This window comes from Odocoileus virginianus, chromosome 6 (assembly GCF_023699985.2).
Source record: "Odocoileus virginianus isolate 20LAN1187 ecotype Illinois chromosome 6, Ovbor_1.2, whole genome shotgun sequence".
Classification (NCBI taxonomy): domain Eukaryota; kingdom Metazoa; phylum Chordata; class Mammalia; order Artiodactyla; family Cervidae; genus Odocoileus; species Odocoileus virginianus.
Genome location: NC_069679.1, coordinates 64,204,430 through 64,490,290, shown reverse-complemented (window position 1 = coordinate 64,490,290; position 285,861 = coordinate 64,204,430). Strand labels below are relative to the sequence as shown.

The following is a 285,861-nucleotide window of genomic DNA, read 5'->3' as shown; positions in this document are numbered from 1 at the left end:
TCCATTGACGGGAGGGCAGCTGCAGAGCCCAGAGGGGGCCAGGCTGAGCTGAACCTTTCCCCCCTCGCCATGTATGGTGGTATGGGTGAAAATCACAGCAGGATGATGGGAGTGCCTTGAAAACATCCTAACCATCGGTGGGATATGCTTACCACCTACGTGGTGGCTCAGACAGTCAAGAATCTGACTGCAATGCAGTAGACTCAGGTTCAATCCCTGGGTCGAACCTGACCCAGGGAAGATCCTCTGGAAAAGGGAATGAAAACCCACTCCAGTATTCTTGCCTAGAGAATCCCATGGACAGAGGAGCCTGGCAGGATACATGGGGTTGCAAAGAGTCAGATAAGATTGAGTGACTAACAAAAACACACAACATATGCACAGGGAAATCAAAGAAGAGTGATTTCCATCCCTCAGCATTTGCTGAGTACTGGGGTTCAATAACATGCTCAAGACTGCACAGCTGGTGAGGGGAAGAGCTAGGACTGGAACCCAAGCGGGCCCAACTCCAGAGCCCACAGCATATACTTGAAAGCCAATGTAAAGCCAGTGACGAGAATCACACCTGGACATCTTAGAGGTTTCGGCAAAATAGGTTTCCTTGGCTTTTAATGCCATCTAAGTAACTGTCAGTTCAGGACTTTTTCCCTCTTTATTAATTTATACCCTTTGCCTGAAATATAGCTCTTCAAGCCAAGTAAATGAACTTACTGCTTTCCTTGACCTACTACTGAAAAACACATACCCATCCAATACTCAGCCTGAAAACAGTCAAACACACCCACTTTTGCATCACTTTTTAAAGATCTAGTGGGCTAGATGTGTTCTCCCTTTGTACTTATTCTCAGGAATAGGCCATTTTCTAGACTCCAGAAAGCATTTATTTGCCTCTCTCTGGTGCTAACACATTCAGTGGTAGTAAATTGGGTCTTGAACAGAGGTCCATTCATTCTTTGGAGCCATTGGTGTGCACCAGCAGAAATACTTAGTGGGTTGAAATAATATATTGGCATCCTGAGCACCGACCCTAAGCAGCTTAGACTCAAAACAGAGCCTTGCCTGCACAACACTTCCGAAGGATTGTGCATTTGGAAGTGTTTTTATGATCCGCTGTCTTTTCAGCCTGGTGAAGGTCAGCAGACATTTCCCCCGTTTAAAGAAAAGCTGGGATTAGTGGGGGAGGGGGAGATTGGAGGGAGGATACAGTCACGCAAGGTTATGGAGAAGCCAGATGGCAGAGAGGGAGAATTCTAGCAATACTCTCCAGGTTTCTGGAGGCCGCGACTTCTAAGGGAAGACGGGCGCTTTAATCCAGACCCAGTCCAAGGCCTTCCGACCCGGGGTGAGCCCAGGTGAGGACTAACCACTGTCCCAGTCGGCCCCTCTCCCCGGGCCCGGTAAACTCCCGCGGAGGGCGGGCGCTCGGCTAGGGCGGAGCTTTCAGAGCCAGGTTCGGGATGGGATTGGGGGACAAGTGAGTTTGGTGGAGGTGGGCTGGGTAGCTCATCCCAGCATCCCAGCCTCCCAGTCCACTCGGAAGGTCTACAGGAAAACAAACACGTTCCCCAACCACCTCATCCCTGAGTCTCGAATCCCCACCCAAAGCGGGCGGGAGGGGGTCGGGCCCCGGCTAGGGCAGCGCACCCTGGGGGCGGGGAGCGCGCACTGGCCTCGCCCTCGCACCAGCCGTGGGGTCGCCTCCCCGGCGCGCGCTCCCCGCCTCTTCCCCGGGTGGCGGCGGCGGCGCAGGGGAAGGGGCGGGCGGGGGCCGGCTCTCTCCTCCCACCGCGCTCCCGCCGCACACGCTTCCCAGCACCGAGCCAGCGGCGGCCAGGCGGCGGGGCCAGCCCCGCTCCCTTCTCGCCGCCGGCGCCGTTCTCGGCCGGGCGGGCGCGCGCCACGATGGCCCCGGCGGAGCAGGGCTGAGCCCGCCGCCCGCAGCCCCCGGCCCTCTCCGGCCCAGCCATGGCGAAGCAGTACGATGTGCTGTTCCGGCTGCTCCTGATCGGGGACTCTGGGGTGGGCAAGACCTGCCTACTCTGCCGCTTCACCGACAACGAGTTCCACTCCTCGCACATCTCCACCATCGGTAAGGGGCGCTGGCCGTGGGGCGCGCCGCCCTCCCCGCCGCCGCCGCCTCCACCTGTCCGGGCGGCGGCGAGCCTTCTCCATCCCGGGAGCAAGGGTCCGCCCCTCCGACTAGAGGCGGGGGCTCCAGGGGCGGGGGCGCGGGGATGAACCCCGGGGTGCGGGACCGCCCGCTGGGGATTTAAGCCTGGGTTCCTGGAGGTTACAGGCCGCCTACTGCTGTCGGTGTCTAGGGTTGGCGCTCGGGCCTCAGGCTGGGGCGCTTCCCCGCAGAAGCCGAGAGAATGGGGTGGCCTAGGCCTGGGTACCCCAAGGTGAGGCAGTGGAGAATCATAGCCACCGATATGACACCCCACACTCCCAGGTGCAGAGGGGGAGGGAAAGGACAGCTTGTGCTCAGGGCGAGGGGTTCAGAGTAGGGGGAGCCGAGGCACTGGGTACCCCTCAGTTCAGGGGTGACCCAGTCGAGCCAAAGCGGGGAAGAGAGGAGGAAGGGAGGGGCCAAAGGGATTGAATTGATAGGGCGCAGCTGTGAAGGTAAGCCACAAGGTGGGAAACACCTGGAGGAGGGCGTAGGTAAGCTGAGAGCCAGTGCGCGGGGGAACGAGGCATGGCTAACCAGCTCCAGAAAAACGTCACTGGAGGCGTTTTTTTTGAAGGAGGCTGAGGGGGATGAGGACCAGGAGGGTTTCTCGCCAGGCCAGGGGCTCAGAAGGCAGGCGGGGTTCAGAATACATCTCTGCTCTCCAGTGCCCCAGCCCGTGCTTAGAGGGGAGGAGGCCTTATGGCATATGCTGGACAGGGCTGTTATGGAATCACTCATTCTGGGAGAGCGTGGGTGGCCTCCCCTCTGAGCCGTCTTTCGCTCTTGGGTCCTGAGTGGCCGCCTCCTCTGAGAGGCCTGAGTTGAGGGCGTTTCACCCATATCTAGCAGGTTCTCTGATGACGCCCTGGAGTGGCCTCAGCACCGCCCAGGTCCTTCTCCCGTCAGGAAGGGCCCCACACTCCGCTTCCACTTGAGACTTCCACCCTCCCTCCCCACACCCACTCCTTGCCAAGAGAGAAGAGGAGGCAGGAAGAACAAAGCCCCATGGTTTAGAGGCAGTCTTTGTTGTCAGACTGACCTGGGAACCTCACTTTCGGGCAGGGCGGCCTTGAATATAAGTTTCTCATCTGTAGAATGGGAAGGATAACGCATTCCTGCCTCTCCAGATGTTGTAAAGATTAGATGAGATGACGTTTGTAAAAGCGCTTAGAACAGAGTCAGACACCGAACCTGGAAAAGGCTGGTCATTACTACTGTTGTCATCATCGTGCAGCTCCTCGGGTCTCATTCTCTCTTTGCTTCATTATCTTCAAGGGACTCAGGGTCGGGGACAGGTGCACTCATCTTCCTCAGGGGAGCTGTAAGCCTCGCTCCTTGGATGTCCAGGAGCTTGGGCTGGGCTGCTGTTTGAATGAGAGACATCTTAGGAATGGGAAGGGTCTGGAGGCCAAGGGAGGGCTACAGGCCTCTGGGGAAGGCGCAGGGAAGAGGAGTTGTTGGGGAAATGCCTGGGCGTGGCTGAGGAACCAGACGGGGTGTGAGGATGGGTTGCAGCAGCTGAGGGTTTCTTGAATGCTAACTTGTTTAAAGCTTACTGTTGGTTTTGTGATTTTGCGTTATCTTGGTCATGTTTTTCAGCTGTAACTAAGAACCTAGGGGAAAAGTTGGATGGTCAAGAAAAGCTTTCCCTTCTGTAATACAGAACGGTCACCAGGGAGATGGAAGGGGCAGCCAGGAGACAATCAAGGAGCCACAAGGATGGGTACTACCAAGTCCTATTCATTAGTTTATCTGTCCCCCTCCCCCTCCCCCCAAAAAAATCTATGTCCTGAAACTAGGCTCAGCACTGCAACCTGAAGATTCTCAGATGAATAAAGCCCGGCGTCACCTCTCCCAAGCTGCTCCTTGTCTAAGACACATTCTCTTACCCTCGTGGACATTGTTCTCAGCGCCTTTCCCAGGGCTGTTTCTGTGAATAGGGAAAATGGGGCAATTCTCCAGTTACTGCCAAGACGGAGTTCAGATTCTTGGACCGTGTCGATTTGTGATTCACTGTTGAGGTCACTTACTGTAAGAGCATGTGACATTCCAGAGAAGAGCCTGCAGGGGGTGATGAGGAGACCTCCCAGGTAGGCAGAGGCACTGACCGCCCCTCCTCTTTCCAGTCCAAAGGTGGGTAGGTGGCCCTGAACTGGCATTTCTTTCCCATGCAGCTCTGCTGACCTGGAAGGGGGCCGATGCAGAGGCAGGCAGTCAGTGCCATGCTGTTCCCTACCATTTCTTCACCTATTAAACCAATTCGTTAAGCATTCACCACGAAGTACAGTGCCAGGCGTGTTAGAGACAGATTGCAGTCCACCTTTGCCTGCCCACAGAAGCCTGTGATCCAGCTGGGGAAGCAACACAGGCCAAAAAAGAGCCTTGGCCACAGGGAGAGAATCTATCTGAGAGCACGTGGTGAAGCATTCTTCAAATGTAGGGGAGGGATGACAGTCCTTATCGTTACTGGGAATGAAGTTATCACCGTTGGGTACCAGCAGCTAAATAACCCTGGAAGACTTGCCTGAGGCAGCCTGTGAATGGTGAGGGGGCCCGTGCATAAGTGCTGATGCTCCCCGAAGCGCTCGATGGAGGAGGTCGCAGAAGGAGAGGAGGCAGGGTGGATGGGAAGCGGCAGGAAGGCTCAGTGGGGAGGGGAGGCTGGAGTGAGGCCTTGCAGTGTGGGCTGCTTCTCAGTTCCTCCTGCAAGGGAAGGAGCAGATGGAGTGACAGGAGCAGAGATGACAGAGGTGGGAATTCAGTGGGTGTTCACGGAGCTCTGGGCAGTCCTGCTGGAACAGAAGAGGGAAGGAGTGAAAACATTCCTCTGTTTATCTCTCTGTCTCCCAAACTATAGTTCAGGTGCCTAGAGGGTCAGACCAAACCTCATTCCTCGTTTTCATCGTCCTAGTACAGGGCTGGGCACGCTCTCCATAAATGTCACACTGGTGATGGAAGAAGGGTAGGGGGCACGGCAGGCCTGGCTGAGGAGCTGGCTGAGCCCCTTCGCAATGGTGTCAAGGGTTTCTGAGCAGGGGGATGACAGGAAGAAGGTGGCAATTAGGATGTTGGCCAGGAGACCAGTGGTAGTATCTGGGCACGTCGGGCCCTCTCAGCTCATCCTCTGGCACCCACACCTTGTTCTGGAGCCCCACACAGTCACCTGTTCTTGCTTCCCTCCAGAAATGGGGAGTAGTTCTCATCCATCGACCTGGCCCCTTCCGAGAGGCCTCGTGCGGCTGGCGCTGCCTGCCCAGCAGGGAGACAGTGTCCCGTCCCAGTGGACATCTCCATGAAGGGACCTTTGACTTCCTTTCTGCACGGCGGCCACGTGTCAGCCACGCATGCAAACTGTAGGGATGGCCCATGAGTTGACATTCTCCCTCCAATCCTTGGTCTTCCCTGAGTAGACCTGTCACCTGGTCTTGAGACTGTTTTGTCTTAAAGGCCACCTACTGGGCTTGTAGGAGGCTTTGGCCTATGATTTTCCGGTTTGACTGGCTGAATGGCTGTGGCTTCGGGCCTGGTTCCTCGGCTGGCTTTGCTGATGCCATATCATCTTTCTCAGGAAGTTCTGTTCTCTCTCTGCCTGGGGCAAGGGCTTGTGGCTAACTGAAGAGGGGAGAGTGGGCTGGGGAAGGACCAACAGGGAGAGACCTGAGCCTGCTGTCGAGTGGCCTAACAAACACGGGGGCCGATGTTTGGGCACCGCAGTCCTGGGGTCTCTGGGTCCCCAGACTGTAGGGCGCTGTGTATACATGCTGTGTGAATTCTGGGAGGGTCAGGAGGGTCTCTGTGCCCCCCAGCTCCCCCAGACCCTGAAGAAGGGGAGGGGAGAAGCTGAGTCGAACAAAAAGAGCACATGCCTGAGATTCGCCATGGCCTTACAGGCAGTTAATGTCTCTGTCGTTAATTTCCACATCTGTAAATTGGAGATAGTAACAGACTCTGCCTTAATGCTTGTTGTGAAGATTACAGGGGCTAACAGATACAAAGCACTTGGCAGAGCTCTCAGAAAAAATGGCAGCTGTCCTCATTGTGTTATTATGATTATTCCTAGTTCACAAGAACGTTGGAGATGAACGATACGTGCTCTGAGGCCCTCCTGTCCATCACTCATGCGTTTGGTCATTCAGGCACTATCTGCGGAGCACCCACCACTCCAGGCCAGGAGCCAGGCAAGGAGCTGGGGAGACACCAGAGAACAACACAGGGGAGCACATGCGTAGGCTCTGGGTTTTCTTAGTTTTGGTGCCAGTTCTGCGCTTGCCCTGGCAGAGCCAGGGGCTGAGAATGAAGAGTGAGTTTGTGAGGACATGCAGAGGTGGAGGAGTGGGGCGAGAGCTGACCCTCGGGGACAGGGCGGCTCCTTAAGGCTCCGACCTCAGCCAGCCACGTGTTGCTGGGCTCCCTGGCCCTGCTGCACACACCCCTCCCCCAAGGACGTGATCCCCAAGCGTGGCTGGAAAATCCTCGTTTTGGCTGCTCTATGCACCTGTGCCAACCTGCACAGCTCTGCAGATTCACCCACGGCTTCGAGTGCCCCGGTGCCGCCTTCCTCCCCCTCTCCTCCTGCCTGCTTCCCAGACAGCTGGGTGATGAGCTTTATAACGTCCAAATCGATATTTGGCCATTACCCTTCCACCCTGATTGCCAGCTCTTCTCAGAGTGCCTTCTGCTGTAATCTAATATTTGTGCCTGTTTCCCTGTAAAACTGCCAGTTTTCTGCACAGGCCTCTGACCTCTCCTTGGCTGTTGTGCCCTGGGCAATGTGCTTTGTCAAGCGGATCACAGAGCTTCCTGGACACTTAATTCCTCCCACTGAGGAGGAAAGAATGAATCATCGGCCCTATTTTATTACTAGGAAAACTGAGGCCCGAGAGAAGTGATGACTCACGTCTTATGTGCAGGTGACCCCAACGTGAGCCATCTCCTCTCCTCCACTTGCCCCAAACTGCACTGGACGTGCCCCTGCTCACCCCAGAAGGCCCTCCAAAGGTGCCAAGCAGAGCCTCCCTCCTGTGAGCCAAAGGGGAGACAACGTGCTTCCCTCACCTGCTCTGAGTGCTCCGGGCTGGAGGGCCAGTTGTGTCTCTGCTGTTAGATGAATCTGGGGGACTGTCAGGGGCCATTATTGGGGAGTCAGGCTGGGGACACCTCTGAAATTGAGATCTGAGTGTTGCCCTCATGTTGCTATTCTGAGAACGTATTTATGGAAAACTCGGTGACTGGAGCCCCCATTCCACAGAGAGGGCCAACAGTTGGCTATAAAATATGGGTCATTCCCTGACCCCTCTTCTCTGATTAAAATTTTCTCTCCACTCATCTTTTCTCCTAGAACGTAGTGACTTCATTCATTCACTCATTTATTCCCTCACTCACCTACGTATTCTTTTTTATTTTTTTCTTTTACTTATTCAATTTTGTTGAATAATATATTACTGAGTGGACATCCCTGGTGGTTCAGACGGTAAAGAATCTGCCTGCAATGCAGGAGACCCGGGTTCGATCCCTGGGTCGGGAAGATCTCCTGGAGGAGGGAATGGCTACCCACTCCAGTACCCTTGCCTGAAGAACTCCACGGACAGAGGAGCCTGGAGGGCTCCAGTCTATGGGGTCACAGAGTTGGATACGACTGAGCAACTAACACACACACACATGTATACTGAGGGTCTGCATTCTGCCAGGCCATGAGAACATAGAGTGAAAAAGATGCTGTGCTGGCCTCTGGGAGCTCACAGTGCTGTTGAGGAGTCAGACATCCAGACAGACAACCAGGATATTGTGCAAAAGCAATATCAGAATGCTTTGGAATCACAGAGGAGTGATATATTCCCCCTGCGTTGGTTGGTGAAAGCTTCACAGAAGTAGTGACATTTGAGTGAGGCCTCTGAACTGAGCAGGGTTTCCAAAAGGATGAGGGGTGGAGGAAAGGTGTGTGGAGAACACCTCACGACTTGGGGCTGCTGCTTTTCTGTCCGGCTGGCCTAGCGGGTAGCGGCTGGTCATGGCTTTGTCAAGTAGATCCTGGCTGGGAGCCTGCTTTGTGGGCTCTGTGTGGACAGACATGTCTAGAGGCCCTGTCCCCTCTGAGATGTTTGCTCCTGAGGCTCCAGGCCCTTGTTTCTTCCCTGCTTTGCCTTCTGCTTCTGGGCCACATTGACAGGCCCAACTGGGAAGAGGCTTGGCAGAGGGTGGAGGAGTGGGTGGTCCGAAGCCTGGCAGACCTTGGCTGCCTCAGCAGTACCCACCGACCACTCTGCAGTCAGCTGCCAGAGCAAGTCCCAGGTCATGTGAGAGTGGGGCAGGATGGGGTTGGCTGGAGTGCATGGCACATTGCCTGGAGGACCTATGAGGGTCTGTGCATGCAACAGTGGGGAGAGCAAGGGGACCAATGTTTCCTGCACACCCACTCTGCACAGGAATGGGGCCCTGTACATACATGAGCCGTTCGGGTAGAAATCTCATCATAAAGTGGGCACGAGGAATCTCCAAGCGGGCCTTGCCAGCATTTGAGGGGTTTCTCAGTGCGTCCTTCAGTTAGAGCCTCCAGATGGGTTCCTGTGTACATGAAGGTGTGTGCGCACATGTGCGTGATGAGGGTGGGTCCCCAGGAGCCCCCTTGCTGAGCTTTCCCTCTTTATAACACAGAATGGAATGATGTGGCCCCTGTATTTTTCCTCTTCTGAGGAACTGTGAGTTTGACTGAGATGTGTTCCAGCCTGAGGGATATTTGCCACCTTCCCTGCCTGGGGCCCTGATCCTTCAGACCTTCTCCCGGCTGGTGCCTTCTTGTCATTCCATCCTCAGCTCAGGTGTCACCTCCTTTCAAAGGTCTTCTCTAACCAGCCAGCCTAAAGCAGGCCGCACCTGGGTGTCCTCACCCTCTACTCCACAATTCTGCTTTTGCCTCAACACGTCTCACTCTGGAATGACTGGTTTCCCTATTTGTTATCTGTCTTCCCCACTGCAATAGAAGCCCACTGAAGACAAGGATATTTCTGTGTTATTCAAGGCTGTGTCCCCTGGCTTATTAGTTCCTGGCACATGAACTAACAATAACAGTTTGTTATGAATGAATGAATGAATGAATGCACACATTTCCTAGAGGACTTCCCTAGAGGGAAGCTGCAAGTGGTATTGGTTTTTTGGGGGCTCATAGACAATGAGAAACTCACTCTGTACTCATGTGTTTGGGATTGTGAGAAGATGGGGAGAGTTCTGTAAGTGGTGAAAAGTTTCCAGTAAGTTTTCTGCTCAGATACGTGCCACAGGAGAGGCTCAGACATAGCAGGGAGCACGAAGGCAGCTCCCGTGGTCCCTGTGTGAGTGGGGTCCTCTCTGGTGAGTGCACACTGAGAGGTCAGTGTCTTAGACTAAGGTCAGTGTTGCCTGTTGCTCAGGGTCACTGCTGGTGTCGGACGATGCCCAGCAGCTTAGCCAGGCTGCTGAAGTGGCCCTCCGGGATTCTGGAGTAGGAGCTCCCAGGGCTCAGGCGCTGGGGCACACATTCCTCCCAGCATCATGGCAGTTCATGTTTGACTGGGAAACCCTTCTGTGTGGTAACAGCCCTTGGGTTCTTGCGTCTCCAGAGAATCTCAAGATCTGATGTGAAAATAGTAGCCTTCAGAGTTGTTGCCCGTAGCATCACGTGCACTGCATCTGACTGTGTCTTAGAAAAGAGAGAGAGAATGTTGTTCTGACATCACCAGTCTGTCTTGTGGGTGGACGGGTAAACTAGGGCCTTTGATCTCAGGTTGAATCACGGCCTTGGGAGTTAGAGGATCAGGACTCTGCCTGAGGCCCTGCTTCCCATCCCTCCCGGAGTGCGATGGTTCAAATGCTGCCTGATGCCCTTTCTCAGAGAGCCTGGGGACACCTTTTCCCCAGCATGAGGGACAGTCATTCCAGATCTGGATAAGGGGAAGTCAGTGGTGTGCAGCCCCACAGACAGGGAGGCTGGAAGTCCCCAGACAGAAGGGAGAGAGGAAGGGGAATGCAGGGAGTGGCGGGTCTGGGGCAGAGAACGCTCTCCCCTGCCCTGAACCCAACTGGTGTGAGGCCCGTTGTGTGGCCTGAGCCTGTCTGGAACCTTCTCTCAAGCTTTGTCTCAGCTGTCGCTCGTCTTCTGTCTTTCCTTTTCTTCCCCTCATTTGTCCCTCAGCTGGTGGGGACATCGTGTTACACTTTGCTCTCTTGCTGAGGGAAGGGCATCACTCTGGTGCCTTGTTTGGGTGGCAACGTCAGAAAGCCACAGCCCCGCAGGGTCTGCCCTTCCCTCCAGACGGCGTTGGGGTTTCTCAGGGTGACCTCCTGCCCCATCCCCCAGGAGCACCATGCGCCCAGCACATGCTGGTTTCCTGCAGGGGTTGAGGCTGGGGGCCTTCCTGGGACTTGAGCTTTGTAACTGGAGCTACCATGGCTCCAGGGATTGGGTGTCTGCCTTGGGTTTCAGGTGTATTAAGTGATTCCTGTAGTGGCGTCGCATTGCTGAGAAGGCTCAGGTCCCCAGGCTGCTGGGCCTCTGGGCTGCGGTTGATCACGATGATAGCATTTGGCACAGAAAAACCCTGTTTCCACCTGACGCCCGTGGCACCAGGCGGGCAGGCAAGCTGGCACTTGACATTAACCCATGAGGTGCTGGCCTGCCGACAGGCACAGCTAACTTTGCCGGACTTCAGGTTGTAGCCAGGCTCTGGGGCCCATCTGGCTCCCACGGTGGGCAGCATTTTCAGTTTTTGTTGAAACGCTGTGGCTTAGTGTGACTGACTCCTCTTTTTGCACCTCTCTCCTTCCTTGTCCCAACATGAGCCCCTTCCAACTTTCTAGGGCTCTTTCTATTCCCCAGGCTGGGACCCTAATCTCATCCCCTGCATAGGACACTGATAGCTTTTTCAATTAACATTTAATAAAACTCGATGTGCCAGGCTCTGTTGTGGGTTTTATAGCTTATCTCGTAATCCTCACAGAAATCCTCTGACAATAGGGAATGTCATCCCCATTTTAAAGGTGGGGAAACTGAGGCAGAGAGAAGTTGAGTCCATCCCAAGACCACAGAGGTAATTAGTGGTAATGGCAGGATTGGAACCAAACTCTGGCCCCACAGTTGTGTTCTTAATGGCCTCGCCAGTCTGTTTCTTGAGCTGCAGACTCCTTCTGTGCTTTCCAGGGCTTTCTCTGGAGGCAGACAGGGACGAGGAGTGCCGGTCCCCGGGATGTACCCTGTCCCCTCCTTTCCCTGGTCTTCACAGGCCCTCTGCTGCTGGACTGGGCTGGCAGTCAGCTCCTACGCTTGTCTTAGGAGCAGGGGCAGTGCCAGCGCCATGCCCCCGCCTGGCCCCCCTGGTCCGAGCCCCAGTATGCAGAGCGGGGCCCTCAGTCCTCTGACGGCAGTGCTGCGGCTGTGCTCCCGGGCTCAGGTGGGGCTTGGCAGGCTCTGCAGCTGCTGCTGAAGGAGTGAGCCTGCACCCAGGGACCCGAGAGGGGCCAGAGGCCACCAGGGTGGTGAGGGCACATCACAGGTGCGCCAGGACCTGGCACTGTCGCTTCACTGAGGCGTTCTCCTTCGCTGACTGCGAGGTGTTCAGACAGCAGGACACATGCCCCTGCTCTTGAGCCACGGGCACCCATCCTTCCTTCTACTCTCTGGGGCAGGGGGATGCTGCCAATGGAATTGCTACTCTCTGCCTGGCACCGAGCTGGGGTGGAGGTGGAGATTTCGAAAACAGACACAGAATTTTGTCAAATACAGAATTTCTCCCCTGCCTCATAGGTACTGTGCATCTAGTCGGGGCTGGAAGACCAGAAGGGGGAGATGGTGAGGAGTGGGGTACATCGTCCGTTCCCGGGGCTGCAGCTGAGAAGACCGCCAGCCTAGAGGAGCCGTGGGCAAGCACAGGCTGAGGCTCTTCTGACATCCTGAGATGTGCTCTAAGGAGAGGGGCCTGTGCTATGAGCACACCCACCGGCTGAGACCCGGAGCCCGGCATGGACGGGTGGCCGCACATCTGCCTGCCTTCTGCTCCTCTCGGTGCCAGCTGGCTGGTCCCCTCTGCACCACCCGGAAGGCGCTGCGCTGGTTGGCTAAGCTAGCTCCCCTGCCCCTGTCGGCCAGGTCATGCTGTGGGTCACTGGCAAGCTCATTGATGGCCCTCTTTGGGGTCAGACATCCACACTGGTCCAGGCAGGAGCTGCTTCTCCACAAAGAACATGCTGCAGCCAGCCCTGCTTCCCTGAGTGGAGACTTCGGGCTGTGCAGTTCCGCCCAGAACGGGATACTGGGTGTGGCAGACACCACGACTGATGGATCTGAGGTCCCGGGAGGAGACAGTCAGCTGCTTGTCATGCTTTGGACCCTTGGGTGGGAGACAACCTCATCTTCTTGACTTTCTTCTCCCCAGACCCCACGGTCTCCAAGAACCCCTGCCCGCTCTGTGTGGAGGGCGCTGCTGGTTCCTTCACACCCGAGTGTCCCCTGTGCCCGGGAAGGAGTGTCGGCCCGCTTGAGGAAACTCTGAGGTGGCCCTGTCCAGGGCGGTGCCTCTGGGCTTAATGGAATCATGAACTCTCGAGGAGCAAGGGGTTCCTTGAAAATAGGTTACGGTGGGCTTGCTCCACGTGTGCCCACTGCCTCACTGCTAGATGCCTCGTAATACAGAACAGGTGTGGGGAAGGCAGGGCTGAGACAGACAGGCAGTGAGATTCCACAGCCTCGGAGGGTTGGGAAGCCGCTGGTCAAGGCACGTGGCCTGGGCAGGTCTTAAGGGGCTGGTTTGCAGCTCTGGCTCGGCCACAGGATGTGGGAATGGGAGCAAGTTGCTTGGCTTCTCTGCACCCCGTGGTGACAATCCCCGCTGTGCTTCCTCTGTAGGGCTGGCATGAGAAGCAAGGGCTCTGGGCCCTCCAGCCAGGGGCTGTGCTGTAATGCTTAGCAGTATCGTAGGCTGTGCGTGTGGTTCTGCCTGGAGATGGGCTAGAGAGTGGTTCTCAAGCATTAGTGTGCCTTAAGTGTAGTAGGTTCTGGGGGGCCCAGAAGACTGGCAAGGCTTCTAACAGGCTCCCCAGTGATACTGGTGCTGCCAGACAAGCAAAGGTAGAGGCGTAGCAAGAGACTGAACTGTGCTGTCTCTCCTGACAGGGTGTTCTGGGTTTGTCTTTCTGGCGCCTCCCCAGGAACCTTTATTTAGCAAAGGGAACTATCTTCTATCTACTAGGAGGTACACATATATTATCTAATTTATATCCTACACCAACCCTTAGGAGGTCAGTGGTAGTCTCATTCTTGTTGTTCAGTCGCTCAGTTGTGTCTGACTCTTTGCAAGCCCATGGACTGCAGCATGTCAGGCTTCCCTGTCCTTCTCTATCTCCTGGAGCTTGCTCAAACACAGGTCCATTGAGTCAGTGATGCCATCCAACCATCTCATCCTCTGTTGTCCCCTTCTCCTCCTGCCTTCAATCTTTCCAATGAGTCAGCTCTTTGCATCAGGTGGCCAAAGTATTGGAGTTTCAGCTTTAGCATCAGTCCTTCCAGTGAATATTCAGGGTTGGTTTTCTTTAAGATTGACTGGTTGGATCTCCTTGCAGTCCAAGGGACTCTCAAGAGTCTTCTCCAGCACCACAGTTCAAAAGCATCAATTCTTCAGCACGCAGCCTTCTTTATGGTCCAACTCTCACATCCATACATGACTACTGGAAAAACCATAGCTTTGACTAGATGAACCTTTGTTGGTAAAGTGATGTCTCTGCTTTCTGCAGACAAACAAACTGAGGCTCAGAGAAGTTGAAAGTTCCTCAAAGCTACACAGCAAGTGCCAGAAACAGTATTCAGACCCAGGTCTTTCTGACTCTAGTGCTGAGGATAGCTTTTCCACTAAATTAGAACCCTCAGACTTTCTTCTATCTAAAAATCACCCAGGGACTTCCCTGGTGGCCCGTGTTTAAGAATCTGCCTTCCAATGCAGGGGACATGGGTTTGATCCTTGGTCAGGGAACCAAGATCCCACATGCCACAGAACAACTAAGTTGGTGTGCCTCAACTAGAGAGAAGCCTGCATGCCACAATGAAAGATCCCACATGCTATAACTAAGACCCAACACGGCCACTAAATAAATAATTTTAAAAATAAAATCACTCATAGTCCTGTTAAATATACAAGTTTCAGGCCCTTGCTCTCAAATTCTGATTCATTAGGTCTAGGAAAGTCAAAGTATTGCATTGGCCACAAAGTTCACTCAGATTTTTCCGTAACATCTTATGCTACCCACTAGTGTCATTTTGTTTAAAAAAAAAAAAAAAATCACTTCAGATGATTCTAAAGCTGAGTATCTGCAGAGTAGATCTTGAGAATCAGAGAATTCCTATGCTGCCTCCCTTGCGGCAAAGGAGATGCTTCACGTGCAAAGCTTACTTCAGATGGAATCCTCAGTCTTCACTCAGCATGTACTAGAATCACCTGGAGAGCTTGTTAAACCACAGATTCCTATCCACCCTTGCCCAGAGTTTTGGATGCTGGAGATCTGAGGAACTGGCATCTCTAACAAGCCCTGGCTGATGCTGGTTCTGATGCTGCATGTCCGGGGACCACACTTTGAGAACCACCATCCTTAGAAGCCTGCTGTCAAAAGTGTGATCCATGGGCCAGTAATATCTTTCTTACTCACTGAGGCTTGTGCAGCATTTCAGTCACACCTCACACCGACTGAATCAGAATCTGCATTTCAACATGGTCCCCACGTGATTTGCATAAACTTTAAAGCTTGAGAAGTGCTGCCTTAGAGGAGCCAGAGTGAGAACACTCTGGGGGTGGAGGCAGATGAAGAATCTGTCTTCAGATCCTTCTGTGTCACTGAAGATGCGACACAGGTGAAACTGTTGGGGTGTGCACCCAGAGGGGCTGAGGACAGCTGAGAGGTGAGACTCAGAGGATAGAGGGCGCCCCCAACCCGGGCAAGGTGGAGACGGCAGGATGGCCTGAGATGACGTGGGCCTCAGAGGAAAGCTTCATCAGGCAGCGGTCACTTTGCCCGTAAGACAGTGGACAAGGTGTTCTCTTGGACGCTTTCAGCGATAGGGAAGGGAGAAGGGGTGGACCGGGGCTGAGCCCTTCAGCATGAAGGACGGTGGCTGTGGGGAATGTGGTGGGTGAACCACCTCGAATAAACAGCTTCTGAGCAGCAGCGAGGGCTGGCTGAGGTGGGAAGGCACGGTTTCCTGGGTGACTGAACAAGGCCCGCATTTTGACTCTGCCCAGCAGTGCTCAGCGGTGGAAAAAGCCAGCAGCCACACGGGGACAAGGAGGGGGCTGCGGACGGGCACAGGGGATCAGGGCTGACCGGAGGTGGATGTGGTGGAAGGTACAGGCGGTGGGGGAACAGCATAGAGGAGCAGGTCCCACTGGAGGATCTCTGGACTATTCCTTTTTCCATTTAAGGAGGTGAGTGGGTGGGAGAGGAAACCCCTCAGAAGGCTTAGACTGTTTCATCCCTCGTGCAGGGGAAGAGCTGATTTTTTTTGTTTTTTTAACTTCTCAGAGGTGTTACAGGTTTGATGGCTGATCAGGAGGGCCTTGGTTGCAAAATGGTGGGATGTGGGGGGTGCTGTGAGCCCCCAGAATTCCGCAGACTTGCTCCCTGACCACACGGCTGAGAAGCAAGGGAAGAGGGGAGAAGGAGGCCAAGCCCAGTGCTCACTCCCAGAGCGGCTCCCTGTCTTGTCAGCCCTGCTTCTCCTCAGACCTGCCTTCAGTCTCAGGGGGAAGCTCCCCGGCTCTGGGGGCACCTCCCCTGGCTGAGTGCTTTTCCGTTTTTCCAGAGAGAAACAGAAAAGCGTAGGTAAGACCCCTCCACCTGGGTAACACACAGCTCTCCTCTCGTTTCCCCGAGAGACAGTGCAAGGGCCCTGCCCTCAAACAGGCCTCGGCTACTTGCTGGGCTGACCTTGGACTCCTTATCTCACCTCCCGGGGCCTTTGTTTCCTTTCCAATAAACTCTGTACGGGCAGGGGCCATCTGTCTTCTTGGCCACTCTGTATGCACCTAGCACTGCCCAGGGCATAAAGTTCCCGTGGAACTTTGTAAAATGAAGGAAATAGACCCCTCTCTCTCAGCAGCCCCACCTGTGTGACCACTTGCGAAAGGCATTGTCCTTGGACTAAGCTGGTATGAGGATGAGCCAGGTTTTTTAGAAAATAGACAGCATCACCTGTTCTCCTAGGAAGATGGCACTGTACCAGGAAAGAGCAAAGGTTTCTTGATTCCTTTCCATGCCAGGTGTTGCGGAGAAGCAAATTCTTGACAACTGTTTGTTTAGGGAGCGGGTAAGCACACTTCTGCATACCCCCCTCTCCAAGGCCAGGGGCCCCCCTCTCCTTTCTTCTCCCTCTGCTTTTCTACTTTCTGGGCACCCTCCGAAGAATGGCTGCCGGATGTTGCACATTCGGAAAAGTACAGCTCAAAAGATATGAATCAGCTTGGGCAGGTGAAAAATGATTCATGTCTGACAACTTGATTTAGTTCAGGTTGTCCAGTCTGAGTCTTTTCCTCCTCTTTAATTAAATGATGCTTGGTATTGATGCTGAATTTAATCTGTCTGTAGAAAGCTGGGGGCAGGATGGATAAGCGGGGGAGTATTCATACCTAGCTGGAGTGATGCTGGGGATTTCAGCACTTTGGGGGCTGTGCTGTAAAGTCCAGGGGCTGTGGTCCAGAAGTCTGCCTTCACCCTGTTCCCCTCCTGAATGCCAGTTAGTGGTGCCCCTTCCTGACTTGTCTCCAGGGAGTGCACGAAGACTGCAGCTTAGCCACCTTACCTGGCACGAGCAGGGCTGGGCAGAGGCGCCCCATCTCTGCTGTCACCAGACTGACGCCCGCGTGCTGCTGGTGGTGCTGACTTCGGTCGCAAAAATCCCCGGATATATTTCCTCCCTGGGCTGGTTTGCTAGAGCCCTTACGTTTCCTGTGTCCCGCGGCAGCTTAGCTCAAGCCCCCGGGCAGATGAGAACCCTGTCTGTCTGTGCCACTGCCTCTTCACATGGTCACTGGTGGTCACCCAGGAGCACCTGTGTGCACCAGGGCTGAACTCGGCACGGTGATAGCTGTGACCGAGTGAATGGCCACCAGGTGCCAGGCACAGGACGTCATTTGGTCTTCTCAGTGACCCTCTGAAATGACTGGTAATGTCCCCATTTTACTGACGAGGAAATGGAGGCTCAGAGAAGCAAGATGCCCAGGGTCCTGGCTATGAATTATGTGGTCAGAGTCAGGATTCAAGTGCAGCCCTGACGTTCAAGCCCATGCTCCTTCTGGTAAACCACAGTGCCTCTTGTGGTGGCCAGGCCTAGTCAACAACACATGCCCTGGGCCATCTCCTTGGCGGGCCTTTGCTAGGTGCCGGCGGCTTCATACACACCATGGGGCGAAAGTCCTCTTTTGCCACAATCTCTGCCTTTTCTATATTCATGATGACGCCGTAACCCCTCCTGGCTGCTAACAAGGCAGAGAGAGAAACAACCCAGGCGCATGAGGTAGACTACTGTTCCTAGGGAGCAGAGTTCCAGGAGGGATGAATACAGGTGGTTCTGTGCAGAAGCATAGACAGGAAGACTTCTCATGGGAGTAGAGTTAGACATGCTTTGGGGCGATGTAAGATAGCGATGGAGTGGATTCCAACTTGCTGTGAGTCTCAGACCCTTTAGTCCTGGCAACTCAAAGCTCAGGTAGGAAGGGAAGCCCCATTCAAAGCCCTGGACACTCCCCAGGGTCTGTTTTTGGTTCAAAAAGGCCTTTCCCTCTTACCATCTTTCTGCCAAATTAAACCAAAAGGAGAACCTCCAGGTATGAGTGCCCTGGGCCACACCTCAGGTCTCAGCAGGTACCCTTGCTAACTTCCTTGCTTGCTTCCTTTCCCCAGGTGTCGACTTTAAGATGAAGACCATAGAGGTAGATGGCATCAAAGTGCGGATACAGATTTGGTGAGTTGGGCGGGAGGAGAGGCCCCGGGGCTGTACCCAAGCTGCCGCTGCTGTGTGCACAACCCCAGGGCTTCATCTGGGGAAACTGGCCACCTCTTTGAATGGGAAGATGCAGGAGTCTCAGAGCCCCTCTCCTGCTCCCATGAGCCTTAATCTCTCATCTTAGTTCCCCAACCAGGGATTGAACTCAGGCTCTTGGCAGTGAAAGCACAGAGTCTTAACCACTGGACCACCAGGGAAGTCCATCGCCTCTCTTTCTTGAGAAACTTTATGGGACTGACCACAAGTCACCAAAAAGCAAGAATTAGAAGGAATTGGCAAACTAAGCACTGTGGGTTTGTCTTCGAATAAAGCTTCTGTGTTGGGGCCAAGCCCCTCGCTGCACTGCACTGCAGTAGGATTAGAAAGAGGGAGAGCTATGCCCCGTCCTTGCCTGAGAGTTCCTCACCACAGCACAGTGCAGTTCCCCAAGTAGCCACAGGGGGCCGCTGTGACTCTAGCCTGGTGCTCTTGGAAGCACTGCCTTTCCCGCGTTGGGAGCAGCCTTCCAATTTCAGAGCGGTATGGGCGTTGCCTTCAGAGATCCCGGAGGGGACTGGAGGTGGCGCCGTCCCACCAGTCTGGCCACAGTGGCCAGATCCTAGAGACAGTTCTCTAAGGCCCAGGTATGATTATGGCTTCTGGTGCAGGCATAGTTGACAAGGCCCCACAAGCCCCGTCAGCACCTATGGCCAGTCCTCTCTCCTGTAGAGTCAGATACGTTTGGATCTACCTGGGCACCAAAGCTCCACTGATTTTTCAGCCTGCAGCTCTCCAGTTTCTCCTGCAAAGGCACAGGGTCTCCCAGCTCCTGTTCCTCCCCTCCCCACCAGCTTCCACGGTCCCTGCCTTTCTGACAGGCTGCCTTTCTATTGCAGGGACACGGCGGGGCAGGAGAGATATCAGACCATCACAAAGCAGTACTATCGACGGGCCCAGGTGAGACACTGTCCTTAGGGTTTAGAGGTGGAATGCTGCCACCCACACACCTGGCTCTGGGCGTTTGAGATGTTTGTGCCACTGATCCCCAAGTGGGTCCTTGAATTGCCTCCTGGGGAGTGAGGCAGGGGGTGCTCAGGGCAGACTTTCAGTCACTTATTGATCATTTATTCATTCATCAGTTCCTCTGTGGGCAGTCAACTACAGGCAGGTCCTCACCCTCAACTTCCACCCCCCTCCCCCGCCAAAGACCCATATGCCTTCCTGCCTGAGGGAGCTCTGTGATCTAGGAAGCAGTGGCTTTGGGGGGCTGAGAGGAGATTTTTCTGGGTGCTTATGGATCTTCATTATGCTAAGCAGGGAAGAGGGAGGCGGCAACCCAGCATGTAAGGTGCCCCACCCCCCGCTTCTGGCCCCTTGACTGTGCAGTTTCCATGTGCGTCTGCCTCCCCCATCTCACCCTCCTCTCTCTCAGGGAATATTTTTAGTCTACGACATTAGCAGCGAGCGCTCTTACCAGCACATCATGAAGTGGGTCAGTGATGTGGATGAGGTAGGACACGCAGCCTCACTGTGGGGGGGCGGCGGGGGCAGGGAGGGCACGGCGACGCCCACACGGGAAGGGCTAAGGTGGTCAGAGTTGGCGAGCAGACACCCCAGCAACTCGCCGCTTCCTCTGCAGCCCTGGCTGCAGCCCCCGCGGGTAAGACATGGGGGTGAGTCCCCAGCAGCCATGCCCTCATGCTCTGCACCCTGCCAGGCCTCCATGGCTGTGTCTTCCCCAGAAACGAGTTAGGACAGAGCCTCCCCTGTGCACAGCTTCCTACCCGAATCTCAGGACCAGGTGGAATTGGGAGATTGGGGTTCCAGTCCTGGCTCTGCCACCACAGCTGTGGAGCCTTGGGCACGCCCCTGGAACTCTGAGTCCCCGGTTCCTCATCTGTAGAGTGAGAGGTTGGACTTAAGTCCAGCATCCTTTCCAGCTGTCCAACCCAAGGGAGCACCAGTGTCTTCTATCCTCGACGGTCCCCATGACATCTCTCAGGGACCCCTGGGGTCAGCCGTGGTACTTGGGGGAGCCTGGTGCCTGCACTCCATTGGCCCACTCTGTTCCTGGGGCTCTGAACTTCGGTGCTGGCGTGCACGCCCGTGGAGGCTGTATGGTGGGGAGATGGGGTGGGATGAGGAAGGCCGCACTCACTGGTGGTTCTGCCTTCTTCTGGCCCTAGTACGCACCAGAAGGTGTCCAGAAGATACTTATAGGGAACAAGGCTGATGAAGAGCAGAAACGGCAGGTGGGAAGAGAACAAGGGCAGCAGGTAAGTGGGAGTGAGCTGGCTGAATCCACCCCTGGGTTTTCCATGGGCTTCCAGGGCCAGTCCTTAGAAGTAGGGCCCAGGGTTCTATCACTGTTGGGGACCCCTCCCTCCCACCTCCAGTAGCAGCCTAAGGCATTTGGTGAGCTGCCATCTTTGAGGACAGTGACTTGGGTCTATCCTGAAACAAAGGCCTATCTCAGCTCCAAGGCCCCCAGAGCAGGATTACCTCTGCCTGAGAGCCCATCCTGGTTAACGAGGAGGAAGGACTTCAGGTTGCTGCCTCTATAGCAGCTCCAGGAGCAGCTTTGTCCCACAGTCATCTCATCCCACCCACCAGCCCCCACCACCATACCCGCTCCCTGTCCTCCTGACACCTGGACAGAGGTTAGAAGGAAAATACGGGAATGAAGGGCCCATAGTCAGAGAAGCTATGGCAGCAGAGAGGGCAGGAGGATGATGCTGAGGGAATGTCCGAGTAAACAGGGAGACCCTGCTCCCAGAGAACAGGAGGAATGATGGATGCCACTGAGGCCAGAGTCACCCACTTACTCTGAGGGGTCTTAGGAGCTTTTCTGTTCCTCTTCAGTCAATAGCACCTATTAACCCTGGAAATAAAATTGTTTTTTAGTATATTAATAAAAAATACGTGGTCATTGAAAAGTTTGAAAGTAGAAGCTAGCTCCTACTAGAATATTTGTATTTGTTGAGTGCTGTATGTGTGGCCCTGTGCTAAGCAAGTGCTTAGAGATAGATGCATTTAATCCTTCCACAACCTTGGTTAATAGACACACTCATCTCCTTTGAGCAGATGACAAAGTTGGGAGGCTTAAAGGGAATCAGTAAGTTGTCATCCAGCTCTTAAGTGACAGCACTGGTATTCAAGTCTGGGTCTGTTTGACCGCCAAGCCCATGTTTTTCATTAATTTGCCACAACATTTTGGGCCTGTCTTCTGATACATGATGTATGTATGTGGGGTGTGTACGTGTGCCTGTGTGTAGCTGGGTGGGGGTGGGGTGTATGGGTGGAGTACCTTCTCCCAATCTCTGCTAGCCTGGTCTTCAGAGCTCCCAGTCTCATAAGTGTTCTACTTATGTGATCTCATAAGTGATCTACTTATCTCGTGAGAAATGGTCACGACACAGCAGGGCCCCGAGCGTGGTGGCAGAAGGATGTGCCAGGTGCTGCGGGGCACCTCCCTTCCCTTGCTGACTCCCTTTCAGGAATGTTCTTCTCTTGCAGCTGGCTAGAGAGTATGGCATGGACTTCTACGAAACAAGTGCCTGCACCAACCTCAACATTAAAGAGGTGAGCACTCCTGGGCTTAGTCCAGGGGAGTGGCGAGGCAGCTGAGGGGCCAAGAGCAGATGAGCCCTGCTGGGCAGGGGCGGGGCAGGGGGCAGCCACAGGGGCGCCGGGGAAGAGGGGGAGACGCCCGGCTAACGACGCCGCTTGCTTCCCTAGTCCTTCACGCGCCTGACGGAGCTGGTGCTGCAGGCGCACAGGAAGGAGCTGGAAGGCCTGCGGACACGTGCTGACCACGAGGTGGCCTTGGCAGAGCTGGAGGAGGAGGAAGGCAAACCCGAGGGCCCGGCAAACTCTTCCAAAACCTGCTGGTGCTGAGCATCCTGCGTGGAGCACCCCCGCACAACCCCCCTCTCCCCGCAGGAGGCCTGCGGGCACAAGGGAGCCTGGGCCTCACCCCGCTGCCCCTCTCCTTTGGGTGACCCTGCGGCATGTTGGCCGCTGCTCCTCCTCCCCCTTCCTGGCCCCGGGGAGCAGCCTCGCCCCCAGCCCTCCACCTGGGAGGGCCCCGCCAGCCTGTGTCCCCAGCCACAGGCCTGCTGCGAGCCCCCCCGATGTGTGACGAGCACGTCTTCACTGCCCGGAGCTCCTAGGCGATGCCCGAGTCTGGAGTCAAGGCCACTGTAGATTCCTTGTCTCTCGGTGCATCTGGTCTCCTCTCCGCTGTTTCTAGCTTCTTCCCACTTCTCTGTCTGTCTCTTCTGCTCGGCTGTATTCGTATGGAAGCCTTCACCTCCCCGCGCCTGTGTGTCCAGGTCCCTGCTGGGGCAGCACCTTCCCCTTCCTTCTCACTCAGGCCCAGGGCCACACTCCCCCTGCTCTGCTCCCCGGAGAAGCCCCACCTGCAGCCCCCAGAGCTGTTTCCATCTCCCCCGGCCACCACCTGCCCCTTCTTGTACCACGGGCCTGCCTCCTGGCGACCAGGCAGAGAGGAAAGCGAGGGAGGAAGGAAAGCCCTAAGTGGTGGTCCCCACATCTGGGGCTCTCCTCCCTCCCACCCCAGTTTACCCCGTGCTTGGCTGCCCGCCCACCTGCCTCTTGGGGGACCTGAGCTCGGAGACAGGTGCTTCAGAGAAGAAAAAAAAATGATGAGGGGTGGCAGGGATTAAAAAGTCACCTCCATTCTCTACCTCCCGTACCCGCTGGGCTCCTGAATTTAAAGATGTGGATCAAGACCTGTGAGCACTGCAGGGGTGAGGAGAGCCTCCCCACCCTGGGGCCTACCACACACTGCAGGAAGGGGAGTGTTTGGAAGAGAAGGGCCAGCTCCTATAAGTTAAGAGCTGGGATAGCAGTTTGCAAACCAGAGGGGAATTGGGCAGCAGCAGGGATTCCTGGGCCCCATCTTCCATTTCTTATGTAAGAAGGGCATTTCCCCACCATCCCCTGGCAGGTGACGGAACAAAACCAGGCTGGTGGTCTTTCATTGAGCCCAGCCTTTGGCTCTTTAGGTTCTCCTGTGACCCAGAGTCTGTGGGAGAAGGGTGGGAGCGCGTGGGCAGGAGGCAGGCAAGCCCTGGGTAGGAATGTGTGGTGCTCTCCCTTCAGCCTTCAGGACCAAGTGCTCATCTTGTTCCTTGAGCTCCTCAGTCAGAGGCTCTTGGGTTTGCCAACTGCTCTGTGGCGACAGGTGGGGGGAAGCGGATTCCCTCCTCTAGGGCCCTTTGCTTCAGGAAGAAGTTTCTTTAACTCCATACAGTCCAGAGTAGTTTGTAGGAGGCCCTTTGAGGGGGGAAATATGTCAGTTAGCAGCCCCAGGAGGGCTTCCACCTTCCCAAGATGGGAGGAGGATCAGTCATAAGCTGTGAGGCATGGCTGGTGCTGGAGCAAAAACAAAGAACTAGGCATCGCACATTCACCAGTCGTTAATAAGAACTCAAGTCCAGGACACACATGTGTGAAGGATTAAGAGCCCCACCGACTCCTCTGGAAAAAAAGGTGAGGGATGAAATCGCCAAACCTTCCCTCCTGATTCTTAATACCACACCAGGAGAGGGCAGCTCAGGATGTAGGGACGTGGGACAGGTCCCTACATTGGGAGGAAAAAGAAAGCCAGAGTAATTATAATTGTCGGCTGATGAGAAATGTGAAGAGCTGACTCTCTAGGATGAAGTCACGACCACAGCTGAGAATGCTTCCTTGAGGACTTGACTCCTCAAACATCTAGACATGGGCAGCATCAGCTCTGGGGTGGGGGGTCAGCAGTGCCAGCCCTCGGTGTGCCCTCCACCAGGGACCTGAGGGAGGGGCGTTTATGCTGGCCGTTGGCTCCAGCCTGTGGGTCAGTGTTGCCACTTCCCTGAAGATCTGGCCGAGCACCATTGCCTTCCTCTCCTAACCCCCTCAGGAAAGGGACTGTATTTTTACTGTGCCCTAGGGGTTCTGGAAGGGAAACCTTGGGATTGAGACTCTACAGCCTGAGAAGCCGCATCCACGGGGCCACTGCTGGGGAGAGGCATGGGGCAGGAGGGGCGCTGGGGTTTTAGGGTGCAGCTAGGCTCACCAGGTACCAGAGGCGGCCTGGGCCCTGGCCTTAGACTGTTGAGCAGGCGCGCTTGCCTGTGGACTCCTGACCACGTCTTCACCTGCCGTCTTGAGACTCAGCGCCGCCCTGGCACCCATTCCTGAGCCCCACCTTCTCCCTGTGATGGGTGAACTCTCGTGTGCTGTGTCTCGGGTCCAGTAGAGGAATTGTGAGCAGGGTTCATCTATTTTAAACACAGATGTTTACAAAATAAAGAATATTTCCAATCACAGCTGCCTGTGTGAATCCCCAGGAGTGGGTCTCCATGGGACCCTGGTGGTTCAGGGGAAGGGGCAGTGCCAGTAGAAGAGGCTCCAGAACCCTAAAGCAACAGCAGTAGAAGGACATTGCTGGCAGCAAACGTCTTCCATTTGGCGCCTCTCCTAATGCCACCTGCAGGGGAGCCCAAGCAGAGCACGCACTGCTCTGCTGTGGACACACACTGCAGAAATAAGACTGAGTTGTCATAGGTGGGGTGGGGAGTGGGGGAAATGCTGAATATCTAACAGCCAAGAAGGGTCTCATCTCTTGGAATGGAATAGGGTCTTCCTAAAGGCATGAGGCAGAATTGAGTAATCTTTCAGAAGTTCATCTTAACCCTATGCTTGGATGGGCTTCCCTGATAGCTCAGTTGGTAAAGAATCTGCCTGCAATGCAGGAGACCCTGGTTCAATTCCTTGGTTGGGAAGATCCCCTGGGAGAAGCAATAGGCAACCCACTCCAGTATTCTTGGGCTTACTTTGTGGCTCAACTGGTAAAGAATCTGCCTGCACATGCGGGAGACCTGGGTTCAATCCCTGGGTTGGGAAAATCCCCTGGAGAAGGGAAAGGCTACCCACTCCAGTATTCTGGCCTAGAGAATTCCTTGGACTGTATAGTCCATGGGGTCTCAAAGAGTCAGACACAACTGAGTGACTTTCACTTCCCTTCTTCACTATGCTTGGATACCCCCAGAGAGTAAGACAGTCTGGAGTCTAGGGGTCTGTTGCATACTATACTCCGGGGTCTGGAGTTGATGGAAGAGGTAGAGAATGTTTGGAGGTAAAGCTAAAACAAGAAGGAAGGAGTAAAGCAAGGCAGGGCAATGGTAGCCTAAAATCTTAAATCTGTATTTTCCAGTTTACAGAGAACTCATAAACCTTTATCTCCTCCACCTGAACAATCACTTCTCTGTGAGATAAGGAAGGTGATTATCCAGGTTCAACGGATAAGGGAATGGGTGCCTAGGGGTCCCAAGGAACAGTGGCAGAGTCAAGCTAAAAAAGGACCAACTGGAACTGAAATCTCTGGAGGGGAAAGCTTGGCATTTCTGTTTAGAAAAATCTCTACTTGCAATTCTCATTTGCAGCCAGAGTTGGGAGCCGCTGACCGAGGCTTTCTGCCTACTAAGCCAGTGCAGTTTTCAGAACAACAACTGCCCTTGTGGAAAGCTGTGTTAGTGCATGTCCAAAATTACAAGCTTCCGAAAAGTGGGCCAGTTTGAGGGAAAGTTGGGAACAAAGAGCTACCTTAGCAGAGCTTCATCAATTTTACTCAGTCATGTAAGGTGAGAGCCCGGGTGACGCAAAGTGTCCTAGAGAAAAGGGATGGCGTGTACCTAAGGAAGAGAGCACCGCTACCTCTCATCTCAGGATCTGCATGGTCTTCCTAGAGAGGGTCCCAGAAGGGCAGTCAGTAAGAGGCCTGAGAGTTCTCGGGGAGTGCCAGGCATGCAGGTGAATCTGGCAAGTTCATGTTAAAGTTTAGCCCACTGTCAGGGCCAAGTTCTGACTCAGTGGCTTCGGGGGGACGTTTATTGCTTTTTCCCAGGAGTTCCACCCAGCCTCAGCAGGGAACATACTTCTGTGTTTCCTGCCACCTCTTCTAGTGGCAAAAGATTCCCTCCCCACTTAGGTAATGGAGGTTTGTTTGTGGGGAGCAGCTGGTGGAGAAAATGGGCTTCCCTGTTGCCAAGAACAGCCACGAACAGGCTACAAAACACAGAAAAGCCGGGCACTGCCTGGAAGGTTGCTCCATCCTCCAAGCAAATCAGATTCTCAAGACCAGCTGCTCCCCAGCCTGGTTTCTTCTTGTTCTCAGAGATGGTTCCCAAGGGACACATACCTGTGAACACACTCCCTCGTAAACAACTTCACTGTTATTGAAATTTCACTCTAAAATCCCCAAACCAGGTAAAGCCTAATTGCCAACTTTACTGATGGAAAAATCCAGTCATTAAAAAATAAATAAGAAACAAAACAAACCCCTGATTTGTTGTATCCATGGGCGTTTGGAAGAATAAAGTGAAGTATTAGGCCTTTTTAGTTTCTGTGGGCTTCCGGGGCTCTGCTCCCCTGAGAGCCTTAGGAGGTCCCCAGATGTGCTGAAAACTGAGTGGCTTAGCTGGGTCTAGAACCATAGCAGCTTCGACTCCTTGTACACTTTCTTCTGTGGAGAATGACCAGCACAACTGCCTCTGGAAAGTCTTCAGGGCCGGAGCCTTTGTCTGAAAAAAGGTAAACCCTGCCCCAGGTTTACCCACCTGCTCTATGACTCCTCTCTGTTATCCCAAGCCACAACCGACTGCATCCTCCTGACCCTGTGGGGGCGGGGCGAGGGGTATTAGAGGAGATGGCCCAGAGCAGGGGCAAAGGCAGATGTACCCTCTGGGGCAGGTACCATCATTCACTGAAAGACTTTTCAAGACAAACATAGCCTCACCTCTTCAGACTGGGTGCAAGCTGAAGCACCAAAAGCCATTATTTTAGAAAATCCCACACCATCCTCCCAAGGGTCCCTTTGATTTTATGCTTGTGGAAGGTAATGGCCAAAGAGAGAAATGTGAATAGTAACATGTGTATTTCGATGGTAGTCTGAGTCAAGGGGACATGCACCCAATTCCCTTCCTTATCGTTCAGCCCTCGGCAGACCCTGGCCTCTCAATTGCACAGTTCACAGCTTGGCACTCAGCAGGCATGCAATAAATGTCTGTGCCAAGTGAAAACCACTTGCTGGGGCAGACAGGAGTCAGTCTTGCATCCCTCCCTCCCTTTTTTCCTCCTCTCCGACCTTTGGGGCTCTGGTTTCCTGCAAGCAGTGAATTATTGATGTCTACTCAGAGATACCATGTTGGCCCTTCCCAGGTTGCCAACAGGGTGGGGCAGGGAGGTGGCTTTGTTCAGAGTCTGTAAATAGGAGGAGCAAGTTTCTTGTTCAAACAGCACTTACAGGTAGGCGACTGTTTTTGCTAAGTCATCCTGGGGATGCTCAGAGCCCCATTGTGAGGCCCCTCCTGGCTCCTCCTTCCTCCCCACCCTTTTAATCGACCCTTGAGTGGCCTCACAGGGCTCTGCCACTCACTCTGCACGTCCACCATGGCTTACATTGCCAAGTCCTTCTACGACCTCAGTGCTATCAGCCTGGACGGGGAGAAGGTAGATTTCAACACGTTCCGAGGCAGGGCAGTGCTGATTGAGAATGTGGCCTCGCTTTGAGGCACAACCACCCGGGACTTCACCCAACTCAACGAGCTGCAGTGCCGCTTCCCCAGGCGCCTGGTCGTTCTTGGCTTCCCTTGCAACCAATTTGGACATCAGGTGAGAGGTCCCTGGAGTTGGACTGCTGTAGCTCTAGAGGACTAAGGAGAGGGGGAGAACGACTGTGTGCTGGACTGTCTGGAATTATGGGGTATGTTTTGTTAAGCTAGGTCTATAGGTAGAGGTGACTACCGGGGGGGGGGGGGTGTCAGTATGATCCTGTCTGTGACAGCACACCAAAGATGTGCATTTTCACTGTTTCCGGTCTTCCCACTACTGGTCTGGTTCTCTCTCCACTGTGTCCTTGGTGCCTAGGGTATAGAAGACACTCATCACTTATCTGCTGAATGAATGACAGGAGGAAACAGAAGATCAAGAATCAAATTAGGATTGAACTGACTCAGGAGACCGTTGTTCTCACTAGACTCGGTTCTGCTATTTAATGGGTCAGTGCCCACTCAATTTTTCTGTTTTGGTTTTCTCATCCATAAACTAGGGATAATACCACTTGTCTCATATAGGAGGGATCCCCTGGTGGCTCAGCAGTAAAGAATCTGTCTGCAGTGTAGGAGACAAGGATTTGATCCCTGGGTCGAATTCGATCCCCTGGAAAAGGAAATGGCAACTCATTCCAGTATTCTTGCCTGGGAAATCCCATGGACAGAGGAGCCTGGTGGGCTACATTCCATGGGGTCAGAAGAGCCGGGCACTAAGGATTATTGTGAGGTTGATAGTGTAAGAGCTACAAAATTAACTTGGAAAATATAAAGTAATATGAAAAAGCAAGCAACTTTATTATTTAGATTGAAAGGTTTTGTTTGTTTGTTTGAAACCAGCCAAGTGGACAGTGAATCTGGGGGAAGGCAAAGGGTTTGTAAAGTGCATGTGTCTCCTCTGGGTATCATATGCTCCTCAATGTCCCTGATTAATGCATCAAGTTGTTACACATCTTTAGCCCACACACCTCAAGTTATCTTTTAGGGATTCTTCTATTTTCACTTAGGATTTTAATAGCACAAGCAGGCAGAATGTCCCTAAGTGAACCCTCCAATTATAATCCCTTTGGTTCAATTCACAGAGGCCTGAAGGCAAGGAAGAGACTGGCAGAGATACAGGCAGGAAGGCTGAAATGTCATTGGTTGTGACAAACCTGAGCCCAAACCATGAGTGCGCTCACTGTTCCTTCCCTGTCTCCATTCCATTTCTAGGCTTGGCCAGGACAAGAGAGACAGAAAAGGCAAAACCTCTTCAGAGGTGCCTCCAGCCATCACTTCAGGCCAGCCAGTTGCTGGAGGGAATTCATAATGTACCAGTAGCCAGCCAGCCATGTGCATTAGGAGATAAGACTTTAATAGCCATCAACTCTGGGCTCAAGATGTCATGATGGCCTGGAATTGACTGTACTAATTGGTTCTAGTAGGTCAGAGGCAGGAACTTTCTCCCAGAGGGAGATACCTGACTCTTAGGCTTGGGGGTGGGGGTGGAAAATAAGGGTTTCCATGGGCCTTTGAGGGTTGTCAGGGGTGGAGAATCCTAAGCAGGGATAAGACAGGGCTGGCAGCAGGGAGGGAAGACAGGTAATAGGTTGAGAGCTAAAGCATTCTAGCTGAGGGTGAGGTCTAAGTGGAAGGAACCATAATTACACAGGCACAACTTTTGGCTCTCTCCCACTTATTTCCTTAATTTCCCCTTCCCCTGGCCTATTCCAGAAGCCTAAACCCTTTATCCTATTTAATTCATGCCTGGTGGCCATGAAGTAATTTCACATACAGTACATTCATTGTTGGTGCTAACCTATTTTGTCTTTATATGGCACCTGAAAGCTAGTCTTCCTTGGATGGGGTTTTCCTTCATCAAAGTTTTCTCCTGCTTGTACTTCAGATCTAGGACGAGGCAAGATGAAAGGAAGAAGCTATAAATCCCATTCTTCCAGACCTCAATTTCACCTTTAGTTTCAGGAGCTGAGTAGGGCAGAAGCCAAGGCTATATTCAACACTCACAGGTAATTAGAAGAGAGGCAAAATCAGGGCACAAGGAAAGGGAAGGTGGTGGCAGGCATGTGTGTGTGTGCATGCAGATGTGTGTCTGCAGGCTCTGTGTGTGTGTATGCAGGCTGTGTGTGTGTGTGTGTGTGTGTGTGCAGGCTGTATGTATGTGTGTGTGCAGGCTGTGTGTATGTGTGTGCATGCAGCTACATAAGGGGAAGAAGGGTTCTAGGCAGTGTGACCTGAGCCTCCTTTCCCTTTCTTTCTACTGCCCTGAGCTGAAGGTTCCTTGAAGATTCAGACATAGCCTAAGAACTGCTCAGGGTAGATCGGAGGGAGAAGTAACAGCTCAAAAGCACTAAATCTTCAGAACAAGAACAGCCAAACTAGGATCTTTGAGAATTTTCAGAAACGACCCAACAAACCATCAGGATGATAGCTCTGAGAAGGGAAACTCTGAGTCAAGAGTAGGGCAAAATGAATAGAGACGGAATAGGAAGTGGGAAGACAGCTAGAAAGAATGACCCTGGGGAGTACGGAAGAGTGAAAGGCTTTGTAGATCCTCCATCTTCCCCTTGCCTTTTCCAAGCTCTGTCTCTTTCCTCCCCCAGGAGAACTGTCAGAATGAAGAGATCTTGAACAGCCTCAAGTATGTCCGCCCTGGGGGTGGATTCCAGCCCACCTTCACCCTTGTCCAGAAGTGTGATGTGAATGGTCAGAACGAGCATCCTGTCTTCGCCTACCTGAAGGACAAGCTCCCCTACCCTTATGACGACCCGTTTTCTCTCATGACTGATCCCAAGTTCATCATCTGGAGCCCCGTGCGCCGCTCAGATGTGTCCTGGAACTTTGAGAAGTTCCTCATTGGGCCGGAAGGGGAGCCCTTCCGCCGCTACAGCCGCACCTTCCAAACCATCAACATCGAACCTGACATCAAGCGCCTCCTCAAAGTTGCCATATAGACACTAGCAGGTCTATCTCCTCCCACCCTGAGTGTCTCTCCTGAGCATGCACTGTGCCCTCATAAGACTGCTGGGCCCAAGCTTTCCCTTCAGATCAGCACCCTTCACTGAAGAGCCTTGCCTTTCTGGTCTTTTTCCTTCCCCTCCCGCAACCTTCTGGTTGGTGACTCAACCTGGGGCTCCAGGACGTGGGTGGGCTCTGAGTCTTCACAAAATGATGGCACCTTCCTAAATCTGTATGGGCGGTGTCTGAGAAGAGTGGAGGCCTGGAGCCAGCCTGTGGGCTGAGTCCAATAAAGGGTGGGTGTGGAAACATCCAGGCTCTGTGTGTCTTCTTCCTTGGCCAAGTGGGGAGGGGTGCTGGGAATGCAGGTAGAACTGAGGGTGGGCAGCACACGAAAGCTGAGGAGAGGGAGCCTCTGATCAAGGGGACATCACAATTCCTGTCCGGAAAGTAAGCTCTGGTCAAGGTTTACAGTGGCAGGCGGAGTTTTGGGAAATGTGAATTATCTTGTTCCTTTACAGCTCTTCTCCAGGACTGGGGAAAGAAGGTGATAATGAGAAGAAAGGGGAAGAAGTGGCAGAAGCACTGGGAAGTTGGTCAGAGGATTCCAGTTAGGAAGACGTCAGTTTCTCTGTGGGTACTGGGCTGACTAAACATTGTCTGCATCTTGAGGTGAATTTGGTCCACGTAACTGACAGCAAGGGTGTGGAGGGCACAGTTATGGGGAACACAAAGAGCACTCTGCCCGTCTCCTGACCGTCTTCTGGAGTAACGTCTGTTTTGGATCCACTGTCATATGGACTCTCCCTCCTTTTTAAAGTTCACGTTCCACCCTTGTCGTTCTCACACTCCCATGCTCACAAAAGGGACAAGTTTAGGCGTGAATGGTTGGTTTCACTTCCTTTCCTCTGAGGGTAGGGATGGGAGAGAGCCTCCCTTCACAGTCAGTTTATAACCCGCTGACATGATAGCTGTTCTCTGTGAGAACAGAGTTCTGCCGAATGGCTTGGAGGGATGGTGCCCCAGATCCCTCACCTAGTGCAGGCGTTCTCAAAAGTACCACCGAGGCTGGGCTTTGCCATACCCTGGAAAAGACGAGTCACTGCCCCCCACTTTGTCCCACAAACCTCTTCCTGGAAACTTCATTTTGCCTCTCCTTCTTCAATCACTATATGGAATATTTTACTTCTCAGGGACAGTTCTCCCAGCTGGACACATCAGTTTGAGAACCCCACGCAGAGGAGAAAATGCTTTTTCTAGGATGTTCCCCATAACTTTTCCAAGCACTCGCATCATCTGAAAAGTAAATGTGGAATAGAGGTTAAGGATCCCCACTGTCTGACCTTCTACTAAAGCTATGTCATCGATGGTGCTTTATTTCAAAACGGTAACTTGAGTGGTACAGTGGGAATCCCCTGGCATGTTTCTGAAGGTCTCCTGCTAAATTAAGGTCACCCTTAACTTGACTCTTGAGAATTCAAGCCTTTTAAGATTTCCACTGTCAGAGCCAACAGCTAGGGTATGAGTTCTATTTTTTTTGTAAGGGGCAAGATTAAGCACTGATTTTAGAGTAAAAACTGCTTCCCTGAAGAAATGGGACTTCCTGTGGGATGCAGGCATGATATGTTCATCATCTTCACAGGGCCATTGCCTGCTGTGATGTTCAACAGCAGAGCCTGCTTTCCTGGGTGCGGACACTATGCCATAGGCAACTGGGGACCTCATATGCCAGAAAAATGTCTTGGGTCTTCCCCAGGAGGCTCAAGCTGAGAGAATTATTTAGAGAGTCCCAAAGGAATGTGAATTACACTATAAGTGATTTTGCAGAGAGAGTCAGAATGGACCATAATGCTAGAAGAGGGCTCCTCACTTGGGCAGGGAAATGTTGTTTGCTTCAGAAATGAGGAATTATTTCCTTTCCTTTATTCCTCATCTTGTTTGTCCCCTTTACATCCTCAGAAGTATCAGTTTATGGTCATAAACAGCCATGGAAAATCTTAATATAATCACCCACTTTCCTAGATCAACATGATGTTTTAATCAAATTTCCCCAGGGGCACTCAGGAAGCAAGAAGTCCTATAAACAGGCTTTCCCAGAAGTGCTGAGATAATGCTACTTTAGAGGAGGGACAAAGAGAATCATTCCTCTAGGGCTCTTACAAAAAATACAGTTTAGAATAAGAGATTTTTGGGGTCCAGACACATAGACTGAAATTGACGGTTATTTCCATGACTATGTTCCTGTAACTAAATCTCCTCAGTTTAAGAAAGTCCAAGCCAAATGTTTACAGATGATTTCAAATCTAGTGATTTCTTATAATCACCATCACAACCGTCATCCAAATTACCATATACCATACCCCCACACTGTGCTAAGTACTTTCTATACCCTAGGTTATTTAATCCTCATACTGATCCTGAGGAATATTTATCTCTATTTAAAGAGTAGGTAATTGAGAAAGAAACTTTTCAAGGACAAAGGTCTAGTGAGGGGCAGGGTTGAAAGTTAAACCCAGGTCAATCTGACTCCAAAGCTTCTACAATTAACCATGACACAACAGTGCTTTCTTCTGTCTCAGAGTTCCTGCATTAAGACCCCTGATAGCTGCCTGTACACAGCACTCTATGACCTAATGATGCTTTCCCTTAACATTATATCATGATTTTAAAACTCTGTGAAGGAGATGCCTCCTTCACAGACACAGTAGACTGTGTCTACTTTTCCACTGAAAAAATCAAGGTACAGAGAGAATGACTTGCCCAATGTCCCACAATAAGCAGGTGGCGGAACAAATTTCAAACCCAGGTCTCTTGATTTCCCTTCTACCCAACCACAGCATATCTCACAATAGAGACTTGTACTATAATCAAAAACATACATTTTAAAACTGAGAGCCTCAGATTCAGTCAAGTTTAACTTAGCTCTGCTTGCGAAACAGAAGAATGAAACTGAAAAGGATTCTTGTTACATTGAAATAAAGAACAGTGAATGTATACTTCTTAGTGATGACTTACAAGCTAACAAACCATATCTGGCTCTGTCTAGACTATATCACGTCAATTAATTAGTATTTGGAGAACTCAAGACCATTTGAGTAAGACACAGCAAATTAAAGCTATAGCAAACATGCTGAGCTTTGGGTTTCAAGAGCCTCACTAGGTCGACCCCAACCTGCACATCATGAAGCAGGGAGAGAAAGAATGAGCTGCCAGCACAAGTTCATGTTTCCCACTACACTCCCACTAAGGTCCTTTCTTCTCCTTCTTACATCTCAGAGAAGGAAATAAAGAAGACAAATGCTTTTACCTGGTTCCCCTCTACTTAAACAGAGAAATACAGAAAAAGTAGAACTGCATTTAAGAGGTCTTTATTCTATTAGGTCCACAAAAAAATGCTAGAAGATATATAAGGAAGATCACCAAACACAGCATAATGCTGGTTTAATAATAATGAAATATATAGGTAGGATCTTATATTTAAATTTTTTGTAATATATTGTCCAAAACCAGATAATTATAGAGATGAGGATATCAGGAAGGGCATATAAATTCATACTCTTGAACGCCAAAAGACTTAAGTTGGAAGTAATAGCAAACTCCAAGAAGGGACAATTCAGAAACTGTAATGGGCTTAGTGCTGCTATTTAAAGTAATGAAACATTTTCTCTGCTTTCTGGATTCAATTCACCAAATGATTTCCTCAGCAGGTCAGATATAGATTTGCAGAAAGTGGAAAACATTTTCCAGGAATAAAACAACTGATCCCTAAGGAACAGCTGCGCTAACTTTTCTGAATAATATATCTTAGTCTGACATGCCTAGATTCCTCAGAGTGCTGTCACTGATATTCTCGACCTCTTCCTAACCTTGCCAGACTCTCACACTTCACGTGTACTGAACACTAGGACTGCAAGAGCATCACTGTACTACGTGCCCTGGACTCAGCTGCTTAACTTCTTTCTGCCTTAGCTTATCTGGCTCTAAAACTGGGGTAACAATAGTACCTACCCTCATGGAATGGTTAATGAGGATGAAACAAGTGCTTAAAATGGCCTTGGCACATAGTAAGTAGTCAGTAAACCTTGGCTATTTTTATTATTCCTGTTACATAACAAAGCTTTTCCCTGATATCAACAACTTGGCTCACTCTGTTCAGAGGGTCTGAGATATGAACAAGAAACAATTCTGCTTTAATGCCTGACCCTTAAGTTTTGATTTCAGAATGAGAACTAACTAAAACAATCTTATCCTATCTAGTATTTTATATGCCTTCCAAAGCATTTTACATTTACATGATTTTTCGATCTTCTAACAATACCATGAAGGAAGTATAATATCAATTTATACTACACCAATTCTATAGAAAGGGGACAATAAAGTCTAGTATGACACTTTGCTTAATGGTTATACTGCTACCAAATGGCAGAGGCCTAAATGCCAGGTTTTATGGCACCCAAGCCAGTGTTCTTTCAACTATGCAAGGTAAGATCTCTTTGGAGCAACTGAAACCATTCTACTTTATTAACTAAAGTCTGTACTTTATTCAGATTTCCCTAGTTTTACCAAATGTCCTTTTTCTGGTGCAGGATCTCATTCAGGATACCAGATTTCATTTAATAGTCATGTGTCTTTAGGCTCTTTTTGGCTGTGAGGGCTCCTCAGATTTCCTTTCTTTGATGACCTTGACAGTTTTGAGGAGTACTGGCCAGGTATTTTCCTCAGTTGGGATTTCTCTCTCAACTGGGATTTGTCTGAAGTTTCTCTCATTATTAGACCAAAGTTTTGGGTTTTGGGGAGGAAGACCCCAAAGGTAACATGTCATTCTTATCACATATCAAGGGTAATGCTATCAACATGGCTTATCATCAGAGATGTTAATCTTGATCACCAGGCTAGTGTCTGTCAGATCTCTTATTGAAATAAAAGTTAAAATTACTTTTCCCCTTTCCCATACTCTACTCATTGGAAGGAAGTCATGCAAACCCATAGTTAAGGAGTTAGGAGTATCTACACACATTATTTGAAATTTTCCCATGGGGGAGACTTAACTATTCCCTCCAATATATGTATTTATTCAGTCATTCATGTAGGGATTCATGAATATTTATTTTATAGTTTGGGTTATAATCCACTACTACTTTATTTTGTTGCTCAGATTGTTCCAGCCTTGGTCACTGGGAGGTTCTCTGGGGGGTTCTTCTGTCCCTTTGACATACTCCCAATCATTGTGATTTCCCTTTGAGCACTTCCTTTTTTTGTGGCTCAAGATGCTCCAAGCTCATCTTGTATATTTACTGCCCCAGTCCTAGACTCAGTCATTTCTCCAAGGAGTCCTAGATTCCTTTTATTGGAACCAAGATCTGGGCACTAGATGTGCTTTTCATCCTAGTTATTTTTCAGCCACATAACAGCTAACAAAGATGCCTCATTCTGGCTGCACTAATATGTACTGGGAACTTTAGCAGAAGAGCTCAGCAATCTCCTAAATTACTTTTTTTTGTGGGGGCAGTGAGGCCTGCACTACATAGCTTGTAGGGTCTTAGTTTCCCAGCCAGGGACTAAACCCTGGCCACAGCAGTGAAAATGCCAAGTCCTAACTACTGGACTGCCAGGGAACTCTTCCTTTCAAAGAACAGGTGAGTCTAAGCAGCAAAAAATAATATGCAAATAATTTCCATTATAAACTAAGACAAATCATCAGGCTTGCTGTATTGTAAACCAACACAACAGCGTTATTACAGAACAGCAGAAGGATCCTTAGAATAACAGAGTCATTTGTCGGGGGTCGTCTGGGAGAATACTGATAGTATCTTCAGCTTTACCACATAACAGACACAGCATGGTATATTCCTGGAACAAGAGAAAGTGCACAATTACCTTGAGGAACCAGCAGAAAGAGCCTTCATAACTTTCTCTGATAAACCTGTCCTCGTAAATTGTCCTGGATATACTATCTGTACAGTCGATCAATTTCTTCAACTTTCTTCCTGTAAGTGAAGTCCTAGGTTTAGTCTGTGTATCCCACAACATTTTGTTTATATAAATTGAATACATACTGATGTTCTATGCTCTATTTACTATGTATACAAGAATGTCATCTTGGAAAGGCATGGCTATTTCCTAAATTTAGAAAACACATATACTGGGCTTACTTAGTGCTGCTATTTAAAGTAATGAAACAATTTGAGTGTGCGCCCCTGAGGATAAATTTCTGTTGAGCTGTTCCTTTCTAGGATATTCAACACTAATATGCAATGGAAACAATTTTTAAAACAAAAAAGGGGAAAAAATTTCCAAACCCAAAAGGCTACTTTTATCTACTCCAGAAAAAATAAACAATTATGTTAAATCCACTAGTATCTCATGTCTCATATTTAGATAGCTAGTTTTCTAGAATTTGATCTTTTTAAGGAGTTTTATGTTTCCTGAGCTTAACAAATGTCCAGACTGGCGACAGAAGGTATTTTGTTTTAAGCAAAAATCCTTAGGTCAAAGTTCTGTTTTTATAGCTGTTTCTTTCTAGAATATATAATATGGTCATAAACTATAGAAACATATATCTTTCAAACCTTTTACTTTAAAACTTTTTATCTTCTTTAGGAAAACATGCATCTATACTAAGTCTATTAGTATTTCCACACCTGACATTGAGATTGCTGGCTGCCTGGAAATTGATCAGTCAAGGTAGTTTGAGTTTCATGGGTCTGAACAGTCACTAGAGAGGGTCACAGAGGTAAACAATGACTACAGTACAAAGACTCAGAACCAGCAACTGCCTTTCCATTTTTTGCTAGAGAGTTCAGCAGGAGGACTTAGTTATAGCAGTAGAAAGACTGTTTCTTAAAAGACCACATTTAATTTTAAAGTCTACTCCACACACACAGTAGAAATAGAGACCAGAGCTCAGCAAACAAACACGAGTCTCATGAATCAAAAATAGTTAAAATCCACTCTCTCCAAGGTTTTTACTGCTTTCAAATTCTGCTTTCACTCACTAGACACTACTAATAGAATGTCAACCTCTCATTGGAAATGAAGAAAAAAATAATAAAGCCAATATGGGAAAATGTGTGAAGCTAGACAACTATTTGAATTTTCAACCAACCTACCCAATGACAAGTTTTCATTATGTGCATAAAGGCTCTGTAATATGCCAGGTACACTGGCAGACACGGGAAAAGGCGAGGACAAGGTCTGACCTTGCAAAATTTACAGTGCAACTTGACAGAAAGAAAAAACCTAACATATGGTACAATTTGGAAAAACTGTTAAATCAGTAAGACTGATTATACCTATAATCTTTAATTTATAGGCAGTCTGGAATCCAAACTTCATTCCAGGTCAATTATTTGGAATGCAGAAGCAGTTTCCCACAGAAGTAACATTACACAAAGCAGTTAGGTTCCCAGGGAAATCCAGGGAGTCTTTTAAATTTATACTGTACAAGTCCTATAGAATCTAACCACACAAAGAAGTGTTTCTGTGGGAAAATATGTCCAGAATTCTCACTTGGGATGCCAGGAACATATCTTCCCGTGCTGCCAGGAATATGGTGGGATCAGGACACTTTTCACCCAAATTGGCCAAGTCAGGAGAATCAGAATTCCCCTTAGTCATTCACAGAGATCTTCAAAGGCTCCACCTGGGCAAAGCCTGAGGGAAGTGATCTGGAAGAAATGGTGGGATGGGTGGAATCCCCTTTGGGCAAGATCAGATCCTGTGTTTTACGCTGAGGGTCCTGTCAGGGAATGTTTGAAGGGAGGATTCCTACGTGCTGTCTCTCATGAGTCCTTTGTCCCTCTTCAAGCGGAACAGCACGCTGCTCCCAGGGACTGAGGTCACTGTGTGAGGCAGGCTTGGGTCTCCTTTAGTAAACATTCTCTTTAGGACAAAACTGCTTAGTCCCATTCCCCTTTCTTGAGATATGGATTGTCTCCTGACCTTGTGACTAACATTACCCCTTGCTCCCTTGGTAAGAGTTGCTGTACCTTCCATGTTACTTGAGTAATAGGGTCCCACGGGCCTCTTCCCTCTATTGCTGCTGCTACTGCTAAGTCGCTTCAGTCGTGTCCGACTCTGTGCGACCCCATAGATGGCAGCCCACCAGGCTCCCCCGTCCCTGGGATTCTCCAGGCAAGAACACTGGAGTGGGTTGCCATTGCCTTCTCTGGGCTTCCCCTATGGCTCAGCTGGTAGAGAATCCACCCGCAATGCAGGAGACCTAGGTTCAATCCCTGGGTTGGGAAGATCCCCTGGAGAAGGGAAAGGCTACCCACTCCAGTATTCAATCCAAGGGCTGCAAAGAGTCGGACATGACTGAGTGACTTCCCTCTATTAGTACCTGCTAATTCTGACCCTCAGTCCTCTCCTTCCCTGGTCTATAGACAAAGAAAAAGCAGTCGCAGTTTCCCACTTCTTTCCTGAGGCAAAAATATAGCCCTTTCAATGGATTTTAGGGTAATATAAAAAATACAGGATGCCTGTAATCCCAACTTATTTTCCATTTAAACTCTGTACTTATGTCTCTACTTCCCCCTCAATACTTGCCATCAGAAAACCTTATTTTAACAACATTGTTTGTTAAAAATGAATCTGTTTAAAACAGAATCTTTATCTTTTAGAGTTCATACTGAAATATTTACAGAAGTAGGAAACGTTTGGGATTTGCTTCAAAGTAATCCTGAGAGGTACAAATAAAGCAAACTGAAGCTGAGAACTGACGATTAATGCACTACTCTGCCTTTTTCTCTTTTGACCACACCCCGTGGCACGCAGAACTTCCCTGACCAGGGAGTGTACTTGAGGCCCCTGCAGCGGAAGCATGGAGTCTTAACCACGGGACCTCTGTAAGTCCTAGTCTGCCTACTTCTGATTTAAATTTCTCATAAGACATTTCAAACAAAGCAAAATATTACCAATGGTGGGAATCCCACCCTGAACCTGAACTACTATTGGAATAAGATGGGGGCTGGAGTGGGGTGAGACTGAGGAAAGTAAGTCACAGCAGCGGAGAATGAGGAGTCCATGGGGTCATCAGGCTGAGATGGAAGTTACCAACTGGCTAGTCACGAGTTGGGGCTGCAATGGATACAAGAAGAGTTCAAAAAAGGGCTGGATTACTAAGAAGCAGAAGGAGGCACAATTTAAGTACAGCTTAAAAGAGGTAAGATTTAGTTAGCTTGAACATAGTGAAAGGGACAAGTTAAGTAAAGGAAAGAGCAGGAATACAGACAGCGATACGGAACAGGGCAAGCACATCGCGTGAGGAGTAGCAGAGCAGTGTCAAGAGATTAATTTGAGGGCGGTGTGCACAACTACAGCATAGAGACTGCCGCAGTCCTCTAGGTTTGAGCGGAATGGTCCTTCACACGAAGCGTGACACTGGAGCCAAACAAAAGAGAGAAACAAAGGGAGGAAGGAGGGCAGACAGGACATCAGGGTTAGAGGAGGAGATCCGGGAGACACCCTATAGGCTTCACCAGAGACTGAGTATACGTGTGCTCGGTATCTGAGAGAGTAAAGAGAAGGTTCCTAGACCAGAGGCCAAAGCTCAGGAGAAAAGATGTTAGGGAGAAATAGGAAAGGAAACCACAGAGAAAGCAAGGGAACTTTCAAAATGATTTAAAAAGAAAGAAAAAAGTCTAGCACTATGGACCCCGGAGGATAAAATGCTCCAAAAAGACAATGGTTAACAAAACCAGATTCAGAAAGATGTTGAGAGAGATGAGAAGGCAAGGTCACAGGATTTGGCTACATTATAGGGAATCTATGAGAGAATAATTTCAGTAAAGTGAAAATGAAATTTGAAAGTAAAGTGAAATTTGAAATTCGAAAGTAAAGTGAAAACCAATTTGTAGATTGTTAGGAGAAGCAAAAGGAAATAAAGGAAAATAGGGTAAAGAGCTATTCAAGTAAAGAAGCAAAAGGAAGGAGAGAGATGATCAGAGATGAATCGAAGAAGCAGCTGAGTGAAACGAAAGGATTTTAATTTACTTTTAACAAATAGAGAAGAACTAAATATATTTAATGTAAAAATGCTTTAAATCTCATTGAGAAAAAGCTAGGAGGAGAGAAGGTCACATGAAGTTCCTGAGGAAATGCATTGTGGGGATAACAGAGAGGAAATAAAAATTTCTACAACAGGAGGGAAGGAGGAGAGACTAAAGCTGGGACAATGCTATGAATGGTGTGCAAAAGGAAAGCAATGAGAAATCAGAGAAGGGGAGGCTGACAACCCAGTGAGAACCTTGGGATGGGAAGCTTGGACAGTATACAGGAGCTAAAGACAGCTATTCTAGACAAAGCCAAAGAGGTAGTCTGAAAGCATCATTTTAAGACAAATATGCTGATAGCAAAATAAAGAACACGGGGGTGGCAGGGAGTGGATGTTGGGGAAGAGAGGACTGGAGGTAGAGTCCAGTTTAAGAGTTTTTTCCCAAGAGAATTCCACACTATCTAGGCATTGTGACTACAGCCATCTTCCCTTCCCTTCTTCTTTCCCCAAAGGAACTTCTGGGACAGCTTTGAAAATGGCTGTGCTCAGTCATAATGGAAAATCTGCTAGGCTTTGGTCTCATGGTGCCGACACACTATGGCTCAATTAGGGCATACACAGGCAATCTCAAGATTCACTTAGGGACTCTAAAAACCTCACAGGAGCTTCAGGAACTGCTGGAAAATAGTTATAAGCACACCTGTCCTTCCATGAATGGAGAGAGATGCTCCTTTAAGTCCTTGACATGTACACTCCCCTATTTGGTCACTACTCATTCACTGAGACCTTGATTTTGCCCAAAGAGACACCTATCATATAAGAATCTTTGAGGCATAATTTTTGGATGCTGGGGAGATGTGATCAGGATGTTATTTAGAAGGACCACAAGATATTAGACCAGATTCTGACAGGTGACTAAGTGCCTTCTTCCACATTGAAGTAAAAATGAAAGTGGTTCTCTTGTACTATTTTATAAGATTCTACTGTAGAAGATTTTTTCCCTAATCATAGTAGTACCAAAAAAAAAAATTCCCTTGACAGTAAAAAACTCTTACCTGACGTTTATATCCTATGAACATGTAGTTCACAGGAAATATGTAACTCAATCTTGAAAGCGGAGGCAGTGAGGGATGGACACAGGTGAGTGTGTCCTTGGGCTTTCCAGTTTGTCTGTGGCTCTCCCCCACTGTCCAGCTTTTCTTCCTCACCATTAGATCTGTGGATCTTCAGCAACTGTAGGCCTATACTAGCCTGTAGGATTTTGTAGAATTCTGCACATGCTCTCACAGTTGTATAAGGACTAATCTTTTAATAGATCCCTATTCTCTACCCTTACAGTGGTTCAGCTTCTCTCCTCCAACCATGATTCACCTATTGTTTTACTTCTCAAATAATATTCAAATATCCTATCAAAATTGAGACCAGAGTTGCTGACTACAGTCCAAGGGAAACAAAGATAATCTTACTATCACGGTTTCCATGCTCTATAAGAATGGTGGCAGTGGGCAGACCAACACTTAAAGCCAACAACTGTGCAATCAAATAACTGGGTAGAGAAAAAAGAGGCACAATGGTAACCTTATAAGAAGCCATAAGGTGCTATTCTTTACAAGCAAAAATGACAAGACAGAGATATCATCTGTAAGCCATGTATTTTGCTTTGTGACTCTTGTGAAGACAGGTTTGAACAGATCCACCCACATCTAAAGTATCTTTCTCAACTTACACAAGTGGAAGAGAGGGACGGTCTCCTCTAACATCTGTGAGCACTTCACTTACGAAGATTATACCTAGATTTGTCAAGGGTACTCTTCTTATCCCCCTTCCCCTCAATAACACACTCACATATATACATTTACCTGAAATTCATCCATGATACTGAATGTATACTCATGCCTGGCTATTACGTGATGACAATTCTTACAAAGATCTGCTGAAACAAAGAGAGACTTAAAAAATTAAATCTTAGATGGTGTCTGAAGACAGTAAAATTTCTATTCTTAGCATGGTATTGCTTTAAAAGAATCTTAACTCTGTCAAATTTAACACAAAAGAAACCCATTGTAATGTCCACCTTGATAAAAAAAAATACAGACTCTATTACACAGCAACACTATATAATTAAGGGCCTGAACTCAGAGACTTAATGTGCAATTCCCACTAGAAGCTAAGGTAATCAATTAACAGATATGTGTATTTTTTAAACTAGCTGAACCTACCTAATTATATAGGAGCTTTTATTCTCAGGAATGATAGAAACTGTGCTACTACCCAAACATAAACAAAAAGCTAACACAAGACATTAAAGTGAATTTAGCAGTAACAAGACTCTAGTAAAAACAATATTATAATAACTATTATATATAGAGTGCTTATTGTGTGCCAGATACTGTTTTAAACACTTTTTATCTGTTTATTCACTTAATCTTCTCAAAAACCCAACAAGGTAGATACTATTCTTATCACCTTTGTGAAGTGAAGTGAAGTGAAAGTCGCTCAGTTGTGTTCGACTCTTTGCGACCCCATGGACTAAACATGGAATTCTCCAGGCCAGAATACTGAGGTGGGTGGCCATTCCCTTTTCCAGGGGATCTTCCCAACCCAGGATCAGGTCTCCCACATTACAGGTGGATTCCCTACCAGCTGAGACATCAGGGAAGCCCTTTGTAAGGATACGGAAAGAAAGGCACACCATGTGTAAGTAACTAGGAAGACCATGCCGAGTTAGGGAGTGTTGGAACCAGAATTCAAACCAAGCTTTCTCGCTCCAGAGCCCTTGCTTTTGACCACTCTCCTCTATCTAGAAAAATAAAAACTAAATATGCTAAAAGAAAGAAGATTCTTCTAACGTAGAACATTTTTCTATTTTCTGACTCTATTCTAAAGGCTTAGTGTCTTTTATACCCTTCTTTAAAAATGTTGTTATTAACACATTTATTTCATATAGTCAGAACATGCCAAAAAATCAGGAGACAATCAAAAAGGAAATGTGAACAGTTAAATCAGCTGCCACAATATCTGAGCACTAAAGTGCACATGTACATAAATTTACTCAGAGATTCTTAGTGCCAACCTCAGAACTGATTTTTTTATTATACATAGTTATTTATTTCATTTCCCAGTATAAAAAATGAAGAACAGCACATGAAGATGGCATCCATCCTTACAGCAGCAAAAGAAACGATAGACTGACAGTAACAAAAGACACAAAAGCTATAAAAGCAGAAATAAGACTTAAAAGTTTCTCAGAGCCATTTAGTATAAGGACAAACATCCCTAAACACTTAAGAGCTGCTGAGGTACATCATTGCATTATACTATAGTAGAAGGTGAAAATTCACATGGATGACCCTAAGTTTAAAAAAAATGTCCCTATATCTTGTTTCAGAAGACATAGTCTTTAAAGACAAACAAAAGAAAACTAGTGCCTAAATTATAAGCTTCAGCTATCTGCAAGTCATTTATGTGGAATATATGATGTTGCTAGATACATGAGATGTTACCTATATTCTCCTCTTAAAGAACTAGTGATTATGTGTTGCAGTGTGATAGTAATATAGACCTCATAATACTCTGCACAACCTAATTCCCAAAAGATGACATCTACTAACAGACTTAGATGTTAAAGAGTCTACTTACGATCATAGGTAACTATTTCTTCTCCGTCTTCCTCTTTCAAAGATTTGTTTGTGATCAGCATAAAATCTCGCTTACTGCACACTGCACAGCCTGTAAAGTTCAGCAAGAAAGATCCATTTTCCAGGCAGATGTTACCCTAAAATAAGAAAATAGGGATTTAATTTTCCTTTTGGGGGGAGATTTAATTTCCTTATATTTCAAAATCCTTGGAGAAAATGATTAATAGACTTAAAGTCTCTAAAGTCAAAAAACATGACCACAATTTACTTGCTTGAAGTTTATGCCAAGTAATTTTTGAAATTACTAGCTTTCCTCTAGAAGTATTATTCATAGTAAATAAACCTGAGGCAGTGTTAGAGCTGTAAGTCTCTGAAGTCCGAAACTGTGTTTAAGAGAGAAGACTAAACGCAACCGGATATTTAGAAACAACTTAATGAAGTCTTAATATAACACATGAAAAGGAAAAGTTAGAAAATCTAATAGCCAAAACTATGTTGAATAGTAGTGGTGAGAGTGGGCACCCTTGTCTTGTTCCTGATTTCAGGGGAAATGCTTTCAATTTTTCACCACTGAGGGTGATGCTTGCTGTGGGTTCGTCATATATAGCTTTTATTATGTTGAGGTATGTTCCTTCTATTCCTGCTTTCTGGAGAGTTTTAATCATAAATGGATGTTGAATTTTGTCAGAGGCTTTTTCTGCATCTATTGAGATAATCATATGGTTTTTATCTTTCAATTTGTTAATGTGGTGTATTACATTGATTGATTTGCGGATATTAAAGAATCCTTGCATTCCTGGGATAAAGCCCACTTGGTCATGATGTATGATTTTTTTTAATATGTTGTTGGATTCTGTTTGCTAGAACTTTGTTAAGGATTTTTGCATCTATGTTCATCAGTGATATTGGCCTGTAGTTTTCTTTTTTTGTGGCATCTTTGTCTGGTTTTGGAATTAGGGTGATGGTGGCCTCATAGAATGAGTTTGGAAGTTTACCTTCTTCTGCAATTTTCTGGAAGAGTTTGAGTAAGATAGGTGTTAGCTCTTCTCTAAATTTTTGGTAGAATTCAGCTGTGAAGCCGTCTGGTCCTGGGCTTTTGTTTGCTGGAAGATTTCTGATTACAATTTCGATCTCCTTGCTTGTGATCGTTTTGTTAAGATCTTCTATTTCTTCCTGGTTCAGTTTTGGAAAGTTATACTTCTCTAAGAACTTGTCCATTTCTTCCAAGTTGTCCATTTTATTGGCATAGAGCTGCTGGTAGTAGTCTCTTATGATCCTTTGTATTTCAGTGTTGTCTGTTGTGATCTCTCCATTTTCATTTCTAATTTTGTTAATTTGGTTCTTCTCCCTTTGTTTCTTAATGAGTCTTGCTAATGGTTTGTCAATTTTGTTTTCAAGTGGTGCTGGGAAAACTGGTCAACCACCTGTAAAAGAATGAAACTAGAACACTTTCTAACACCATACACAAAAATTAACTCAAAATGGATTAAAGATCTAAATGTAAGACCAGAAACTATAAAACTCCTAGAGGAGAACATAGGCAAAACACTCCGACATAAATCACAGCAGGATCCTCTATGACCCACATCCCAGAATTTTAGAAATAAAAGCAAAAATAAACAAATGGGACCTAATGAAACTTAAAAGCTTTTGCACAACAAAGGAAACTATAAGCAAGGTGAAAAGACAGCCCTCAGATTGGGAGAAAATAATAGCAAACGAAGCAACAGACAAAGGATTAATCTCAAAAATATACAAGCAACTCCTGCAGCTCAATTTCAGAAAAATAAATGACCCAATCCAAAAATGGGCCAAAGAACTCAACAGACATTTCTCCAAGGAAGACATACAGATGGCTAACAAACACATGAAAAGATGCTCAACATCACTCATTATTAGAGAAATGCAAATCAAAACCACAATGAGGTACCATTATACGCCAGTCAGGATGGCTGCTATCCAAAAGTCTACAAGCAATAAATGCTGGAGAGGGTGTGGAGAAAAGGGAGCCCTCTTACACTGTTGGTGGGAATGCAAATTAGTACAGCCACTATGGAAAACAGTGTGGAGATTTCTTAAAAAGCTGGAAATAGAACTGCCATATGACCCAGCAATCTCACTTCTGGGCATACACACCAAGGAAACCAGATCTGAAAGAGACACGTGCACCTCAGTGTTCATCGCAGCACTGTTTATAATAGCCAGGTCATGGAAGCAACCTAGATGCCCATCAGCAGACGAATGGATGAGGAAGCTGTGGTACATATACACCATGGAATATTACTCAGCCATTAAAAAGAATTCATTTGAATCAGTTCTAAAGAGATGGATGAAACTGGAGCCCATTATACAGAGCGAAGTAAGCCAGAAAGATAAAGACCATTACAGTATACTAACACATATATACGGAATTTAGAAAGATGGTAACGATAACCCTATATGCAAAACAGAAAAAGAGACTCAGATGTATAGAACAGTCTTGTGGACTCTGGGAGAAGGCGAGGGTGGGATGTTTCAAGAGAACAGCATGGAAACATGTATATTATCTAGGGTGAAACAGATCACCAGCCCAGGTTGGGTGCATGAGACAAGTGCTTGGGCCTGGTGCACTGGGAAGACCCAGAGGGATCGGGTGGAGAGGGAGGTGGGAGGGGGGACCGGGATGGGGAATACATGTAAATCCACGGCTAATTCATTTCAATGTATGACAAAAACTACTGTAATGATGTAAAGTAATTAGCCTCCAACTAATAAAAATAAATGTAAAAGAAAAAAAAGAAAATCTAATAGCCAACACCACTAAATGAGGTATCATAAAACTAGAATGAAAATTTAATCAAAATGGAAACTCTGAGCCAATAATAAAAATGACCTTATGCAATGTGATGCTCAGTCGACTGTTGAAAAAGCATTTTCTCAAGCCTTAAAAATATCAGAAAATAAATAAAGAGAAATAAACTTTCAGCTCTTATAGATACCAGTCCTTAGGATATATGTGATTCAGGCAGAGAAGGTAATTTCTGCAATTCATCAGATTGACATCTTGACATTTAAGAGAGAAAGAAACTGTAACTAAGAAACTGTAAATAACATATGTTCCTGGCTCAAATGAGGTCTTTGCTGAAGCCTTACTAGTAATTGTTCAGAACTTAACTAATAAGCAACTTAGTTAACCTTTATTTCATATTGAGGTACAGTTAGCTCCAGGAGTACAGCACAGTGATTCAGTTGTACATACACGTGTATCTATTCTTTTTCAAGTTCTTTTCCTAATTAGATGATTGTTGTTGTTCAGTTGCTAAGTCATGTCTGATTCTCTGTGACCCCATGGACTAGAGCATGCCAGGCTTCCCCTTCCTTCACAATCTCCCGGAGTTTGCTCAAACTCATGACCATTAAGTTGGTGATGCTATTCACCCATCTCATCCTCTGTTGCCCGCTTCTCTTCCTGCCCTCAATCTCTCCCAGCATCAGGGTCTTTTCCAATGAGCTGTCTCTTTGCATCCGGTGGCCAAAGTATTGGACCTTTAGCTTCAGTATCAGTCCTTCGAATGAATATTCAGGGTTGATTTCCTTGAGGATTGACTGGTTTGATCTCCTTGCTGTCCAAGGGACTCTCAAGAGTTTTTTCCAGCACAATTCAAAAGCATCAATTCTTTAGCACGCAGCCTTCTTTTACAGCCCAACTCTCACATCCATACATGACTACTGGAAAAAAACAGTTTTGACTATACAGACTTTTGTTGGCAAATTAATGTCTCTGCTTTTTAATATGCTGTCTGGGTTTGTCATAACTTTTCTTCCAAGGAGCAAGCATCTTTTAATTTCGCGGCTGCAGTCACTGTCCACAATAATTTTGGAGTCCAAGAAAATAAAATCTGCCTCTATTTCAACTTTTCCCCCAACTATTTGTCACGAAGTAACAGGACCAGATGCCATGATCTTAGGTTTTTTAAGGTTGAGTTTTAAGCCAGTTTTTTTCCATTCTCTTTCACCTTCATCAAGAGGCTCTTTAGTTCCTCTTCACCTTCTACCATCAGAGTGCTATCATGTGCATAGCTGAGGTTGCTGACATTTCTCCTGGCAATCTTGATTCCAGCTTGTTATTTACCCAGCCTGGCATTTCACATGATGCACTCTGCATAAAAATTAAATAAGCAGGGTGACAATATATAGCCTTGATGCACTCATTTCCCAATTATGAACCAGTCCACTGCTCTATGTCCGGTTCTAACTATTGCTTCTTGACCTTCGTACAGGTTTCTCAGGAGGCAGGTGAGGTGGTCTGGTATTCCCATCTCTTTCAGAATTTTCCACAGTTAGTTGTGATCTGCACAGTCAAAGGCTTTAGTGTAGTCAATGAAATAGATGTTTTTCTAGAATTCCCTTGCTTTTCCTACAATCCAACAAAAGTTGGCAATTTGATCTCTGGTTCCTCTGCCTTTTCTAAATCCAGCTTATATATCTGGAAGTTCTTGGTTTATGTACTGTTGAAGCCTAGCTTGAAGGATTTTGAGCATTACCTTGCTAGCATGTGAAACGAGGGCAATTCAATGGTAGTTTGAACATTCCTTGACATTGCCTTTCTGAGACTGGAATAACCGACCAGACTGGAATAAACTGACCTTTTCCAGTCCGGTGGCCATTGCTGAGTTTTCCAAATGTTCTGGCATATTGAGTGCAGCACTTTAACAGCATTACCTTTTAGGATTTTAAATAGCTCTGCTAGAATTAAAAAACTTTGACAAAAAGCCTATTGAGGTCTGAACTGGTACTGCCTTGAATCCAGAAAAGTTGACTGTCAAAGACTCCAAGATATTAAGGAATTTTTAAAAAACTCTTAAAAGAATAAAGATCTAAATACCATGTTCAAATAAATTATTAACAGCACTCTGAGCAGAAGTGCACACATAAACACAGGCACTTTATACAATATGGTCTAAACTCTGTAATCTGACCATATAAGCAGGCTAAATGTAAACTCTAAATACTGAAGGAAGAGAAGAGATACATATGTACCTGTTGTGAGGTAAGGAAATAAATTCTTGAAATGGCAAAATGTAAGTAAAGTACCTAAGAAACTGATGGGGCTTTCTCTAAAGGCCCTGATCATTTGAAAGTAAGGGTAACCTTCATCAGTGAGGCATGATTATTTTATTAGATGAAGCAAGATTATTAATGTACAAATTTGGAAAAGAAAATTAAAGAATACAGTATTCAGAGAAGCGTTTGAGGTTTTCACAGCAGGAGGAAAGAGAAGAATAAAATCTAAATCAACTTCGCAGTAATAATAGTAAGCTATAACAGTTTTAAGAAGACAGGAAAAAAGTCAAAAGTTAAAAATCTTTAGAAAATGCGATTCAGCCAAATCCTGGTTGAAGATCTGTAAAGGTATATAAATACGCAGGAAGAAATGGTTAAATAGTATGATGATAATTAGTATGAAAGTATACTATGATAAAATGTTACAAATTTGAGAAATCTGCAAATATATTGACAAGGATTGGGCCAGTTTGTTTCTTTCAAAAAACTATTATTTCAGATGGTATAACTTATCAGTGTATATGTTTTGACAAGGAGTACTTAAATCTGGAAAATACAGTTTTTAAAGAACCAAATTTTAATTTTGCTGATTTTCTCTATTGTCTATCTCCTGCTTCATTCATTGCCACTCTAATCTGTATCATTTCTTGTGCTTGCTTTGGGTTCAGTCTGCTCTTGCTTTTTCACTGTCTTAAAATGTAAAGTTAAGTTACTGATTCCAGGTGGTTATTTTTTTTTTCCAGATTGTTTTTAAAATATTTATTTATTTGGCTGTTCCAGGTCTTAGTTGTGGCATGTAGAATCTAGTCCCCTGACCATGGTTCAAACCCGACACCCCTGCGCTGGGAGCAAGGAGTCTTAGCCGCTGGACCACCAGGACAGTCCCCTGTGTTTTGTTTTGTTTTTAATATAGACATTTTAAAATGCAGAACATCATTTTAAAGCATCCATTTCCATACAACTGCTTTACAAATTGTATATCAGACTCCGCATTTAATTAAATATGGTTTGATGCTAAACAACAATTTGGGCTTCCCAGGTGGTGCAGTGGTAAAGAATCTGCCTGCCAATACAGGAGATGATATGAGTTTGAGCCCTGGGTCGGGGAAAATTCCCTGGAGTAAGCTATGGTAACCCACTCCAGTATTCTTGCCTGGAGAAACCCAAGGACAGAGGAGCCTAACAGGCTATACTCCATAGGGTCGCCAGGAGTCAGACATGACTGAGCAAATATGTACATGCACACAACAATCTGAGTACATGAACTTTCACAGTTTAATTTTAAAGTATATGAAACATAATTTCTAATTTAAACATGTAACTAATTTACACTGATTACTTCCCTCTGATTAGTCTAAATTTATGATCTATTTCTGTATTGCTGCTACATTACTAAGAATGTTAAAACTGAAACTTGAACTATATGAAGTATAGATTTCATTTCTAGTTTGATATAGAAATGTTTTATTACAATTTTGTGCCTAATCAGTTATTTTAGAAAATGCAGTAGAGTTCTAGTTCTAACTGGTTTGCTAAATGCTTTTCTAAATGGAAAAAAGTAATCTGGTTCATAGTTGAGTAAAAAAAGTTGAGTTCAAAAAATTAGTATGGTTCATTTCCAATTTGATTCAAATCTGAGTTCAAGTTCTTGCTGTAATATTACAAACAAGAGGGCCAGAGCTCTGTAAGAAATCTCCTAGACTGTGAAAAACATTCACCACCAAAGTCCAGACATTTTAGGAAACCAAGTGAAATGAAAGTCCCTCAGTTGTGTCTGACTCTTTGTGACCCCATGGACTATACAATCCATGGAATTCTCCAGGCCAGAATGCCGAAGTGGTTAGCTTTTTCCTTCTCTAGGGGATCTTCCCAACCCAGGAGTCAAACCCAGGTCTCCTGCATTGCAGGCGGATCCTTTATCAGCTGAGCGGCAAGGGAAGCCCAAAGATAAATAATTAAATATTTACTACCTACTCATTCTGCATTTAGACCTATCCAACATGTTAACCCATTATTTTTCTCTGCCAAATTTAATAAGTGGACTATACTTGCTACTACCACCTTAGTACCTTTACCTTTGCCAGGTTCAAGCAGAATGGCTTCTGCTCTTACTGTCCTTAAAAATATCTCATGACTTCAAAAAACCCCAGAGTTGGAGGGATCCCTGAGACTTCAGGACATCATTTAGTCTCTACTGAATGAAAGGAAGAGTTCAATTTCTCTAAGGTTACCCATTCCATTAAAAAAAAAAAAAAATTGTTAGAAAGTTCTTTATTCTGATTTAAAGCCTACAGCCCCCTAACATCCATCCACTAATTATTTCTGAATCTGCCTTCTGGAATTTCAAATAAAAGTCCAATTCTTCCTCATGACAGTTTTTAATCATTTTAAAACAGAATAAAAATCAGAAAACTGCTTCAGGCACTTTCCTGGTTTTCCAATCACCTCAAAGCTTTTTATTTTCTTCCTATACTTTTATTTTCTTCTTCCTATACTTTTATTTTCACATTCAAAATTCATTTAATCCTTGAAGCTCTTTTATTTCTTCCTATACTTTTATTTTCACTTTCTAAGTTAATTAAATCCTTGAAGCTCAGTTCTCAGTACTGGCTGATTGTCTACATTCTTTTCCTAAGTGAACAAATTTTTCCTGACTCCTTTATTTGGTTGACTCATCTGTTTGAGTCTCTTACCCAAACTGTCTTCCTGTATTTTTACCCTATTCCTGGAATGTTACAGTTTCAACATCAGATGAAACATGATTTTAAAAAAAAGCAATCTGATCATTTGCTCCCCCAATTTTGGTTCCCCTTCCCCCATGGCTCAAACTTCTGTAATACTTTCAAACTTCCCAGCTGCCTAGATAGAAAACTCTTGAGATTATGAATGCTCTTCCCTTCTTCCCTCCTACATTAAATTGGTTTAGCCCTGTTAATTCTTTCTTTGATATGAAGTCTTCATCATCTCATACCTATACTACAGCTGCCATTTGGTTTCCCCAAAGGCTCTGTAGGGCTGTCCTTTTACATTTTCTCCCATCCCATCACCTCAACATACAACCATTCGATCCACTTTCCTATATAGCAGATTTCAGAGTCATTTCCCTTTTTTTTTTTTTTTTGGATGGCTGTCCAAAGCCTAAAGTGTATAGTCTAAACTTCAATATAATTGTTGTCTTTTGATGAGCTCAACTCTTAAAAATCCAACTATATATATATATATATATACATTCCCCCCCCCCCCCCCCCCCCCCCCCCCCCACCGGCCGCACCTCAGCATATAGGATCTTAGTTCCTGGACCAGGGACAGAACCTATTTCCCCTGCAGTGGAAGCCTGGAGGAAGGGAATTACCCAATTTAAGATATGATATTATCCACAGCAAACATCTTCCTCATGGTGCTCATAATGTGCAGTTTTCAGTACTGGATTCACAAAAATCTCTCTTTAAACTTAAAAAAGTATGAAATAGACCACAATACAGAAAAGTATGTGAAATGTAAAGGTATGGCATAAGGCCTCTACTTATTAAATGTTAGTAGGACTGCAGTTGCGATAACCAAAAATACCTCCCGCTATTGTTAAATGTGCCTCAGGAGGCAAAACTGCTCCCAGTTGCAAGCCACTGCTCCATTCACTCATGGCGTTCCATTCTATGACCACACCACATTTTTCCAGCCTGGCAACCCACTCCAGTATTCTTGCCTGGAGAATCCCATGGACAGAGGAGCCTGGCAGGCTATAGTCCATGGGGTCGCAAGAGTCACAGGACTTAGTGGCTAAACCACCACCAACACCACAAACAATGCTGTTATGAACATTCTTATACCAGTCTCCAGGAACATGCATTTATTTCCCTAGAATCAGAACCACCAGGTCATTCAGCATACATCTTTTTTTTTTTAATAGTGCTAGACCTTTATTTTCAAAGAGGTTATATCATATGAGTGTTCATGATATATTATAAAACCCTCCCAAAAGACTAAGTATTACTCAAATTATTAAGAGACAGGAACAACTACATCTCCCAGCCTATATGAAAATCCTTATTTCCCCCAGCCTTCAGTTCCTCCTTTCCTTTTCCACCCAAGTCACAACTATCCTTTAAGTCTGAAGTGAATTCCACCTTTCTTTGGGGAGAACACCACAATTTCCTATTGCTCTCCCCTTTCTCTACACCCTATAGCATTTAGCTACTAGTCAATTTTTGCTAGTCACGTGACCCTGTAAATGTACACTCTTCGACGGTTCGCAAGTTACACGAATACAAATGTTCAGTAAGTATACGTTGAACGAAATGAGAATAAACAAGCTTCGCAATCTCCTGAACTTGAAAGGAACAGAGATTTCAAAGAAAGTTAACAGCAAGGAAGCCAGAATTCCAGTCTTGCCTTTCACACTAACTAGAAAGTGAACTTTGGCAAGAGATTTCCCGCCTCCAGGCATTAATTTCATCAACAAAATTGGGTTCTACAGATGACTTCAGAGGTCCCTTCTAGCGCTCGAATTTGGGAGGAGCACTGAATGCCATCAAATCAAGCTTGAGGATAAGACCAGGGAAGGGGTGGGGGCTTCCTCTGTTCTCGGCTAGGTTGGTGGTGGTGGTAGGGTTTTTTTTTTTTCCCTCCCCTGGAGCTCAAGAGAAACGAAGCAACGGCTGCTCCCAGTCTCCAGGGTGGGGATATGCAGGAAACGACGGCTGCAGGCCGTACCCCTATCAGGTGCTAAATACAGCTACCGGGTCACTGGATGGGGCGTAGCGGCGGAGGCCGCCCCACGCCAGACCTCCCAGGGGTACGAGAAGCCTCAGGGGCGGCCATGGGCCAAGGGAGCGGGCAGTTCTCGGCGCCCACTCGCTCACCCGGTTGGGATATTCCTTCTCCACACAGTCCACACACATCGCGACGCCGTTAACAGCGAAGATCCTTCGGGACTTCCGGGAAGACGAAACCTCGCGAGAGTTCAAAGAAGGTCGCCGCATGCGCCCAGAGTACTAGATCCTGGAGTATTTGGTCTCAGGAACCAATTCCAAGTCTCCGCCCCTTAGCAACGGTTGTTAGGGCAGAGTCTGGTCTCTCAGACAACTGAGAGCCAAGGGGACTTGGAAACCTTCCTAAGAGAGCGGAAGGGACCCTGGACCTTGTGGCGGGAAGGGGAAAGGGATCTTGGACCAGGCACAATTCTAATAGGTGCCTTCCTGAGGCTAGGCTGACAGAAAGGCAAGTCACAATACTCACAAGAGGGAATTGTTTCTCACTTCCTCGACTTTCTCCATATACATAAAGCTGAAATTATAATTTGGATACATTTTTATACCATTTCATAGGGCAGTGAGACTGATAGTTCAGATCTTGACATGTGAATAAGCAATAAATGAAATGTTTGGGAAGAGCCACTTATATATAGCTCTGCAGAGAATCTCTTAAAAAGAACACAAAGTGTTAATAAGAAATGACCATCCCAGAGCCCTCTGGAGAAAACCAAGGAAATGAGTGGTTAAAGGTCTTATCTAGGATAACAAAGCTACTCTGCCAACCAAGATAGGATTTGGTTCCTACCCTGGGCTCTGCGCCTTTTTAATACAATAGCCAGTAGCCACATGTGGCTATAAAAGCACTTTTAATGTGGCAAATTTGAACTGAAATGTGTTGTAAGTACATCCTGCACACTAACTTTAGAAGACTTAGTATGGAAAAAAATGTGAAATATTTCATGAGTAATTTTTATATTGATTACATGTTGAAATAATGGGGCTAAATAAAAAATTATTAAAATGAATTTCACCCGTTTTTTAAATCTGGCTACTGTCAAGTTGAAAATTACACATGTAACTTGCATTATATTTCTACTACTTGGGGCTGGGCTATGCAGTTCTCTCTTGATCCATTTTTAAATGTGTCATCTGTTTTTAAAGCCTAATGCTGACAGTTTTACTAACTACTGTATCTATTTTATTCAGTTCTATAGACATTTGTTGAATGCCTTCACTATGCAAAGAATTGTGGGGACAACAGGAAGTTGAAAAATACATTGTTCTTTCCTACTATCCAGATATTCATAAGGGAGTCTGAGAGAGAAAATGAGCACAAATAAGTATAATTAACTGGCAGATTGTGGTGTAGGCGCATAAAATGGACAGACTACTTCCAGGTGGATTGGGAAAGAGGAGTTTAGATTGTGAAGAATGTGTAAGATTTCAAAATGCAGAGAGTTTTAGTACATGAATTTCAGGTGGACCATGCCAAGGTGTTTGGATTTTATCCTGCAGGTAATAAGGAGCCACTGAAAGTTTGAACAGGAGAGGGATAACAGAATGTGATTTAGAAAGATTATTTTAGCAGCATTTTATTGGGGTTGATTAGGACTGGAAGAAATTGGACATGGAAAGGCAGACACTAACAGGAACCACCAGGGGGAGATGTATAGCTTTCTGTCTCGTCAATAATAGAAAACATGCATGATTTAAAAAAAAAAAAAACAAAACCCTAAATAGAAAATTACGCTGCAGTCAAAGATCTCAAAGATTCAGTTTTTAGCATGAACTGATTTAATTTTCTGAGGCATAAAAGACAATCTTCATATTTACCAGCATCTTTTTTACCTTCCCAGCGTGAGGTAGTATCTTGTTACTAAAATGAGCAAGTGAGTAAAAGGCCATCTTATTCACAGGCATAAAAATTCGAGAGCTGATGGCTATCCACCTGATCTTGGGTGGCCTCAGCCTGCAGCGCTTGAAGCAGGCTTTCAGTTCCCCAGCCAGAGACTGAAGTCAGACTGCAGCAGTGAGAGTGTAACAAGACCCAGGTCTGAACAGCTTTGCAGAAAGTGAACTTCCACAAACAAATGGAAAGTAGTGAAACAAGTGAAGTGTTTATCAGGAGAATGAAGAGTAAATGTGGACAGACACACAGGCGAGCTCAGAGAGAGTCACACCCTCATGTGCTGTGCTTAGTCACTCAGTCGTGTCTGACTCTTTCTGACCCCATGGACTGTAGCCCACCAGGCTCCTCTGTCCATGGGGATTCTCCAGGCAAGAATACTGGAGTGGGTTGCCATGCCCTCCTCTAGGGAATCTTCCCAACCCAGGGATCAAACCCAGGTCTTCGGCATTTCAGGTGGATTCTTTACTGTCTGAGCCAGGTAAGCCCAGTTCTGCGTCCACATGTGATTTATCTCAGGGCTTGCCTGTGTGTGCACGCATCTCTTAACCAAGATGGATTCTAACTAAAAGGCCTGTGGATAGGTTGACATCACTCCCTTTTTGATCTCCCAGGAGCCTGTCTACGCATGCATAGTTAGGAAGGTCTTCTTGACTTCAAGAATGAGAAATATGTTGTCTCTATTTGGGCAGGGCTTAGCTCCTCCTTTGCTTCATCTTGGAGTATCTGTCCACAGGGGCAGACTCCAGCTGCTCAGCCTAGGGCCCCTCTATCTCCTACTTCACACCCAGTGAAGTTTTCCATCCAAATCTATGTCCAGGGGAGAGAGGCAGCAAATGAAACTGGTGGGAGGAGGTGAGCAGGATCAGAAACTGAAGTGTGATTATGGTAATAGAAACTTGAAGGTCTCTGAGATTGACAGGTGGAAGAAAGGAAAATAGAAACTGCAAAACAGAAGCAGATTAGCACCTGAAAGGAATGGACCAAGTAGTGGTATAAAACTAGCAAAAAAAAAAAAAAAAGAACAGTTGCAAAGAAATGAATTTTCTTTTCTTTTACATTAACTATATAAAATAAAGTTTGCAATAACAGTTTACGGGTTACCTTCTAATAGCATTTTCACTGAGACAATACCCACAGGTATCTTTAATAAATATGTGACGTCAATAATGTATATCATACCTGCCCATGTGTTGCAGTTTATGCATGATATTATCTCTTGGTAAAAGGAATCCATTTAGGAAACTAAATGTTAAAATGGTTCAATTTCATATGCTAAACTACATTTCTGGGACAAGATTTAAGTTTTCCCTTAAGACTGCAAATTGAATCTCTTTTTAACACCCTTCTTTTCTAGTACCTTTTTTCTTTTGCCTTTTATGATGCTTGAAGCCCAGAGGCTGCAAGGATGCAGTGCTGAGCATGCCTGTCCTCTTCATCCTTTGTTGAAAGGGATAAGGAAGCACCCCAGAGCCTTAATTTCACAGGTGGAGGGAAGCTCATCTCCAAGCAGAAGCTCATTTGCTGGGTGAAGTTATGTGTCATTCTTTCCATTGTCTCTGATGGAAGTCATGAAATAGGAGTGGTGTCTTTACCTGACTTCACCTCCCTGGGATGAATGAATTAGCAGCAATCCTGGGTTACCCCTGTAAGCCCAGGCAAGCCTGGCTGAAGGCAGGTACAACAGAGCTTCTGAAAATTCAGGGCTGGGCTCTGTTTTTTTAATTTCAGTAGCCAAGTTGGACTTTCTTCCTTTTATGTTTCTCATAGCTATTAAGGCTATAAACCCAAGCTTTTAAATACATGGCATTAAAAAGCATGGGACTAGCTACCATTTCTTTTTATTCTGTTTTCCTCAGCTCTTCTCTCTTTTCACGCACAGATGATCATTTCCATATGCAATTTTCATGATTTATGTCAGAATCTAAGATGTAGTAGCCTTCGGGAAAATATTATCACTCAAATCTTACATGGATTTAATAATCAAAATGTATGTAACTGGGCTTTAGATATGCTTTTATTTTATTTTAATCTATTTCTAATGTATGCCTCAAGGATATAGTAAGTTTCAGAGCAGACTTTTATTCACTACTACCTATATCAGCTCTGAGATGCCAATGAGTTTGGAATTTTCAGAAAAGTCAAGGGAGTGAGGAAAGGGAAACCAAGAGGCTCCTGTTTTGCCCTGGACAATGGCCAGCAGAGGGAGGGTTTGCATCAAGGAAATGCAGACACAAAAGCCATAGGAATCAAGAAGCTTGGCACCAGCCCAGGTGGGATGCATGAGACAAGTGCTCGGGCTTGGTGCACTGGGAAGACCCAGAGGAATCGGGTGGAGAGGGAGGTGGGAGGGGGGATCGGGATGGGGAATACATGTAAACTCCACGGCTGATTCATGTCAATGTATGACAAAACCCACTGAAATGTTGTGAAGTAATTAGCCTCCAACTAATAAAAATAAATGAGAAAAAAAAAAAAGAAGCTTGGGTAGGTTTTTTTTTTGACCACCCTACTGAGCGACTTCCACTTCACTTCACTTCACAAGGCTTGTGGGATCTTAGTTCCTCTACCAGGGATTGAACTCAGGTCCACAGCAGTGAAAGCCTGAGTCTTAACCACTAGACCACCAGAGAATCCCATGAAAAGGGTAGTTTTGACTTGGAATGGAGAAGGAGTACATAAACGCTGTATGATAGTCTTAGGAAATAACTTAGTGATATAAAGTTAAAGGTTTAGATTCTAGCCCTAATCTTATCTTAATAAAAGTAGGGCCATAAGCAAGCCTCTTACTAGCTGGGCTTCAGTGTTTTTATCTGTAAAATAATGACAACAATGAATATAACTACTATACAGGATTGTTTTATAAAATGGCACACAAATGTTTTAGATATATGAGTAAATATACATGATTCAAGCCTCCTAAGAAAAAGAACTCTGGCCATAAGCACAAGGTGGTAGAAGAGAGGATATTAAATTAGGAAAGGGGGATAGGTAATGACTAATAGCCTGCTCAGCTTCCCTTGTGGCTCAGCTGGTAAAGAATCCACCTGCAATGCAGGAGACCTGGGTTCGATCCCTGGGTTGGGAAGATCCCCTGGAGAAGGGAAAGGCTACCCACTCCAGAGTTCTGGCCTGGAGGATTCCATGGACTATACCCATGGGGTCACAAAGAGTCAGACATGGCGGAGCGACTTTCACTTTCAACAGCCTGCCCAATGTGTGAATCTATATCTAGCTGAATTGTATGAGACTCTGTATTTTAATTTGTGCAAGGTGGTTTGTGTGCACTTGGAAAGAGTGAGTGAGTATGTTGCTTTGAAGAGGACGCTGTGGGGGAACAATTGTGCTGGGGAGGGAAACCACAGGAAATGGAGAGCAAAAAGGCTACTCCAGAAAGCGGTCTTAGAAAGTTACCTAAAGGTCCAAAGAGACAGGCACTTCCCTGGTGACTCAGATGTTAAGGAATCTGCCTGCAATGCAGAAGACCCAGGTTCAATCCCTGGTTCAGGAAGACCCCCCTGGAGAAGAGAATGGCTAGTATTCTTGCCTGGAGAATACTGTGAACAGAGGCGCCTGTTGGGGTCACAAAGAGTCGGACATGACTGAGTGACTCACACACACACACAAAGGGGCAGGAGCTTTCTGTGCTACTTTGGGTTCAAACCTCATCAACAATTCCCAGCCCTATTGCTGGGTCCTTGTACTTTCTTCTCTTGAAAAAACCATCTTTGAGAATTAATGAGAAAGTGTATACCAAGGTCTGGGAGAACTGAGGCATATTATTAAACAGCTACGCAAGTCAGTGGGCTTCACTTGTGGCTCAGCTGGTAAAGAATCCGCCTGCAATGTGGGAGACCTGGGTTCCATCTCTGGATTGGGAAGTTCCTCTGGAGAAGGGAAAGGCTACCCACTCCGGTATTCTGACCTGGAGAATTCCATGGACTGTGTAGTCATGGGGTTGCAAAGAGTCTGACACGACTGAGTGACTTTCACTTTCATGCAAGTCTGCACTGAGACTGTAACAGAATCAGTCTCATTATGCCACTTAAAAAGCTCCATGATTCCCTATGGCCTTCAGGATAAAGACCAAGTTGCTTACTTCAATATTCAAAGCCTTTTAAAAAATGTGGTCCCAGTCTACTTTTCTCGCTGAACGTCCTTCTGCTGCATGTCCTTCTACTTTGCTCACTACCTCTTCTTTTACTGTCCTTTCCTCGTCATACACATTTCCTATTTGTAGTCTCCCCAAACTTCTCATGGCCCTACCACACTAACTTCTTCCAGGTCTTCTTTCAAGAAGTGTTTTTTGTTTGTGTTTTGCTCCCTCTGCCTAGAATGGCCCTTTCTCTGCCTGTTGGAGTTATATTTAGTGTCTCAGATGCAGTTCTAACATAACCTCTTCCAAGAAGACTGCATATTAGTTTCTTAAAATCACACTTAATTCATTCTTCAATATGGAAGCCACAGTCATCACTTCATTCTGAACTTCTTGAGAACAATGCCTGTTTCCCAGCTTTTAGCATTATGCGTGATACATAGTGGGTGCTCACTAATGTTTTTTGATTCGTTGCAAAACCTGAACACAAAATTTCATCCCACCTACCACCTTATACCAAATTCCATGGCCAAAAGCATTCACCATTCCACCTGTCTCATTTAGACTTCACTGTGTTCACTCCAGGTCATTTGCTTTAAATGATTTTAAAAAGTGAGAAGGAAAACATTTATTAGGAGGAGTTTTGATTTAAAAAAAATGTTTTTAAGTCCAATATCCTTTTCTTTTACTCATCAAGAATTTATTGTAAGTCATATCGTCATGCTGTGCCCACCAAAAGGAAGATTCTGCCTAAGGAACAGATGATTCAACAAGGAAAAGAAAAGTGCCCCAATATCATTCAATTTAACACCTCATTGCTTCCTTCTAGGAAATGATCTGTAAACTTAGAGTTCAGTTTGTCACCTCATTCCTGGAAATTTAACAATGTCCTTCTGACTTAAATTGATTCTATACACTGCTTTTCCTTTTGTAGGTAAGTAGATCCACAATGGTTTGTTGATTTGGGTTGAAGGGAGTAGATGACTTCTACCAGCGTGATTCGTTAGTCCTCTCTCACCAATTCAGTTAATACTTAAGATGTTGACATCAAAGAACCTTCCATCACAAAATTTTAAATGGTGTTGAAAATGTAAATATATCTGGAAGAAGTAATATTATAACATTAAAGCTCAAGGATTTAATGTGGTTCCATTCATGTAATGTTTGGAGTACCTATTCCATGCCTGCCTTCATTTGTGTGTTAGTCACTCAGTTGTATCCGACTCTTGGCGACCCCATGAACTGTAGCCCACCAGGCTCCTCTGTCCATGGAGTTCTCCAGGTAAGAATACTGGAGTGGATTACCATTTTCTTCTCCAGGGGATCTCCCCGGCCCAGGGATTGAACCTGGGTCTCCCCCATTGCAGGCAGATTCTTCACCATCTGAGCTATCAGCAGCTTGCGACCTGGGGGAAAATAAAACCCAATTATCAAAATATAGTATAATAATTGCTCTTAGGGATGTTATTGGGGCCCAGAGAAAGGGCAAGCACCTCAGCCTGGGGAAGGTTGGAGAGAGAAGGGACACAGTGTCAGCAAAGATTGTCCAGAAGAGTTGATATTTCATTATTGGGAGAGAATTTGTAGTTGTTGTGCTCAGTCATGTGTGAATCTTTGCAGCATCATGGACTGTTAGCCCCACCAGGCTCCTCTACTATGGAATTCTCCAGGTAAGAATACTCGAGTAGGGTGCCATTTCCTCCTCCAAGGGATCTTCCCAACCCGGGGATCAAACTGTGCCTCTTGTGTCTCCTCCACTGGCAGGCAGATTCTTTACCACTAACATAACCTGGGAGAATGAATACACGTCTATGTATAGCTGAGTCCCTTTGCTGTTTACTTGAAACTATAACAATGTTGTTAATCAGCTATACCCCAATACAACATAAGAAGTTAGAAGAAAGAAAGAAAGAAAGAATTTGTGGACATTAGGGGTTATTGGGCAGTATATTCTCTAGACGGGAGAACAACATGTGCAAAGATACGGAGGCATGTGGAAACAAGTTTGTAAGGCTGGTGTATAAAGTAGGTAGCAATCAAGTGAAGGATAAAGTTTTGACCATAATGTCAGGGAAGACTAACTTCATAATTATGCATAATATAGTCCTGGTAGAAGTTAACATGTGATAAATTTTTAAGTTGCTCACCTTTCTTCCTGGTATATATATCAGCATCACATTTTTCACCCAACTGCTTGTGTGGAGACATACAGATATGGATTCACACCCTGGCCCTGGCCCTTATTAGCTGTGACACATTGGGCAAGGTATTTAACTTCTCTGTGCCTTTTCCCTCATTTGCAAACTGGGAATACACCTACCTCATCAAGTTGTTGAAAGAATTAAGAGAGAATCTACTTAGCATAAGGTCTGATATACATGCTAAGTTAGCTATATTGATGAAAATGAGTCCAGAGAACCTAATAAAGGTATAAGAACAAGTGGGTGGTAATCAGGTATTGTAGTTAACTGCAGCCCCAGAATATGCCAGAGGAAAAAGGACTATCAAGAAGCTGTCTAACATCGCACTCTGCCTCTAAGAAGATCAATGCTTAAATCAACAGTATTTGGCCCTGCCTGCCATCAAAGGCCCTAAGTATATCTGAGGAAAGATGAGGTAGGGAATAGAAAAAAATAAAATCTCAAGCAGAAAAAAAGAAAATGAGAGAGAAAGGGAAAAGGAAGCAAAATGATCAAAGTGGATAGGAGACACATTTCAGAGGCACATCTGCCATTAGTTGCCTATTTCTGGCTTAAACTTTCTGAAAGAGATGGTGACTTTGAGATAATGAAATGAAAGGTTTGGAAACAATAAGAGGTTATATATTCAGTAGTACCAGAGAGGGCTAGATAAAAAAATATCCCAAGTAGAAGGAAGAGGGGCATCTCTGGGAGTATTTGAGAATCATCTTTTCCAAGGAGCTCCTCCTCAAACTTTGAGAACACTTAGAGACTTGCTAGGTAGATTATTATGTTTTTAAGACCACTGATGTCAGGAAGGGCTGAGAGATTGCTACTCAATAGAAGGGAAAATGTTAGGACAAAGTTTACAGATGAAATCTTTCTGAGAACCAAATTTTAGAAAAGCAATCCAGAGTAAACTTCCTTGTGTTATTCCATTTAAAAACATGAAGGCTGCCCGATACCAGTTGGTAGGAGGCACTTTAGTAAGATCCAAACCATCAGTAGTTTGAATGAATTGGTTTTCCTTTCAGGAGCTTTCCAATAGCCCCTAACACCATCATGTGCACCTTCATGTGATTTTTAAAAATATATATATATTTATTTATTTGGCTGCACCGGGTCTTAGTTGCAGCATGCAGGATCTAGTTCCCTGACCAGGGATTGAATCTGGGGCCCCTGCATGGGGAACGCCAAGTCTTAGTCACTCTACCACCAGGGAAGTGCCTCCATGTGATTTTTGACTTGATGCTCTTTGGTAATGTGACTCTCTGTTCTGTGTTTACTCCTGAGAGATGATTCTGTCCTAATTATTTCTTTTCCACTTGTCTTTCATTTTTCAGTTTGTATTCTGGTTTATTTTTGGAACCTAAGCTATCATGACTGCCTGCTGCCTTTTTCTGTTCTTAGGCCTTAGTCTTTTCCTCTTTTGATTATTGCTAGTTTAGCAAGGATGATGCTAAAAATGGGGCAGATGTTAATTAAGCAAAACAAGTCAAGCAAGTCAAAGCTTCTAAATATTTGGTTTCAGGTTAGTTAGAGACAGCAGCATTTTCTTAGATGTTTTATTTTGATGTGAGTTACATAAGGCCTCTGGTTGAGACTGTCAGCTTTCTCCTGGGTGGCATCATGACAGAGCAATGGAGAGGAGATTCTGTCAAGATAGAGAGCAAGGACATTGCTAAGTAACAAAACCACAAGGTAGAATCATGTGTCAGAGGCCACGACCCAGGCCTCACCAAAATCTTGAAGAAATTTTTGATGTTACTGTCTCTTTCTAGGGACAAAGAGAATTTTGTCTCCCTGACAGAATGATAATTGAGTGAATTTACAGCTTTTGTAAATTCACCTGTAGCCCAAGTTTCACTGCTAAATAACAGTGAAAACCTCATCACGATGAACAGACAATTCTTTGTATATTATGTGTAAGACACTGGCCAGGCAGCAGGTGAACAAAGAGGGAGAATACGTGATTTGTACTAAGATGATTGTCTGTCTTGAGGTAAAGCACATACGCTTAAATACATCCATTCATTTTAACAAACAAACAAAACCTGCCAGACAACAGAGACTGAGTGCTAAATGAGTAATATGTAAGGAGCTGGTCATACGCCTCAGTTTGCCCCAGCTTATGCCTGTTGTTGCAGAGTACTCTGTAACTCTCAAACATCACAGTCTAGATAGTAAATTATATGGTCACCCTGTGTATAGACCAGTGGTCTAGGAATTAAGGGGAGGGAGTCCTTACCTGTGGATAAGGCAGTTGGTGGAGAGTTCATGCAGCTGGCAAAACTTGAGTTGGGTCTTGACAGAGGCAAGGGGAGAGCATTCTAACAAGAGAGTATCTAAGGCAAAGGTACCACCATGGATGCGGGAACAAAGATAGCCACGGCCCAGTTCCAGGGGACACTGTTCACATTATGTCTCTGTGCCTGATGCCCTCTGGATTGTGCAAGTGTTGGCTCTAAGGATGTGTCTTATTTGGGGAATGATTAGAAGATCCCTGTAGTTGGAAAAGAGAATTTGTGTAGAGGATGTGTGTGAGGTAAGAATAGAAGCAAGCAAAGAACAGAGAGTGGAGGATATTAAATGCCAGATTAAGAAATTTAAATTTTTATCCTGTGGTGGGTTGGAATTTAACTGCAGAGTTTTGAGCAGGAAATGATACTTTCAACAAAAAGGTTTTAGAAGATTAGTATCCCCAACTAAAGTGTTTAGTGTACTGACAGAAGAACTTGCTTCAGAAGTGTTGGAGGGACTTCCCTGGTGATCCACTGGTTAAGAATCAGCCTTCCTAGGCAGAGGATAGGGGTTCGATCGGTGGTCCAGGAGGATCCCACTTGGCTCAAGGCAGCTAAGCCCAACAACAGAAGTCCTCACACTGGAACTAAAGAAAGCCCATGCACTGCAATAAACAGCCCACATGGCACAAAAACAGTGTTGGAAATACCTACTTATTAACAAGAGATGTGTTAACTGCCTACAGTAATGGCTGTAGAAAGAAATATGAGGAGACGGACTTGAGAGAATTTGCAAAGACGGGATCGATAGTATGTTGGTAACTGGGCCAGTGATGCGAGGAGAGGAGACAATCAAGAATGACTCAAAATTTAGATCCTGAGAAGTGAGAAAATGATAGGATCAGTGATAAATGTGGCAGAGTTGAGAGAAGTTAGCTTTTAGGGGGCAGAGAGGAGCTTTCTTCCAGACACAAGGAGTTTGAGATGTCCATTTGAAGTGTCCGACAGGATGTACTGGAGCTGAGAGAGGTAGTGATAGCTAGAGATGGAGATTTTAGGAATTCTGTAGATCATTGAATAATTGAATGAAAAAGTTTTCTCCTTCAATATCAGAAGTAGTAGGCAACCCAAATTATCATTTGAATTACAATTATATTTTGTAGAGTAGGAAGGAATACAACTTTCCAGGATTGCAGAAGAGAGATCCCTGAGGTGGAAGGAAACAGAACAGCATGTAGCCAAGAAGAAGAAAGTTTCAAGCTTGAGAGGTTGACTGACAGAAACAAACACTGGTCAAGGAGGACTAAGCTGAGAAAATTCATAGTTTTGGATGGTGAGGATGACATGATTCTTTACTGTAATTGTGGAAATGGGCTCCATGTTATCAGGGTTAAAGGATGAGAGATGAGGATTTAAGCGACATAATAAATGAAGGCTGATCTTATGGCAGTAAAGAGAAGGAAAAAAATATGACGAAAGTTCAAGGATTAGCCAGGATTAAGGAAGGACTTTTTTAAAGAATATGATAAGGAATTTATGTTCTATATTAGACTGTAGATGGCACTTTATTTGCTTGGAATAAATTCTGATTTTTAAAATTGCTCATAGTACCTTTCTTCTTTTGAATTCCAAGCAAGACGCTTACTAGACCAAGGAAGGAAAAAATTACAGATAGGAAAAGAACTGATAAGAATTCAACAGTTAGTCATCAACAGGTGATGAAAATAGACCCAATCTCTTCCACGTAACCAGGGTCCCTTTCTGTTCAAGTGGAAAGTATATGTATCTGTAGCTGGTGCAGACATTTAAGTTAGGAGAGGACAACTCTAAAATACCAAGAAGACGTGTTTTTTTTTTTTTGAGGGTTCTCTAAACCCCGAAATCAACCCCCAGCTAAGAACCTTCAGTTCAGTTCAGTTCAGTCGCTCAGTAATGTCCGACTCTTTGCGACCCCATGAACTGCAGCCCGCCAGGCCTCCCTGTCCATCACCAACTCCCAGAGTCCACCCAAACCCATGTCCACTGAGTCGGTGATGCCATCCAACCATCACAGTGGCCTGTAAATTTCACAGCCTGACATCCGTCCTGCTTGCCACTTCCTCGGCCGCCGCCCTAGATCAGGCCCCCAGTGTGTCTCACTGTGACTGCAATAATAGCCTGTCTCCTGTCTCCCACTCCAGCTCTCCTGAGCACGGCTGGCAGATTAACTTGCTAAAGCACAGCTCTGATCCTATCTGTGCCTTGCTTAAAAGCCTTCAACAAATTCCTATTGTCAAATGCAACAGGTACAGGCCCCTCACTCTGGCTTTTAAAGCCAGCTACAGTAGGGCTTTGACTTAGCCTTTCTGTCTTAAATCTCCACAGTTTTCTTATATTCAAACAGATTTATAGCCATGAAAAAGAGAGAGTCAGTTGGTCTTTCTACCAGGATTGGTCATGTGAAATTTCTCCATGAAAAACAACAGGGGCTTCCCACAGAAAGGAAGGTAGGAGGTGTGGGGTCATTTTCCTTGTCTTGTTAAATGTGATTTTACTATCTGAACTCTTCTCCAAAATTTTTTGTATGCAAGTTGTATAGGACATCGACCAGAATCTGCATTATAGTAGAGTCATTTGTGTGCTTCTCCTCTCTCCACCTTACGGGAGTGAATGCAGTCTGAGGACAAAAACTCTACGTCCTCATCTTTGATTGCCTCCAAAGCCTAGTACTATGCCTTGCACTAGGGGCATTCAGTACATTAAAAAAAGAATTCCCTGACTGTATTGAAAAGAGATTGTGGAGCCTTAAATAACTTTGTCTTGGCCTACCACCTCTCAATATGTCCTTACTCGATCCTATGAAGATGCAAATGTTTTTATTTTTCATGGAGCAACTGTATGTCCTTTACATGGATATCATGACATTATGTGTGTGCTATGCTGAGTTGCTCAGTCATGTCCAACTCTTTATGACCCCATGGACTGTTGCCTGCCAGGCTCCTCTGTCCATGGAATTTTCCAGGCAAGAATACTGGAGTGGGTTGCCATTTCCTTCTCCAGGGGATCTTCCCAACCAGGGGATCAAACCCAGGTCTCCCACACTGCAGCAGATACTTTACCATCTGAGCCACCTGGGAAGTAAATTATAAATAGCTAGAATACAGGAACTTTTTATTGTTTAACCTAGTGTGCATGTCATGTTCAACCTAAGGACTTATGTACATAGCTCTCAATAAATATTTTATAATAATAATTTTAATGATAAAACCATTCACAGTGAGTTATTTAATAAATCAAGTGTTCTTTTTTAAAAAGATGAGGTATATGGGACTTCCCTGGCAGTCTTGTGGCTAAAATTCCATGCTTCCACTGCAGGGGGCATAGGTGCAATCCGTGGTCAGGGAATTAAGATCCACTATGCTGCATGGCCAAAAATAAAAGCAAAACAAAATTGAGGTATAACTATTTCAGTTGTATACTGTAATGATTTGATATTTGCATATCACATACACATATATACAAATACCATATATATTGATATATATTTGTATAACAGTATTTGTATTGCTGTGAAACAATCTCCACAGTAAGCTTAGTTAACATCTATCACCACATATATTAATAGTTACAATTTTTTTTCTTATATTGAGAACTTTTACCATCTACTCTCTTAGCAACTTTCAAAAATGCAATACAATATTATTAACTATAGTCACGATGCTGTACATTGAAACCTTACCCATGATTTACTTATTTTCTAACTGTAGGTTATACCTTTTGATCTTCTTTGCCCATCTGGTCTGCTCCCCACCTCCACTTCTGGCAACCAATCTGTTCTCTGTATCTGTGAATTTGTTTTTTCTTTGTTTGTTTGTTTTAAGATTCCACAAATGAGAGCATATAGTATTTATCTTTTTTGTCTGACTTATTTCACTTAGCATAGAGATCCCCTGGAGGAAAGCATGGTAACCCACTCCAGTATTCTTGCCTGGAGAATCTCCATGGGTAGGGGAGCCTGGCAGGCTGTAGTCCATGGGGTCACAAAGAGTCAGACAAAATTGAGCAACAAAGCACAGTATCCTCAAGGTCCATCCATATTATCTCCAGTGGCAAGATTTCATTAGTTTTTATGGCTGTAAAATACTCCATGTGTGTGTATATAAGTACACACATTTCTTTATCCATTCATCCACTGATGGACACGCTTACATTGGTTCCATATCTTGGCTATTGTGCATGGGAGTGCAAATACCTTTTTGAGTTAGTGTTTTCATTTTCTTTGGATAAATATCCAGTGGTACTAAAAAGCAAAGTTGTATTTTTATTTTGAGGAAACTTCACACTGTTTTTCATAGTGACTACACCAATTCACCTTCCCACCAACAGAGCACAGGTGTTCCCTTTTCTCTCTATCCTCACAATGCTTATCTCTTGTCTTTTTGCTAATAACCATTTTAATGGATGTGAGTGATGTTGTTTTGATTTGCATTTTGCTGATAATTATGTTGAGCATCTTTTCATGTAACTGTTGGCCATCTGTAAATCTAGGGTCTTAGACTAGGATGGAAGAGTATGTAAAATTATGTATAAAAATGTTCGATTTTCTCTGGGGAGAGGGTCCATAGCTTCTATCAGATACTCACAGTGTCTATCAGAGAAAAGAGTAAGAGCCATTTTTATGAATTACTATATCTATGGAAATGTTTTTACTTTGTCCCTATTCATTTCTTGCAAAAGAATTTTTTAAAGTATCAGCAGTTGTCCCACAGACAACAGAACTAGCACTGATAGAATCACTTAGAATTAATTCCTGATGCTTCTTCCAAACCTCTATGCTCTTCTCACTTCTGCTAAGAGTCTTGCTTTGACTAGACTGAAGTACTGAATAATGCAGTCACAGACACGTTGTATAAGGATCTCACCATTTGTTACATGCATCTTCCTTTTCTCTCCTTTTAATATTAAGAGGGTTTTGCTATTTTCACAAGAAATTTTTACTCTATGCTCACTATCAAAATCCCCAAGTAATCCCTTCTTTTTCATGGCAACACTTTGGCTGGTCCCACAGTTTTGGTTAAAAGTTAAAGTGAAAAAAACTCTTCTAACAGGGCCAGTCTCAACATTAGATCATTAACTTTTCCTGATAAACTTTAGAAAAAGGAAGTGAAAAGCAAGCATTGATCTTATTATTAAAAACTTGTGTCTTGTTTAATTTTCTTTTTTACAAAAATGATCTCTTCTCTCTGATTATTAATGATTTTTTTCGGTATCTTTCTTTCTTCCTTATTCCCTTTGTGATTCACTTCCCTCCAGTGGCTTAATTTAGTTAATGTTCTCATTAGTGCAACTTTTACTCCAGCAGATTTCCTGGGCTTTCACATCAGTGCATATGATAAACTCCATTAACAAGTCTGAACATTCAGGGAAAAGAAAATAGTCATTCAAAGCAATGGGCTCTACCTCATTTGCTCTCATCTTCTGATCCAACTTTCTTGGCTATTTTGGAGCTTCTTCAGCAGATAATTCCATCCGAAGAAAATAAGCGCTGAGCTATGGCATCAAAGCTGATGGCTGAACAGACTTATTTCCTAATAGGTACTGTCCATATATGTCATCACCATCAGTGAAAAATAAATGTATATTTTTAGATTCAAGAAAGACAAAATCCCTCATAATGCTTTTTAAGCCATTTTTTCAAATAGTGATGTAGATTTGTCCTGATACACTCATCTTTTTCTTCCAATCTCCAAGGCTTCTCCAGACATGGTTAAGAGAATTGTATCATCTGGGTTATGGAATCAAAAACCTAAATGAACCACAACAGACTATTTGATCTGACATTCTAAGTGATGTTTCTCAACCTATACTGTCAGATGGTAAAGAATCTGCCTGCAATGCAGGAGACTTAGGTTAGATCCCTGGATTGAGAAGATCCTCTGGAGAAGGGAATGGCTGCCAACTCCTGTATTCAGGCCTGGAGAATTCCATGGACAGAGGAGCCTGGTGGGCTACAGTCCATGGGGTCTCAAAGAGTCAAACATGACGGAGTGACTACTACTTTCACTTTACTTTCACTGTATGTTGGTAGTGACTAGAGAGTCTTAAAAAATTGGTATTTGGGTCTCATCCCTAAAAGTTCTGATTTAATTGGTGAGGGTGTGGTGTAGGAGTGGGGATCTTTAACAGCTAATAATGTGTGTGTGTGCTCATTCACGTCCAGTTCTTTTCGACCCCATGGACTATATTCTGCCAGGCTCTTCTGTCCATGGGATTTTCCAGGCAAGAATACTGGAGCAGGTTGCCATTTCCTACTCCAGGGCATCTTCCCCACCCAAGGACTGAACCCGTGTTTCCTGTGTTGGCAGGTGGATTCTTTACCACTACACCACCTGGTCCCCAAAAGTCCCCAAAAACTAATACAGTGACAGGCAAAGTTGAGAGCCAGCCCTCTAAAGTAAAACAAGGACTAATACAATCAGCTTCGATCAATGAAGCCAAAATAATGTTATCCATATGATGTCATAATACTATTGTAAGACAGTAGAGGGCAGAGTTGACAAATTTATATAAACTGTTTTAGGAAATAGCAATTAGTAATGTAATCTTCAGGTAATCTAACGTAATCTAATGTAAACATTGTACTCTGTAGTCATCTTTTGTCACAAAGCTTTCATTCACTGCTAAAGACAAATTACTTTTTGTATGTTGGGATTTACTGGGAAGTCCCTTAGTGATGCCTGATCAATAGTGTTATTGCATAATTTGCACATTTTTGAGAGAGCAAAGGGACACTATTGATGATTCTGCCAGGACAATAAGTGTAAGCCACGATTGTCTTAGGTAAGGGACATGTCACCTTAAGGTCACCATGTCTTCTGGGGGATCTACTAAAAGAGCCAGAATCTGTAACATGGCTTAGGAAATAAAGTAACTAGTGGTGACAATGTACTTATACTGATTATTACAGTCTTCAGTATTACATTTATGTATGTTCATCTATTACTGTTTAAGCATCTCGGGCAATTGAAAAGAAAATAAAGACCTGTTTGATAATGACTATATCAAGCATTATACAGTCTGCTTAAGAAAAGAAAATTAATACATGAAGCTGCATGGTTTTCAAAGCTGAATGATAATTGATAAGTATCAAGATTGATTAGGCAACCTTAGGAAAATCAAACAGTTAAGGCAGAAGTGGTAAAGAATACAAAGTTATGGAGATGCTTAGCCTTGGATTGAATCCAATGACTGGTCTGAAGGTTTAACAAGTCTTCCCACTGTGCATAAGATGAGTGAGGGAGTGAGCATGTATCAGGCAAATCCAGCATGTGATGACTGAGAGGATGGTGAAAAACAGATCAGCTCTGCCCAATTTGTGTAACGACTGTTTTTTAGCTTCAAGGCACATATTTATTTCATTATCTGAATTACCGATGAAACTATTCACTTGTTGTTTTCCTTTAGTTCACTGCTGTTTTGTCCTTACCCTAACCCTCTTCTAAAACTTGCTCACAGGAAAGGATCTAATATTTGCTACTTATATTTAATGATATTTTCCCCAAACTAAAAATAACTTTGTCATTTGTTATGAAAATATTCTATACGTACAAATAACCAAATATTATAGAAGAATAGAGAAGGAAGTAAGAATTACTCTTAATCTTATTAACTAAAAATAGCTTAAGATTTTTTAGAGTATCCTTCCTTCGTCAATTTGGGATTATTTGATGGCTACTTAAACAGTATGTCATGATGTCTTTCCCTATCAATAAATATAAAAACACATCATCACTTAACTGGTTACATAGAATGTGTGTGTGTGTGTGTGTATACCCACTATACTTGGTTTAGTGGGTTTATATATCAATTATATTGTGATGAACATTGAATTCCCAATTTTTCCTTTTAAGAACATTATTATAATGAGTATGTTTTTACTACAAGTGTAAAATATAGAAAGCTAGAGCTGAAAGAGTCCTTGGAGACTAGCTAGTTCAATGCTATCATTTTGTGGAAGAAAAACGAAGACAGTGAAAGGATAACAGGGAGTAGAAGCCAGGTCTTTTGACTCTATCTGTTGATCTTTTCAGACAAGCCTATTACCATCTTTTAAAAAATTGTTTGGCTATTAAAATGCCACTAAGTGGCATTGACTTTTCCTTACTCCAGTAGCTGAAAGCCTGTACCTTAAAAGCTGACTCTTCCCAAGGTCATTTGCATTTTAATATTGGTTGTTAGTTATGGAATAAGTTAAAAGATTCATATATAGATAATATTAGATCTTTGGAATGAGGGTAGGGAATGCCTTAAGTGCTTGAAATAGTATGGGGCAAGCTCCGACTTCAATTTCTGGCCATATTTGGTAGAGGGGAAGTGGGAGTTGAGAAATAGGTTTAAGCAGTAGTTGAGGTCAGTAAAGAAACACATGTTCACTCACAGCTTTGAAACACTTCCAAAAGAAAGGTCCAAAACTTTCACTTATTTTGGTTTCTGCTATGGAAGGTCCAGAGCTAGATGCTTAGTAAGTGTATTTTGATGTTGAAGATGATGATGGAATAGAACAAGCAGCACTGAGTTGTTACTTGCACATACTCAGCATGCTGCTGCTGCTGCTAAGTCGCTTCAGCCGTGTCCAACTCTGTGCGACCCCATAGACGGCAGCCCACCAGGCTCCCCTGTCCCTGGGATTTTCCAGGCAAGAGTACTGGAGTGGGTTGCCATTGCCTTCTCTGATACTCAGCATATTTGGGGCCAAATTTTTAATCTAATTATTGACTTAAAAATTAGTTTATAATATAGATCATTTACATTAACTATCATGGGATCTGTTAAGTGAAAAACTCATGAGATACTGCTTTCTAGATAAATAACCATTTCGTTAGAAAGGGATTTGGAGTTCTGTGTGATTTTTGGAGAATTACTTGAACTCTGAGTTTCTGGGTTTCTTTGTCTGGCAATAAGGATAATGATAGCAATTTACTTCATGAAATTGAATAAAAATGATTGTATGGCATTTGGCAAAAAGAAAGTGATAAATCTTTTAAAAATATAATTTGCCATACACAAAGGAAAATGAAGAAAAACGATGTTTTTTATAAGAACTAGTTATTTTACAAAACATATCATGTTTGAGTTTCTTGTAGACTTTAAAGCGTTCAAGAAATATTCAAGCAGAAGTTGAGCAGCTGCAGAAATATCCCACTGAATAGAAAATGAGATGAATTTGCAGAGGTAATGAAATCTTTCATTGCAATATCTTTCCAAATTTTATTGAAAATTTCCCAAAGGTTTTGGTTAATATTATGGAAAAAAAATGTGTAAATTTGGAAACTGCTCACAAATTAAAGCAATTAACAAGATCATTTATGCTGGCAATAATTATCACATAAGCACAAAATGGTTTAATGGTTGAATTGTTAGCACTCTGTCATTCTTTGTTAACAAACTCAAGTTTTAAATTATATTTTCTCCCCTTGATTTGAGTTCCTGGCCTGATAAATATTTATAAAAGGAGAGAACAAAGGCTTCAGGTTTAGGTACTTCTGATTATCCACATACAGATTATTCACTTTGTGGAGTACCCAAGATAGAAAGTTAATGTCAAAACAAGATCAACTCACTGCTTATAATGCTTTTTGATCCATCTTCCTATATTTTTAATCTTTTGGCAAATTGGAGCATGGGGGTTGAACAGGGGCGACTGCCCAAGGATGAAATCTGAAAACAGCACTGAGATGGTGGAATAAACAGAGACAAAGTTAACAAATCTGAACCATCACTTCATTCTTGGAGAAGCAAATGGCAATGCACACCAGTACTCTTGCCTGGAGAATTCCACGGGCAGGCTACAGTCCACGGGGTCGCAGAGTTGGACACAACTGAGCGACTAACACTTTATGAATGAAACATTGGAAGATGGCAGGTGAACTTGGTAGTGGGTGTGAACATAAAGCCTACTTTATTGATTCCATCTGTCATCCACAGACAGTAGTTCAGGTGTGAATGTGTCAAGGTGACTGAGGAGTTGGTAAAATTCAGACATAAATACTACCAGTTATGTCTTAGGGATGTGAATTTATTTAGATAATGACCTAAACATAAATAGGAAAATGATTCCCCTTAGAAAAATCACAAATATATATTTTTACATCAAATAGAAATAGCCTTGAATTACCTGCTTCTTTGGTTGACCTTCAGAACTGCAACTCTCTTTCAGTTTCGATGATTTGTTTATTCATTAGTTTATTCATTCCCTCATTCACACGTCAGGCCTTTATTAAGTATATCTTGTGTGTCAGGAACTGTGCTAAGTCCTGGGAAACTTAAAACGGTATTCCAAAAGCAACAGGGAGCCATTGGATGATTTAAAATAGTGGAGTGACATGATCAGATTTCCTTTTCTGAAAGTGTATGTTGGCTACTCTGTGGGGGAAGAATTGAAAGAAAGTGAAACTGGAGAATGGTACAACAATTAGGTTTGTAAGAAGCAATTCATGTGAGAAAAGATGAGGTCTGGGTTATGGACTAAATTATGGCCCACCCCCTCCAAATTCATATGTTAAAATGCTAGCTCCCCAGTACCTCAGAAAGTGACCAGATTTGGAGACAGAGCCTTTAAAGAGGTAGTTAAGGTAAAATAAGGTCATATGGCTAGCCCTAATCCCGTATGGCTAGTGGCCTCACAAGAGGAAATTAGGACACAGACACAAAGGAAAGACCATGTGAAGACAGAGGGAAAAGATGGCCACCATCTTTGACTTGTAAACCAAAGAGGGTCAGAAGAAACAACCCTGCCAGTATCTTGATCTCAGACATCTAATCTCCAGCATTGTGAGAAAACAAATTTTTGCTATTTAAGCCACCCAATCTGTGGTATTCATCATGGAAGCTGGAGCAAACTGTTAATAGTACAGCCTGAACAAGGCAATTGCAGAACAGAAGTGCCTTCAGATATCAGTTTATCAGCACACCCCAACATAAGCCTGGTATTACATGTGCACAAACTCACATCCTTTAGGTAACAGAAAATCTAATCCTGAAAAGGAAGGAAAGCTCAGGCTCAGCTATGGAAGGAAAGATGCTCAAAGCCTGGTTAGTTCTTCCATGCACTGGTGCATAACGGGACGTAAGCCGTGCTCTTCCACTTCTTTCCATTATTGGAGGGAAATCTGGAATCAGTTTCACTTGCTACTTTAAAGAGTGGTCAGTTTGGTATTTAGCTTCAGGTTCCTTCCAGGCACTGATCTGTTTGAGGCACTGGAAGGGGAAGTTTGGTCCTTTGTCCTCAGCTCCCCTACATTGTAAATGATTTTCCAACCAGTCCTGCTGCTGCTTTGGTTTTGGAATTTGTGGAGAGTGTGGTTCCCCTAGATGTTTCCAGAAATGGAATGGAAATTTCAGCCAAATTTTATGAAATGCATCTCTGGGTGACAAGGTAAATAAGGAGGGAACATTAGTTTTTTAAGCCCTAAGCACTATTTTGAAGTTTTCTCTTCATTATCATGAGTTCTTGATTTTTCCATTGTTAGCAAACATTTGAATGAAGGGAATATTGGGTAGGGTTGGGTTTATTTAGTTTGGTATTTCTGTTTTTAAGTAGCTTTCTGATACATGTTCATTTCTAAGTCACAGTAGTTTTAAATTTCAAACAAATAACTTTGGTTTTGTTATTCAGTAAAAAATAACTTTAGGATTAATTTCATTCAAGGCACAGGAAGGTAGTCTAGCCTATATTCTTGGTTTATGGTTTAATTTTTTTCAAGTTCTTGGGTCTTAATTAAATCAAATTAAATCATAAATTTTAAATTATACCTAAAATTTGTAAACTATGTTTAAAAATCTCCATCTTGCTTTAAGCTGCTTTTACTGAATCTGAAAATTCATAGTTTTCTTCAACTCTGAGAAATTTTATTTTACTTTCTCCTTATAATCATTTCATCTATGCGCTCTTTTCTCTTTTCTTGTAACTTCTATTGAACAGATACTGGAGTTGAGGATCTCACCTCCAAGGCTTTCAACCATTCTCACAAACTTCCCATCACCCTGTTTTTCGCCCTGTGTTTGAGGAGAATTTGTTTCCACTAATCTGCTCTTTTGGAGAAGGAAATGGCAACCCACTCCAGTAAGTCTTGCCTGGAGAATCCCATGGACAAAGGAGCCTGGCGGGCTACAGTCCATGGGGTTGCAAAGAGTTGGACACGACTGAGCGACTAACACACACAATCTCCTCTGACTTGATCGGTTCTTCTGATCAGCTAATGCATTTTAAATTTCAGTCTATGTTTTCTCACTGATTATTTTTCATAGATACAATATCCTTTCAAATCTTGCTGAATAAAATTTAAAATCATTTAAAATTTATCTTCTGTTTCCTTTTCTTAGTTTCCTCTGATAATACTTCTTTGTTAGTTGAGTTTGGTGCTGTTCTTTCACAGTATTGGCTCCCCTCCCCGACAGAATCTTTGGTGATTTTGATTGTCCGATCATTTTTATTTGAGAGTCAGTTTGCTTGCCAGTTCTGTTAATCATAGCCTGTCTTCAGGACCTGTGAAGGAAGGGTACGGCATGCTATCCAGAGAGAGTGAAAGTTCCCTCTCACTTCCAGGGGTCAGTGGATACTTGGACTCTGCCCCTCTGGTCCCAAAAGCCCCACTAACTTCATCCCACAGGCAAACATTTGATATCTAATGCCAGCAAGGGAGGAGGCTCTTCAGTGAATTATTCTATCCTAGGTTCCCTTCCACCTCTTGTATCCTTTAACTCTGGCTTGGAATCCCCCTAAATGCTTCCTTCTCCTGAACCTGTTTTGACTTCCTCTCATTTTGTTTTTCTCTAGATCAGGTCCTGTCTTTTATATTTCAGCATTTCCTAAGAATTTCTGGAAAATTGATCACATTTTTTCTTATTTCCTTGTGCTGTTAGATTTCTGTTCTCTTTAAGACGTATTTTCTTTTTAATGAGATTTGGAATGGAAGAGAAAATAGATGTGTAGACTCAATCCACCATCTTGATCCAATCTCTATGTATTATTTTCTTTATTATCTCCAACTGTTTATCAAATAATACAAGCTCAATGTAAAAATTCAGAGAATACAAAAAAAGAAAACTCCTTCTTGTGCCAGATTCCTCTAATGTCCCAACTTATATCCTCTTTTCTCCTGCTGATTTTAGCTGGAGCTGGGTCGACATTTCTGTGAGAGCTTACCCTCTCTTCCTGTATAAGTAGAAGTCCCAATTCTTGGTTGACAACTTCTGTCTCAAATGCACACCTTCTCTCTGGCCCTGGAACTGTAGATTGCCTGTTACAAGTTTGCTCGGTAGTTCAGAAGTGTGGGATGTCAATATGGAATAGGGGGTTAGGGTGGCAGCCCCTTGACCAACCAGGATGAGGGCCAATCTCCCACCTTTCCTTTTCTTTAAAAAAATTAACTGACTAATTAATTTTTGGCTCTGCTGGGTTTTCACTGCTGCACCAGGCATTTCTCCAGTTGTGGTGAGCGGGGGCTATTATTGTCCACCTGCAGTGTGTGGGCTTCTCATTGCAGTGGTGTCTCTTGTTGCGGAGCATGCGCTCTAAGGGCATGAGAGCTTCAGTAGTTGCAGCACCTGGGTTCAGAATTGCAGCTCGAGGGCTCTAGAGCACAGGCTCAATAGTTGTGACTCATGGGCTTACTTGCGGCTTCGCAGGTTAGAATCCGCCTGCCAATGCAGGAGATTTGAGTTCGATCCCTGGGTCGGGAAGATCCCCTGGAGGAGGAAATGGCAACACACTCCAGTGTGGACAGAGGAGCCTGCAGGTTTCCACGGGGTCGCAAAGAGTCAGACACGACTTAGTAGCACCTGAACACAGGTGCATGGGTTTAGTTGCTCTGTGGCATGTTGGATCTTCCCAGATTAGGGATTGAACCCGCATCTCTGGCACTGGCAGGCAGACTCTCCAATACTGAGTCACCAGGGAAGCCCCCATCTCCCTGATGGACAATTCCAGGAGGTTTTAGGTACTCTTCTCAGAAAGTCCCTACAAAATTAATCCCGCTGCCCACAACAATGCCTTCAGTTATGAACCCTTACATGAGCTTGTCCTTCTTACCTATTTCACTCTGCCCAATTTCTCATTCCCGCTCCCTGGGATCTGCCATTTCCCTCCCTCATTTGACAATACCCTTTTCCTCTGTACTTCTAAACTTCCTCTCTCCCTCAGTCCTAATTTATCATTTCACTGTAACTCTATTAGCTCTAAAGCATTTGGAGATGCTGTCAGGATAACAGGCTCTGGAGCAAATGAGGTTGTATTGAATTATTTAGCTTTCAGCTGAAGTGGAGATAACTAAAGCAGCTGGGCTGGTTTGTAAAATCCTGGGGTAATCTGTCCACTGATTTGGTGCTTTTATCATATTAATTTTTTCCTTGTGGTTGAAAATTATAAATTTTAGGGCTATAAAGAAATATATGTGGGCAACTTCAGTTCAGAGCCACAATCCTAAAGCTAAGGAATTATCTGTTTCTGTAGTATATAATTATGTAGCTGCAGAGCTGCAATTCTATGGAATCATGAATCTATTTAATAAGTTTATGCACACAAGGCTTTTTAAAAACATAAATACATAATTTACTCCATTTTTTTCTTTCAAAAATAGATCAAGGATTTCTACTTGAGATACATGATAGTCTCAGCCTTTGAAGCTGGCCTGTTTTTCTTGAGTGTTCCTTGCCAGAATTTGGTTCTTAATTTTTAAATGAAAGAGGCCTTTTTGTTTCTAACTCAGTAGAAAAAAAAAAAAGAACTCTTCAATGTTATCAGAAAGGAAAAAGGGTGGATCATTGCTAAATCTAATGCATGACCACAAATATTCTTCTATTATCTTCCCTATATTACTAGGGTGTCTTGGGAAATTGAGCTTAATAAGGGTCCAGAAACCAAGATGGGGGTGTGGAGAGTTATGTGACTTCGTGGCATCTGTGGGGTTTGCCCCACTTAGCACAAATCAGGGTCTAAATACTCACTCTCAAGACGTGTGACTGCAGCAGGAAGTGAAGTATCTTTGCATATGTTCAGTATATAGACTAAGCATTCACATCTGGCACTTAAACACCCTTTTCCTGGTGAATCCTGGAAAACAGCATAATTATACTCCCAAGCAAATAACTCAGGAGCAAGTCTGTTGCATTGTAAAGAACACCAGGCATCATCAAAGTTAAAACTCTTTTCTACATCTTTGCACTTCACATCGTCACTGCCATCTCCAAAACACCTGAGATTGCCTGGGTTGTTATCTGGGTAGAAACCGTCCCAGCACGGCTGAGGAAGAAAAGAGATGGAAACTGCGGCAAGGTGTATCACCAAGGCTTACTGAACAATGACCTTGTATAGTAAGAAAGTCAAGAAAGTGGACAGGCTTCCAAGCTGCCACTTCTGTGTCTCTCCCGAGGTGAGCGGAGGTGCTGTTGTGTTTCCTCTTTGGCACCAGCGTTTCTAGTGTTTTCTCGGGCCTACAGCATCCCACCCCACCCAGGCTTGCGGTGAGGAAGCCTCGGCTCCCTGGAAACCAGGGCCGGCCAGGAGGTGTCGGGGGCTGGGGTGGCAGCTTGCCTGTTGATTACAGTCCCTTTAACGTGCAAGCCGTGGGATTGCGCGCTGTGCCCCTCCGGCTTTGCCGGGTCCGCCCAGACCCCACCAGGTTTGCAAACAGAGACACCGAGCTCTCGGGCTGGGGTCGAGGGTCTCCGGCCCAGTGCCCACGCCAGCCCTCCCAGCGTCTGCTCTTACTGCCAGCCCCGAGAAGCTTGCCCCACCGTGCGCTTTCTAACACACCAGCCCCCGGGAACAATCTGTCTCTCCCAAACCCGCCGCAGCGAGGGCGCGCTGCCCGGGCGCCCGCCTCTCCAAACCTACGGCCTCAGCGGGTCTTTTAACATATTTGAAAAGCCTGACTGTATACAGTGGGGACGCGGGGTGGGAAAGGTTGGAGGGCTCATTTTCCTGGTCAGGTTTGCCGTTATGGGTGCACGAATTAGGCCGGAGCTGCAGCCAAATCTTTTCCCCGCTGCAGGGGGCTCGGGGTAGCGCGCGGTGAGGGGAGGTGAGCGGCGATGGGGGCGCTGCGGACCGCTCCGGCTTCGGGTGGTTCGGACTCAGGCCGTCCTCCGGGAGGCGGAGGCTGGCCGGGGAGCCGGGCGGAGGCCGGGCAGGTGGCCCGGGGCTCGGAGGCTGATTGGCAGGTGCGGGAGTGGGTGGGGAAGGCGGGGGCTGGGCCTGGCGCTGCGGGAGGCTGCGGCCCCGCCTCTCCGCCCCCGCCGCGGGACTATCTGGTCCCGGCAGCAGCGATGTCCCCCGGCAGGAATGTCCCTCCTCAGATAATGTTATTTATATCTCTGGGCGGGTCCGCGGCTCGGCAGCACCAGGCGCCCGGCGGCCGCTGTGCCAGGAGCCCCGCGCTGCCCTCCTCCCCCTGCGCCGCCGCCGCTGCCGCCCCCGGGCTCGGGGTGGCCGCCGCTACAGCCCCAGCGCAGGTAAGTCCCGGGAGGGCCCGGCGGCCGGAGGGAGCTGGGTGCGGGTGAGGATGCGCGAGGCTGGGGCGCGCGGCGCGAGCGCAGAGGAGGCGCTGGGCCCAGGGGGCGCGTGACGCACGGCGCCCAGGGGACCGGGTGGGGGCCCAGCCCTGGGTGCCGGGCGTAGAGCCCGCGGGAGGCCCTGGCGGCTGCGGCAGAGATCGCCCCGGGCGCGGGAATCCGCGTGGGTTTCGGAGGCGCTTAGCGAGCTGGGCGCTTGCTTTGGAGAGCCGGATCCTGGAGCATCGCCCGGGGGCGCTGGGAGGGCGGTGAGCGGGATGCGTGTTCTGGTCCCGGAGCTGCTTCCCCCAGAACCCTGGCGTGGGCACGAAGAGGGTCTGCCTTTAGCCTGTCCGACCTCCCCGCTCCCTTCTCTGCTGGGTTTCTCAGCCCTGGGGCTGCTCAGATTCCCTTCTGGGGAACTTGTCTGCGCGCTGCTGGCAGCTCCGCGCTCAGGCAGGGAGGGAAGGGCAGCGGAGGGGCCCGGGGAACGAAGCGAAGTGGCCGGGTGCAGCCCCAAGGAGAGGAGCTCAGCGTGCCCCAAGCCATCCTCCAAGGACCCTTACCCTTCCACTCCTAAAGAGTTCCACTCCTCCAAGCTGCTACACTCTACAGTCACCTGCCTCACCAGTTTCTCTTTCTCCAACAACTTGGCCCTGAGAAGCAGCAGAAAGTGGGAGAAATTAACAGCGTTAAAACAATCCCCAACTTCCACCAACTCGCCCAGACTTCCAAGGGTGGGGAAGTAGCGGCGGGCTTGAGTACCGTTTCCGTGACAACGAGCCCCAGGTAGGGTTCTTGATTTTCAGCCTATTAATATCCAAACCACTGTTTTCAGTGAGCAATTAGAGGCGCCAGGAGTTAATAATAACACGCTGAAGGAAAATGAAAAGAAGCCACGGTTTAGTTTCTTAGGTGCTTCAGATGGGGGTGGTAGTGGTGGATATCTAGTGACAGTATTTTTGCACTCAGAACTCCTGTGCCGAGAGTCTAGGCTGTCACTTCTAGGTGGGAGGCAGCCGTGCAAGACCCATAGCGGTGAGTTAGTCACGATCTATATACTTCAGTTCCTAAGGGAAGTGATTCAGGTAGGCTCTTGAATGAGAGGAGTCTGCAAATCAAAAATTTTAGGCACCTGTATACTATCTGCTACCTGATTCTTAGTTTCACAGATGGTACCAAATTTTATTCTAGAATTCCCTCTTTGATCATCCTCTGGTCCTATGACCTAGAGCAGGTCATTTCCTATTCCAGTGTAAGACTTTAACTCTTTTGCTAAGAAACCTGGGTTCCAGAAAGTCTTGGGCAACTCTTTTTTTTTTTGTAAATGCAAAATATTTAAGAGTGCTGAGTGCTCAGTACCCAGCACAGCTAGGCTTGCACTTGCCCAAAGGCTGTGGGCTAATTAGAAAAAGGAATATTAAAAAGCCCACCAGCCGTGAGACCACCTGACTTCTCAGAGGTGGATCGTTTACACAGAACTTTATCAAACCCTGAAGTTAAGTATAGCTGAAAGACATCAGCCCTACACTAAAAAAATGTGGCCTTTAGACACCCCCGCCCCTTAGCTCTTGCCCTTAGCTTTATAGGTAATCCAGTCACAATGACTGGGGATGAGCCAGTCCTGTTAATCCCAATTCTCGGAAGACTCAGTCCGCTTGTGGAATTGAAAGCACCCCAAACCTTCAAGGCATCCAGGACGGGCCTGGGTGCACAGGCGTATCAAGTTTTCCTGAGTGGCTTGCTCTGCTGAGAGCTGGAATACCGCCTTTTGCTCTAGTCATTGCTTCTTCCAAGTGTTCTGAAGGCGTCTTTTAGCAGAACACCTGCTAGATGGTTAGCTTCAGGGTAGGTAAAGGTTGGCCGGAGGCAGACTCCCACCTGGGATCCTATATGACAAACTAAAAATGACTGTTTTAGGCACATTAGCTGTGAATGAAAGTGTTGAACTAAATTAAAAATCTGACAAATCTGCCACAGTTCTGGACATAGGCTGTTTTTAGTAAATAAAAGTAATGGACTTCCCCCTCCCCCTGTTTTTTACATACCAAACCAATGCCTAACCTGGTACCTGGCTGTGGTGGACACTCAGTTAATCTTTGCTACATGAATGAGAGGATGAGTAAATGAATGCTCAGACTTTTCTTTATATAATCCTACTCAGTTGTCACTCTGCAAGGTAGCTCATATTATCAGCATTTTACAAGTGAGGAAACAGGTTCAAGTAGATTAAATAGTTTGCTTCATGTCACACAGCTGATGAGTGGTGGGGCTAGGATTCAGACTCACCTGGTCAACCTTCTCCTTGAGATTTGGCAGTCAGCAGTGGATATAGAAGTACAAGGTGGAAAGAGCTGGTTATAGGGTTGTCTCTTAGCTTCACAGTCTTTCACTCTCCAGACCTTAGGTGATACTTCTGCATATATCAGAGGAGCTTTAAAAATATTACTGAAGGGACAGGCTCCACCCGGACTGTTCCCGCCAGTGCCCCCTTCCCCGTGACAAGCCACTGCTGACTTGTCCTCCACGGGAGATCCTCCAGCCCTAACAGGATGAAGCTTGCTATTCTGAACCAAACCTGCAAAGCCCCCAAGGTTCACTTTCAAATCACATGGGTTATTTCTCTCACACGGTGGCCACTTTCCGGAAGATCTGTTTTGCAGGAACAAAATAATCATGAATATCAGTCAGCACTTTGAGGAAGAGCAGGTATCAATGTTAAAATAAGTTATTTACATCCTGTTGTAAAATATATATATATATTGCTGAAGGTATTGGAGACTCACTTGCTCAGAGATATTTAGCCATGCCCATTATGTGCCCGTCATTGTTTCAAGGACAGAATTGTAATTTTGGCAGTAGTCAAAGCATAGATTTTTTTGAAAACAGATTTTCCTTTCAGTCGTGGACGTGGCCAGGAGGGCTTGATGATGCATGGGGACAGGGTGATAGGACAGAAGATAATTATAAAAAATTCATGAGGCAACGCTGTTGGACTGGGAAGGGACCTTGGAGGTCACTGAGTCTAGCCTTCTTTTTTGTGTAGCTGTTTGCTTAAAGGTGAGACCCAATGGTAACGTACCTGATGATTTATGTACAGTGGTGGTATGGACCTTCCCTGCTTCTTATCATTTTAGCTTGTTTCTTTCCTTTCTCCCTCTCAAGGCCAGTATTGGGTTTATTTCCTGAAGTTCTGCCTAATATTAAACCACTGCTGTTTTCTTTCCTTTGAGAGAGATTGTGATAGGGTATATTTTAATGTCCAATACTTCCATCCTAGTAAAATCTTTAAAAGGTATTGGAGAGAGGATAGAAGACATGAAGGGGCATTCAACTCTAAACTGCTCCGTAACCTCCCCATCGCCTGCTAGGTGTACAGATGTGTGCGTTTTTGCACAATAGGTATTAATATCTTGAGTTGATACAGATTTTAAGACAAATAACTATGTAGCATTTCTGGAGCAGTGAAGAAGGAAAAGACTTTAGAGAGTTATTGGGACTATCAAATACCTGTTTTAATCTAAACCCAGTCTCTAAATTGCTCTTGAAGTATGTTGTTCCAAATTTTAAAATCAAACACAAAATTATGCTCTCTGTTCAAGACCTGAAATAATAGGAAACGTGACCAGCGGGAAGTTCAGAGTGATATAAAGTACATATCTTCATAATTTTTAAATTATGACGTGCAGATTAACATTTATCAATTGACTTGGGAGGATCAAGAATGAAAGTAACTCTGCTATGTGGGCTGATGAGAAATTTAATTTTAAAATGAGGACTGGCAGGGAAGTTCATGGATACTGGGTGCTGAAATCATATGGATATGACTAGTTGAAAATTACCATGGAAAGAAATATTTTATCTTAAAAGTAGTTTATATCGACTTAGTTTTCTTTCTTTTTTTTTTTTTTACAGACAGCTGTTCAGTTACTCCTCTGCTTTAGATAAGAAATCTGGGGAGGAAGAGTAGATGCGGTGGTCTGTGTGCCAGAATCATCATGTAGCATTTGCTGGGTTTATCACAGAGAGGCAGTTTTCCCTCTAACAACCCCAGAGGTGAAGGTTACCTGGTTTCAGAGATGGAGATGGTGATTGAGGGAAGGTGTAGGAGGCAGTCAGGAGAATTCACTGTCAGGTCTGGCTGCACTCACTGAATTGTCAACTCCCCTTGGTAAATATTTAGAAAATGTCCTAGTGTGTTTCCCTTTGTTGCTGTGCTTATTTCTTAACTCACAAGCCCCGTACTCCACCTTCTTCCATTTTCATCCAGCCTTAGCTGACTATCAAACCACCAGGGGATTCCGAGCGTTCCAGCTCACAGTTTTAGAGGGGGTCATAGGCAGAAAATGCCTCCTCAGTGGATTGCTATCTAGCTAGCTTATGACATACCCAGGCCTCCTTTTCATCTTTCTTTTGCCTTTTCCTGGTAACTAGAGATCTTACAAAGCTGTCGTGTCTTCCTACCTCAGCAAGGCCTTTTCAGGCTTTGTCATAATGTTTAATTTCTACATTATACCTGTGCAGACCTGGCCAAGGGTATAATTACAAGGGCAATTAAAACCCAGACACGTATCATGTTAGCAGTGGGGGCAAAAGTGGGGCTTCCTTTCTTCTTTTCATTTGAATGCTATAAATTTAGCAACTGAAAAGGTACAGGGCTTAAAAAAAAAAAAAAAAAAAAAGACTTTGCGAGGAACTGGGCTCAGATCATCCAGGATATTTATGAAAAGAATAACAGGGCACCTTGACAGCTAAAGAACAATAATTGCTTTGAATTATGTTCAGCTCAAGAGTTTCCTCCATCATGAAAAGGAGAAACTTGGATCATCCTGAAAATAGGTTGAAAATCATTTCCATTTATACCAGATGTAAATATGGGTGTGGCTCACTTGAGAATTCAAAGCACCTCTAAATGAAGCATAACTTGAAGACATAACTTACTGGAAAGAGACTTCTAGCCTCATTCTGTCCCTCTGCTCACTTCCGGCCTGTTCCCAGCAGCCCCTTGTTGTTGTTCCTAAGTCGCTCAGTCGTGTCCGACTGTTTTTCAACCCCATGAACTGTAGCACACCAGGCTTCCCTGTCCTTTACCATCTCCTGGAGCTTGCTCAAGCTCATGTCCATTGATTTGGTGGTGTCATCCAACTGTCTCATCCTCTGTCATCCTCTTCTCCAGCCTTCAATCTTTCCCAGCATCAGGGTCTTTTTTTTTTTTTTTTTTAATTGAAGGATAATTGCTTTACAGAATTTTGTGGGTTTTGGTCAGACATCAACAAGAATCAGCCATAGGTACACCCATGTCCCCTCCCTCCCATCTCCCTCCCCGTCATCAGGGTCTCTTTTTAATGAGTTAGTGCTTCGCATCAGGTGGCCAAAGTTTTGGAGCTTCGGTTGCAGCAAAAGTCCTTCCGATGAATATTCAGGACTGATTTCCTTTAGGATTGACTGATTTGATCTCCTTGCTGTCCATAGGACTCTCAAGAATCTTCTCCAGCACCACAGTACAAAAGCATCAGTTCTGTGCTCAGCCTTCTTTATGGTCCAACTCTCATATCCATATATGACTACTGGAAAAACCATAGCTTTGACTAGACGGACCTTTGTTGACAAAGTAATGTCTCTGCTTTTTAATATGTTGTCTAGGTTGGTCATAGCTTTTCTTCCAAGGAGCAAGTGTCTTTTAATTTCATGGCTGCAGTCACCATCTGCAGTGATTTTGGAGCCTGAGAAAATAGTCTGTCACTGTTTCCATTGTTTCCCTATCTATTTGCCATGAAGTGATGGAATCGGATGCCATGATCTTTATTTTTTTGAATGTTGAGTTTTAAGTCAGCTTTTTCACTCTCCTCTTTCACCTTCATCAAGAGGCTTTTAAGTTCCTCTTTGCTTTCTGCCATAAGGGTGGTATCATCTGCATATCTGAGGTTATTGATATTTCTCACAGCAATTTTGATTCCAGCTTGTGCTTCATCCATTCCAGCATTTTGCGTGATGTACTCTGCATAGAAGTTAAATAATCAGGGTGACAGTATACAGCCTTGACCTACTCCTTTCCCAATTTGGAACCATTTCATTGTTCCATGTCCGATTCTAACTTGCTGCTTGACATGCATACAGATTTCTCAGGAGGCAGGTAAGGTGGTCTGGTATTCCCATCTTTTGAGGAATTTTCCACAGTTTGTTGTGATCCACACAGTCAAGGGCTTTAGTGTAGTCAATGAAGCAGAAGTAGATGCTTTTCTGGAATTCTTTTGCCTTTTCTATGGTCCAACAGGTGTTGGCAATTTGATCTCTGGTTCCTCTGCCTTTCTAAATCCAGCTTGAACATCTGGGAGTTCTCAGTTCTGTTGAAGCCCCTTAGGAGTGTTCAGTTAGTTTCATCTTCCTGAATATTTCCTACAGGGTGAAAGAATTAGAAAAGGCCTTTCATAATACTGACTCCAAGCCATAAGTCATAGAGCCTTAGAGCTGGAAAGGCCTGAGAGAGCCACCTGAGAAATATTTAGAAAGAGCAAACATTGGATACCTACTGTATGCATTACCCTGCATATCCTGAGGACATAAAAAGGTGTCCAGTGGAGACTCACTGGTCTGGTGGGGAAAGGACTTGCAAACAGTGATTCTACAGGACACCTGAGAAATAGCCCACTGGGGAAGAGTCTAATTCAGGCTGGAGAGTGTCTGGGGTTTTCCTGATGGAGGAAGGGAAAATGGGCGCGGGTGGGACCCTAGCACATAGCCTGTCAGAGACATACAATAGAGTGTGATTAGATTAGGAGAGGAGGAGTAGTTCTCTGTGCCTGGAGTATAGACCACAGTGCAGGAATGGGCTAGATATGTGACCCTAAAGATGGTATGAGTTTAGTGTGTGAAGAAATTGAACCATTGAAGCTTCAAGTTGAAGTCAATAAACATTTTGAGCAGAGGAGAGACCTGATCAGATCCTTGTTTAGACAAAGCTCAGTGGAGGCTGCAGAGTGAATGTGAACTAGAGATCAGCCAGTATAAGATGATGACCACACGCGATATATGGTTCACTTAGTTTCAGGAGGCCTTTGTTAAGTCATTTTATCCTACAATGACCATGTGACGAAACAGGGAACAGTCAAGGAAACAGGATCAGAAACATACAAGGGTTTGTCCAAAATCCCTGAATTTGTGGTAGAACTTGACTTCAGTCATTTTCCTTATTTCAAAGCTGGGACTTTGTCCAGATCTTCTCAGTGGAATAGTTGAATATTCTGGGCCTTCTGGTTGAGATAGTAATTGCTTTCTTTCTCCTTCAGAACTTTTAGTCTAAGTTCTTTGCTCCTGTAGAAAAGGAGAAGAAAAGTTGTTACAGTATTTACTCTTTAGCTACATAACCTTAAGAGTGGCCCATCAGCTTCTACACAGATGTTACAAAGTAATGTCAAGCATACATGTGGATTCGCAGCATGCCGTAGATAAGTGATGGATTTATATGTCTGTTAATTGATGTTTTGGCTTCTTCAGTCTCTTACCCCAAATTTATTGGATGTTATTATGCATATGTCTCGTTTTGGGCTTCAGGAACCTCTTTTTGTCCAGGGATCCTGTGTGCCTTGATTTGTGCTTACTTCAGTCTTCAACAAATGCTTAAAGAGCTCTCATTTACTTGCCAGACATATTTTAGGCCCAGAGGATACAGCAGTAAAGATGGTGAAAATAGTCTGACATCATGCAGCACATTTTAGTTGGGTTAGACAGGTGCTAAACAACAACAAACTACAGATGAACATCTATCATAATTTCAGGTGATATAAAAGAAAAAATAGTGTGAAGAGAAAGAGAGGGAGGTGATTCTACTAGTTGATGTAGGATGGCTGGGAAGGGCCTCTCTGGATTTTCTGTTGAGTTGAGACCCAAATGAAACAAAGAACAGGAATAAGGATGTTTGGGGGGAAGAGATTTAGGTTGAGCGGGAGGGTCCAGAGATGGGTGTCACAGCTATGTCCATGGAGTGGCAGGAAGCCAGTATGACTGGAGTGGAGGGAGCCAGAGGGGAGCACAGGATGTAATGTTGGGGAGGAAACTGGGTCTGGATCATGCAGGCTTTGTAGCCAGGTGACAACTTTGGGTTTCAGCCCTACAACTGGAAGTCACAGGAAGTTGTGGGCAGGGAGTGACTTGTTCATATTGGTGTTTTAGGAGAATTTTTCTGGCTGTTCTGTGGAAGATTGATTGTAGGGGAGTGAAATGAAAGCTACTGCAAGTGGTCCAGGGTAGAGATGTAGACCCAGTGTGATGGTGGTGGGGGTGGAGAGATGCAGCTGGCTTCTGGATGAATCAGTTAGGTAGAGTTGATGGAACTTGGATACAGAAGATGGGAGAAAAAGAATAAGTCAAGGATGATTCAACTGGTTTTGATCTGAGCTACTAGAATGAAAAAGTCATATAGTGAGATGGGGATATGTCTTATCAAATGTACTGTGGGCTACTATTTTTAATTTTTGTTTTCATTGAGGAGTTGATTTGGAATAGACTCAGGCAGGTAATACCAGAAAGGTGTTTTATTATGGGTGACTCATCTGTTTTGAGGTAAAGCCTCAAATGTGCGGTTAGTTCTCTATGCTTTGTACCTTTACTTTTAGGTCATTGTCACAACATCTCCTTTATGTGATAGAAATTAAGACACAATACAGACAAGATTGAGATACATTTCACTTTCTGTAATTAGAAATGTTTTCAATTTGCTGATTAGAGCCCACCTTTTAACACTTTTTGGTTATCATTTAAAAAAAGAACTTTGAAAATTATAAAGTGAATGGTTGAAAAGTGTATCCACCCTGTACAAAGGAACACAGTAAACAGTAAAAGTCTTTCTTCCCCTCCCTTCAGTCCTGCACCTAAAAGGTTACTAATGTCAACCATATCCTGTGTATCCTTTAAGAAAAATTCAGTGCATCTATAAGTATATGACCTGAGACATACTTCCCGAGTCCTGAACATTTCTCCCAGAGTCCTTTCCATCAGTCTTCCTGGAACATTCCTGGCCCAAGTAATCTGTCCCTTATCCTAGTTTGTTAAAGGGCTAGTTGCATGTACTACTTAATTTGAACATAATTATATACTTCTTCTATTGGTATTTAGCTGCTCTTGAAAAGTTTTAGTTGCTCAGTTGTGTCCGACTCTTTGTGACCCCATGGACTGTCCATGGAATTCTCCAGGCAGGAATACTGGAGTGGGTTGCCATTTCCTTGTGTCCATCTATTATTCAACAAGACATATCTTAAGAGGAAGAACTGATTTGAATTGTATTTTATCAGATTATAATTTGATATGAATTATAGTCACGGGTCTTACATAAAACTCTGCCTAATGATTTTACACATAGAAATTCAGTTAGTCATTTTTGGAATGTGCACTTTGACAGTCAATCCCTAGTGGGGTGATGCTGGTACACTGGGATTATTTTAATTAAAACTTGTCAGATGATAGCTGCCAACAAAGCCATCTTCTTAGTGGGTCACAAAGGTGTCCATTCCCAGGGAATGGTAACTGGATACTGCTCCTTTGGATGAAGAGCTTTCTAATATGCTCGGGCTCAGTCTCTCATGCCCTCTTCAGATGGCATTGTATCTAAATGTCAGAAACAAGATATTTTTATTTGCCCTGAAATGATAAAGAACTGGTACATAATGAGCATGCATTCACGCATGCTCAGTCGCTTCAGTCATGTCTGACTCTTTGCGACCCTATAGACTGTAACCCTCCAGGCTCCTCTGTCTGTGGGATTCTCCAGGCAAGAATACTGGAGTAGGTTACCATGCCCTCCTCCAGGAAATCTTCCTGATCCAGAGATCAAACCTGCATCTCCTGCATTTCAGGCAGATTTTTTACCGCTGAGTCGCCAGGGAAGCCCTTAATGAGCATGACAGCCATTCAATTTTTTAAATTACAAAAAGCATGTGTAACATAAAAATTACCACTTTAACTATTTTAAGTGCTCAGTTCAGTGACATAGGGCTTTCCTTGTTGCTCAGCTGGTAAAGAATCCGCCTGCAATGTGGGAGACCTGGGTTTGATCCCTGGATTGGGAAGATCTCCTGGAGAAGGGAAAGGCTACCCACTCCAGTATTCTGGCCTGGAGAATCCCATGGACTATATAGTCCATGGGGGTGCAAAGCCATGCAAAGTCCACGGCTGAGCAACTTTCACTTTCAGTGACATAAGCACATGCTTACTGTTGTATAACCATCATCACCATCCATGTCCAGAATGTTTCTCATTTTCCAAAACTCAAACTCTGTACCCACTGAACACTGATTCCCATGAATCACCTAGCAACTACCACTTTACTTTCTGTCTCTTTGTATTTGAGCACTCTACGTGCCGCATGTAAATATTAATAGAATCAAATAATCCTGTATTTGTTCTTTTGTGACTGGCTTATTTCACTTAGTATGTTTTCAAAGTTCACTCATGTTGTCATATGGGTCAGAATTCCCTTCCTGAATAATATTCCATTGTATATATTTTTTTTCACATCTTTATCTGTTCACCATTGATGGGCACCTGAGTTGCTTCCATTCTTGGCTGTTGTGATTAATGCTACTATGAACATGGATATACAAACTTCTCTTCCAGAGTCTGCTTTCCCTTCTTTTGGGTATATACTCAGAAGTTACCCCAGTATATTGCTGGATAGTTCTATTTTTAGCTTTTTAAGAAACCAAACCATGCAGTTTTAATATTTCTCCCCGATATTTGTTGTTTTCAAAGGGAAGGACAAAATCTGTTAACATCCTCACCTTTGGAACTGAACTGATCTTGAAAATTTTTCCTTTGAGAACTCTACCTTAAGTAGGTAGTTTATCATCAAAGTTCTTCAATTTGTCCATTTATGAGTTACCTATTTTTAAACTGTAGACTTTTAGAGGACAGGCAAGAGATGTTTAATTTGCTTTGTAGAACATGGAGCCCAAGCTCAAGGGGTAAGGGTGTAAATATTACATGATGATTATTTTAGCCAAAATATCTCCTTGAGCTGAATGACAAGAGTTTGGGTTGCTTCCAGCTCCTTTTCTCTTGCTGTTTGCCCTTGGGCAAAGAACCTTCTTTTCTGACATATTTTTTCAGTGGTCTGTGTGTGTGTGTGTGTGTGTGTGTGTGTGTGTGTGTGTGTGTGATGGCACCTTAATATTTATTATTGTCCTTTAAATTGCTTCAGATTTTCTTGTAATGACTGAATGTTACCTCATCTGACAGCCCCTCTCCTTCCCCAGGACCTGGGGTTGCACCGAGTGCTTCCTCCTGCATATTTTTCTATGCAGCATATTATATGAGCACCTTTCTCATTCTTTTGTTACAGGAAGGATCATCTTGCTTTTTAATTGACCACTTGCCTTCTACACCTTTAGGCCATGCTTCTTGTGATGGGGAACAGGATTGCACTCTTTTTTTAAGTTAATATTCCCAGCACCTAGAGTCATGCTTGGTACATGGAGGGGAGTGACTAAAAAATAGTTATTGATTTAAAAAGTAAAGACTAATGAAATATTATTATAATATATAATATAATAATGAAACATTACTATAATTGCATAATTAGAATAATGAGTTTTTCTAATTCAACATTTATTATGTGCTGGCACTATGCTGAGAGTTTTTGTATGTATTTGTTATTTCTATTATCATCCTAATTAGATGAAAAAATCAGTCTTAGAGGAGTTTAATTACCCTAAATTACATACCTAGAGGATCAAAGCTGAACCCTGGTGTATTTTTCTAGAGTGCTCGCATGGAGTCACCACACCCATCATGTTTGGATATACATCAGTATTCCACAGGTCTTAATTCTAAGACTTTTTTTTTCTTTTATCCTGCATCTTTAATGATCTGAATTTGGAAAGATGATTAGTTGTATACCTTTATGTGTTACTGTATATTTTCAATGATTTACCTTATAGGCTGGAATCCCCTGATTAGCTGTTAATTAATGTTCTGAATCCTGCTTCTGAAATAGTTCTTTGACATCTGAGGATGAAGATGCTAATTAGTATGATACCATATACCCTCTGTCATAAGTCAGCTCTCCATGTTGCTGTTCGAAGGGGTCTGATATTGTCAGACACAGTGGCCTCCTTCCAGACCCAAGTCCCAGATTCTCTGCAGTATTTGACTGGTAACCACTCTTGCTTTGAAACTGTGCCCTCTCTTGGCATTCTTTTTTCTCCTCCCAACTTGCTTACCATTGCATCTTTCTGGTTTTTCTGTTCCTTTCTCTCTGTACTGTGCTAAGACGCTTCAGTCATGTCTGACTCTTGGAGACCCTATGGACTTAGCCCATCCTCTGTCCATGGCATTCTCCAGGCAATACTGGAGTGGGTTGCCATTCCTCCAGGGTATCTTCCCAACCCAAGGATCAAACCCACATCTCCTTCCTCTCTACTAGTCTGTAACTATTGGGGTGGCCAGTGCATCCAAATCTGTATCTTTAGCCCCAGTCTCCTCTCTCAGTTCCAGGTCTGCCTTCAAGCTGTCTACTAGCTGTCTCCATTTGGCTGTAATAAAAGGTCCAAACTCCCCATGTGACAATAGGACTTCTCAGTCCCTTTCTTTGCCTCCAGACCTGCTCTTCTGCCCTTTTTCATAGCTAGGTTCATGTTGTCACCATCCTCCCAAGTAAGAACCTCAGCAACTTTGTAGTTTTTCTTCTTTTCACACTTCTACATCCTGTTGGCTGCCAGCTCCTATTCATTTTTTCTCTTAACAATTTCAAGTTAGTTTCTTTCTCTCAATTTCCACTGTCCCTATTCTTATCTTATGTTTGAATAATTGGCCTCCGGTCCCTGTCTTCCTAACCTGATCTCAGAATTATTTTTAAAAACATGAGACTGACTAAGTCGTTCAACTGCTTGAAAATCCTTAATGGCTCCCTGTTGCCCCCAAATAAAGTTTAAACAGGCATACAGGGACCTTTGCAACTTGTTCCAACCTTCTTTCCAAGCTTCATTCCCTCTCCATTGACCCCACATTAGGATGCTTTTTTTTTTTTTTTTGGCCACACTGAGTGGCATGCAGGATCTTAGTTCCCTGACCAGGGATTGAACTGTGTGTCCTGTGTTGGGAGCTCAGTCTTAACCAGTGAACTACCAGGGAAGTCCTCATTTATCCCACATTGGATGCTTATGACTGTTTACACTTGGGGTGCATTTTCATGCCTCCACGACTTTTCTTCTGTTGTTTCCTAGGCCTGGAATATCATCTTCCCTTTCCTCGGCCTTGAACTTTTACACAAATGCCACTAAAGGCCCTGATCAAACAGAACCACTTTGATTCTTTCCCTCTTCCCTAACCCAGGAAGACACCTCACTCTCCTCCAAGTTCTTACGCTGTCACTTTTCACATGGTACCCTGGTTGCTTGTACACAGGTGTGGCTTTCCTCTAGATTATGACTTCCTTGAAGAAGAGATATTTGTCTGGTGCCCATGGGTGCCTAACTCAGGGTCTGGTTCATGTCTGATGCTCAAAAAATGCTGGTTGAGGGGACTTCCGTAGTGGTCCAGTGGTTATGATTTTGCTTTTCAGTGTGGGGGCACAGGTTCAATCCCTTGTTGGGGAACTTAAGATCCCACATGGTTGACTTGGGTGATAGGGGAAGTTTTAAGAATATTCAACACAGAAAATAATCCCCCACATTTTGACCTATAGAAGATTGTGAAGAAGGGTTAATGGGAGGCACGGGCTGTTGCCAGGGGTGGGTAAGGAGTAGAGTGCGTGCTTTAGACCTGAGGAGGCTGTCTTCCCACCTCTGTATTCCCTGATTGCTTTTTGCTTAGTGGAGGGAAAAGTAACCTCTGACTTTTAAGTTACATCAGAATATGTGTATTGCTAGAAAAATTTAGTTACTCATCAAGAACACAGTCACTCCTACCTCATTTTTCAGTGAATATTTGAGGCTGACCCTCAGAATGTAGCTATGTAAGACTCTTTCAGTGGGTGTTTTAGGCCAATACACACAAGATTTGCTTTATAATGTGAAGAGTTAAGAAAGGCATTTCAGAAAAAAGACCCCAAAATTCCTGTATAGAGGTTTTGTGTTTTTCTGGGTGCATTGTAACCTTTGTTTGTCCTTAAGACATGTCAAAGTAGAAACAACCTTGTAAAATATTACAACACTTATTTCTTGGTATGTTCTGCCCTCCTTTTTGCCTTACCCAGACAAAAAATGAGTTTCACCAGGGGCTGGACTCCCAGCATACTGCTTGCTCAGGCCTTTGAGAGTGTTTTGTTTCTTTCAACAAAACTCTTTGTCATGGACACACTCCCACTGCAATCCAGCCACTCTCTTCTTTGGCTGTGTTCTGTGCCCAGTTGATAGGAGTTGGTTTTTAGCTTCCAAAGGCTAGAGTGGGGCTGCTAGGCCTTTATAAACATGTGCAGAGGTTCTGAGGGGAATCAATAAATGAAAGGTCCTCATAATGCCTTGGAAAGGGACCTCCCTGGTGGGTGGTTGAGTGGCTAAAACTCCCTGCTTCCATTGCAGGGGCAATGGCTTCGACCCCTGGTAGGGAAACCAAAATCCTGCGTGGTACAGCCAAAAAGATTTTATTAAAATGCCTTGGAATGATGTGTCTGGGATAAAGAGGGCCATAGAGGGACCCGGAGGTAAAGAAACCAAGGAAGACGGGACTTGACCAAGACAACCAAAGGCCCCAGGGAGCCCTGAGGGGCATAATTATAATTAGGTCAGTGGTGAGCAGACAACAGTCAGCAAATCTGATGCAGAGGTAGCAGTGAGCATAGGGTCAACTCATAGCAACCTCTAGAAGGTAAAGATAGAATGGCACGGAGGTCAGTGGTCACTATCCATCTCAAGGATTACTAGGTGCCATCGTAAAGGCTACCAGCAGGCCGACTACTGGTTAGTGGCCTGGCTGCATGCTTTTTGAGTGACAAGCCCTTTTCTTTTATTTTCAGGGATGATTTACTTTGTAGTACGTTAGCTGTGCTCTCATCTCGTTTTTCCCATTTAAAATCTAGGCTACTGCTGACGGCCCAGGCTCTCCTTTCTCTGCAAGGTGGATGTGTGTGTTCTGTACGTGCTTTCTGCAGCTGCTGGGAAATCTCGATGCCCAGACACTTCAAGTCTGAAGCAGGAGGGTCCCTCACGGTAGAAAGTTATCAGAAGAACAGAGGTGTTTACAGGCACAGAGAGTGAGGTGCTGTGTTAGCTCCGAAGCAGACTGCTCTGGGGCAGGAAGTAGATACCCTCTGCAAGGCAGGGACCCGCACCTGTGAGGACAAACGAGGTCACTTGCATTCAAAGCCGTGTGCAGTCACTTTGTCCAGGAGACTGGAAAAGTACTCGGACCAGCAGCAGGTCATTGGGTGAGCTGGTAGGTGCGTAGAAGAGCAGGTAACTCTGTACTGTGCCCTCAATGTAGCGACTCCATCGGCAGCCTCGGTTTAGCTGCTCTCACTGCTTCTGACCCAGAAAACACTCAGAAAATGACTGCAGTGAGACACATCTGCAAGGTGAAGCTTTCAGTCCAGGTGGGGGGAGGGATGCGGAGCTGATCCCAGGGGTTCAATACTTACTTCCTAAATGTGCTGGGAGTGAGCTTGGTTTATGCTCCGACCCAGGGGAAGTCACTTTACATCTCGCCCTGTTTCCACCAGCGAACAGCGCCTTCTGCTTGTTTTGCATAAGCCTTGTGCCTCCTCTGCGGAAGAGGCAGGGAATGAACTGGGAGCTATAAAACTCCTGGCGTCATAAATCTTTGCAAACAGCAGTCTAGTGAGCAGTGTATTTGGTTGGCAAGTAATCATCACAGTCTATACTTGGTTTCTCTGCCTGTGAAATGGTGGGAAAGCTTTCTCATTGAAATGTGAAAGAGGTCAAAATGAAATAGTGTATTTTCCTTTTTAAAAACCTGATGCTTAAAGCATCAAAACAGCTCAAAGAGAGATGTTCTACAGATAAAATGTACTCTCTGAGCACCTTGCAGACATCCCCTAATAATCTAGAAATTTTCTCCGAAGAACATCTGGTTCAGCTCCTCAGCTCCCTTTTTTATAATACCAGTTAAGGGAGATCTGCAGAGGGAAGGTGGTTTGCCTGAGGTTGCAAAGTTAGCTGGTTGCAGGGCTACAAGTGGAACCCAGTTCTCTTAATCCATTGTGTAGTCCTACCTCTCTCCCTGTTTCTCCTCCTCTCTTTCCTCCTCCTCTTCCTACAGCTCTTAAAAACTGGCTTTAAAAAATTGCAACATGAACACATACCCATGATAAAAATAATTCAAACAGTACAGAAAAGTGTGAATAGCACTCCTAAACCTATTACTGTAGGCAACCACCATTAACTATTTCTCATATATCCCCCTAGAGATTTTCTAGGCATGTATAGACATATACACGTACATATAGGTATGTGGTTGTGTTAGTGTATGTATGTGCATATGTATGTGTATGTAACACACACAGGTTTATGTATGCATATGTAAGTGTATATAACACATATAGGTTTATATATGTACATATGTTATGTGTGTAACATATACATGCACATCTGTGTATATGTATGTTGTGGTTATTTTTTGTACTATTCTGCACCTTGCTCTTTTCATTTAATGATGAGATGTTTTGGATGTCTTCTGTATCAGATTATTAGATTGCCTGCTTTCATTCTTTAAAAATTTGTTTGGCTGCACTGGGCCTTAGTTGTGGCATGTAGGATCCAGTTCCCTGGCCAGGGATCAAACCCAGGCCCCCAAATTGGGGGTGCAGAATCCTAGCCACTGGATCACCAGGGAAGTCCCACCTTCTTGCATTCTTAAAAGCAGTATGATATCGTATACTCCTATCTCTTCATGATGACTTTAATATGTACAAGCAGCACCATGGAGTTTATCATGTTACCGATGTAATAATATTTTATATTAGCATCCAGGGAAGGGAAGAACTTCTGTCAAGGTCAGATGGTTTGAGAAATCTGAGACCTTGCTTCTGTTTCCTGTTGCTAGTTAACTTGTGGGCCCCTGTCATATGTCAGGTATCATGCTTGGGACTTTAAGTGCCTTAACTCATTTAATTTCTCACAACAGTCCATTGAGTTAGATATAATTCCTCTTTTACTGGCGAGGAGGTTGAGGCTGGTCAAGCCAACTTCGTTTAAGGGTCACACAGTCAATCAAGTGCCAGACTCCAGGTTTGAACCCAGCTTTGCTTGACTCCAGAGCCTTTTTCATCGTCTGAGATCTGGGACGCTAGGAAGAATGGTTATAGTGGGTTTGAAGTTCAGTTTTCATAGCTTCCAAGTTTTGCTGGTATAGACCTAGCTAAGGGTGTACTTAGGAGGGACTAGTTGTAAAGAACCCCGCTGCCAGTGCAGGAGACATAAGAGACGAGGGTTTGATCCTGGGTCGGGAAGATCCCCTGGAGGAGGGCATGGAAACTCATTTCAGTATTCTTGCCTGGAGAATCCCGTGGACAGAGGAGCCTGGGGAACTACAGTCCATAGGGTCACAAAGAGATGAGTAAAGCGACTTAGCACAGCTCGAGGATCCACCACACACACCATCGATGATGTGGAGGACCAGGTAGCTGTGGAGCAGAGAGAAAATGATGTCGGGAGGAAGGACAAGAGGTGGCTGTGTTTCAGGGAGCAGTACTGTCTGAGCTAGACTGTGAGGGAAATACAGAGGTGATTGACACACAGCGCTCTGCTCTGCGTTGGGAAGTTTCTGGTTTGGCAGTGGGAGAGACTTGTGTGGGACTGAGCATATCACAAACTGCTCCAGGGTCACTAGGAAGCTAGGACTGGTCTGGACCAGGGATCCTGGGACGGCAGCCCTCACTGAGGAGCAGCCATCTGAACTGATCCTAGAGACAAGTGACAGTTGCCCTCTGGCCACAGAGGGGAGAGGGCATGCCACAGGGCAGATGAGGGCACGTGTGACATAGGAGTCTGGTATGGCTGCAGCGGAGGGTGAGGTAGTGACGAGGGGCCTAAGAGGTAGGGTGGGGTTGGACTGTAGCAGCCTTGAATGCTGTGCAAAGAGCTTGTGGTTCAGATCCCAGGTCCTGGAGCGCTATCCAGTTATTTGAACATGGGAGTGATATGCTGTCCCCTGTGTTTTAAGACATTTCCTGAAGAAATATAGAGCTTCCCTTGTGGCACAGAAATATAACAAAAGGCTCAAGTGGGTCCAAGCCAGGGCAATGGAAATGGAAGGGAGGGGATGAATTCAAGAGATTCTGAGAAGTCAAAATGAGAAGTCTGATCTTCCTGTGTGAGATCAGACCCATTGTTTCTCTTTGTAAGCCCTGACACATAAAGGGTCAAACATGTTAAAATTTGCCAGTATCTTGTATTAAATACAATGTTTTTGCTGCCAAAAATATTTGAAGGGATTTTAGAATTATTTTTTAGCAAGTATATTAGTTTTTTTAATTTAAATATAGTTGATTTATAATGTGTTAGCTTTAGGTTTATAGCATAGTGATTCCTGTATATGTATATATAAATAACACACATATACATACATATATATATGAATGTGTGTGTGTATATATATATATATATATATATAGCTGTTGTTGTTTAGTTGCTAAGTCACTTCCAACTCTTTGCAACCCCATGGACTGTAGCCTGCCAGGCTCTTCTGTCCATGGGATTTCCCAGGCAAGAATACTGGAGTGGGTTGTCATTTCCTCCTCCAGATCTTCCCAACCCAGAGATCGAATCTGTATCTCCTGCATTGACAGGCAGATTCTTTACCACTGAGCCACCAGGGAAGCCCATATATATGTATATATATCCTTTTTCAAATTCTTTTCTCTTATGGTTATTATAAAATATTGAGTATAGTTCTCTGTACTATACAGTAGGTCCTTACTGGTTATCTATTTTATATAGAGAGTGTAAATATGTGAAGGACAGGGAAACCTGGCATGCTGCAATCCATGGGGTCACAGAGAGTCAGACATGACCGAGTGACTGAAAACAGCAATATGTCAGTACCGAACTCCTAGTTCATCCCTCCCTCCATTGATATTATTCTTAATTTTGATTTTACAGTCTTAATTTTATACTTTGGCACAAGTCAGTTTTTTTTCAAGTCTTAGAGTATTTTTGCCAGTCCTTAAAACTCAGTGGCACAGAAGTAGAGGGGAAGGGGAGCTGTTGAATATGACAGCGTTCTCTGGCTCAGGTGTCTGGCATATTGGCATTGCTGATTTACTGAGATTCACATCTTAGAAGAAGGAGCGGCTCTGAGAGTGGGGAAGAGGCATAAAGAAAGAGTTCAGGTGACACTGTGGAGTGGGACATGTCAGTGGCGTGTTTCAGTGGAGCTTCTGCAGTGATTCTGGAGGCCAGAAGCAGCTGGGGCTGGGGGTGTTGATCTGACAGCCCTGGGTCAGCCCAGAAAAAAGAGAGGGTCATGTGAAGGCAGAGAGCAGACTTGAACTTTGGGTAATAGCCACATTTAAGGGATGGATGGAGGATCTCGAGAACATGACTGTGATGTAGCAACAGACTGAGGATGAAGGAACCACGGGAATCTAAAGCCATGCAAATTCAGCTTCAAGAAAAGGATGGTTAATAGTGTCTGATGCAGGAGAAGGCTGAGAGGAAAGGCTGGGAGGATGCCGTTAGCCATATAAGAGGCTCAAGTGACCCTCAAAGTTTAAATGGAAGGTTTCACTCAGATTATCAGGAATGAGAGTGAAGCCATGGTGAGGAGCAGAAGGCGGTGAATGCGGACCACAAAGAACGTTTGGAGGGATATGATTTTGCATTGAGAGGCTGAGGAATCTTTCAAAAGGAAGCTGGACTGAGAAAGGATTGGTGGCTGGTGGCGGTCTCTCGGGGGTGGAGAAAGCACCGGGTAGTAAAGGAGCCGACTAGCCCGGTCACACCTGTGCCCTGACATGGATGAAGTGTGATCTGTATTTTTTTTTTTCTGGCTCCAAAATCACTGCAGATGGTGACTGCAGCCATGAAATTAAAAGACACTTGCTCCTTGGAAGAAAAGCTATGACCAACCTAGACAGCATATTAAAAAACAAAGATATTACTTTGCCAACAAAAGTCCATCTAGTCAAACCAGTGGTTTTTCCAATAGTCATGTATGGATGTGAGAGTTGGACTATAAAGAAAGCTGAGCGCTGAAGAATTGATGCTTTGAACTGTGGTGTTGGAGAAGACTCTTGAGAGTCCCACAGACTGCAAACTAGGAGATCAAACTAGTCAATCCTAAGAGAAATCAGTCCTTAATATTTACTGGAAGGACTGATGCTGAAGTTGAAATTCCAATACTTTGGCCATCTGATGAGAACTGACTCCTTGGAAAAGACTCTGATGCTGGGAAAATTTGAAGGCAGGAGGAGAAGGGGACAATAGAGGTTGAGATTGTTGGATGGCATCACCTACTTGATGGACTTGAGTTTGAGTAGGCTCCAGGAATTGGTGATGGACAGGGAAGCCTGGCGTGCCGCAGACCATGGGATCGCAAAGAGTTGGACACGACCGAGCACCTGAACAGAACTGAAGTGAACTGGTCTTGCAAAGGTTATCAAGCATTTCCACATACAAGACCCCATGATGGGATCCCAGTGCATCCCACAGTCCTGTGAGGCTGTGAGGTGACTCTGCTCCTCAAGAACAGGGGCTTTATGTTGACGGCTTGTTCTCTGTGCCTTGAGTAGTGCCTAGCATGGGATGATGGATGCATCACTGTGTATTTGTCAGTGTATTTGTGGACTCAGGCTGCCAGTCCCACAACATACCGAGGCAGGCTCCATCCCTTCTCTTTTTTCATGTTCTACTGTGGGACATATGATGTAAGCTGGGATGCTTAGTTATAATGCAAACATTCTTGCAGGCATACCTTGCACCTACCTGCAGTTCCCTCCCCTTTTCTCAGTGGCCCACCATCTCAGGTCCTGGCTCTCTTAAAAATGTGGACAAGTAAGTTTGCACTGGGACTCCTTCTCTGCCTCTCCATGCTGAATTCTGGGGCATCTCTGGCCTTTCTGTAGAAGCAGGGAAATAATATATGATGATGAGAAACAAAGGGGCTCATTCAATGAGTTGGTGAAAGATGAGTCTCCTTTGTTGATGCAGATAAGAGAGGATCTGGTTTCCTGAAAGCTCTCTGGGTGTGAATGCGCTTGCTTTGCTTGGTTCGTGTCACCAGGGGATTTCCTTGATGCCCAATGAACAAGAGGCATCTTTGCTAGGAAGTCCAGCTCCTACCACCTCAAGCTATATTTTGGGGAAAGGCGGAAACCCAAGGATTAGGCTGTATTTGGCGTGGTTCTCTTCGATTCTAAGAGTATGAAGCGTTTTATTCAATGGGAAGAATCTGACTTATGTCTTGGCAGTTTTACCTTTCCTGATTGTGATGAGGTGGGAGACTTAACTTTTTATTTATAGCCTTTTCAGGGATACTTATTTTCCTTTCTATGTATAAATATCATAAGAAGTTTTACTGATGTTAAATATTGCAGAAATACAGACCATAGAAAATGCAAGTTCCTCATTATCCACCTTCCTTATCTACTAGATAATCATTCACTAAAATTTGATGCATATTCTGCCAATATGTTTTACATATATGCTAATAAAATATATGGTTGCTATTTATTTTTACAGAAAACGATTTCTATTATGCATACTTTACTATTTGACAGTTTACATTATTTTACTCATCAGTATACAAGGTCATCTTTCCACCTATGTATACTTGCATATTTTCCTCATTCAGCATGGTTTCAAGGTATGAGGAAATCATACTACTTAACCATTCTTTTTGTCCATGCAGCACAGCTTGGCAGGATCTCAGTTCCCCAGCCAGGGACTGAACATAGGCCATGACAGTGAAGACCTGAAATCCTTAACCATAGGCTACTAGGGAACTCACTTAATCAGTTGTTTTTTTAAAAATTTACTTATTTATTTACATTAAGTGATAGTTAGCATCCAGCATGTAATATCTCTTTTTAGTTGCAGCATGCGAACTCTTAGTTGCGGCATGTGGGATCTAGTTCCCTGACCAGGGATCAAATCCGGGTCTCCTACATTGGGAACATGACATATTAGCTACTGGACTGCTAGGAAAGTCCCTAACCAACTTTTTTTTTTTAAACCAATTTTTAATGATGCCAAATTAGATTATTTTTATTTTTGTGTTTTTTGGCTTTAATCAATAATATGGAGCTAGTTTTAAACTCCTGGAAGCAGATAAACTGTTTAAGCTAAAGTGTGTATGCATGTTCAGTCATGTCTGACTCTTTGCAACTCCATAAACTGTAGCCTGCCAGGCTCCTCTATCCATGGGATTTTCCAGGCAAGAATATGGGAGTGGGCTGCCGTTTCTACCTCTAGGAGATCTTTCTGACCCAGGGATTGAAGCCACGTCTCTTGTGTCTCCTGCATTGAGCAGGTGACTTCTTTACCCGTGAGCCACCTGGGAAGCCCCGTTTAAGCTCAAGGGGCTAGAAAATGAGGCCAAGTTTGTTGGGGAAGTGGAAGGCTGTCTCCATAATTCTCTCCATTCTCTCCTGACAGACAGGATAGGGAAAGACCTCTCCTGCAGCCCAGGGCAGTCCCCTGCCCCTTCTCCCCAGCAGGACCCCGGCACAGACATTTTGTTATGAAGTGTACTTGGACCAGATTACACTGCCATTTTGCTTTGATTCTCCTGCTTCCTTCCTTCCTTCCTGTCTTCCTCCCATCTTCCTTCCTCTTTTTTACTCAGTGTCCAGTTGCAGCTTCCCTCCCATTCTCCTCTCTTCAGTCCCCCACGAGTGTCCAGGCTCTGCCGCCTTCCTCTCCCACAGCCGCCTCCCACCACTCCTGACTTTGATCTCATTTTATCCCCTGCTCATGTTTCCAGTTTCTCTAGGTGATGCCCTTGTTAGTATCCTCTGGCTTCCCCCATGGTCTCATCTGCAAAATATTTTAAATCTACTGCTCTCCCAAGTCACTTGCCCTACCCTTTAAAGGATTTAATATCAATACAAACCAAGCTTAACACAGCTGCCCCTTTGCCCCACGTGCCTGGTACTTATCCTCACCCTCTGTTCACTGTACTCTGAATAGTAAATTTCCATTCCTCATGAGGCGACTTCACTTCTAGTGGAAACTCCTGCTCTGTGTTGTTGCAGAGAGAGTACAAGCTTTGGCTATGGCCTGACCTGGCTTCGGATCTAGGTTTCAACACTTACTAGCTCTGTGGCCTCCCCAGGTAATTTAATCTTTTTGATCTTCATTTTCCTCTTTGGTAAAATGGAGAATAAACATAGCTACCTTGCAGATAGGATTGCGCTATGGACTGGATAAAAATGTGTGTCAGATGCCAAATGGGAGGTGAGCAAAAATGATAGTTGCTATTGTCATGTAACTTGGTTTTTCTTTAGCAAACTTGTTAATTTTTAGTTAATCTCATTACGTGGTATAAGGGGTCAAAGAGCCAATGTATCCAAGGTTCTACTAGAAATGGATCCTATAATGATGTATAAAAACTTGAACATAAATATTTGGCCAATATTTTTGGCAATAGTAAACAACATATTAATAATAAAATGAAAATTTGGGGCAAGAATTTAGATGTCTTTTTTAAGTCCATTGTGCTAGAAAGAAAGCATTTGTATTTTCCAGAGAATGGCAGTTTCCATTTATCTCGAATGATTTCTAGAATCTGGATTTTTTTCTCCCTTTGAGGTCCAGCAGCTGAGTTGAAGAATGCTCTTTGTGGTTTAATCCTTGCTACAAATGTGCATAAAGAGTTTCTCAGCAAAGACTTTCCCAGTTCGTTTGGGAGTTTGTCATATATTAAAATGGCACTGGTTTTCTGGTACCCTTAGAAACCAGCGTGTTTGGTTCCTTGAAGAAGGCCTGCTGGGTTTTGCAGTTTCATGCACAGCATTCTGGAGTCACTTGGTTTGGAGTCCATTCTTCATCTACTGATTTCTAGTGCTAATCCCCCAAAGTGATGCACTGGACAGCATGGGAAAATGATAAGGAGATTAAAACACAGGAAAATTTTCTTCCAAGTCCCAAAGGAAAACCAAGCTCTTTGTTCCCTGCACACAGAGATCGTGAACTGGTCCAAGTCCTCCAGCAGATCAACAGCAGGTAGAACTTGCTTTTTATCTCTTGTACCAGCGAGGCTATGGCCTCTTCCAAACTTGGGGTGAGTTGTCTCCCCTTTCATGCCCACTAAGGAACAGATTTTGAGGACTTCTGTTCTCTAGGCAGAGCCCGTGTCTTCTGAGGTGTTTTGAATTCTCATATAGATAGGCATTCCATGAAGCCTGGGAATCTTTCATTGCCCTGGATAGTTCAGTTCAGTTGCTCAGTCATGTCCAACTCTTTGCCACCCCATGAATCGCAGCACGCCAGGCCTCCCTGTCCATCACAAACTCCCGGAGTTTACTCAAACTCATGCCCATCGAGTCGGTGATGCCATCCAGCCATCTCATCCTCTGTCGTCCCCTTCTCCTCCTGCCCCCAATCCCTCCCAGCATCAGGGTCTTTTCCAATAAGTCAGCTCTTCGCATGAGGTGGCCAAAGTATTGGAGTTTCAGCTTCAGCATCAGTCCTTCCAATGAACACCCAGGACTTATCTCCTTCAGGATGGACTGGTTGGATCTCCTTGCAGTCCAAGGGACTCTCAAGAGTCTTCTCCAACACCACAGTTCAAAAGCACCAATTTTTCGGTGCTCAGCTTTCTTCACAGTCACTCTTACATCCATACATGACCACTGGAAAAACCATAGCCTTGACCAGACGGACCTTTGTTGGCAAAGTAATGTTGGGGTTTTTAATATGCTATCTAGGTTGGTCATAACTTTCCTTCCAAGGAGTAAGCATCTTTTAATTTCATGGCTGCAGTCACCATCTGCAGTGATTTTGGAGCCCCCAAAAATAAAGTCTGACACTGTTTCTACTGTCTCCCCATCTATTTCCCATGAGGTAATGGGACCAGATGCCATGATCTTAGTTTTCTGAAAGTTAAGCTTTAAGCCAACTTTTTCACTCTTCTCTTTCACTTTCATCAATACCCTGGATAGAGGGGTTAGAAAACTCAAGCCATTCTCTTTGTAAAGTTTGCTCCTGCTGATCCTTTGGGGGCTGGCAGGTTGGATAGTACAATCTCTTCCTTTTCAAGTGGAAGAAGGCTTTGTGAGTAAGAGAAATGACTCACCAAGAGCATCCCAAAGTTACCATCAGCAGGACTGTATTTTCCCATCAAAGCCTGGCGACTCTTACTCCCTGGCTGAACTTGGCTGAGCCTTGAGGGGCATCGTGCTGAGCTCACTGAGCAGATGGCTCCGAGGCAGGTCTGTGGAGCTGACGAAGTTGGTTGGTCTGATGCAGAGGGGAAGAACTTGGCGGTGGGCTCCTCCCAGCCCCGCCTCCGAATCTTCCCCTCAGGTGGCAGTTGTGCGGAGTCCCAGGGAGGAGGCTCAGGGAGGGATCTTGGCCTGACCTTGTAACCTGAGCCTCCTGAAGCTTGTGTCTGTGGAGGTGAGCTGCCTTGTAGAACAACAGCAGGCCTGTCTGCTCCCGAAGCGCGGTGCCTGGAGAGACGGCCTCCCTGGCTTCACTGCTTTTTGCCAGCTGAGCCAGTAGAAGCTATAGACCCAGCATTAGCCCGTGGCTTTCTCTTCCCTCCCCCGAGCCAGGCAAGGAGGCTCCGAGGCCCGCTGGGCGCTGTGTGTCCTTGCCATCTGCCAGGCCTCACTCCTCGGGCCAGAGCCTGGGCTTCCGCCAGGGCTTCCGTGGCTCTGCCCAACGTCCAGCCTGGCAGGCCTCTTGGTGACACCGGCCGGGGTCCCGCTGGGGTCCCACTCCAGTCGTGGGCGGTGTGGCTGAGAGAAGGTGGGAGGGGTTCAGAACTTCCTGCCCTGCTGGTGTTCAGACACCACACTCAGTTGCTTGCTCTGTTTCGTGTATCTATGTGTGTGTGTCGACTTTTGCGGTCCCAGTGGCTGCAAGATGAACGGTATCGAAGATCCACGTTTGGAGGCCACTTACTTAAGAAGAGACTACCTTTCTCTTCAGCCAGGTACATTGTCTTAGGACACAAGGGGCCATGATGTCTTGTGATAGAACTACTTTATCTAACACAATCTCTTTCTCTCTCGTTTATCAACTCGAACTATAAAGAATAATTGTTTAAGGAGTTGTTTTCGTATTTCAAAAAGAATAGTGTTGAGGGGATGTGTCAGGGTCCCCGTGTCGGTGTACTCATTGAGTCACCTAGACTTTTCTTCTTCTCCTGGGCATCTCCTTGAAGGTTGGTCTGTCCGTCTCACACATTTTCGCCTTCTCTTGTTGCTTTTTCAAGCTGCTGTTTGTCTGTTTTGTTTTATCACTCCTCCCAGCATTCTGCTGGTTGGGAAGCCCTTTGCTTGGTTAGTGGCACATAGGGGTCACCCCTGTCTTCCACGGAGCCTGCTACTCGCAGGAGGCCCTGCTGGCGCTCGGCCAGCATGGTGGTGAGAGGTGCCTACTTTCTGGCGACTTGCCGTCAGTCAGTGAAGGGCCAGGGTCCCCAGGGTGATTTCACGGGGCGCCACTTCCTGAAAGCGGTGAGCGTGGAGCCAGGCCCATCTAAGGACGTCAGCCGCCCTTCTCAGCCAGCCTCTCTGTGCACAGAGAACTCATTTGTAGGCAAGTTTCTGGGGTGTGGTAGCGCTTTTGTTTTGTTCACCAGGAAATAATACCAGGTTTCTCCGTGTTCCACTTAGCGAAGGGCAGAGCCTTGGCCTGGAGTGGCGATTGTCTCCCAGATTCCCCGAGGGTGGGGTGGGCAGGGGGTGATTTGAAGAGTGTCCCTCTCACCCACGTGGCTTTCCGGGCCTGGCCTAGCGAATGGGAATTCTACAAAATCAGCTGAGGCCTAAGGGATATAGCGAGTCTGGAATTGGACCCTGTGGTGGAGGGAGAAGGAATAGTATCCAGTCACAAGTCTGGAAGGTTTTGACCCAATGATACGTGCTGACGTGTACACCGTGGGAGACCCCAGGCTCTTCTGAATTTGTCATCCTTCCCTCTCTCTTGCTGTTTTCCTAGAGCCTCTAGACACGCCCAGGTTTCTCTCATTGGTTAACTGTCCTCTGGCCCTGCATCTATCTTGTTGTTGCTTTAGTCACTAAGTCGTGTCCAACTCTTTTGCAACCCCATGGTCTGTAGCTCCCTAGACTCCTCTGTCCATGGGATTTCCCAGGCAAGAATACTGGCGTGGGTTGCCATTTCTGTCTCTAGGGGATCTTCCCAACCCAGGGATTGAACCCCTGTCTCCTGCATTGGCAGGCACATTCTTTCCTACTGAGCCACTTGGGAAGCCCCACATCTCTGTCTACCCACCCTCAAAGCTTCATACCCTCCCTCAGCAAACACTGTGAAGAAATGGGCTATACTTATGATTTTTCTGTCATTTATTCCACTCCCCATGTCCCTGGGCTTCCTTCCATCCCCACAACTTTACAGAAACTCTTCTCACTGTGGTCACCAGTTGTGGATTACTGAAGCTCCCTGGGTACCTGATGCTACTGTTTGCTTCTTGCTTCCAGAAATCCTTTCCCCCAAGACTTCTAGCTATGGTCACCACCTGCCTTCCCTTGGTCTTTGCTGGCGGCTCCTCCTCAGTGTACCCCCAGGAAGGAGTTCCCCAGTGTTCCTCCTCCGCTTCCTTTCTGATCACTTATCGCCTCTTTTGGGATAATCTTGCCCACTTTTGGTGGTTCTGATGCCACCTATTTATCGTTGGTGATTCTAAAATACCTCCAACCCAGATGATTTCCTTAGGACTTGAACACTCAGCCTCCAGCTAAGCATTTCCCTTGGAGGTCTCACAGGTGTCTAGGAACTCTATTGCTGGCCTCGTACAAGCTCTTGCCCCATTTGTTCCCTACTGATTGTTCTTCCATAGGTATCAATGTAAGGGCCACTTGCTCGGGGAAGCTGTCCCATGTCCCCCGGGCTAGGTGAAGCTTCCTTGTTAACCTTTAGCCTAGTACTCTACACTTTCCTCTGTAGCATTATGCAATTTATAAATTATAAATTAATTATTTGTAAATATTCATTGGCTATTTGCCTCCCCCACTGCACTAAAAGCACCATGAGAGCAAAAAGCCTCTCTCTTTTGCTTCATTATCACATCTCCAGCACTTAACACCATGGCTAACACAGCTTTAGGGCTTGATATGTGTTTCTAATGCATTGAAATCTTCATTCCTTCCCCCAGACTTCTTCCTTTTCTTGTAATCACCCTCTTGGTTAATAGACCCACCATCCACTTAGCCACTCAAGGTGAAGTCATTCCTGACTTCTCCCCTCTTCTGACCTGCCATTTCCACTAAACCATCAGTATCCTGAATAGTTTGTGACCTGATCTCGCTTCGCCACCTTGTCTACCAGAACCCTAGTTTGTGGCCCATGGCGTCTCTTGTCTTTGAGACTACTCCTACTATAACATCCTAACCATCTTCTCTGTCTGTTATCTTGTCCCTTCCCCATTAAATTGATCCCTCCACACACCTACCAGAGGGATCTTTCTAGAAGGCAAATCCAGCCACTCCATCCATTTAGAACCCTTCACTGATTCCCTGTTACTCAATTTCCTTAGCGTGGAATAGAACGGCCAACTGTGATAGGGCACTTGTCCATTTCTCATCCCTCAGCAGGCTCCTGGCAGTTTCCCACTGACTCCAGGCTGTTTCTCCCTTCCTTCATGCCTGGGGCATGCTTTCCTCTTACTGGGAATGCCTTTGCCTGCCAGGCCTGCCTCCTCTTCTCCGTCTCCCACAACTGTACCCGGATAACTCCTGTCTCTGATCCCTACTCCTGGCTTCCCTGGTGGCTCAGATGGTGAAGAATCTGCCTGCAGTGCAGGAGACCTGGGTTCAATCCCTGGGTTGGGAAGATCCCCTGGAGAAGGAAACGGCTACCCACTCTAGTATTCTGGCCTGCAGAATTCCATGGACAGAGGATCTTGGCAGGCTACAGTCCACAGGGTCTCAAAGAGTCAGACACGACTAAGCGACTTTCACTTCACTGATTTCCTACCCACACACACTTGCAGAGGCATCCTATACACTTCTGCTGTGCTCCCATAAAGCATTGGGTTTTTCTCTCTCTCCACATTGGGGTTACCCTCCAATGTTACCCCCAAACAGGGTTTTTATGACTGTCTCACATACTCATCCACCAGCACCTAAGAACAAGGACCAGGTTTTAATCATCTTTGAAACTCCCATGCCTAGCAGAGTATCTGGCACATAGCATGCCTTTTAAAGAAAAGAACGGATGAGCTCAGAACAATGGGTTTGAGGAACAAGCTACTACTATTGATATTAATAGGTATTTTTTACACTCTTTCTAGGTGCCAAGAATTTTTCTGGGTATTTTACATATTTGAAGTCCTTAATCTTTTGTAACCATCTCACATAGTAAGTTATGTTAGTATCTTCATTTATAGATGAAGGAACCGAGGCACAAAGAGGTTAAGTTATTTTGACTAGGTGGCACAGCAAGTAAATGGCAGAGCTGGCATTTGAATTCTGCTGGTCTGCTCCAGAGCCCTGGCTCTGAGTCTTGTCATTGTACTGCCTTTCCATTAGCAGAGATAACATCCATGGACTTTTAAAAACCTGTGCCTCTAACTTGTTGTGCTGTTCAGAGAGTCTGATATGGGTCTTTGTCCTTGGAGGGTTAAAAGAATCCAAAAAGGGCTAAGTGAGCAGGGAATGGGTCTCTCTAGACATTCTCTCATCCAAGTACTAACCAGGCCTGACTCTGCTTAACTTCCGAGATGAGACGAAATCAGGCGTGTTCAGGGTAGTATGGCCATAGACTCTAGGCATTTCTATGAGAAGTGAGTTATTATCAGGGAAGCAATGTTAGGTTTATGAGGAATATGACCAGTAGATAGACAGAAAGCAGACCATATCAGGCCAGCTTGTCCCACATTTAGCACTTCTGTGTCTAATGCCTCAAAGACCACCGTCAACCGTCTAGTCCTTTGACTATCACTCTATTGGACAAGGGTGGAAATGCATTAAACTCTGGCATCTTTGGTCCCTCAGAGCAGAGTTTGATGGGAAGAAAGGGAAGGGGGAGAGAGAGAGAGAGAATGATGGCATCATCGGGCGAAGAGGCTGTGGAAAATAGGGAAACTGAGGTCCCCATAAAATAATTTAACAGGCAACCTAAAGAATGAGAAGAAAATATGAATTGCTGGTCTTCTACCTGTTTGTATTTCCCCCACAATTGAAACCTACATTTAGGAGAAGGGATGTGAGTATCGTAGTCTAGGTGACAGTGCAGTCTGGGCTCTAGGAGCAGCAGGGTTACAGGCAGGCCCTGGGTGAGGGGTCTGAAGCCTGAAGGCCTTTGTCAGTGGATGTGTTTTGATTATTAGGGATGGGGGGAACTGAGGAAAAGTGGACTGTTTTGAAAATAAAACTCTGTTGAGTCAATTAGTTCTAAAATCCTGCTGAAAAGTCCAAAGATGGGATTGTAAAGAGACCATCCACAAGTACGTGTGACCAGCATCCAGGGAGGCATTTATCTTGTCAGCACATCTGTTGTCCTGCTGTCTTCACAGGTGAGAAAGCACAAGTTGGCCAACTTTTTCTGTAAATGGCAAGGTTTTTCTGCATTTTTTTACTTTGCAGGCCACAGTCTCTGTCACATACTTTGTTTTACAATCCTTTCAAAATGTAAAATCTACTCTGCGTTCATGGGCTATACAAAAGGACGCTGGGGCTGTCATTGGATTTCTCCTGATCTAGACTTTAACCCAGCTGTAGCTTCAGGCTCTGCCTTGTGCTAGGAGTGAGTACTCCAGAAACCCCAGGTTATGCTAAATAAACTTTGTCTTTGAGTAGTAGAGCCCTCATGGCATGAGATGGGTTAATACACTACATCAGGAATCTTCAAACCAAATTTCTTGTTGTTTAGTCGCTAAGTTATGTCCAACACTTTGTGATCCCATGGACTGTAGCCTGCCAAGCTCCTCTGTCCATGGGATTTCCCAGGCAAGAATACTGAAGTGGGTGCCATTTCCTTCGCCAGAGGATCTTCCTAACCAAGGAGGGGACTGAACACGTGTTTCCTATGCTGTAGGTGGATTCTTTACCACAGAGTTATCTGTTCAAACTATATACCGCAGACAAATCTAGAATTCACTTAGGAGTTTCTGGTTATTGGTAAAGGTGTGCAGGATTTTGTTGACCACAAAGCCCTTCTTCCAGGTCTTTTGGGGACAAGGTGAACACAGGTGAGTTTTGATGAATGACTACAGCAAATGTCCAACCCTACTCTGAGGGTGACTTCATACTAGGAATGGCCCTCATCTTAGTGCATAAGGTGGGAATCCCTGACACTGGAGCTGGAGAAGGACCTGAAATTAGTAAAATTTCATTCAATAGCCAACAGTGTGAAATGTTCCACTCTTAAGAGAGGAGATGCCCAAGCAGTGCTTTGTCTGGATTGAGTTAGGTTTAGCTGCCCAAGTTTTAATAAAACGGGGACAAAAATTCCAATTACATTGTTACCATTGTTCCCCCCCCCCCCTCCAGGGGACTAAGGTAATTTAAATGTTGCTTTGACACACTCACTTGTCACGTATAGAGTAGGTTTTTAGAATTATTGAGAAAAAAGAGAGTAACAGGACTAACCCACCATTTGTCCAACCCCTACTCAATGGATAGAGTAACTTTGGCTTGCGTTTTCTTTTTCATGTCAGTTATCAGGTTCATGGTCAACTTATTTTGAAGCCAATAGGAGGTATGTGTTTGGAATTCAGAATTTCTTTCTTTTCTCTTCTTCTTTTCAATAAATTATGACCAAGGAGTCAATGACCAAGTGATATATTGACAATATTGCAAGAAACATGATAGAGCCTTTAAGGGGATCGATTCAGAATTAGCCTGAAATTCAGAATTTCTTAGATTTGAAAAATTATACTATGTTTGGGGTGGCGTCCTATAATTGAGCATGATATTTTGGCAGTAAAACTTATATTCACATGAAGGTGGATAAATAAAGAATATAAATTAGCCTAACCAGTTCAGGGCAGACTCTGCCACCAAATGAACTACAAATTTTTCTGTTCTTTCAAAGCTGTTTGAATTTCAGAATTGTTGCAGATAAGGGATTATGATCTGTATGATGTCTAACTGGGTCTGAAAATTTTGCGAGTATAGATGTGTCCAGGTATGGTGCATGTACATAGTAGGTGCTCATTAAAAGTTAATTTTTTTTAACATAAATGTGATGTAAGTCAAGAGTGTTATGCTTCTGTTAAACAACCAACTCATTTATTTTTCTGTTTTTTTCAATTTCAAAATGTATTTTCAAAAATGTTGAGTCTCCCTTATAAGCTATAACTAAAACAAAAACTGCCTTGATGGATCATAGGTTGAAGGTAGTAAATAAAGTAAAAGCAACTGGACTCTGAGTGTAGGTGGGTGAAGGACTGGCTAGTTTTATAATTCAGTAATGTAATATGCACAAGAATTGACTTATTAACAGTCAGTTAATGAAAACAATGTCAGAGGAGGTTTGTTGGGCTATAGCCTTAACTACTTATCTAAACCATGAACTGAAAATGACTAAGTGATGTACTGACAATATTGCAAAGTTGTCAACAGGAGAAGAACCATGAGGTCATACTTTCAAAACATCTGGCTGCCCTTCACAGGGATAAGTCTTTCTGAGGAGGTCCCAGTTAGAGAGAAATGAGGGAAATTGGAGTGGGTATTAATGAGACCGGGGCGGGGGGAAAGGAATGTGATTTTTAAGGATCCTCACTAAAAGCCAAAAGGATTTGGATGATGATATTAGAAAACAAGTATACTAAGAATGATTTTCTTTATGTGTCTATAATCAGACTTCTATCTTTATATTGAAGGTAAACTAGGAGGAACCATCATTTGGTTGTTATTTTTTTAAGGTAGATTTAAATGGCGGTAAAAGAATTAAAGTAAAACATAAAACGTATAAATGTGATGGTTGTGGGTCATCAGAAGGGGTCATGAAAAAGCCTCTATTCTCAGAGGATGTTTAAGGGTGGCCTTGGCTATCTTGCAGGGTATCAAAATGAGGGCACAGATGAGAGGGCTGAGAGCATTTTACAGGGAAGGTAAAATGGTCACCTGGTCAGAAGCTGTAGTGGAAGTGAAGGTGTGTGTTAATGTGGAACACCATCATCCTACTCATTGCCTACAATCCTACTCAATCCTATTCATCCAATCATCCTACAACATTGCCTACTCATCCACAGGTTGGCATTGAACAGGAAGCTTGTTTTCTCTTTTTTCCCCTACTTTTTCCTATTTTTTTATTCATATTTATTCATTCATTTTTATTTCAAATTGAAGTCTAGTTGATTTACAATGTTGTGTTAGTTTCTGGTATACAACAAAGTAAGTCAATTACACATATACATATATATTCTCCTTCATATTCTTTTCCATTATGGTTTATTACAGATTATTGAATATAGTTCCCTGTGCTATACAGTAAGACCCTTGTGGTTTATTTTGTATATTATAGTTTGTATTTGCTAATCCCAAACTCCTAATTTATCCCTCCCCTACCCCCTTTCCGCTTTGATAACCATAAGTTTGTTTTCTATGTCAGTGATTCTGTTTCATAGATAAGTTCAGTTGTATCATATTTTAGACTCCACATGTGATATCATATGGTATTTGTCTTTCCCTGTCTGGCTGACTTCGCTTAGTATAATAATCTCCAGGTCCATCCATGCTGTTGCAAATGACATTATTTCGTTCTTTTTATGGCTAAATAGTATTCCACCATGTATGTGTGTGTGTGTCACGCACACATATATATATCAGTCTTCTTTATTCATTTATCTGTAGATGGACATTAAGGTTATGACCATGTCTCAGCTATTGTGAATAGTAGAAGGCAGCTTCTCTTCAAGAGCTGGCCTGCTGTGTCCAACATAACGGCAAAGGGTGTCTTCCCTGTTAGCCATGGATTCCACAGTGAGTTTCAAGTGGTTTATTTAGACTCTGGCTGAAAAAGGAAGGGACTATAACAGGTCAGCGCTTCCCAGCAGGTGACACTATGTCTCGTGGAAGTAAATGCTCTCACTTCAGGCTCTGAGTCCTGCTTGCTGTTTTAACTTAGGAATTTGGTGGTTCCTCCAGTCTGGGGTTTACATTTCTGAGTTAACGTTCTGATTCAAGGCCAGTGTGTCCTGAAGAGCCAGAGTCGATCTGTCAAGGTACCTGAAGTCTAGATGAATAGGCTTTTCTCTACTCATCCACTCATCCCCCAGTGCCCACTGGATCCAGCTTGGAAAAGTCTTCCTAGAAGCCCACATGAGGGTCCTCTTAACCTGAGCTGTGGTCTGTAGTTGAAGAGTGCTATCTGCAGATATGTTCTGCCCATTCTCCTTTATATGGCTGGGTTACCCCTTCAAATGGGGCCAGGATTTTGGTCTTTGATGTTTCTTTGGGAGAAGACCAGCAGCCAAGTTGGTTTTAAACGGGCCTGTTGAATCCTTGTTTTGTAGTGAAACTCTACTTCAGTTACGTGGGGTTTTTTTAACTAAATGTGCTAAAAAGTGGTTAGGCTTGATGCTGCAAAGCTTGTGGAAAACTGGGGAAATCACACCTGGAGATAATTTGACATATAGACAAGTGGCTTTTATGGCTGTTAAGACATACGGGGGCACTTCTTCAGCGGTCCAGTGGTTAAGGCTTCTCTTTCCAGTGTAGGGGGTACAAGTTCAATCCCTGGTCGGGGAGCTAAGATCCCACATTCCTCGGGGTCAAAAAACCAAAATATAAAACAGAAACTATATTATAACAAATTCAGTTAAAGACTTAAAAATGGTCTACATCAAAAAATCTTAAAAAAAAAAACATGGGGATGCGGAGCTACTGGTGGATGGTGGGTTCCTGATAGCTTAATGGGCTGCCTGCAGACCACCCTAGGTCTTGATATCCATGCTTTCAACAAATGCTTCTATACACACGCACAGACACACACACACACGCACGCACACAGATGCACACACATACACACAGCTCCTCTGCCCTGAGATTGTGGCTAGAGCTCCTGATGTCCCCTTTTACCTTATCAAGCAGAACTAGAGCAAATTGGAACTTGATTGTGAGTTGACTTCTTTCTTGCTGTCAGCCTTCAAGAATTTGAAGGATCACTCTGCATAATCAGTGAGACAAAGGCCCAATTTAAACAAGCCGTGCATGTATATGGTTTATGCAGTCCGTGACTGCACTCGGTTACATCTCCTTGTCATCGTCTTATTGTGAGGCAATTATGAGCTGCTTGAAGGCAGGAGATACTGTCCGTCTTTCCCCACAGTAAGCAGCCATAAGCCCTGCAGGTGCTCCGTAAGTATTAATTGAATTAATCAACTGCCACAACGCAGGTGCACGCATTTCTCTGCCTTGTGCTTTCATCCCGCTATAGATAAGCTTGTGCATTCAGCTGCCCCAGGAGCATGGCTTCCCCACCCCCACCCCCCGTATCTGCAGGGCTTTCTGCAGCTGCCTGTCATCTAGTCCCTGTAGCTACACATGTTCTGCAGGGTGTGAGGCCCACCCGTCCTCTTACACAACATACACCAACTTTGAGGGTCTCTACAACCCCTGCTTTCTCTCCCTCCCTCAGTGTTTCCCGACCCTTCGAAGGGTTTTAAGGAGGATGAGGTCCACCTCCCACTCCACTTCTGGGGCAGGGTTTTTAATTACCTTGTGGGCTTTTGTTCTGTTGTTGAGATCAGGCTTCTCAGTGCAGGGAGAAGGGAATTCCAGTCATCCTGACGCATTCTAATCAAGTTACTTACCACAAGTCAGGAGTAACAGTTCTCTGCTTTCATTCTGATCACAGCAGGTGATACAGGGAAGAAGCAGCTTGAATTTCACTAGGTGCTTTAAGCTGTGGCTGCAACAGTGCTTTATGGTGGTGGTTTTCCATCTTTTAAGAACCGTTCAGCCAGTAAACATTTTATCTCGACTCCATGATCTACCGACTTAATGCATAAAACATAGCTCTGTGTTTTTAAAAAACAATCAACATTGGCCCCAAATGTCTGACCATGAAATATATTTAACAAATGACAAGCACACATTAAAAACCAAAATGCTAAACTTTAAAGAGTCAAAAATAATTTGACTCAGAAATGAAGGGAATAGATGAGGTTGTTGATGAGTCCTTGTTTCCCAGTGTTGGAGATGCACATGGTACCCCTTGACCCGGAAAAACAATAACTCCATATTGTCAGTGGCTGTTGTGCTAAGTCACTTCAGTCATGTCCAACTCTTTGAGACCTTATAGTTACAGATCACTTTGGATCTTTCATTTTCCAGTGTTTTTGCGTGTTTGTGCATCCCTCTGACCCTAGGGACTGTAGCCCGCCAGGCTCCTCTGTCCATGGGGATTCTCCAGGCAAGAATACTGGAGTGGGGTGCCATGCTCTCCCCCAGGGGATCTTCCCAACCCAGGGATCAAACTCGCGTCTCTTACGTCTCCTGCGTTAGTAGGAAGGTTCTTTACCACTAGCACCACCTAGGAAGCCTGTCAAAGGCTCTTACCTCGTGGCAAGTCTGATGCTGGATGGTCCCGTTGCCTCCTGATAGTAGTGTCATACAAAGAACTAGGGGACAACTTTCTTCTCATCTCTCGAATCCTACAGTTTGGCAAAACTTTAAGAGCACACAGTGCTCAGAAAATATCTGTGGGATGAATGAGTGATTCAGAGATGGCAAGTTTTGTTCTGGCTGCTGGGAAGGAGGCGAGTGGCAGGTATTTTGTAATAGGTTGACAGTTTCCAAAGGCACACGGACCACTTGTGCCCTGCAGTCCGTGTCTGTTCTGTGTTCATGAGCTGTCTGTACATGTTCACAATATATGTATCAATAGTTATGTGAAGTTATTGATGTTTGGCGGGCTAAATAGCTACTTCTGTTCAAAGGCAAAGGCTTGTTGTGTGCGGGTATTTTCTGATAAGGATGTCCACACACAGTGGGTGTAGCAAGCTGTGTAGGTACAAAGAGAGATAAGTTGGGGAGTGGGCTATTCTGCCAAACCCAGATAATGGACCAGGGCTTAGAGGAGTTCACTTCATACGGGGAGCCCCGGGCTGGTTTGGTTATGGGTTACTTTGGATCTTTCATCTTCCAGTGTTTTTGTGTGTCTGTGTGTCCCTCTGTCTCTCTCTTTTACCAGGGAGTGTTATATGTAGACAGAACAATAGCTCGAGGTCTCTGGATGTCCAGGTCTTATATCTGGTTGGTTAGTGACCTGAAATGGTCGGGCCTTTATGAGGAGCAGTGTGCTTGCCTCTTCTAAGGTGGCTGTGGTCACAAAGGGAACAGGATGCAGACAGACTGCTACACACCAAGTGGAAATCTTAGAGCAGGTGGGATCCCCTGAATGCGTTTTAAATGTATTTGGGGTAGAGATGGGAGGCGGTGTTGGGGAGAATAGTAAATCTGACTTTTATACATAGGAGGTGTTTCTGTAATGGGAGCTCTAGTATCATCTTCACGTTTCTATTTGACCGAAGCCCTGCTAGGTGTCAACATGGATTACTGGACTCTTAACAAAGTTAAAATTTACCATGAGTGGCATTTCATCCTAAAGTTATGCTGTTAGACCAGGGTCAGAGCAGTTGTGGGTTGCACCTCACCCCTTGCTTCTACAGTTGTGTGACCTGGGGAAGTTTCTGAACTCCAGTAAGCTTCACTTTCTTCCTTTATAAAATGGAGAAAGTGGAAATTACTCGCAGCTGGTTTCATTGTCAGTACACTTCTATGTGTAGGCCTGGCATTTGGCATAATATATCTCATGTACTGAGTCATTGCTGAATACGTGTGTTACTGTTTTTGTTATTGTTATTATCGTTCATGTTCTATGATGGTGTTCTACAAACATTTGTTGTTGGAGATACAAATTCCTATTGTGCGTTGGGACCTGATCTCTTCCCATGAATAGCCAGAGGCCTGGCTGCATAGAATGAAGGGAGAGGGTTTAGATGGGGAGAGCTGTGGACAGTTCACAACTGAGGGCATTCATTCACTGGTAATCAAGGGTAACTGTAAAAATAAAGGAAGGCTGGGTTTTCTAGCCCTCATTTTTATACAGAAACTCCTGCTAAGCAACTCTTGGCAGGCCCCACTGTCACTTATTCATGTGAGGACAGTCTACTCAGCTTGGGGGCATCATTTTGAGGATGAGTAGACTGCTAATGTCGGATCTCCACTGCAGCCTATTTTATTGGATTTTCTAAAGGCCTGGCATATAACACTTCTATAATTAAAAAATGATCTAGGGACTTCCTGGCGGTCCAGTGGTGAAGACTTTGCCTTCCAATGTAGGTGGTCTTCGATCCCTGGTCAGGGAGCTAAGATCCCACATGCCTCAGGGCCAGAAAACCCAAAACATAAAAACAGAAGCAGTACTGTGACAAATTCAGTAAAGACTTTCAAAATGGTCCACATCAAAAAATCTTCAAAAAAATATAATAAAACATATTAGGTTGGCTGAAAGGAAATACACCAAGTTGATAATGGCCCTGTCCTAGGCTGTTCTAGGAGGTTGGCTGGTGGTGGTGGTGGTGGTTCAGGTCAAGGCACGGGAACTAATGCTAGGTGAAGATGGTTAGTGTCCATATTCACCATGCCTGCCGAGTGACCCAGGGTGGGGAAGCTGCCCAGGTGCGGCGGGCAGCATCCCCCTCTAGGCAAAGCCACTCTTGTCTCACAGCCCGGCTCCTCAGGTTCGTTTGACAGCTGATGGCCTTTATCCAGAGAAGGCAGCTTGAGCAAGCCAGAAACCTGTCCTAACTCTCAACAGAATGTCACTCCCATCCCTTTCTTCTAGCCTGAGAAGTAAGGATTGTGATGGAATAAGGGCACTGTGATGGACTGTGACCAAGTGGAAATGAGAAAGTCAGGACGTTACCTTTGTGTTTGTTGTGAAGAATTGTCATGAATATTCAAACACCGATTTTATCCCCACCCCATGGAATAAAGACATCTTTCCCTTCTTTGGAAGGAAAGAGGGGGCGTCAGATGACAAATCTGGAGGGGGATCAGCATGACTGCTCTGCATCCCTCCCCAAGTCTTCGACACGCGGGAGATGGTTGCTTCCTCGTGTCTGCTCCTGGCATCATCAAAACTTGACTTGAGAAGTGCAAAAGTATAGCCTGCTTGTTTTAATCAGAAGTCTGTCATCCAGAATTTAGAGGATCTGCAGAGATACCAAAAACGGTGAGATGGCAGTCCCTGAGTAGATGCCACGTAAGCACTGGATAACCTTTCTGATGGTTAAAGAAACCCTCTACTGCATATCCCCAGCTTTGAGGCGCCATCAGTAGAGGTGGGGGAAGAGTAGTTGCTGTCTTCTTGCTGGAGAAACTGAGGTACAAGAGGGGCAACAATTCATTCTTCTCAGCTGTGAGGCCAGCCACAGACCTGGTACAGCACTCACGTCTTCAGGGCTGCACTCCGAGCCAGGCATTCTGTTAGAGACTCTTAAATGCATCATCTCATTGGATCCGAACGGCAGTGCTGTGAGGTGATGATTGTTAACTCCTATTGCTTTACAATGTTATGTTAGTTTCTGCTGTACAATGAAGTGAATCATCTATATGTATGCATGTATCTCCTCCCTCTTGAACCTCCCTCCCACCCCCCAAATCCCACCAATCTAGGTTGTCACAGAACAGTGATCTGAACTCCCTGTGCTATACAGAAGCTTCCCCCTAGCTATCTGTTTTACACACGGTAGTGTATATATGTCAGTGCTACTTTCTCAGTTTGTTCCACCCCCCTCTTCTCTCTCTATGTCCACAAGTCCATTCACTGCATCAGTGTGTCTATTCCTGCCCTGCCAACAGGCTCGTTAGTCCCATCTTCCTAGATTCCATGTATATGCGTTATGATACTTGTTTTTCTCTTTCTGACTTACTTCACTCTGTATGACAGACTCCAGGTCCATCCATATCCACAGGTCCATGCAAATGACCTGGTTTTGTCCCTTTTTATGGCTGAGTAATATTCCATTGTAAATATGTACCAATCTTTATCCATTCATCTGTCGACAGACATTTAGGTTGCTTCCATGTCCTGGCTATTGTAAGTAGTGCTGCACTGAACAGTCTTTAACTCCACTTTATATATAGATGAAGAAATAGGAGCTTAAAGAGTTTAAAGAAATGGCCTAAGGCCACACAGCTAGTGAGTGGCTAAAATCTGGGGTCATCCCATGGCTGCCTAACTCCAGATGTCCCCAACCAGTGGCGCGGCACTGCCCGGTTCACTTTCCCAAGTCAAAGTCACCTTAGTCTACTATTTCTGGACTAAATCCCCCGTGTGCTGCCCTGTGGTTCTTTCTGGAAGCTGGCTCAAGCCCTTGGAATGGTCGAGTATTGCTGCCATGTACTTGAGAATGTTGAGGCATGGTGAGCTTTTGGGAGCTGCTTGCAGACTATTTTAGCAATGACCACTCATTTCTCCACACCGTTCAGATGATGTCCCCTGGCTTATGTGTCCACCACCCTGGCCACACACATGTGCCTCCCTGGGAACGGCAGGCTCTTGGCACCTCTCACTGCCCTGGCCCCAGCCAAGCTATTTGGAGTCAGGCCTCTTTAAGAGAGGAATGTGGTAGCGGTTCCTTTGCAAGCAGCTCAGCCTGATCACGGGGCGAGGCACTGACTACTGTCCAGTTGCTGTCCAGTTCCGGGTAGCCCACTTCCAGTGCTCAGAACCGGGCTACCCTGGCCTCAGCTGCGTTCAGCTGATAACATTTGCCGCGCTCTTTAACAGATGGGCGGAGAGTGTTATCAAGCTGCGGCACCTTGGAAAACCTGCAGAAACCCTCTTCTGGCTCCACACATTGGGTTTCCCTTCTTCTGAAAATAGATGGATGTGTGTGGTATTAAGGAGGGACCCTAAAATTAGATTGCAGCTTCAGAGAAGAGCTGGGGGATTAAACACAGAACAGTTCCCTTCCGATGCTGCCGCTGGTTTGTCCTGGGAAAGTTACCCCACCTTGCTTTCCTGTTATCTCTGGGTCTGTGAGGATTTGGGGGAGAAAGGTGCTTGGAGATCCTCAGAGGAAATGTGGATCTGATGCCCACTAGAGGCCTGGTGTATTTGTGTTCTGAAATCTCAGGGTTGGATTAACTGTGACCCTAAAAGGCCTTGTGGCCTCCCAACATAGATCATCTTTCTTTCCTGTTGCCTTCCTTGATGTTCTTGTTGCCTGGTGCTGAGCTAGGTGTGGAAGAATCTGTCCCGGATGATTTAAAAACTGTTTATAGGCACCCTGTTCCTCTGATGTCTCATTCCTTCCTGCAGAGGACCCAGGTCGGGCAGGGCTGTGATCACAGTGGTTAGGGCAGGGGCTCTGAGTCCAATTGCCTGGGTTTGAATCCTGGCTCCGTCACTTGCTGGCTAATGGACAGGGGCATATCACCAAACTCTCTAAACCTCCGTTTCCTCACCCATAAAATCGGGATAATAAGGGTTATAAGCAAATGAGACCTAAGTAAACTTAAAAAATTTTGACACAATGAAAAGGCAACCTACTGAATGGGAGAAAATATTTGCAAATGGTATGACAGGTAAGGGATTAATATCCAACATATATAAACAGCTCATACAATTCAACATTAAAAAAAAAAACCCTAACAGCTTGATTAGAAACATGCAAAAGACTTGAATAGACATTTTACCAAAGAGCACAGGCAGATGGCCAACAGGCACATGAAAAGATTCTCAACATCACTAGTCATCAGGGAAATGCAAATTAAAGACACAGTGAGATATCACCTCATATCTGTCAGAATGGCTGTCATCAAAAAAACAAAAATAACATGTTGACAAGGATGTAGAGAAAAGGTAACCCTCTTACACTGTTGGTGGGAATGTAAATTGTTGCAGCAATTGTGGAAAACAGTATGGAGGTTTCTCAAAAGTCTAAAGATAGAACTATCAAACTGTCATATGACCCAGCAATTCCACACCTGGGTATATAGCCAAAAGGAACAAAATTACTAATTTGAAAAGATACATGTTCCCCCGATGTTTGTAGAAACATTATTTACAATTGCCAAAGTATGGAGGCAACCCCAGTGTCCATCAACAGATGAGTGGCTAAAGAGGATGTGGTAGATATATATACACAATAGAATGCTATTCAGCCATAACAAAGAATGATTTGCCATTTGCAACAACATAGATGGACTTGGAGGGTATTACGCTGAATGAAATAAGTCTGACAGAGAAAGAAATGTATGATATCACATGAGTTTTACAAGTATTTTCTCCCAGTCTGTGGCTTATGTTTTCATTTTCTTAACAATATCTTTCAAAGAGCAGACATTTTTATTTCTGATGTCAAATTAATGAGTTCTTTTCTTTTATAATACTCGATCTTCTGTGGATCATACTTTTGATGTTGTACCTAAAATATTTTGCTTAACCCAACATTACAAAGATTTTTCTCGTGGTTTTTTTTTTTTCCCCTAGAGGTTTCAGGTTTTACATTTAGGTCTATAATCTATATTGAGTTACCCTCAATATGTGTTGTGAGGTAGAGTTTCATTTTATTTTTCATTTGATGTCTAATTGTTCAACACCATTTGTTGAAAAAGACTACCCTTTCTCCGTTACATTGTTTTGACACCTTTGACAATAATCGTTTGCTTATTGATCCTGGACATGTTTTGTTCTGTTTATACTTAAGTATTTCATGGCTTTTGGGGAGTGCTTTATTCAATTAAAAAATGTTGAATTAATAAACAGTACCAAACTACCTGTGAATGCTTGATTCTGTAGTCATATACAAGATGCTAGAATAGCATTGGAAAATTCATCAAAGTCCTTGGTTATGGTCAGGCCAGCAGTGAGGCTGAAAGGTCTGAGTATAACTCTAGAAGGTAGGAAATAGGGCCTCATTCTGCATTTCTCTTGCTAAGTTCTTTAACTCTGGATGGCTCCTGCTCCCACCCAGGGTCTGCCTCCTAGCACAGGTCATACATTGAGTTAAGGCTACACCTTTCAGGGGCTCTCTAGGCAAAGCTGGCTTTCCCTGTAGGTAAAATACATAGTTGCCTCCCTCACAAAATTTGAATGTGCTGAGTGGCCTGTCCAACCAACTGCTTATCACCTATTTGTCTGGTTTGGCCCCAACGTTGTATCTTTTATATCCATTCTTTGAATAAGGTAATCTATTTTAATAAGGCACTTATTAAGATGAGTTTCCTGGGAGAGATTCTCTGCCCCTTGGGAAGGTAGATACATCAGTTTCATTCAATTAACATGTACCAATTGAGTCCCTACGATATGCAAGGCAAAAGGAGACGAGGGCAGCAGAGGATGGATGGTTAGACAGCATCACCAACTCAGTGAACATAACTTGAGCAAACTCCAGGAAATAGTGGAGCTCAGGGAACCCTGGCGTGCTGCAGTCCATGGGGTTGCAAAGAGTCAGACGCAACTGAGCAACTGAACAACAGCAACAACCACAGGCAAAGACTTTCCGGGTGGAAATGGCATCCTTCTGTTTGCGGAGTTTACTGTGATAAGGAATTAGGTTGTCAGAGTCAATTTCGTTTTGAAGTAGGGATGGAAGTAGGTCTAAAGGAGGAATTAGACTTGAGTTATTAGACTCAGTAGAGGAACCTGGTATTAAGGGAGGTTGGAAAAGCTTAGATGCTTGAAGCAGAGTTGAAAGGGCAAGACAGTTACAGAAGAGGCACAGGGGTAATGACAATAGACTCCATCGACTGTGAACTTTTCTTTTTGCTGTGAGAGTGTGTGTATTGAGCAGACTCAAAACTTGATACTGAGAGATACTGCATTTTTTTTTTTGGTAAGTAAGAATACCTTGGGGTTATAGGGTACTTTGTAGTTTATACACCATTTTCATATAACTTTATAGTATCTGTACAATAGCTTTGTATGGTAAATGATGAGTATGTTGATTAGGGCCTTATAACTGCTCTAATAAAGAACTGTAAAAAAGAATGTTACTTCTGGCTCACATCATAGGTGAGTAAATGAGTATAAATTGTGGGGGAGACTTTGTTCCCCATGGTCATCCAGGAAAGCAGGTTCTTCTCATCTTGGCCCTTTAGTCTAGACCTTGAAGTGGTGTCACTTGTGCTCACTCAATCACACAGACACACCTAACCGCAGGGATGACTGGAAGATGCCTCCAAGTTGTTTGTAGAAAGAGCCATTCATCCATTGTTAGGCCTGATCCTGTGCATGGAAGCACAGGGTATTCCCATTTTACAGATGGGGAAACCAAGGTACAACATGGGTGAGTGACATACAGATAGAAGAGCACATGACTACTAATTAAGTATAGGAGTTAGGATCTCAACCCGGGTCTGCTGTTTTGATAGAGCAGGCACAGTAATACTAACAGCAGCAATAACAGTAATAATATCTCATAGTTTGTGAGTGTGGGCACGTATAAAATGGGGCCGTATATATTGGGTTGGACAAAAAGTTCATTTAGGTTTCTCCATGCTAGTTCATGGAAAACCCGAAGGAACTTTTCAGCCAACCCAATATAATGGTCTTAGTAAATTCCAGGTTCCCTTCCTCGCCTTGGGCTTTGCTGCATAGTCCTACAGAGAGCCATGTCCTTTTCCTGAGGACTCTGGACAGCAGAGTGACTGCATGAGCCGGCAGTGGGGGCTTCCCAATCAGCAGCACCCAGGGAAGAAGGCTGAGTGGATTCCAGGAGCCGAGAGGTGCTCTCCCTGCAGGCTAGGGATTCACACACAGGAGGGGCAGGCCGTATGGGGCCGGGAGAGGCTGCCCATGGCTTTGCTGGGAGACAGGAGCCTTGCCAGCAGCTTCTGTGTGTCTCCAGGGGACGGCCCAACTGCATCAGGCTTGTGCCCTGGGCAAGGATGGGGAGTTCTTCCAGCCAGCTCCTGTTCCCTCGTGAGTCCTTGTGGGCCTGAGCAACATCTAAAAGGTTCATTTCAATTGAATTATTTGAAAAGCTCTAATATGAATGAATACCAAATTGGCGCCCATAACTTATATATTATTTATAGGTTCAGCTCTTAAAGTAGCTCTCTTTGTTTGGGTAGCAGAGCTGTATGGATAGAAACCATTCTGTGACTGATATTTCTGTGACATAAGAAAGAATATCTGAAAGACTTCTCAGCTGAGTGGGGCATGGCGTCCCTGTCTAGATGAGTTCCGGGTGAGAGGAGGCTGCTTTCATCAGTGTTTCAGTTCCGGGTGAGAGGAGGCTGCTTTCATCAGTGTTTCAGTTCTGGGTGAGAAGAGGCAGCTTTCATCAGTGTTTCGGGTGAGGAGATTGGGGCGTGGGTTGAGTCAGAGCTGCTCTGAAAGGTTTCAAGATGGGAACTTAGGAGCTGGGCCCTCTTGCCACTGCCTGCTCTTCTGCTAGCACAGTCCTGCAAAAGAGGATGTGATGGCAGGATTGTGATGCTGGAACAGCAGGGGCAACAGTGAGACTGTCAGGACCAGCCCGCATCCACAGCACTCCTGTATGTGCCACGTTCCCAGCCTCTTCACCGCCTTGACCTCCAGATTGGCCGTCTGATAGTGCGGCCTCTGCAGTAGCTGTTCTTAGCTCTTCAGGAGCCCTTCCCGGCATTTCTCACTTCTCACCCATTTGTTCAGCATCTTCTAGCCTCATTTTATGTTCCTGGAGTTATCCTGGGCAGTTGGGATGAAAAGAATGAAGAAGAATGTCCCTGGCTTCAAGCAACTTATTATCTATTGAGAAAGACAGAAAAACAGATTATTCTCCTAGGCCATAGAAATGTTCTGATGACAGTGAGGGGAGCCTGAAAGACGTGCCCCCACCCACTGCCACTGTAGGGGACGTGCGTGGAGATGGGGAGCTTTCTCAAAAGAGGTGAGGCTGAGATGAGTTCTAATGGATAAGAAATTACTATGAAAAAGAGGGAGTATGTTTCAGGCTTACATGCACACATGGGTGTGTGCTCAGTCATGTCCAACTATTTGCGACCCTATGGACTGTAGCCCTCCCGGCTCCTCTCTCCATGGGATTTCCCAGGCAAGAATACTGGAGTGGGTTGCTGTTCCCTTCTCTAGGGGACCTTCGCAACCTAGGGATTGAACCTCCGTTTCCTGAGTCTCCTGCAATGGCAGGCAGATCCTTTACCACTGAGCCACCATTTCAGGTTTAGGGAAAAGTATATGCAACAAGATGTCCAGAGAGAGCTGGGGACCTGATTCAAGTTTGTTATGACTGTGAAGTAGGATTGTGGAAGTAGGGAGGGTTGGATAGAATAGTGTTCAGGTAGGGGATAAATCACAAAGGGCTTTGACTATGATTTATTATGGGTTTTAAACTTCCTTCTGAGAGAGAGAGAAACTACTAAAGTATGGAAGTGACATCATGTTTATATTCCAAGGTGATCTTTCTGACCACAAGGTAGAGGATGGGTCAGGATGATAGGCAAAAGAGTAAACGTGGGTACAAAGAACTCAGCAGGAAACCACTAGACTTGAGATGACGGTGGTAAGAAGTGAGGGGGAGCCATGGAGACAGAGAAGAATGGAGATTTGAGAGACACTGAGGGCCTTAGTTGATGAGATCCTGGGTCCTATCACCCCAGGTTTGGGTTTGGGCCATTGGGATATCAATGGACTAGGACCATGGGATGTAAGGACTGGGATGGTGATAGATTCAACTGAGGATAATGTTGAGTGTAAGTGGCCTATAGTCCTTCAGGTGGATGTTCAGAAGGCAGTCGAAGGTGATAGATGGGAGTTGAGACAGACTTGGAAGCCATTCGCATGAGGTCATTTAGGTCATAAAGGTGCCGGAGATAGTCTGAGAAGAGTGTGCAGACAGACGAAGAGTGGAGGGACCTCAGGATAGAGCTCTGGGGAACATCAGCATTCAAGGACAGTGGGGGAGAAGAAGCCCACAGAGCAACCCAAGGAGGAAGGTCAAGACAGTTAAGGGAGAACAAGGAGTAAGTCCTGGAAGACAAAGGAGGTGATTTCAGGAAACTTGGGGACCGCCAACAGAGCCTAAGCCTGCTGAGAAGTCAAGATAAAGGCCTGAAGAACATCTGCTGTTTTAAGGAGCTAGGAAGGGAGGTGTCTGTGAATAGTTTCAAGAACAGCTTCAAGAACTGATGGAGGAAGCCAGCTTTGCAGTAAGGAGTGAGTTAGGTATGGCATGAGGAGGTTCTCATGAATATATTATAGATAAATACACTGTATCTATTTTTACTTTAGAAGCCCAGGCTTTATCATACCTCTCAGTTCATTGTCCTCATTTTCTAGTCAGGGCACCTCTCCTGGTTGGTTGGTTGGCTGGTTTCCTTTCATCTCCATTCCCTAACTCCATCTAGAGGCAACCATTTTCATGTATTTAAAGAGTTTTCCTTTTGTTTAAATGGCTTCGCTGGTGGCTCATCTGGTAAAGAATCCACCTGCAAAACAGGAGACCTGGGTTTGATCCTTGGGTTGGGAAGATCCCCTGCAGAAGGGAATGGCTACCCACTCCAGTATTCTTGCCTGGAGAATCCCATGGACTGGTGGGCTACAGTCCATGGGGTTTCAGAGTCGGACACAACTGAGCGACTAACACTTTGAAATTATGTCAATGGCGTGCTATAAATCTCATTCTGTTTATTTTATCCACTATTTTTAAGGTCATCCATGTGTACATTCATCCCATTTTACTGTCCATCCCAAAGTGATGGACACACAGTTTGAATTCACCCTCCTACCACCACAGTCAATGCTGCAGTGAACTTCCCTTCATATGTCCTCTTTTTTTACCTGTGTGAGAACTTCTTCAGTCTGTATGCCCAGGAACAGGGTTGTAGATATATAACCTGACTGAGAACTACACACTAGCTTCCAGAATGGCTGGGCCAGTCCACACTCCCACCAGCAAGCAGTATACAAGGTGCCTGCTCTGCACGTCACCATCTTGTGTTATCCAGTTTGATAATGTTTGCTTCTGGTGTCTCCTTATTTTAATCAGCATTTCTTGTTAGCTAAAGAACTTGAGCATCTCTTTTTAGGGTCTTAGTCTCTTGGATTTCCTCTTCTGTAAATCACCTGTTCTTATTCTTGGCAGGCAACTTTGTTGAGAAATTTGACTTTGAAAGGGAGGAATGAAAGGATGACAAGGAGGAGTTTTATTTAAGATGAGAAAGACTTGAACATGTTAAAATGAAGATGGAAGGAAGAAAAAACTAAAGGCTCATCTTCCTCCCAGGATGAGAAGGATGGCTAGAAGAAAAGATGGTTAGGATCTGGCCTCACCAGGGATTAAAAATGAGACTGGGGGAGGGAGTGGGACTGAGGAGGAGGAGTCAGCACACAGATCAGCAGCAGCTTTCCTTGAGCCCACCTGATTGCCCCCTGCACTTGGTGGTCATAGAAGCACTGTGGGATCCATGGAGCTGAATAGAAGGGGAAAGGTGACCTCCCTCAGCTTCTAGGAAAATGCTACATTGTGTTTCTAAATGTGTGAAAATAGTATTTGTTTTAAATGGGCGGGAGAAAGGGAAGATGCCTGAATTTCAGCATATGGGTTGCTGGCACAAAGTTGTAGACACACATGATACAAAGGTGGGAGTGCAGGACACCTGGACCCTCTTGGTTGGAGCAGAGTCAGCATAGAGAGCGAATGCACTCAACACCAAATGGCATAGGACTCCATGTCAGAGTGTGCGTCAGAGAGTTGCTGAAAACTAGGGAACAGAGGCAAGTCATTGTGAGGAGGGCTGTATAGATGGATCGAAGAGGTTGAGTGCAGACAAATTTGGACCATTACTCATGTCCTGGTGGGTAACGGAAAGGGCCTGAAGTGAAATGGAAGCTTTAGAACATAAAGGTATGACGGATAGAAGACACTTTACAGAGGCTTAATGACTGGCTGTGATGATGAATCAATATTGAATAAGTGCTCAATGCACATAAGTGGGCTGTGTGAATGCACAGTGAATGGATCGGGAATAAAGTGGGATAGTGGGTAGAGTTTGAGCTTAGGTCTTGAGGAGGAGGAGAATACTCACTGAGCACTTCTGTGTGGTGAGCACAGTGCTAGGCACTGCAATAGAATAATGGATGAGACAGGCTTGGCTGCTGCCTGCAAGGAATCTATAGTCTAGGTAGGAAGAGACAAAAACAAAGGTAAACTGACAAATGAGTGATTACAATTATGGTGAGGGCTGTGAAGGGGTCAAGCAAAGTGCCCAGACTGGGGATGACAAAGGGCTTAGTCTATATGGCGTGCTTGGGGAGGACTTCCACATGGGACTGTTCTCTAAGAGGAGGCCTGAGGAAAGAGGAGGAGTCAGACATGCAAAACGCCCCAGAAAGTGTCCCAAGCTGAGGACAAGGTGTGCACAAGAGCCAGAGCTGGGGGAAGTGACAACTGAGAAGAACTCAAAGGAGACTTGCAGAATTCAGGAAGTGGTGGAGGGGGACTGGATTGGGGAATGAGCTTAGAGCAGGAGGATGAAGCCAGACTGTGCAGGGCGCTAGGGCTATGGTAACATAACTTTTCTGCCATGATCACACCTCACATAATTGACTATCATTCCTGGTCATCATCCACTCTTCAGCCCATAATTCAGATACCCCTGTTTGTCTAAAAACGTGTGTGGGTGTGTTTTGATATTGATTCAAGTTCCAAAGTATGTGATCCATTCACTGTTACATCTCCTGAGTCCCTTTTGATCTGCAGTAGTCCCTACCCTCTGCCTCTTTTTCAGTCTTTTTTTTTTTTTAATTTTTATTTTTTTTCCATTTATTTTTATTAGTTGGAGGCTAATTACATCATTACAGTAGTTTTTGTCATACATTGAAATGAATTAGCCATGGATTTACACGTATTCCCCATCCCGGTCCCCCCTCCCACCTCCCTCTCCACCCGATCCCTCTGGGTCTTCCCAGTGCACCAGACCCGAGCACTTGTGCCATTGACTTGTTGAAGAAGTGGAGCCAGTTGTCTGCAAAATGACCCACCTCCTGGATCTGTCTCTTTGTTTCCTCATGTCATTTAACTTATCTATTCAACGTATAATTCCTGTAAATGGAAAACTAGTTCTACAGACTTGATCAGATTGAGATTCAACTTTTTTGGTAAGAATATCATAGGCCATGATACTCTTCATCTTGCCTTATATCTGGAGACACAGTGTCTTATTGTCTTATTCTTAATGATACTAAAACTCACTGCTGAATTCAGGTGTTGGAAACTTGATCTTGAATAATTCTCCATCAACCTGTTATCTAATAGTTTCATTTTTCCTTATCTTTTCCAAATCAATTGTTTTATGAGAAATATCTCAACTGTTGTTGTTGTTGTTCAGTCACTAAGTCATGTCTGACTCTTTATGACCCCATGGACTGCATCACGCCAGGATTCCCTGTCCTTCACTATCTCCCTGAGTTTGCTCAAACTCATGTCCATTGAATTAGTGATGCCATCCAACCATCTCCTTCTCTGCTACCCCCTTCTCCTCTTGGCCTCAACCTTTCCCAGCATCAGGGTCTTTTCCAATGAGTCAGCTCTTCGCAATTATTTCAACCTATTCTTTTTAAAATTTATGTTATTGAAGTATAGTTGATTTACAGTGTGTTAATTTCTGCTATACAGCAAAGTGATCCTGTTTTACATACGTATACATTCTTTTTCATATTCTTTTCCATTGTAGTTTATCACAGGATATTGAATATAGTTCCCTGTGCTAAAACAGTAGGACCTTGTTGTTTATCCATTTTATATATAATAGTTTCCATTGATAATCCCAAACTCACAGTCCATCCCTCCCTTACTCCCCTCTCCCTTAGAAACCACAATCTGTTCTTCATGTCTGTGAGTCTGTGTCTTTTTTGTAGATAAGTTCACTTATGTCATGTTTTAGATTTCATGTATAAGTGATATCATATTGTATTTGTCTTTCTCATTCTGACTTCACCTAGTATGATCTCTAGGTTTATCCATATTGCTGTTAATACAAGTGGCATTATTTCATTCTTTTTAGGTAGCTCAGTAGTATTCCATTGTATATATGTACCACGTCTTCTTTATCCATTTATCTATCAATAGACATTTAGGTTATTTCCATGTCTTAGTGGTTGTGAATAGTGCTGCTATGAACATAGGAGTGCCTGTATCTTTTTGAATAGTTTTGTCAGGATATATGCCCAGGAGTCGGATTGCTGGATCATATAGCAACTCTATTTTTAGTTTTCTAAGAAACCTCCTTATTGTTTTCCAGTAGGAAAATTTACATTCCCAACAGCAATGTAAGAGGCCTCCCTTTTCTCCATGGCCTCTCTAACATTGACAGTTTGCAGACTGTTTAATGACGGTCATTCTGACTAATGTGAGGTGGTACCTCACTGTAGTTTTGATTTGCATTTCTCTAATAATTAGCATCTGCAGATGGTGACTGCAGCCATGAAATTAAAAGATGCTTACTCCTTGGAAGGAAAGTTATGACCAACCTAGATAGCATATTAAAAAGCAGAGACATTACTTTGCCAACAAAGATCCGTCTGGTCAAGGCTATGGTTTTTCCGGTGGTCATGTATGGATGTGAGAGTTGGACTGTGAAGAAAGCTGAGCGCCGAAAAATTGATGCTTTTGAACTGTGGTGTTGGAGAAGACTCTTGAGAGTCCGTTGGACTGCAAGGAGATCCAACCAGTCCATCCTGAAGGAGATAAGTCCTGGGTGCTCATTGGAAGGACTGATGCTGAAGCTGAAACTCCAATACTTTGGCCACCTCATGCAAAGAGTTGACTCATTGGAAAAGACCCTGATGCTGGGAGGATTGGGGGCAGGAGGAGGGGGGGTAACAGAGGATGAGATGGCTGGATGGCATCACTGACTCAATGGGCATGAGTTTGAGTAAACTCCGGGAGTTTGTGATGGACAGGGAGGCCTGGCGTGCTGTGATTCATGGGGTTGCAGAGTCGGACACGACTGAGCGACTGAACTGAACTGAAAAGAACTGAATAATTAGCAATGTTGAGCATCTTTTCATGTGCCTGTTTGCCATCTGAATGTCTTTTTGGAGAAATGTCTGTTTAGGTCTTTTGCCCATTTTTTGATTGGGTGTTTGTTTTTATTGTTGAGTTGTATGAGCTTTTTATATATTTTGAAAATTAAGACCTTGTTGGTCACATCCTTTGCAAATATTTTCTCCCAGTCTCTAGGTATTTTAATCTATTCTTGACTACTGCAAACATTGAGACCATACTACCTCCCTATGCAGTTTTCATCAGAGAAGAAAGAAGTAACTAGAAAACTCTTCATGGAAGAACAGAAATTGGGCATTCAGGTTTTCAATTTGATGACCATAGAATTTGCTTTTTTGCGAGGAGGCCAGTGGCTATCTTGAAAGAAATAAGCTTGGGAGAGATAAGAAGTAGGACAGGGTTATAATAGCTTTCTGTACATGTAGATATTAAGCCCAAGAATCAGAAGAGAAGATAATCTTGAAAAACCATGTAGGGAGCTGCCTGGTGGCCCAGTGGTAAAGACTCTGCATTCCCAATGCAGAGGGCCCTAATTTGATCCCTGGTGGTGGAACTAGATCCCACACGCCACAACTAAAAGTTTTTTTTTTTTTTTTAATGTATATTAAGAATATCACCTCTTCCCTCTTGCCTTTAATCATTCCCAGTAGACATTTGCCTCTGTGTTAGAAGTGAGGTGCTGATAGGTGGTGTTAAGATAGAGGGTTGATGGGCCAATCCCTGTATCAGAGCTGGGCAGCACCTGTTCCCCAATCAGATCCCTGTAAGAACTATTGGGGCCAGGATCCCACCCCTCCTCCCCCATCCAAGCAGCTGCAGCATGACTGAAGCCAGTTCTTAGTAGGAAATTTTTCCATGATGAAGATGGGCAAGTTGTGACATGTGGGCCTGAAGTCCCTGCCTGTTGATAGAAACTGGAGCAGAAGGGTCTGGGCAAAGCCTTACCAAACAGTAGTGGACCAGAATGGCCAGGATGTTGCAGATAGATGGGGATCCTTGATGGTGGCCACCATGGAGAGAAATCTTGAGACTTTAAGAACCCCCAAACCATACCCTGCTAATGATGAACTGGCAGCCAGGCTGGGTTGGGATGGGAGCTGTGGAATGTGGGAAAGCAGAGCATGCTGTGAGGAGAGGCAGCAGCTTGGCCCAGACACAGCTGGTGATGTCCAGAGGCAGGAATGGTCATCCACAGGTGGTACACTTGTCTGGGCCTCACTGTTACCCCATGGAACCAAAACTCCCCTGCTCTGCTGTGCTGGGAGCCGTGGGCTCAGCCTCAGCCATACTGAGACTGAGCCGTAATTTCTAGGTGGAGACGTCTGCTAGACAGAGGGAGGTGCCAGACTGGAGCTGGGGGATGGGGAGGCGAGTGGGGGTGGAGATAGATTTAGAGTATTCTGCACTGGGCCTCTCACTGGTTCTTGTGCTGTTTTAGTGAGTGTTTATGTATTTATTCTTTAAGGTGTCTGTGACTATGCAGTGAGATTACGATCAAAGGGAGTAGAGGAATGTTCTGTTTTGGTAAAAAGCATTGGCAGGAAGGTTCCAGGGAAACTTTAGGATATACTCTTCTGACCTGGGTTGGCATGGTGCCAAAACACATTAAGAGCAGGCTAGAAGTAACATAAAGGGGCAGGACAAAATAGGAAGCAAGTAAGGGGTCAAATCTTATAGCTAAAGACAAACAGAGAGAGAATCTAAGATCTCTACTTATGGAAGACTGTATTTAAGCTATTGCAATAGCCTGTACCCATGACCCTGCTAAGGAAACACAGCATCAGCCTGTATTTCTTCCATTTCTCACACCTGGGCTTTGTTACTGCTCATATTTGTGTGGTCCAGGAAAGAGGAGATGGGGTGCAGAGAGAAAGAAAAAAGCATCCGTCGTCTTCTGCTCAGCTACCATGACAGCCACTTCCTGGGTTGCTACCTACTCCAGGGATTAACAGGACATAGCACATGGGGTTGAAATTCCGAGGCCTAACACCTGATCTCAAAAGCAGATGGTGCCTAGGCACACCAGAAAAGGGTGGAGCTGCGGGTTGCATCAGTGATATTGTGAAATCCATTTCCCAGGCAGGCGCTCGTTATGCAAGTGAGTGTGCTGTGTAATCGCATGAGCTTTTCAGTTCAGAGCTGTGGGCAAGTTTTCTAGCGACCCATCCCATCCCACTCAAAGTGTATCCTGGAGTCATGGGGTGACAGAAGCCTCCATGTGAGGCTGAGCCTCAGATTGTGGTTTTGGAGGCAGACTTGCTCAGCTGCTTGTCAGGCCGGTAGATGGACAGGGAAGGCGGGTTCTCCTGGACACAGACCAGAGAAGACCCACCTACACTCTGACGAGGCCCTGGTGGTGGGTCATGAGAAGGACTTCTAGGGGGCTTCAGAGTAAACTAGGGAGTAGATGGACATGGAACTACTTCTTAGATCTTTTTTTCCTGGATTTGCTGGCAGGGAAGTGAGGTGCAGTTTGGGGCCTGTTTTTAGCCATTTAATTGCTGTCCGCCATACTTAGGGCTTAGATGGTAAAGAATCTGCCTGAAATGTGGGAGACCCAGGTTCAGTCCCTGGGTCAGGAAGATCCCCTGGAGAAGGGAATGGCTATCGACTCCAGTATTCTTGCCTGGAGAATTCCATGGACAGAGGAGCCTGGTGAGCCACAGTCCATGGGGTCACAAAGAGTTGGACACAACTGAGTAACTAACATACTCATGAAAGGCCAGTCTGACGGCAGAAATTACTCATGTCCTTAAAAACACGAGTGAATCGCCTCAGCTCCATCTTCCCCTCCAAGACCAATTTGAATGTCATTTTCATGGCCCCACATTGGTTAGGTGTTCCCACCATGTGCCCCCAGCGTATACTATTCTTTTCAGTCATGGTAGTTTCTGGTGCACCATGGTGGTCCCGTGGTGCAGGGGACATTGCAGCGGTTATGGGTGACCCTGGGTTGAATTTGTTTTCAGGCGAGTTTTGCTTTGTTTTCCTGGAATCACCATCTGTAGCTTTCCTTTTTTTCCTTATTTTCTTCTCCTGCCTCTCACACCAGGATTCTCTCCTGGCCGCTGAGCACATCAGCCCACCCCTACCCCCTTGGCCCTGGTGGGATGCCATCTGGGCAGGCCACTGGGGTGGGCAAGGCTGGGGAGGCAGAGGAAGAGGGCCTTTCTTTAGTTTCTGAGTCTCTTTCCTTGGTATTTGTCTTTGGGGATCTGATCCTTCTGAAGAAAAAAGAAAAACCACCTTGAGTTGTGTATTTAGACACGCACATGTGTTTTTTCACGTTCCCGGCAGAGCCGCTGCCTGGCTGCTACCTCCCCCGAGCTCCGGTCGCAGGCGGCAGGGCGGGTTTAAGCAGGATGAATGGCTGTCGAGTGGCTGCTCCTCTGCACCCAGGGCCATCAATCTTGTCTTGAACGCCCAGCCTGCTGGTCTGCCCGCTCAGGCTCATCTTTCTGGGGCAGACTTATTTACGGAGCCACGGCAAAGGTAATCTCACTCCCCAGGCCCCACGGCCAGCCTGGGCCTCGCTCAGCTCAGCCACTCTTAAAAATAGCCCGAGATGAGGAGAGCCAGGGTCCGGTTACCTCCTGCACGCAGGATCTGATCTCATCCCCCCGCGTGCGTCTGGCAGCTCAGCCCAGCTCAGATGATCAGCCTGTTGGTCCCGCCCCGCTCACAGCTCCGAGCTGCTGGTGATGTCCCCTAAGGGGTCCCTCCCAGCCATCTCTGCCCGGCCAGCTGAGTGGGACATCTCAACCCTGAAACAACACACCTGACTGGGGAAGAGACAAGGTTGTCAGAACAGACAAGAGTGTTCTGGGTTCCAGGTCTGGAATCACAGGGCAGACCTGGTGGGGTGATGGCTGACTCCCCCACCTTTACCCTCCCCTCCCCCAGTAGCAAATATCTTGGCAAGCTCTGGAAGCTGAGGAGTGCCCTCTGCCCCTTGGGCCATGTTCTTTCCTCACCTTCTTCTTTAAAATCCACCTGCCCGCTCAAAGGGGGTACAGCGGCCCCTTCCCAGCCTGGCCTCCTTCCCAGCCAACAGCAGTCATTCCCTAGATGACCTTGGGGAGGCCTCATCCTAGCAGGCCCTGGTTTTCTCCCTTGCACAATTAGGGTGGGTAACTCAGGCTCCAGTCTTAGCTCAAAGGGATGTGGTGGGATTGATTAGTCAGATGAGGGAAAAAGAGCCTGAAGGGATTCTGTCTGAAAAACAAGGGCCCTGGTGCTGCAGCGATGCTTGGGCTGGTTAGCTTGCTTCATTTCTTCCTCAGGCACGCATCTGCTTGGGTGGCTGCGTGTGTGTGTTGGTTGACTGTGTGTGTGTGTGCACGTGTGCGCGCTCCTGGAGGGAGTGGCTTACCTCACAGCTCACTAGTTGTCAACACTTGTCATCTGTCTGCCTCACAGCCTCCCCACCCCCGCCCCCTTTTGTCTTCTTGGATAGGAAGGCTCCGGGCTCCCTGTTCTCTTTTACAGACTTGATCTTGGAGTCCCTTAAGCTCCCTGGGGGGATGACTGAAGCACAGGTACAGGTTAGGCAGTTAAGACTGAAGGGAAGCCCGTCTTGCTTCACAAGCCCAGGACATCAGGTCCCAGCTTGGCTGCTCTAGCCTCCCTCTCCCTGACCTTCTCTCCTGACCTTGCCCTCATCCTCCAGCTACATCATAAGATTGCTAAATTTTGCCACACCCTTTCTCACTGTCAGAACTTTGCACCTGCTCTTTATACCTTTTTTTGGGACTCATGCCTTTCCATCTTCCCTTTATAGGAAGCCTCCAAGCTTCCTCTAGGAACCCACTTAAACTCTCTTTCCCCTGACACCCAGCGTCCAGCATCATGCTACCCTGTTCTTTCCCAGCGTGGCACAGCATCACACCTTATTGTACTTGCTGCTTTAATCATCCTGCTTGCTGCCAGGATATAAGCTCCATGAGGACAGGGCCCTTCTGTCTCACTCATAAGATGCTATGCCTGGCATATCACCCCCCACCTCATAGGGACTTGGCGCATATGTGAATTAATCATGAATGAAAGTATGAACGTGATACTTGACAGGCGAGTGAGGACCCAGTGCTCCTGCCGCCCGTGTGCATAGCATGGATGAACACACACAGCTTTGTTGTCTGTGGGATCCCCTCGCCACCCCACCCCACCATCATGCTGACAGCCTCGAAGGGACAACAGGCTGGTCTGGCTCCATGGTGTGTCCCAAGATGCAACCAGAGAGCTTGTCCAAGCACCTGGGCACACTTCAGAGAAGGAAAAAGCAAGAGCCAGCTTTCTGACTATTGGCTGCAGGCCAAGAACTCGGAGAGCTCTTGGGAGCCTCTGGGAGGAGTTGACGTTCCCCAGCGCAGCTTCCGGGCTGGTGGCACTGGTGGCATCTCAGAGCTCATGCTTGCCTCTCTCCCTCCTGATTCACGTTTGAGTCAGACTCCACCAGCTCCCAGCTTCTCCCTCTCCTGCCCTGTCCCCACCTCCCCTCCAGGTTGGGTCCCCAGGTCACAGGGTAGCGCTGCTCTGCCCAGTTCGTCCTGGCCAGCCTCTGGCTCCCAGGAGAGCCCCCGCCTCTCTGGCCGTAGCAGCGGGTTTGGAGGAAGCAGGCTTGCTGCATCCAACATCTCCACCTGCTGGCCATCCTGACCCTTGCTGCCTGCAACCCTCTGTCCCCCCTGGCACCGTCCCGGTTACTGTTGCTGCTGCAGCAATATTTTCTACCTGGTGACCCCGTGACCCCGGGTAGGAAGCATGGCCAGGCACAGGGCACCCTGTGCTGCTCCCACAAGGATCTGCTCCTGTCGGCCGCTCCAAATAAGTTTCCCCTGAGACAAAGTCCGAGGGGCTGGGTGCTAACCCTCTGACTGTGTTACTGTCCCCACCCCCCAGGGACCCTTCCATGAAGACTGAGGCAGGCGTAGCTGCGGACAGCCTGCTGACATGACATCAGCCACGGAGCTTGAAAACGTGGGCAACCAGCCACCGTACAGCCGGATCAATGCCCGCTGGGACGGCCCGGATGATGAGCTGGATAATGACAACAGCTCAGCCAGGCTCTTTGAGAGGTCCCGGATCAAGGCCTTGGCAGGTACTCTTTGGGGCCATGGGGGTTAGGACAGCCGCTCTCCTAATCCCGAGGTTCACCGCCCTCCCGCCTGTGATGAATCCCCTGGGTGTGTTGGCGTGAGCCCTGGCAGGGAGGTGATGGAGACGTGGCCACGTGGCTCAGAGGCCAGGGCCCCTTGGGAGTGAGCACAGGGCAGGCAGCCCCTCCCCCCACGTGTCCTCCACTTTCTTCCAGGCCGGAAGTGGTGCCAGGTGGGCCCTGTCCTCTGCCCTGAATGACCTGTGGCTGCACTCAGAATTAAAGAGGAGGTCTGAGCGAAAGAGCCTGTGAGGGGTGGGTCAGCTGGGCAGAGGGGCATGGGCCTCATTCTGTATCTCGATCTCCTGCCTGGCCCTGGATAGGGAGATTCTCATCATCTCCTCTGTGGCCCCAAAAGGAAAAAGGGTGATTCGATAGGAAATGGAGAACAGATAAGATCTTCCCCACACTGCCTCAGAGAGGAGGATTTTCTGGACTCAACCTCTTATACTTAAACTGGAATTAGATTTTTACTTAGGTTCATAATAGATGTATGTCTGTGTGTGGGGTGGGGAGGGAGGGAGGGAGAGGGAGAGGCAGAGAGAGATCTTCAAATCTCTAGTAGAAATGGCTTCTCTTTCCCCTGCTGGCTGAGATTTGATTCTGAGATTTTTTTTTCCCCCACCAATCACTGTGACTGTGGCCTCCCTGGAGCCTGTCCCAGGGTAGCTGTGGTCTGACCCTAAGTCCTCAACCAATAAAGAAAGCTTAGGTCCTGTGGTGGTTGAGGGGGTGGGGGGTGGTATGTGTGGCTTTATCCCAGGAAAGGGGTGGATTCCTTCACCTGCTGCATCAGTGACTGGCCCAGATCAGACTTGTTTCCCCGACATTGGTTGTTCCATCTTCCGCCTGGTACGAAGCGCACAGCCGTTCCCGTGAGCACTCTCTGGGGTGATTCTCCCTCTGCCAGTGCTCATGGCCCTCTCTGAGGTTCCTGGTAGTTCTCTTCCACCTTCCCTCCCCGCATTCTGCTCCCGGGTGCCCAGGTCTCCAGCATATTGAGGCATGAGCAGGGCCCCTCTGAGACCATGATGACAGCTCACCTCAGCAGTGTCCGGGCTTCCCATCCCTGTAAAAGGGATGGTGTGTCTCACTCCTTGTGATGGTGGGGAATCTTTTCAGGTTTCAGCCATCACCCATTTGGTCCTTGCTCTTTGCAGGAAACTCCCTTTCTTCCCTCCTTTCCTCCTCACCACCCCTGACCCCACAAAATCCTTCCTTGGTTTTCCTTGGCAATGTGTAACAGCACCAGTCCCTTGCTTTTGCCTATGTAATTTTAACCTCTTTAAATAACCAAACCTAAAGCCCTTGCCTTTGCCCTTCTGGTTTGACTTTCTTTGTGTCTTGTGCTGGCTAGGACTGGCTGCAGTGACCCTGAGATACAACTGGGGGGAGAGGGTACCATACTCCATAAAGTTTGTCAAAGGGCAGCTTGAGGGGTGGGGCTGTCTTTTGTGTTTCACAGTTAGCCTGTTTTTGAAGAAACCGGGGTAAATTCCATTTTAACCATTATCAATCGTATTCCTACTATGTGCAAAGCCGAACCCCTACCCAGACATGAACGTGGATAGGGGGAGCATAGAATTGGATTCAACATAGTATCTGTCTCTGAGGAGTTTATGATCTATTAGGGAAATAAATGATGTTCATAATTAATTAGCAAGACTAGAATTAGAGAAGAACTATGGGAAAGACACATAATTAAATAGCCATGAGGGAACAAAGCGGGAGACACAGGGAGAATCAGGGACTTGTTTGTGGAAGAGGTGGTCCTTGGGCTGAGGACTGAAGGGTGTGTGTGGCTCTCAGGACAATGGGCTTAGAGCTGGTCCCGTTGGCTGATAGGTATGGCAGCCTGGTCTGATTGATGCACAGCCTGGGAAACTGGTGGAAGTAAGTTGAGCCGGTTGATCGGGAAAGAGCATCCTTCAGCCTGTGTATTCCTCACTGAAAGTGTGCATCTCCTCTATCAGAGCATCTGAAGGCCGCCCAGGAGGAGTAGAATCACAGAGTATAGAGTTACATGCATGGATCTTAGCCATTTAGAACATCTGGCTAGCAAGTAAACACACAAGTTTGGGGTCTATTCAGAGTTTTTTTTTAAACAAATAAAACCCTAACAAGTTAACTGACTTTCCTTTCCTGAGAGTCTACTCTGAGTGATCTGTTGGAGAAACTAAAGCTTTGAGAAGGTCCCAGGTAGAGTGGCCGAAATGACCATTCTGGTGGGTGGGCGGAGCAGAAGCAGGGAGCAATAGCCTCCCACACCCAGATCCCCACCGGTTTTAACTTCTTGATGTTTTTCTCTTCAGTCCTGTCTTTGGCAGCACTGGCAGTCTAGGCAGCGGTTGGCCTCTCCAAAGAGGCAGAGGGAGCTGAAGCTGCCTTTGGTCACCACCATTTCTGCATTCTCCATGGCCACTCCCCCACTCCTAGGTGTATTACTGCAAGGAAGGCATGCAGCCCTGTTTTTCTTTTAAGATGGTGGTGATCTGCTTCGTGGGTATACATGATGGGGCTGGAGAGGTTGGCCTGGCCTTTTCCATCTGAAATTGAAGGTCTTGGAGTGAGGAGGAAAATGTCACAAGACCTAGATTCAGGTCCTGGCTCCACCATTGAGGCTACCGCCATGGAGGACAGTTCAATCATTCTCCTGTTTTACCAAATGAAGACTGTAGTATTTTCCCAAGGTTGTTGCGAAGATCAAGTAAGATAAGGTTTATGAAAGTTTTTTTATTAATTAAATTCCTGGATGAATATTAGTATTTACAGGAAATTTACTTGGGAATGGTATTTTTTTTCCTAGCACAGTGGCTTGTGGGGTCTTAGTTCCCTGACCGAGGATTGAACCCAGGCCCTCAGCAGTGAAAGCCTAACCACTCGGCTATCAGGGGACTCCCAGGAATATTATCTTTCTGTCCCTTGTCTTCTCCCAACTTCAAATATTTGAGATCATCAGTCCAGACAATGTCCCAGTTACCTTGGCCTGTTCCAGGGCCATTTTCTTCCCTCTTAACCCCCACCCCACTTTGTCTTAGAAGGGTTGGGTCTGAAAAGGAGCCAGGAACCAGTGAAATTAGGCTAATGCTTGTGCCTGGAGCTCTTGGCTTGGCCCCCAGGGACCCAGTGGCCATGGGGGCGACACTCCCTGCTGTGCAGCACTTTCTTCTCAGCACACCTGGATCCCAGGTGCATCTCTGCCATTAGCTGGGTGATGGGAGGACCCGAGAAACCAAGGGCCATGCGGCCTTGTTAGATGCCTTCTTTAGTGTGGCGGCGCCTCCTGGTCCCTCCCGACTTAGAGACCCGTGGTTAGAAGACTTGCATTTGGTTAAGTGGACTCCGTCTATTCTGCCTCCTAAGTCACCTTCCTCAAAGCGCCAGAGAAGACAGTCTCTCTCCTGCCTTTCAAATCATTCCCAGCTCTTCCTCCTGGAGTCAAAATAAACAAGCCATCTGGATATTCTGCCTGGAAACCTCCACGTTGGTATACAGATACCTGACTTCTCTCCAGAATGAATTACTCTGCATTTGAAACTGGATCAGCCTGACTAAAGCACAGGGGGAGGTGGGTAGGAAGATGCTGCAGGAGGCTCCTGGATGGGGATGGATTTGACCTTGGCGATGCAAGGGGAGGTTTGGAAGCCCGGGAGGTCCCCAGGCAAATGCTGCTCTTAGTGTTGGCCTCTAAAGCTGGCAGCGCCTCTTGAGGTTCGGTGGTGGGTGACTCCTGAGGCTTCTTCCCGAATAGGAGGCCGTCCTCTGCTTTGATGCCTGCGTCTGGCACCTGCCTGCTTGTGGGACTTGCCTTGAAAGCCTGGAGGCAGGAAGGCAGCTGGAGAGCCCGAGTTCGCATCCCTCCAAGAGGTTCCAGGCTTTGTGTCTCCCCGAGCCACCTCACTGTCACTCACCCCATTTCCTGTCCTTCACCCTGGGCGCCATTGGGTAAACACTTGCGGTCTGGAGGAGGGACTGCAGGCTGTGGGGAATTTCTGGCCCGAACGCCCGCTGTCTGTGCCCTCCCTCCTCGTGCCGAGGAGGCCTCTGCGCTGCACACACCCTTGCACTTGATTGTGTAACCCTGAGATTTGGATGAAGTCGCTGCCTCGGGGCAGATAAGACCCAGCTAGGGGGCTGGGAGTGGAGGAAAGCAGCAGAAAGGTGCCCTGAGAAGAGATACCTGTGCCTTAACCTCCTCCCCACGCCCCCTGCCTGTCTTAGCACACAGCTCAGCTTCCCCGCCTCTCAAGCGCCGCCCGCTGTGTAACTTCCAGCTCCTCGGTGCAGAGACATCTGGACGGCGGTGATGCAGAGAGCAGACTGGGGCCTCCGAGGAGGCTCTGGGAAGGGGAGGACCGACATGTCCTTCCTCCGCTTCTTTGGCTCATTGAACACTTACTACGGGACAGACTACACAGAGCCTCCCTTTTAAGACCAAGTGCATGAAACTGTGTAGCCCACTCTGCTTTTGCCTCTAAATCGGAATGCAAGTGATGTTTCGAACTAGAGACGTGCTTCCTTCCCGCGTTCTCTCTTTGTCGCCTTCTTACTAGAAGTGAGGTGAGGCCGATGATGAGGTTGGTCAAGGATGATTCAGAGAACGCAACAGGGCATCAGGTGCCCCGCAGGCTGTGTCCCTGTGCTCTGAAGCATACGGTTGCTCCACTTGGAACCTGGAACGTCTTTCAGACCCACTGAACCAGGCCCCAAGGTTAAGGTCTGTAGCCAGCTCCATCAGAGCCTCAGGAGAGTGGTCCTCGGACACAGGGGTCCCCACCCACTGGCCATGACACCCCAGACACTCCCCGGGGAGGGTGCTGTGGATTCCTGCCTGATCTTGGTGGCAAAAAGTGATGCCTGGCCTCCTCCCACCTTCCCCTTTCCCCACCTGCCCCAGGATGATGCTGAGCCCAGGTGCCTTGGTTGCCTGAGAAGGGCTTTGTATCCAGAGGGTGAATGATTTCTTTCAGAAAGCAAGGTTTCACTACGGTTGTGCCAGGAGGGTTCAGCAACTTCTTGGCAGCCTGGTAAGATGACAATTTCAAAAGCAGCTGCTGGAGACCAAAAGGCATCCATCATTGTGCACAGCCCAAATGTCTCTCTTAAGCTACCTGTGAGAACAAAGGTGGTGTCATTAGTGAGAGCTTTTTAAGATGTTTTCTTCTCCGATTTCAAAACGTGGAATGGAGTTCTATTTAGAGACCACATATTGGGAAGATGTACTATTCACGGAAATATCTTTAATCATCAGCCATCATTCTAATGTACTGTCAGAAGGAAAAAAAAATGGTTCAGCAGCTTTCTCTTGGAGGTCAGCCATTGTGAGTCCTCCTCCTTCCCCTGAGACAAGCGACTGTGCAGAGAAGCCTGCCGGTTACCTGTGCAGCCCAACCTACGAGAGAGCCCATCGTGCCGACTGCGCTATGTGGTCAGGGCAGTTTTCTCCTGCCCAGGACATAACACTTTCTCCCATCATCCCCTCTCAATAAAAGCTGTTCTTCCTCTCTGAGAATGCTTTGCAGAACTGCAGCTCTTCCCCTTCTCTGGGTGACTGCTATCTATCATCATGAAGATGCTTTATCAAATATTAATACACCGAGGTTAATAATGAGACGCTGTTCCCTCCCCGTGGTGTGCAGTCTGAGTGAGCCATGTTAATAGCTTCCTCCATCTTTAGGCCATTCCTGTGAGCTGTCAGCTTCGTTCCCAAAGGCAGGTCCTGACACCAGGCCTTGCCTGTGCTTCTGGCTCCTGGGAGCGGCTGACAATCCCGCCCCTCTACCCCCACGGGGCAGCCCCTGCCTGCTGCTTGGCTGAAGAGGTGCCAAGCGTGTCATTTTCAGAGCAACTGTAGCAATTGTTCATTTTCCCTTTATATCTTGTCACAGAGAAAGAATGACAGGGAGGCCGGTAGCTGAGTCTCTGGCAGCATTTTGTTTCCAAACCCTTTAGGCCTTCAGACTCTGAAAACTGGATCAACCAGGGAGTCTCCTTCTACAGTCTAATGAGAAGGAAATTGATCAAATAGTCACACATGAGAGAGTAGCCTTGAAACATACATATTACCGCATGTAAAATAGATAGCTCAGTGGGAATTTTCTGTACGTCACAAGGAGCTCAACCCAGTGCTCTGTGACAGCCTGGAGGGGTGAGATGGGTGTGGGAGGTGGGGGGAGAGGTTCAGGAGAGAGGGGACACATGTATTCCTATGGCTGATTCATGTTGCTGTATGGCAGAGGCCAGCACAACATTGTAAAGCAATTATCTCCCAATTAAAAATTTAAAAAAAAAAAACCACACGTGTCTTTGTACACATAGACAGGTATGTCATGACAAATTAGGATAAATGCTATGAAGGCTTACTAGGAGTTGTGCATTTATAACATAACCCACAGCTTATAATGCATCCAAGGAGGAGTGGGGGCTTGTTTGAATAAGAGTGTGGGATGAGTGAGTGGAGATAGGAGGGGCAGGTAAGAACCAAGTCACCAGGGACCTTCCAGGCCCTGGGTATCTTCAGGGTCCTGGCAGGAAGCAGCAGGTAACTCATAGTGGTGATGTTTATGAGGGGATTGCTTGCAAAGGACCGGCAGAGTTGAAGGGTCAAAGGGTGGGAATTTCAGCAGGAAGAGCTGTAGGCTTTCAGGACAAAGGCTGTGGCCTTCAGGAAAGGGCCTGATAGACAGATGGTGCTGCTCCCAACCCGTCAGCATGTATCCCAACCCACCACAAAGAAGTGATGTGGTTACATTTAGCTTTGAAAGATCACTCTAGCCTCAAGGGGGAGAACAGGTTATGGAGAGGCTCCACAAATGTCCAAGAAAGAGAAGGTGGCGAGGAGAGTCAGCTTGGTGGCCACTGGGAGCAGGAAAGTGGTTCGTCCCCACCACATAATTCTTCTGTCCTATTGCCATCACAGACTCCCCAGTGTGGTGACCTCAGCCAACTTACTTTCCTGCTCCTCCAGGCCTCGGTTTCCTCACCTTACTGTAAGGGGCTTGAACCAGACATCGCAGAAGGACTTTCCAGCTCAGAACCTGGGGAGACGCTCCCTGAGGCAGGGCTGACCATGTGTCTTTACCCTGAACCTCAAAGCTTTGGCTCCTGGCTTGGGGGAAGGGAATCGACCCTTTTCAGTAAATCAGTGGGCTCTCCGGAAATTCTCTATGTTCATTAACAGCTAGGCTGAGGCCAAATCCTGGACCGTCTTTGACTTCTGCGGCCTCATGTTCTCAGCAAGTATCCTCTCTCCACACAGCCACCACCTGCGTGCATGACAGCAGTGCTTGGTGTTTGTTCAGCTGCTTCGTGTTCTAGGTGCTTTTTATCTAGATCTCACTGGCCCTTCAACCACTCTGAAGTTGGCAAGGTGTAACTATTACCCTCCCCTTTCTAGATTAGGGAAGTCCCACAGCAGGAAGGGCCAGGACAAGCCTAGAATCCCAGGCTATTAAGATCAGCCCTCTACTGCTGAGGCGACAGCACTTGAATGTCCTTCAGGTCTGCATTATCTCCTCCTCGGCACTCCATCTGAGACATCTCTTCCCACGTTTCCTTCCACCACCAGCCTCTTGAGCCTCTTTAATCAAAACCCTGAACTCATTTTTACTTCTGTCTTACAGCCTCCAAATGCTGTCACCTGCCAGGGCCAGCTTCCCCTTGTCCTGTGATGTTGTCCAGATCATCTCCTGTCATTTCATTCCCATAGTTCACATGTCAGTGAGGCCTCGGCACATCAGACAGACTTTTGCTGCTGCCTCTGAGCGACTTTCCTGGGCTCCAGCCTCTCCCTTGTCCAATCCCATTTATGCAGGGTGGTTAGAATCTTTCTCCTGCAGCAAATTTTTAGTGAGGTATCACTATCTGGCTCTTCCTTTCCTGGAGTAAAAAGTTCAGTTTCCGTAGACTGTCCTTTGACTTCTTTGCTCTGATAAACTCTTCTCACCCTCACCCCAAAAGCATGCACACATATACCTTCATGTACATATGCACATACACATTTGGGTTTGCAAGGTTCCACCAGAAACTCCTCCTTCCTTCCCTGCCATTCTAGAAGTATTATCATCTTCAAGCCCTGGATCAAAACTAGCCTTCTTCACATGCTGTGCTGTGCTTAGTCACTCAGTCATGTCCAATTCTTTGCCACCCCATGGGCTGTAGCCTGCCAGGCTCCTCTGTCCCTGGGGATTCTCCAGGCAAGACTACTGGAGTGGGTTGACATGCCCTCCTCCAGGGGATCTTCCCAACCCAGGGATCAAACCCAGGTCTCCCATATTGCCGGCAGATTCTTTACCACCTAAGCCACCAGGGAAGACTGGTGGCTTCATTTGTTCACATGAAATATTTTAAATTTAAACTTTTCCTATAATATATAAAAACCCTATTTTATTAAAAAATACATAAAAATCCTCTTTTATATTTTAAAATTAGAGTGATTTATATCTTTAAACATTTCTATTACATAAGAATATGTATTTAGTGTAGAAAAGATTAGAAAAACTGATTAAAAAGAAAGTATAGACATTTGTGAATACCCCATATAGATACTGTAATGTCTATGGATACATTTTTGTATTTATACATATACATAGACTGTATATATATGTATAAATATAAACATCATCTATAATCTTAGACTGTTTTTCACTGAGAAATATATTATGAATATCTTCATGCCTGTAAATATGCAGATTATCATTTTCATGGCTTTATAGTCTTCCTTTGTGTTAATGTAGCCAGATCTATTTAACCAGCATCTTAGTGTTTAACTCTGCTCACTTTTAGAGTCAGTCTTGTGTGCTTTATTCTTGCATTTAAAGGAATCTGTATATATTCAAATATGCATTGGCATGTGTAGTAAGCATCTTTAAGTTTTCTCTTAGGATCAGCCCTAGTTGGCTTTGAAATCCTTATGGGCAGAAGAACTGTACCCAAGCTGTTCATAATACCAGTATGATGAAAGTTGGTTGGCGGAAAGAACAATTCCTCCCCAAACTAAACAGGAAGGGTAGAATTTGTGCCAGCAGGATGGTTTATGACATATCCCTGAGAGTCTGCCCCATGCTAGGCTTTATAATAGGTTGGTATCTATACCATTGGGGTTTGTCACAAGTTCAGATATCCCTCTCTCAGGTTCTATAAGCTCTTGGCTTCCTGGCATGAAATGGAGGGAAATCCCTTTGTAAACCTGCAAAAAGAGTAAATGCTTATTTCCAGGCCCAGGCTATTGATCCATGGCCTCCCTTGGTACCCTTTCTCCCACTTGCCTTTCTGACCACCTAGCTTTACCCATAGCTTAAAGCCATGCACTGGTGAAAATTCAGACTTCCTTAAGAAGGATACATCTTGACTTTTAATCAGTCATTTGTTCTTTGGGCTTTGAGTTCTATGTCCCATTTTTCTTTATGACATCTGTTGTTTCTTATTATAAAAGTTATGTATGTCCATTGCAGACATTTTAGTAAACATAGATAAGCAAAACAAAGTGTCACCCAGAGTCTTAACACCCAGCTATAATATAGTATATCATTAGCTTTTTTCTATGAATCTATGTATATAGGTCTAAAATATTATATTGTAGTTTTATATTATACAGGTAGTTTTATAATCTGAATTTTCCCTTAAAATATATTATAATATCTTTTCTTGCTATTGGAAGTTCTTCCACTTTATACATATATATAAATGTGCCAAAATCATTAAATAATCTCCCATTGGATATTTAGGCTACTATTCTCTACTTTTTAAATTTTTTTTATTTTCTACTTTTGAGAGCAGGTTTCTAACAGAGATAAGAGAGAGAGACATGAAACAGTCAAGGAATTTTATAGGAAGCCATAGCAGGAATAAATAGATGGACCACCTTACCTGACTCCTAAGAAATCTGTATGCAGGTCAGAAAGCAACAGTTAGAACTGGACATGGAACAAAGACTGGTTCCCAATCGGGAAAGGAGTACGTCAAGACTGTATATTTTCACCCTGCTTATTTAACTCCTGTGCAGAGTACATCATGTGAAATGCCGAGCTGGAAGAAGCACAAGCTGGAATCAAGATTGCCGGGAGAAATATCAATAATCTCAGATACGCAGATGACACCACCCTTATGGTAGAAAACAAAGAAGAACTAAAGAGCCTCTTGATGCAAGTGAAAGAGGGGAGTGAAAAAGTTGGCTTAAAACTCAACAGTCAGAAAGCTAAGACCATGGCATCTGGTCCCATCACTTCATGGCAAATAGATGGGGAAACAATGGAAACAGTGACACACATTTGGGCGGGGGGGGGGGGCAGATGGTGACTGCAGCCATGAAATTAAAAGACACTTACTCCTTGGAAGAAAAGCTATGGCCAACCTAGACAGCATATTAAAAAGCAGAGACATTACTTTGTCAACAAAGGTCAGTCTAGTCAAAGCTATGGTTTTTCCAGTAGTCATGTATGGATGTGAGAGTTGGACTATAAAGAAAGTGAAAGAAACTGAAAGTGAAGTCGCTCAGTCGTGTCCGACTCTTTGCAACCCCATGGACTGTAGCCCCCAGGCTCCTCGGTCCACGGGATTTTCCAGGCATGAATACTGGAGTGGGTTGCTATTTCCTTCTCCAGGGGAATCTTCCTGACCCAGGGATCGAACCCAGGTCTCCTGCAATGTAGGTAGACGCTTTACCATCTGAGCAACCAGGGAAGTGCATAAAGAAAGCTGAGTGCCAAAGAATTGATGCTTTCGAGCTGTGGTGTTGGAGAAGACCCTTGAGAGTCCCTTGGACTGCAAGGAGATCCACCAGTCCATCCTAAAGGAAATCAGTCCTGAATGTTCATTGGAAGGACTGATGCTGAAGCTGAAACTCCAATCCTTTGGATGCAAAGAGCAGACTCATTTGAAAAGACCCTGATGCTGGGAAAGATTGAAGGCAGGAGGAGAAGGCAACAGAGGATGAGATGATTGGATGGCATCATTCACACACTGGACATGAATTTGAGCAAACTCTGGGAGACAGTGAAGGACAGGGAAGCCTGGTGTGTTGCAGTCCATGGGGTCACAAAAGGTCAGACACAACTGAGCAACAACAATTCCCATCTCAGTGCTCCAGACTCAGTTATTTTCCCATAATCAGTGTTATCAGCTTTTCATGTATCTTTCCAGGAATGTTTTTTGCACATATTAGCAAATAGTCTATATTGTTTTTCTCAGATTTTCCCCACCTACTTTGTACCTTATTGTCCTTTTCTCCCCACCTGGTGTATCTTGAAGATCATTTTATATTAGTACACAAATGGGCTTCTCATTCTTTTTGCAGATATTCCATGGTCTAGATATAATTTTAATGTAACCAGTCCTCTACTGGTAGACATGTAGAGTGTTTTCAATCTTCCACTATTTCCAAAAATGCAGTGAATAAACTGATATGTGTCATTTTGCAAATGTATGTCTATCTGAAGGATAAATCCCTAGAAATGGAATTACTGGGTCCCAAAGTAAGTACAATTATAATTCTGATCCATCTTGCCAAATTGCCTTTTACACCCTCTCCAAAAACATATGACTGTTTTCTCCCCCACTTCCTTGCCAACATGGTATTTTATCACACTTTTGGATCTTTGTGAATCTGATAAGTAAAACATAGTGTCTTGATGTACTTTGATTTTACTTTTGTACTTTTAGTATGAAAATTTTCAAACATGCAAAAAAGTAGAGATAAAAGTAAAGCGAATTATCACCTAGATTTAAGAACTGTTAATACTTGGCCATATTTGCTTGTTCATGTTGGGGCTGAAATATTTTTAAAGTAAAGTGAAGGTTATCATGACATTCTACTCTTATTTTATGATAATAGGTTAGCATGAATATCTGAATAACAAGAGCATTTCCCACTTAACTATAATACTGTCACTACACCTAATAAAATGAATAATTCCCTTATACAATCTAATACCCAATTAATATTCACATTTTCCTGTTGTCTCAAAGATATCTTTTATCATTAGTTTGTTTAAACTAATTAAGGACTGTGTATTAGGTTTATGTGTGTATGTATGTTTTTAATTTGTATTTCTATTATGAGTAGCTTGGATAATTTTTTATACATCTGAGAGACTTTTATAATTTTTTTCTGTTAACTCTTTGTTCACATTCTTATTTCATTATGCTATTGGATTATTGGTCTTTTTTTATCATTAGTTTATAGATGTTCTTTACCTACAAGGTAAGTTAGCCCTTTGTGATGTCAGTTACAAATACTTTGCCTCATTTGTTTGACTTTGCTTATGGTATTTATCCCACACAAACATTTTTTATGCATTTGAACTTTGAGTCTTTCATTTTATGGCTTTGGATTTTGTGTTGGAATAGAAAACCCTTCCCTATACTAACATAAAAACATTCTACTATAATTGATTTTGGTATTTTTATGGTTTTGTTTTTACATTTCAATTTTTGACCCAAATGAAATTTGTCTTAGAGTATGAGATGTGAATTTAACTTAATTTTTCCTGGATGGTCACCTAGTCTTATCAGTTCAGTTCAGTTCAGTCACTCAGTCATATCTGACTCTTTGCAACCCCATGGACCGCAGCACACCAGGCCTCCCTGTCCATCACCAACTCCTGGAGTTTACCCAAACCCATATTCATTGAGTCAGTGATGCCATCCAACCATCTCATCCTCTGTCATCCCCTTCTCCTCCTGCCTTCAATCTTTCCCAGCATCAGGGTCTTTTCAAATGAGTTCAGTTCTTCACATCAGGTGGCCAAAGTATTAGAGTTTCAGCTTCAACATCAGTCCTTCCAGTGAACACTCAGGACTGATCTCACTGGTTGGCTCTCCTTGCAGCCCAAGGAACTCTCAAGAGCCTTCTCCAACACCACAGTTCAAAAGCATCAATTCTTCAGCGCTTAGCTTTCTTTATAGTCCAACTCTCAAATCCATACATGACTACTGGAAAAACCATAGCCTTGACTAGATGGACCTTTGTTGACAAAGTAATGTCTCTGCTTTTTAATATGCTGTCTAGGTTGATCATAACTTTGCTTCCAAGTAGTAAGTATCTTTTAATTTCATGGCTGCAATCACCATCTGCAGTGATTTTGGAGCTCCAAAATATAAAGTCTGTCACTGTTTCCACTGTTTCCCCATCTATCTGCCATGAAGTGATGGGACCAGATGCCGTGATCTCGGTTTTCTGAATGTTGAGTTTTAAGCCAATTTTTTCACTCTCCTCTTTCACTTGGATCAAGAGGCTCTTTAGTTCTTCACTTTCTGCCATAAGGGTGGTATTATCTGCATATCTTAGGTTATATTTCCCGGCAGTCTTGATTCCATCTTGTGCTTCATCCAGTCCAGTGTTTCTCATGATGTACTCTGCATAGAACTTAAATATGCAGGGTGACAATATACAGCCTTGACATACTCCTTTTCCTATTTGGAACCAATCTGTTGTTCCATGTCCAGTTCTAGCTGTTGCTTCCTGACCTGCACATAGGTTTCTCAAGAGGCAGGTCAGGTGGTCTGGTAGTCCCATCTCTTTCAGAATTTCCCACAGTTTATTGTGATACACACGGTCAAAGGCTTTGGCATAGTCAATAAAGCAGAAATACATGTTTTTCTGGAACTCTTGCTTTTTCAATGATCCAGCAGATGTTGGCAATTTGCTCTCTGGTTCCTCTGCCTTTTCTAAAACCAGCTTGAACATCTGGAAGTTCACAGTTCGGGTATTGCTGAAGTCTGGGTTGGAGAATTTTAAGCATTACTTTACTAGTGTGTGAGATGAGTGCATTTGTGCAGTAGTTTGAGCATTCTTTGGGATTGGAATGAAAACTGACCTTTTCCAGTCCTGTGGACACTGCTGAGTTTTCCAAATTTGCTGGCATATTGAGTGCAGCATTTTCACAGCATCCTCTTTTAGGATTTGAAATAGCTCAACTGGAATTCCATCACCTCCACTAGCTTGTTAGTAGTGAAGATTCCCAAGACCCACTTGACTTCACATTCTAGGATGTCTGGTTCTAGCTGAGTGATCACACCATCGTGACTATGTGGGTCATGAAGATCTTTTTTGTACAGTTCTTCTGTGTATTCTTGCCACCTCTTCTTAATATCTTCTGCTTCTGTTAGGTCCATACCATTTCTGTCTTTTATTGAGCCCATCTTTGCATGAAATGTTCCCTTGGTATCTCTAAGTTTCTTGAAGAGATCTTATCATCAGCACCCTATACCCAATAATCCATCTTTCCTCTTCATATTTGAAGTGCCACCTTTATCAGATGTTAAATGCCTATATATACTTGGGACTATTTCTGTTCAATTAATTTGTTTATCCATATAATAGTATCACACAGTTTCATTATTATAACTTTATACTATAATATTTGTTAGAAAAAACACCTGGGAAGATTGGTTACCTTTATTACTCTTTTCTGAAATTTTCTTAGCTATTTTAAAAAAAAATTTTTTTTCTCTTAGCTATTTTTATCATGAGTTTTCTAGTTGTTTTTCTAGTTTCCCCTGAAACTTAAATTATATATATTTTAAAATAATATTAAATATATAAATTTAGGATAAATTGACATCTTTATGATATTGAGTTTTCCTATTCAAGAATTTTGTGTGATTTTTTTCCATTTGTTCAAGTCTTTGGTGAGCCTTTGGAGACTTTCTAGATTTATATAGAATTTGCCCAATTATTTTTAAATTTAAGCTGAAATGTTTTGTCGTTTTATTATCATTGGGAGTTTTCCAAATTCCCTTTTCAGGAAATGATCTTGCCATCACTTCAGTGGGTCCTTTAGCCTCTAGGATTAAATCTGAACTTCTTAGCTTTTCCTTCAAAGCTTTCCACATCCGATTTAAAACCTGTTTTCCACGTATTTTCTTGTTACCTGTAGCTAGTCAGCAACTCTTGAACAAGCACCACCCTTTTATGTATCCCATGGCACGGGTCCCCTCCTTCCTCCTCAGCCTGTGCAAGATGGTTTTCTTCATGAGCCCCTTCTTAAATGATCCAATTAGAAATGACCTCTCTCCTCTTTGATCCTTGACCATTTATTCTATGTGCCTTTTATCTGATAATAATCCAATATTACCTTGTGACAGCTTTTGTATTATTAAAATGAACTGCCCTTTATCTCTTGGTGGCTATGAAACTATTAGTGGGTCTTTGCCTTGTTTTCTCAAGTAGATTGCGAGGCCTTTGGGGAGACTGAGCCTGTCTCATGCTTCTTGCAGCATCTGGGCCCTGCAGGCAGTGATGATAGTAGCATCAATGATGACAATGATAGTTCACATTTACCGCAAACTTTCTATGCGCCAGGTAGATTTTCAGCACTTTCCATGTATGAACTCATTAGCAGGTAGAATACTTGAGTTGTGTTGGGTTTATTTGACCTCAAACTAAACCTTTGAAGGGGAATGTAAAAGAAAGATCAGCTGGTCTCAATACCCAGACAGTGATTCTAGCTTGCTGGGCAGAAAGGAAGGGGAATTTTCTAGAGAAGAAAAAGGATGGCCAGAGTCAAGGAAGGGAGGGGAGAGGAATAGGCAGGAATGGAGGCCCTGAGTTTGATGGTTGTGGAGATGAGTATTTTCTGAGGTTCTGGTTGTTTCAAGTCAGGCCATGTGTTGAACTTGCCCCTTGCCTTATACTGACAGAGTTAGGGCCCTGGAAATAAGATCTGGCCCATGGCAGGGCCTTGCTGAGGCCTCTTTTCCACAGTGGTTCCCTGCAGATGGCCTGGGTCCCCTGGGGACAGCAGTCCCAATGCTTGACTGTCTTCCTCATCTGTCCACACCCCAGGGTTCCCAGCCCAGCTTGTTCTGCTCGTCTCCGCCCCTCTCCTGCACTCAGACAGCTTTGCTGAGCACCTGATGGGAGTGAGCGTGGAGCATGTTGATGAGAATTGGCCAGGGCTACAAGCTGATGGAAATCCTCCCCACCTTGGGGCCTGCCTCTCCTCAACAGTCATGAGCCTCTTGGAATATTTCCCCCATCTCAACACTACAGACGGTTTCAGGGTACTCAGTGTCCTAGGCAATTGCACCCCAGCCTTCAAGTAAAAGGCAGCCAGGAGGCTGCCTGCCTGAGCTCTAAACCTGCAGCTCCAGCATCTAGGGACCCCATATGCATTATTTGTTGAGAACTGGAGAGCTCCAAGGGTGATTTACATCTGCACTGACCCACATGCCAGGTAGGCAGCCTAGAATCAAATTCCATGTCCCAGCTAGAAGCTCTTCCTTACACTTTGCTGAGCACAAGTAAACAGGTCTCAGCACCCACATAATGAACTCTTTTGATTCTTAAAGACAAGAAAAGATGAAGGAAAGAAAGGACTTTGACTTTTTGAGACAGTTACCTTTTAAGGGACAAAAAATCCCAGCCCCTTGGACAAACCCTCCACAACAACTGGAAGGGTTAGCCTCTTATGGAGCCAGTCTGATCTCTAGGGAATGCATCATGGCGTGGGGCTGAGGCTGGCTCTGTTGAATCTAAACATGTTCCAACTTAAATTCAATTGCTTTCCTTCCAATGTATCATCAAAAGTTTAGTTGCATTTTGCTGAAGCAGACCTTGAAATCAGGGAAGGGTCCAGTAGAATAAGGGGATTTTTCCCCCTGGAACTTTACCCAGAGGCCCAGAACGAATAAGCCACATTTGAACTTCATATTTATTATGGTGGATTTGTATAATCAGTTGTAGTGTTTTTCCTCTTCTTAGAAGTCTTATTTAGATGGCTTCCATAGAATTCTTTACACATGACTCCAGAGCTTATCATATTTATAATCAAGTTGTCTGCGCCAAGGAGGGGACTCTTTCCTGTCCTTGAATGTCCCACCTCCACTCGGAGCCTGGCACCTAATGACTGTACAGTGAGCAATTGCTGAATGAATGAATAAGCGAATAAAGGGTCTGAGTTGCTAACACCAAAATAGCCACGAAGTGGAAAGGAATTGGATGCTGTGAGCCTCAGGAACCGCCAGGAGTATCCCCTCGAGGCCATGCTGGCCGGGCTCCTCTTGTTGTTAAGTCAGATATTTAATCATTGAAGAAGCCAGCCCTTCCATGGTTTGGGCTCAGCTGAGCCGACATTTAGCCTGCTTTCACGGCGCTGACATTTCCTCCTGGCTGGACTGCTCGGAGTCTGCCCTGTCTGTGACCAACCTAAGCACACTCTCTCCGGGGACCCTCCATGACCCAGCCATGCTTCCAGGTCAGCTCCCACCTGGAACCCTCAGCCACTATGCCCAGAAGCAGTTTGCCAAAGGCTGTTCACTAAACTGCTTTCCTTGTTTCTATCTTTTCTGCTCCTCTTCTCTCTCTCTCTTTTACCCTGTCCCCCGTTCTTTTTGAAGTCCCAGTCCCTGTCTTCTCTCCAGCATCTCAATCAAGCTTCCCAGCCCTAACCAGACAGATCCCAACATTTATTTTACAGTAACTGTTTTAATGGAAGTACCAAGAGGTACCCACCTGAACTGGCAAAGCCTGGGCCAGCAGCCTGGTTTGGACTGAGGCTCATTCAGGCCGAGGGTGTCAGCTTCCCAGGTCTAAAGATGGAAAATCATGCCTGCCATTCTGGAGACAAGAAAGAGAACTTAGTGCACAGCCTCCAGCCCAAGCCCCACGTGGATCGCATTTTCCACCTGGTCTCATCGTCTCCATGTTCTTCCTTCTCCTCTACATACCAGCAGCTCCTTGAGGGCAGGCAGTGTGTTTTGCTTTTATGTATCAGGAGCCCTGGCATAGGAGCTGGCTAAACCTCCACGCAGCCAGCTACAGTACAGCTCTGGGGACCTACTGTGGGCCAGGCTCCAGGCTTTGGGGATATAGAGATGAACAAGACAGACAATTTTGCTGGACTCAAGGAGTCTGCAATCTTGCAGGAAAGGCAGACTTTCAACTAACCCAAGTACGAGGAGAGAGAAATGAGCAATGCAGATGTAGGGTTCAGGGCACACCAGGTGAGACCCAACCTAGGGGTCACAAAAGCTTCCTGGAGAAGCACTGTTTCCGCTAACTCTTAAAGGATGACTAGTTAGGTGCAATGGATGGGATGAGGTTAGAGGGGCAGAGAGAAAGCCTTCTAGACAGAGAGAGTGTTTGTTGGATGAGTAAACCTGACATTGAAATCTGAGCTCGCTGACCCAGGGGTACAGAGCATTCTGATGGGCACAAGCAAGCAGGTGACTAGATTCGGGGCACCTTGATACCATGGTGCTGGAAGTTACCTTTAGACATGGCACATGGACCTCTGTCACCGGAAGGCTGCACTCTGGTCACCAATGCCTCCCAGAGGGGGATAGAACAGATGGGATAGAATAAATATACCCATCTCCTCTGCCAGGGATGGGGCAATTCTGGGTTAAGGTGAAAAACCCTCTGGTCCCGTATCGCATGGCAAATGGACTCTGCCAATCTCAGGCACCTCACCCAAGGCTCTTCTCCCAACACAGATGAGCGGGAAGTTGTTCAGAAGAAGACCTTCACAAAATGGGTGAACTCACACCTGGCGCGCGTGTCCTGCCGCATCACCGACCTCTACAAGGACCTACGGGACGGGCGGATGCTCATCAAGCTGCTGGAGGTGCTCTCCGGAGAGATGCTGGTAAAGCCCCTCCCCTGGGCCCTGTGGCTGGTCCTGGGTCCCCTCTGCAGCAGAGACACTATCTGGGGCCTCTCCACTTCTCACAACCTGCAATAGTGATGCAATGTATCCGTGTGACTGATTGGTTCTCTAAACTTATTCATCTAAAAGTGTGCTGTGCTTAGTCACTTAGTTATGTCCACCTCTTTGCAGCCCTAAAGACTGTAGCCCGCCAGGCTCCTCTGTCCATGGAATTTCCCAGGCAACAATACTGGAGTGGGTTGCCATTTCCTTCTCCAGGGGATCTTCCCAACCCAGGGATCAAACCCACATCTCTTGTGTCCCTTGGATTGGCAGGCAGATTCTTTACCACTAGCCCCACCTATATATCCCAACATAAATGCAATGACTTTCCATCCAATACATCAATCAAAACTTTAGTTAATTTTGCTGAAGTGTCTCAGAATTTCTTGCTTTTTTCTGGCCACGCCCACCTCCTTCATATTCCTTCAGAAAAAGAGCCCTTGACTTTCTTCTCTTGGGATCTGGTTATCTTTGTCTGGCCTGCAGTGTTCTTACCTTCAGCCTCCTAGCAAAGGCTAAGACAGATGCCATTACCCAGCTGAAGAATTTGCATCCTTCGTGGAACCAGGAGGAAATAATGGAAGAGATCTTCCTCTGTGTCCATCACTCTTACAAGTGGAGATTTAATTCGGGCCCTCTCAGTTGTAACTCACCCAGCAGCAATGTTGCCCCTGCAGGAGAACCAGGTCAGGGCTCATATTTTGTTTCGTCACTTCCACTGTGACCTTGGACCTACCAGGCAGGACCTTCTTTGTCTCATTTCTCCCCCATGTAAAATGATACCTGTGCCTGATGATGTAGGCTAAGATCCTTGGGGTTTGAGTGAAAGATTCCATGTTCTTCTGTTGCCTTTTCAACTCCAGGCTGAAGTTAAAGAATGCCTCTTACCCTTCACTGAAGGCCCACTAGAGAGAGTTAGCACTAAGAACCCTTCAGATGATGCAGTTACTCAGCAGTGGTGGTCCCTTGAGCTTCACTTGGGGCCATTCAAGGGTGAGGAGGGAGGAGGTCGGATGGCAGGATGAACCCATTAATAGTCACCAAACTGAAAGCCACTCTTATCACCAATCAGCAGTAAATAGTTCCTAGAAGTGTGCCTGGCACATAGTAAGTGCTCAGTTAACTCCCTGTTGTGTTATTTATCTGAATGTCATCTATTACCACTCACAAAGCTCTGTTTAGACTGAGGAACAGTACTGGTACAGCCCACTTGCAGAGCTCTGGGTGCTCAAAGAGGGAACCCCTGAACTTTGCTGAAAGGAGGAGGTTGAAACGTGGAAGTGGAGTTTGGCATGAAGGGTGGATGCTGATGACAGGAGCTGGTCCAGGCGTGACCGTGAGGTTCTTCCCTGCCCGTGGGGGCAATGCTGTCCCTCAGCCAAAGCCCACGAAGGGGAAGATGCGCATCCACTGCCTGGAGAATGTGGACAAGGCCCTGCAGTTCCTGAGGGAGCAGCGTGTGCACCTGGAGAACATGGGCTCCCACGACATCGTGGATGGCAACCACCGCCTGGTCCTCGGCCTCATCTGGACCATCATCCTGCGCTTCCAGGTGGGTCCCCGGAATCTAAGAAGATGGTGAATGAGTGTGAGTGTTCATGCATGTGTACCCCGGGACAGTGCTTGTAGGACGGAGAGACCATCCTGAGCATCACCAACTTGCTGAAGCTGAGCGCAAGCAGCCCAGCCAGTGTCGTGGTCTTTTGAGGGAGAAGCTAGAAACTGGGAGCTGGACTCAGATCTGGTTGCTTTCGCCAGATCTGCTTTTTCCCCCTTCCCCCTACATGGGTAACTCTTTGGTTTTCTAAATAGTTTGATTCAAAAATTGCAAAGACAGTGCAGAAGATCTGCTGCTGTGTTTTCCAGTCAGAAGCTTTTCCCTTCCCACCTTGAAAGTCCACGTCTGTTATGTAAGGAAATTTAGGAAGCCCAAGGGAGGGAAAGCAGGGTCTTCCACCTGCTGGTTTGGGGCAGAAAGAACCTAGTTGGAGGAGGGAAGGGCCGGGAGGAGAAAAATAACACTCAACTCCCATCCTGAGGATCTCCTGCAAGTGGTCTCGGGTGTCCAGCCTCGCTCACTGCAGGTGTCTATGATGAAATGGTAATAACAGCAGAACCAGGGAGGATGAAAAGGCAAAAGGAGCCACTAATCCAGATGCAACACCTTCCAGCAGTCATGCCGTCCACGGCCCTCACAGCGTCGTGCCTCCTGGGGAGGAATGAGGCCATCGTGCATTTATTCTCGGCCTCCCCTTTGAGTTTCTGATTGGAGCCGTCTCCTCTGACCTGGGGAGTGCAGCAGGGTAGCAGGCCTCTGGGACCGTAGGCCTCAGCCTGTGGTGAGGCTGCAGGGCTGGGAACCAGAGGAGGAAAGAGGGAGGGGGGTCTTCCAGGGAGAGCTCTGGGCCAGATGCAAATCTGTCTCCCTTCTCTTGTTCCCGTGCCCCCAGATTCAGGACATCGTCGTCCAAACTCAGGAAGGTCGTGAGACGCGCTCGGCCAAGGATGCCTTGCTCTTGTGGTGTCAGATGAAGACGGCAGGGTATGCCCTGGGGAATAGCTGCTACCATGTTCCCACCACCCTCTTCACCCCACACCCACATATTACCCAGTGTAGCAGCTTGGACATATTCAATGCAAAGTCTATCCCGACCTGATTCTTAGAGGCCTGGAATATAGGATTCTATCCCAAAGTTGCCTGGGTCAGACCATGGGGTCTGGGGGTGGGGGGTGGTGGTGAGTGTCTCTTGGGCCCATCTGATGCGGGAGCCTCTCTGTGGGACTTAACAGCTGCTGCCTTGTTGAAGCCGTTCGAGAAGGGTCAGGTCCTCCCCTCCACTTCACTCACTTGTAGGGACCTCTAGAGAATCTGTTTCTTAGGTCTTAATGTTCCTCTTGGATGCAGCTACCCCCACGTCAATGTCATCAACTTCACCTCCAGCTGGAAGGATGGCCTGGCCTTTAACGCCCTGATCCATAAGCACCGGTAGGAAGGGGGGTGGGCTGCGGGAGCCCGCGAACCCTGGAGGGAGTGGGGTTTGGATACTTTGCACTTAGCATGTAGGTGACTGTCCAAGCTCCACAGGCACATTAAACCCACTGTGCCTGCTCCTCTCACCCTCAGCATCCTGCCTCCCTTAAATCCTCCTTCCCCACACGCTGGTGCTCACCACTCCCTCCTCCAGCCCATGTCCTCTTCTCAGTCCTCTGGCCCAGCCACTTCCTTGCCCTGCTAGTGGGGGACACCATGCCCCCTGCCCTCTAACAGTCTGGCTTCATCCCCAGGCCCGACCTGATCGACTTCGATAAGCTGAAGGACTCCAACGCCCGGCACAACCTGGAACACGCCTTCGAAGTGGCCGAGCGTCAGCTGGGCATCATCCCGCTTCTCGACCCTGAAGGTGAGCTGGCGCCCACCAGGCGGGCAGGGCACCCGGAGGCGTGTGGTGGTGTTGGGCAAGCCATGGACACAATGTGGGCCTGGGGGCCGGACCAGGGCTCTGTTCCGTCTGCTCTTCAGCTCCAGACTGGCTCCGATGCCTCCCCTGCCCACTCAGGAGCCATTTTAGTCTTGCCCACCTTGTCCCTTCTTCCTTGTTTTGTGGTCGTAATGTGGATTTCATCCTCTGGCTTCAACCGCAGCCCATTCCTCTTCCACTCTCACCTGTCACTCAGTACGTGTAGTTGAACTTTGTGCTGGAGACACAGGGAGATGAACCCCTTGAGCCTGACATTTCCAGCTTCTAACTGGTCCTGAGAGCCCACACTTTCCCCTTGCAGATGTCTTCACAGAAAACCCTGATGAGAAATCCATCATTACCTATGTGGTGGCGTTTTACCACTACTTTTCCAAGATGAAGGTGCTGGCGGTGGAGGGCAAACGAGTCGGTAAGGTATGGAGCTTCTGTGAAACCAGGGCCCCCGGATCCCTGCTCACTGTGCAAAGGCCTTGACAGACACTCCCTTTCTCTCCTAAGAGCTTTATGTCTGGACCCCAGCCATAGAAAAGGGCTCACATCACTCCCACCAACCTCCTCTGAAGCCAAGCATCGCCACATTAATGGCTCCCAAGCTGAATTCCAGCGCAGGTTGATAATCTGTCCTCAATGAGGTCATAACTTCCTCCTGCAGACCTATATCTCATGAACATTCCCTCAGGAACAAAACGGGCTTTTACTTGTTAGTCTATTGTGGTGTCAGATCTCTCAGGCTCCCATAGCCTACCCGGGAGCCACACCATTCTACAGACCCTCATGCTGGGTCCTCAGCCCCTCCAGGGTACGGACCATTTCTCATTCATCTTTGTGCACTGGTGTTGAGCAAAGGCAGTGCCTAGAAGCCTTCCATCCTTGTTGTTCAGTCACTCAGTCACACTCAACTCTGCAACCATGGACTGCAGCATGCCAGGTCTCCCCCGTCCCTCTCCATCTCCCGGAGCTTGCTCAAACTCCTGTCCATAGAGTCAGTGATGCCATCCAACCATCTCATCCTCTGTGGCCCCCTTCTCCTCATGCCCTCAATCTTTCCCAGCATCAGGGTCTTTTCCAATGACCTTGATCCTTAATACCCATTTTTAAACAAACAGGACTTTGGCTCCTCTGGTGACTGATGTCCTGGGACAGTGAGCTTTCCAGTCTTTTACAGGATGCAGGAGGGGGGAGCTGCTCCTGATCCCAAACACACCAGGTCCCTCCTGCACCTCCTATCCAGCCCTCTACTCAGCAGTGATCTTGGGCTCTGGGGACAAAGCCAACATAAACACTCTAGGGATTTCGAGGAGGAGGACCACCTAGACTGTGGTCCCCGTTGGCGTCCTCACTGACATCCTCACCCTTCTCATGAGGATGAGTCACAAGGTGATTCCCTAGGTAATTGACCACGCCATTGAGACCGAGAAGATGATTGAGAAGTACAGTGGGCTGGCCTCGGACCTGCTCACCTGGATTGAGCAGACCATCACTGTCCTGAATAGCCGCAAGTTCGCCAACTCCCTGGCCGGTGTCCAGCAGCAGCTTCAGGCCTTCAGCACCTACCGCACCATCGAGAAGCCACCCAAGTAAGGGCCCGAGCACCCGGGAGGGTGGGCATCAACTGCTGAGAAATGACCTCCCAAAGATGGGAGGGCCTGGAGAAGGGATCCGGGAGGCATATTCTGGAGGTTAGAGAGCTGCCTGCCTGTCACCTGCTTTATCCCGTCTTGTCTCCCTGCTCCCAAGCTGTCAGCCTGCAGGAAATGGGTATTGAGTAACCCCTGACTCATAGCCAAGGGAAGTACTTTCTCAGATCTAGATCCCTGAATGGGGAGCAGGAGTGAAATCTCAGGCTTCAGAGTCTCTTCAAAGAGCCTGTGCTGGAGACTTCCCCTTCCCTGCGTGGCGAGCTGCGAGTTTGTTCTCTGGTAACGACCTCTGCATCTGCAGCCCCAGAGCTCGCCACGTGCAGCCTCCTTGATCATCAGACACATCCTTCTTCTTCTCTCCCGTCTGTCACTGCTCATCCATCAGCAGAGCACTTAGCCTGCCTCTCGGGACTTCTGCTCCACTGCGGTGTGTGCAGGGCCTGTGTGCACATATGCACATGCAAATACAGCCATGCATGTGCACACACATGCACATGTACACACACGGCATTCTAGCTCGCCTGCCCTCAGCTTGTCCAGCTCCCCTGAAGCGGATCTCTAGCTCATCGGTGGTACCTGTGCTTTGCTTCTCCCCTGCTCATTCATTCATGACTTGCTAACAGGGAAAGGCCAGATGCGGAGTCTAGAATGTACTATAAATAAATGTCTGATTTCTGGCCTGACACTAACCATGTTTAAAGTCCTAAATCCAATCCAAGTAATATCTCCCGTGAGTCTACCAGGCACTGCACCCAGGGGTGGTATCTCTTGGCTGCGTGAGACAGTGCTTGAGGTCACAGCCTCCTTGACGTGCCTATGAGCCGCAGGTATATGGGCTGGCCTCGGGCTGGCCTGGGGACCTTGCTTACCATCTGATCTGCAGCTGCCACAAGGAGGAGGAAAAAGTGGGTAGATACTTGGCCACTTGCAGAAATGGGAAAATACTCAGTTACCTGGAGCTCATCTGGACACTGGGTTCCAGACATCCATCCTGCTGCCATCCTCCCCTTCCCCTGAGATCCTCCCAGAGCCCAGCCTTTCCTCCCCCCTCAGAAGCATCTGGACTTTTGGACAGTTGTCAGGACAGCCGACTCATTAGTACTCAGGTGAAAGTTGCTTTCTGTGCAATATGTTCTTACGTGGATAATGCTGCTTCAAAGGGTTATTGACTCACACCATAAAAAACTGAGTAAAGAGCTAGTCAGGAGCCTTTAGCATTTGTAGAACAGGGAAGAAGTTCTTTGTATTGATTGGTAAAACTTGATACCTACAGGAATTTCCAGAACACTTAGCCATTCCCCCGTGGAAACAAATGATAAACAAACACTGCAGTAGTTGTGTTTTCTTTGATTTATGTTGCAAATACTCAGCCCCTATTAGGTCTCAGTTGGTGAGTATGATAGACTAATGTTGTAAGAGGTAAAACGTATAGATCCTCTATCTTTTTTTACTTTTTAAAATTTTACTGAAGTATAGTTAATTTACAATGTTGTGTTTCTTTTTACTTTTTAAAGAGAAATATGCTTTGCTATCCAAGCTCCCAAGATGCCAGGGTTCCATGTTTACTTAAAAAAGGAAAATTGGCTGTGGGAATCTCAACACTCATCACCCAAACTCTGTTTTTTCAACAGGTTTCAGGAGAAGGGGAATCTGGAAGTCCTACTTTTTACCATCCAGTCCCGGATGAGAGCCAACAATCAGAAAGTGTATACGCCCCATGATGGGAAACTGGTGTCCGACATCAACCGGGTACAGCGGCGTTTTTCATTTCACGTTGCCAGGGGGTTGATTCAGCTCCTGAGAGCAGCACAGGAGATGGTCCCTGGAAAGGGTTCGGTCCAGCCACTCTGTGCTGTTGTTAGTGACACAGCTGGCTATTGAGGGTGCTGTCTGAGCCCAGCCCTGAGAGGTCAGACTCGACCCACCATCCTTCCATTCAGGGATGGGGAGAGGGGCAAGATAGGAGACAGGGATGAAGAGGTACAAACTACTACCTATCAAATAAATAAGATACAAGGATTTAATGTACAGTATAAGGAATGTAGCCCATATTTTATGATAACTTTATCTATATAAATATTGAATCACTATGTTATACACCTGAAACTAATACAATACCGTGAGTCAACTATACTTTAATTTAGAAAAAATAAAAAAGAAAAAGAGGCAGTTGCTACACAGTTCCAGCTCAAATGCTATGAGAATGGGGATTCAGCAGGCTTGCCAGTGGGTTAACTGAGCTTCTCCTAATGAGGGCATAGGGAATGGTTCCTGGGTAGGGGTAAGCCAAGCCACTCTGTGCTGTTAACAATGCCCAGCTGGCTGTTGGGGGTACTATCCAAGTGTGGCACTGAGAGGTCAGGCTCTACCCACTGTCCACCTGTGCAGTCCCCTCCTCAGATGCCCAGAGTCCAGTTTATAGCCTGTTCTCTATAGAACCTGGAGGGCTTTTAGGGAATATCAACTACTTTTAATGAAGGCGAATGCCTTGTGACACTTTGGAGATTTGGAGGCCTACCACCACCTGGAAATTCCATTGGAATGGTGGTGGCCATTTACTCAGCAGGAATTTACTGAGCACCCACAGAGGCAATAACACTATATGAGACCAAGACCGATTTACGGGAAGGCCAGTTTAGGGGAAGAGGGGACTGGGAGGTCGTAATCAGTGCTCCCTGAATCTTCAGTTGGCTTAAACAGGAAAACTGGAAGGCTAGGTTCTGTCTAGATTCCTCAAATCACTCAGTCCTGGTGAAAGAGTTGGGATGGTACCCCCAAATCCCAAGAGCTCTCCTCTGCCACCCCATACAGGCCTGGGAAAGCCTGGAGGAAGCTGAGTACCAGCGGGAGCTGGCCCTGAGGGGTGAGCTCATCCGGCAGGAGAAGCTGGAGCAGCTGGCCCGGCGCTTTGACAGAAAAGCTGCCATGAGAGAGACGTGGCTCAGCGAAAACCAGCGCCTCGTGGCCCAGGTAGTGGGGTGCACTTGGCACTGCGACGGTGGGGTGGGCGGAGTGGGGTAAGCCTCTCCACGGGCCTTGCATCCCTGCTCCCTGTGATTGGGTGGGTCAGGATTGACATCTGAAAAGGAACTCTCCCAGCTCGATTAAGTCTCACTTTTTAATTATTTATTTTTGGCTGCCCTGGGTCTTCATTGCAGTGCATGGGCTTAGTTGCAGCATGTGGGCTATTAGTTCCCCTCCAGGGATCGAACCTGGGCCCCCTGCATTAGAAGCATGGAGTCTTATCCACTGGACCTCCAGGGAATTCCCTATTAAGTCTCATTTTAGGAAAGAGCCACACAATCCAAAAATGGCCCCAAAGGCTATCCCCCATGAACCATGAGCATCACCCAGAGCCAGAGTTCAAGTCGACATTTCAGGGGTCCTCTGGGGATGCAATAGAAGCCGTGCACCTTGTGAGTGTCAGACATGCCCCTTGGACTCTGGCCTTCAGGACTGTGTCACATTTCACTAGCTAAAACCTGACCCCAGGACTGATTCTCCATGAGAGCGTCTGTCCCTTCCCACTTGGATCTTGGCATCAAATCAATTCCATCCGGAAGGGCGAAAGCAAGCATTCTGAAAGAACTGGAGAGTATGCAGTTACCCCAGAGAGCACGGGGCAAGCCCTCTGGGTGCAGCTGCAGGGTTTCCAGTAAGAAGCCCCTTCCTGCCCAGAATGGGGCAGGTCCCTCCAGGCAGGGTGGTGAGTGCCAGCAGGTGGGAAAAGAGCTCTGTCAGTGATAGTCACCCAGTGTTATACCCACACGGATGGCGCAGTGAGTAAAATCACGAGCTTCTTGCAAAGCTTCTTATGAGACATTTAGTCTTTGGAACTCGTCGCTGATAAGATAGGCTGAAAAAGATGGCAGAAGTAACCTTTTGGGAAAGAACTTTTTTCTACAGAAGTTGCTCCTAAAAGACCTGCAGTTTCTCTGAGCTTGGGGACCAACCAAGAGGACCCTAACCAAGCTGCCTGTTTTCCTTCCTCCCTGGGGGACAGGATAACTTCGGGTACGACCTGGCAGCAGTGGAGGCCGCCAAGAAGAAGCACGAGGCCATCGAGACAGACACGGCCGCCTACGAGGAGCGGGTGCGGGCCCTGGAGGACTTGGCCCAGGAGCTGGAGCTGGAGAACTACCATGACCAGAAGCGCATCACGGCCCGCAAGGACAACATCCTGCGCCTGTGGGACTACCTGCAGGAGCTGCTGGGGGCCCGGCGCCAGAGGCTGGAGAAGACACTGGACCTGCAGAAGCTCTTCCAGGACATGCTGCATAGCATTGATTGGATGGACGGGATCAAGGTGGGCCCGGGCACCCTGCCCCACCCCCACCCCACCCCGTCCCCCTGGGGCTTCAGCGAGCTGTGCTTCCATAGGCACCTCCCAGCCCCACGGCCGAGTCAGAGCAGAGCATCTAAGGCAGCAGAGTGTCTGATGGCATCTGCCTCTCCACGGCTTGGCTTGCTCTGCTCCAGTCTGCTGTATCCCCAGTGATCAAGAAATCTGGGGTTCAGAGTTAACACAGGTGCCGGCCTGCAGGGCCTGGACGAGACAGACCTCCCTCAGGAGCCTGGAGAATCACTGAGGAATCACGATCTGTCTCTAGTTGGCATCCAGACCTTGGCATCCAGGGCCCCTGAGAAGTCTGAGTCTCCTCTCTCACTATCACGGTGGCTCTCAACTGAGGATGCACATCAGACTGACCGGGGCTTGCCTTTTTTTTTTTTTTTTTTTTAGATTTTCTGATATAGGCCATTTTTTAACATCTTTTTTTCTTTTTTATTTATTTTCATTGGAGGCTAATTACTTTACAGTATTGTGGTGGTTTTTGCCATACATTCACATGAATCAGCTGTGGGTGTACATGTGTTCCCTATGCTGAAGATATAGGCCATTTTTAAAGTCTTTGTTGAATTTGTTGCAGTGTTGCTTATGTTTTATATTCCGGTTTTTTGGCCCTGAGGCATGTAGGATCTTAGCTCCCCGACCAGGGATCAAACCCATATCCCCTGTACTGGAAGGTGAAGTCTTACTCTCTGGACCATGAGGGAAGTCCCCCATGGAACTTTCTGAAAATACGTACACCCAGGTCCCACCCCTGGGGCACATGGGCAGACTGAGTGTAGGGCTTGAACTCTTGAAAGATGCTCCCTGGATGATTCTGATGGGCACCCCCAGTGGATGCTCCTGCTCTGTAGCCTCTTTCCCATTGAGCAGCTGCATTTTCCAGCTGCATCTGACACCCTGGTCCCCAGTGCCCTGGACCCTCACTTCGGAAGGTTATTCTCCTAGCACATGGGTCTCTCCACCTCTCCTGACTCCCTCTGCCCTGTCTGTCCTCTTCGCCAGGCTCACCTCTTGTCTGCTGAGTTTGGAAAGCACTTGTTGGAGGTCGAGGACTTGCTACAGAAACACAAGTTGATGGAGGCTGACATTGCCATCCAAGGGGACAAAGTGAAGGCCATCACCACAGCCACCCTGCAGTTCACTGAGGGGTCAGGTGAGGCTGCGGGTTGAGGTTTTTCTGTTGAGGCTTCTGGCCCAACACTCCAGCACCCCAGGGTGGATAAGTCTAGCTGTAGAATTCTGCCTCTTTCATCAACACGTGGTATAAGAAAGAAGTTTGAGGGAGAGCAAAATTGTTCAGAAAGCAGGTGACTGCTTCGGTCATCTATTATCAGAAAGGTGTGTAAGCACCAAGAAGGCATCCTTCGTCTTTCATTCTCTTGGCTAGTTTAAGTTATGGTGGAGACAAGCTAGGTTTATAGCTTCTGGTCTTAGATAGGTGACCCCTGCTGCCTCTCGGAAGAATCATCTGGAAATTAATGCCTGGGTCTTTTAAAAAATAATTTCACATTGTGCATTTCTACTGAGAGTTGATCCAACTTTTAACCTCTCTTATTCCTGGAGTTTTAGTGGGAACTAATCCCACTAATTCCTGAAGATTTAGTGGAAACTCATTATAAAGAACTAATTAAAAGCCTGTCCTCTGGGCAACTGAGACCTCCTGCATCCCAATCCCATCCCAATCCCCAGTGAGATGGCAGGTTCTAGGTGTGGTTCTAGTCTGGCACCTGATCTGAAGCTTGCGCAGAGATAATGAAGCCCTTACCTTCTTTGTCCTTCCTCTTCCCATGTCACCCAGGGTACCAGCCTTGTGACCCCCAGGTCATCCGGGATCGTGTCAGCCACCTGGAAAAGTGCTTCGAGGAGCTGAGCAACACGGCAGCTGGGCGCAAGGCCCAGCTGGAGCAGTCCAAGCAGCTCTGTAAGTTCTTCTGGGAGATGGATGAGGCCGAGAGCTGGATCAAGGAGAAGGAGCAGATTTACTCCTCCCTGGACTATGGCAAGGACCTGACCAGCGTGCTCATCCTGCAGCGTAAGCACAAGGCCTTTGAGGATGAGCTGCGCGGGCTGGATGCCCACCTAGACCAGATCTTCCGGGAGGCTGAGGACATGGTGGCACGCAAGCAGTTTGGGTACGAGCGGATTGAGGTCCGGATCAAGAAGGTGTCTGACCAGTGGAATGAGCTGAAGGACCTGGCTGCCTTTTGCAAGAAAAACCTCCAGGACACTGAGAACTTCTTCCAGTTCCAGGGCGACGCGGATGATCTGAAGGCCTGGCTACAGGACGCCCACCGGCTGCTCTCAGGGGAAGATGTGGGGCAGGATGAAGGGGCCACACGGGCCCTGGAGAAAAAACACAAGGACTTCCTGGAGGAGCTGGAGGAGAGCCGCGGAGTGATGCAGCACCTGGAACAGCAGGCGCAGGACTTTCCCCCAGGGTTCCAGGATTCCCCAGATGTGACCAACCGGCTGCAGGCCCTCCGGGATCTCTACCAGCAGGTGGTGGCCCAGGCAGACTTGCGGCGGCAGAGGCTGCAGGATGCCCTGGACCTGTACACGGTGTTTGGGGAGACAGACGCCTGTTTGCTGTGGATGGGCGAGAAGGAGAAGTGGCTGGCCCAGATGGAGATCCCGGACACACTGGAGGATCTGGAGGTCGTGCAGCACAGGTCAGAGCTGGCCCTCCCCTCTCACCGCCCCCTACAGTCTGCGCTCCTAGTCCCCAGACAGCCTCCAGATCAGCAAGCCTCTCTCTGAGAGGCTGTAGGACACCCTTTGTCCCAGAGGCCAGGCACCAAGAGTCATGAGTTCTCATCTGGCTTTGGGTACTTCACCCCCGGGGCCTTTCCCAAAGGGGCTCTTTCTAGTTCAAGTGTTCGATGACTTTTCAGTGACAGCAGCCTTTGTTCAAATGAATTGTATATGGGACCCCTGATATGTAACACAGAGGAAAGCGGAGGGGACATGACTAAGGGGGAGGTGAGCGGGAAGACCCCATAAGCTCTTTTGGCGGCAGTCCCTAAACCACATGAACCCTCGGGGGCCTCAGAGACCAGTTTGTAAACTGTCAGTCCAAGGCCACTCTCATTTCCAGTATTGGAGTTCCATCAGCACTCCGGCATGGCAAGGCTTGCCCCCAGCATCCTGAGTACAGAATCCAAGGAGCTAAGAGCAAGAGGCTACTCCTTGAGCCTGCCCTGGTGGTCCCATGCTGATGCTGGAGGGACCTGGGCTCTTATCTCAGAGGAGTCAGCTTTCATAACACAGGATTCCCACAGCCTCAGTAGTTCACCCTTCTCCTCCCCAGGATGGACCACCTGACTGAGGAGGTATCCTTCAGGTGGAGGCAGTGGAATTAGGGTTCATGAACAGCAGCTGAGCCAGTGGAGGTGTGGCAGATGGTTTCTGTGGCCGTCAACACCGCCCACACCTCATTTTTCCTCCATCTCTGTTGAGACATTGGCCTGTATAAGTAACCAGGTCTCTCCTAGCCTCATCCAGGAAATGCTAAACCAAGAAACTGGACCCATGAACCAGAAAAGAGGGCGTGTCAGCACACCTTTCTCCTTTCTCCCCTCTTACCTGGTGGAAGGAGGTAGAAGAAGAAAGCAAGAGCGGGGCAGAAAGCAAAAGCCGCTGCTGCCTTAGCAATCCTCATTTTCTCTGTCCACATCAGGTTCGACATCCTGGACCAGGAGATGAAGACGTTGATGAGTCAGATTGATGGCGTGAACCTTGCTGCCAACAGCCTGGTAGAGAGCAATCACCCACGCAGTGCGGAAGTGAAGAAGTGCCAGGATAACCTGAACACCAGGTGGGGTGTGGTGAGCACTTGGAGATGGGGGCTTCTTTTCTGGCACATCTGTGGGGTGTGGCCCAGAAGTCAGGAGGCCTGCTGTGTGTGCCAGGTTTGTACCCTCAGAGTTCCTGCCTCCATCTACCATGGTCTCCTTCTGACCCTGGAGCTATAGCCCCAGGGAGGAGGGACCTGGGTGGTGACCAGCCCAGGGAAAGAGATGTGTTCCCAGAGCTGCAGTGCTGTGCCTGGAATGGGTGTGTGCTGAGCAATGGAGGAAATGCCCTGAGTGCATCCACAGTTAGAATCAGGCCATGTGGTTCTCAGGCCACATTTCCCTGGCCGTTCTTAGGCAGGGAAGATTGCTTTCTGAGAGCTCTTAAGTACTGTCCTTAAAAGAAAGCTCCTGCTTGTGCCAAAATGCAGCATTGATAATGACACTGGCTTGAATGAAGAGGAGAATTAGCAAGAAGCCTTGAGCACACGTCATGGCCAGAAGGAAAAACAGGCCCTAAGGAGCCTTTGGAGAGGGACTGCTTTCAGTACAGGATGTGATTGCCACGGGATCCTTGGGAGTCTCTGAGGACAGTGCATGCACCTATGTTCCGTTCAGTATCCTGGGCTCTACATGCGCAGCACCACGTTCACTGCCGCCACTGAACCCTGCCTGTTCCCCACACCTGCCTGAACCCTGCTCTGCCTGAGGCAACCTGGGAGGTGGGGTTAGGGAAGACTTGGCTGTAAAGAAAAGGAGCAGCACAGAGAGCTTAAGAGGAGGCAAGGGGTAACCCCCTAATACTTGGGAGCCACCAGATTGTCTCAGCATCCACCCCACTTGGGGTCAGTCTCTTTTGTTAGAAAGTTGGATCTCATCATGAGTGGAAATCTGCCTCCTTGAAATTTATGTACATCGGTTCTGGACTCTGCCTATTAGAGATACTGAAACTTACTCCAATTCTTCTTCCACGTGATAGCTCTTTGACTTTTTAAAGACAATTGTCCCCCTTCACCTGCACCCACGGTCCTGCCTCCATGTAGGTGCCATTCTCTCTACAGGGTCCATCCTCCTCCAACAATATGGTCTAAATTGTGGTTGTACTGTGGCCAGTACAGGTTTCTCTCCCTCCCAGTTTCCAGGATGAAAAAGTATCTTTCCTTGACTGATTTAGAGCTTCATACTCTACCTTTTATTATAATTACTTTCATCTTTTAAGAAATTTTCTACTAGACTGTAAGTGAATGAAGAGCAGTATCTTATAGCGTCCACAGTATTTTATACACTGCCCACAGTATCTTATACAGTGTCCACAGTATTTTATACAGTGTCCATGGTATCTTCTATAGCGTCTATAGCTCTGAGCACCAAGATTTTATTGTCTGAGGCTCCCTCTGTTGGGAATATTCTTTTCACAGGTATCCTCACTCCCACACGTTACTCAGATCTCAGGTCATGTCCACTTCTTGGTGCAGTTCACAATGACCAACCCATTCACAGTATCACCTCCTCCTTCCCATCCAGCTCCTCTGCCTCAATACCTTTTTCTTGCTTCCTTTTAATTTTAAAGATTTTTAAAAATTGTTTATTTATTTTTGGCTGCACTGGGTCTTCATTGCTGCATGCAGGTTTTCTGTAGTTGCAAAAAGCGGAGTCCACTCTCTAGTTGCAGTGAGCAGGGGTTATTCTCTCATTGAAGTGGCTTCTCTTGTTGTGGAGCCCAGGCTTTAGGCATGTGGGCTTCAATAGTTGCCATCCACAGGCCTTAGAAGTTACAGAAAAAGGGCTTAGATGCCCCAAAGAATGTGGGATCTTCCTGGACCAGAAAGTGAACCCATGTCCCCTGCATTGGCAGGCAGATTCTCAATCACTAGACCACCAGGGAAGTCCCCCTTTTCTTCCCCTTTAAATTGGATTTTTTAAAACGGTTTATTTGGGGGGTTTTGGTCATACCACATAGCATGTGAGATATTAGTCTCCCAACCTGGTATTGAAGCAGCGTCCCCTGCATTACAAGTGCTGAGTCTTAACCACTGGACCACCAAAGACTGGTGCTTAACTTTTCTCCTTTGTACTTGTCACCACTTGATGGAGTAAACACGTACTTGCCTCTGGCCATTTGAATGGGAGCACTTTACTTCATCTGTGGTTCTATCCCCAGAGCCTAGAACAGTGACTGGCACGAGACATGTACGTGATGGTTGTGTGATGTGAGTGACTGAGGACAGAACTGAAATGTGCCAGGATCTGCACTAAGTCACTCAGTACTTACTGCATATGTGATTACCTCCCACCATACACATTCTGGTTGGCCAATATTATCTTATAATATCTTGGGCCCAGGACCACACCTGGACTCCTGACATGGTCTGGCCATTACTGCCTAGAGCAGCTCTAACAACGTCCCCCCTTTTGGAGATGGTGCAGGGGAGGGGAAGGTGGGTTTGGGAGGCAGACTAGACCCAAATGTCACCCTGTCCCCTATGTGGCACTTGCCTGGTGTCTGCAGTGAGGCCATACCAAGAAAAGCCTGGAAAGTCACCATGGAACCCCCTTCCTAGGGGCACTGCCAGATGGTCTCCTATGGCTTCTGGATGGAGCTGGGAGGCCTCCCAGCCCTGGGGCACCTCGCTTTCCTTTCACAGTAGTTTCAGATCACCTTGCGGGGAACCTCCAGCCCTTTTCCCTTAACATCCAGCCTCAGCAGCATCCATGTAACAGGCACAAAACTCCCCAGAGGTCGGGGGCCTTACCTCTGGACTCGTCTCCCCTCTTTCCTGGAATTTCCCATCCTTTCTCTGGGCTCGTCCTCCTCTCTCTCTTGGAATTCCCAATCCTTCCCAGCCCTCCTCCCACTGCTTTGCAGACCTGTCTTCCACCCCCAGACTGAGGTCGCCCTGGGAATGCCCACAATGCGCTCTACCCAGTCCATCTGCCTCCTCCGTCCACTTCCATCCCAGGCTTCAGAGATGAGTGACTCAGGGCCCGCTCCTTAAATAGCTCACTGCTGGTGATGCATTCACTGAAGCACAGCTCAGATGACCACCGTGAAACCTGCCCTTACCACCCCTCCTGCTCCTCACAGCTCCCTTAGTCCTCTCTGCCTGGTGTGTGCTGTGTACGTTGTACTTTACACTATGGTTGTTTGATGAGTTTATCCTACTTTCTTTCTAACTCATACACTCTGTGGAGCAAAGTCTGGCTATGACTGTATCTTCCCAAAGGCCCAAAGCCAGAGCAAAGTCTGGCTGTGACCGTATGTTCCCAAAGCTCTTCATAATGCTTATACATTGTGGATATTCAAGAGAGATGAGCTCAATTAGCGACTGCACATTCAGTGTACTCTCATGTGCTTCCAGTTCACAGTGATGCAGAGTGAGTAAACCCAGGTCCAGGGGAGGTGTCCCTGGTGGTGTGGGCCCAGGCTATTGAGCGGCTCTTTAGAAGAGGCTTACTGTGGGCTGCAGACCAGTCGCAGGACATCTGCCCGACTTTTGCACACTCCCCAGGTTCATTCCACACTGCACATGAAGGTTAAGATGATGTTTTAATTACAATCCCAGTTTCTCCTTCCCTCTTCTTCTTCTTCCTTCTCTTCACTACAACTCTTTTCTTTGACAGCCATGCTGGCTTTCCTTAGGCCCAGGGCACTTAGAACATGGTCTTAGACATTTGTGTGGTTCCTCTGTGGCAGCTGGGATCCTGTGTCATAAAGCTTTCTTATGATTGATAATGGGGCATTTCTAATTATTTTCAGTATAAGCATACCTCAGAAATAATGTGGGTTCAGTTGCAGGCCACCTCAATAATCAAATATCAAAATAAAATGAGTCACACACAAATTTGGGGAGTTCCCAGTGCATATAAAAGTTGTTTACACAATACTGTAGTCTACTAAGTGTGCAACGTTATTATGCCTAGGAAAACAACGTACAAACATTAATTTAAAAATACTTTATCACTAAAAAATGCTCATCCTCTGAGCCTTCAGTGACTCATAACCTTTTTGCAATAGTAACATCAAAGATCACTGCCCACAGAGCACCATACAAGTATAATAATGAGAGAGTTTGAAATATTGCAGTAACTACCAAAATATGATAGACATGAAGTGAGCAAATGTTACAAAAATGGCACTAATAGATGTCTCAACAAAGGATTGCTACAAATCCTCGATTCATAAAAGAAAACAAAAACAAAAAAGCCCCATAGTATCTGTGAAGTACAGTAAAGCAAAGCTGAATAAAACGAGATATGCTTGCATTTCAAAAAATCTGGGAAATTGTATGTTTGCCTGAATTTCAACTACATATAGAGCTTACATACAGAGCATCATGTTCCTTTATTGATGGTTGTAATAACATCACAGTTCGCCTCCTGCTAATGGAAGCTCTGGCAGTTCTGTTGTCTTGGGTAAAATTGGATAAACTGACTCATCACAGTTTGCTGGAGAGATGACTCTTTTTTCAGAAATCTGGAAGGGACACCCTGGGGGAAGAGTTAAGGAAGAGGCTGTCTGACTCCCATCTCCTTCGGCAGGTGGCAGGACTTCCAGACCATGGTGTCCGAACGGCGGGAGGCCGTGGACTCGGCCCTCCGGGTGCACAACTACTGCGTGGACTGTGAGGAGACTGGCAAGTGGATCGTGGACAAGACGAAGGTGGTGGAGTCCACAAAGGACCTGGGCCGGGACCTGGCAGGGGTCATTGCCATCCAGCGCAAGTTGTCGGGGCTGGAGCGTGACGTGGCTGCCATCCAGACCCGTTTGGGCATGCTGGAGCGGGAGTCACAGCGGTTGATGCAGTCACACCCCGAGCTGAAGACGGACATTGAGCAGAGGCAGGCGTACGTGGAGGAGCTGTGGCAGGGCCTAAAGCAGGCCTTGAAGAGCCAGGAGGCCTCCCTGGGGGAAGCCAGCCAGCTGCAGGCCTTCCTGCAGGATCTGGATGCCTTCCAGGCCTGGCTCTCCACGACCCAGAAGGATGTGGCCTCCAAGGACATGCCCGAGTCCCTCCCGGAGGCCGAGCAGCTCCTGCAGCAGCATGCGGCCATCAAGGACGACATCGACAGGCACCAGGAGAGCTACCAGAAAGTCAGGGTGTCTGGGGAGAGGGTGACCCATGGCCAGACGGACCCAGAGTACCTGCTCCTGGGCCAGCGGCTAGACGGCCTAGAGAAGGGCTGGGACGCCTTGAGCCGGATGTGGGAGAGCCGCAGCCAGGCCCTCACCCAGTGCCTCGGCTTCCAGGAGTTCCAGAAAGATGCCAAGCAGGCTGAGGCCATCCTCAGCAACCAGGTAGGGAGAGGCACTAGGGGCTGGGGGCATCTCTCAGGGCAAGAGAGAATTTGTAGGTTATCAGCCTGCAGAAGTGCTACAGGGCTCAGGGATCAAATTGTGCTTTTCTTAGATTCTCTCTAGTTCAGGGGACAGTCCTCTGTGTTCCTTATCATGTGCCCTTTCCAGTCCCGTGTCCCAAACTGTGTCTTATTCTTGGGCCAGTTAGAGGCTTGTTGTTCAGTCGCTCAGTCATGTCTGACTCTTTGTGACCCTATGGACTGCAGTGTACCAGGCTTCCCTGTCCTTCACCATCTCCTGGAGTTGGCTCAAACTCATGTGAGTTAGCGATGCCATCCAACCATCTCGTCTTCTGTTATCCCCTTTTCCTCTTGCCTTCAGAGAAGTGAATTTTTCCCCTGGGTGGCTCTCCTTCCAGGTGGCTTTTGGCACCCTGCTCATCAGGTGCCCTGAGCAGGGGCAGGGAACAGGGCTCAGGGACCTTCCTCCTTGCACAACTGCAGGGGCTGCCGTTCATGCTGTGACCTGCATGGCTGCACACACAGCTCCTGCCTGGCAAGGGCCCTCTCCTCCACCTCCTTACCTCCATGCCTTGTCTGGAAACTTGCTTCGACAGGAATATACCCTGGCTCATTTGGAGTTCCCAGACTCCCTAGAAGCTGCAGAGGCCGGGATCCGGAAGTTTGAGGATTTCTTGGTGTCTATGGAGAACAACCGGGATAAGGTTTTGAGTCCTGTGGACTCTGGCAACAAGCTGGTAGCTGAGGGGAACCTCTACTCAGACAAGATCAAGGAGAAGGTGCAGCTGATTGAGGACAGGTACTCTCTGCCCCAAGGGTCAGGGGGCCGGAGCCAGGTAGGGTAATGGTGCAGTCCACAGCACCCTCGTACTTGTGGTTCCGGCTTTCCTTGCAGGCACAGGAAGAACAATGAGAAGGCCCAAGAGTCCTCAGAGCTTCTGAAAGACAACCTAGAGCTCCAGAACTTCTTGCAGAACTGCCAGGAGGTAAGGCTCCAGCCAGGCTGGCCACTTTGCAGGAGATTCCCTCTAGGAGCATGGTGCCCTGGAGGTGGGAAGTCCTTTCTCACTCAGGAGTCTGGATTCCACGAGCAGGGAGCTCTGGGCACATGATGTTATTAAGTCCTTCATCCTCTAGAATCTTTGGTTTCACAATTTTTTTTTCAAATCTGTAAAGATATCTTTTAATTTGTCAAGTCTGGGGCAAGATTTCTCAAAAAGTGCCCTGAGGACTATCTGTATTAGAGTCACCTAGGGCCCTGGTCAGGGTTGGCCTGGAAGTCCTGTGACCTTTGCATCCATATGGGGCCCGGTGTGTACAAGGGCCTCATGTTTGGTTTATTACTCTGCTGTTGCCGTCTTGCAATTCTTAATGACTTTGAATATTCCCATTTTACACCAGGCCCTGCAAATTATGGAGCTGGTCCTGGCTCTAGTTGAATGCAGACTTCTGGGCCCCAGTTGGGCCCAGATGAATCAGAACTTAGGGGGTAAATGGAAAAAGAAAAAAAAGAACTTAGGGGGTGAGATAGAGAGCAGCATTCTCAACAAGCTTTTCGGTTGGAGAACCACTGACTCAGAAGGTCCTCACTCAGCCTGGGGTGAGCTCTCCAGGAAGATCTTTGCCCTGTACTCCTAGGCCTCTCCATGAACAATGCTTCCATGTGGAATGGGGCTTCCCCTGACATTTTTGTTGCTTCCATCATTGTACCCCTTTCCTCTCAACTCAAATGACTTTGCCCTCACCCATCTCGGCCCTTGGTACAAACCAAGCTTGGTGTAATGCCAAGACATCTTGGAAACATGAGAGACTTAATAGTTCTTCCTTCACTGTTATTATAGGATCTGCTCTTGGCTTTATCCTCAGATAACATTTTTTCACCCTACTGCCAAAGGGTGGGTTTAACCATCCATTCAGTAAACACATGTTGAGCTACTGCCAATAGACCAGGCCCTGTCCTCAGTCCTGGAAATGTGGAGAGAAGTGTGAATATCCCTGGTGTTGTACTGCACATGCTCTAGAGGGGAAGACACGGTGGTGCCTGTGTTTCAGCCCTGAGACCTTGCGGGTTAAGTTTCCTGTGCTGGGAGTTAGGGATCCCAAGTCAGAGGGGAGTACTCTGCTGTATTCATACTCCCTCCCCTTGGCCTTCTTCTGCAGCCAGAGGTGGGCAGCAGGTCCAGCCATGAGCCCCTGGCCAAAGAGGGACTCTCAGGGACCATGGATCCCATTCTTTCTGCCCACAGCTCACTCTCTGGATCAATGACAAGCTGCTAACATCTCAGGATGTCTCCTATGACGAAGCTCGAAACCTTCACAACAAATGGCTGAAGCACCAGGCATTCGTGGCGGAGCTGGCTTCCCACCAGGGGTGGCTGGAGAACCTTGACGCGGTGAGCAGAGCAATTGGTGGGGTCTCTGCATGGGGATTCTTCCTTGAGTGGGGCTGCACGTGGGGCACGGACACTGGCTGGGAGCTTGCCGAGCAGTATAGGTCCTGGATGTGAAAAACTTCTCCAAGTAGTGGTTAAGCCTTGGAACTCCTGATAATCCGATGTTAAGCATGCACAGAATGGGTGCCTCCTGTGGGTCACTTGAGTCTCGGGACAGTCCAGGACATTAAGAACACAGGGCCTGTGCGTCCAGTGCCAGGACAGCAGTAAATCTCTTGTCTGCCGTCCATCATCCTCACCAGGATGTCCTGCCTCTGCAGAGGCAGGGGGATCTCTGAGATGAGCAGAGTGGGCCAGGGACTACTGACCCTCATTGTTTGGATGGGCAGCACCACCAGGGAGCTGTCATTCATAACAGAGGTCCCATCTGTAATAAGCTTGTCCAGGGGCCCAAGTCAAAAATATGGCTGGAGTCAGGCCTGGAGGAAGAGAAAGAGAGGAGAAAGAGGAGCCTCTCACTCCTGTGACTGTCCGTAAAAAGCAGGCCTGGGAGCCACACGAGTTTGTGTCCATCGTGGTTAAGCATGGGGCTCCAAGCCAGGCTGCCTGAACCCTTAACCTCCATGTGCCTCAGTTTCTGCTGCAAATAACTCTGGAGGTGCAGAGTTTTTTGCTAAGCCTCACCCAAGTTCTAGGCAGATCCATTGCCTCACTGACCTCTCCTCAGTTAGCACTTGGCAACCACCTGGGGCAAGGGGGCTCTCTAAGGATCCTCTCCAAGGTCGTAGGGTGAACACTTCTCCTTCCCCACACAGGAAGGAAAGCAGCTGATGGAGGAGAAGCCTCAGTTTGCAGCCCTGGTGTCACAGAAGCTGGAAGCCCTGCACCGGCTCTGGGACGAGCTTCAGGCCAACACACAAGAGACGGCTCAGCACCTATCAGCTGCCAGGAGCTCCGACCTGCGCTCGCAGACCCAAGCTGACCTCAACAAGTGGATCCGGGCCATGGAGGACCAGCTGCAGTCGGACGACCTGGGCAAGGACCTGACCAGCGTCAACAGGATGCTGGCTAAGCTGAAGGCGAGTAAATGGGTTGCAGACTGGGGCCTTTGGCATGGAAGGAGTCTTGGCAGCAAATCTGCAACCTGAAAGGGAGTACCCTCCTGTCCCTTTAGCTAGGCTGGCTTTTATCACATCTCCCGGTTTGTAACCCAGCTCCTACCCTCTGCGGTGGGTAAGACAGGGTAATAAAAGCATGCGTGAGAAGTATAGCATAGGTGCTCAGAGGGGCAAAAGATGAGGTGGGGGAAATCCAAGAAGACTCCCTGGGGAAGGCTGAGTGCAAGCCAGGTCTTGGAGGATCGGTGGGACGTGGATGAGGAGGAGGGGCTGGCCAGGTGTACGGGCCGGTGCCAACACCATCCTCTCGTGTCCCAGCGCGTGGAGGACCAAGTGAATGTGCGCAAGGAGGAGCTGGAGGAGCTGTTCGCCCAGATGCCCTCGCTGGGAGAGGAGGCGGGGGATGAAGACCTGAGCATTGAGAAGCGGTTCCTGGATCTTCTGGAGCCCTTGGGGAGGAGGAAGAAGCAGCTGGAATCATCCAGAGCCAAGCTGCAGATCAGCCGGGACTTAGAGGATGAGACGGTGAGTGGGCGCAGCGGCCCCCCCTTCCCCAGCTGTCATCGGGGTGGCTGGCTGCCGCCCAGGGCAATTCTTGGCAGGCAAAGTCTGGTCATCTCACCACCTCATTTCATAGGGTGGTTGTAATGATTACATTTAATATAAAAGTAAGCCAGTGCCCTTTGAAGGGTGGCTCACTCGTGGCTCACGAGACAGACTTGGGCTTGAGGTCCAGCTAAGTTGCCACCTGTCTTGAAGTGACCAGGAGCAAGTTACTTGGAAGCTCGGTTCAAAGTATCAGAATGCCCCTCCTTTTACAAAACACTGATGGGGTGTTGGGAGGAACCAGAGGGACACGGGAGGCAGAGCTGTGTCTGGCCCGTGGGGAGCGATGGAAGGGTAACCGTGGTTGTCATCCGCTGTCCCCTGCCCTCTGGTCTCTGCAGCTCTGGGTGGAAGAGAGGCTGCCTCTGGCCCAGTCGACCGACTATGGCACTAACCTGCAAACCGTGCAGCTGTTCGTGAAAAAGAACCAGGTGGGTCCTGCCACCTGTCAGTCCCTCCTGCCCCCGCCACTCCCCAGCAGCAGCTTACAGACCCTTTCTTGTTGACAGTTCCAGGGTTCCCAGTCTGCGTGTGTATTCTCATGCAGCTTTGCTGATAGCAGAGGGAATTCTAGGGGAGCCATGGGAGGTGGTAAATGGGAATGGGGGTCCAGATGCTTTCGAACTTGGGGCCATTCGGGGACAGGTGAGTGTAGGACCTGGAGGCCGTGGCCTGGGCGTTCATGTGCTTTGTAGCTTCTGTATTCCGTGGCCTCCCTGAGAGGAGACTGATAGCTCCTGGGGTCTCTCCTGTCGCTGCTTTGTCCCTCTTTCAGAGCTAAACTTGACCTGTTAGGTCTCCTCAGGGCAAGTAGGCCTCCACTCTCTGAAACACATGAGGGTGCTTGTGGGGCTCTAACCCCCACTTCCTTTAGAGGAAGCCGCTAAACTTGGACTCTGAGCCACAGGAGCAAACATCCATTGGCTGTTCTACTGTTTTAGGCCTGATTGGGAACTTCTGTGTCCTTGGGCAGAAGCCTGGAAGCAAGCAAATGCTCTTCCTCTGTCCGGGCTGCAGGGAAGCCTGTGTCCTCTGGGAAGGCTGGTGGCATGGGTTTGTGGTCTGACCATGCGATCTGGCCAGGGGCTGACTGTACCCCTGCTCTTAGGCGGAGTCCGTCCTGGCTCAGGAAGTGGGGCAGCTGCAGTCTCGATCAGGGAGAATCTGGGAACTTAGAGAAGAGCGGAGTGTCCCAGAATGACAGTTGGTACTGCAGCAATGGGGAAGGAAGGTCATGGCAGACAGTACTTCCTTCTTCCAAAAATGCCAGCAGCCAACATCTTCCCACAGAACCCAGCAACTGTGCAAGGGCCTGAATTAATTATACTAAAAATGGTTTCTTGAAGGCTTCTTCTAACCCTTTGCTTCCAGTTGGCATGGTCATGGCACTGAGGCTCCAGTGGCAGCATGTAGGGACCCGAACTAGAAGGTGGTGGAGGTGGGGGTTCCACTAACACATCAACCTCCAGTTAAATGGGGAAGGCTGAGAGAAGATAATATCCTTGAGGCCTCAGTTTCCTCTACTATAAAATGAGCCAACTCTAGTCCTTTCAACATTCACTCCTTTAGCCTCAGAGTTACTGCCAAATGATTTTCACCTCCCCGAGCTGAAGATGGCTGTTTCAGGAGAAGGGCAAGAGTAATATGGATGGGGTTCCCCTTAACATGAAGGGAAAGACAGTCTCTTGGGTGAGCGTGGCTGCTCCAGTAAAGATGATTTTAGGCTAGCCTCACTAAAGCCGAAATCCCATTTTATCATCCCTTCTATTGCAGTGGTTTGTGTGCATCAGACTCACCCAGAGGGCTTGTTAGAACACACTTGGCCGGGCTCCACCCTAGATATTCTGCATCACACTCTGGGAGCAAAGCCTAATAGTTCGCGTTTCTATTAAGATCCTAGATGATGCTGATGCTGCTGGCCTGGAACCCCACTTTGAGAACCACTGCTCTAATGGCCATCACTGTGACTAGAACCCAACCTGCAAGGTGCCTCATGAAGGGTTCTCAACTCTAGCTGCACATTAAAATCACCCAAAGGGACCTTTAGACATACGAATGCCTGAGTCCCATCTCAGATCAATTAATCAGGATCTCTGGGAATGGGGTAGCCCTATCTATGTCTAGTTTCCCCCAGTAATTCAATGTTCAACCACTGTCCAGCCTGGCCTGGCTCCCACCTCCCCCTGAATCTTCTGTCTTACCCCTTTCACCCTCCTTCACAGTATTCAAGTTTGCCTGGCCCTTTGGACCATCCAGGTTTCCTTCCAGGGACTTCCTTGACACTGGCTCTGTCCACCTGCCATCAACATTCATCCTCCAAATCTCTCTGGGGTTTCTTTCTCTCATCAGTCACGTCTCACTCAGATGTTATCTATACAGAAAACCCTTCCTGGACCCCCAGCTAGAGTGGCCACTGCCACGCCTTGGAGAACAATCTTCATCTTTTTGCTTAAAAGGAGACAGAAATAGCTTTCTAATATACGTGAAGAGTTGATAGATCTCAGGGAAAGTAAACAGGCAAGTGGAATCTGACCCCCTGGGTTGTTTGAATACAATTGCAGAGACCATAGGAAATTGCCTGAATCAAGATTCCAAGCATCAGGTGTAAGGTGCCTTTCAACAAGCTAGGTGACTTACAGGTATTGATAGTTCCATGTATTTTGAATGCTGACAGTCACAACACTGGCCATGTATCCTGTTCTTGCCCATCACCAAAGTGGGAAGAAAATACCATGTTGGTAACCGAAGTCTCAAGCAGGAAATAATTCAAAGCTCAGAAAAGATTTGAGAAATAGAAACAGGAGAAAACAAAACAAAATCCTACCCTGAATAAGGAGCAACTGCTGACTATTGTTTTATACAGAGTAAAAGTTGCTAAAATCAGATCTCAGAAGGCCATTTTAAGAGTCATTTTCCTCTCCTCCACCACACACAGCTAAGAAATCGAGCTCTACTGAAATAGGAGGAGTAGGGAGCCATCAAGAGCTCCCGCTCTGGGATCCAAGAGAGCCGTGTTCAGACCCCACCCTGTCACTCGAAGCCCACAGTGACCTAACATGGTCACAGGCCATTTTCACAGCCACACCCGCTCTGCTCAAGCTTCCCTAAGTGGTTCCGGGCGAGAGGGGCCCGGGAGGGGCCCTGGGCTGCCCTGCACGGTGGGAAGGCCAGCCCCTGAGCCCTTCCCCTCTGGCCGCAGACGCTGCAGAACGAGATCCTGGGCCACACGCCCCGGGTGGAGGACGTGCTGCACAGAGCGCAGCAGCTGGTGGCGGCGGCCGAGATCGACTGCCGGGACGTGGAGGAGCGCCTGGGGCAGCTGCAAGGCTCGTGGGACACGCTGCGGGAGGCAGCGGCCGGCCGGCTGCAGCGCCTGCGGGAGGCCAGCGAGGCCCAGCAGTACTACCTGGACGCGGGCGAGGCCGAGGCCTGGATCGGCGAGCAGGAGTTCTACATCTTCTCCGACGAGAACCCCCAGGTTGGCTTGGGCAGGGTCCAGGGCTAGAGGCCAAAACCAGCTGAGAAGAAGAGCTAGAGGGGAGATGGGCTGTCGGGGGGCACCTGGAATGCCATGTGTGAGAAGTGAGTGCAGGGGTCCAGGTGCTCTCAGGACGCCCCTCCTCTTGAGAACGTATGATGCACGTGCTTTACCCGGGCGCCCTGTTTGCAGTTAGATTTGCTCTAACCCGAGTTCTTCACGTTTTTTGTGTCAGGGGCTCTATGCAGGTGAACTGTGGTGGGAGGGAGTGAGAGGTGAGCTAAGGGGGTCTCTAAAAGCTGGGGTGGTACAGGAAGTTTTCATTAGGGGAGAGGTTGGACCAGGGCCTGGGAGGGTGGACGTCAGATAAGAATTAAGGGTGTCGAAAAAATAAAAAAATTTAAAAAAAAAGAATTGAGGGTGTCGAGAAGAAGGTAGGAGGCGGGCATTGCCAGGCACCGGGAGTAGCAGGAAGAGACCACTCGTGGTGCTCCTGGGGTGTCCCGCGACCCTGGCCCTCCCGCATCTCGGGCACCTGCCAGAGCTGGGCTGTGACCTGGATGAGATGAGCTCGTACCCTGACAGTCCGCTTCCTCCCAGGATGAAGAGAGTGCCATCGTGATGTTGAAGCGGCACTTGCGGCAGCAGCGGGCGGTGGAGGAGTATGGGAGGAACATCAAGCAGCTGGCTGGCCGGGCGCAGGGCCTGCTATCCGCAGGCCACCCCGAGGGGTGAGTGTGCCTCCGGGGGTGACCTGGCCAGGTCCTGGGCACACACCGCCGCCACCAAGCAGGATCCCTTCAGGTCCAAGGGGAAAACAGGAATGGTTTTCCCCAAGGCTACGGGTTTGAGAAGGCTGCCTTCTGGAATGCTGGTTGGCCCCAGGACCCTCTTGTGTTGTGGTTTAGTGTGACTTCAAACAGGGCTGATGGAAGGAGGCCTGGTTGGCAAAGAGATTCAGAAACAGACTAGCAAAACTACCTGCATGGTGAACTGAGAGCTCCGGTCTTTGGAGGAGTTAGTCTTCTGCATCTTTCAGCCTAGTCTAACTTTGCTTTTTGTGTGTGTGTGGTCCAGAAGGCAGGTCAGGATCTCGCAGTGTCTCGGCAAAATCATTATACACCATCTAAGCTGTTGAGTGGTATGGGTGTAGCGTCAGTGGAGCCCACTGAGTCAGGCACCTCAGGCTGCCCCCAGGCCTGGCCCTGTCCTCTGGGCACCCACAGCAGCCACTTCAGTGTCTCCTAAGGACCCCCAGGGACTGAAGAGCCCCTGGTACTGCACATCCCTCCCTAAGGAGTCAAGCAGGCCCTTCTGCTGGTAGACCCGGGCTCAGACTGCCCCCGCCCCCAGCCTCCTTGGAAGAATAGCAGAAGAGTTCTCCATCCAGACCAGTCTCTCTGAGCTTCCCAGAGTCAGGGGCAGGGACAGGAGGCAGCTCCTAGCAGGGAACACATTTCATCATCCCCTGAAGCATCATGGTCTAAGGGATGGTTCCTTTTCTCCCGGCTCTTCCCCATGAAAAGTCACTGCCATCCATGTCTTCTAAGCTGTGCTGCCCCATGCATTCGGGCCTCAGGGCTGGGAAGGAGGAGGCGGGCTCCTCGAAGCTGGCTGTCCTGGGTTCTCAGCCGCCCCCTCTGAGGACTTTTCTTGTTTTGAATCCCAGAGAACAGATCATCAGACTTCAGGGGCAAGTGGACAAGCAGTATGCAGGGCTGAAGGACATGGCGGAGGAGCGCAGGCGGAAGCTGGAGAACATGTACCACCTGTTCCAGCTCAAGAGGGAGGTGGATGACCTGGAGCAGTGGATCGCAGAGAAGGACACGGTGGCCTCCTCCTCGGAAATGGGGCAAGACTTTGACCACGTGACTGTGAGTATCCACGGCCCCTGCTAGCTTTGTCTCCCTCTAAGGCAGCAGACCCAGGAGCTGTCTGTCCCCCTCCACACTCACACACACACACACCTGCCAGGTGCAGTGTACCGCAGTGATGAGGACTCCCCTGTGTGAGCTCAGGCACCCTGGGGAAGGTGTCAGAGCCCAGCTCCAGGCGGTGGCAGGTGCCACTGGGAGTCTACGTGATGACATTACTGAACCCCGAGCCCTGATAACCGATAACCGCGTTTCCATCTACCCTTGTCCAGGTGCTCCGGGACAAGTTCCGGGACTTCGCCCGGGAGACCGGGGCAATTGGGCAGGAGCGTGTGGACAACGTGAATGCCGTCATTGAGCGGCTCATCGATGCGGGCCACTCAGAGGCAGCCACCATCGCCGAGTGGAAGGATGGGCTGAACGAGATGTGGGCGGACCTGCTAGAGCTCATCGACACGCGCATGCAGCTGCTGGCTGCCTCCTACGACCTGCAGCGCTACTTCTACACCGGTTCCGAGATCCTGGGCCTCATTGATGAGAAGCACCGTGAGCTGCCTGAGGATGTGGGGCTGGACGCCAGCACCGCAGAGTCTTTCCACCGTGTGCACACAGCTTTTGAGCGGGAGCTCCATCTGCTGGGGGAGCAGGTACCTCTGGCCTCCAGATGTCCCTCCACCTTGCCCCTGACCATCTTCCCTGGGATGCTGTAGTGTCAGGCCCTCTCCTGGCTTCTAGAGAGGAAATGTCTGCAACAGGCACCTCCTTAGAGAGGCAACAGCTCCAGGCAGGAAGGCAGGGAGCAGAGGCTTTCAAATGTTCTTTAACTTTAGAGCTAGTTCCCCGGTGGCTCAGACAGTGAAGAGTCTGCCTGCAATGTGGGACACCTGGGTTTGATCCCTGGGTCAGGAAGATCTCCTAGAGAAGGGAATGGCTACCCACTCCAGTATTCTTGCCTGGAGAATCCCATGGACAGAGAGCCTGGCGGGCTACAGTCCATGGGGTCGCAATGAGTCGGACATGACTGAGCAGTTAACACTTTCACTTTAAACTGAGCCTTTCCCAAAACCCAATGCAAAGTGCCTTAAAATGCAATTTATCTGGTTGTCAGAGTGTTACAGAATCATTAGTGAGTCCACATGTAGCACTTTTCGAGCACCAGGTGCTGTTCTAAGCAATACACTCAGCCACACTCTGAGGAAGGGAGTAATGTCTTCTGCCTTTTCTAGATGAGGAAAGCAAGGCATTAAAGGGTAATTAAGTTGCCTGGAAACATGCAGCTAAGCAGTGGAGCCAGGATTCATATCCTGGCAGTCTGGCTGTAGACTCTGAACCCTTAGCCATGGGGGCTGTTTAGCCTTTCCAAGTGGGAGCTGGAGGGGGGCCCAAGATCAGCCTAGACTCCCCCTTCCCATCACGGGGTGCCCCATAAGGCACTTCTATAGGCCCATAAGGTTCTGCAAAGTCCAGGGTGATGAAAAGGTTGAGGGGGAGCTCAGTCTCTTTGGGGGTACTCACCAGGCTTCCAGTGGAACAGGGAGAGCTGGGCTCACTTGCAGTCCTGCACCGATGCAGTGGGATTTCAGGAAAAAGCACCAAAGTATTAATAGGTGGGGCCCCTGGGTCACCAAGAAGGGGACAGCCTAGGGATTTGTCATCTAGCTGGAGGTGCCTTGGGGATGCCGGAGCCCTTGAGGCAGGTACAGCCCCACCAGGGTCTCGGGAGTGAGGTTTCACTGAACTGGGACCTGCCTCGAACAGTGAATGGCATCACGAAGAAGGATCTGGAACAGGGAGTCGAGAGACACCTCCAGTCCCAGCTGTGCCCTCTCCGAGAATGAGTGACCTCGGGCCAGTCATGAGCCTCCCTGCGGCCCAGTTTCCTTGTTTCAGAAACAGGGATAAGAACGGTACCTCTTTGATGAGATTGTTATAAAGACTGAGAGTCATAAAATGTGCTTAGAGCAGTGCCCAGTATATAATTACCCTCATAATCACACATCAAAGGGCACAGAGCCCCTCTCACTCCCAAATCTTTATCAGAGCCCAAAGGGTGGTTTGGGTCAGCAGAGATGCCAGGGCAGGGAGCCTTCTCTCCAGCACCCAGAAGTGGGGAGCCTCCAGCACCGTCCTCGGAAGGGAGACCCAGAGGAAGCAGACACTCTCATCCATCCTAGGCCCAAGACATGTCAGCCCGGGGAACAACAGTCAGTTTTGCCCCATCACAGGTACAGCAGTTCCAGGATGTGGCCACCCGCCTGCAAACAGCGTACGCCGGGGAGAAGGCAGACATCATCCAGAACAAGGAGCAGGAAGTGTCTGCCGCGTGGCAGGCGCTGCTCGATGCCTGTGCCGGGCGCCGCACCCAGCTGGTGGACACGGCAGACAAATTCCGCTTCTTCAGCATGGTCCGAGACCTCCTCTCCTGGATGGACAGCATCATCCGGCAGATTGAGACCCAGGAGAAGCCCAGGTGAGAGCAGCATCCCCACCCCTGGACCAGTTTGTCCCAGAGGCTGGCGGACCGGGCTGCTCTGAGGGCCCGTCCTGGAGAGATGTCCCGGACTGTGGGCACGCAGGAATCCCCAAGGGGCACTTGAGGCTGGGTCCAGGCAGAATCTTAGTGGCTCAGCTGCTACTGGGAGGACTGACTGTTGCAGAGTAAAGGGAAGCCTGAGAGTGCTGAGAAACACATCTGTCATTCAGATTCTATCATGGGGCGCAGTGGCCGCGGTTGTCAGTGAAAATAAGTAGTCTATACATCAAAAGCTGGGCAGGTCCAGAAGTGGTCACTCTCCCCCTGGCATGGGCTTATGAGGACCATTTTCTTAAATTTCAGGAAAGGAGCTCATTGCCTGTGAGAGGTAGAGCAGGTATGTGGGCAGTTGGCCGGGATCAGAACTCACTACACACTTTGTGCCTATCTCTGGCCCTCTGCCTCTAGGGCGCCTGTCCTGGTGGTCAGACTTTTATATTTAACATCTTGGTTGAGCTTATCATTCACATGCCGTGCAATTCAGCCACTTAGAGTGTGCCAGGCAGTGTTTGTTTTGCATAGTCACGGTTGGACAACCATCACCCCAGTATAAGTTGAGGATATTTTCATCACCTCAAAAAGAAGCCCGGTACCCCTTAGCAGTCATCACCCCCACTCCTATCTCTTTGTAGCCCTTGGCAACCTCTAATCTGCTTTGTGTATCTAAATTTGCCTATTGTAGACTTTTCATATGAGTGGGATCATAGAATGTGTGGTCCTCTGGGACTGGCTTCTTTCACTGTCCACAATCTTTCCAAGGTTCATCCACGTAGCATGTATCAGTACTTCATTCCTCTCTATTGCCAAATGTAACATTCCTTTGTGCGTGTGTGTGTGTGTGTGTGTGTGTGTGGTTGCTGCACCCCTGCCCATGTCCTGACCACTGGCCGAGGGAGGACACTAGGGCCTCAGTGTTCCTGCTGGGCCGGGCAGCTGGCAGGACTTCCCAGCTGTCCAGAGAGAGAGGAGGGAGTGGGGTCAGACTCCCAGGCAGATGGGGGCCCCCCCTCTGATTGGCACTTGGTGTCAGGTGGGCCAGAGTCACCCCGAGTCTCCCTTTTCACCAACTCCCAACCCTGCTCCCCAGGGACGTCTCCTCAGTGGAACTCCTCATGAAGTATCACCAGGGCATCCGGGCGGAGATAGAGACCCGCAGCAAGAACTTCAGCACCTGCCTGGAGCTCGGCGAGTCCCTCCTGCAGAGGCAGCACCAGGCCTCGGACGAGGTGGGCTGGCAGGACGAACACGGGTTCTCTCCTGTTCTCGCCTCCGCTCCTGCCGGGCCAGACAGCTTCCTGGGAGGGAGCCTGTGGGCCATGGAGGCTCATCTTTCTTTCGCCCCAGGAGCACTGGGGCTCTGTGCCGGCCCAGGGATTTACAGCCTCACCAAACCCATTCAAGGAGCTGGCCGCTTCAAAGGGAGAGTGGGCTCATAACCCTCCTAAACCCTCTCATGTGTGTGTGCTTTGTGCTTGGCGACCCCCACTCCTTGGGTGAGGCACATGTTAACCTCAGAAAGGTTAAGTAACTTGGCCAAGGCTACACAGCTGGCAGGGCCAAGACTCAAAGCCAGGGCGGTGTGACCAAGGCCAGCCGGCTTGGCAGGGCCCTTCCGCACACCACCTCCAACGGTGGCAGGAAGGGTTACCTACCAAAGCCTGAGCCACCTTCCCTTCCTCCCCGCAGATCAGGGAGAAGCTGGAGCAGGTGGTGTCCAGGAGGGAGGAGATGAAGGAGAAGTGGGAGGCCCGCTGGGAGCGGCTCCGCATGTGTGAGTGAAGCCTGGGAGCCAGGCAGTCGGGGAGGGGCGGGTGCAGGGAGGGGTGATGTCACAAGGCGGTGGAGGAGAAGACTCCACCCCACCTCGCAGCACCACTCATCCGCAGAACTCAGGGCCGGGGGCCTCGGGGGGGCCCACGGAGAAGACCCAGCAGACACACTGCTGGAAGCCCACCTCTGACAGCCAGCACCCGCTTCCTGTCCACCCTCTGCCCCCGCCCCCGCCTCCTGCTGGACAGGCGTCCCCGTAGAGCTGTGGCCTCTCCAGGGGTCGGGGTAAGGCCCTAGTGCATCCCAGGTGCTTGACCTGCGGCATGTGCTGCACAGAAGCGGCTCTGTCCCCCGCGGCTGGAGACCGGCGAGGCGGGGAGAGCCCACCACTCGGATCAAGGCTGCAGAAGGACCTGGTCTCTCCCATGGCCGCTTGTGCACGTCTGTGAGCAAGGGAGACAGGCTGGGGAGACAGCCCGGCTCCACATCTGTCTGCGTGCAGACCTCCCCTAGGCTCCCTAGGTTCGGGGGGTGCTCACAGACCCCGGCCTTGTCTCGGCAGTGCTGGAGGTGTGTCAGTTTTTCCGGGATGCCTCCGTGGCCGAAGCATGGTTGATCGCCCAGGAGCCCTACCTGGCCAGCCGGGACTATGGACACACGGTGGACAGCGTGGAAAAGCTCATCAAGAGGCATGAGGCTTTTGAGAAATCTGCGGCCAGCTGGGAAGAGCGCTTCGCTGCCCTAGAAAAGCCCACCACGGTGAGCAGGGGGCAGGAGGGTGACCCAGAGTGGTGGACAGCCACACCTTGGGGGTCCCTCCAGTCGAGAGTTCTTAGGCGGTTTTGGGGGACCTGTGGGCAGTGTAAAGGCTGAACAAGTGGGGAGAGTGGGAAGGAAACACAAGGAGGAGGAAGGATGGACCTTTGAAGGCAAGAGACAAGAGGGGCTGATTCTGGAAGGGATGAACATCAGATGTGTCGGGTACAGGGAGCCTCTTTCGAGGAAGGCTGTCTCCGAGCTGGCTCCCCTCATGGCTGCTCTGACTCCTTGGCCTTTTCTTTCCCTAGCTTGAGCTCAAAGAGCGCCAGACCCCCGAGAGAACCGAGGAGGAGCCTGGGTGAGTGTGGGGAGGACTGGCTGGAGCACTCTGCTGGAGGGTGGGGGCGACGAGGGGGAGGGGGAGGACAATGCTTCCACTTGAAACAGGCCCCCTGACGTTTTGACACACCACCTGTGACCTCTCACACCTGGGCCACGGGTCAGAGAAATCCAGAGTGTCTGGAGCTTAAAGGCAGAGAAGAGACTTCATTTCCCCGCAGTCTTGGGTGTCCTGCAGTCTTCATGGGAGAAGGATGAGGCGGGTGGGCCGTGGCTGCTGCACCGTCGCCCCCCTGCTCTGGGAACCAGCTGAACACGTGTTCCGGAGGCCAGGCTGCCTGGAACCAGCCTTTTCTGAAGCATCTGCTCTCACTTTGCAGATTGTGGAGCGTCTGCCAGGCTGCAGACTTGGCTTGTGTTTTCTGGGGAGGAGGTGGGAAGCCAGGCCTTGGAGATGGGCTCCGGCCTCCTAGAGGTGCTCATTTCTGAAGCGGGACATTGTTTTCCATAGGCTTCAAGAGGAGGAAGGCGAGACAGCGGGGGAGGCTCCCCGAGGTCCCCACCAAGCCACCACTGAGAGAACATCCCCGGTCAGTTCCCTGTCCCGTTTGTCTAGCTCCTGGGAGTCATTGCTGCCAGACACCCATCGTCCCGACTAGGCTCTGTGGGGGCAGAAGGCCAGGATGGGCACACTTCCACCCCCCCACCGAATCCTTCCACCACTCTTCCTTTTTTACTTAGCTTTTCTTAATTTCTAGAATAATTCCCCTCCTCCCCTCAATCAAGAAGAAACTGACATGCCAGCCCACTGACATGACTCTCTTGGTTTGGTTTTATCTGGTCTAATAAATTTTGTTATATAAACACATCCCCATCTCCATCAGGGGGAACAGTTTTTACAGCAGGGATGATCCCCTTTTATACACTGTCCTTTCCCCCCGACACCGTCCCTAACTCAGTACCCCCTGCACACGCACACATCCACACACACACATACTCACAAATGGACCGTGTGGTCTCCCTGCCCCAACCGTGGCATTTAGGGGAGTGAAGTGGGCACGTTCACCCTCGAGTAGACTCCTTCCGCTGAAACAGAGGCCCCTCCCCACTTTGCACCTTCCTGGCCTGATGCCTGTGGGTCAGTGAGCTGGAGACAGAGATGATTCTGAGGCAAGAACGGACTTGAGGGGGCCCTTCAGGAGGAAAAGAGACCCCCAGGTATTCTGCCTCAGAGGTTTCCAGCTTGTAGAAGGGAGGATGGGGAGGAGGGGGTACCCAAGGCCCAGATGTCTTCAGGGCCTTGCCTGGCATAGATCCTTTAGCTGAAAGGACCCGGGAGGTCTATGCAGGAAGTCTGGGAGGCTGTGACCCCGGTTTTGGGGAAATGTCCTGGGAGCCGCTGACTGAGAAGAAAGCAAGAACCCAGCATGTGCCTTGCATGGCTTTGCTGCTTCATGTCCACCACCTGTGCAGGTACCCAGCTGAGCTTGCCTGAACCTTTAGGAGCTCTTGGTGGAAATTTATGGTACGACATCAACCCCAGAAACATGCATGTCCTGTGAAGAATCCCCATCTGATCTAGATTTCAGCCCTTCCCACACTTCTAACACTTCACACACACACACACACACACACACACACACGACACACACACACACACACACACACACACACACACACACACACACACACACACACACACACACACACACACCACACACACACACACACACAGACACACACACACACAGACACACACACACACACACACAGCTGCCTCCAGCCCCACCAGAGGCCTCCCTTTCTGAGCTGCACCAGCCCGTCATGTCCAGCAGAGGGCACTCCTGGGCTCCCGCTGGAGGGTCTCTCCCAGGAGTTCCCACTGAAGATCCCATTGTGGCAGTGTGGGGGTCTCCGGTGAACTTCGCCCTGGCCCCCTTCCCCTTTCCCAGAGACAGTCCCACTGGAAGGAGAGAGAACTCTGGTGGGGGCTGGCACGGACTGCAGACACTGGGGCTGTGACTGTTCCTGCCACCTGCGCTTCAGCTGTGCGTCCCGTGTGTCTGCGTGCGGTGGTGTCCCAGGTCTGCGGGTTCCTTTGTGACTGCCTGAGCGATCCATCCATTGTCTGTGTCATGTACGTCTGTGCAAATGTAATTACATGTGCATCAGAGCTGCCTCCATCCAACACTTGAGTGCCGCTGGATCTGGGGGGAATAAAACCTGCTTGGACCTGAAAGTCTCTCTGGGAAAAGGGAGTGAGCCCACACTTGAGACCCTTTCCAGAGAGCCAGCCACCCTGCCAGATGGGGCAAGTGGCCTGCGCATGGTACCAGGAAGAGACCAGATGGCGAATCAAATGAACACCAGGCCCAAGGCCTCATGCAAACAGATTTCCTGCTGCTTCTCCTTTCCCAGCCCTTTGTTGAGTTTTCATGAGGATCCATGGAACTCCAGGGGGGAGAGTGGGATACCCCCTTGTTCTTTGACATGAGAAGAGTGGAGAAAGAGTCCCACGCAGGTTGGAAAACCTTTCCAGAAGCCGCAGGCCCCTCCCAGGAAGGCCAGCTGAAGGAAGGCCCGCTGAGCCTTCTCTCGGGCTGGGCCTGGCTGTCACACTGTCCTGTCTCTGTGGTCTGGTGTCGAGGCCCTGTGGGACAGATCCATGCTGTGTGTGCTCTGGTGTCGGGGCCCTGTGGGATACATGTGTGCACTGCGGCTTCCCGTGAAACCCATCACTAGTGCATGCCGGCTTCCTGCTTGGGGGAGCAGACCAGGCACCTGAACCCCTGTCTGGACCGCTGCACAGCCCACGGTGAGCACCCTGCCAGCCCTGCCTGCTCCTCCCTTCCCTGGTGTGCGCCTGGGTGTGCGCGCACACACACATACACACACACACACAGAGGCATGGGCTGGAGCACTATTCCACGCATTCGGTTTTTCCCTCAAGCATATCATCATCGTACAATCCATTGCCTCCATCACTTCCTGGCTTTCCATGTTAGAGCATGTTCTGATTTAAAGGGGAAAAAAAATTCATTCTACAGGTAAGTATGCGGGAGTGCATGAGACCAAGGAGAAACAAGTTTTCACAAATGGCAAAATTCCTGGAGTGAAATTTTGAAAGTCTGGACATTGGGTTCTAGTCCTTCATTGTAGCAATGTCATGTGAGATTTTAGACAAACCCCCTAACCTTGCCCTTTATAGAGCGCTCTCTGCAGGATTACAGACAGTCCAGGACATTCCTGTATGTGAACCATGTACCTAAATAAAGGGAGGGTTGGGAGAGAAGGATTTCCCCACTTTCATGGTGTTCTCAGCTCTGAGGACCCTGGTTCAGTGGTCAGGTGCCAGCAGGTGTGAGGCTGGAGATGGGAAGAGATGGCAAAGGGCTAGGGTGTTTTTCTTGGTTGCCTGGGGAAGAGAGGAAGGCAGGGTTGAACCTCTGCTCCTGCCAAGGCCGGGGCCCTGAAGGTGGCTCTGGGGTAGCAGAGGGGGACCTGGCAGCAGGCTGAGGCTCCCCCCACGACATCCTCCACTTTATATGTCTCTCCTTCACCCTGGGTGCAGCTCTGGGGAGGGCTTGGAGGTTCTGCTAAGCATCCTCATCTGCTTGGCTCTGGCTACCTCGGAATCCGCAGAGTAACGTTTGTGGTGAGATGCTGAGGTTGATTTATGGAGAAGAAATGGTACTGCAGATGATCTGAACCAACCCAGGCTTGGGGGCCCCCAACCCCGGAGCCTCTTCTGTGCCCTGTGCCTGTCTCCTGGCCTCGAGAGGGAAGCAAGGCCTGCTCTAGGAACTCTCCCAGTGGAGCTGCTGTAATGAGGAGCGAGGACCCTGAAAAGGGTTGGTGCTTCTGGAGGGCTGCCACAGCAAGAAAGAATCTGCCTTCGGGGTTCACTGTTTTGGGGCAAATGTGCCCTGTCTTACTCTGAGCCTCCAGGCTGGATTCCTCTGTGGTGCAGGGACTCTGGGGCCAGGCCACTCCAGAAAGCAGCTGCCTGGATGCGTTTCATTATCAGGCTTTCATCAGGTTGTCAGGGAAAACTCTCTTAGCCAAGCGCAGCTCATAGACATCACTCTTCCCCATGACCTTCCAAGACTGCCTGCAGCTGGCTTTCCCGAGGGAAGACTCGCCAACTCATCTGGGATGAATAGGAGGGTCCAGACCCCCAGGTCCCTTGTCTCTCCCTTCCAGAGCTTTAGAGGTTGATGTGGCTTCAGGCAAGCTACCAGCACTTTCTAACATGAGGGTTAGTGTCCCGGGGTTGAGCGGGCACTAGATTGCAGCAGCTCACCTTTCCGCCAGTGCCTGGTGGCTTCAGCTGCTGTCACCACCTCGGCATTACCCACCCCCCGCACCCCCCACCCCCAGCCCCGAGCACCAGCCTCCACGGCAGGCAGCCTAGAGCTTTAATCAGCTGCCAGAGGGCCAGACTCTGACGTCCTTAGAGGGAAGGGATGTGGGTGTGGATGCAGCAGCTGTGTTTCTTCTTGCCTGAGCAAGCTCTCTCCATCCTTTCTACCGGATCGTTTCTCCCCTCCCACTCTGAGGCCAAACTGAGCTGCTGGTTCAGGCGTTTTTGCAGCGAAGGCAAATGGTGTGTTTGTCCGTAATGAGCAGACCCGGTCTGGAAAGAACATCAGTTTTCCCACGAACCTGGGTGTGTCTGTCTCCCCAGAATGCCTGAATCAGCATGGCAGGGCTGTGTCTGCCTACAGCCTGGCACCACGCCCTGGAACTCCGGGGAAACTGGCTCTAGGCTCTTTCTGGACATCTGTCCGAGGCTGGGTGTGTCTCACTCTCTATGCTGAGGTTGGGCGTGATCTTCCCATCCCTGCTGCTCAAAGGCAGCCCCTAAGTTTGCCTGCCAGTCCATGTTTCAGAGCATCCCAGATCCTGATAGACCCAGCATGGGACTCAGTTAACACTGAAGGCATCTCAGAAATGAGGTTGGAAGTTGCCAACTTGACCTCTGGGTGTCAGATCCAGATGGGGGAGTCAATGTCTTCCTTTTGGTCTGAGTGCCTGGCTCAGAGGCATTAAGCAGCTTCCAGTTCTTCACGGCAGGGACCTGAAGAGCCCACGTTGGTTGTAGGAATGGCAAAGACAGCCCCTGAGGAAGCCTCGTTCTCTCCCCCAGGATGATCATGGGGGAGACCTTCCCTGTCCAAGGGGACCCTGCGCACTCCCCTCCGTCCCCCTGGCTTCACCTGGTGGCCTTCTGCTCTGCATCCCTCCCTTGTCTTCCCTGGTTTCTGGTGACTGGACTCTCACCACAGTCCTTCATCTCTCAGTTCAGTCGCTCAGTCATGTCCGACTCTTTGTGACCCCATGGACTGCAGCATGCCAGGCCTCCCTGTCCATCACCAACTCCCAGAGTTTACTCAAACTAATGTCCGTGGAGTCGGTGATGCCATCCAGCCATCTCATTTCATCTCTTAAACGTCCTCCAGAAGAATTCTAACAGTCGGCCCCCGGGGCACAGGGCTGAGCCACTCCTCATGAGAGCTTCTCCCCTCGGCCCCCAACCTGGAGGACTCCCCACCTGGCGGGCCTCAGCTCTTCCCACGTGTTTCCCTCTGTTTAGAAACAACTCTGTTCCCTCTTCCGGCATTTGTCTCTGCTCACCCTCCATTCCCATCTCTCTGGCTGCTCTCAACTCTTCTCTTGCAAACAAATGTCTTTTGAACAGCCTTCCCAGCCTGTCTGCTGAGAGCCCTCTCACCCAGACAATGAAAGCCCAGACCGCAGCATTTAGGGAAGGAAGAAGTTCTCGGCTGCAGAAGTAGCCAACTTCCCCTGCCCCGTCGCCTCACGGGGCTATCTGGTTGCCTAAGGCATCCAACCCCTCTTCTGGCCCTTTTTGGCATGGCTGTGACACAGTCCCGCTGCCTCAGCCCATCAGCCATGCATCTTCTGTAAGCCAGACTCCCCCTTTAGACCATGAACCCCGTTGGATAGACCCTTTTTCCTGAGCAGCAGTGCCTCCCCATCTCTCACAGCAGGATTTAGTGGGAAGAGCTCAGGGTTTGGGACCAGACCACTGCATCCTCATTTCACTCAGTAGTTGTGTGACTCTGGGCCCGTTACTCATTCTCCCTGACCCTCAGTTTCCCTCATCTATGAAACAGCCATAGTGACACCCACCTCTCAGAAAGGGTGTGAGGATAGGAAGAAAGAATGCAGGTAGAACACCTAGTAGGTGACTGCCTTCATTTTCCCTTCATTCTCTCTCCATCTCTCACCACAGTCCTTCATCTCTTAAACGTCCCCCATAAGAATTCTAACATTCGTTGCCAAAACCCTCCCAAACCAGCCTTCCTGCAGCACGCCTCCCTGGAGACCCGCTACACACACTCGAAGCTCAGTTCTTGCTGTGAGGTAAGTGGGTAAGACCTCTCACAGCTAAGGTCAAATAGTCTTGGGGATGCATCCTCATACCCCATTTCTCACTTACCAGCATTTGCTTCAGAGAGAAGTTCACTTGCGTTTCCTTGCTTGTTCATGTATCTGGGATCACTGAGCATCTTCTAGAACACCTGCGACCCAGTGGTCACACCCCGGGTGATTTTTCTCCCTGGCTGGAGACGTAGTTGTCTGTGTGCTGGCCCCCTTTGCCACCTGCTGGCTGGGCCTGGTACTACACCTTCAACCAAGGGGTTGGACCCATCCTGTCCCCCTCCCTTTCATCTTCTTGAAAGTCCTCTGGCAGGGAGACATCTGCCTGCGTTCCCCCGCCCAAGTCAGCTTCCTAGTAAGACAGGACCCTAAAAAGTCAAGCGTCCAAGACTCTGCAAAGACTCTGAGGTGGCCACGCCCTGCCGGTCAGGAGCTCTGGCCTCTCCTTGTCTGATTACAGTCCTGTGAGGTCCTAAAATGTTTTCCTGCCCATGCCCTTTCCTCCCCTGATGGTCCCCCAGCAGCCAAGGCTGCCTGTCCCCTACCCCCCCCCCCCTGACGCTTTGATCCCAGCAGCAGCGCACACACCTGGCTCAGATGAGTCCTACCCACCCACCAGTCCCCTGGGCCCCCAAACCAGAGAACAGAAGCTCCAGGCTGATTCCAGGCGCCACCTCGGGCCCTTCTCTCTCCTGCTCTTACTCCCACTCATGGTCTAAACTCTCCATCCATCCCGACCCGACACCCAGAGTTTCTCCCAAGTGGCTGAATCCTCCTTTTTTCAGAGTGCCCCCCCCCCCACCCCCAGCTCCTCTGGACAAGGGCTCTAGGCTGGGCTATCCCTCAGGTGGAATCTATGCATCCTCCTGATGACCGAAGGGCCGGAGCAGCACGCCTGCCTTCTGCCACCTATCACAGAGGATAGAAGGGAGTCAGATTGTCTCAGCTATTCAGGCCCTTTTAATAGAACATGCCTGTCCCTACAGCACACACGTAGCCAGCACCCCCTCCTGGTATCTGCTGTCCACTGATCCCTCTGCCTGCAGAATCTGTATCAGAGCACAGTAGGGTTCCTGGGACAGCAGAAGTGCCTCCCCTGCTCTCCTAGAAGATGGCACAAAACATATTTACCCCTGGAGACTATAAAAGGAGGACCCTTTTGCCCAAGGCATGCCCCTGTCTTTCTCCTGTGTCCCTTCCCCCAGCCCAGGAGGGAGAGAAGCCCTGGGTCTGAAAGGAGCAGCTGCCACCAGACCCCTCCACTTCCCATCCTCATTCTTGGCTCTCTCCTCCTCTGGCCTTAGCCTTCAGGGTAGAGGGGCGAAGATATATTTTGTCTTATTTTTTTTTTAAGATGTATTTTAAATTGTCTCCATGTGAACAGTCAAGAAAACAGAAGAAATCTTTGCATACATCAGAAAACCCCTATTTTCCAAAGCCCACCCACAACCTGGCCGCTTTTGATCACACTGGCCATGGCCTCTGACTGTCCCTGCCAGGGAATGTGGATCAAGCACCCATCAGGATGAAACAGAAGAAAGGTGAAATTAAGTCGGGAGGCAGTCCTGGAAATATGTGTGTTTTCAGAGGAGAGTTCCCAAAAGGAAAGGAGAAGGGAAATGAAAGTATAGGAAGAAAATGTGGATACACAAGCCTGTAGTAAAACCAGTCCCGGGAAGGTAAAGGCTGAGTGAGGGGGTGAACAAGGCCGAGAGGTTCTGCTGGGTTTTCCTCCCAGCATCTGCCAGGGCATCTTCCATGAGCTGCCAGGGAGTGCCAGAGGGCCTGGCCTATTGCCAGGAGGGGCAGAGAGGCCAGCTACCTCCCCGACCTCTATGCCTGAGTCAGAGGGTTGGCCTGATTGGGTCCACAGAACCCAGGCTCCCAGGCTCAACCCGCCACTCCTGCCCTTCCTCCCTGCTGGAGGATGATCCAGGCAAGGCCTTAGGGCCCCCAGAGCCTTGTGGTCAATTCCGGCTCATTGCCAACACTCAAAACATATAAATCCTGCAAGATGCGTAAAGATAGGTGTGGCCCAGCCACAACTCTCGAGAGGCTCTAAGACAAGGAAAAGATGAGAACCCTAAGGATGTGATAAAAAGTCAGGCCTGCCCAATTCTTCAGTGCATGCTCTTAACTGGAAATGAAAGCTGTGTGACCCTGGGTAAGTTTCTTAATGTCTGAGTTCAGATTGTCTCATGGATTGAAGGTGTTGGACTAGAGTAGTGATTTTCAACCTTTTCCAGCCATATTATTCCTTTATTTAAATAGGATCTTAGGGAACCCCAGATTAGTTTGTTGACTAGTCCTAATTTAGGGGATACAAACATGACCAGCTTTACCTTTCTTCCAACCACTGCCGTCAAACGTTTCCACTGAACCTTCACTTCCCACTCCTTACTTCCAGCTCTGGCAGACATTGATCATTTTTAACTGTTAAAAAGCCCAATCAGTCTCTTTCAGTTTGAAGCTTCGATCTGATGTCCAAAATCATACCCAACTCCTCTCATTCTCCATTTCTCTATTTTGGATTTGATCCAAGGTCTGAAGGACCCACAGTGGGGAGCACAGGGCCTGCTCTTTCCTGGCTCCTCCCCAGCACCCTCCTGGGCCTCCATCTTCAGTTGGGACAGGGAGTAGAAAAGAGGGCAGTCTCCTTACTGCCTGAGGTGGCTCTGGCCCTCCTGGGCTGTCAATGGCCTTGGCCCTTCAGGTTGTCCATATACTGCCTGCTTGGGGGCTACAAGACCCTTCCCACCTGCTGCTGTAAGGTCTTCAGCAATCAGACCTTTGAGGCAGAGTTCTGGCCAGATGTCTCCAGCTAGGCTGCCTTCCTGGGTGCTTATTTGGCACATAGAAGATCCACCCATTCCTGACCCAGCTGGCATTCTTGTGCTGCACTCGAGAGCAGGCTGCCTCTTGCTCTCTCCTGATGCGGTGGCACAAAAGTAGATCAGCAAGGCTCTGCATAAGGAGCTACCCAGCCGGGGGACAAGAGTCTGCTCCCCCTTCTCATAGGCACCTGACATACAGCCCATGGCTGCACTAGAAGCCCCTCACTTGGCTTGGCTGGGGGCTGGGAGCATCCTGCCTTCCATTTAGTTCAGTTCAGTTGCTCAGTTGTGTCTGACTCTTTGCAACCCCATGGACTACAGCACGCCAGGCCTCCCTATCCATCACCAGCTCCCAGAGTTTACTCAAACTCATGTCCATTGAGTTGGTGATGCCATCCAACAATCTCATCCTCTCTCGTCCCCTTCTCTTCCTGCCTTCAATCTTTCCCAGAATCAGGGTCTTTTCCAAAGAGTCAGTTCTTTGCATCAGGTGGCCAAATTATTGGAGTTTCAGCTTCAACATCAGTCCTTCCAATGAATATTCAGGACTGATCTCCTTTAGGATGGACTGGTTGGATCGCCTTGCAGTCCAACGGACTCTCAAGAGTCTTCTCCAACACCACAATTCAAAGGCATCAATTCTTCAGCACTCAGCTTTCTTTATAGTCTAACTCTCACATCCATACACGACTACTAGAAAAATCATAGCTTTGACTAGATAGACCTTTGTTGGCAAAGTAATGTCTCTGCTTTTTAATATGCTGTCTAGGTTGGTCATAGCTTTTCTTCCAAGGAGCAAGCATCTTTTAATTTCATGCTGCAATCACTATCTGCAGTGATTTTGGAGCTCAAAAACATCTGTCACTGTTTCCCCATCTATTTGCCATGAAGTGATGGGACCAGATGCCCTGATCTTAGTTTTGTGCCTTCCATGGGGAGGTGCAAGGAGGCAAAAGCCACAACCTTCCCTGGGGCATTGACTCCTTAGGTGGTGATTCTCCATCAGCACACTTGAGCGCATGAAAAGCTTATTAAGAAATACCAATGTGCAGACCCCACTCCAAGCTAGTTAACTCAACATCCTGAGGATGGGTCCTGCACATATTTTGTTAAAGCTCTTGAGGTGATTGTTAAAGGCAGCCGGGGTTAGGAACCACTGCCTTCCTCCAGCAAATCCCCACCAAATGAAGGGGGTAGGACCAGTTATCCCTCCCATGAGCTGGGAGGGTCTGGGTTTCCCTGGTGGCTCCATGTAAAAGCCACTCACCTGCCTATGCAGGAGACACGGGTTCAAATCCTGTGGGTAAGCCCCTGGCCCAGCCCCTTCAGCTCACTCTAAGGACCTTCTGCTCCTATTGAGGTTGGAGAGGGGGAGAGTTTGGGGAAGCAGGCCAGGTAGACACCCACAGCAGGTTGGGGGAGGGCCAGGGTGGGTCGGGGAGGGCACAAGAGAGAGGAACCAGACTCGGGTGAGGCCTGCTGACCTCCCCTGTTCTGCTGAGAAATGTCCGTCCCGGGTTGAAGCCCTCAGCAAGATGCGCTCCTCCCATATGCCCTGGAGCAGGGGGAAGAAGAGAGGCCGTGGCCCCAGGACCTGCAGCCGCCACCCCCGCCAGGGCCCCACGAGGACGGGCAGGAGGAGAAATCCAGCACAGACGAGAGGCCTGCCACAGAGCCCCTCTTCAAGGTCCTCGACACACCGCTGAGTGAGGGTGACGAGCCTACGACGCTGCCGGCCCAGCGGGACCGCGGGCACAGCGTGCAGATGGAGGGCTTCCTGGGCCGGAAGCATGACCTGGAGGGGCCCAACAAGAGGGCCTCCAACAGGTGTGTCCGGGAGGGCCCGTAGGATGGGCAGAGCAATCCAGGCAGTCTGTGGGTGAGGAGGCCCTCCGCCTCTAGTCTGAGAGTCTGAGAGTTCCCGAGCGCCTTCTGGGCCAACTCCGGGGGGCTACTGGGCATGGTGGGAAAGCCTGTCTTCAGCTGTGGGCCTGAGTTCAAATCCCATGACCTCATACTAGTTACTCAGCCTCTAACCTGTAACATGGGGGTGGTGCCATGCCTAGTGCAGAGCAGAACACTGGTACTATGCCAGGGCAGGGTAGCAGGTAGGGCTTGGTACTAACAAGACCTACCTGTCCTTGACCCAGTCCTGCTTTTTACCCAGTCTGGGCCTCAGTTTCCCCAGCCATAAAATAGGGAAGGAGAAAGAGCCGACCTAAATGCCATCTGGAGGGCCCTCCTAGGAATGATATGACCCTGAGGAATTCATTCAGAGGCAGTCGTGCCCTTGAGTGTGATCTACCCAGGGGATGCCACGACCCAAAGTCTCTAGGGGCCTCTGCCTTCAGGCAGCGGTCCAGGGTCTCAGAGAAACAGGGCAGCATCAAGAGGTTGAAGCCAGCTCTATTCCCAGGGCCAGCTGGCAGCATACAGAGGGCCTGGCCTGGAGGACACACCAAAGCTATTTCAAATTCCAAATGAATTTGGGGCCTGACCACCCTGGAGAGGTTTATTGCTTTATATGAAGGATCTGCAGGAGAGAGGAAACTAGCATTTATAAAGTATCTACCATGTGGCAGGCATTATATCAGGACTGACAAAGTTTTCACAACCACCCTGTGATATTGAGGTTTCCATGTTCCAGATGGGGGAAACCATCTCAGAGAGGTTGTCCTTTGTCCAAGGCAGGATTTTACTCCTTAGCAACTGCCTTACTTGGGCTACCAGCTCAGAGAAGTTGGTGAGGGCCAGATCTGAGCAGAGGATCCCTGAGCTGGTGTCAGAAATCTAAATCTGGGCTTTGTGGAATGACTCTGCACCCATGTTTGAACGGGTCAAGTTCTCTCTTTGACCTTCCAGTCCTTCCTCCCTATGTGTCCTGCTAGTTCTCCACCTTTCTGCCCTCAAAAAGGAGTTGGCGGGGGCTGGGGGTGGGGTGGTTGTGAGGAAGAGGAGGAAGAAACGCTTAATGTTTCTCAGCACTCATTACCGTCGAAGGGCAACGTGCTCTGTATTTGTCAAAGAAGGAGCTCAGGTGAACTCCTTTATGAGCTCATGTGTTGGTTGTTCTCACCAAACCTCCCATTTGAGTTGAGCCTTGATTTACGCAAATATGTTCCTTTAAAAAAGTGCTAGCACAGTATACCAGGCATTTATCATCAATAAAACAAAATACCCCTACCACCAAAACAAAACTCAGCTCTGTTTATGTTACAGTTCTGTAGTGAGACTCATGGGCTGTAGGGAGACTCAAACCCTCTCCAGTATTCTTGCCTGGACAATCCTGTGGGCAGAGGAACCTGGCGGGCTTCCATCCATGTAATCACAAAGAATCAGACACAACTGAGCGACTGAGCATTCAAGTGAGGACTGCAGGTGACCTGCCTGTGTGCACCTTCACAGGTCCTGGAACAACCTGTACTGTGTGCTCAGGAACAGTGAGCTGGCCTTCTATAAGGATGCCAAGAATCTGGCCCTGGGGGTGCCCTACCATGGGGAGGAGCCCCTGGCCCTGAGACATGCCATCTGTGAGATTGCTGCCAACTACAAGAAGAAGAAGCACGTCTTCAAGCTGAGGTGAGGCCCTGCCTGTCCACTGCTCCTTCCCTGGTGGCTTGGTTTGGCCTAAGTGGCCAGTCAAGCTTCCACTGTGCATGACCGGCTGCAGGCCTGAGGGGCCCCTTGGGGATTTTTTCCAATTAGAGAGGCTGGTGGCCCTGATTTCTGCCTCTCAAGGAGCTGTGCCGCCTGACAGGGTCCTGGTCATGGGAAAGCTCGGGGGGCTGGGGGGTCAGGTCCAGAGGTGGCCACGGGGGAAACCCTTTGTCCTAGGCTAAGCAACGGCAGCGAGTGGCTCTTCCACGGCAAGGATGAGGTAAGTAGGGCTGCCTGGCCCTGACCCCCGCCAACAAGGGGCAGGTGGGAGGGACCCAAGCCCCTTGGCCTCAGGCCCCCTCAGAAAGGGTCCTGGAGGCGCCCCGTCGTCTGCGGGTCCTGACCCTCCCGCCCTGCAGGAGGAGATGCTGTCCTGGCTGCAGGGCGTGAGCACGGCCATCAACGAGTCCCAGAGCATCCGCGTCAAGGCACAGAGCCTGCCCCTTCCCCCCATCACCGGCCCCGACGCCAGCCTCGGCAAGAAAGACAAGGAGAAGAGATTCAGCTTCTTCCCCAAAAAGAAGTAGCCTCTCGGGCGCCCGGCGGGTGAAGCCGGTGCGTCGTTGGGACGTGCAGGGACTAGCGCCTCCCTCCTCGGCAGGGCTTTCCTCCCGCCCACGGCCCGGCCGCCGCCGCTGCCTGCCTCCTGCCTGCTCTGAGCTGCCGGCCGGCCGGCCGGGCGCAGGCCCCGCTGCACTGCGATCGCTGCCTTCGCCCGCCCGGCCCGGCCCGGCCCACGCCTGCCTCCGCGCCCTCCGCCCCGCACACATCGAGCGCGGACTCCAGGGACGCGGCTCCCAGCTCCGCGGGCCCTCGGGGCCTCTGGGTCTGGGGGCAGGAAACGGTTTTTGAGGCCCAAACCCTCCTCCCCCCACCCTCCTTACGGGGCACCAGCCCCCACCCCCCTATTCCCACACAAGCTGGAAAAGAAGGCTTGATAGGGGTTCCTCAGATGCTGAGAAGTGAAAGTGAAGTCGCTCAGTTGTATCTCTGCGACCCCATGGACCCAAGCCTTCTCCGTCCATGGGATTTTCCAGGCAAGGGTACCGGAGTGGGTTGCCATTTTTTCTCCAGGGGATCTTCCTGCCCCAGGAATCAAACCTGGGTCTCCAGCATGGCGGGCAGATGCATTACCCTCTGAGCCACCAGAGAAGATTCCTGAGATGCTGCCCACTCCGAAAGCAAGTGTTGCCTGGGGCCCTGTCCCACTAGGTCGCAGCCAGGGGGAGAGAAGAGGCCCTTGGGAAGGCCCGACCTGCCCCCAGGGGTGTGAAGAGGGAGTCTTCAGGAAGCTCTGGGCCAGGGGCCGCTGCCTCCCCACCTCAGGGGTCACCGCAGCCCCTCCTCCCACAAAAAGAGGGGGCACTGTCCAAAATCGTTGGTCGTAAGAGCAAGGGGCCTCCCACCACCTCCAGCACCTCCTTGCTGCCACCGGGCCAGGCGGCGGTTGGACCGTAAGCTCTCAAGCCGGCCCTCTTTTTTAAAACTACAGCTAGAGTTTAGGGCTCAGGCCGGAAGGTGGCAGATGAGACTTCCACACTGCCCCAGGCGCCACCTCTCCACCCTGGGGTCTGCCGCACTCCCAGTAGCTGCCAGACCAGCAGTACCCCACTCAGACCCCAGGTCCCAGAGGGAGACAGTGCAGGTCCCCATACGAGATGGACACCGCAGCGCCTGCATTAGAGCATCCTAAAGCCAAATCCTCCATGCGTTCTGTCTGCAGCTGGCACCACCTGAGGGTGCTGGCTGGACCGACAGCAAAGTTCACGACCTGTCACCCTGAGGTGGCAGATGCAGCCACACCTGGGTATTATAACCCATGTAACAACCCCTGGAGAGCTGGGACAAATGCTGGGGCTGGAGCCATTACGATGTGGCAAGTACCCTTGCGCAGGTCCTCCTGACGGGCCTGGCCTGAGTCAGGGGGCTACATAGGTATCTGCCCCCCAATCCTGGGTAGAGCCAAAAGGGGTCCTGCAGCCTTTCTCCCCAGGGATAACTGTTCTTGTGCTGCCAAAGTCAGACATCTGGAGGGAGCAAACCACTGGTTCCACAGTATTCTTTCCACTACCCTCTGAAAGCAATACAGCTCCGGCCCAGCATCTTAACTTGGGTTAGGTCCAAAAGTGGGCTTGAGTTGCAGGCAGCAGACACTCCCCTGAGCAGAGCAGAAAGGACCCTGGGACCCACAGTTGCTGTCTCCATCACCTTCCCCATGGGAAGGAACCTTAGACACACTGAGAGATCCCCCAGAAGTGGGTGAGGCTAAGGCAGAAACCACAGGCATAAGCATCTAGGCCTTCCCAGGAGCCCCTAGTGCTCGAGATCAATTACTACTATGTCAAGGGAAGGCAACTTCAGCAGACAAGAACCACAGGAGGGAAGTTCACTGATGGGGCCTGACACGTGGTCCTATCTTGGGAGCCAGGGTCTTCATGTGTCCTCTATCCACCTATCCCTGTGGCCCTCTGTGCATCCACAGGGAACCTAATCTATACCACCCACCAACCTCTCTACACCTAGGGGAAATCAAGGCAGGAGGCAAAGAGGTAGTGACACTCACCTGGCAATAACAAAGGCCTCAGGTGCACCTGAAGGCATGTCCTGCTCCAGGATAGATAGCATGTTCCTTGCTGAAGAGCAGGTGGTGGCAAGTCTCTCTTGGCTGTCCCCATGGGCCAATCTGTGGGAGCCAAGACACTAGGGGCCACCCTCTCCCCTCCACGTGTGCTTCTGAAGTGAGGAATTTCAGCAAGCAACTCCACAGTCCCAAGAATGAAAGGGCCTCAAGGAAAAGCTAGGATTTTACCACCTCTGGGCCCCTGGACTGGGCAAGGGCAGCAGCCAGCTGCATGTGACCTACCATCTACCGACAACTTCCCATTCCCATGCACCCCTCTCCCATGTCACACAGGCCCCAAGACCCTTGACCAACTGAAATGAAACTGCAGGCACCCAGCTTTGGAACTCTGAGCCACATTGGGGGAGCGGGTTAAGCTCCTGGCGCCCTGGCAAGGTTTTTTTTGTTTTCCTCCTTATATTTTCTACTTTGCAGTCTTTTAACAGTATCCCCAAACAGCTCCAGTCCACACCAGCATATCAGGCTTCCTCCCCAGAGCAGTTTAGAGGAAGCTCCTTCTGGGCATGGTCAGGTGGTCCCCCTGCCCTCTCTTCTTCCCCTTTGTCCCCTGGCCTCAATGGACTGTGGCTGAGGGAGGTCAGGAGGGCCCTCGGGAGGCTTGGCTTCCCTGCCACCCCAGCCCTCCTTCCTGCCTATCGGAGGGCACGTAGAGTCCCCAAGGGTGGCCCTGGATCTCCTTCCTCCCTTCAGTGGGAGGGGGCAGAGATCCAGAAGACCCCATGGCTCGGTCCCTTGGACAAGCAAGCTCAGGGAGGATGCAACGGAGGAGGCGGCGGCAGACGACTGCAGCCCTGTCGGGCACAGACCATGCAATCTGGGGCTGGCCCTGGGGCCGACCGGGTCTTGTCCTCCACCTGCTCAAATGTGCTTCCACGAACCAGAGGAAACCCATTTACTAGTTTTTCTAATAAATCAATAATGCTCCATAATTCTATCTGGACTGTTTCCCTTTGAACTGGACAAAGAGGGCTGGTTAAGTAAGCAAGGCGGGATCTGTGAACCCAGGACCACCATGGAGACAGAGGTACAGCAAGGCCAATGACTTCTCCCTGGAGTATCATAGAAACAACTCCGCCAGCGCCCAGGTGCTGTGCTTCACTTGTGACCCTGAGAAAACTCACTTATTCATGCATTCAGCCGTCTTGTGGGACTACTACAGGGCTTTCCGCATGGAGAGCAGGACAGAGATCTGAATATCAGAATCCACACACCTGGGGTTCATTTCCGGAGTGAGTGCGCGTTAAGTCCCTTCAGTCGTGTCTGACTTTCTTCAACCCTAGGGACTGTAGCCTGCCAGAGTCCTCTGTCCATGGGATTCTCTAAGCAAGAATACTAGAGTGGGTTGCCATGTCCTCCTGCAGGTGATCTTCCCAACCCAGGGATCAAACTTGCATCTCTTCTGTCTCCTGTATCAGCAGGTGGGTTCTTTACCTCTTGTGCCACCTGGGAAGCCCATCATCTCTGGAGAGGCAGTTTCAACTGGTCTGGGTGAATGAAACCTAGGCATTGGCATTTTTCAAAAAGTTCCCTCTCTGGTGATTCTAATGGGCAACCAATAAGAACCACTGAGCTGGTTCACGGTTCCCAGGTATAACCTAGAGGGCTGTGTATGGATCTGCTGGGGAAAGTGTTCATTACTACCCCCTCCCCCAAGCCTTACCCCTTTAAGAGTCTGAGTCAGAGTTTGAGAAGCAACAACTCATCCATCCCCTTCAATTTATAGAGGAGGAAAAAGCAAGAGTTTAGGTGACCCAGCCAGTTACGTGCAGGGCTGGGTCTCCTGACTCTCATTCCAGTGTGTGACTTTTCGTTATAATCAGACTTGCCTGGTAGGAACCAGCACGCTCCTCAGCAACTGCGCAAGTGGCCACAGACCATTCCAGGCAGCTGGTAGAACATGGGCCAGACCGGCTCGGCTTCTGCCCAGGGAAGGCCTCCTCTTGCCTCTGATACTTCCTTGACCTCATTAGACTCAGCAGACTCATCTTTAGGCTGAGTCTATCCTCCTAGGTCAGAAGACATGCAAGACAGCTATGCCAAGGGGCCCTGCAGCCCCAGTTCTCCCAGGCTCCAGCCAGACAGGGTGAAACAAGGCTGGTCCACCAAAGGAAAGGGGCAGAACACCCAGTTAGAAATAGGGAGGCATTCCTACCCCTTGGGAATCAAAGACACTTTTGTGAATGAGATGAAGAATGAGGCTCCATCTCAGAAAACATGCACTTGTACCCCTCACCTGATACTGCAAGCCACCTAAGATATTCCTAGGCTCCAAGTTTAGAATCCTCACCCTCTAGGATGCACTCTCTTGGGAACCAAAGAGGGAGAGAATAAAAGGCACCAGTCACGGAAATATCTGCCTATTAGAAAAACATCCCACCCTCCACCTTACCCCTTTCAATCCAACTTTGCCTCTTGGGAAAAAGAGCTAAAGGCTGGCATGGTACCCCCTGACCTTACCCTAGACAGGACGCCAGGCTATGGGTAGACAGAAGCCCACAGGAGTAGAAATAACAGAGAACAAGTCCCCTCCTGTACATTCTGCTGCCCCAGCCTCCCCCACCAGCACCTGGGTCTTGTGGTTTGTGAGCATGGCTGCATATAAGTGCATGTGAAAGTAAAAAGCCGAAGTCCCGCCTTCCCCTAAGACAGCTCTAGGCACAATCGACCCTTCCCAACCCAATCAGACCCCAATAAGGAGACCACACACCGGTTGGTTGGTCAGCAGTGGTTATTACACCATTGGCAAATAATGAAATGTGTGTACATTAGCGACAACCACAGGGCCAGCAAGACAACACACAAAAGTACCTGAATAGAGTCCATGACATTTTTCCTGGGAGGGGAGAAGCCACACACATACACACACACACGCATACACGCACGTGCGCACGAGAACACTAACATACCACAGGATGGAAAGCAATAAATTATGGGCCACGTGCCTGCCTGGATCCTAAGAAAAGGCACAGTTAAAGAGCAAAGCCTCCCCAGACCAGCTTCCTATGTGTCCCCTGGGTGGGCCCTGGGTCTGGCAGTGGCCAAGCAACGCTGGAGGCCTGAGCTGGCTTGCTCTCCCTGGGAAGAGATGAGTTTAAATATCTGGCTTCTTACCAGAACTATATACAAGGAAAGTGGCCACACAGGCCTCACAGGGGAAAGGGGCTCGTATGGGCCTATGTCAAGTTGCCGGGAAGTCCCGGTCCACGACAGGTGCTCTCCCGGGGCGGCCTTTCTGAGGGTCGGGAAGGGGGTGAAGTGAGCAAGGTGAGCCCAGCTATGGGCGCGGGTTCCTCCCTGCCCCTCAGCCCGGCGGGTCCCTACCCCAGGACGCAGAGTCAACCTATGGAGTTCAAGGCCTGGAATTTCTCCCTCAGGTTCCGCACTCTGCCCTGCTGGCTTTGGTCCGCTGGATCCCTGGGACCCTCTTCCTTAGGCCGATACTCTGCAGACTCCTGCAACTCCTGGTCCTTCCCCGTCTGGGCAGCTGCAGAGCTCGGTCCCTGCCCGCTGGCTGCCTCCAGCCCCGCGGCAGGGCCCGGCAGGGGCCCCTTCTCCATGATGATCATCCGCCGGTTGTCCTCCAGCGTGAGGTCTGCGGTGACATGCAGGGCCTCCCCTCTGACAGGCTCACTTGGGGGCGACTCCCCCAGAGGCTGGGGCTGGGCCGCCTCTGGGCTCACCGGGGCCCTCCTGGCCTTGAGGCTGCCACAGCGGCCCAACCTGCCAGAGGGAGCCAGCTGCGGCTCCCTCATGTTCTCCGGCAGCGAGCGGCTCCGGTTGACTGGCACTTTGCTGGGCCAGCCACCCTTGGTCTGGAGTGCCTCGTCCCGGGAGGCGTACTTGGAGCAGAGCTCTCGGACATCAGGCCAGTTGAAGGTCTCAGTGTCGAAGGGGCTTCGGGGGCCGTGCCAGGCCCCCGGTGGGGTGGTCCTTGGACTGGTGGCCGAGGAGCTGAAGGAGATATGCCGTGGCGACATCTCCGTGGAAGAGCCAGGCCTGGGCGGGCTGCGCTCCTGGACCGCAGGCTGCTCGTGGTTGGAGAGAGACGGCCCCGGCTTGCTCACACCTGTGGGGAGAGAGCGAGCCGCCTGAATCCCGGAGTGAAAGGACGTGAGGACTCTCTGAACTAGCTCCGGCAGCTCCCCTTCTGGGCAAGGGTGGCTGCTGGGGTTTTGGGTGTGATGGGAGGCAAATCCCCTTCACCATCCGCAGCCCCGGTATCAAAGGGAAGATGAGAAGAAAGAAGAAAAGGTGGGGAACAGGAGTCAGGAATCAAAAGGAGACAAGAGCTTCTGCTCTCCTGGAAAAGAGAGGCCCATGGCCCCATGCCCTTGGGCTTTAGAACAGCTCCAGGGCTCACCTCAGCCCTCTTTCTGGTAGAGGTTCTTTAGGGGGTCACTTCCCCAGAAGACAACTGGCTCCTAAAAGGTCCTCCCGACTCAGGCTTGCAGGAAGGGCCCCCTGCCCCCCCGTCGTACCTGTGCCACCGGATGGTGCTCCAACCTCCTCCTGCACCAGGGGGATGGTGGAAGCCTCCTTCTCCCACTGCAGCGGAGGCCTGGCCGTCACCGATCTGCTCTTGATCCGGAGGCTATACTGGCGAGCCAGCTGGTAGACCTTGTTCTTGACTCGCTCGCTCACGTGGCTATCCATCACGTGGGAGAGCTGCAGGATGTGGGGGTGCAGTGGGGTCACCAGCTTCCCCTGGGCGTCACTGCTCAGCTCCCTCACCAGCTCCTTCAGCTCCCGGGCCAGGTGGGTGGGGCTGCGGGGCTCGGTGGGGGAGGCGCTCTCTGGGGAGGCAGCCGCCGACTCCTCGGTGATGGCCGCCAGTTCGTGCTCCTCCAGGATAAACAGGGGCTCGTGCAGGTCAAAGCCGTTGGCCTGGCCTTGGCCCGGCCCCTTCGGAGGGCTGACCTTGGGAGACTCCATTCCTTCCCAGATCTTTACCATTTCCGAGGACGGGCGGAACTCAGCATCTGTGATAGGAGCTGGGTCCCCAGCGCCAGCCTGGCCTGGTTCTGGGCAGTCAAAGAGGGCTGCCCGAGAGCCCACCTGTCTCTTATGCCCCAGGGGAGCCTGTGGCTCCGGGTCTGGCTTGCGAAGGCTATTGATTCTGGAGACCGAGTTTCTCACGAGCCCTTTGGGGATGAAGGAGAGGCTCTCCCGGCGCCGGACGCTAAAGCCTGCATCTTGGTGCTCTGCATTTTCGTAGTACCTCTTGATTCTGTCCAGCAACTGCCGGTCTTGGGAGGAAAGTTTCGATTCCTTCGGGCAGGAAGACCTGTCTGGCTCCGCTGGGCAGCCTGGGCCCGGGGCCTCCATCCCATTGACAGAAGGTTCGCTCTCTGCGGCCATCCCCACACTGAGGTCCGCTTCTGGAAGGAGCTGAGAGCCCAGGGAGTCTGTGGTGCTGCCCCGCAGGGCTGGGCCCTTCTCACCATCCTCTAGACTGACCATACTGTTGCTCCGGCTGGTCAGCCTTGGGGTCCCGAAGCCACTGGACTTTCCATCCTCCAGGGCCAGGCTGCTCCACCGAGAGACACTGCTGACGAACAGCTCGGCAATGACGCTGGCCTGGTCCAGCACGGAGGGAGGCAGGAGGCTCTCAGGCTCGTGGGGGGCCCCCACCTCCTCCTCCTCGTCCTCGCTGCTCAGGGCCTTAGGGTCCTCGGTGCTCTCCGCCACCAGGAACTCTGCCATGTCATCGGGGGGTTCCAGCCCGAGCAGCAGCTGGTGGGGGTCAAGTTGCATTTCGAGGACCTCGGGGGCCTCTGTGTCTGAGGGCATCTCTTCGGTGCTGGGACCTTCCACAGCAGCAAACACCTCCTGTTCGGTCCCAGACTCGGTGTCTGGCTCAACCTGAGACAGCACAAAGGGCTCGCATGAGACAAAAACCTCCCTCATGGGAGCCGTGGAATGTGGGGACACCGTGGCCTGCTCAATGCCTAGTGAGAAGGGGCTGTAGTTTAGGAAGGCAGGCAATCAGACTGAACAGCACTCAAAGTGAGGCAGCAAGAAGATGGCCCTCAGTCACCCTGCAGCTGGGGTACTGGGCCCATGTCCTCAAAGCCAAGGAGAATTCTAGGAATGCAGAGTGGCAGCACCTCTCAGCCTCCCTGAGTGGCACAGGGTCAGGATGAGAACATGCGATATGGGGTCAGAGCCACGGCCCCAGGACTCCCCTTCCTCAAGCCCTAGTAGCTCCCCACAGGGAGGCTGTTCTGGGTTGAAACTTAAGCCTGAATGACTCCCCTGAAGGGCCAGGGTCTCCTGTGTGGGTCAGGATCCAGAGGGCAATAGGATCATGTGCTGAAATTCTATCAGAGGGTAAAGATGGAGATGCGGTTCCTACCAGGCAGCCGTCGCCCTTGTGCCCGACTCTGGCTTTGCCCAGCAGATGGCAAAGGAGGAAGCAAGGTCAGCAACTCCCTTCTGACCACATCAAAGGTCATTTGAATTGTAAAATCAGCCAGTATAGGCAGCTTTCCAGAAGGGTCGTTAGGGAAAAGACAAGATAGTACTCTAAAATCTGAGGAACCAGAAGCTGATTCCAACCGTTCTAGTCTAGCATCTGCACAGCGGGACCCAGGAGCTAGGCCCACACTGTCCAACACATGACTGCCAGCCACTCGTGATTCCCGAGCGTCTGAAATGCGGCTAGTGCATGCTGCAAAAACTTCACACCGAAAAGTACAAAATACCTCATTAGTAGCTTTGATACTGACTATATATTGAAATGATAATAGTCTGGATATACTGGGTTAAATAATCCTTTACTGAGACTACTATAGAATATTCAAAATTACACATGAGGCTCACAATTCTCTTATCATTGACCAGCACCACTCTAAACCCTTTTCCAATGTCACCCAGCCTGTAAGTCTTGTCCTGGCTGTGAGGATCACCTTTGGAGGTCTAGATTTCTTGAAATTTTCCTTGTATCTCTGGGGAAGCAAAGGACTCCGTTGCATATAACCCACAGATAGCATTGGGCTGATGGTGGGGGTGGGAAGGAAAGAGTTCAGGCTACTGGGTCAGACCCAAGTCTAACCTGAGCTCTGCCCCTTAGAAGATGTGCAATGTCAGGCACGTCACCTAACCTCTCTGAGTCTCGATCTTCCTGGTAGAGCTGGTTCAAAAAACAGAAGGAAGAAACAGAACACCGGGCATATAGAAGCTGTCCAGTAGATTATCAACACCTTAGTCCTTTGCCAGCTGGGACAGGCATGATTTAAATATCTGGCATGCTGGCAGGGCAGGGCCTTATGCTCTCTGCAAGGAGGCCGAGCCAAGGGGACCTAAACTCTGGTCACTTCCAATAACTGTGTCCCTTGAAGAGACTGCATCTGCCCAGAGAAAGGGGTGCTGCCACCACTCAGCAGCTTCAGTTGTTTCCCACTCCACAACCCTATGGGCTGCAGCCCGCCAGGCTCCTCTGTCCATGGGATTCTCCTGGTAAGAACACTAGAGTAGGCTGCCATGCCTTTTCCTCCAGGGGATCTTCCTGATCCAGGAATCGAACCTGGATCTCCTGAATTGTAGGCAGGTTCTTTACCACGGAACCACCAGGGAAGCCTCTGGGTACTGTTTTCTAATTCAGAGTAAGAAGCTGCCTGTCACCAAGCCATGTGCCCATAGGCTAGACAGGTTTCCTGAAGGCATGAGAGTCCTGGGGAGCAAGATTCCCTGTCCCCATGGGCCTACCAGGAGAGCCATGTCCGAAAGCCCTGCCTACAAAGCTGGAGATCTGGGCTCAGGAGGGTATGCACAATCCCCATTCCACCTGCTGGCCGCTCACCTCCGGCAGGGAAGTCACAGACTCAAAGTTCAGGCACTTTTCCTCAGGAGTTGGAGACCGGCTCCTGGTCCTCCCGCAGCTCTTGGAGTCTTCAGACTCCCTGCGTTCCTTCCCCTGCAGCAAGCAGAGGGCAGTCATCAGCTTCCAGAACAACAGGGAGCTGGTCCCTTCTGCATCCCAACCCTGACAGCACCTCTGGAGGCCCAAGGGGGTTGGGCTACACCGAGATCCAGCCTTGGGCCTGCGCCATCCAGAGTCGGCCTGAACTGCCAAGTCTGGGAGACTCAGAAATCCCCACCAGGCATGCGCCCCTGGTGTGCTGACCTCCCCGCCACCCCCAGCCTGCCCCATTAGTCATGCCCATTGAGTAGCATGCTGGTTAGCTCCAGTACTGGAACAACACATGCCGGGGGCTCACCAGGGCGTGACAGCGAGTCGGGGGTTAAGAAACACCATTGGCAGGAATGAAGGAACAAGGACGGCAGAGTGAGGAGGGCAGGGAAGGGGACTCACAGATGGGCATGCACATGCCAGGGAGCATGCAAGGAGGAGGGGAGATCAGAGAGACACCTCACCATAGCGCCCCGGGAGAAAAGTAAAGCGTTGGCCCGATAGTGCCAGCAGTGGAGGGCGGCCAGCAGGGAGCTGGCAAAGTCGGCTACCTGCTCCGCCACTGCCAGGCTCTCCTCCTCCTCCTCCTCCTCCGAACCTGAGGGCTCTGGCCTGGCCCCCTTCTCGCTGCCTTTGTGCCCTGCCAGGTCCTCCAGAGAGACCTGAAAGGCCTGCTCCTCCTCCTCCATCACCTCCTCCTGCTCCTCCTGGGCAGCCCCTTCGGCCTCCGACTGTAGGCCCCGAGCACAGGGGGGCTGTCCAAAGTCCAGGAGCGTGCCAACACTGCCCGCGTGCTGTGCAGAGCACAAGGCCCCCTCGTGACCAGCCTCTGGGCAACCCCCCTCCTCCTGCAGCTGCTGGGGCTGGGGAGGCTTCACGTCTACAGACACCCAACCTCTGGGCTCCCGAGCGGCGCAGGGGACTCTCGAGGTGGGAAGCTGGGCCTGGGGCCTGGGCAAGAACTCAGGACCCAGACAGGCCCTCCTGCCCCCAGGAGAGAGGGCAATATGAGAGGATCCAAACTTGGGCCGGCCACTGGCAGGCTGCCACCCCAGGAAAAGGGTATGGAAGGGTGCCCTGGGCTTATTCATCTCCAGGACCCTCAAGACAGAGCCTGGCGCCCAGCAGGTGCTTGACAGGTGTTTGCTGAGTAAGTGACGATGATGAGGGCTGAGCCAGGCAGTTCCCCCCAACCTGTCCACAGTCCCTTCACCCCTGGCCTTACCTTCACTCTTGCAGCTCTGGCTGTTCCACCACCGCCAGGTCCCGGCACATGGGCAAGGGGGGAGGGAGAGGGGAGATCGGTGAGAAGAAAGAGCCCCCTTACACAGGCCTGAGGCCCAGGATCCCCCAGGAAAGGCCTCATCAGGGGCTCCTGCTCCCAGAATCTTCACAGGACTTCCAAAGGAATGACTGAGAGCACAGGAGCCCGGGGTGGGGGTCACTCGCTCCTGCTATCAACCAAGGACCGGGAGACAGGGTGTGAGGTGTGTAGGGGGGAGCCTGGACAGCAAGGGTGAGACACCGTCCGCGTCACCCCCACCCTGCCGGTCACCCGCTCCTCCCGCTCACCCTCGCCCTAGGGCTCAAGGGGAGAGCCGACCACCCCTCCCTCACCCACCTTTCTCACTGAGTTGCCTGAACAGATGTCTGGTCGGCTCTGAGGAGGAGAGCAACGGGCAGAGTCAGGGCAGGCCGCAAACTGCCTGGCCCCACATTCACGGCGCCACCGGCCCATCACCAGCTCAAAGTCCACTCCAGCTGGGCCCCCGTGGCCTGACAAAGGCTGCCCTCTTGCCCAGTCCACAGGGAGACAGGCCCTAAGGCCCCTGCCCGCCCCGGCTCAGGGGGCTCTGCTGCGACTGACAACCCCCCAGAACAAGGCCTGCCCACCAGAGCCTCTCTTAGGGGCCCTGGCCGCCACCTCAAGCCCCACCTCCCTGCCCCAAGCACATCAGGGCCTTAGTGATACCCAAGCCCCTTCCCAGCGCCCCCGCTGGAAAGCAGAGGTTGCATCCGACTTTCTAAGGCCTTTAAGGCCTGGCACCACGAAGCCCCGCTGCCCGCTGGGGAGTGTTGCCCAGCTGGACAAGGGCTGCCCAGACCCTAAGGATAGAATACACCCATTAGGCCAATGGTGTCAGCACCTTTCTGGGGACAGACCTGAGATAGAGAGGCAAGGATGAGAGGACAGGTCTAAGGAACCTCTCTACAGAGCCGTGCCCTTAAGCCCCTACTGCCCCTGACCGCCTGGCATCAAGTGGCAGGCCCACTCTAAACTGGGAGTCAGAAGGGAGCCCTCCTGAGGTGTCTCAGCTGTCCCTGGACAGGAGAGTGTACTGAGGAACTGTTTTCTCTAAACGTGCACAGGCACACACACCTACACTCCACCTGCATCGAAGTAAGCAGACACCTCGTTGTTTTTAGAGAGAGAAATACAAAAGGCTCTGCTCTTTCCATTTAAACCGTGTAATCAAGAATATTTAACAAGAATATTTAAGATGATGACAACGGCACCTTATTTACCCAGAGAGTGTACTTACCTGCCCATCCCAGCTCTCTGCAAGGATGAAGCAGAAATAGGCCTGAAGGCAGTCACAACAGATGACTGAGAACACGCACTAACGCTCTTCCACTGGCCTGAATCCTCCCTCTCACTGAGGTCCTGACTGCTTTCACACACACTTCTTACACATTCAGTCGATTACTTTGTAACAGAAGAGGGAAGAAGGGCTACTACAGAAAAGCATGCGGACTAATAAGAAGGAACACCATTCAGTGAAAAGATAGATGTGCTTAATTGCTCTGTTGTGTCTGACTCTTTGTGACCTCATGGACTGTAGGCTCCTCTGTCCATGAGTTTTTCCAGGCAAGAATACTGGAGCGGGTTGCCATTTCTTCCTCCAAGGGATCTTCCCAACCAAGGGATCGAACTCATGTCTCCTGCTGCGTCTCCTGCATTGGCAAGTGAATTCTTTCCCTGATGGCTTACTGGAAAGGAATCTGTCTGCCAATTCAGGAGACTCAGGCTCAATCCCTGGGTTGGGAAGATCCCCTGGAGGAAGAAATGGCAACCCGCTCCAATATTCTTCCCTGGGAAATCCCACGAATAGCCTATGGGATCACAAAAGAGTCGGACATAACTTAGCAACTCAACAACGACAACAAAACTAAAACACAGAGACAAAACCCAACTGTTTCAGTGTTTACAGGCTAAAACCTCAGCCTGGGGAAACTTCAGCTCTGAAACGGCTCATTTCCCAAGCGCCTCGCTTGCTGCAGGTGATGTTATGACAGGCAGTACTATTATTACTGTCCGCACTGCCGCCACTTACTAAAGACCTCCACATATCAGAAGCTTCCAAGTCAAAGCTGGGGCAAGTTAAGAGGGAATGTTAGAGGGATGAGAGAATTACAGAAGAAAGGACAGAGAAGCAAGAGAGGCCAGAGACTTAGGAAGTAACACTCCCAATTTGAGGCTTTTAACACAGGGCACCAAAGACCTTTTGCAACCATGGCAAGTTTGCCCAAGGTTTGAGATCCACCAGGAACACCACCAAACAAAACACACAGAAGCTTTCCAGACACTGCTCGGCTTCATCCTCCAGAAAGCCAAACGTTTTACGTCAATCCACACAGTTGTTCAGGGGACCTGTGGGTCTTGCCAATCAAACCCCACACACTGTAGGGATCCCAGCCAGGACCCAGCTCCCATCACTACTTCGTCTTTCTCTTTAGGGGTCCCTGAGATGGTTCTCACCCCAATTACCACCTCAGGTGGTTTGACAAGTGCCTGGCTGAAACCAGATCTATCCCCGGGCCTCAGACTGAATGAAGAGGGTAAAGATTGACACAGAAAACACACACACTCATCACTACAAGGATGAATAAAAGCGAGGTTTTCTCTTTTCAATAAATGGTTCACTTCAATACTCCAAGTGCACAGCAGCAAGCACAGTCATGGAAGAAAACCCAGAAAAGGAGAACAGAACTCTTCCCTGAGACCCAAAGTAAATATTTCCTGTCTGGATCTGGTGCCATTTGAAATCCAACTCATTTTCCCCACGTCCTGCCTCTGCTGTGTTCCAGAACTGGGCTGTGGACCATCCATGACGTCCGAGCATTACTCTGGCTGACTCCCAGTATTCCAAGTGGCAAGGAGGAAGGAGTCAATTGTGGGGGCGCTTAGAAGGGGTGCCTGGAACAAGCCTTCCTGGGGCCTTGTAGAAGGAGAGCTGTCCAGCCCTGGGTACGCAGGAAGGGCACAGAGGTGCCTGTGGAAGGCAGGAGGCTCCAGACACACCCATCCACACCGCACTAACCACTCCCCCCGCCTCAGCCTTTCCTGGGCTTTCCAGAGAGGTGAGAGCTAGCCCCAAATGCTGCTGCAGAAGGTTCGTTCCCTGCTTGGTTAAAGGTCCTGAAAAGAAGCCTCTGTGCCCATAAAGTCCCTGCCTTACCAGACTGCCGGCGCCCCTGGTGCATGTGGGTGAACACGTCATCCTGGGAGCCCTTCTTCAGGCGCTCTGGGCTGTGGCGGTACCGATTGGGATCTGCACCCAAGAGAGATAACCAGGCCTTTGGGATACCATCAGCCTTGGCGTGGACTCTGCCCACCCCCAACCACAACTCCGCTGCCCAGCCCAGCTCTAGGGCCACAAGCGTGCCGAGTTCTTCCATCCTCCCCCTGCACCAGGAGCATGAGGCACATAGGGTCCCGCCTGTCATCAGCACCAAGCCCTGGTCTCGCAGTAGACCCCCAGCCTTACAGAAGGAGCCGCCCCCATCCTCCCTGCTCTGTAGACTCTAAGTATCCAGCAAAGCTCCCCCAGAATACAGTCTGACCAAGAGATGAGCACCGTTAGGGACAAAGCGGGCAGGAAGGGTGAACTTACAATAGGAATCCATTTCCAAGATGGCTTCTTTGGCCTGGAAGAGAAGGAAACCCACCTCGTGGCTACCTTGCTATGAGCCATTTCTTCCTCGGCCCTGTGGCACCAGGGCCCCGCACAGGGCTGGTACAGAGGACCGCGGCACTGTGGTGGGCCTGTGTCCAGAAGGTGAGGCCCAGGGTTCCCCGGAGCTGGCTCTGAGGGACAGCCACTCCCGGCCCCCATCAGGCGCCCCAGGAACTCACCTTCTGGGGGATGGTGGTATGGTGGTTGTCCAGAATGAGCCTCTTGATGTGGTGAGTCCACCTCCGTTTCTCCTCCACCGTTTTGGCCTGGGAGGGCCCAAGAGAGAAGGAGGGGGTTACCATAACAGGCCCAAAGCCATCCGGCATGGGTCGGGTTTTGGCCGAGGGGGGCAGAGGCAGAAAGAAGGCTGGGGGTGCTGTGAGCCTCCCTCAACTCCTCAGCACAAGCCCAAGAGATATCCCCAAGGACTTCTGCCTTCCAGGGGGAGACTCCGAGGCTCCCGCCGCTGAGGGAGGGGCAGGTCTCATCCCAGCCCACAGGCCCGCGGGGGTCGTGTCCTGGCCCGCCCCTCACCTGGATGTTGTACTGCTGTTTGCCGTGCTTGTAATGCGTGACAGTGAAGCACAAGGACTCACGGGTGCTTTCGATCAGCATCAAGGAGGAACACTGGGGGGGTAGAGGGAGATGGCAGTCAGGCCCGCGGCGGGGAGCCAACCGGGGACCCCACTCCTCAAGGCTGTCAGGGGAGGCAGGGAGAGTACTCTTCAAGGGTGGAGCTGCGTCCAACCCAACCCGAGGCCCAGCCAAGTCTGGCGCAGAGTTGGAAAATGGAACCAGCCTGTTGGGAAGGTGGGAAGCGGGGGAGGAGGAGGTGTGGCCTGGTTACCGGGATGTGGCCCTTGTAGACAAAGTGGCCACCCCGCTTCTTGGTGATGAGCAGCACTTTGTCAAAGAGGAAGAAGGTCTTCTCGTTGCGCACACGGTGCACGCGGAACGTGCCCTCCAGGACGAGCTCCCCGTAGGTGGTCAGGTCTGGCCCCGTCCAGTTGAGGAGCAGAGACTGAATCTCCTGCAACAGAGAAGCCCCAAGCCCCAGGGTCAGGCTGCAGGAGACCCTGCTGGGACCACGCAGGGCCCCCTGGAATCACCGCCTGGGTTTCACAGAGACATGCTGCACCAAGGGCTCCCCCCAGAGAAGCCCGTCTTCAAGGACACCACTCCTCCGCTTGTATTCCCTCTTCTAAGCCTCTTCCTGCCCAAGCACCCCTGCCTGCCGTCCCTCCAGCTCCCAGCTCCAGAGCACCTGGAGCCGGACCGCGTGCTCATGCCTCCTCTTCATGTCATTGATGTACCAGGCCACGCACGTCATGGTGTCAATGGCATCCTCCACCACCTCAAAGCCGTCCTCTTCCTCATCAAAATGCTTGGCGATCTCCTGTGCGGGGGACAGGAGCTGAGGCTCAAGGGCCCTGCCCCTCCCTCAGGCCCCCATGTCCTCGGGAGGAGCCCCAGGTTACCTGGAGCAGCAGGTGGTACTTGAGGATGCGCTGGACCGGCTTCAGGAGATAGGAGCCCAAGGGCAGTGAATGCTGCAGCAAGTCCTGCTGGTCCCGGAAGAACTTGGCCTGCTGCTTGTCCTGCATGCACTCGGTCAGGGCAGCCACCGAGCTGCCAGTGGGAAAGGGGCCGTCACCAGAGGGGGGTCTGGAAGGGGAGGTGGGGTGCTCTGGACTCGCCAGATGGCTCTGCCTCCCCTCTCCATCCTAATTACTCACTTGGGGTAGTTGTTGCAATACTGAGTGTAGATATCAAACTCTTGGCTCTAAAGAAAGACCAAAAACAGTGATTTCAGGGAAACTTGCATTTGCCTGTAAGCTTGAGTGTAGCAAAGGCATGCCCCTGGGCCCCGGAGCACACTCTCCCCAAGCATCTGCAGATTCATCTCTGTACCCATCCGTCTCAGACATGCCATCCACCCAGCAGCCCCAGCGCCACCCCAGATGCCCTTGATATTCAAGGCAAGGCACCCAGCACTTCCCCTGGAGAGAGGCCCCTATCTAGGCAGTATGGGGCCAGGACCCAGCCATTCTTACCCTTTCCACAAAGCAGCTGGCCACAGCCACGGGGTCACTGTTGCAGCTGTCCAGGTCTCTGAGTAGCTGGCTGGGTGAAGAGGAGGTGGTCATCAGACCGTGGACCACTCACAGCCTCCATGGTCACCAACACACCCCCTCCCCAACCCCCTCCCCAGACACACATCAGCCCTGGTGTCAGTGAGCTCCACCCGGGGCAGCAACTGTGGAAAGGAGCCAGCACCGCAGCAAAGATGGGGGCAAAACAGAGCCACGTGCTCCACCAGCAGGAGAGGGAGAAGGCACACGAGTACCCACCTCGGGAGGGGACACAGCTCCTCTGCAGGCAGAAGGAGTCAAACACACAGAAGCAAACATTAAAAGAGGAAGGAGAGAGGGAGAACTAGCAAAGGGACCGAGGCCCCCAGTGCAGAAGGATGCAGAAAAGGGGAGAGGCAGGGTGATTCCCAGCACTGCTTGTTCTGAGACGGGGGCATGAACACCCCGCCTCCCCTCCTGAGCTCCTCCTTGCCCAAGCCCACACCCTCTGGTCCAAGTCTCTCCTCCATCAGGCCTCCCAGCTTGCCCAGCAGGAAGTCCCTCTGCCATCCTAAGGGGCCTGGGGCAAGGTTCCTCCTATCCCGTCAATGCTGCCCCCACAAGCTCTGCTCCTCCCGGCCAGTGCCCTCTCCCTGGAGAGTCTGGGGGCCCTGGCAGCCACTCATGTGTGGTCTTCGTGTAGCCCCTTTGGCCCTGAAGCAGATCCTCGCCAGGCCGTGCTCAGCCTCCCTCTTCACTCCTTGCCGGGCTTCTGTGTTCCCCTACCTAATGGATCAGATCACCTCCAGGGAGCCCCAGCTTCCCACAGAATCAGGGGGAAGGTGGAGAAGAATGAAGAGATCTGCACGTGGGGGACCAAGACGAGAGGGACGGGGGAAGACCTTCACATGCAGCACTCCCGAGGGGGCGCTGGCCCAGCCTGGACCCAACATAAACACCGCCTCACACGAGCCCCTCTGCCCATCAGGTAGCACACAGGCCCAAAGGCCCTCTCTCCTGAAGGGAGCTAACTGTACAGGGAGGGACCACCCTTCCCCACTTCAGCGATCAGACCCCGGCCCACGTTATCACAGCCCCCGAGTAAGACCAGGCACATTGGGGTTCCTCTCCAGGCCCTGAGATGGGGCTCACAGGAAGAACATGGGGTGTGTCAGGCTCACTCCATACCTGTTCAGTGCATAGATGCTTTCTATGTTCCCAAAGAGGGCGCTGACTTGCTCTGGGTTCAGCAGCCCAGGCGTATCAATGATCTTCAAGAGGTAGTCCTGCGTGGAGAGAGGCGTCAGAGCCCAGCCCCCAGCCCCGGCACAATCCAGTCCAGTCCCATGGCCCCACTCCCCAACATGCCTCATTCCTGGGCTGCATTTTCCCGCTGTGACCATTTCACAGGCGTCACCTGCCCTGGGACGGCTGGTTCCTCCTCACAAATAATAATACCCACTTGAAATCGCAGAATGTGACCTTCTTTGGAAATAGGGTCTTTGCAGATATAATGATTAAGGATCTTCAGGTACTAGCACACTGGATGTAGGGTGAGCCCCGAATCAAGTGACCAGTGTCCTTGTAAGAGGGGAAGACACAGACAGACTCAGAAAGGGCCGTGTGAAGACAGAGGCAGATACTGGGGGAATACAGCTACAGGGCAAGGAACGGTGAGGGTTGCCAGCAGCAGCCAGGAGCTAGGGGAGAGCCCTGGAACACATTCTCCCTCAGTTTCCAGAAGAAACCCACCCGGCCAGCATCTTGAGTGTTAACCTCTGGCCTCCTCAACCAGGACAGGATAAACGTAAGCATCTTCAGCTTGCCCTGTGTGTGGCTGCCTGTTAGGCAGGCCTAGGAAATGAGCACATGTCCCTCCACAGGGCAGAGAGCTTCCTCAGCGGCAGCCACACAGTCACCTTCTCCCCTGCCCTTCCCAGTGTGAAACACCCGCGTTGGCCCTGCAAGGCCCTCCTCTTCAATTTACAGAGGAGGAGTCTGAGGCTGGGGCTACAGGTGCCTAAGACCCCACAGGCAGGAAACGAGGAATCTGGGCCCTGTGCAGGGAGGGGCTCATAACCAGTTTCTTCACCGTGGCTCCCTCCTGGCCAAACACAGGAGTCTCCACTCCCCATGAAGGGTGCCTACACCCCAACCATCCGCAGAAGTTCTGCTGGCCCAACTACTGACGGGACCCCCAAGTCAAGGCGGTGTGAGCGGCCAGCAGCACCCCGGGCAGGCGCCCGGAGGGAAGCAGATCCTGGTAGCAACATGTCAGGGAGAACTTTCCTCCTCCCGTGGGTGGAAGTAGGTTTTGCCCAAGAGCTGGGCCACCGGAAGCCAGAGGCCAGCCCCAGCCCCGGAGGAGAGGGCTGTTCCTCCTGACCTCAGCCCCGGAAGCCTCACCTCCACGATGCTACGCAGGTCCCGCACGTACGTGCGCTCCGTTTCCACGATTTCCCGCACCACCCGGCCCAGGTAGCCGAACTTGTCCGCAGGCGCCACGGGCCGCGTGCGTTTGCTGAAGGGCGACAGGGACCCCCGCAGCCAGCCGCTGGAGTTGTTGTTGCTGTTGGGGAGATGCTGGCCACACGGGGAGCCCTCCCCGTTCTCAGCCAAAGCCTCGGAGCCGCTGGGCTCCTCCATGGCCCCACGGCTGTCGCGGGAGGAGCCCGACGAGGAGGTCGTGGAGGTCAGGCTCGCCGGCCGCTCCTGGCTGCCGTTCTGGGGGAGGGACGCAGAGACGGGCATCCTGGCATCGCTGCCTGGCGGGGGCGTTCCGGGGAGGTTCTGGGCGGGACAGACAAAGGGTCAAACCTCTGGAATCCTCGCAGAAACAGAAAGTAAAAGGGTGGCTGCCAGGGGCTGGGGGAGGAGGGAATGGGGAGTTACTGTTTAATGGATACAGAGTTTCAGTTGTGCAAGATAATGGAAGTTCTATGGATGGAAGATAGTGATGGATGCACAACAATGTGAAGTACTCAATGCCACTGAACATTTTTAAATGTGGATTTGATGTTAAATGTATTTTACCACAATATTTAAAGCAACAATTTTGAATCTCAAGGAGGTCCCTTCCTTCCAATTGTATGAGCATCTACGAGGATGCCCAAATGACATTCCTGCCTGTCTCCAACAGCGCCACCTCCATCCTTCCCAGAGTGGAAGAAAGGTGGACCACATCCCAGATCAGCCAAGGGCTCAGAAAGCTGAGGCCCCAGGACAGCTGGCAGTGGTCAGGGGTGCCTTCTAATGGAATCTGCAGCCCAGCCCCTCTGCTCCTGCACATCACCCAGCCTCCCAGAGCCTCTGCTCCTCACCACCTGCCCTGAGGCCTGTCCCCCCACAGTACGCAGTGAGCTGCTGGGTGTTCAGCTTGGTGCCCAGCACGGGGCGACGGCTCCATAAACCATCAAAACAGTGATAGTTCTGGCAGGTGTCAAAAAGCACTCTCCAAGTGTCCACCATTCAAGGCTCTGGCTCTTAACAACCTATACGTCAGAGTATGTGGGACTGCAAAATCTCTGGGGCACCAGTGGCTTAACCTGGAACCTGAAACCTTCTGGATACTGACAGGGCAGGCAAAGGAGATGATGCAAAGGCTGAGCCCACGTCACCTCCGTGCCCCAGTCCCCGGTACTTGCTTCTGACTCAGCCAGGCTCCAGGGACGCAGGAAATTCCCCAGGGCTGAGGCACGGGTAGGTCTCCCAAAGCGAAGCTCCCTTCAGCACAGCTGGGTCAGGGCAGCAGAGCAAGCAGGAAGCTGCTCCCAGGAGAGGCAAACATAGCCTCAGGTGGACTTTATTCCCTAAACAGGTGGTGTGGCTCACAGGTAGGCCAGCCTGAAGCAGCAAGCTGGGGAGGCAGGGTGGTGGCTGTGGCCTTTGGGAAAGTCAAGGACACTCCACCCCCACCCCAAAGCCCATCAACACCACTTTCCACAATGTTCATTTGACTGCTATTTCCACAGGGAAAATGTTCTAAAGCATCTCTGCCAGCCCTACTGTCCCAATGCCTTCCACCCCTAGCTCTAGGACTCAGAAGAGACTAGACCACAAGTTAGAGCTATGAGAAGGGTCAAGACGGTGCCATCACTCTGGCCATCTTGAATTTGCCGCCCCTGGTTTTCTGTGCCTCGATCCCAACTTGGACCCAGTGTCCCCACCTGGGCTCTGGCTTTTGCGAGTGTTCCCGCTACCTGGCCATTACTTCCTCCCCAACACCCATGCCATACCCCTAGCCTGTGTCACTTATGCCGACCCTTGGGTCTGTGAGAAGCCAGATACGCCCAGAAACCAAAACTGGGGGCCCCTTCTGTGTTCTCTTATAGCACCCCAGGGTCACCCCTTTTGTAGCACTCATTGTGTCAGACTCCCAGCCCTAGGCAGTGACCTAAGGGCAGGGACCTTAGAAAGCGATCCTCAGATGGCAAATGGATAATGATGGTAGATGAACCAGTATGACTACCAAGCTAAAGTCAGGAGCATGGAGACCTGTTTGCCATGCATGCTAGACCAGTGAGGACCCTCCCAAGCACAGCAATTTCCCACTGCATGTCTCAGCTAGGCGAGGGGATTCCCTCCACGTGAGCCTCTCGTCTTGCAGATGAGGACACCGCAGCAGCACTGGGGCCAGTCCTGACTGCTCCCTCCTTCCAGGTGCAGTCAAAGGATTAATTAACAGGATCACCTTGGTGAAACCGAGCATCTCAGGAGAGCCCCTGGGAAACACAGCACTGCTGCTTTCTCCTGTCTCCTCAGAAGAGCCTTTAAGATGAATCAGCTAGTCATTTCTACCCACCGGTGGCCTGTCATTTCAGACAAAGAAAGAAAGAGACCCGAACTCCGCCCCAGCCCTTAACCCCAGGCCCGGTGGGACTTGCGAAAAGCCTCTGTGAAGTGATTGACCCTCTTGTGACTTAAAAATCTGTGTATCTCAGCAGTGATTATTCATCTGTCCATGCACCATTATACAGGACACTGTTTTGTGTTTGATTTAATTCAGCAAACCTATATTGAGTATATGCCGTGCGTAAGGAAATGTGTCCTTCAAGGCAAGTGCACCGTCAGGCACCACTCCCCCCACCTCTGCCCCGTCTCCCCTCCAGCCCGCGAGGCCTGTCAATCCCAGCTGGAACAAAGGGGTAGGGACTTGTGGCCTAAGACCTTTCCCAGATGAAACCTGGGGTCAGTCAGCCCCTATGGGGATGCTAAGCGGAAAAGGCCCAAGTCTCTAATGGACTTCACAGCTGGCCAGGTCATGGCCTCAAAGTGAAGGATTAGTCACAGCCCCCCACCTTCACCCCATACACAGTCTCTCAAGAGATTTCTCTCTAAAGGGTATCTTCGAGGTCACTCATTAGGGACTCCATCACCATAAGGTCCCCATGCACACTGCAAAAGCCCAGGAACTAATGCATCTTTTCTACTTGGAGAAATTTTCTCTGACTGCACACAGCCATCTGCCTGCAAACCAAGCTCATATTTTCATAGCGCCCATGCCCAAATCCTCCTGGGGTTAAAAGAAAGCATAATGGCTAACAGCTAAAAATGGTTCAAGTGCTGTAAACATAATGACGCTTTTACCTCGTAACAACTCCATGAGGTCAGTACTATTATTATCCCCATTTTACAGATGCAGAAACTGAGGCCACAGAAAGAGCATGCGGTAGAGCCTGAATCAGGACTCAGGCACTCAGGCTTCAGTGTGAGTGCTCTTCTGCCCCTGCCCACTGCTGGCTGCCTCCCTGATGGATTTCACACCAGCTAGAACCCCAGCAAAGGATTAGTCACAGCCCTAGATGCCATGGCTTTGCCTCAGCATAAACCATGGGGGACATGTTAGGACATAAAGGTCATGGCTTTTAATATTTTACTTCCCTCACAAAGGCCAATGGAGGTAAAAAAAAAAAAAAAATTGAGAATTGAGATTCTTTAAGGCTATTTCTAGACCTCCTACTATGTGACCTTTGCCCATTTACCTTTTCCTTGGAACAACACAGAAAAATACATACTCCTGGTCAAAGGACTGCAGGTCCTACAGAAGGGAAGCAGCAGGAGGTCTGGAGGATCAGATTGTAACTCCTCGGATGATAAGAGAAGCCCTGCAGTGACCAGGAGACCCAGGTTCGCAAGGCTCTGGTTCTCTCCCCTGGGCAAGAGGACTCGCTGAAAAGAACACAGAGACCCAGAGAGGAAGGGTAAAGAGCAAACGGAGGCGTCAGGGCAGCCCAGGCAGAGTCCAGGTGGGACTGCTAGCATACACCATCAGAGAGTGAGGGAAAAGAGAGATCACACCCAGGGTGAGGGCCCTCTGCTTCTAAAAACCCAATCCCCACCCTTCTGTAGTGTTCCTGCCTGGAAAATTCCATGGACAGAGGAGCCTGGCAGGCTACAGTCCATGAGATCGCAGAGCTGGACACAACTGAGCAAGTGAGCGCACACACACCTTTTTGTAGCGGCGCTCAGGCCCCCACAGAGACAGTGGAAGCACCTGCCTATGGAAGGGCTCCTGGGTAGAGGCAACCTTTCCCTCCTCTCCACGGACCATCACATCACCCCATATGGTAAGATTCACCCCAAGGCCAAGATTGGAACTCAGGGGTCTTTAGACTCATCTTGGAAGACACTGTCTGCTGGGGCAGTGGGCGCCTAGAGAAGGTGGCAGACAGCAGCCAAACCCCAAGCCACAGCCCACCGTATCACCCTGGCCTCCAGCTCCCTAAGTATCCCTCCTCACCGACCTCTTCCATCTCTTAACAGGAATCAGTCCAATCAATCATCAGCCAGTGCGTCAATCTTCTAGAAAACGCTGTGTCTCCCACACCTGAGAAGCCCTCTGTGATAGGGTCCCTGAAACCTTTCTGATCGGCCCCATAAGCTGCTCAGACATGCACCTTTAAGAGTTTGGGTGCAGGAGAGAAAGGGAGACCAGTTTCTTTTCTTTTCAACTTTCTCTAAATTTAAACCTAATCCACACCCTTCCTCCGCTCACACCTCCCAGGGACCTTCCCTGAACATCCCCAGGCAGGGAGGCAGGCAGGCTGCAGCAGGCCTCTGAGTCTCCCAGGACGGCTGACTGGGACCAGGTTCCACATCCTTCTCCTCGCTGCGAGGCCTCAGCACTGTGTCCCCGATCTGACCCGGCCTCCTGGCTCCAACAGAAAAAAATGACCAGCCAAACCCACCAGAGCCCCCATGTTCTGTCCTCAGGCCTCTTGTCAACAAGGCAGTAGGACCCTGCTCCCCAACTCCACTCCAGCTTCAGAAAGAAGGGTCCCATGGGGGTGCTCACCTGGATGGAATCTTCTGGAGAACCTCTGCTTCTCTAGTCCTGGGGACTCCCCAGGACTCAGTAACACTCCCTTTCAGCCCTCTCTCAGGGGCCAGTAGGCCGGGAAGGCTTGAGATGAGGAGGAAGCTGTGCCGGCCAGCGCTCGGAGACACTCCAGAAAACATTTTGGTTCAGAGAGGCTGGGTCCAGGTGTGGAGGCGCCTGACGTCATCCTTTCACCTACTACCCTTCACCCCACACCCAGGAGACAGAAGACCGACATGCCACACCTGCTCTGGAGGCAGATGGAGCGACTGAGGAGCTTCCCCAGAGGCAACTGCTCCAAAGTCCAGTGGCCCCGGGAGTGAAGGGGAGCGGTCACCTGGTACCTGCGTGTGGGCCGAGGCCTCCCTCCCTGGGGACAGCAGGCGGCACAGCCCCCCCGTCCCCACCTTCTCTCATCTCCCAACTCCCAACACCTGCTGGGCATTCCAGAGGTTCCTCAACCCGGGCAGCCACAGCTGTGATCTTCCCCTCACTGCACTGTCAGGATCTGCTCATCCATAAGGTACCAGAGGGAGACACAGAGAAATGCTGCAGCTCTTCCAGACAGACAGGGCGGAAGCAGTGTGAACTGCCAGAGATCTCAGCTGAGACCCTGAGCCCAGGTGTGCTACACGCGCACACACACACAGCTTAGTATCGGTCTACACACACACACACACACACACGCAGTGTGAACTTCCAGAGATCTCAGCTCGAGATCCTGAGCCCAGGTGTGCCCCCCACACACACACACAAACAGCTCAGCATTACGAGGGTCTACACATACACACACATAATAAGAACTTCCAGAGATCTCAGCTCGAGATCCTGAGCCCAGGTGTCTACACACGCACACACACACACACAGAGCTTAGTATCGGTCTACACACACACACAATTTAACTTTCAGAGGAGCCCAGGTATGCTTCACACACACCCCAGCTCAGTACCACCCAGCACTGTCCCCACAGAAGACACACACACACACACACACACACACATAACACACTCAGTATCATGAGGGTCTATACACACACCCACACCCACACCCCCCAGCTCAGTACCACCCAGCCAGGCTGCCGCCCTGCACTGTCCCCACAGAAGCCCAGCTCCTGAGGACCCATTCCTACGGTTCTCCGGGCCAGCAGAGGGTGGGCAGAGGTGCGTGAGGTCACACCGGCAGAGGCCACCTCTCACCACACCCTCGAGGCTCTCCTGAGGACGAGGAGGATCGCTGAGAGGGGCTGGCTCTTTCCTCTCTCGCTCTGACCCTCCAGCCCCTCCCCGGGGACTCAGGGGCCCCAAGCACCCTCAGAGAGGACAAGGGAAGCTCTCCAGGGACTGTGCTCCCTGTGAGCAACGTGACTGTCACAGAGGCTGTGCGAACAGTGTGACCAGGGTTTCTGGGCCACCCAAACCCAGGCCAGCTGGCTCAAATTCCTGTTCCCTCATGAATGCATTTTCCCTCGTAAATTTCTATTCCCACCACCCCAGAATAGCAGGGGGCCACCAAGTGTGCCTGAGTCAGCTGCTAGGAAGGAAAGACTCTGGTTGCCAACGGAGCCCTCCCACCTGAATTCTGGGACAGAGTCTGGGCCTACAGACTAAAGTTCAGAAAACTCCCTCGGCCTGGCCTCGGAAGGGAAGGAAAGCCCCTGGCATCTCATGTCAGTGGGAGTACCGCTCACCCACACCTCCCTGTCTCCACCATGCACAAGCCCAACATCTGCTCATGTTACTTCTCAAACCTGCAAGGTGTCCCAGACATTCTCTCCCTCCACAAATGTGGCCCAATCATCATCCTCAGAAAGCCCTCCCCAACCATCAACAACCCATCCAACACACACAATGATGCAGGCTGAAAATGCTTCTCCCCCAGGAATATCTACATCTTAATCCATGGATACAAGGAGCCTATCTATGTAGGTAACCTTATATGGCAAAAGAAATTTTGCGGGTATGATCAAGTTAAGGATCTTGAGATGGGGAAGATTGTTCTAGATTATGTGGGTAGGTTTGCAGTAATTAGAGGGTCCTCACAAGAGGGAAGTAGCAGGAGTCGGAAGCTGACGTGACAGCAAATGCAGAGGGACAGAACGAGAATCTCGTCTTTGCTAGGCTGCTGGCTTTGTCGACAGAGGAAAGAGACCACAAGTCAAGGGATCTAAAAGGATAAGAAAACAAAATTTTCCCTGGAGACTCCAGAAGGAAAATAGCCCTGTAGGCCCAGACTGACATCTGACCTCCAGAACTGTAAGATAATAAACGTCTGCTGTTTCATTTATTTTTCACTGTGCGGGGTCTCTGTCGCTGTGTGAGCTTTTCTCTAGCTGCAGCAAGCAGGGGCTCCTTTCTAGTTGTGGTGTGGGCTTCTCTTCACGGAGGCCTCTCTTGCTGCAGGGCAGGGGTTCTAGGACGCACAGGCTTCAGTAGTTGCCGCTCCCACGCTCTAGATCACGCAGGCTCAGTAGCTGTGGTGCAGGGTCTTAGTTGCTCCATGGTATGTGGGTCATCCCGGACCAGGGATCGAACCCGTGTCTCCTGCATTGGCAGGTGGATTCTTTCCCACTGAGCCACCAGGGAAGTCTGCACGGGTGCTGTTCGAAGGCACTAAGATGGCAGCGTGTGTTAACAGCGGCAACACTAACACACAGGCACTTCTCTGAACTCAGCTGAGCCTGAGTGTCGCATAAAGCACAGGTCCTTGGGGTTCTCATGGGCAAGCTCTCCTTCCAGACTAGACAGTAAAAACCTAGTGGGCTGGGCCTTCTTTCACCCCCAGAAGGCAATGCATGCACTAGGTGTTCAATAAATTTCAGCACCTCTCCACTCCCACAGTAGTCAGACGAAAGATAAACAGTGGCCACAGTCAAGACCTGAGACAGTTCCTCCTTGTCTAATGAGTTTCCAATTAGTCACTGCCAGCAAGTTTCCGATTCACCAAGAGGCATGCGGGAGCGGTGACTGCCCCATACTCTAGGCCCCAAAAGAGGGACTGGAGCGGGGGCATAGCTTCCCTGCCATGCCACATATTAATTGACCAGCCACAAAAGCTGGAAGAAGAGACCACTTTGGAGTTTGAAGAAGGGACTACAGCAAAATGGCCCTACAGCTATCTCAGGAAAAGCAGTCCACCAGGAGGTTTCATTGAAACTGAAGGCAAAGGAGAGCAATTACTGTGGATGGGAAATTGCTATTGCTCATAGCCAGGGTAGGTCACAACTTGTGACTAAGCAGGAAAATGACACAGACACAATGTCCCCAGAAGATGGAGGGGATGAAGACCATGCTAGAAATCACAGATGCCTCCAGTGTTCTCAGAGGCCTCACCTCTCCCATCTCTAGAGGCTCACAGGACCACCCCTTCTTATCAGCAAACTTCAGAGACCCAGTCCCACAAATTAACAATCTAGTTGCTCCCCATACACCCGCTATAGGGGATGCTTGTTTTGAGGTCACCAACCTTGAACCACACCTTCAAGAGTTGCAGCATTTACTATTGCATCAGATCCAAAGGTATTGGAGAATCTCAGTGGGAAGCAACTGGAACAGAGGGGCCCACTGGGTCTGAGTTCTCAGATGAGAAGGAGAGAATGAGCAAATACCTCAGTGCATGAGAGTCCAGACAGCAGAGATTAAATGCAGTAAATGGAGTCACAGGCTTTGGAGTCAGGCAGACGTGGTTTAAAACCCAGTTACTCTGTTTTTCTAGCTATGAGTGGCCTTGGGCAAGTCATTGGACCTAACCAAACTTCAAGTTCCTTACCCGTAAAATGAGCACAGCAATACTACCAACTTCGCTGGTCTCCAAGAGCGAGCGGATACAAGTAGAGCAGTGTGAACAAATGACACACAGCATACCTTTCATAAATGGTGGCAATGAGAAGGATGGATGAGTTACTATTTGTCCATAAGCATCAGGATAAGAGATTTTTCTGATGTGTGCCTAAAAAAGTAGACCCATATCTCAAGTCAATGATAAAGATACAAGTTTAATCATGTACCACCATGACCTAACCCTCCCCTCCCACTTCACCCTGATCCTGCCGACCATCCATCATCTATGATCCCAACACAGATTTGGACCATGATCTTTTAAGGGCAAATACAAAGCAATTCAGCTGGAAACAGAAACGAGTCTGATATCCAGGCCCCACAGAAGGTCAAACCAGAAGACGAAGTTTGAATGAGTCAGTCCTATGCTGTAGCAGGCAGGGCGCATTCCTCTGGGTTCTGCAGGGAGAGAACTGGAGAGGAACAACAGGCCTGAGCAGGAACAGAATTTAAGGTGACGTGAGGTAGAGAAGTGATTGTTGGAAACCATCCTTGACACTGGTCCTTGGATTTTAAAGAAAAAATGTAATCCAACTCCAGGGTAGACAGATTAGAGAGCCAGGACATAGAGGGAAAAGCCCCAGTGTTTGCCCATTTCCTAAGTCACAGGGAATATCCAAGAGGGGAAGGCAGAAGAATAGACCTGGTACTCCAGCCAGCATGGCTCAAAACCAACATTAGTTCTACTCCTAACTTGCTGGACGGCAGGGAGCAAGGCAGTGAGCCATCTGTACCGCAAGGTCGACCCACTCATTTAGGGATAAGACTAACGGCCCTTCCCAAGTCATGAGCTTCAGAATTCACTGCTCGAGTATATTCAAGCACCCACTTTGCACAAAGACTGTGGCAGCCTTGTGGGTTGACACAAAGATGAATCACACACAGAACCCGCTCTGGAGAACAAACACTGTATCAGGAGAAACCAGACAAGCACATCAATGACAAAAGGAAGCAAGGACTTCCCTGGCAGTCCCGTGGTTAAAATTCGGTGCTTCCACTGCAGGAGGCACAGGTTCGATCCCTGATTGGGGAACTAAAATCCCACAAGTCACGCTGTGCGGCCAAAAAATACTACTAATAATAATAATAGTTTTTAAAAAATAGACATATCAACAGATTATCCACAAAGCAGGGCCTCAAGTGCTGACACAGAAGTGCACATAAACTCTGCTGATGGAAGAAGTGGAAAGTGCCACCTGGGGGACCCAGGCAGCTTTAAAAGAGTGAGATTTTCACTGAGTCTTGAATGATGACAAAGCTTCTGCCAGGTAAGGAAGAGCCCTAAGGGCATCTGGTACAAGGGTGGCAGCTCGGGACAGTGGAGTCCCCAGAGGACCTGGACCACGCAAGGACCTGGGGCGTCCGGCAGCAAGGGGATGGGCGCACCTGGGCCAGGCCTGGAAGACCCACCACGGAGCCTCGGGGAGACAAAGTGAAACACTACCCTCAAAATATACAAACTGCGACGTGGTGTATGGCAGCAGGGGTCTACACAGCCAGAATGTTCATGAAGCATCCAGAAGCCAAAGAAGATGCTGGCTGTTTACAGAGAGCTTCAAGGAGAGAAAGAGACGGGGAGAATGTGCTAGGAAGAAGAATGACACCTATCCCAACCCCTGTGAAGTGGGAGGAAGCAAGGCCCCCAATAAATGTGGAGATATGAAACTATCCAGATACGAGATGTTTCTAAAAGCAGAGGGGCAAATGCCAAGTCTAAAAACTGAGATGCCAGGGCTTAACTAGAAGGGGCTCTTCCCCTGGGATTCCAGAACAGCAGCTCCCAGCTGGGGGCATTGTGTGGGGGCGGGGGGGAGTCAGTGTTACCACCTGAGGGTTTTTCCCTTCCCCAAATTCCCTCCCCAAGCAAATCAGAATTAGGGAGTCTCCCCCAAACACAAGTTGGTCTTCAATTCCAGGCAACAGCAGCAACCCCCCCATTATGAACTGCTGCCGTCAGTCACACAGCCTGATCCTCCTGGCCCTCAGGCACAACAGCAAGAGCTCCAAGCAACACCCCCTCGTTGCCCTGGACGCCGACCCAGCGCCCGGCACCTGACCCAGACAACTCAGGAAAGTAGATTTCCCCAGGCATAGCTTACAGACTCACACAACAAGGTCAATTCTCAAAGGAAGCCGGCCCTTCAGAGAGCAGGGTCTCCTGCATGACCCTGTCCCTCAGGGTTCCCTACCCCAGAGCCCGGGAGGCCCCTCTGCACCCCACAGCACCCGCCCCCACCCCACCCCAGATCCCTGCCTTCCCTTCTAAGGGGCCTCCACCAGGGAGGCCCGAGAAACTCATCCAACCAGTTTCCAGGTGGGAGGAGAGCAGCTTTCTCCCTCAGCTGAGCAGAGGGGGCAGCTGTCACCAAACGCTAGGTTCTGGGGCAGGCGGGTCCTCATGGGCATGGCCCAGGTAGCAGTCCTGTTCCTGGAAAAGCCAGGCCTTGATTCAGGACTGAAACTCAAGGCAGGGCAGGGCAGCAACCTGCCCCCAACCTCCTGGCTTCTGCAGCCCAGAGCTCTCGGAGCGGTGGACATGGCCCCAGCCTGGCGGTGTCCACCAGGGGAAGAGGCAGGGTCAGGGACAACATCCTTCCACCTGCCCAACCTGCTTCCACCCCTAGATTTTATCTAAAATAACCACCCTCTGTGGATTCTGGGAAAAGGAAACTTCCGGAAGAAGTGGGAGATTAACTCTGCTTTTCCCAGGGTGTGCTGGGTCCCTCGACAAACATCCCCTTCCCTAATTGCCCAACTCCAAGTGTTCAGAGATCAGAAGACCCTCCGAAGCCCCATGCAGAACCACATGCAGTAACTCGAAGAGGAACACGGGATTCTCGCCCTCGCCGGGCCTCGATGGACACATCCCCTGGAAGAAGCCTGGGCAGGATTTTAAAAAGGGACCAACTCAACCTGTCTTCAGTTTCTGAAGGCCCAAGGGAGAAATTTACCTTTCGCCCCAAAGCCAGTGGCCAGCCGGGTTTCACGGCAGAGTCTGGCAAGACTCAGAGGCCTTTGATAGATCTGCTCCTGCCCCATTCACACCCCCTGGCCTGGCCAGCCGGGTACCTACCGCTTTCCTCAAAAGGGCTCCCATCTGAGCACCAAGAGGGCCGCGTGGGGCCCGGGAGCCGCATTCGGCCCCGGCAGCAGAGCAGTTAACAGGCTTGGGGCGAGCAGAGAGCTGCCACCAACAGCCTCGGGAATTAAAGCGCCCGCCGCCTCCTGCAAAACCTCTTCAATAAACGTCCTATTCAGAATCAGTTGCGCGTGTGGGTCATACTTTCTGCATTTCTTTCATTCCTGATGCCCGGGGGGCCCCTAACAGAGGAAATGGAGCTTCCCACCCCAACTCAGCAGGTCCCCACTGGGTGAAGACCCAGGTCACAGCCGGGCCAGGTGAGCGCCACCAACCGCTGAGGACGCGCAAGTGTCTCCAGCAATTCAAGTCTGGGGACACTAACTGCAGGAAGTCAAATAGTGAAGACACTTGAACAAAGCCGGAGCATTCACCAGCACAACAATAACCCATTTATGCGGCTCCTCCCCCACCTCAGGCCCTCAAAGCCTGAGGATATTAACCCTTACAGATCAGGACACTGAGGCACAAGTGGCTCCCAAGATGCTGGGCTGGAATAACATCAATAGCAGGCAATGTGGTAATAAACACATTCTCTATTAACTCTCCCTGCCACAAGTGTGTGTGTGCTGAGTTGCTTCAGTCATGTCTGACTCTTTGCAACCCCATGGACCGAACGCCAGGTTCCTCTGTCCATGGGATTCTCCAGGCAAGAATACTGGAGGGGGTTGCCATCATCTTCTCCAGGGGATCGAACCTGAGTCTCCTGCATTGCAGGTGGATTCTTTACCACTAAGCCACTGGGGAAGCCAGTGAGGTGGAGCTACTTGCTCACCAAAAGCCGTGCAGCAGGAAAGCCAGGGTTTGCTGGAATTCGGTGCTCACTATCCTCAACCCCAATATCAGTGGGGCCAAGAGATACAGTCAAAGACGGATGGAAAGGTGCCAACCCTGCCCACCTCGTGGGAATGCCTGCTGGCACTTTCTGCCCTTTTACAAGTAACACTATGCTCAGAACAAGTTCCTACAGCATGGAGCAAACCTCAGAAGGAGGCCAACATGGAGTCGGCTGGGAATTCGTAACCTGCCCATTGATGCCTCCAGAAACCACTTCTGTGTCAACATTGTGACCCAGGGGCCAGCACACAGGTTGCCTTCTCTACTGCAAGCTCATAGCGGGAGTGCTAACCCACACAGCTGACTCAGGGAATGGGCAAGTGTCCTAACTTGTTTTCTGTGTGTGCTGCCTGCCTTACTAAGTCACAGCCTCCTGAAGGCTAAGGACCAGATCTTCCCAGGGTTTTGTGCATTTTCTTCCCCCAGGGTTTCTGACGGTCCAGTCCCTACTACTGATTTTGGCAGCTGTAGGACTCATGCCAGAAGAAAGCTGAAGCTCACAGGAAGGATGGCATTTTATGGGCTCTTTAACGGAAGGATGAGACATCTCCAGTGGAGTCACAGAAAAAGGTTTGGGGATGGAGAGGCACTGTTCACCTCTTCTCTGCTGCCTGGTCAGGCTCAACCCAGCTGGAAGTTGCATCATCAAGGCTCAGATAACTTCCATCTAAAAACAGGACTACTCACTCATATTTGTTGACAGTATAAACCACACTCCAGGTGCTGGGGACACAGCAGTGAATAAGACAAATCCTTATTATTATGGAGCTTACACTCCAATATGGAAGACAGTCACAAAAGGTAGACAAATATTTACTATATTCCTGGACAGTGTTAAGTGTTACAAAAAAGATGAAGAAGAGAAAAGGCAGAATGGGGGTGGACAGTGTTAGTTAGGGAGGCCTGGGAAGGCTCTGCAAAGGTGAGTCTTGGCAGAGACCTGTGTAAGAGGAAGCAGCCAGACATATAAAGTTCCTCTTCCAATCTTTTCCTCTGTCCCCCTCAGCCCCCCACCCACACATTTGGTACGTCCTAGACCTCATCATTATAGTAAAATGAAAGTCACTCAGTCGTGTCCAACTCTTTGCAACCCCATGGACTATACAGTCCATGGCATTCTCCAGTCCAGAATACTGGAGTGGGCATCCTTTCCCTTCTCCAGGGGATCTTCCCAACCCAGGGATCAATCCCAGGTCGCCCACATTGTAGGCGGATTCTTTACCAGCTGAGCCACAAGGGAAGCCCATCATCATAGTAAGTGCAGACTTCTGATGCTTTTAAGCATTCCACTATTTCTCAGTATAAAAATTACTAACCACACAATAAAACATATGACAAGCAAGTCAGAAGATGAAAGAAATTGATACTCCAAAAACTAGGAATAAAAGAAAAATCTGAAAAAGACTTTGAAAAAGTACTAAATGGAAATAAAACAGTTGACCTTTGAACAATATGGGGCTTCGGGGCCATAGAAAGCCATGTATAACTTTACACCCAGCCCTCTGTATCCATGATTTCTTATCTGCAGATTCAACAAGCTGCAGATTGCGTGGTACTGCTGTTACTGTTTAGTCGCTGCATCCGACTCTTTTGAGACTCCTTGAGCCCACCAGGTTCCTCTGTCCATGGGATTTCCCAGATAAGAATACTAGAATAGATCGTTATTTTCTTCTCCAGGGGATCTTCCCGACTCAGGAATCAAATTCGCACGTCCTGCATCGGCAGGCAGATTCTTTACTGCTGAGCCCCGTGAAGTACTACAGTACATATTCATTGAAAAAAATCCACATATAACTGAACCCACACATTTCATATCCAGATTTTTCAAAGGTTATTTGTATACAATATTGACAGGTTAAACTCAATAGGTAAGTTAAACAGAAAACTAAATACAGCTAAAGAAAGAATTAGTGAAATGGGCAAACAAAAAAAAAAAACTGAGGAAATTATCCTGAAGTAGATGCAAAGAGTAAGATAGAAAATATGAACATTAAGAGACAAGGTCCCGGGCTTCCCCGGTGGTCTAGTGGTTAAGAATCTGCCTGCCAATGCAGGGGACATGGGTTCGATCAATGTCTGATCTGGGAAGATTCCACATGCCACGGAGCAACTAAGCCCATCTACTGAGCCCGCACTGTAGAGCCCATGAGCCCCAGCTACTGAAGCCCACACACCTAGAGCCCACGCTTCGAAACAAGAGAAGCCCCTGCTCTCCGCATCTAGAGAAAGCCTGTGTGCAGCAATGAAGACGCAGGACAACCGACAATTTTTAAAAAGTAAATAAATAAATCTTTAAAAAGTAAAAGAGAGAGAGACAAGATTCAAAGAGCTCCAGAGAAAGAAAAGGAAAAGAATTAAGGGAGAGGCAATTTTCAAAGACAGAATGTATATGAATTTTCCAGAACTGAACATATCGACATCTGTCCTCATATTGAAAGCACAACTAAGTTAAATTTTTTAAAAGTCCACATTTAGACCTATCATACATAGCATAAATGCAGATTATCAAAGACAAAAAAGAACATCTTAAAGGATTATAAGGAAATACTGTGAACAAACATATGCTAATGAATTAGATAACTTTGATGCCATTCCTAGACAAATTCCTAGAATTGAGGATTTGGGAAGGAACAGAAAATCTGAAGAGATCTGTTAACAAGCAAAGAGTCTGAATTAATAATTTTTAAACTTCCAATAAAGAAAAGCCCAGGACTCAATGGCTTCACTGATGAATTTACCAAACATTTAAAGAATTAACAGCAATTCTTCACAAACTCTTCCAAAAATCAGAAGAGGAAAGAACACTTCCTACTCATTCTATGAGACCTGATAAAAGACCAAACAAAATACCACAAGGGAAAAAAAAAAAAGCTACAGGCCAGCATCCCTTATAAATGTGGCTATAAAAATCCTCAACAATATACTAACAAATTGAATCCAGCAACATATAAAAAGGAATATACACTATGACCATGTGAATTTATCCCAGAAATACAGGACTGGGTTAACATCCAAAACCAAAAATAAATTAATGTAATTCTAGATATTAATAGAATAAAATACAAAATCATCTGGTCACCTTAATAGACCCAGAAAAAAACATTTGACAAAATCTGACACCCTTCCATGATGAAAACACCACACAAGCTAGGAATAGAAGGGAACAGCCCCAGTCTTATAAAGAAGATACAAAAAACAGATACTTTATCTCAATAGAGAAAGAATGTTTTCCCCCTAAGATTAGGAATAAGACAAGAATTTCCCCTCATGACACTTCTATTCAACATTGTACTGGAGTTCTAGCCAGGAAAATTAGGCAAGAAAAAGATATAAAAGACATTCAGATTGAAAAGGAAGAAGTAAAAGTATTTCTAGTTAGCTTAAAACTCAACATTCAGAAAACTAAGATCATGGCATCCAGTCCCATCACTTCATGGCAAATAGATGGGGAAACAATGGCAACAGTGAGAGACTTTATTTTGGGGGGCTCCAAAATCACTGCAGATGGTGACTGCAGCCGTGAAATTAAAAGAACTTGCTCCTTGGAAGAAAAGTTATGACCTAGACAGAATGTTAAAAAGCAGAGACATTGAGACATTACTTTGCCAACAAAGACCCGTCTAGTCAAAGCTATGGTTTTTCCAGTAGTCATGTATGGATGGATATGAGAGTTGGACTATAAAGAAAGCTGAGTGCTGAAGAATTGATGCTTTTGAACTGTGGTGCTGGAGAAGACTCTTGAGAGTCCCTTGGACTGAAAGGAGATCCAACCAGTCCATCCTAAAGGAAATCAGTCCTGAATATTCATTGGAAGGACTGATGCTGAAGCTGAAACTCCAATACTCTGGCGACCTGATGCGAAGAACTGACTCATTGGAAAAGACCCTGATGCTGGGAAAGATTGAGGGCAGGAGGAAAATGCGACAACAGAGGATGAGATGGTTGGATGGCATCACCGACTCTATGGACATGAGTTTGAGTAAGCTCCAGGAGTTGGTGATGGATAGGGAGGCCTGGCGTGCTGTAGTCCATGGGGTTGCAAAGAGTCGGAGACGACTGAGCAACTGAACTAAATTCATAGATGACATGATCTTATATATATAGAAAATCTTAAGAAATTCACAATGAAACAATCGGTGGACTCTACTAACGAAAGAGTCTAGTAAGATGGAAGGATACAAGAGCAATACACAAAAATCAATTGTATTCCTATATACTAGCAGCACACAATCCAAAATGCAATGAAGGGGAATGCCCTGGTGGTCCAGTGATTGGTACTCTACACTTTCACTGCCAAGGTAATGGGTTTAACCCCTGATGGGAGAACTAGGATCCTGCAAATTGAGTGGCTTACCCTCTCCCCCCAAGAAACAAAACAATCCCATTTATAACAGCTTCACAAAGCATTGAAAACTTTGGAATATATTTAACAAAAGGAATGTAAGAATTGTATATGGGAAGCTACGAAACACTTGAAAGGAACTAAAGACCTGAATAAATGGAAAGACATCCCATGTTCATGGATTAGAACACTTAACACTCTTAAAGTTAGCGATTCTCAATAAATTGATCTACAGACTCAAAGCGATCTATTTCAAAATTCTAGCTGGCATTTTTGTAGAAATTGACAAGATGATCATAAAATTTGTATGGAAAAGCAAGGGAGCCAGAATAGCTAAAACAATCTTGAAAAAGAACAAAGTTGGAAGACTCACAGTTCCCAACTTCAAAACTGATTACAAAGCTATAGTTATCAAGACTGTACTGACATACAAATTAATGCGACAGAACTGAGAGTACAGAAATAAAACTTCACATTTATAGTCAATTGATTTTCATTAAGGGTACCAAAACTATTCAATAGGGAAAGAATAGTCTTTTCAACAATGTTAGCACAGCTATATTCACATGCATAAGGATGAATCTGAATATCTAGTTCATATCATGCACAAAAATTAGGTCAAAATGGATCACAGACCTAAATGTAAAAGCTAAAACTATAAAACTCCTAAAAGAAAATATAGAGGTAAATTTTTGTGAACTTGGGCAAGCAGTGGTTTCTTAGATACAATAGGAAAAAGCACAAGCAACAGAACAAAAAAATAGATAAACTGGGCTTCTTCAAGATTTAAAACTTATGTTTCAAAGGTACTATAAAGAAAATGAAAAGAAAGTAGACTAGATCATGTTACAATGTATACAAATATTGAATCATTAAGTTGTACATCTGGAACTAAATAATATATCAATTACACATCATTTTTGAAAAATTTTTAAAAGAGAGACAGTGAAAAGATAAATCACAGAATGGGAGAAAATATTTGTAAACCTGATAATAGACTTGTATCCAGACTATAAAAAGAACCCTTACAACAACAATAAAATAACCCAATTTTAAAACAGGCAACAATTTGAATAGATATTTCTCAAAAAAAATATACAAATGACCAATAGGCACAAAAAAAATGCTCAACATCATTAGTCATTAGGAAAATGCAAATCAAAATCACAATTAAATCCATTTCATATTCACTCTTAAGATGGCTAAAATCAAAGCCATGTTCAATAACAAGTGTTGGTGAGGATAAACAGAAATTAGAACTCATATATTGCTGGTAAGAAATGGTGTAGCCTACTTAGAAAACAATTTAACAATTCCTCAAAAAGTTAACTTATAAATAATCATCTCCCAGTAGGTCATATAGAAGCTAGATCTATATGCTGCGTACCAAAAGTTGTACACAATTGTTCATAGCAGTATTATTTGTAATACAAAAAAAGTGGAAACAGCTCAAATGTCTATCAACTGATGAATGGATAAACAAAATGTAGTAAAGCCACATAATGGAATAAAAAAGAATGAAGAACTGATAACCTGCCACAACATGGATGACTCTTGAAAATATTATGTTAAATGAAAAGGCTAGTCAACATAACGATTTATTGTATGAACTCATTTATGTAAAAGGTCCAGGACAGGCAAATCTAGAAAGATAAAAGTAGACTAGTGATTGCCTGGGGCTAGTGGATAGGGAAAATGATTGCAAAAAGTACAATTTCTTTTAATAAACTGTGATAATAAAAATGGTTTAGATGGCTTCCCAGTTGGCACCAGTGGTAAAGAACCTGCCTGTCAATGCAAGAGACTTAAAAGACTTGATTCTGATCCCTGAGTCAGGAGGATCCCCTGGAGAAGGGCATGGCAACACACTGCAGTATTCTTGCCTGGAAAATTCCATGGACAGAAGATCCTGATGGGCTATGGTCCACAGTGTCTCAAAAGAGGTGGACATGACTGAGGCCATGGGTCGGGAAGACCCCCTGGAGAAGGGCATAGCAACCCACTGCAGTATTCTTGCCTGGAAAATTCCATGGACAGAAGATCCTGGTGGGCTACAGTCCACAGTGTCTCAAAAGAGGTGGGTATGACTGAGGCCACTGGCACACACGATTAAACAGCAGAGGGGATCCCCTGGTGGTCCAGTGGTTAGGACTCTGCACCCTCACTGCCGAGGGCCTGCATTTGATCCCTGGTCGAGAACTAGGATCCCGCAAGCTGAGCAGCAGGGCCAAAAGAGAAAAAAAAAAAAAAAAGATTAGATAGCAGGGATGGTAATACAATTCTGTGCATATATACTAAAAAATGGGTAGATTTTAAGATATGGGAAATATATCTCAATAAAGCTATCGAATCAACTCTTAAAAAAAAATCAAAAAAAAAAAAAAAAAGTAAAAAATCAACAGGAAAAGTATAGACTGCTTAATAACTAGCACTGGGAAAATTGGCTATTTCTCTGGAAAAATAAAATCAGTTCCATCTTACAAGGCTGAGTGGTTCTCAACCTTGGCTAAACACAAAAGTTACCTGGGGCATTTCATAACCATGCCTGGGCCCTACCCCAAGGTATTTTCCTTTTATTGGGCTGATCTGAAATGAAGCTCAGACAATAGTACTATTTTAAAAAGCTCCTCATGAGGCTTTAATATGTAACCAGAGAGAAGAACCATTGTCACATACAGAAAATACACTCCAGATGAATTTAAAATGTTAAGAGTAGAAGCAAAATTAAAATATATATATACACACACACACTATATTTTCTATAAAGTCAGAATAGGAAGGGGCTTCCCTGGTGGTCCAGCGGTTAAGAATCAACCTTCCAATTCAGGCCTTCGAGGGCTTTCCTGGCGGCTCAGTGGTAAAGAATCCTGCCAGTGCAGGAGACAAGGATTCAATCTCTGATCCAGGAAGATCCCACAAACCGAGGAGCAGCAAAGCCCGTGGGCGACGACTATTGAGCCTGAGCTCTAGAGCCCAGGAGCCACAATCGCGGAGTCCACATGCTTGCAACTACTGAAGCCTGTGTGCTCAAGAGACACCACATTGAGAAGCCTGCACACCGCAGCTACAGAGCAGCCACTACTCACCACAACTAGAGAAAAGCCCGCGCAGCATGAAGACATAGCAGGGCCAAAAACATATAAATAAAATTATATACTAAAAGAGTAACAAGACCTGGAGCTACAACAAAGAGCACACATACTACACAAAGACTCAGTGCAGTTAAAAAAAAAAAAAACTTTAAATAAAAAAAGATTTTTTAAGAACCCATTTAATAAAAATCAGGGTAGGAAAAGATTTCTTGATATGAACAAAAGACTGGCAAATGTGACATTAAAATTTAAATTTCCCTATGAAAAATAACTTTAATAAAGTTAAAACAATCCAGAGCTATATGTAATGAATAAAACCCACAAAAGATTATGAATCTGCCTGCAATGCAGGAAATCCAGGTTCAATACCTGGGTCGGAAAGATCCCCTAAAGGAGGAAATGGAAACCCACTCCAGTATTCTTGACTGAAGAATCCCATGGACAGAAGAGACTGATGGGTTACAGTTCATAGAGCCACAAAGAGTCAGACAATACTGAGCAACTAATACTTTCACTTTGTTTCATTTAACACACATACATAGATTTTTTTTTTTTAATTCCTAAAAATCAGCAAGAAAACGGCAACTAAAACTCTGCAAAAGTACCAAGAACCTGTAATTTGTCAAAGCATGGGAAACTAGGAGCAAGGAAACAAAGGGTAGAGACTTATCACCACACAACATTCTGGGGCTTGAATCACGTGGATGTATTACTTGGTTTAAATTTTTTTTTAATGCAAAAGGCAAAACCTCACAGAATTATAAACATGGATAGACAACAAACATGAAAAACGCTCATCCCTATCTTCAATCAAAAGTGCTAATTTTAAGGAACAGTTTATAAAATAATTTTTAAATTACATCTACTAGATTACAAGACACAATCCAAATGTTAGTGAAATAGGGGCTCTTGTGTTTCTGGTAAGAACGTATACTGAGTCACAAATCACGCAGGGACATTATTTGGCAGTATCTTGAAAAGCACAATTTATAACCCCATAATCCTACCACTGACACACATGGTAGAAAAGATTGACACATGGATGATAAACACAGGATACTGGTGAGAAAAATGGAAATAATCTAAAAGTCTGTTCATAAGGAAGCTATAATATATGACAGATACCATGTAACAGTTCAGTGAATAAACTAGATTTAAATATTTCAACATGGATAAATCTAGACAACAATGTTGATTCAACATGATGCTATACACGTCAAAATCAAAACAACAAGAAACTGTAAATTACTTACAGACAACAGTAAAAAGTATGAAGACATGCATAGACGTGATAAACACTGTATTCAAGAGAATGTTACTTCTGAGGAGGGAGGAAAGAGAAAGCAATTAGGAGGAAAAAGAAAGCATTGACTGCATCTGTTTAACATTCTATCTTTACAATAAATGACAGAAATAAATTGGAGAAAATTACCATTTGCCAGATCTGGATGGTGAGAAGACAGGAGCAGGAGCTCCCACGCAGGGGCGGGCCCCACCACCCTGGAGAGACGACTGGAACAACCAGCATAGAGACTGCCCAGCACAGCACAGCACCCTTCAGCAGCATCCAGAGCCCAAACAAAGGAACAAAAGCTCCTGATGGAAAGAGGCTTGGGATTTTTGAAATTGCAGCTCCTCCCTAACATTTTCTGGCCTCGGAAATGTTGTGCAGCACTCAGGTAGAAGCTTAAAAAATGTAAATGTATTAAAGGCATCCTTGTTTCCACTGAGGCAAGCACCCTCTGGGGCAACTGGCAGTCTGCTATGGGTGGAGCAGCATTAAGTTTGGGCCCATCCTGGCTCCACAGTAACACAGTAAAACCCTGACCAGCTGGAACCCTTGCAGAGAGAGCTATCCAAAAAGCACATTTTTTAAGAGTGTGCCCAGTTTCCAAAGAGTCTGGGGTAGAGCTCAGAGCATGTGCTCTAGAGCCATCTAGAAGTTCAGACCTCATCCCTGCTAAGTCTTAGGTGAGATCCCAGAAAAGTGACCTACCTTGTGTGGGTGGATTCAGTTTCCTCACCTGTAGTTGAGGGTACCACCACCTACTATGCCTTGTTGAGATTAGTGATATTACCTAAGAGTCAACACTTCAAAAATTGTAGTCAATCTGACCGGGACATCTTTCAAAAACACGTTACACACTTCCTTCCCTCCCTTCCTAAATAGTCAAGGAAACATCACTTAACCTCCGCTTGATGACTCAGGGTCACAATTACCAGCAAAGCAACAATTATCAAAATGATGATGCCCCCAAAGGCCAAGGTGTGCCAAGCCACTCGCCCTACATCAGTAATGACCCCTGGCTCTTACACTCCTGCCTGCTTTCCATAGTGTCTTGATCTCCATCCACTCCCTCAATTGTCAATTGCACGGTGGTCATTTCTCCTCTCTACATTGGTCTCTTTACACTCTTTCCTTTGCTGCTGCCTTTCAGTTGTGGGCTTGGAAACTGGATGACACAATTCCTTTTATGCAGGAATAAAAGTTAAACAGGGTCTGAGGGAGCTGGTGTGAAAGAAAATGCAGGAACTTGAGTTCTGGTCGACCTGGAGACCTTACTGGCTACTTGCAAATAAGCAAGGCCACTGGGTGGCCATGCTGTAAATACGGTAGAAGAGGGGTTAAAGGACATATTATGGGAGGAACTATTTTCAAGACTAAAAGCATACTCTACTTTGGACACAACATGCAAGTGGCAAACTCTCAGCAGGCCTGGGAGGACTGGTCCCAGTGACCCAAGGCACCCTTTCACATGTCCAGGCTGGAGGAATACAGAGCTGCCTGCCCCTGGGCCACAGGTGCTGACCACAACTTCAACTTCTTAGAATCTTCTACTCTACGAGGAAAGAGTAGAACATTTGTGCAGAGTGTGAAAATTTCTCTAATTCCTAACGTTTCATCACACAGTAGGGTTTTATTTATTCAACAAATGTTTACTGGAATCCTACTATGCAGCAAGCACTGGAGATGCAGCAATGCACAGGACAGACAGAGGCTGCAAGAATACTGGTTCCCTTTTCCTTTCAATAAACACTTGCCATCTATTGCTCAAGAATCTCTGACTTATACACATATGTGCACACATTCATATATATACATGTATGTGTGTATGTATATATATATATATGTATATGTATATGTATATATATATACACACACAAACATACACACACATAGTCTTGTGGCCTGGGGAGCAAAGTTTTTTAGAGCTTCCAGTACCTGTAGAATCCATCTTTCCTCCTGGGATCCCATTACCATAGTGAAATAGACTTCACTCCTCTAGCATCCCTCCCTCCATTCTCAGCCAAATTCCAGCAATAGCTAGAGCAATCCTTAGAACCCTCAAATTCTGTTTCCCAAAAGGCAACATGTGCAGTCGCCACTGTGCCCACTGAAACCTCATTCAAGTCCTATGACCGGCCCCAGGGTCTGCTCAGCATGAAACAGTTTGAGAGTCCTTAAAAACCCATTCCTTGAGCTTAAGCCAGGAGGCTTCCCTCCCCAGAGGTCAGCAAGAGAACTGTAAAAAAGTCCCATTCTCTCTTGGGTGGCATTCCCAGGTGGCAACAGTCCATCCAGGGCTAGGCTTGACCCCCACTGCCTTCTTCCTTTAACTCCAAGGAACAAAACTAGAGGAGATGAGATCGCGGAGCCCAGACGGTTCTAAGGATGGGGCCCCAGCACAAGCTCATCATGCCCTGTGGATTACACTCTTCTCCATGCTGTTTGGGAACAACGATGGCTCCAGCAGAGGCCCCGCCTTCAGAGAACTGCTAATCAAACTAAGAACAGAGCAGAGACCCTGTTCACAAGGCCAGTCTTTATCCCAGACAGCCTACACCCAGAGGGGTGGCCAGCGACTCTGGATGTACCTCCTTCAGATCACAAATTAGTTGACCCTGCCCAGTTTTCATTCTCCTCTGACTTGAGGTCACCCAACATCACAAAATTGGTTGAGGCTGTTTAGGGCCCTCCCTGGAACTTTCTCTGAAGCCAGATTACACCTAGTTTTACCCAGCCTCCAGGCACCCACTGGCAGGCCCAGAAAGCTCCTTCACCATAGGGCTTCCCTGGCTGTCCTGTGCCTGAAACTGGGCTCTCGGAGGGCGCGGTCTGGCTGATGACCACTTCCCCGCCCCCCCCCCCCCCCCCCCCCCGCCCCGTGCCCATCGCTGCTTCCTGAGCCGGGCTCGGCCCCCAGGAAACCGCTCCCCGCTGCTTTAGACAGCAACGGTCTTTGAGCTCAGGCACCTCCCTTTGAGGTCCTGATTCAGCTGAGAGGGGAAAAGACTCTTCAGATTGGCTGAGCGGAAGCAGAGCTGAGTGGAGTCCAGCCAGACTCGGCACTCACAGTGTCTGTCTGTCCGTGTTACTCGAAATTCTGGTCCATGGTGGACCCTTTTTGAAACTTTTTCTGGGGCTGCCTGAGCCTCGGTGAGCACTCTCTAGCACTTCTGCAGGCTCTCCAGAAACAGCTCCTCCCACCAACTGCCCGACCTTCCCTGCCCCTCCCTCGTTTTCACCAGCCTTTTCTCTCCCTCTCCCAGGGGAATTTATCTACAGAAGTTGGGGGAGAGACAGCTAGCCTTTCCAGCTGTGAGGCAGGGTAGAGAGGCCAGGGATGAAGGTGTGATTCATCAGTGCTAGCTGGAAGCAAGGGAAATTCCAGAACAAGGGTGGGTCAGGGCTGCCCCCAGTTCACCCTAGAAGCAGCACACACACCTGGGAAACCCACATCCTCAACAATCCCCCAGCCTTGAATCTAGGAGAGGGTTGAAGAGTCTCACCAACTACAAAAGTCTGCACTAAGTAGGGTTTTCATTTTCACCTGCCTCCAATTCCCCACTTGCCTCAAGCTTTTCATTTAGCAATGGCAATAGAGAGCTTGGGCTACCCCTGCAGCATTTGGTTGGAGAAATAACAAAATAGAAGACTCTCACTTACTGAAGACCTCTATAGACTCTGCTAAGCATCGAACAGACGTTAGCTCATTGATCACTCACAAAACCGTACGTGGTAGGTATGATGACTAACTCCACTTCACAGATGAGAAACACAGGCTCAAAGAAGGTTAGCACCGCAGGGCCAGGAAGCTGCCAAGCCCCACAGTGAGTTCCTTGAACTGGGTTTCAAGAACAGGAAACCAGAGACAAGGAAAATTCCTCCTTCAGGCATTATCGAAGAGCCCTTCCTCAAGATGTCACCCAGGCCACCCCATCTCGAACACCATCCCACCCACTCCATGACCCCACCCACTCCATGACAGTTCACATCCACCTTTCCTATCACATTGCTCTGCTCATCATTAACTTGCTTTCCATTATTTATCTTGCTTGTTGTCGGCTTCCCCCACTAGAAGTCAGCTCCATGAGGTCAATGACGCTAATATATTTTGTTCACTGCAGTGTCCCCTGCGTCCAGCATTCTATATAGCAGATGCCAAAAAACTCTTGAATGAATGAAAGAACCCTTTAAAATAGAACGAAGGGCTGTGAGTGTAGGAAGAAAAGGAGGATGGTCCATCCATTCAGGGTGGATCTGGTGACAGAAATCTGGCCAGGGTGAGCTGAGGGCTCCAGATGGGACCTACGCGAGGAAATGAAGGTCTGCCAGGTCTCCGGTGGACTCCAGTAAAGCCTTCCTGCTGGCAGAAGTGACTTCCAGCTGCCAGGCCCCAGCCTGAGGGCTTCTGCTGGGGAGGGCCAGCCTGCAACTCTGAAACAAAGGCCTATGGACAAGCAGCTGGCCAGGACTGAGCAGCCGCTGGGTCCAGAGGGGCAGCCTGGGGTGGGGAGGCGGGGGACAAATGAGGCGCTGGAGACAGCCCTCAGGGCAGCTGCAAAGGCAGCACCTCCCAGTGCCCAGAGTCCCCTCACTCCGAATACAACCGGGAAGAGCTAGACAGCTTCCCAATTAACCCTTCAAAGTCGGTGTTCAGCCTGGGCTTGAAGCAACCCCCAGGCTTGGAACCAGAGCCTCCCTAAGCTTCTGAGAAGATGGCAGAGGTGAAGGTGCAAGCCGTACATCTGGAACACAATTGCTTTTCCCCTCCTGCCCTGGACAGCCCTCAGGCCACGGCCTTTGGCCGCCTCCAGCGTAAACACAGTGACCCTGGGATGGCTGTCGATTTGGTAGGGCAAATGTTTACCCTAGAGCTGAGCTATTACAGGCCGGGGGAGTGTCCACCGTTGGCTCCTGCTATCTACCATCTCCTTGTGGCACGCAGGGGACCTTTCCAATACACTGTAAAGCTCTCAGGGGCTCCTCCTAGCCACACAGAACCTTCATTTTGTATAGGAGTTTATGCAGCACTTTCCACATACCTGGCTTCCTCTGATCCTTACCAGGCCCCTCTAGGAGGAAAAGGAGGCAAGCCTCCAACTCGACTCAAGAGGAAACTGAGCCAGAAAAAAGCTTTGTGACTTAGGTCATGTTGGGAAAAGCATGGGTTAGACCATGAGGAAACCTGAGTTCTGGTCCCTGTTTGCCCAGTAGGAGCCCGGCTCCAATCACCTCACATCTCTGGGCCCTGCGGCCTTCATGTGTAAATGGCACATCGGAGGTGCCTTCCAGTCCAGATGACTCAGTCTTTGATGCTACCCAGTAGAGCCAGTGCTGGGCTCCCAGGCCAGGGCTCTTCCCACTCTCCCCCTGTCCCACTTCCAATAAAAATCAGGAAAAACAAAACAAAAACAAAGCCCAAGGCAGCTCTTCAGCAAATCACTCTCTGCTTCTAGAACTTGGTTTACCCCAAGCCTACTCCCTGCCCCACCCCCAGAGCAAGGTATCCCGGGCTTAGATATCCAAGGGTCTGGGACTGGAGGCGGCAGAGAGAGAAGCCTATTAACAGCGGGGAGATGAGGCTTCCCAGGACCACAGGGAAGAGCATAACGGAGAGAAGGGGTACAACTTTTCTGGGTTCTTACTCCCTAGGTTTTCCGCTGGAAATGGTTGGAGTGAAGTCACTCCCAGCTAAGCCACTCAGCACTCCATCCCTAGCCGAGCAAAGTAGAGAATGGAACGGCACTTGCCTGAAGGGAGGCAAGCAGCGTGCTCAGCGCGGAGCCCGGGGGGGGGGGGGGGGGGCGGGGCTATCATTACTCTTCCTGCTTATTATTTCTTAAGCAAGGTCGGTGTGATGAGGTGGGGCCAGACTCTGGGAACCCAGTTAGGGTTCCCTGGAGGGTGATGCGGTCCGGATCGCCTCCTGGGCGCCCCACGAGAGGAGACAGGCAAGTGACTTCGAGGTTGAATCTTACAGTGGGCACAATAACACCAGCCGCCCCCCCCCTCAGGCCACACCCCTCCCGCCTCCCACTATTACACTTCCCACTCCGTTCTTCCTTTTGTTTTTCAAAAGTAGCTCCAAAGAGTAAAAGTAGCGACCCGAAACGCCTTGAAATTGGCACGCCTTCTCCTGGCTTTCCAAACCAAACGGCTGAGAATAGGGAGAAAATGCACCAAACCGATTTCGGGAGTGGGCGAGGTCGAGGGAGGCAGTGGCTTCTGCGCTTTCGGCTCCCCTACACCCCATTTCTGGCACCCACTCTAATCCCTCCAGGACGCGAGCTGAGATTCCCAGAGCGAGTACCGTGTGACACCAACCCGGAACAGGCTGCCGGCGCCCTCGGGCTCCCGGGGTCAGAGGCGCGGGTCCTTGCCCCAAAGGGTCCACTCCGCCCGGGCCCACAGTCCGCGGCAAGGACCAGCCCTCCGGCAACCTAGCGCGCAGTGGGCGCGGGTGGGCGCAGCCTCGCGGGCTTCCCGGATTTCAAACTGAGCCCCTTGGAGCCACCCGGCGCATTCGCTCTTCTCGTTTCCGGGGTGGGGGCTAAAGGACAGACAATGTCTCCTTGCACGAGCCTCCCGCGCTCCAGCCCTGGGCTAGGAAGGTCGCCCTGGAAGCAGCCCACGCGGCCCGGAGCCCCCTTCTGCCTCCCCCGAGTCCTCACCCCGCAGGGCGCCGGGGCGGGTGCCTGGGAGGGTGCGGGCTTCACCACCGCGGGCACTGCCGCTGGGCCAGCGGCGCGGGCGGAGCGCGCGGAGAGAACCGAGGAACACTCACCGAGCAGCGGCTGCCCCACCGGCTCCAGAACGCGAGGCGCGCGAAGCCACCCAGGTGCCGCCGCAACGCAGGCACAAGTTTGAAAGTCGCTCCGGGAAGGGGCCGAGACTGCCGGCCGCTCCCGCCCACCGCCAACCCCTTGGCGGCCGGGGCGCGGCCAGCTGCGAGCGCGGTCCCCGGGGACCCCAGCCCGCGAGCGCCTTCCCAGCGCCCAGCAGGAAGTCGGGGCCGAGCCGAGCTGGAGCAGCCACGGGAGGGGGCAGGGAGACCGGGAGGGCGGACCAGGAATTTTTCCAGTGGGTGGAGACTCGGGCCGGCGGCTGGAATCCCGCGATTGGCGGCTTGGCGGGGGCCGGGGGAAACCTCGCGGCGCTGGGAGCTGGAAGCCGGGGTAAAGGCTGCGACGGCGGCGGCGGCGGCGGCGGTGGGGCTCGCGCCCTGCTAATGATTTACGCCGCAGGTGGGGCTCGCGCGCGGCCCCGGCGGTGTGCGCCCGGCGGAACGCTGGCCGCCCCGGAGCCTCCTAGACGCGCTGAGACACAAAGACGCACGTGGGGTGGGGGGCAAGGGGGTCCCACTGCTGTCACAGACCTGATATCACCGCCTCCCAAGAGGGCACCGGACGGCCTAAACCGCCCCGATTTTACGAACAGGAAAGGTCCTTTAGTGGGGATCGGACTTGGGAGCCCTGACCCTTCCAAAGCCGGCACCTCGGCTTTTCTGAGTCAGAAAGGCACGTCTTGAATTCCTCACCGAAATTCGGTTCCCGTGACGCTTTACAGATGTAAGTCCAAACCTCTGAGAAATGAGCAAGAAAGAGATGAAGCCGATAACTTGGAGAGTCCACGAAGATACTGTTAGATGGGGAAAGCAAGAGGCAGAAGAAACCGTGTAATAAAAGACCCATTTTGGTACAACGAAGAGAAACTGCCCCCTGTTCTGATGTCTGTATGTAATCACTTCGGCATGGAAAGGTGCACAGTTGGAAAAGTGAGGGGCTGAAGGCGGGACGGAGACATTCAATAAGGAACCCGCTGGCGTTTGAGCAAGAGCATAAACTTTAAATAAACCGGAAATAATTCATCAATAAGTGAAGTCGCTCAGTCGTTTCCGACTCTTTGCGACCCCGTGGACTGTAGCCTGCCAGGCTCCTCCATCCATGGGATTCTCCAGGCAAGAATACTGGAGTGGGTTGCCATTTCCTTCTCCAGAGGATCTTCCCGACCCAGGGATCGAACCCACGTCTCCCGCATTGCGGGCAGATGCTTTACCCTCTGAGCCACCAGGGAAGCTCCAAAACGTACGTCCGACGAGGATGGGATTCGAACCCACGCGTGCAGAGCACAATGGATTAGCAGTCCATCGCCTTAACCACTCGGCCACCTCGTCCCAAAGTTTAACTAAACCGGAAATAATTCATCAACAAAGGTGCTGTTAAAAAAAAAAAAAAGATGCAGTCCCAGCACCAGACAGGGAGAGAAGCCCGGCATGGGAGGAGGAATAGCATCAGAACCTCTGGGTACATTTGACTTTAGTGTGTAGAGATTAAATGTGTCTAGTAAAGGACGAATATTCGTGTTTAAAAACAAAACAAGCCCAAAAGAAAAGAAAAATAAGCTACTCCCGGGAAATGCAAGCCCCAGGTGATTTACAGGGAGGGGAGGGGCGGGCGCGGAAGGAAATGGCTTTCAGGTGACTTTGAAACTGGATCCCGGCCGAGGGATGGTGAAGACAGCGGGGCTCCTGGCTACCCGTGGCGGGGGAAAGGGGTAGGCGCTCGGCCGGATCCGCGCGGGAAGCCGGGCGCACATTCCTCTGAGAGGGAGGGTCGCACATTCCTGCGGGAGGGAGGCTGCTCCAGCCTAGCAGAGCCCTGCTCGCGCCAAAGGGGAAGGTGAAAGAGATTGCGGAAGGTGGGGGCGGGGGCAGGATCGGAGGTAAACAGCCACCGCGGCTCAGCCAGAAACTGCTGGCCCGGCTCCGGGCTCCGGGGGAAAAAGAGAAGCCCCAGACCTCTCCTGCGTTCCAGAGTGTAGTTCAGCCTCAGGCTTCTGCTTTTTCTTTGATCCTGCTTTCTTCTCTGATCACCCAAATCCTATCAGTCCGGCCCATCTCAGATTCCACCTTCCGAAGAAGGCCTCTGGCTTAACTAAAGCCACAGGTGGTGCAGTGGCAAAGAATCCGCCTGCCATTTCAGGAGGTGCAAGAGACAGAGGGTTCCGTTCCTGGGTAGGGAAGTTCCCCTGGGGGAGGAAGGACAACCCACTCAGTATTCTTGCCTGGAGAATTCCAAGGACCGAGGAGGCTGGTGGGATAGAGTCCATAGCGTAGCAAAGAGCCCTGCTGGACTGAGTTACTGGTACCTCATTGGTGAGCAGTACCCCTCACCCCCAGCCTGGACAGGTCAATGGAGGTCATAGTGGTGGTTGTCCAGTCACTCAGTTGGGTCCGGCTCTTTGCCACCCCATGGACTGCAGCACGCAGTTACTGATAGTAATAGTAACTCGTTTAATGAATGCTTACCACTTGCAGGGTTCCTGCTATGCTGCAGTATTTACAAACGCTGTCTCCCTGCATCCTCACAGCCGCCTTATGAGCTAGTGTTGGAAATCAGGTTCCTCTTCTTGCTTCTGAAAAGCCAATACTTGAGAGACAAGTGTTGGTTGGAAAGGAAACCTTGCTTTATTCGGGAGGCCAGCCATCTGGGGAGATGGCCGACTCCTAGCCAAAAGCCAACTCTGGAGTCTCTGCTCCCCGTGGAAAATTTTTAAAAGGAGAATCATTTGGGGAACAGGTCAGTCTTTCTTACATTCTCCTGATTGGTTGGTGGTAAGGTAATAGGGCCCTATCCCAGGAATCTTGCCTGATCCTCCACCTTGATGGGAGGGGCAGGGTCGGGGACCTTAGTTTCTTCGTGTCGGACTCTTTGCAACCCCATGAACTGTAGCCTGCCAGGCTCCTCCATCCATGGGATTTTCCAGGCAAGAATACTGGAGTGGGTTGCCATTTCCTTCTCCAGGGGATCTTCCCAACCGAGGGATCAAACCCGTGTCCCCCGCATTGTAGGCAGATGCTTTTACCATCTGAGCCACCAGGGAAGTCCTTAGTTTCTGCAGAAGAACTCAAAGATGTTGTGTGTGTTCCTTGATTTGGACCAACTCGCCTAGTGGCTCAGTGGTAAAGAACCCACCTGCACTGCAGGAGAGGTGGGTTTGATCACTGACTTTTGTCAGGAAGATTGTTGTATAACCAACAATTGCAGTCAGAGAAGAACCTGAGACAAAGTCAGCTAGTGTGTAGGCGACCTTAGGTTCATAATAAGGGAACACGGCTTTTCAGCATGTCTGCTTTATTTTTGACACTTGCCATTCAGTTCACGCCTTGATTATGTCTTGCGCTGCTTCTACTTGTTTTAATGTATAGCCTATTTCCTAAAAAGAGTGTAATCTTGCCTTGTGGCAGAAGTCATATAGGACATATTCAGTAGTATTTGTTCCTTAGTCGTGTCCAACTCTGTGACTCCATGGACTATAGCCTGCCAGGTTCTCTGTCCATGGGATTCTCCAGGCAAGAATACTGGAGTGGGTTGACACTCCCTTCTCCAGGGGATCTTCCTGACCAGGGATTGAACCTAGGTCTCCTGCATTGCAGGCAGACTCTTTACCATCATAGAGCAGTGTTGAACTCAGATGAAATAATCCAATCTCAAACCGGTTAGTCCTAAAGTAAATCAGCTCTGAATATTCATTGGAAGGACTGATGCTGAAGCTGAAGCTCCCAGAGTTTGGCCACCTGATGCAAAGAGCCGACTCATTGGAAAAGACCCTGATGCTGGGAAAGATTGAAGGCAGGAGGAGAAGGGGGCAATGGGATGAGATGGTTGGATGGCATCACTGATTCAATGGACATGAATCTGAGCAAACTCCAGGAAATAGTGAAGGACAGGGAAGCCTGGCATGCTGCAGTTCATGGAGTTGCAGAGAGTTGGCCATGACTTAGCGACTGAACAATAATAATAATAAAGAATAAAACTGTCTGGCCCAGCAGCTCTAGACTGAAGCCACTCCGCAGCACAGAGCCTCTCCTTCAGCCTTTTGCTTTAGCGACCTCACCCTTTCTGCTATTAAGTAATTTGTTATTATAATAACACCTTGTGTCTCAGTAATGCCTTTAATCCAAGATCTCAAAGTATTCTAACTCATCTTCAAAGTACCCCCACTGAAATGGGGAGTTGGACTTATTTTTCCCCATTTTATGGGTGAGAAAACCAAGACAACACAGAATTGGAATGACTCACTATGGAAATCAATGGCAGGGTTTCTTCTCCTAGCCCTTCCCCTCCTCCTTCCTGACTCTTGGCTGCCAACATTTGCATCTAAATTTCAAATCCCAGAGACAAAGGCCATTGAGTTTTCACAATAAAGGACATTTCCAAACTGTCATCTCAGCTGCTCTATTGTGGTAGACCTCAGGAGAGGGAGGGGATGTAAACACAGTGAAGGTTCCCCGGGGCTCTACGCTTCCAGCCTTGAGAAGGAGCTAGAGCTGGTTGGCTGGGTGGGGAGTGAAAGCCTAAACTGGGAGGAAATCTCTGTCGAAGGGAATCCCTGCAACCTATAAAGCACCACCTTTGATGCCTCAAAGCTTCGAGTTTCAAGCTGCATTTCAGCCATGTTTCTCAAAATCTGAATCACTAGCCATAACAACAACAGATACAATGGACCTCATCAACATATAAAACTTCTGTGCCTCAAAGGGCATCAAGAAAGTGAAAAAATGCAAAGAATGGGAGGAGGATTTTGCAATCATATATCTGATGAAAGGCTGTATCTAGAATATGTAAAGAACTCCTTCAACTTTACAATAAAAAGGCAAATAAACCGAATTGTAAAATGGGCTAAGGATCTAAATAAGACATTTCTCCAAAGAAGATGTGCAAATGGAAAATAAGCACATGAAAAGATACTCAGAGTCATTAGCCATCATGGAAATGCAAATTAAAAAAAAAACAAAATATCACTTCATACTTTTTTTTTTTTTTTTTTGCCAGCGCTGGGTCTTAGTTGCAGCACACAGAAGCCTCATTGCAGCAAGCAGGCAGGATCTAGTACCCCGACCCCTGCACTGGGGGCCTGGAGTCTTAACCACTGGACTACCAGGGAAGTCCTCACCTTTTAGGAAAGCTAAAATCAAAAGCGCATAATAGGGGTGGGGAAAAAAGACACTTAATAATAAGTGTTAAGGAAGAAGTGGAAAAATTAGAACTCTCACTGTTAATGAATGTAAAATGGTGTCGCCACTTTGGAAAACAGTCTAGCAGTTCCTCAAAAGGTTAAATATGGAGTTACCATATGACCCAACAATTCTACTCCTAGGTATATACCCAAGAGGAATGAAAACATCTATCTGCACAAACCCTTGTACACAAATGTTCATAGCAGCATTATTCATAATAACCAAAAGGTAGAAACAATCCAAATGCCCATCAACTGATGAATGGATAAACAAAATGTATGTCCATATAATGGACTATTATGTAGTCACAAAAAGGAATGAAGTACTGATTTATGCTACAACATGGAAGAACTTGAAAAGATTATGCTCAGTGAAAGTAGCTGGTCACTAGGACACACATATATGTAATATCATTTACATGAACTGTCCAGGATAGGCAAATATGCACAAAGTAGATTAATGGTTGCCTAGAGCTGGAGTAGGGGTGAAGGGAGATTGGACGGGGGGAGGGTGATGTGACTGCTAACAGGATCGGAGTTTCTTTTAGTAGTGATAAAATACTAAAAATATTTAATATACTAAAAATCATTGAATTGTATATTGTAAATGGGCAAGCTGTGTGATATGTGAAATACATCTCAATAAATCTGTGTTTGTTTTTTTTTTTTAAAGCATGCCATTATGCTCCAGAGTTACCCAGGCTACCTATATTCAGAATCCTACCAGAATCTTCAGTGGTCAGGGACCCAACTCTTCATGTCCTGGGAGCACAGGGAATGAAATTCACTATGCCTTCCAAGACAGTGATTCAAAGCCATGTAGCCCCCAGGCTTCCTGAAATGAGTAGAACGGAAGGTCTGTAACTAACTCTCCATTAGAGGAAAGGGCAGTGACCTGGGCAAGGGGCAGTGGGTGCAAGGGAGCTGCTTCCTGAAGTTCTTAGTAACTTCTTTCCCTCAGTCTGGACTCCTTAGTGAGAGTCGCTCAGTCATGTCCGACTCTTCGCAACCCCGTGGACTATACAGTCCATGGAATTCTCCAGGCCAGAATACTGCAGTGGGCAGCCTTTCCCTTCTCCAGGGGATCTTCCCAAGCCAGGGATCAAGCCCAGGTCACCCACATTGCAGGCGGATTCTTTACCAGTTGAGCCACAAGGGGAGCCCCTGGATTCCTTGAGTGTCAGAAAAATCTTACATCGGAAAGGGGAAGAAAGTGTGGGGTGAAGGAGAGGAAGACAGCTCTTCTCCTTACTACATTCAGGCTCATGGCTGCTGCTGTGGAGAGGTCTTGAAGGAAATGAGCTGTTTATTTGACTTTGTGTCTACAACAGAAACATTTGCCAATCACTTGTGGTTTTTCAAGAACCTGGGAGCACATGTGAACCATTTCTGGAGATCACTTTTGTTCACCTTTGATATCAGTAGATAAAAGAGCTGTAAACCAGCATTTACAACTCCTGAGACCTGGGATTTGGCACTAAGACATCAGCCTTTGATGATCTAGAGGTGATTTATACACGAACATGCTATTCCTTCTCTGACTTCTGGCCTCCTCTAGCTGATACTTTTCAGACCTGAGTGTTCATAAAAATTGCCTGGAAAGTTTCTGACTCCAGACAGAAACAGACCCCAGGAATCTATGATTTTTTAATAAGGAAGTAAGTCAGAAAGACTTCTAGCCTTTGGGCTAGCAGTTTTTCTATTGCATCACATCACTACCTGTCGATAAATGAAGTGTAAACATGGAATAGTCAAGCTTTACCCAGCCTAATGTTAAAGTGAAAAATTTTCTGAGGTGGGTTAAGAAACTATTAGCTGAGATGGTGTTTTGGGTTGTCTGTTGTACAGTTGCCCAATCATGTTCAACTCTTTGAGACCCCATGGACTGCAGCACGCCAGGCTTCCCTGTCCTTCAGTATCTCCCGAAGTTTGCTTAAACTCGTATCCATTGAGTCGATGATGCCACCCAACGGTCTCATCCTCTGTTGCCCCCTTCTCCTCCTGCCCTCGATCTTTTCTAGCATCAGGGTCTTTTCCAATGAGTCAGTTCTTTGCATCAGGTGGCCAAAGTATTGGAGTTTCAGCTTCAGCATTAGTCCTTCCAATGAATGTTTAGGGTTGATTTCCTTTAGGATTGACTGGATTGAACTCCTTGCTGTCCAAGGGACTCTCAAGAGTCTTCTCCAGCACCACAGTTAGAAAGCATCAATTCTTTAGTGTTCAGCCTTCTTTATGGTCTAGCTGTCACATCCATACATGACTACTGAAAAACCATAGCTTTGACTATATGGACCTTTGTTGGCAAAGTGATGTCTCTGCTTTTTAATATGCTGTCTAGGTTTGTCATAGCTTTTCTTCCAAGGATAAAACATCTTTTAATTTCGTGGCTGCGGTCATGGACCACAGTGATTTTGTCCTAGTACTTCATATATCTATGCGATTGATATCCTAGAAGACTTGCCACTTCCACCTGAGAATTTTTCAGACCTGGGTGTTCATAAAAACTGCCTGGCAAGTTTCTAACTCAGCAAAAGACCCCGGGAATCTGCATTTTTTAAATAAGCAAGTGAGTCAGATGTAAGAGAGATCCATTAGACCACACTTTAAAAAACATGAGTCTGAATTCTGCTTTGTGTCTTTTCCCCTCCTGGTGCTTCCTCTCCCTCCCCTGAAACACAGGACTCAAGATAAAACCCCCCAAAAATCCCTCCCAGCGCTCCAAAGATAAAAGGGTATGGCTTTTAAGAGCTCGGATGTTGGAATTAATCAGGCTATTATATTTAATCAGATGAAAGAGTTCCACCTTGATTCCATGTGTAGTGCTTAATCAACACCTTAGAGAGAAGCAGGGTGGGGTACACCGACCAAGTCCTATACTGTAACTTTCAGAAGGCAAGTTAATAAGAGCTTAATTAGGAGGTAATTGCCCAGTTACTTGCAGATGGAGGCAGTTCTTCCTGACTGTAATTTTGGTTGTTGATGTTTTCCTCTCAGACAGGGGCCTCTGGGTTCCCTGGCTTCTCTGTCTCATCCAGAGAGGACAGAGCTGCTGTGCCAAGGCGACAATGGGGCCCAGACCTGCGTACCCCTTCCTTTGGTTTCTGTGCCAGACCACACAGGAAACATGGGCTGGTTACAACCAGATTAGGGCAGCTGGAGCCAGGTCCATCTGGTTTCCTAAACCACCGGCATCTTCTCCACGGAGAATGAAGCGTCGACAGAAGGGTGGATGGAATGACTTTGTTTGTCCACCTGAACAGTGACCAGGCTCCCTGTCAGTCTTCACTTGGTCCTATCCTATTCTTGAAGGCACTCCCTTCCAAATCTCCAGTCCCTTCAGAAGCAGGGCCTTGCCTGCGCTCTCTCTCCTGCTATATAACTGCCTTCCTATAGGCCTTAGAGGATTGCCAGGGTTTCTTCCAATCCTGAAAATCGTGGATTCTACCATCTGAAGGAACCCCACACTGGATCTTTCAGCTACAACAAGCTCTTTCCCCTTCACCTCCAAGCTTGTCTAGGGAGAGAAGCCTGGCTTCTTAATTCCTGGTTCTCTGATCCAAACACCCTTATCTCAGGCCTGTGGTTGTCCTCAGCTTGTGCTGTGATGGGGACAACACAGTACCAGGCTAGTCAACCATCCTTTGAGGATTGCCCAACAACCCTTGGAGACAGGTAGTATTCTCTCATGTTACAGATGAGAATATTGAGTCTCAGAGAGGTCAGGTACCAGGTCCCAGGTCCTGTGGTCCTTAATGGCAAACCCAGGACATGTTCCCAGGCCCCTCTGCAGCCTAAACTCATCAGGCTACCAAAGTAACCGACCCCAGCTCCCAAGGAGCCACTAAACCCAAGCAGAGAAGGTAGAGGCAACTTAAGCAAATTAAACCCAAGATAAGAAATGCCCCCACCCAGTTTAGCCCAACAAAACCAATTGAAAGTATAAACTGCCTTTCAATTCGCCAGAAAGCCTCTAGGCTCACTAGTGAGATACAGCCTTGTTCCAGGGGCTGGAAAATTGAACCAAAGGGAAGAAAAGGAAGAATGTGTTCAGGGTCATAAAGCAGATGAGGGGGGGTGGGAAGCAAAAGTCTCTAAATACTTGGGACATGACGTCTCAAGCTAGCAGGCTATAAAAGGTGAGGCAAGGCCTTTGCCTGGCAACCGTAGACTTTTAAGCCCTAATCATAGCTCTGCTGCCTGTTCCCAAGGAGTGGTCCCCTTGCTAGAACTCCAGAACATCCTGTCCTCTCTGCTCTGGGGAGATACAGAGGGAGCAAAGCTGGGGTTTGCCAAGTGCTGCTGAAGGGAGTGGAGAGTTAGTCTCCTTCCCGCTGAGCTCAGAGGCTCCTGTAGCATCAAGTCTAGAACCTTCCTCAGCCCAGATGTCCTCCATGCCACTCCTCCTCACTAAACCTCACAGGTCCCACCCCTCCCGCATGTCGCCTGCCTCCTTGTGGCCCCAGGGAAAGGCACTTTCTCAGGCATCCAGGCCAGGGTGGAGAGCTTTATAGTCCCCCTGGAAGCAGGATGGTTAAGAGCACAGACTTGGGGGTCAACAGACCTGAATGCTAGCTCTGCTTCTTAGGCAAGCCATTTAATCTCTCTCTGCCTTGATTTCCTCATCTGGAAATGGAGTGAATAGTAGTAGTTCCTATCTAAGGAATAAGGGAGAAAATATCTGTGAGGTACTTAGCACAGTTGCTAGTCCACAGAAAGGAATAACTAATAATGTTATTTTTATTTCTGCTTCTAGGTGTTAAGTATCCAAGCCCCACACCTCAATATCTTAGTTTTCCTCTTGCCATGTCAAGTTAAAGAATCTTATAACTGGAAGAGGCCCTAGAAGTCACTTAATATAAAGAATCTATGGAATGCTCACACATATTTTTTTCTCTATGAAATGCTCATACATATATATCCCTAAGAATGAGATAATATCAGTAGAGTACTTAGCATGTGCCTGGGATATAATAAATGCTTGGTCAATGTTAGGGTTTGTGAGAGTTAATTTTTATGTGTCAGCTTGACTGAATCACAGGATGTCCAGACATCTGGTTCAGTGTTGTTTTGGGTTATCTGTGAGGATGTTTCCAGAAGAGATTAGCATTTGAACTGGTGGCCTGAGTAAAGTGTACCACCCTCCCCAACATGTGGCCTGCATAGAACAAAAAGGTGAAAGAACTTTGAATTCACTCTCCATTTGATGGCTGAGCTGGGACATAGATCGTCTCCTGTCCTCAGCACTCTTGGTTCTCAGGCCTTCAGACTTGGCCTGGAACCTACAGCATTGGTGCTCTGGTTCTCAGGCCTTCCAAACCACACCACCAGCTTTCCTGGGTCTCCAGCTTAGAGATGGTGGCTCATGGGACTTCTCAGCCTCTATAAGCACATGAGCCAACACCTTATAATAAAACTTTTTATGTATATATGCATCTCCATCCTACTGGTTCTATTTCTGTGGATAACCCTGACTCATACAGATTTTGCTGTTCATTTGTTTATGCAGGAAAGTAATATTTACTAAGTTACCCCCCATCTATCCATCCATCCAGTTGAGTGTTCTGGTTGCTGGGAGATACACACTTTAGAATAAGATGTAGCATTGCCCCAGGAGGGAAATGTGTAATCAAATCAAAAAAGAGAAGAGTCAGAAAACAATTAGAGAACAGCTGAGGGCCTAATTGTGTAGTATTTTCTGTGCTCTCAGATGTGACAATGATCACACCTGAAGGGAGGAAAGAGATTCCCTCCCCTTTTAGGAATGACTCAGAATGCATAGCTCACATACCGTTAACTTTCAAAGAATGCGGACATAAGGCTTATGTCAAAGATCTTCTCATCACTCAAAAGACCTTTAGGAACTTCCCTTGTGGTTCAGTAGTTAAGAATTGGCCTTCCAATGCCGGTAGTGTGGGTTCGATCCCTGGTCGAAGAACTAAGATCCCACATGGCCATGGGGCAACTAAGCCCACACACCACAACTAGAGAGCCGGCATGCCACAACTAAGATAGAATCAAAAATAGATCCAGAAGGAGGAGTGACCGTGGACTTGGGACCCTAGTTTCTCCCACATGGCTCCTGCCCCAGCTCTGGAGATGTTTCCAGAGAGGAGCCAATTCTGGCCTGTGCCTTTCCTCACCCTACGCCCAGCCCCCTGGCCTGCACCCCTCCCTGAGGGAGCTCAGAGGAGTCTGAGGCACATAGACATTTCTCTTCGCCACTATCCCAGGGGATCTAGGAGATGTTCCCTGGAAGGTCTCAGCCATCAGCAAAGATCTCCTCTCTCACCTCTTCTCCAGTCTCTTCCTCTGCTCCTCCTGCCCCTTTAGACCCATTCCCTCTAGCTTGGCTAGAGGGACTGTCACCTCCCGTCACTGTGGACACTTAAGTGGAGCTCATTTCCACTGAGGAGAGCTGCATGCAAACTGGCCTCCTGTGGCTCTCACACTTGGAACCACAAGTTTCTAGTCCACAAATATTCACTGAGGTGCTATCATGTGCCAGGCCTTATGCTGGATCCTGTCAGAGACACAGAAGTGTCAGGCCCCATCTCTGACTTTGACCAAGTGAGAGAGAGTGACAAGTTGTGAACATGTAACAGTAAAATCTTTAGAGTGCCATTCTAGACAATGAAAGCAGACATTGGTAAAAGACAGTTCACAGTTCTTTGATGATTATAATTGATATTAGAGGGTAGAGGCTATTAGAAGCCAGAGGGTAGAGGCTGGGGTGGTCAGGGAAGGTTTCTTAAAAGAGGTGGGCTCTCTTTTTTTCTAATAATTAAAAATATGTATATTTATCTTATTTATTTACTTGTTTGGCTGTGCCAGGTCTTAGTTACTGCATGTGGGATCTAGTTCCCTGACCAGGGATTGAACCTGGGCTACCTGTATGGGGAGCAGAGTCTTAGCCGCTGGACCACCAGGGAAGTCCCCAGTCTGACCATTCCTTACTGGTATCTTAGCAAGGACCTGAACTTGATCTTTCAGTAGAGACTTCCTCCTACCAAATATCTCAAACTAAAGGGAACAGCTACCCATTCCAGTATTCTGGCCTGAAGAATTTCATGGACTGTATAATCCATGGGGTCACAAAGAGTCAGACATGACTGAGCAACTTTCACTTCAATGACTTTGTATTAGTTTTTTGGTTGCAAGTGACAGAGATTCAACATAAGCTAACTCTAGTAGAAAATTGTCTTTGATACTATCTTCAGCTTTAATTGCCTCTTATAACTGGAAAGTCCATGGAAGTCCAAAAGTTTGCAAAGTATTGAGGTGTGGCTGGCTCTAATAATATTCCAGGGCTCTGTTTTCTCTCCTTTTTCCTCTCTACTGAGATCCACTTTCCAGGCTGACTCTCACTGAGAGGCAGGAAAGCTGGCTGCTAGCAGGCCTAGATTCATAATCTCTGAACTTATCCACCCCACTGAAAAGAGACAAAGTATCCCTCCTAACTGTCTTCTCAGCCTCTTGTCAGGGACCCTGACAAAGCAGGTGAAAGAGGTTCACTGACAGCTTCTAGGTTCCTCCACATCTCCACAAAAGACCCAATTTCATTCCTTTTTATGGCCGAGAGTCTGTCATACAGAGTGCAGTCAGTCAGAAAGAGAAAAACAAATATTGCATATTAATGCATACATGTGGAATCTAGAAAAGTGGTACAGGTGAACATATTTGCAGAGCAGGAATAGAGATGCAATGATGTAGAGAATCAACATGTGGCCCCAGAGTGGGGAAGGGGAGGGTGGCCTAGACTGGGAGAGTAACACTGACATATATACACTACTGTGTATAAATAGTGGGAACCTGCTGTGTGGTACAGGGAGCTCAGTTTGGTGCTCTGTGATGACCTAGAAGCGTGGGGTGGTGGGGAGGGAGGTCCAAGAGGGAGGGAACGTGTGTGTGTGTGTGTGTGTGTGTGTGTGTGTGCGGACTGTCATGTCTGACTCTTTGAGACTCCGTGGACTGTAGCCCACCAGGCTCCTCTGTCAATGGGATTTCCCAGGCAAGAATACTGGAGTGGGTTGCCATTTCCTTCTCTAGGGGATCTTCCTGACCCAGGGATCCAGCCTGCATCTCTTGCATCTCATGTATAGGCGTGTGGATTCTTTACCACTAGTGCCACCGATACATGTATACATACAGCTGATTCACTTTGTTGTGCAGCAGAAACTAGCACAACATTGTAATGTAATTATACTCAATAAAAAATATATTAACTTTAAAAAAAGTTTCACTGATGGAGTCCCAAAGTTGGCTATCATACGGGGAATACACAGTGCTGTGGAGTGGATCTAAAAGACAAAAAAGACAATCTTGGACAGGTATGGGGAAGAAAGCAAGGCTGTGTTGCATTATTCTGGAAAACCTCATCTCCTGTTACAGACATCCCAGACAGACACATGTCCCCACTTCCTTCCAAACTCTAATGACCAGTCTTTTCACTGGGGAGCAAATGGTTAATTGCCAGGAGCCATGGCCTACAGACAACAACTATCTATCAGAGGAGGGTTAGTGACTGGATGACCACTGAGGTGTGGTGTTTTAGGACAGGGGTCTAGATGAGAAGACCAGTTTAGGTGGGAGCACCCTCACACCCTGGAACATTCATGAAATGGATTTGGTGGCAAGCAAAACCAAATCCCTGCGGCAAGCCAGAACTCAATTAAATAGTTTGCAGGTGTCTGTCACTTTGCTCTGTCACTTCAGTCGTGTCCGACTCTCTGTGACCCCTGAGCAGAAAGCCTGCCAGTCTCTTCCGTTCATGAGGATTTTCCAGGCAAGTATACTGGAGTGGATTGCCATTTCCTTCTCCAGGGGATCTTTTCGATGCAGGGATTGAAACTGCAGTTCCTGCAGCTCCTGCATTGGCAGGCGGATTCCTTACCACTTGAGTGACCTGGGAAGTTAGAGGGTGGTAGCTTCAGGTGGTGCCACCCTCAGGAAGAGCAAGATTTCAGAGCCCAAGGCTGCCCTGGACTCAGTCCTGAGTGGGGGACTGAGGGCATTTCCACGCTACTCATTCTCTGCTTTTAGATACTCAATAGGCAGCACTCTGGATGCCCCCAGCCTAAGGAAACAGCAGCTTCAATCACTTCAGATCACAATCATAGAGAAGAAAAGACAGGAGGCTTTTAGCAGCCTGTCAACAGAGCTTTCTTTGATGATGGAAATGTTTTATGTTCGCAATGTGCAGTGTCCATTATGGTAGCCACTGGCAATGTGGCTAAATGCAACCAAGGGGCTGGATTTTTTATTTTATTTAATTGAAGTGAATGTAAATATCAATAGCCACGTGTGGCTAGAGGCTATGTATTAGACACAAAGCCTTGGAGAATATCCTTCCTTCACCTATCTCCAGGGCTTGGGAGAGAAAAGGCAGGATAAACTGGAACGGAACATCCCAATCAAGGATCTACGTCAGAAAAGGCAGATGGTGTAGAATGGGAAACAGGGAAGACCCCTGGTGTCAACTTCCTTCCTAGACACAGACATCAGCTGCCTGAACTCTGACAACTGTCACCCAGCCCCACTCCCCAGAGCCATTGGCTCAGAAAAAGACTTCACAAAGGGTCATCTGAGGCTACCAGGTGGCCCCGACACCACAGTCCAGTGAGGAAGGAAATCACTTCCACGCCTCCCAATAGCCCCGTGGGGAACTCAGGGCCCGCCACCCCAGGCTTCGGAGTTCCTATACCCCACTGTCTTCCCCCGCTTTGGGATGTGTCTCATGCCCTGCCTGAGGACCCAGTTCACATGTCCATAATGGCCAGGGCCCTGCAGGGTTTCAGCTCCACATGTGTTGACCAAGTGCCTCCCAGATCATCAGAGGAAAAGCTGAACTTAAATAATTTCCTTTCCAAGAACAATCTGTCACCTAACACTGGGAAACCGTCCAAGCTAGCCAGCACTGGTGACAAGGCTCCACCCTCACCTCCAGCCCAGAAAGGGATCTGCTCTACCAGGATGGTCGGAGACTAGGTGAGTGGGTCCTGACAACCCAGCAGAGCCCTCCACCAGCCTGTAACTCAACACAGGACACAGGTCGAAGCCTCAAAAGCAAAGAGTGAACTTGCGGGAAAGTGAGATGATTAGTCAAATGCCTTTGCACTGAACTCAGATCACAGCTGCTCACAGGCACCAGAAGCCATAGTAAGGCACTGGGTGGGTATGGGCAGGGCTGGGAGAATGCCAACAATGGAAAGTACCATGAAGGTGCATGGATGGGAGGAGGACTATGTGTCAGGCTGGTGTCAACTTGGCTTCTTTCCATGTACCTTCCATGTCATTCATGCTTCTTCCAGCTTCCAGACCATCTCAAGAAGTTGGGCTTTAACTAATTCTCTTGCTGTCAGGAGAATGAAGGCAGGAGCCCAAAAGTGCATGCCCTGAGCTTGCTTTGGTCTGAGAGGGACTTAAACAAGTTATAGGTCTTCTCTGACCATAGTTTCTTTATCTATTGGGGTATCCTTTTTATTTTATTTATTTATTTGGTTGCATTGGGTCTCAGCTGCAGCACACAAGATCTTTCATGCCTCACACACTGTCTAGCTATGGCACACGGGCTCCAGAGCACACAGGCTCAGTAGTTGTGGTACGCAGCATGTAGGATCTCATGTAGGGTTCAAACCCAAGTCCCCTGCATTGCAAGGCAATTCTTAACCACTGGAGCATCAGGAAAGCCTCTGGGGTATCTATTTTTAGAAATAAATCAAGCTTACATACCATCCATGTTCATTGCAGCATTACTTGCAACAGCAAAAAAGGTGAAAGCAACTCAAGAGTCTATCCATAGATGATGAATAAAGAAAACGTGATACATACATACAATGGAATATTATTAAGCCCTAAAAATGAGAGAAACCCTGCCACATACTACAACCTGGGTGAAACTTGAGGACATCATGCTAAGTGAAATAAGCCAAATATTGTATGATTTCATTTATATGAGATACTTACAGTAGTCAAATTCACAAAGACAGAAAATAACATGGTGGTTGCCAGGGGCTGGAGGGAGGAGAAATGAGGAACTATTGTTCAATAGGTTTAGAGTTTCAGTTTCACAAGAGGAAAGTGTTCTAGAAGTCTCTTGCACAACAGTGAATACAATTAACACTATTGAGCTGTGGACTTAACTTTTTTGTCATGATTTTGTAATATGTTTTTACCACAATAGAAATTTACGATTAATTAATTAAGCTTTTCCTATATTCTCTTATCATTCATTGTCATCACCACACATGTCCATTACAGAAAATGTGGAAAATTGAAAAAGAATTTCTTGTAAGTTTCATGAAAGTAAAACCAGCCTATCATTTAAGTGTAGTATCATGGGGTTTATAGGGAATAACAACACTTCCCTGCCTTACTCTGTTATTCCTTTCCAGAGACAACTGGCTTTACAGGTCTCAGCCCTCAGATGGTCATCACCCTCCCACAAAGGAATTGGCTCCTCAACATTGGTTTATCAACCTCAGATGCCTCTGACTCCTGCCTAAGAAAGATGAGAATTTAGCCCACTAACCAACTCTTATCCTTCTCCCTAATCCTCTTTATTTTTAGTCATGACAATTATCAGTTATTCTACTGGTTATCTTTTTTCTAAAATATTTTTAAAACTTAAATTTATTTATTTTTAAATTGAAGGATAATTGCTTTACAGAATTTTGTTGTTTTCTGTCAAAGCTCAACATGAATCAGCCATAGGTATACATATATCCCCTCTCTTTTGAACCTCCCTCCCATCTCCCTCCCCATCCTGCCCCTCTAGGTTGATACAGAACCCCTGTTTGAATTTCCTGAGCCAGACAGCAAATTCCAGTTGGCTATCTATTTTACATATGGTGATGTATGTTTCCATGTTACTCTTTCCTTACATCTCACCCTCTCCCCTCTCCCCATGTCCATAAGTCTGTTCTCTGTCTCTTTCTCCATTACTGCCCTGTAAATAAATTCTTCAGTACCATTTTCTAGATTCCGTATATGTACGTTAGAATATGGTATTTATCTTTCTGCTTCTGACTTACTTCACTCTGTATAATAGGTTCTAGGTTCATCCACTTCATTAGAACTGACTCAAATGCGTTTTCTTTTTTAAATATTTTTTTAATTATATTTTTTATTTTTGGCTGAGCTGAGTCTTTGCTGCCGTGCGAGGGCTATCTCTAGTTGCAGCCAGTGGTGGTTACTCTCTAGTTGCAGTGCACAGCCTCTGGAGCGTGGGCTCAGTAGTTGTGGCTTAATTGCCCCTCAGCGAGTGAAATCTTCTAAGACCAGGGATCGAACCCATGTCCCCTGCGTTGGCAGGTGGATTCTTAACCACTGGACCACCAGGAAAGTCCCTTAATACTTATTTGTCTGTGCCTGGTTTAGTTACATCATGCAGGATTTTCAATCATCCTTCCAGCATGGGAAATCAGTTGCAGCCTGTGAAATCTGTTTCCTGACCAGGGATTAAACCCTGGCCCCCCTCATTGGGAGCTCAGAGTCTTAGCCACTGGACCACCAGGGAAGTCCCTCTATTGGTTATCTTGGTAACTGTAAGCAATGTACTTAAAACTCACTTGATTACTGGCTGGGTCAATTTTTGATAGTCTCCTAGCTCTGTAAAATGAGTTTACTAGGGCCTTTTACCTATCTTTTCATCAAGATGCCCATCTGTCAGTTGTATGCCTACATTTATATTGCTATGTTGATAATATTCATTCCATTTTTCTCTTTCACAATAGATTGTCTCTAGGAGCTAAACATCAGCCTGCTGGGCTAACACCGTTGAGACTTCGCCAGTGTATTTCCTCCATGTGGCAGTACTGCATTTACCACGCCGTGGGTCCACGGATGTAAGAGCTGACCTTTCAGGAGGCGAGTTTGGTGGACAAGAGGAGCACCCGTTCTGGAGCAAATGCCTTGTTTCTACAGACTCCTCACAGTTAAAAACAGCAATGCAATAGCACAGAGATTATGGAGGACACTCTCTTAACTGAAGTCAACTGTTGTTAAATATAAGCCAGCACCTTGTATGTCACCTAAAGAAAATCTTCCCAGGAGCCTAGATGGCCCTAATTAGCAACTCACTCCTTTGCATTGTGTCATCAAATATGCAAATATTCCAGGGAGTGGCCGACACCAGGGCACAACCCAGTTTATCAGATGGCTGCCTTCCTGTGTGTCAGGAAGGGTGAGCTGGCCCTGATAAGCAAGTCTTTGACACCAGGAAGGGAAGTGGGTGGCAGACCAGCCCTTCTTACTTTCTAGCTCCAAAGCAGCTCTCCAAGGCTGGGGGCTGGGTGGTAGGCAGCAGCACCCACTGGTAGGTGCCACCACTGCTCCAGCTGTGCCCAGGGGCAGCATCCACCTCTCCAAGGCAGTGTGCGGGCCCCCAGCTGCCCAGAGCCAGGGCGGGAAAGACAGTGAGGAGGAAGAAGGAACCAGGGAAGAAGGCTGAGCCTCTGGGCACACTCTAAGGAAAACCAGAAGGGGCTTCAGAAAAGAAAAGTTAAAGGGGCTTCAGAAAAGAAGAGTTAAGGGATGTCCCAGCCTGTCTCTAAATTCTGGTCTAAGCTGAAGAAGGTTTTTTCTTGGCTGCACTGGGTCTTCATGCGGCACACAGGCTTTCTCTAGTTGAGGAGCACAGGTTCTAGAGCACACGGGCTCAGTAGTTGCAATTTTCTGGCTTCTCCAGTGCAACATATGGGCTTAGTTCGGTACCAGGGATTGAACCCAAGTCCCCTACATTGGAAGGAGCTTCCCTGGTGGCTCAGGTGGTGACGAATCTGCCTGCAATCCAGGAGACTCAGATTTGATCCCTGGGTTGGGAAAATCCCTGGAAAAGGCAATGGCAATCCACTTCAGTATTCCATGGACAGAGGAGCCTAGAGGGCTACAGACCATGGGGTTGCAAAGAGTTGGACATCACTGAGTGACTAACATGCCATGCCACGCTCCTGTATTGAAAGCTGGATTCTTAACCCCTGGACCACCAGGGAAGTTCTCACTCTCTGCTTTTTTGCCACAGCTCATATTGTGAATTGCTTGCTTGGTGTTTGTCTCTACCATATGACTTCAGGCTCTATGAGGGTAGGGTCTGCCCTGTCTTTCCTCCACCCCTCCTCATCCCCAGCACAGTGCATGGCAGGTCCTATGCGTCCTAGTTCTAGCCGCTGACTGAATGCAGCAATAGGCAAATCCTTGAGCACTGGGCTCTTTGGTTTGCAAATGCTCTTCTCCTTAGCAGATCTATAACATAACTCGTCACTGTCCTTCCACATCCTGGCAGTGTTGGCTCCTTCCAGGTGGACTGAATCCTATTAAAATGCTAAAAATCAAAAGCTTAGAGTTATCTCTTCAGCCAAAGCAAGGGTCTTGGGATTTGGTTTATGGAGCTGGGGAAATCCAGGGCTAGAGTATTGCCCATCAGATTTCTCGGTTGTAGAGTGAATACCTGTGAAAGAAGAGGAGTGACGCAGGTGTCAGGGAAAGTGGCTTTGGGGGTCTTTATGGATATTTGACAATATTTGCTGTTATTACTGGATACACTCACACCTGTGGGAATTGATGTCCATACAAGATTCCTTACTTTAGCTTTGTTCAAAATAGCACAAGGTTAGGAACAACCTAAATGTCTCATCCACTGAGAACTAGTTAAATAAATGATGGTAGCTCCACATAATGGAATTCAATGGAACCATGAAACAATGAGGAAGACATTTATGTACTGATATGGAACATTCTCCAAGCTATATTTATTGCTAAGTGAGAAAAACAGGCACAGAACAATGATTCTGTGGTTTGGGAAAGGAGGCTAGGTGGTTTGGGGATAGGATGAGAAGGGGACTTCGCTTTATACCCATTCCTGCTTTTTGAATTTTGAATTATGTGACTTACCTTTTAAATATAAATACAATTGAATTTTGAAATAAATAACAACAAATGCTTCTTTTATGCCAGGCTATATCTTTCAAATTCATTTTTTAGTTCGAGCACAGCTCTGTAAAATGGAGAACATTATTCCCATTTTCCAAATAAAATGATGAGACTCAGAGAAACAAGGCAAGTGCCTCAGTCCACACAGCCACAGAGTAGGGTAGCTGGGATCCAACCGGAAGTCAAGCAGACTTCTGGGTTTGATCTGAGGGCTGAACCTCTCTTTCTGCCTCAGTTTTCTTTCTCCCAGTAAGATCAATGTGTGCCACATCCCCAGGAGACCCGTTTATAAGCAGCCACTGAGGAGCCAACTCAAGGAAGCCCGTGCCCAGGACACAGCAGAGCTCTTAGCGGGGAGGTTCTGGGAGCGAGTCTAAGGCGCGTGTGTATGTGAGGGTATGAGTGTGTGAGAAAGTACAGCGGTGTGCGAGTGTCTGGGCAGACGGGAATGTGTGCACATGTGTAAGCGTGTGAGCCTTGTGAGGGGGTGTGTGCAGGTCTGTGTTTCTGGGTGTATGTGAACGTGTGTGGGCTTGTGAGGGTGGGTGTGAGCACGTGGAACTCTGTAAAGCGTGTGTGAGTGTGTGCATTGCGGCCCGGCAGGCCTGACGGCGGGAAACCAATCTCGGAGATGAGGGAGGGACACAGGAGACAGAAAGAAGAGCAGGAACCTCCGTGGGGAGTGGGAGGAGGAGTGGGGAGTGGAGGCTGGGGCGGGCCCAGGTGAAGCTTGGGGGAAGGTCGGGGAGAAGGCCTGTGGGCTAGAAGAGCCCCTGGGTGCCTGGGGCCAGATGTCTGCAGGGCCCCTGCGCCTCAGGTCAAGGGCCCAGGAAGCACCATTCCTACCCCAGGCCCCATCTACACCTGATGAGGGGGGCTGATCACCTGAGACCCAGCGGAGGTAATAATTAACCAGGTAAGGAAACGTGTGTAGCTGGAGGTACAGATGGAAGAATCCACATACAGTGGCTCACAAGCTGGAGGCTGCCTCCCTCTGCCCTCAGTGCTACCTAAATAACACTCCTGGGCCACACGCTGGAGCTCAGAGATGACACGCCGCCTCTGTCCCTCTGCTCCTGCGAGCCTGGAGGTGGAGGGAAGGGGGCCTGAGTCCGGAGGGCAGAGGGTGGGGGAGGGGATGTTTTCAGAGCAGCTCGGCTGGGCTCAGAGGGTCCAGCGTCTGCACTGTGGGCGGTCTCCTGTCCACGCAGATGTGGCCCTGGCGCCCTCCACACCTCATCCTGTCTGGATGTGGCCCTCTCTCCACAGGGTCCAGGGGTTAGTGTGGTTAATGTGGCAGTCCAGCCTCTGTTCTGTCAACCGAAAAAAAAAAAAATGCAATTCTCAACTTCTAGGTTGCGCATTTTCTTTTCAGTCAACATGACTGAATTTCCGTGTGTGTGTGTGTGTGTGTGTGTGTGTGTGTGTGTGTGTGTGTGTGTGTACACCATGTGAGCCAGTGAAAGAGGTCCTGGAATGAAGATTGTCTTGCCCTTAGATCTGAGGAAAGCATCACTTCCTGTTAAGAAAGCCTGCAGATCTTCCCTGCTGGTCCAGTGGCTAAGACTCTGCGCTCCCAATACAGGGGGCCTGGGTTCGATCCCTGGTCAGGGAACTAGACCCCACAAAGTCAAACAAATAAATACATATCTTTTTATTTTATTTTTTAAAAACATTTATTTATTTGGCTGTCTCCTGGTCTCTTGTTGTGGCACGTGGGATTTAGTTCCCTAACCAGGGATAGAACCCAGGTCCCCTGCATTGGGAGCTGGGTATCTTACCCACTGGACGACCAGGGAAGTCCCAATACATATCTTTTTTAAAAAGAGAGAAATAAATAAACAAATCAAGAGAGAGAGAAAGCCTAAGCCACCAGGATATTGAGCAGGGAAAGGCATTGTTATGGACTGAATTTGAAGTCCCAGTCCACAGTACCTGTGAATGCAACTTTATTTGCAAATAAGGTTTTTGCAGATATTCAAATAAAAATGAGGCCATCAGCGTGGGCTCTAGTCTAACACAACTGGAGACCTAACAATAAGAGAAAATGACAGGCACGCACACAGAGAGGCCACAGGGGAAGATGAAGGTAGACATTGGGGTGATGCATCCAGAGACCAGCGAGCACCAAAAATTGCCAGCAAGCCCCCAGGAACTGGGGGAGAGGCAGGAGCAGAGCCTCCTCACACCCCTCAGAAAGAACCAGCCCTATCAGGGCCCTGACCTTGGACTCCTAGGCTCCACACCTGTGAGACAATGCGTGTCTGTTCTAGGCCACCTTGCTTTTGGAGCCCTGGGAGACGAATCCAGGCGCTGTGACAGTGGTCAGTCGCTCGTGCTTGAAGTCAGAGCTGAGCTCCACTCCCAGGGGCACCACTTACTAGTTTTGCCGCCTCAGGCAAGTCACTCCAAGCCTCTCAGCATCCTCTTCTCATACTTCACGTGGGACTAGAAAAGAGCACAGCCTTGGACTTCCCCCGTGGTTCAGTGGATAAGAATCCACCTAATCAACTTAACGGTCAAGAATCCTCTGCTACTGCAGGCAACCCACGTTTGATTCCTGAGTCAGGAAGATCCCCCGGAGGAGGAAATGGCAACCCGCTGTGGTATTCTTGCCTGGAAAATCCCAGTTCATGGGGTCCCAGAGTCAGACGCGACTTAACAACTGAGCATGCAAGTATGCCAATGCAGGACATGGGTTCGATCCCTGGTTCGGGAAGATTCCACATGCCTCGGAGCAACTAAGCCTTTGCGCGGCAACTACTGAAGCCCTTGCATCTAGAGCCTGTGCTCCTACTGAACAAGAGAAACCATTGCAATGAGAAGCCCAAGCATCAAAAACAAAGAGTAGCCCCTGCTGGCCACAACTAGAGAAAGCCTGGATGCAGCAACCCCGCTGCATTGGTTGAAGAAGACCCAGCACAGCCAAAAATAAATAAATAGAGCACAGTCTCCCAGGACTGTCCTGAGGATATGGATTTGGCCCCATGTTGGGCATATGGCCAACGGCTTACAAAACTGTGGCTGCTATTGCTATTAAGAACACGTTTGTTTTCAGGGTCTCTTTCAAAATTCCTGATAACAAAATAATCTCCAACATGCCTGACATCCAAACACGAGAAGCCAGAAAGCGGAAGAGAAAGTCCGATTTGTGGGGGCCAGTTGTACCAGGCACAATGCTGTGTGCTTTCCCAGAAGTAACTGAAATTAGAGCATCACAGACTTGGGAGTGTGAGACTCGAATCTGGGGGAGGATCAGCAGGAGGGGATGGAAGGGGAGAGGTAAGTCTGATCTGGGAGCCAAGGCAGGGGCCTTAAGAGAAAGGGACTCCCAGGCCTGAGTGTTCTGGGCCTGCCTTTGGCCAGTGGGGAGGTGCCGGGTGGGGGAGGCACAGACCACAAACATCACCCCAGTGGAGCCCGAGTCACCCGACCGCAATAATGCTCCTTTCTGCCCTGGTGGAGACAGAGGGCATTGTGTGTGAGGGCTGTGGCTGAGACCCGAGGCCAGCAAGCCCCTCAGAAAGGCAGGATTGTCTTGGGCAACCTCCGTGGCCCGGGGCAGCCGGCCTGCACGTCACAACAAATCCAGAGCAAGTGAAGGGACAGCTGCTATCCAAGGACAGGGAGCCTTTGAGATGCCAGGCTTCCAGACTCCAAGGAGCCAGGAGAGAGGTAAAAAACAGGAGCTTTGGGAAAAGTTGGGTAATTCGGAGCTGAGGGATCATTTTGAAGACCTTGGGCTAGAGCCTCAGGAAATCTATGTTACACCCGGAACAGCTGTCAGGAAAATCAGTGGTTTAAGAGCAGGAGTGTGAGGTCAGCGCCTGGGTTCAAATTTCAATTGGAACATTTCTGACTGAGCAACTTGGGGTAAAATTGTAGATGAGAAATAGTTTCCTTCCCTCTAAATACAAGGGAATCATAAGGATTAAGTGGATTGATGTCTGGTTCATTCGTAGGCAATCAAGAAATATTAGCTATTATAATGATTTTTTTGTTTGTTTGTTTCTATTTTTTGGCTGCCAGCATATGGGCTCTTAGTTCCCGACCAGGGATCAAACCCTTACCCCATGCAGTGGAAGCCCAGCTTCTTCTTATTCTGTTTTTAAAAATTAATTTAGTTTTTAATTGAAGGATAATTCCTTTAACAGAATTTTGTTTTCTGTCAAACGAAGCTCAGCTTCTTAAACACTGGACTGCCAAGAAAGTTCCTTATAATGATTTTATTAATCTATATTGTTCCAAATGAGATCAGAAGCTCAGAACACTCAGCAGAGAGCCCTGTACCCAGTTCAGAGATTCTTAATTAATGCTAGCCTTTGCTCTGCATCCCTGACATCTCTGCATCCCCAGTTTTCTAGGGCTGGGAGGGTGGCCTCTTTTCTTTACAGACATCCCTTCTCTGGCAGCGGCAGTGAGCGGAAGGGTTCAGGGAAACTGCTTGGACTCACACTGGGCGAATAACCCTGCTAGTTTCCTCTGCAGGGTTGGGCCCCAGCCAGCCTGCCAGCAGCTTCTATTCTGCAGGTGGGAGAAGGCAGCCAAGTGCAGAGACCCTCCTTCACCTCTCCTGTGCTCTGCCTGAGCCTCCACTGGCCTAGCTCTCCGGATGGTGTCTTTCCTCTGTCGCACATCCAGGCATCAGGAAGAGCCAACCTCCTCACCACAGTCAGCAACCAAGCAAGCTTCCAAAGGCTTGGGCCAGCCTGGCGCGGCCCTCCCCGCCTCTCGGTTCAGGACCCTGCAGAAATCGAGAGGGAATGTGTCTCCTGGGCTAGTGCCCAGTTCTGACTGAGGCTGGGCCGAGGGCCCCTCTGCATCCCTCCCCCACAGACACACAGGGCTTTCTAGTCAGATTATGCCATGGAAACTTTGCACACGGACTGCCCCGTTCACATGGCCTTGGAAGAAAAAAATAACAATCTTCTCCATCTGCCAGGACCCACAGTCCTAGCAGGCTTCAGCTACCAAAGGAGGCCTCTCATGTGAAACAGGTCCCTGCAAAAATCTCAGGAGGGCTTGTCTGGGGGTGCTCTCGAGTCACTCCCCTCCCCCAGCACACAGCCCTCTGCCCCTCTCCTCAGATCTGGACAGCTCATTGGCCAGGGATAAGCAGCCTTATATGGCCGTTTCCTTCTGAGAACAAATCTCATCTCCAGTATCTTCCTGAGACCTGAAAGCCCTATTCTGGTGCTCCTCCAGCCCCTGCCTACAACCCCCACCCCAGCCCACCGCCCCGGAAGGATGGAGTCAACAGGACGTGTCCATTCAGAGTCCCCCTCGTCCTACTTTCTAGGCCTATGGTAGCCAGAAGCCACATGTGGCAACTTCAAAGTTTCTTAATGACAATGCTTCAGTTAAGAAATTCCATTCCTTGTGTGCACTAGCCACACTGAAAATGCTCAATTGCCACCCGAGGCTAGTGATGGCACAGTACAGATATAGAGCATTCCCAACACGGAAGAATGTGCAGTGGTGTAGCACTGCTCCAGACCAGGCTCTGGAATCCCCTGGTCAAAAGGCCCCCTGCCCCAATTTACCCCTCTCCCTCCCTTTCCCCCTTTCCCCTCCAGTAACCATACGTTTGTTTTCTGCATTTATTTCTGTTCTGCAAATGAGTTCATTTGTACCATTTTGAACTTTTAGACATTTTTATCAATTTACTTTAATAGGAAAACACTCTAAGAAGATTCATTCATTCATTCATTCATTTTTTGGCTGTACGGGGTCTTTGCTGTGTGCCGGCTTCTCTCTAGTTGTGGTGCTCGGGCTTCTCGTTGCAGTGGCTTCTCTTGTTGCGGAGCATGGACTCTAGGGCTTGCAGACTTCCATTGTTGTGGCTTCCGGGCTCTCGAGCAGCGGCGCAATAGTTGCGGCACCTAGGCTTAGTTGTTACTAAGGGAAGCCCTGTAGCACTTTTTAAAATTCCACATTAAAAAAAAATAAATAAATAAAAATAAAATTCCACATATAAGTGATGGACTTCCCTGGTGGCTCAGTCGGTTAAGAATTCACCTGCAATGCTGCTGCTGCTGCTAAGTCCCTTCAGTCGTGTCCGACTCTGTGCGACCCCATAGATGGTAGCCCACCAGGCTCCTCCACTCCTGGGATTCTCCAGGCAAGAACACTGGAGTGGGTGCCAATTCGATCCCTGGTTTGGGACGATCCCCTGGAGAAGAAAATGGCAACCCATTCCAGTATTCTTGCCTGGGAAACCCCTTGGACAGAGGAGCCTGGTGGACTATAGTCCATGGGGTCTGTCTGACTTACTTTACTCGGTATGACAATCTCCAGGTCCACACTACAATAGATAAGTATTAGTAATAAGGACCTATTGTATAGCACGGTATTACTCAATACTCTGTAATCTAGTGGCTATATGGGAAAAGAATCTAAAACAGAGTAGGTGTGTGTATATGTAGAGCTGATTCCCTTTGCACCTGAAAATAAAAACACAGCACTGCAAATAAACTCTACTCCCATAAAAATTCGGGGAAAAAATAAAAGGCTACCAGTCAGCTTGGGCCTGTGATGGCATCTTCCTGGGTCTGGCCTCCCTAGAGCAGACCCCATCACCAGTGTGCGTGTCACTAGAGATAAAGGTAGCTGACAGGGGCTGTGGAACTGGAACCTGTGAGCTGAAGAGTCCCCTGCATGCTCATGAAGCCTCTCAAGATGCAAGAAGAGCTAGGGTGGGAAAGAGGGGTAGGAATGAGGAGGGGGGTGTGAGGGCCTGACCGGCTCTCCCTGTGTAGCCACATTCCCACGCAGAATCCGAGGATGCCAGGAACACTAACTACAAACCTGGCCCTCTGGGTCTGGTCCTTATGAACGAATACTTTTCCAGGTAGAAAGAGAGAACGCATTTTACTTAACTGTTAAACTTTTAAAATCTTGACTTTATTAAGATGGAATTTCCATACCAAGACTTCCCTGCTGGCTCAACAGTAAAGAATCTGCCTGCCAATGCAGATGAGGGTTCAATCCCTGGATTGGGAAGATCTCCTGGAGAAGGAGATGGCAACCCACTCCAGTATTCTTGCCTGGAAAATCCCATGGGCAGAGGAGCCTTGTGGGCTACAGTCCATGGGATTGCAGAGTCAAACATGACTTAGTGGCTAAACAACACAAGAACAGCAACAATTCCCATACCATGCCCATCAGTCAATGAAAATGAACAATTCGATGGTTTTAGCATCTTTACAGATGTGTGCAACCTTCGTCACCATCATTTTTTGACCCTTTCATTACCTTGAAAAAAAAAGCTCTGTATCTTTTAGCTAACCCCCTCAACTGTTAAACATTTAATCTGTAGGCATGTGGCAGGTGACCTCCACTGGTCTGCAAACTTGAACAGAAGTTACCTCCTTCTCACGTCTATGGTTAGCTCCCTGAGGCCAGAGGCCAGCTGTGATACCTGTGTGCTCCTCACCTGCACCATTCCTGCCACACAGTAGGACCCAGAATACTTGCTGGCTTCCTTGTTATTATTTTTTTATTATTATTATTATTTGTGGCTGTGCTGGGCCTTCATTTTGCAGCACTCGGACTTTCCCTAGTTGCGGTGAGTGGGAACTGCTCTTTATTTCATTGCTAGGGTTTCTCATTGGGTGGATTCTCTTGTGGAGCACAGGCCTCAGTAGTTGTGGTACACGGGTTTAGCTGCCCCATGGCATGCAGAATCTTCCCCAGCTGGGACTGAACCTGTGTCCCCTGCATTGGCAGGCAGATTCTTAACCACTGGGCTATCAGGGATTCATTCCTTGTTATGATTATGATGCCTTTCTGTGGGCATGAGAGAAGTCCAGTGACCACAGGCAGGATGGGGAGGGGTCTGGACATCATGTTATGTGAGGAACCTTGGACGTGTTAAGCCTGGAGAAGCTGGGGGATGGAGTGGATAGAATAATTGCTCAAACCAGCCATCACACAGAAAAAGGACTGGGAGCCCTGGGTCAGAATTCCAGAAGCCAGGTTTCCAGCCAGAGGCAGGCTGAGCCGTGGCGTGTGCAGGTGGAAAGGGAGTGAGCTCTCAGGACACGTCCACACAGAGTCTGAAGGACCTCCTGCTTGGGGTGCCATAATGCGGCTTCCTGCTTCAACCAGGCCAAGAGTGGGCCCGGAAGAGTTCTAAGAGTTCTACAAGTTCTAAGAGTTCTCTTCTGTTTCTGGGATCGGGATCCTGGGCCTAGAACGCTCATAGGGCACAGGGATTTCTAAGGAGACACAGAAGCTTTGCTGTCTTTGTTTTCAGTTTCCCACCAGCGCAGGATTCAGGCTTCTTCTCTTCCGAGTTCAGGTTCCAGGCCCTGGCCTCCCTCACCTCCGTCCACCAGCTCCAGGGCTGCACCTGGGGGCTGGCGCTGCGTGTCCCTCTGAGGGCCCAGGGGTGTGTCTGCATGGGAAAGGTGACCGGGCTGGCATGCGGAGTTGAGAGTCTAGCGAGTGAGCTGAGACTAATAAACCCAAGAGACGACAGGTCCAAACAGATCTCAGGGAAGTTTCGGGAGCCGGGGCCCAGGTTGCAGAACTGAACAAAGCACCCTGTGTCAAGCTGGGCAGGAGACCACGCTGCCTTGACCTGAGAACAGGGGCCTCGCCCAAGATGGGGCTTGTACCTCCTGGGATGGGGGTGCGGGAGAGCAGGCTCCAGGTATCTGGGCCAGGGGTCAACGTGTGGTGATTCCAGTGACCAAGAGAGAGAGTTACTTGTCACTGGCTCAACAGAAAAGGGAAGGCGTGGTTCCTCCAGATTTAGCATGATTGATACAGGTGGAGCTGAGGAGCACAGCCAAGGTCCTGGACACCCCCAAACGGATGCACAGATGGGGCTCCCTCTGGCTGTGGAAGAAGGAAAGGACTCCCCTGTAATAAGTACCTGGCACTAGACTCGGCATTTTCACCAGTTTACACTTATTACCTGGTGTGCACTCTGGGCCAGCCTCTGTCGAGCACCATATGAGTCCTAATGACCCCTCCAAAGAGGGAACTGAGTCGCAGAGAGGGCAGTCATCTGTCTGAGGTCACACACCTTGCAGGATGGAGCCAGAGTTCCAACCCCGGTGCCCTGGCTCCAGGGCCAGGCTTCACCCACTCTACTGGCTGCTGCCCTAGCGCCTTTTTTTCATTCCCATGACAACCATGGGGGAGAACTCGCATGACCTCTATTTTCCACAAACACACAAGCTGAGGCGCAGAACAGTGAAGTGTCTTGTCCTCAGTCATGCCCTAAATAAGCCTCGAATTCATGTTCCATCTGGGTTGGGAAAGCCCACACTCTGTCTCCCCCGCTGTCTCCAGGAAGAAATAAGGTGAAGTTTACATGGCTGGGTTTTTTCTTTTTCTTCTGCTTTTTTTTTTTTAAGTAAATGTTACTAAATTCTGTTAAGGGTTGCCAATGATCTTTATTTTTAAATTTATTTGTTTATTTATTTATTGACTGTGCTGGGTCTTTGCTGCTGCTCGAGCTTTGCTCTAGTTGTGGTGAGCCTTGGCTGCTCGCTAGTTGTGGTGCGCAGGCTTCTCAGGGCGGTGGTTTCTCTTATTGAGGAGCACAGACTCTAGAGCGCAGGCTCAATAGTTGGGGTGCTCGGGCTTAGTTGCTTGGAGGCATGCAGGATCTTCCTGGATCAGGGATCAAACCCTCATCTCCTGCATTGGCAAGCAGATTCCTTACCATTGAACCACCTGGGGAGCCCATGAGTGGGTTTTTTTAAACATAAAATTTAGACTCTGTTTTTAAATAAATTAAAAAAAAATTATGATGGTCATATAATTGGGCTAGATAAACTGAGCCTCAGACAAATCAGTAGCAAGCAAGCGAGGCTTCAATTTAAATTTCTTCCGCAGCATTGTTATTGTAACCTCAGGTGCCGGCTGCTCACGCTGACGTCGTGGACTCTCTCCAGCTGCACAGGTGAGAGTAACATGGGTTTTACAAAAACCCTTTGTGGGATTGACCCCATTTCCTGCTTGAGAATAAGTAATACCAGGCCCTGAATTAAATTTTTGCTTCTCTCGTCTTCTCACCAACCCCAACCCACAGCTTGCCTCTCAGCCTCTACTCCCCTCTGCTGTGTCTAGAACAGTGAGAAAGTGCTCTGTTCTCAGATTCAAAGACCAGGTCTGGTTCTGTTATCAATTATCTGTGTGAGGTCAACCTGTTGACTTAACCTCTCAGAGAAGCATCTGGAAAATGCAAACACTGAACCTAGTGACCTTGAGGGTCCCTTCCCACTCCAGAGCTGATGCTCAGTGTTGTTCATTCTTTCAGTTAGTTTGAGACAGACACCCGTGCTACATGCCAAGATTACTATAACTGATCACTGGCCTCAAGGAGCCCACAGCTCAGTGCTATGATACAAATTCTGTGTGGCAAGTATCCTAAGAGAGGCAAGTTAGTACCATAATGGTTTAAATCATAGAGTTCTTTTACTTACAAAGCAGAAAGAGACTCACAGAGAATAAATTTATGATTGCTGGGGGAAGGATGAGGGTAAGGGATAGCTAGGGAATTTGGGATGGACATGTACACACTGCTATATTTAAAATGGTTAACCAACAAGGACCCACTGTACAGCACATGGAACTTTGCTCAATGCTATGTGGTAACTCGGATGGGAGAGGAGTTTGGGGGAGAACAGATACATGTACACGTATGGCTGAATCCCTTCTCTGTTCTCCTGAAACTATCACAACATTGTTAATTGGCTATACCCCAGTACCAAATAAAAAGTTTTAAAAAAAGAAAAAGCATAGAGTTCTTGCTTGGAGGACCAAAAAGGCTTCAAGGAGAAGGACATCTCTGAGCTGAATGTCACAAGATAAAAAGGTGGGAAGGGACATTCCAGCCAGAGAAACAGCATATGCAAAGTCACACAGCTGCCCAGCATAGCATCGCCAGTCCACTTTAAGCTATTTGGCTGGACTAGAGGTTGTGTACATAGCAGAAGGACATGAGTCTTGAGAGACGGGGAAGTGCTATGTGATATAGGCATGGGGAAATACAGAAGGATCTTAGGTGGAGACATGACATGGTGTGATACGTACTGGGAAAGTTCACATCAGTGGCAAGTAGGACGAAAGCAAGTAAGCAAGTCTGGATGTAGAAAGATTGATCAGAATCCTCCCAACAATCCAGGTGAGAACCAAAAGGGCCTGAATGTAGGCCGTAGTGACAGGGATGAGAGAGAGGAGAGAGACAGCCATTCTTGCAGGTGAAGGCGGAAGAAGGTTCAGTGATAGACTGGATATGAAACAAGCAGTCTAGGAGGCTTCTTAATCTCTGCCTTGGGTGTCTGGGTAGATTAGAAACACAGATGCGGAGGACTTCCTGTGGCTCGGTGGTTAAAGAATTCAACTTACAACGCAAGGGACGTGGGTTCAACTTCTGATCAGGGACCTAAGATCCCACATGCCTCAGAGTGGCTAAGCCTGGGCGCCAAATATTGAGCCTGTGTGCCCTGGAGTTTGCATGCCACAACTAGAGCGCCCGTGTGCCACAGCTACTGAGTCCATGCACCACAACCAAAGATCCTGCATGGGGCAATGAAGATCCTATGTCCTGTAACTAAGACCCAACACAGCACACAAATCAATAAATAAAAAGAGTGGGCAATGCATTAGACGGGGGGAAAAAAGGAAACAGATGGAAGAGCAGGCTTGGGGGAAAACTGAAGAGAAGACTTTGGGAAGGTTAATGAAGTAGTTGTCGTTTATCTGAGTGGATGAGAATTCCCCCATTTTAAAAAAACTTGTATCATTTAAAATACTGACCCTTATTAGTATGCCGGCAAAAATACACCCTTGATGGGAATTCCCTGGCAGTCCAGTGGTTAGGACTTCACACTTTCACTGCCATGAGCTCAATTCCTGGCCAGGAAACTAAGATCCTACAAGCCGAGCGTCAGGGCCAAAACAAATAAACAAACAAACAAACAAAAAATGCTTCTTTAGAAATGACTGCTTGTTCCTAAAATTCTACAGTAAGGGAGGCAGGTGTTTAAAAACACTTTCCTGAGCAGTAAGCTACACTCTCTCACTGTACCGTGGAGCTCATTGCCTAGGGAAAGAGGAAGGTGCATATTGTCTCGAACAGAACCCATGGGGCAGGGAAGAAGGAACATACGACAAAAAGGAAGTCCCTGAAAAACAGAAGGAGGAAGTGCAAAGTCCTGTGTGGCTTGGACGGGGAGCAGGAGGGGTGGGAGGCCAGAGCTGGTGCTCTTCCACCCATCTCAAACCCTGCTGCCAGCGTGGAGAACAGTAGAAAACCTCCACAGAGGTTGAGAGAAGACCAGAAACACAAAAGATGCGTGCCCTGCTCCTCCACTGGAGCCCTGGGGGGTCGCCCACACGGCGTGTCCCACATCCACCTGGGGTAGCTCAGGAAAGCAGAGATGGCTGCATGGTATGTTTAGTCTGGGAGAGCGACTGGAGATGTTCCCTACCCCCTGCCTCGCTGTTGCTGTTCAATCTCTAAGTCATGTCCGACTCTTTGTGACTCCAAGAACTGCAGCATGCCAGGCTTCCCTGTCCTTCACCATTTCCCAGGGTTTGCTCAAACTCATGTCTATTGAGTCAGTGATACCCTTCAGCCATCTCATCCTCTGTCACCCACTTCTCCTCCTGCCCTCAATCTTTCTCAACATTAAGGTCTTTTCCAATGAGTCAGCTCTTTGCATCAGGTAGCCACAGTACTGAGCTACCCTGGTAGCTTAGATGGTAAAGAATCTACCTTCAATGCAGGAGATCCCAGTTTGATCCCTGTGTCGGGGGGATCTCTTAGAGAAGGGAATGGCAACCCACTCCGGTATTCTCCTAGAGAATTCCATGGACAGACCATGGGGTCACAAAGAGTTGGACACAACTGATCAACTAACACACACACACACACACACACAGAGTACTGGAGCTTCAGCTTCAATGTCAGTTCTTCCAATGAATATTCAGGGTTGATTGCCTTTGTATTGACTGGTCTGATCTCGTTGCTGTCCAAGGGACACTCAAGAGTCTTCTCCAGCACCGCAGTTCAAAAGAATCAATTCTTTGGCACTCAGCTTTCTTTACAGTCCAGCTTTCACATCTGTATGTGACTACTGGAAAAACCATAGCTTTGACTATTTGGAAAATGCGGCCTGGGAGAAACCCAGACATGCCCAAGGCTGCTTAGGGAACGCTGAGT

General features: G+C 48.1%; 5 protein-coding genes and 1 non-coding gene across 14 annotated transcripts; 3 read left to right on the top strand and 3 right to left on the bottom strand.

Annotated features, from left to right (window-relative positions):
- The first annotated feature begins 1,530 nt into the window (after positions 1–1,530).
- RAB15 (RAB15, member RAS oncogene family) lies at positions 1,531–24,496 on the top strand. 4 transcript variants are annotated; one of them, XM_020879195.2, is made up of 7 exons: positions 1,535–2,089; positions 18,080–18,140; positions 19,058–19,118; positions 19,594–19,671; positions 20,348–20,437; positions 21,678–21,743; positions 21,900–24,496. In XM_020879195.2, the coding sequence occupies exons 1-7, from the start codon at positions 1,966–1,968 to the stop codon at positions 22,056–22,058; spliced, it is 639 nt and encodes a 212-aa protein (XP_020734854.1). In that variant the 5' UTR covers positions 1,535–1,965; the 3' UTR covers positions 22,059–24,496. The 4 variants fall into 4 exon arrangements, with proteins under 4 accessions (XP_070325589.1, XP_020734854.1, XP_020734855.1 ...); XM_020879196.2 differs by lacking the exon at positions 1,535–2,089 and adding an exon at positions 15,052–15,083; XM_020879197.2 differs by lacking the exon at positions 1,535–2,089 and adding an exon at positions 15,533–15,606.
- Positions 24,497–24,592: 96 nt separating this feature from the next.
- On the top strand, positions 24,593–31,041 carry GPX2 (glutathione peroxidase 2). Its single transcript, XM_020879199.2, has 2 exons — positions 24,593–27,839; positions 30,376–31,041. Exons 1-2 carry the CDS (start codon positions 27,618–27,620, stop codon positions 30,724–30,726), a joined length of 573 nt encoding a protein of 190 aa, XP_020734858.1. The 5' UTR covers positions 24,593–27,617; the 3' UTR covers positions 30,727–31,041.
- Positions 31,042–35,817: 4,776 nt separating this feature from the next.
- CHURC1 (churchill domain containing 1) lies at positions 35,818–54,373 on the bottom strand. 3 transcript variants are annotated; one of them, XM_020879200.2, is made up of 4 exons: positions 54,265–54,373; positions 44,364–44,499; positions 42,584–42,657; positions 35,818–36,580 (listed from the first exon to the last, which is right to left on the bottom strand). In XM_020879200.2, the coding sequence occupies exons 1-4, from the start codon at positions 54,301–54,303 to the stop codon at positions 36,488–36,490; spliced, it is 342 nt and encodes a 113-aa protein (XP_020734859.2). In that variant the 5' UTR covers positions 54,304–54,373; the 3' UTR covers positions 35,818–36,487. The 3 variants fall into 3 exon arrangements, with proteins under 3 accessions (XP_020734859.2, XP_020734860.2, XP_070325590.1); XM_020879201.2 differs by having other exon boundaries at positions 42,584–42,654; XM_070469489.1 differs by lacking the exon at positions 42,584–42,657.
- A 26,604-nt stretch (positions 54,374–80,977) lies between these two features.
- Positions 80,978–207,872, top strand: SPTB (spectrin beta, erythrocytic). Its single transcript, XM_070469485.1, has 36 exons — positions 80,978–81,066; positions 139,051–139,249; positions 157,742–157,893; positions 159,335–159,508; positions 160,407–160,498; positions 160,862–160,942; positions 161,242–161,357; positions 161,737–161,849; positions 162,825–163,012; positions 164,707–164,824; positions 165,887–166,045; positions 167,079–167,381; positions 168,429–168,579; positions 169,225–170,095; positions 171,103–171,240; positions 175,757–176,513; positions 177,130–177,332; positions 177,429–177,519; positions 178,780–178,926; positions 179,742–180,005; positions 180,363–180,569; positions 180,992–181,081; positions 183,850–184,128; positions 184,729–184,859; positions 185,798–186,002; positions 186,275–186,653; positions 188,232–188,472; positions 189,623–189,761; positions 190,222–190,306; positions 190,868–191,064; positions 191,373–191,422; positions 191,915–191,993; positions 202,210–202,472; positions 204,051–204,224; positions 204,480–204,522; positions 204,662–207,872. Exons 2-36 carry the CDS (start codon positions 139,102–139,104, stop codon positions 204,827–204,829), a joined length of 6,996 nt encoding a protein of 2,331 aa, XP_070325586.1. The 5' UTR covers positions 80,978–81,066; positions 139,051–139,101; the 3' UTR covers positions 204,830–207,872.
- Positions 207,873–209,758: 1,886 nt separating this feature from the next.
- Positions 209,759–252,778, bottom strand: PLEKHG3 (pleckstrin homology and RhoGEF domain containing G3). 4 transcript variants are annotated; one of them, XM_020879185.2, is made up of 18 exons: positions 252,517–252,778; positions 224,292–224,675; positions 223,074–223,171; positions 221,868–221,937; positions 221,550–221,596; positions 221,292–221,442; positions 221,078–221,209; positions 220,661–220,843; positions 220,348–220,440; positions 219,993–220,079; positions 219,751–219,784; positions 219,316–219,408; positions 216,477–216,515; positions 216,081–216,100; positions 215,320–215,649; positions 214,745–214,858; positions 211,422–212,805; positions 209,759–211,009 (listed from the first exon to the last, which is right to left on the bottom strand). In XM_020879185.2, the coding sequence occupies exons 2-18, from the start codon at positions 224,634–224,636 to the stop codon at positions 210,279–210,281; spliced, it is 3,951 nt and encodes a 1,316-aa protein (XP_020734844.2). In that variant the 5' UTR covers positions 224,637–224,675; positions 252,517–252,778; the 3' UTR covers positions 209,759–210,278. The 4 variants fall into 4 exon arrangements, with proteins under 4 accessions (XP_020734844.2, XP_070325585.1, XP_020734845.2 ...); XM_070469484.1 differs by lacking the exon at positions 252,517–252,778 and adding an exon at positions 236,111–236,196; XM_020879186.2 differs by lacking the exon at positions 252,517–252,778 and having other exon boundaries at positions 215,407–215,649.
- A 1,045-nt stretch (positions 252,779–253,823) lies between these two features.
- Positions 253,824–253,905, bottom strand: TRNAS-GCU (transfer RNA serine (anticodon GCU)). The gene has a single exon. It is a non-coding gene; the product is annotated as a tRNA-Ser (tRNA).
- Between the last annotated feature and the right edge of the window lie 31,956 nt (positions 253,906–285,861).

Coding starts and splice junctions, on each gene's coding strand:
- RAB15 (XM_020879195.2), top strand. CDS start 1,966: ATGGCGAAGCAGTACGATGTGCTGTTCCGGCTGCTCCTGATCGGGGAC. Junction 2,090..18,079: donor CTCGCACATCTCCACCATCG/GTAAGGGGCGCT, acceptor TCCTTTCCCCAG/GTGTCGACTTTAAGATGAAG. Junction 20,438..21,677: donor GAAGAGAACAAGGGCAGCAG/GTAAGTGGGAGT, acceptor CTTCTCTTGCAG/CTGGCTAGAGAGTATGGCAT.
- CHURC1 (XM_020879200.2), bottom strand. CDS start 54,303: ATGTGTGTGGACTGTGTGGAGAAGGAATATCCCAACCGG. Junction 42,658..44,363: donor AGAAATAGTTACCTATGATC/GTAAGTAGACTC, acceptor TCTTTGTTTCAG/CAGATCTTTGTAAGAATTGT. Junction 36,581..42,583: donor GTATCATGGATGAATTTCAG/GTAAATGTATAT, acceptor CTCTTGTTCCAG/GAATATACCATGCTGTGTCT.
- SPTB (XM_070469485.1), top strand. CDS start 139,102: ATGACATCAGCCACGGAGCTTGAAAACGTGGGCAACCAGCCACCGTAC. Junction 157,894..159,334: donor TGCTCTCCGGAGAGATGCTG/GTAAAGCCCCTC, acceptor GCTGTCCCTCAG/CCAAAGCCCACGAAGGGGAA. Junction 191,065..191,372: donor CCCTAGAAAAGCCCACCACG/GTGAGCAGGGGG, acceptor TTCTTTCCCTAG/CTTGAGCTCAAAGAGCGCCA.
- PLEKHG3 (XM_070469484.1), bottom strand. CDS start 236,134: ATGGGAGCCCTTTTGAGGAAAGCG. Junction 216,516..219,315: donor CCAGGGGCGCCGGCAGTCTG/GTAAGGCAGGGA, acceptor TCTCCTCCTCAG/AGCCGACCAGACATCTGTTC. Junction 211,010..211,421: donor AGCACCATCCGGTGGCACAG/GTACGACGGGGG, acceptor CTCTCCCCACAG/GTGTGAGCAAGCCGGGGCCG.